Genomic DNA, 282,425 nt, shown 5'->3' on the forward strand with positions numbered 1-282,425 from the left:
AGGATATACTGTGGGTTCAAGGTAAAGGGGAAAAGATTTATTAGGAATCTGAGGGGTAACTTTTTCTCACAAAGAGTGGTGGGCACAGGGAACAAGCTGCCAGAGGAGGTAGTTGAGGCTGGGACTATCCCAACATTTCAGAAACTGTTAGACAGGTACATGGATAGGACAGGTTTGGAAGGATATGGACCAAGCACAGGCAAGTGGGACTAGTGTAGCTGGGACATTGTTGGCTGGTGTGGGCAAGTTGGGCCGAAGGACCTGTTTCCACACTGTATCACTCGATGACTCTATGACCTATTCCTTTTCTCCAGATATGTTGCCTGACCCGCTGAGTTACTCCAGCTTTTTGTGCTTATCTTCAGTTTAAACCTGCAGTTCCTCCCTACATATTTATAATTCAACTGGCCAGCTTGGGCTGGCTGGAGAAGCACACTGCTCTGTTGCACACAATGAATGCTACATCAACACAAAGCCATTGTCTGCTGCCTAATAACCACATTTCCTGCTGGTGATATCATCACCGCTAAGTTAGATCCCAAAATAAACATTTGCTCATTCCTATACTCGAGATACAGCTTGACACACAAATGCAAATCGCTCTTTTCACTCACACTACAAGTATTATTCTTAGCTAGTCCGTTTCCAGCTTCGAACAGCCAAAGATTCAAATTGCCAGGTGCAGACCAAATGCCCTTTAAGAATCTGTCTACTCTGCCATTCAATCATGGTTGATCTATATTTTCCCCTCCCAACCTTGATTAGTGCGGGTGTCAAGGGTTATGGGGAGAAGACTGGAGAATGGGGTTGAGAGGGAAAGATAGATCTGCCATGTTTGAATGGTGGAGTAGCCTTGATGGGCTGAATAGCCTAAAGGGCCTGTCCCACGCGTGCGATTGCATGCGTCTGGCGCGACCAAACGTGGTCGCTTGAGACGTATGGCCGCGCAGGGCCGGTCCCACTTAGAATCGCGGAAGTGTATGGAGTTGTGCGGGCTGGTCCCGACATCGCGCGGGGCTCCGAAAATCTTGCTCTGTCTGAAAATTTTGCGCGCCAACGGCCTGTCGGCACGCAAGCGCATTGCGGTCGTATGCAGCATCTTGACGGCGTACGCAGCGTCTTGACGGCGTACACCTAGCGCGTCATTTGCGTGATGACGTCACCGCCCGACGTCGTGCGACACCCAAATTCAGTCGGCCCGCCTCCTGCCCAGCTGATTGGTGAGTATGATGCAAATGACGTCACGCGCGTATTTAGCGCGAACTTCGCGTGAACTCCGCTTCCGTTTGGTCGCGCCAAACGCATGCAATCGCATGCAAGTGGGACAGGCCCTTAACTCTGCTGCTGTGAACTGATGAAATGGGACTAGCACAGGTGCAGCATCTTGCTTGGCATGGATGAGTTGGACTGAAGGGTCTGTTTCTCTGCTGTATGACCTCTCCGAGATCAGTTTAATTTGGCAGTATGTTCAGCACAGACATTGTGGGCCGAAGGGCCTGTTCTTGTACTGTGCTGTTCAATGTTCTGTAATATAGCACTCCCGAGCTTATGTCTTCAGGTTTAATAGTTCCGGAATTTGATTGCTAATCTCGTTATTGAACCTATATTAAACAGCTTTTTTCTACGAGTAGTAGCTCTACTCAATAACCAAAAATCTGTAGCCTCCTTTTGCTCTGGTATTTTAGTTAATTCACATGTTTAATCAATAATGTTTTATTATTAATGTTTAATGTTTTATGTGTCATTCGTAACTGTCACTGTATGTCATGTTGTCACTTACAGGCAGAGCACCAAGGCAAATTCCTTGTATGTGAATACTTGGCCAATAAACTTTAATCATTCATTCATATAAGGGCAGCATGGTGGCACAGCGGTAGAGTTGCTGCCTCACAGCGCCAGAGACCAGGGTTCGTTCCTGATTATGGGCGCTGTCTGTACAGAGTTTGTACGTTCTCCCCGTGACCTGCGTGGGTTTTCTCCGGGTTCTCTGGTTTCCTCCCGCACTCCAAAGACGTGCAGGTTTGTAGGTTAATTCGCATCGATAATGATTGTAAATTGTCCCTAGAGTGCAGCACAGTCCTGTGTACGGGGTGATCACTGGTTGGCATGGACTCGATGGGCTGAAGAACCGGTTTCTATGCTGTATCTCTAAACTAAAGAGACAGAGTGGGCGGAAGCAGCTGTTCCTGAGCATTACTGATCTAGGTTCTAGAACATCATATTCCTAAAATGTTTTCTCCAGATTAACAGATCCGGCATTTGATTACTAATCTGGTTATAGAGTCATAGAGTCACACAGCATGGAAACAGGCCCTTCGGCCCAACTTTCCCATGTTGATCAACATATTCCATCTGTACTAATATCACCTGCCTGCGTTTGGCCCATATTCCTCTAAACCTGTCCTATCCATGTGCCTAATTATTTTTTGAAAGTTGCAATAATTCCTGCCTCAACTACCTGCTCTGGCAGCTCGTTCCATACACCCATCACCCTTTGTACAAAATAGTTCCCTCTCGGATTACTATTAAATCTTTCCCTCTTCACACTAAACCCATGTCGTGTGGTCCTCGATTCACCTACTCGGGGCAAGAGACTCTGTGCATCTACCCGATCTATTCCTCTCATGATTTTGACAACCAAACCTCATGACAACCAAACCTCTGACGGTTGTCGGAGTGAGGGCTGCGGTGGAGGGTCTTGCTTTAAACATGGAGAGGGCAGCGGCAACGGATAGTCCCAGTGGATTAACGTATTTGCCAGACTCTCCAAAGTGGAGTCATGTTGTCAAGGGTCGACGTCATGCTCCAGAGAACACTGTTGCTAAGCCAAGATTGCGCACTATTAGCATCGGGCATAGAAAGAAATCCAGTAACACTGTGCCTATTATTGGTACCGGAGCTGCAGGTAACAGCAAAATGATCGAGACTAAGCTGGTGAGTGTTTTTGCCTCCAGGTTTTCACCGGATCTAGACTGTGAAACTTTATCTGTGTATCTTAAAGAAAAACTTGGCCGTGAGGTTAAGTGGAGAGATAAGTTTTTTTGGCCTTCCATCACAGCAATGTGATGGATGTTTATGTAAATTATGTTGTGTCTTGGGTCTATTTGTTTGTAATGTATGGCTGCAGAAACGACATTTCGTTTGGACCTCAAGGGGTCCAAATGACAATAAATTGAATTGTATTGTATATATAATTGTATTGTATTGTAACAGTCCAAAGATTGACACTGTACACAGTAGATACTGTTACATAGAAAATAGGTGCAGGAGCCTGCACCGCCATTCAATATGATCATCCACAATCAGTATCCTGTACCTGCCTTCTCTCCATACCCCCTGATCCCTTTAGCCACAAGGGCCACATCTAACTCCCTCTTAAATATAGCCAATGAACTGGCCTCAACTACCTTCTGTGGCAGAGAATTCCAGAGATTCACAACTCTCTGGGTGAAAAATGTTTTTCTCATCTCGGTCCTAAAAGACTTCCCCCTTATCCTTAAACTGTGACCCCTTGTTCTGGACTTCCCCAACATCGGGAACAATCTTCCCGCATCTAGCCTGTCCAACCCCTTAAGAAACCCCTTAAGTTTCTATAAGATCCCCCCTCAATCTTCTAAATTCTAGCGAGTACAAGCCGATATATATATGGTTATATGGTTATATGGTTATATGATACTGTTCATTTAAAGTATCTGCGGAATGTAATGAGGTTGGTGAAATGTACAATCTGGAGCTCTGGCCAGAAGGGGCATTTGTCCGACGCTATTACGAGCCGCGCAGGGTTGGAATCATCGGATCAAGCACTGCGCCTGCTGCGGAGGGAGTGAGTGTGCCTGGGGCATTCACTAGTCTCGCTAAATGACCATTCGGGTACTATCATACAACTGTGGTGGCCTGCGTTTGGTCCAGAGCGCAGGGGATAAAGCTCGCCGCTCAGTTGTTGACAACCTCCTGGAGAACTGTGACATACTATGTATGCAAGAGACATTCTTAGCGAAGCAAGACTTGGACAAACTCAATTCTCTCAATGACAACTTTCATGGGGCTGGGGAGTCTACAACTGACCTTGGCATGGGAATAGTCAGAGGTAGGATACCAGGGGTGTGGCTATTCTATGGAACAAGAAGCTTGACTCATCAGTAAATGTGATTCGGCTTGACGTTGACTGGTGCATTGCCATACACTTTACTCACAACAACAAGGAATTTGTTATCCTGAATGTATATCACCCTATGAATGCCATCAGAATGAGGATGAATATTTAAATAGACTTGCTTTCATCTATTCTTTCATTCAAAACAATAATTATTGTAGTGTATATGTCATTGGGGGAATGAATGCAGATATCTCAGATAGGAACTCATTATTTGCCAATCATATGGCTCAGTTCTGTCAAGATAATAATTTAATATTGTCAAGCAAAATGGTTTTACCTACAGATAGTTATATCTGTATTAGTTATATCTTATATTAGTGAGGCCTGGCACACCACGTCATGGCTGGACCACTGTATTAGTACAGCTGATTACTGTATTAGTACATGCCTCATTGGGGTGTATGAGCATTCTGTACAGGGCAGCAATGACTGATCATATACCTGTTGCTATGACAATAAATGTTGAACACATACCTGTGGTATCCAGAGATAGAAATAGCTTTAATACAGAAAAACTGGACTGGTCAACCCTCACAAAGGAAGACACCTTAGCCTATTATGGATGATTGCTTAATATCCATGCCTACTGAGCAGGAAGCAATTCTACCAGTAGAACAACTGACTTCCCTTTGCAATAAGGGAAGGATTCACACTTCCCAAGTGCATAAGCAACCATTGTGAAAGCATTCCACTAGATGATAGGGCCAAATAAACCAGAGAGTTCGATTTGGACACCGTTTGGTTCGATTAAGTATGCGAGATCTGCCAATGGAAAGAGCATTGGGATTTACTAATGTTGTACAACTGAAATATGTTGACACGGAAGAAAATCCAGCGGAAGAAGTTTCCAGAGAACTGCCAGTTTCCTAAACGAGAAGAGATGGATCATTGAACTAAAATCTCTCTTCAAGCCAGACAGAGAATGGCCAAAGCTTGAGCTGCGATTTGAAATCTCTGCTAATGATCCGGACATTAAATCAAACCTAACGGTGAACTTTATTGAGAAAAATCCTGTTATTTTCTCGAAGTATTTTGACACTTCCAACATTGCTGTTACAACCAATCCATGAGTTGATCAGACATGGAGGAAGACATTTCATGCTATCAACGCTTTGGATTATTATGTTTTGGACTATATACTGGGTATCATGCCTGATTTTAAGGGTTTGGTATGCACGATATGACTTTGAACTAAAACGACTGTTGTAATAAGATTAATAACCAAGTTATGCTTGCTTCTAGAAGATGAAAGTGAAGATGGAAGAGTCGATGAAGAATTCTGATTGCGGATATATAGTGCATGCTATTTTTTCCTCGATAGTATAGTGTTTAGTATCCCCGCCTGTCACGCGGGAGACCGGGGTACAACTCCCTGACAGGGAGCCACGGGGTTTAATTCCCTGGTTTTTGCTTTTGATTGATGTTAAGCCTTCATGGCTACTTTTTTGATATTTATTAATAATTGCCTCATTATATACTCAGAACAATCAGGGGCCGGTATGCCGTGGCCATTTGGCTTGTTTTGTGTGTCATTAATGATGGCATGTGCCTTTAAATCTTTAACTGCCCGTTATATTCTGGGTGGGATTTATGATGTATTTTAGGGCATGTTTGGAGCTAAGTTTCTCATGCAGAAGCTTAGTTTAGTTTAGTTTTGGACCAGTATGGGGAAGGTATACCCTTTGAACCTTTGAGTATAGGAGCAGGGAGGGTCTACTGCAGTTGTACAGGGTCTTGGTGAGACCACACCTGGAGTATTGCGTACAGTTTTGGTCTCCAAATCTGAGGAAAGACATTCTTGCCATAGAGGGAGTACAGAGAAGGTTCACCAGACTGATTCCTGGGATGGCAGGACTTTCATATGAAGAAAGACTGGATAGACTCGGTTTGTACATGCTGGAATTCAGAAGATTGAGGGGGGATCTTATAGAAACTTACAAAATTCTTAAGGGGTTGGACAGGCTAGATGCAGGAAGATTGTTCCCGATGTTGGGGAAGTCCAGAACAAGGGGTCACAGTTTAAGGATAAGGGGGAAGTCTTTTAGGACCGAGATGAGAAAACCTTTTTTCACTCAGAGAGTAGTGAATCTGTGGAATTCTCTGCCACAGAAGGTAGTTGAGGCCAGTTCATTGGCTATATTTAAGAGGGAGTTAGATGTGGCCCTTGTGGCTAAAGGGATCAGGGGGTATGGAGAGAAGGCAGGTACAGGATACTGAGTTGGATGATCAGCCATGATCATATTGAATGGCGGTGCAGGCTCGAAGGGCCGAATGGCCTACTCCTGCACCTATTTTCTATGTTTCTATGTTGACCATGTGACGCGTAACGGAGACATGAGGAGTTTTATAAAAGCGATAAGCTGGAGTTCGATGAAGATTATAGTGAATTAGTCGGAAGTAGTTTGGATGTATACCTTATTGTTTTTCATCAACAATAAAGAATCTATTAATCAAAAGACTGTGTTATGAAGATGTATCTGTGAAGAAGCTCTGAAGGTCTCTGACGGAGAGCTCGCATGTGTATAACAACATTATCCTTAACCGTGTAGTCCACTAAGCGGCTAGAGGGAGTAATCTCTTGAACGATATAATAACTGCTGCTACATAGGGTGGACAATATTGAGAGTAATGACTTGATGGCGATTATGTCACATGAGGTGTATCATGCCATGAACAAGCTGTCCAACAACAAAGCAAGTGGCTTGGATCATATCTCTGCTGAACATCTTAAGTATGCGAGTATGAGGATAGCTCCTCTCCTTGCTATTTGTATTACTGGCTTTATGATTCATGATTCATGGCTTGTTACCAGACTCAATATTGTCTGTTTTGTTAGTGTCGGTCATTAAGGACAAAGCTGGTAATGTAGGCAGCCTAAATAATTACAGGTCCATAGCCCATAGCTTTAGCCAGCATATTGTCAAAAGTCTTAGAAAGAGTTCTGCTGGAGAGAGTAAATGAGTCTGTTAACTCCACAGATAACCAGTTTGGTTTTAAAGCTAAACATGGCACTGACTTATGCATATATGCCCTAAAGGAGATTGTAAACAAATATACAGGCAAAAACTCTTCAATCCTTATGTGCTTTATTGATGCTTCCAAAGCCTTTGATCGTGTTAATCACAGAAAGCTGTTTGGTAAAATGAGTCAAAGAGGGATGCCTGAATATATTGTGAGAATTCTGGCTTACTGGTATGCCCACCAGACTATGCAAATAAAATGGGGCAATAGGGTCTCAGCCCCATTTGGGGTTAGCGATGGTGTTAGACAAGGGGGAATTTTGTCCCCAGTCCTTTTTAATCTATATATTGATGATCTGTCTAAACAATTGAAAGTCTGTAACACTGGGTGCATGATTGGTAATATTTTAGTGAACCATATTATGTATGCAGATGATCTTGTGGTCTTTAGTCCATCTAGCGCTGATCTCCAGCAGCTCCTTACTATATGTTCCATGTATGGTGTGGAACATGACATTAAATATAATGCTTGTAAGAATGCTGTTATGATCTGTAGAAACAAAGAGGATAAATGTCTAAAATTTCCTGATTTGTAATTGTCTGACAATAATCTTAGTGTCTATAATAAGGTAAAATATCTTAGCCATTTTATTACAGAACAAATGACAGATGATGAGGTTATTTATAGGCAATGACTTAGTCCGTATGTACAGGCGAATATTCTCTTGCGTACGTTTGGTGCGTGTACAGATGTGGTGAAGATGTCTCTGTTGAGAGCATACTGCACACCACTCTATACTGCGCACCTGTGGTCGAACTACGGAAAGACAAGTTTGCAGAGACTAAAGGAGGCCTATAATTATGCCATGAGAAGGAAACCTAGATGGTGTCGTGCTAGTAACATGTTTGTGGCTGCAGGAGTCAGTACTTTAGAAGCTATCCTAAGAAATCATATGTATAAATTCATTTGCAGGATAAATGACTCTAAAAATGTAATTATTGTGGGGCCTTGTCAAACATAAGGTTTAGCACTACACGCTACCAATCCCAGCTGTGGAGACATTGGTATTTCTGTCTCGTTGTTGGACACTGATCATTCTTTTTACTCTGGATTTTAAGCCATGTATTGTGTATTTATGTAATTTATGATGCTTATTTAAGTGATATACTAAGATTTTATATGTATTTTATGATGTTTTTATATGCAATGTATTTATATGTAATGTTGTCCCTTGTCTGGACCTTGAGTCCGAAATAAAGGCAATTAATGAATTAATTAATTGCCTCTATAAGATCATCCTCCTGTGCTCTAAGGAATAGAGACCTAGCCTGCTCAACCTCACTCTATAGCTCACACCCTCGAGTCCTGCCAACATCCTCGTAACTCTTCGCTGTACTTTTCCAACTTGACAACATCTTTCGTTTAACAACAACACCTTTCCTATAACAAGATGCATCTCCTCTCTGCTTGGAAGCAGGAACTTACTTGTATTAGTGGGTGGAGATAAAGCTTGAATACAGTGATCATGGAGAAAATATTGCCACTAGTGGGAGAGTCTAGGATCAGAGGCCACAGCCTCCGAATTAAAGGACGTATCTTTAGAATGGAGATGAGAAGGAATATCTTTAGTCAGAGGATGGTGAATCTGTGAAATTCGTTGCCACAGACGGCTGTGGAGGCCATCAATGGATATTTTTAAGGTGGAGGTAGATAGATTAGTCTAGTTCAAGTTCAAGTGAGTTTATTGTCATGTGTCCCTGTATAGGACAATGAAATTCTTGCTTTGATTCAGCACAACAGAACATAGTAGGCATTGACTACAAAACAGATCAGTGTGTCCATATACCATAATATAAATATATACACACATGAATAAATAAAATGATGAAGTGCAAATAACAGATAATTGGTTATTAATAATCAAAGTTTTGTCCGAGCCAGGTTCAATGGCTGTGGGAAAGTAACTATTCCTGAACCTGGTTGTTGCAGTCTTCAGGCTCCTGTACCTTCTACCTGAAGGTAGCAGGGAGATGAGTGTGTGGCCAGGATGGTGTGGGTCTTTGATGATACTGCCAGCCTATTTGAGGCAGCGGCTGCGGTAAATCCCCTCGATGGAAGGAAGGTCAGAGCCGATGATGGACTGGGCAGTGTTTACTACTTTTTGTAGTCTTTTGTAGCTAGGATCGAGTGGGTGTGGAGAGGATGTTTTCACTCGTGGGAGAGTCTACGACTAACTCTGAATTAACGGACGTCTACCCGATGTATTCCACTCATGATTTTACACATTATACACACAGGTATTGGACCATTATGCTGTTCACACTCTGCATGTTAGTGGCCGCTTAGCATCTACACTCTCAAGGCATTCTCGAATGATATTAGATTACCTCTCGCTGTTCTAAACTCTGGAGAACATGGATCCCCTTGTGCAGCTCACAGCTCTGTGTTATTGAAGTCATCAATCCCAGTGAACCTGCAGCGCACACTCTCAGCACACGCTCTTATTAACTGGCGTCAAAACTTCCTTGCTCTCATACTGCTACACGATTGCAATAAAAACTCACACATGCACACACACACACACCTCATTCCCTCCCAGTTGTATGCATTATTCAGGCATTCAAGTGTAGTTTTTTTTCCCAGCCACCGTCGCGGAGGGGAGAACAATCTAAATCGTGAACGCAGCCCAGACCATCACACGAACCGACCGGGGGTTTGAAGAAGGGTCGCGACCCCAAACATCACCCATTACTTCTCTGCCTGTCCCGCTGAGTTACTCCAGCAATTTGCGTCAACCTCCCTTCCATTGACTCCATTTACACCTCACGTTGCCATGGCAAGGCCAGCAGCATAATCAAGGACCAGTCTCACCCCCCCCCCCCCCCCACCCTCCGCCCTGGTCACTCCCTCTTCTCCCCTCCCCAATTGGGCAAGAGGTACAGAAGTGTGAAAACGCACACCTCCAGATTCAGGGACAGTTTCTTCCCAACTGTTATCAGGCAACTGAATCATCCTACCACAACCAGGGAGCAGCCCTGAACTACGATCTACCTCTTCATTGGTGACCCTTGGACTATCCTTGATCAGACCTTGCTGAATTTGAGCCCCACTTTGGGCTGTGAATTTACCACCGGAGTCTGCGATCCCTTGCCTGGGATCAACGCTCCAACCGTGGCCTGCGGATTTCACCATCGCGGAGCTCGCAGTCTCGGGAAGCTCTTTAGTCGCAGAAGGTTTGGCCAGACCCGACCCGGGGTCCGATCGCCCGGTGCAGGGATCTGAGATTCTCCCGATGCAGGAGCTTGACGCACCGACGCGGAGGGCCCGACCTCCGGCTACGGGAGTAAATCTTCCCATCAACGGAAGGTTCGAGGCCCCCGACCCTGGGAGAACAAAGAAGGGAAGAGATTGAACTTTTTTTCACCTTTCATCACAGTGAGGAATGTGGAGGAGTCACTGTGGTGGATGTTTATGTTCAAATGTATTTTGTGTTTCTTGGTGCTTTCTAATGGTAAGATTGTACGGCAAATCAAATTCCTCGTATGTTGCAAAACATACTTGGCTACTAAAGTATGATTACGATTATGATTTCTGAATTAAACTCCAGTACCCATTTTGCCCAGCAGATCAAGATCCTGCTGTATTTTTTGATAATCAGCTTAACTGTCTGCAATAGCATCAACTTTAATATAATCTGCAAACTTAAGGGCCTGTCCCACGAGCATACGACTGCATGCAGCAAGCGCGACCAATCCGGAAGCGGGGGTCACGCAGAGGTCGAGTGATCCCCGTACAGGGCCGGTCCCACCAGCATGCGCCTGCATGCGGCAAGTGCGACCAAACCAGAAGCGGGGGCCGCGCGGAGCTCGAGTGAGTGACGTAAAATTTGAGCGTAGTCCGAGGGAAGTTCGCACGAGACATACGCCGTCAAGACACTGCGTACGGCGTCGAGAAGCTGCGTACGCCCATCGACGCGGTGCATACAGCGTCGAGGCGGCTGCGGGCTGGCAGTCCGTTGCCGCGCGGAATTTTTAAACGCGGTCAGTTTTTCGGAGCCCCGCGCGATGTCGGGACCAGCTCCGCACAACTCCATACGGCTCCGGCGATCGAAGTGGGACCGGCCCCGCGAGGCCGTACGGCTCAAGCGACCACGTTAGGTCGCGCTTGCCGCATGCAGTCACATGCTCGTGGGACAGGCCCTTTACTGAACATGCCTAGTACATTCTCCTCCAAACTGCCGATATAAACCACAACCAACAACCAATCCCTGAGGCACGCCACTGGCTCCCACGCCTCTGGTCCAACAACAGCCTTCCACCATCACTCTCTGGGGCAGTACCAAGGCACATCAGTAGAGTTGCTGCCTTACAGGGCCAGAGACCCAGGTTTGATCCTGACTACGAATACTGTCTGTATGGAGTTTGCACGTTCTCCCTGTGACCTGCGTGGGTTTTCTCCGGGTGCTCCGGTTTCCTCCCACACTCCAAAGACCTGCTGGATTGTTGGCTAATTGGCTCCAGTAAAATTGTAAATTGTCCCTAGTGTGTAGGATAGTGCAAGTGTATGGGGGGATCGCTGGTTGGCACGGGCTCGGGGTGGGCTGAAGGGCCTGTTTCCGCGCTGTATCTCTAAAGGCTAAAGTCTCCGCTACCTTCCACAAAGCCATGTTCTGAGTTGGAATTGCAGCAGTCATGACTGCAGCAGATAGAAAATGCTAACAGAAGCTATTTAACTTACTTGTGGAGGAGGAGAAATGATTGACAACAGGTAATTGAGCAAGAAATTGGGAAGAGCAGGCAATAATAACACAAATATGTAGATGCTGAACAGCAAAACCGTTGAGAAACTCATCACAATGCTAATATATATGCATGCCCCCTCGACTGAAAGAGGGATTGCAGAGTTCGACCACATGCAGTGTAGAAAGGAATTGCAGATGCTGGTATATACTGAAGATAGACACAAAGTGCTGGAGTAAATCAGCGGGTCAGGCAGCATCTCAGGAGAAAATGAATAGGTGACCTTTTGGGTCGGGACTCTTCTTCAGACTGCCACTGTGCATCCCTGGGACAAACTGCAGCGAATTGTGGACACAGCCCAGAACATCACACAAACCAACCTCCCTTCCATTGACTCCATCTACACCTCACGCTGCCTCGGCAAGGCCAGCAGCATCATCAAGGACGAGTCTCACCCCGGCCACTCCCTCTGCTCCTCCTCTCCCATCAGGCAAGAGGTACGGAAGTGTGAAAACGCACACCTCCAGATTCAGGGACAGTTAATTTCCAGCTGTTATCAAGCAACTGAACCATCCTACCACAACCAGAGAGCAGTGCTGAACTACTATCTACCTCTTTGGTGACACTTGAACTATCTTTGATCGGACTTTACATCCCAGATTTTCATGTCTCAAAACACCGTAAATGGCTCGATTGTAATCATGTATTGTCTTTCTGCTGACCGATAACAGCTGGGAAGAAACATTCAATGTGATCATGGCTGATCATCCCCAATCAGTATCCAGTTCCTGTCTTCTCCCCATATCCCCTGACTCCGCTATCTTTAAGAGCCATATCTAGCTCTCTCTTGAAAGCATCCAGAGAACCTGCCTCCACCGCCCTCCGAGGCAGAGAATTCCTATAGGTTTGGCCGTATATATCTTTTATATCTTATAGAAACATATAGAATTCTTAAGGGATTAGAAACATAGAAACATAGAAAATAGGTGCAGGAGTAGGCCATTCGGCCCCTCGAGCCTGCACCGCCATTCAATGTGATCATGGCTGATCATCCAACTCAGTATCCCGTAACTGCCTTCTCTCCATACCCCCTGATCCCTTTAGCCACGAGGGCCACATCTAACTCCCTCTTAAATATAGCCAATGAACTGGCCTCAACTACCTTATGTGGCAGAGAGTTCCAGAGATTCACCACTCTCTGTGTGAAAAATGTTTATCTCATCTCGGTCCTAAAGGATTTCCCCTCTATCCTCAAACTGTGACCCCTTGTCCTGGACTTCCCCAACATCGGGAACAATCTTCCTGCATCTAGCCTGTCAAACCCCTTAAGAATTTTGTACGTTTCTATAAGGTCCCCCCTCAATCTCCTAAATTCTAGCGAGTACAAGCCGAGTCTATCCAGTCTTTCTTCATATGAACGTCCTGACATCCCAGGAATCAGTCTGGTGAACCTTCTCTGTACTCCCTCTATGGCAAGAATATCTTTCCTCAGATTTCCTCAGATTGGACAAGCTAGATACAGGAAACATTTTCCCGATGTTGGGGGAGTGTAGAACCAGGGGTCACAGTTTAAGAATAAGGGGTCGGCCATTTAGGACTGAGATGAACAAAACCTTTTTCACCCAGAGAGTTGTGAATCTGTGGAATTCGCTGCCTCAGAAGGCAGTAGAGACCAATTCACTGGATGATTTCAAGAGAGAAACTAATTCTTGGTTAGTAAGGGTGTTTCATAAGTGATAGGAGCAGAATTAGGCCATTCGACTCATCAAGTCTACACTGCCATTCAATCATGGCGGATGTATCTCTCCCTCCTAATTCCTAAAGGATAGTGTTAGTGTGCGGGGATCGCTGGTCGGTGCGGACTCGGTGGACTGAAGGGTCTGTTTCTGCGCTGGGTCAGGCTGCAAACGTGTGCAGTGAAATGCATTCAAAGAGAAAAACAAATTCTTGCTGGCAGGATGTTGTCAGAGTGAATCTAAAACTGGCAAACCAGCGCTAGTCATTATGGTATTCCTGATGTTCTCACACCGTGGGGTGAAAGAGATAATGGGCCTGTCCCACTTAGGCAATTGTTTAGGTTACTACAGGTGACTAGGCTGTCGCCACATGGTCGCTGGGGTGTCGCCTGTACGGTCGTGTGTCGTCTCCTCAATCGCCCAAAGAGTCGTAGCGTCTTTCTGGTCGCCGCTGGATTTTCAACATGTTCAAGCGACAGTCGGCGACAGTGGGCGTGACGCCAATGAGCGTAGCTTGACCTCTCCTGACATAGGTGCTGACGTTGGTTGTTGCCAGGTTGACGTAGGTTTACGCTGGTGCTGACTTCGGTGAATTCCATTGGTGACTACCTACATCAACCGGCGACTGAATTGTCTTCAGTTGGCGCCGACAGGGTCGTTGCTTGTCACAGCTTGTCGCGGGTGGACGTAGGTTGAATCCGGTTGTCGTAGGTTGTCACCTGTGTGGACATAGGTTGTCGTAGGTGTGGCCGTAGGTGTGGTCGTAGGTGGACGTCCTAATGGGTGGCCGGTTGTCGGTAGCTTGCCGTAGTTTGACGTTGACAAGGTGGTAGGTTGTTGTAGCTTGTCGTAGACATTGTCGTAGCAGGGGTTCAATCGCCGTTTTTTTGGCGACCTGCTATGATTATGACAGTTGCCGGCAGTCGCCTAAAAAATTGCCTATGTGGGACAGGCCGTTAAGAGTTCTGCTCCCTAACACAAAATCATAAGATCATAATTGATAGGAGTAGAATTAGGCCATTTGGCCCATCAAGTCTACTCCGCCATTCAATCATGGCTGATCTGTCTCTCCCTCCTAAGCCCATTCCCCTGCCTTTTCCCTTTAACCACTGACACCTGTACTGATCAAGAATCTAGGTCATAATGTCATGAGGAACAGGAGTAGAATGGGGTGGAAGATTGCAACCTTCACGTGGTCTGCCCTGTTTCGACGAATGCAATCAAGCCGGCGTGCATAATCAAATAGAACAAGTTGTCCTACAACTTTAGGCTGTGCACACCATACGCAAGAAGAAGGAGTAGAATTAGGCCACTTGGCCCATCAAGTCTCCTCTACCATTCAATCGTTGGCTCATTACCTCCCCCTCCCAACCCCAATCTCCTGCCTTCTCCTCTCAAACCTGTACTAATCAAGAATCTATCTATCTCTGCCTTAACAATATCCACTGACTTGGCCTCCACAGCTTTCTGTGGCAAAGAATTCCACAGATTCACCACCCACTGACTAAAGAAATTCCTCCTCACCTCCTTTCGAAAAGAACGTTCTTTAATTCTGAGGCTTTGACCTCTGGTCCGAGACTCTCCCACGAGTAGAAACATCCTCTCCACATCCAATCTATCCAAGCCTTTCACTATTTGGTACGTTTCAATGAGGTCGCCCCTCAGCATGTAGGGTTGTACCCCCAGTGAGGATGTTGTCAGGACTAGAGGATGCAATTTCTGGCGATTCTGGGCAGAGATCATCATAAGATCATGTGATCGGAGCAGAATTAGTCCATTCGGCCCATCGTCTACTCCGCCATTCAATCATAACTGATCTATCTCTCCCTCCTAACCCCTTCCTGCTGCCTTCTCCTCATAAACCCTGACACCCGTACTAATCAAGAGCTGGCTTTAACCAAGCTGGGATGCACCCTGGAATTCTGCTCTCTATCCCAGCATGCTTGACTTCCCAAACAACGATCCTAAGTTCTCGGAGTAGAATTAGGCCATTCGGCCCATCAAGTCTGCTCCCGCCATTCTAGTTTAGGGCCGATCTAGTTTAGTTTAGAGATACAGAGTGGAAAGTGGCCATTCGCCCTATCGAGTCTGTGCCAACCAGCGATCCCCTTACACTAGCCCTTACCCCGTTCCTGCCTTCTCCCCATATCCCCTGATTCCACTATCTTTAAGACCCCTATCTAGCTCTCTCTGTAAGTATCCAGAGAACCGTCCTCCACCGCTCTCTGAGGCAGAGAATTCCTTGTCTCCGTTCTAAATGGTTTACCCCTTATTCTGAAACTGTGGCCCCGGTTCTGGACTCCCGCAACAGCGGGTACATGTTTCCTGCCAAAGCCTGTCCAACCCCTTAATAATCTTATATGTTTCAATAAGATCTCATCCCTCTAAACTCCAGAGTGTAAAGCCCAGCTGCTCCATTCTCTCAGCATATGACAGTCCCGCCATCCCGGGAATTAACCTGGTAAACCTACGCTGCACTCCCTCCCTCAATAGCAAGAATGTCCTTCCTGAAATTTGGAGACAAAAACTGCACACAATACTCCAGGTGTGGTCTCACTAGGGCGCTGTACAACTGCAGAAGGACCTCTTTGCTCCTACACTCAACTCCTCTTGTTATGAAGGCCAACATGCCATTCGCTTTCTTCACTACCTACTGTACCTGCATGCTTACTTTCATAGACTGATGAAGAAGGACCCCGCAGATCCCTATGTACTTCCCCTTTTCCCAACCGACCTGATCTCCCGGTGGCTTAGCACTTCAACTCCCCCTCCCAATCTGACCTGTCCTGGGCCTCCTCCATTGTCACAGCGAGGCCCAATGCAAATTGGAGGAACATCACCTCATATTGTGCTTGAGTAGCTTACACTCCAGCGGTAGGAACATTTACATTTCACTTGCACAAAATCCCCTGCCCAGAATTCAACAATCCATATACTTGGTTCCATTGATTTTAAAAAAGACACAAAGTGCTGGAGTAATTCAGCAGGCCAGGCTGCCGTTCCTTTCTACACACTTTATTGTAGGGGAGAAGGCAGGAACGGGGTACTGATTGGGGATGATCAGCCGTGATCACATTGAATGGCGGTGCTGAATCGAAGGGCCGAATGGCCTACTCCTGCACCTATTGTCTATTGATTGATCGATTGATTGATAGAACAAATCAGCATGGAAACAGGCCATTCGGCCCACTTAGTCTACTCATGCTCTCCCTGTGATTGCATGTGCTTCCTGTGGGTGCTCCTCCCACCTCTATAAAATGTGTGGGCTGGCAGCTTCATTGATTGATTGATTGATAAAGCACAGATGGATGTCCATGCCGACCAGCGACCACCCGCTCACTAGTTCTATGTCATCATGAGTAGAATACATCGGGTGAATGCACAGAGTATTTTACCCAGAGTAGGAGAATCGAGAACCAGAGGCCATAGGTTTAAGGTGAGGGGGGAAGGATTTAATTGGAACCCGAGGGACAACTTTATTTTCACACAGAGGGTGGTGGGTGTATGGAACGAGCTGCCAGAGGAGGTAGTTGAGGCTGGGACTATCCCAATGAATGAATGAATACGTTTATTGGCCAAGTATATTCACATACAAGGAATTTGCCTTGGTGCTCCCCTCGCAAGTAACAACACCACATACAGTGACAATTAAGAATGACACATAAAACATTAAACATGAATAATAGAAACATAGAAAATAGGTGCAGGAGTAGGCCGTTCGGCCCTTCGAGCCAGCACCGCCATTCAATATGATCATGGCTGATCATCCAGAATCAGTACCCCGTTCCAGCCTTCTCCCCGTATCCCTTGATTCCGTTAGCCCTCAGAGCTGTATTCAACTCTCTCTTTAACATACCTTTGACAAGTTTATCCAATTCCAACATTTACAGGTACATGGATACGACAGGTTTAGAGGGATATGGGCCAAATGTAGGCAGGTGGGATTAGTGTAGATGGGACATGTTGGTCAGTGTGGACAGGTTGGGCCTGTTTCCACGCTGTATCACTCTATGACTCCAAGGTGTTTCAATGATACTGCTAAATTCCAGAGAATACATTTCATGAATCTAATAACCATATAACAATTACAGCATGGAAACAGGCCATCTCGGCACTTCTAGTCCGTGCCGAACACTTACTCTCACTTAGTCCCATCTACCTGCACTCAGACCATAACCCTCCATTCTTTTCCCGTCCATATACCTATCTAATTTATTTTTAAATGATAAAATCGAACCTGCCACCACCACTTCCACTGGAAGCTCATTCCACACAGCTACCACTCTCTGAGTAAAGAAGTTCCCCCTCATGTTACCCCTAAACGTTTGTCCCTTAATTCTCAAGTCATGTCCCCTTGTTTGAATCTTCCCTACTCTCAATGGGAAAAGCTTATCCACGTCAACACTGTCTATCCTTCTCATCATTTTAAAGACCTCTATCAAGTCCCCCCTTAACCTTCTGCGCTCCAAAGAATAAAGCCCTAACTTGTTCAACCTTTCTCTGTAACTTAGTTACTGAAACCCAGGCAACGTTCTAGTAAATCTCCTCTGTACTCTCTCTAATCAAAGTACATATTGAATCATTGGGACTGTTGTACTGACAGACACACAATAATAATTTCAATCATTTGCTTTTCATGATCTTGGTTAAGGAGACGAATGGTGAACAAGAATCTGAGCAACCAGTTCTGCCAAAACGTTGGGTAGAAGGGCCTAGTTCTGCGCTGTATAACTCTACCCCGCTTTCACATCCACTCCCAACGTACTAGAGGTAATTTTCGAGGCAAAACCTAAATCCATGTCTTTTGGATATGGGAAGAAAACCGGAGCATCCAGAACAAACCTACGGAGAACATGCAAGCTCCACGGAGACAGCACCCAAAGTCAGGATCGAACCTTGCTCTCTGGGGCTGTGAGGCTGCAACTATTGCTGTGCCACCATGCAGCCTCACAAGCTTGTATCAGCTCCTATAATGGCACTGGGCCTGTACTCGCTGGAGTGTAGAAGGATGAGGGGTGCCTCATTGAAAGTCACCGAATAGTGAAAGGCCTGGCTCGAGTGGATGTGGAGCGGATTTCTCCATTTCACACTAGTGGGAGAGTCTAGGACTAAAGGTCATAGCCTCAGAATTAAAGGATGTTCCTTTAAGAAGGTAGACAAAAAAGCTGGAGAAACTCAGCGGGTGAGGCAGCATCTATGGAGCGAAGGAATAGGCGACGTTTCGTGTCGAGATCCTTCTCCAGCCTTCAAGGAGATGAGGAGGAATTTGTTTAGTCAGAGGGTGGTGAATCTGTGGAATTCTTTGCCACAGAAGGCTGTGGAGGTCAAGTCCATGTATATGTTTAAGGCAGAGATAGATAGATTCAAGAGTCAAGAGAGTGTTATTGTCATGTGTCCCAGATGGGACAATGAAATTCTTGCTTTGCTGCAGCACAACAGAATATTGTAGGCATAAATACAGAACAGTTCAGTTCAGTACAGGCGTCAGAGGTAATGGGGAGAAGGCAGGAGAATGGGGTTAGGAGGAAGAGATAGATCAGCCATGATTGAATGGCAGAGTTGACTTGATGGGCCGAATGGCCTAATTCTGCTCCTATCACATGACATAAAACAAGGCTCAACTCACTCCGAGCTGGAAATAAGAGCAGAGAGAAGTGAGAAATGCATTATACACAAAACATATAATATGCTGACGGTAAAACCAACAGTGTGTTAACAATTGTACTTTCTGCAGGATAAGCACTTTAAATAACTAAATCACAGAAAGCCTTCTCTGAAAACCAGCCAAGAGGGAAAACATCTTGTATTGCATTACAGGACTCAATAGAGGAAGCATTTGTACAGTTGTGGGAGCACTCACTCACTATCCTCCCCCCTTCTGCAAATCCACAAGACCAGGGCTGCACAGAGGGGCAGCTGGAAGAGTTCACTGCCTCCCAGCGCCAGAGACCCAAGTTCGATCCTGACCTCGGGTGCTGTCTGTGTGGAGTTTGCACGTTCTCCCTGTGACTGGTCACATGGGTTTCCTCTGGGTTGAGCCAGATACCGTAGTGGAATTCGAGAGACTTTTGGATCGAGTCATAGAGTGATACAGTGTGGAAACAGGCCCTTCGGCCCAACTTGCCCATTCCGGCCAACTATGTCCCAGCTACACGAGTTCCACATCCTCCCCGTGGATTGTCACCTTGTCGTGGTGGAGAAGCTTGTGTGGACCTGAGATCCTGAGAGCGATGCCGTCTGGAGCTATCTACGCTCCTGGTAGGGCCACCCATGGCGGTAAGGTCGAGGGGGAGGTCTCTGACAAAGAGCAATCCAACCAAGACCTCAACGGTGGAACAGGCTGAGGACGATGACTGACCTTAGTGGAGCGTCACAACGGCTGGGAAGGCGGATGAAGGCTGCAGCAGAAAAGGGTCGCTGGTCGTCTTGGACTCCATGCCACTGGATCCTGACCCAGATCTGTCAAGGACTGTGGGGTGGCTGTCTGTGCACCAGTCTCCCCACGTTAAACAAACTCACGCACAGGCGTCCTCCCAAAACAGAACAGTCACACTCGTTTCGAGTGACCGCCGATGCTGATGATGATGAGGAGTCCCAGTTGCCTGCGCTTGGTCCATATCCCTCCAAACTTGTCTTATCCATGTACCTGTCTAAATGCAGTAAAGTCCAAACGCAGACTGGGCGATCATTTCGTGGAACACCTTCGCTCAGCCCGCCTGAACCAACCTGATCTCCCGGTTGCTGGACATTTTAATTCTCCTTCCCATTCCTACACAGACCTTTCTGTCCTCAGTCTCCTCCATTGTCAGAGTGAGGCTAAATGCAAATTTGAGGAACAGCATCTCATATTTCGCTCGGGCAGCTTACAGCCTAGTGGTGTGAATATTGATTTCACTCACTTCAGGCAGCCCCGGCATTCCCTCTCTCTCTATCCCTCCCCCAAGAAGTGTCGACCCAAAACGTTGCATTCCTTCTCTCCAGAGATGCTGCCTGTCTCGCTGAGTTACTCCAGCTTTTTGTGTCTATCTGCTTGTCTAACTGTATCTTAAACGTTGGGATAGTCCCAGCCTCAACTACCTCCTCTGGCAGCTTGTTCCAGACACCCACCAGCCTTTGCGTGAAAAAGTTACCTCTCAGATTCCTATTAAATCTTTTCCCCTTCACCTTGGACCTATGTCCTCTGGTCCTCGATTCCCCTACTCTGGGCAAGAGATTGTGCATCTACCCAATCTATTCCTCTCATGATTTTATACGCCTCTATAAGATCACCCCTCATCCTCCTGCGCTCCAAGGAATAGAGACCCAGCCTACTCAACCTCTCCCTGTAGCTCACACCCTCTAGTCCTGGCACCTTCCTCGTATGAAGGGGATGGAGAGATATGGATCAGACGCAGTTGGTTTTGGAATCATGTCCAGCACAGACATTGTGGGCCAAAGGGCCTGTTATAGAGTCAGCGTGGAAACAAGCCCTTCGGTCCAATTTGCCAACACCGACCAACAAGAGCGGAACTCGCTATCAAAACATGGAGGGGATGGGGGACACCATTTTTTGGCGGCCACGCGCGCATGCGCACACTCACACACACACACACGCGCGCGAGGCTTCGGAGGCTCAATCCAGCGCTAAATGCAGCTCAACTCTGCCTGTCTTGCCGGGTTAACTACAGCCCTGTCTGGACTGACGGGACACCAGCGCTGCTTCTCCACGCTGGCCATATTTCCCGCAAGTCCAGGAAGGGCTGTAGGCTCACCTGGTGGGACAGGCAGAGTTGAGCTGGGTTTAGCGCTGCTTCTCTGCGCTGGCTGTGGGCCTGGGGGCACCGCGCCCGTCTGACTCCCGACCAAAGATCCTATAGTGGAGGATCTTTGCTGCCGACCTCTCTGGCACTCGGGACAGCGCCGGAGAGCCAGCCGGGGTCGATCCTGGCTGCGGATGAGGCGCAGGTCTGTGCCACGTCTTCCCCCTCCAATCACCACACTCTATCCTCATTCCCACCCCCCCCCCCCACTCCTCCCTCCTCCAATCATCACGCTGAATCATCATGTCCCGCCCCCATTGCCTGCTGACCGACGTCTCTCTCGTCCAATCAGCGCCCTCGATCATCAGTCCCATCCCCACTGTCTCGCAGAAAGCGGAGATTTCACCGGGTTTTAAAATCCGGATTTCAAAAACGTGGGGGGGATCTCCCCCACCTCTCAAAACATGGGGGGGACGTGTCCCCTCTGGTCCCCCGGGTTTTCCGCCCCTGCCAACCAACGTGTCCCATCTACACTTAATAATAATAATAATACATTTTATTTATGGGCGCCTTTCAAGAGTCTCAAGGACACCTTACAAAAATTGAGCATGTAGAGGAAAAACATGTAAGGGGAATGAAATAAATAGTAGAGACATGACTAGTACACAAAGTAAAGACAGAATTCAATACAAAACACAGTATGAGGCAATTAATGCACAGATGAAAAGGGACGGGGACGTGGGGCTAAGGATAGGCAGAGGTGAAGAGATGGGTCTTGAGGCGGGACTGGAAGATGGTGAGGGACACGGAATTGCGGATCAGTTGGGGGAGGGAGTTCCAGAGCCTGGGAGCTGCCCTGGAGAAGGCTCTGTCCCCAAAACTGCGGAGGTTGGACTTGTGGATGGAGAGGAGACCGGCTGATGTGGATCTGAGGGACCGTGAGGGTTGGTAGGGGGAGAGGAGGTCAGTGAGATATGGGGGGGCCAGATGGTGGAGGGCTTTGTAGATGAGGACCAGGATTTTGTAGGTGATCCGGTGGGAGATGGGAAGCCAGTGAAGTTTTTTGAGGACTGGAGTGATGTGATGCCAGGATTTGGTGTGGGTGATGAGTCGGGCGGCTGCGTTCTGGACCAGTTGGAGTCGGTTGATGTAGGTGGAGCTGATTCCAAGGAGAAGTGAGTTGCAATAGTCCAGTCGGGAGGAGATGAAGGCATGGATGAGTCTTTCAGCAGCGGGCGGTGTGAGAGAGGGTCTGAGTTTGGCGATGTTGCGGAGATGAAAGAAGGAGGTTTTAATGACATGGCGGATGTGAGGCTCAAGGGAGAGGGTGGAATCAAAGATCACGCCAAGGTTGCGGGCCTGGGGAGATGGGGAGACAGTGGTGCCGTCGATGGTGAGAGTGGGGTTATTGATTTTGCTGAGTGTGGCTTTGGAGCCTATGAGGAGGAATTCTGTCTTATCGCTGTTGAGTTTGAGGAAGTTATGTTGCATCCAGGTTTTTATAGCTGACAAACAGGAGTTGATATGGGAGAGGGGGGGGGTTGTGGGGGGATTTGGTGCCAAGGTAAATCTGGGTGTCATCAGTGTAACAGTGGAAGTCCAGATTGAAGTGGCGGAGTATCTGACCAAGGGGGAGGATGTAGATGATGAAGAGGAGGGGGCCGAGTACGGAGCCTTGGGGAACGCCTTGAGTGACTGCGGCTGTAGCAGAGGTGTGGTTGTGGAGAGAGATGAAGTGGGATCTGTTGGAAAGGTAGGAACGGAGCCAGCTGAGTGCAGAGCCTCCAATGCCGAGGTCTTTGAGTCTGGTGAGCAGGATGTTATGGTTCACTGTATCGAAGGCTGCGCTCAGGTCGAGGAGGATGAGGATGTTGAGGGAACCAGTGTCAGCAGAGGTGAGGAGGTCGTTGAGGACTTTGAGGAGAGCAGTTTCTGTGCTATGGAGGGGGCGAAAGCCAGATTGGAGGGGTTCAAGTAGGTTATACGCAAGGAGGTGGGAATGAAGTTGCGACGCAATGATACGCTCCAGGGTTTTTGAAAGAAAGGGGAGGTTTGAGATTGGGCGGTAGTTAATGAGAGAGGAGGGATCAAGACCAGGTTTCTTTAAGATTGGTGTAACGGCAGCAGTTTTGAAAGCGGAGGGGACAATTCCTTGGGACAATGAGGAGTTGAAGAGATTAGTGAGGTTGGGGCAGAGAACGGGGAGGCAGGACTTCAACAGGGGAGTGGGGAGAGGGTCGAGGGAGCAGGTAGTGGGTTTGGAAGAGCTGATGAGTTTGGAGATTTCAATAGGGGTGACCAGGTCAAACTGGGAGAGGAAGCAGTGTGGAGGAGGGGTAAGGAGGTCAGTGGAGATGTTGAAAGGAGGGGCCTTGGTAGGTGGTGGAGTAGATGCTGGGGAGTCGGGTACAGGGGATAAAGATTGATAGATGGTGCTGATTTTATCAGCGAAAAAGTGGAGGAATGAGTTGCAGAGAGCCGGAGTAGAGGTAGGGAGAGTGTTGGCTCGAGGCTTGAGGAGGTTGCCCACTGTGGAGAAGAGGGTTCTGTGGTTTAGGCAGGGATCGGTGAATATGGAGGAGAGGTAGGCAGATTTTGCAGCAATGAGGGCATCTTTGTAGTCAGTGAGGTGGAGTTTGTAAGCTTCAAGGTGGACTGTGAGAGATGATTTCTTTATAAGTCGTTCGAGTTGGCGACCAGTCTGTTTCAGTTTACGAAGTGCAGCTGTCCCAGTCACCTGGTTCATCTGGTGCTGTAAGGCAGCAACTCAACTGCTGCGCCACTATGCCGCCCAAATATAGTAATTGATACTGAGAATAAAGGTTCTGGCTGTCTACCCTATCTATGCCTCTCATCATTTTACATACTGCAGATCTCTGCTTCACTCTGGATGGGTTTAGATAGATAGATAGATAGATAGATCCTTTAATAATCCTTTACAGGAAATTACAGTGCCACAACAGCTTCAAGACAGACATATCACCACACATTTCCTCAGATAACTTCCATACTTAATAAGTTAAAATACAATGAATGAATACTAAAAAAGTGCAAAGTTATTTTTGTGCATTATATAACCTTATAGCAGCTGGTATACAAGACCTCCTATATCTCTCAGTTTTGCACATTGGTGCAATCAGTCTCTGACTGAAGGTGCTGCTCTTGATCACCTTCAGGGCGTGGAGTGGGTGAGTGGGGTTGGTCATTATTGAACCCAGTTTGTTCAGAGTTCTGGCCTCTGCCACCTGCTGGACCGTTCGTTGCTCAGCCCCGACCACTGAGCCGGCCTTCCTGATCAGCTTGTCCAGTCTGTTTTTGTCCGCCATGCGGGCGCCTTCTCCCCAACAGGCCACAGCAAAAAACAGAGCACAGGCCACCACTGAATGGTAGACACTGCACAGCAGGGGTTGGCAGATGGGGAGACAGTGGTGCCGTCGATGGTGAGAGTGGGGTTATTGATTTTGCTGAGTGTGGCTTTGGAGCCTATGAGGAGGAATTCTGTCTTATCGCTGTTGAGTTTGAGGAAGTTATGTTGCATCCAGGTTTTTATAGCTGACAAACAGGAGTTGATATGGGAGAGGGGGGGGTTGTGGGGGGATTTGGTGCCAAGGTAAATCTGGGTGTCATCAGCATAACAGTGGAAGTCCAGATTGAAGTGGCGGAGTATCTGACCAAGGGGGAGGATGTAGATGATGAAGAGGAGGGGGCCGAGTACGGAGCCTTGGGGAACGCCTTGAGTGACTGCGGCTGTAGCAGAGGTGTGGTTGTGGAGAGAGATGAAGTGGGATCTGTTGGAAAGGTAGGAACGGAGCCAGCTGAGTGCAGAGCCTCCAATGCCGAGGTCTTTGAGTCTGGTGAGCAGGATGTTATGGTTCACTGTATCGAAGGCTGCGCTCAGGTCGAGGAGGATGAGGATGTTGAGGGAACCAGTGTCAACAGAGGTGAGGAAGTCGTTGAGGACTTTGAGGAGAGCAGTTTCTGTGCTATGGAGGGGGCGAAAGCCAGATTGGAGGGGTTCAAGTAGGTTATACGCAAGGAGGTGGGAATGAAGTTGCGACGCAATGATACGCTCCAGGGTTTTTGAAAGAAAGGGGAGGTTTGAGATTGGGCGGTAGTTAATGAGAGAGGAGGGATCAAGACCAGGTTTCTTTAAGATTGGTGTAACGGCAGCAGTTTTGAAAGCGGAGGGGACAATTCCTTGGGACAATGAGGAGTTGAAGAGATTAGTGAGGTTGGGGCAGAGAACGGGGAGGCAGGACTTCAACAGGGGAGTGGGGAGAGGGTCGAGGGAGCAGGTAGTGGGTTTGGAAGAGCTGATGAGTTTGGAGATTTCAATAGGGGTGACCAGGTCAAACTGGGAGAGGAAGCAGTGTGGAGGAGGGGTAAGGAGGTCAGTGGAGATGTTGAAAGGAGGGGCCTTGGTAGGTGGTGGAGTAGATGCTGGGGAGTCGGGTACAGGGAATAAAGATTGATAGATGGTGCTGATTTTATCAGCGAAAAAGTGGAGGAATGAGTTGCAGAGATCCGGAGTAGAGGTAGGGAGAGTGTTGGCTCGAGGCTTGAGGAGGTTGCCCACTGTGGAGAAGAGGGTTCTGTGGTTTAGGCAGGGATCGGTGAATATGGAGGAGAGGTAGGCAGATTTTGCAGCAATGAGGGCATCTTTGTAGTCAGTGAGGTGGAGTTTGTAAGCTTCAAGGTGGACTGTGAGAGATGATTTCTTTATAAGTCGTTCGAGTTGGCGACCAGTCTGTTTCAGTTTACGAAGTGCAGCTGTCCCAGTCACCTGGTTCATCTGGTGCTGTAAGGCAGCAACTCAACTGCTGCGCCACTATGCCGCCCAAATATAGTCATTGATACTGAGAATAAAGGTTCTGGCTGTCTACCCTATCTATGCCTCTCATCATTTTACATACTGCAGATCTCTGCTTCACTCTGGATGGGTTTAGATAGATAGATAGATCCTTTAATAATCCTTTACAGGAAGTTACAGTGCCACAACAGCTTCAAGACAGACATAACACCACACATTTCCTCAGATAACTTCCATACTTAATAAGTTAAAATACAATGAATGAATACTAAAAAAGTGCAATGTTATTTTTGTGCATTGTAAAACCTTATAGCAGCTGGTATACAAGACTTCCTATATCTCTCAGTTTTGCACATTGGTGCAATCAGTCTCTGACTGAAGATGCTGCTCTTGATCACCTTCAGGGCATGGAGTGGGTGAGTGGGGCTGGTCATTATTGAACCCAGTTTGTTCAGAGTTCTGGCCTCTGCCACCTGCTGGACCGTTGGTTGCTCAGCCCCGACCACTGAGCCGGCCTTCCTGATTAGCTTGTCCAGTCTGTTTTTGTCCGCTATGCGGGCGCCTTCTCCCCAACAGGCCACAGCAAAAAACAGAGCACTGGCCACCACTGAATGGTAGACACTGCACAGCAGGGGTTGGCAGATGTTAAATGACCTTAGCCTCCTTATAAAATACAGTCGACTTTGTCCCTTCCTGTACACCGCCTCCATATGACTCTTCCAGTCCAGCTCACTGTCAAGCTGCACCCCAAGGTACCTGTGGTTAGCGACCACCTCCACCTCAGTGCCCCTGATGGTGATTGGTGTTGGCTGAGTCCTCCTCCTCCCCCTCCTGAAATCCACAACTATCTCCTTGGTTTTTGTGGTGTTGAGATGGAGGTTATTGTGTGCACTCCACTCCACAAAGTTGCTTATTGTATCTCTATACTCCTCCTCATTGCCCCCTTTGTTTCACTTAGTCTGTATGGCCAAAGTTAACCAGCTTGAACCTTAGATAGACACAAAATACTGAACAACTCAGCAGGTCAGGTAGCATCAGGGGGGCTGAGCAAAGGTGTTCAGCTTTAATCTTAGTTTTTAATAAACCACCAAATTCCACGTTACTGGCAAGGGTTTTCATAGCCTAGTCATTTAGGTGTCAAAATCACCTTGCCCAGATGATTCATTATGAAACCTTCAAAGCTGCTGCTATTTTGTTTTAACAGTTCTACTTCGGTCCACGTTGAAAAATCCAAAAATAGACAGAAAAAAATTGGGCGGCACCACCGTGCCGACCTATAATGCATACACATGCACGCATAGTCACAGAGTGGCTCTTCACATTCAATTCATGCCTTGAATGTTACCCATTCCTTCTCGCCAGAGTTGCTGCCAGTCCCGCTGAGTTACTCCCGCTGGGCCTCAGAATTAAGGACCTTCATTTAGGTGGGAGATGAAGAGGGTTGTGAGTCTGTGGGATTCTTTGCCATAGACGGCTGTGGAGTCCAAGTCAATGGATATATTTAGACAATATACAATAGACAATAGGTGCAGGAGTAGGCCATTTGGCCCTTCGAGCCAGCACCGCCATTCAATGTGATCATGGCTGATCATCCCCAATCAGTACCCCGTTCCTGCCTTCTCCCCTACAATAAAGTGTGTAGAAAGGAACGGCAGCCTGGCCTGCTGAATTACTCCAGCACTTTGTGTCTTTTTTTAAGTCAATGGAACCAAGTATATGGATTGTTGAATTCTGGGCAGGGGATTTTGTGCAAGTGAAATGTAAATGTTCCTACCGCTGGGGTGTAAGCTACTCAAGCACAATATGAGGTGCTGTTCAGGACAGGTCAGATTGGGAGGGGGAGTTGAAGTGCTGAGCCACCGGGAGATCAGGTCGGTTGGGAAAAGGGGAAGTACATAGGGATCTGGGGGTCCTTCTTCATCAGTCTATGAAAGTAAGCATGCAGGTACAGTAGGTAGTGAAGAAAGCGAATGGCATGTTGGCCTTCATAACAAGAGGAGTTGAATATAGGAGCAAAGAGGTCCTCCTGCAGTTGTACAGCGCCCTAGTGAGATCACACCTGGAGTATTGTATTGTGTGCAGTTTTAGTCTCCAAATTTGAGGAAGGACATTCTTGCTATTGAGGGAGTGCAGCGTAGATTTAGGTTTACAAGGTTAATTCAATGTGATCATGGCTGATCATCTCCAATCAGTTCCTGCCTTCTCCCCATATCCCCTGACTCTGCTATTTTTAAGAGCCCTATCCAGCTCTCTCTTGAAAGCATCCAGTGAACCTGCCTCCACCGCCCTCTGAGGCAGAGACTTCCACAGACTCACCGCTCTCTGTGAGAAAAAGTGTTTCCTCGTCTCCGTTCTAAATGGCTTACCCCTTATTCTTAAACTGTGGCCCCTGGTTCTGGACTCCCCCAACATCGGGAACATGTTTCCTGCCTCTAGTGTGTCCAAACCCTTAACAACTTATATGTTTAAGGCAGAGATAGTTAGATTCTTCATCAGTACGGGTGTCAGAGGTTATGGGGAGAAGGCAGGAGAATGGGGTCAGGAGGGAGAGATAGATCAGCCATGATTGAATGGCGGAGTAGGCTTGATGGGCTGATTGGCCTAATTCTACTCTGATCACATATGATCTTATGTGTGTACAGGAAGGAACGGCAGATGCTTTTTAAGTTGAATTGATCCGATCTGTTCAGACAGCATACAAAACAAAGCTTTGCATCATACTAGGGAACAGTAATAAACTGTAATAATCTATTCAATAAAACTGCAATGGTGAATGTGCCCAATACAAGAAGGCCCCATGGGATAGACAGCATCTGATAAGTCCAATCTGTTGTCTGCTCACTTCCTTCCGCAGATACTGCCTGACCCGCTAAGTTCCTTCACCCTCTTGGTTTTAGGCACCATCTGATAAAGTGTGTCCGTTAGCTCTCTCTCGCTCTCGCTCTCTCTCTCTCTTGTTGGGGGAGTCCAGAACCAGAGGCCACAGTTTAAGAATAAGGAGTAAGCCATTTAGAACGGACACGAGGAAACACTTTTTCTCACAGAGAGTGGTGAGTCTGTGGAATTCTCTGCCTCAGAGGGTGGTGGAGGCAGGTTCTCTGGATATTTTCAAGAGAGGGCTAGATAGGGCTTTTAAAGACAGCAGAGTCAGGGGATATACATAGATACATAGAAAATAGGTGCAGGAGTAGGCCATTCGGCCCTTCGAGCCTGCACCACCATTCAATATGATCATGGCTGATCATCCAACTCAGTATCCCGTATCTGCCTTCTCTCCATACCCCCTGATCCTTTTAGCCACAAGGGCCACATCTAACTCCCTCTTAAATATAGCCAATGAACTGGCCTCAACTACCTTCTGTGGCAGAGAGTTCCAGAGATTCACCATTCTATGGGGAGAAGGCAGGAACGGGGTACTGATTATAGACAATAAACAATAGGTGCAGGAGTAGGCCATTTGGCCCTTCGAGCGGGAACGGTCTCTGCGGAAAGCTGAAAGGGGTGGAGATGAGAAGATGTGGCCAGTGGTGGGATCCTGTTGCCGAAGCTCTGGTCCGGTCCCTGCTCCCCTGTAGGAAAGGCCGCACCGATCCAGTGGTGGGGGGCGAGGATGCGACTCGGAGAAATAGTCGCATCCTCGCCAGGAAGCGACTGGGAAGCGGTTGGGCCGAATGGCCAAATTCTGCTCCTAGAACATATGAACAATCTGTCCAATTCAATTAAGACGTGGTAAATTCTGACCTCTGCTTCTACCCCAGTCTAGCCTGGGATGTTGACCACAGGGCTGAGAGAATGCTACGATCAAAGTCAAAGTCAAATTCTATTCGTCACATGCACCCGAAGGTGCAGTGAAATGAATTTGCCAGCAGCGATACACTCAAAAAGAACACACAATACACAATAGAATTTAACACAAACATCCAACACAGCATTCTTCACTGTGGTGGACAGCAACACAGTTCAGTCAGTCCTCCTCCTTTGATCAAGGTTTTACTTCACACCTTCACAGGCGTATGGAGATGTTATATAGAGATACCTTGACCCACAAATTGGAAGCTGTGAATGTTTTGGGGTTAGTTCTCTATGTGCAGTCTTTAAATAAGTGTCATATAAAAATAGAACCGAGTTTTACACAGTGGTTGACAAGTGCCTTTTTTTAAGTTCAGCTTAGTTTATTATTACGTACGCCAAGGTACAATGAAAAGGAACACGCGGTGTCCATGGGGACTGTGGAGGCCTTCTGTGAACGCTGGTCACCACAGGAGGTTGAATATATTATCGATAAAAATGATAATATTTTAATTTGATAATTTTGTTTAAGTGTTAAGAGGGAACACGTGGTGTCCATGGGGACTTTGGAGGCTTTCCATGGATACTGGTCGCCGTTGAAGGTCGAGTGTTTTGTTGATAAATGGAACACTCGACCTTCAACGGCCATTTCGTGGGTCCAGTTGACGTTGATGTTATTAATTTGACGATCATTTGCTTGTAAACTGTCAGCATAGGCAGTCTTTGATTGTGTTAATACTCTATGTTTATGTTTATTTTTTGAATAAAAGTAGTTTCATAAAAAAAAAAAAAAAAAAAAATAAAAAAAAATAAATAAAAAAAAAATGGAAAAATTAAAATTAATTGTGGCGTGCTATCCGGCCAGTGAACGAGCTGCTCGGGGGTGGGGGGGGGGGGGAGGGTTTAGGCAGATACAAGTGCGGTTTCTTCGGAGACTTTTGGATCGGCACATGGATATGCGGGGATTGCATTACGTGCAGGTAGATGAGGGCAGCACGGTGGCACAGCGGTAGAGTTGCTGCCCTCATCTACCCGCACGGCGCCAGAGACCCGGGTTCGATCCTGACTACGGGTGTTGTCTATACAGAGTTTGTACGTTCTCCCCATGACCATGGTGTTCGGGTTTCCTCCCCAACCAAAAATGTACAGGTTTGTAGGTTAATTGGCTTGGTTCAAAATAATTTGTCTCTAGTGTATAGGATAGTCGTGGTGTACGGGGATCGGTGGTTAGCGCGGACTTGGTGAGCCGAGGGGCCTGTTTCCACGCTGCATCTCTAAACTAAATTGGTCGTGGCATAATGTTCAGTGCAGATATTATGGGCCGAAGGGCTTGTTCCTGGACTATTTTATGTACTGTGTTCCATGTCTCACATTATACAAGCGACAGGTCATAAGGATAGGAGTTTACTCCGCTATTCAACTGACTTGGCCTTCTTGAGGGCCTGTCCCACGAGCATGCGACCTGCATGCGGCAAGCGCGACCTAAAGGGCCGGTCCCACCAGCATGCGACCTGCATGCGGCAAGCGCGACCTAAAGGGCCGGTCCCACCAGCATGCGCCTGCATGCGGCAAGCGCAACCTAACGTGGTCGCTTGAGCCGTACGGCATGCAGCAAGTGCGACCAAACCAGAAGCGGGAGCCGCGCGGAGGTCGAGTGAGTGACATGGCGTCGAGGCGGCTGCGGGCCGGCAGGCCGTTGCCGCGCGGAATTTTTAAACACGGTCAGTTTTTCGTAGCCCCGCGCGATGTCAGGACCAGCTCCGCACAACTCCATACGGCCCTGCGAGGCCGTACGGCTCTACCTTCAATTGTTCCAGCATCTGTAGTTCCTTCTTAAACAGGTAGATGCACAGAGTCTCTTTCCCAGAGTAGGGGAATCGAGGACCAGAATACATAGGTTTATGGTGACGGGGAAAAAAATTAACAGCAATCTGAGGGGTCACTTTTCCAGGGCGGTGGGTGTATGGAATGAGCTGCCAGAGGAGGTAGTTGAGACAGGGGCTATCCTAACATTTAAGAAACAGTTAGACAGGTACATGGATATACAATAGACAATAGAAAATAGACAATAGGTGCAGGAGTAGGCCGTTTGGCTCTTCGAGCCAGCACCGCCATTCAATGTGATCATGGTTGATCATCCACAATCAGTACCCCGTTCCTGTCTTCTCCCCACATTCCTTGACTTCGCTATCTTGAAAGCATCCAGAGAATCGGCCTCCACTACCTTCTGGGGCAGAGAATTCCACAAATTCACAACTCTCTGGGTGAAAAAACTTTTCCTCATCTTTGTTCTAAATGACCTTATTTTTCCTCATCTCCGTTCTAAATGGCTTACCCCTTATTCTTAAACTGTGGCCCCTGGTTCTGGACCCCCCAAACATCAGGAACATGTTTCCTGCCTCTAGCGTGTTCAATCCCTTAATAATCTTATATGTTTCTATAAGATTCCCTCTCATCCTTCTAAACTCCAGTGTGTACAAGCCCAGTCACTCCATTCTTTCAATGTGTGACAGTCCCGCCATACCGGGAATTAACCTTGTAAACCTACGCTGCACTCCCTCAGTAGCAAGAATGTCCTTCCTCAAATTTGGAGACCGAAACTGCACACAATACTCCAGATGTGGTCTCACCAGGGCCCTGTACAACAGCAGGACCTCTTTGTTCCAATACTCAACTCCTCTTGTTACAATGGCCAACATGCCATTCGCTTTTTTCCCACTGCCTGCTGTACTTACATGCTTACAGGTTTGAAAGAATATAGACCAAACACAGGCAGGTGGGACTAGCGTAGATGGAAAATGTTGGCCCATGTGGGCAAGTTGGGCCGAAGGGCCTGTTTCCACGCTGTATCACTCTATGACCGAGATGAGCGGGGCATTTTTATTTCACCACAGAGGGAAGTGGGTGCCTGGAATGCGCTGCCAGGGATAGTGGTGGAGGCAGATGCAATAATGGTGTTTAAGGGTCTTTCTGATAGGCACATGGATATGCAGGGAATGGAGGGATATGGATCATGTGCCTTTTCATGTTCCCATGATCAGGCAGATGAGATCATCTTCAGAATTCATCTTGGGAAGAAGGGTCTCTATTGGGGCTGCACTGTTAATATATTTTTCGTTTAGATATAAGTAAGTAAGTAAGTAAGTTTATTGGCCAAGTATTCACATACAAGGAATTTGCCTTGGTGCTCCGCCCACAAGTAACAACATGACATACAGTGACAGTTACGAATGACTCAGAAAACACTAAACATTAATAATAATAAAACATTAATGATAAAACACCATTGATCAAGCATGTGAACCAACAAAATACCAGATCAAAGGGAGGCTACAGATTTTGGGCTGTTGAGTAGAGCAACTACTCGTGGATAAAAACTGTTTTTATGTCTGGCTGTGGTAGCTTTGACAATCCGGAGTCGCCGGATATACAACATGAAAACAGGCCCTTCGGCCCATCGTTCACAGCTTCACGTGATAGGAGTAGAATTAGGCCATTCGGCCTATCGTGTCCACTCCGCCATTCAATCGTGGCTGATCTCTGCCACCTTATCCCATTTTCCTGCCTCCTCCCCATAATCCCTTGACACCCGTTCTAATCAAGAACTTGTCTATCTCTGCCTTACAAATATCCGCTGACTTGGCCTCCGCAGCCCTCTGTGGCAATGAGTTCCACAGATTAACTACCCTCTGACTTGGGGGAGTCCAGAACCAGGGGCCACAGTTTAAAAATAAGGAGTAAGCCATTTAGAACGGAGACGAGGAAACACTTTTTCTCACAGAGAGTGGTGAGTCTGTGGAATTCTCTGCCTCAGGTGGAGGCAGGTTCTCTGGATGCTTTCAAGGAAGAGCTAGATAGGGCTCATAAAAATAGCGGAGTCAGGGGAAATGGGGTGAAGGCAGGAACAGGGTACTGATTGGGGATGATCAGCCATGATTACATTGAATGGTGGTGCTGGCTCGAAGGGCCGAATGGCCTACTCCTGCACCTATTGTCTATTGTCTATTGTTATCCCACTTTCACATAGAAACATAGAAAATAGGTGCAGGAGTAGGCCATTCGGCCCTTCGAGCCTGCACCGCCATTCAATATGATCATGGCTGATCATCCAACTCAGTATCCTGTACCTGCCTTCTCTCCATACCCCCTGATCCCTTTAGCCACAAGGGCCACATCTAACTCCCTCTTAAATATAGCCAATGAACTGGCCTCGACTACCTTCTGTGGCAGAGAACTCCCACTCCCGACACACTGGGGTCAAACCACAGAAGCCAATCAACAAACCCGTGTGTCTTTGGACGTGGGAGGAACCCGAAGAAAACGCACGCAGGTCACGGAGAGAAAGTACAAACTCCGTACAGGCAGTAGCAGAGGGCAGGATTGAACAAGGGTCTCTGGCGCTGTGAGGCAGCAACTCTACCGCTGTGCCAATCTTTCTAAGCTGTTTCTAGCAGTTTAAATGCAATGAGAAATTTAAAGGAGTTAAAATTATAAAGGGAGAGAATGCCACAGCTTGTCTTGAGCAAGGACACGGCCTCCAATGCACCGGAGGGGAAGTAATCTGGGATGGTTTATCACCCCAGAAATGCAGGCCGAGGCTGGGTGGACAAGAAGGTGAAAGCAAGCATGAAGAACTTTGTCCAGTGGACCACAAGCTTTGCACAGGAAGGAACTGCAGATGCAAGTTTGCACCGGAGATAGACACATAGTGCTGGAGTCACTCAGCAGGTCAGGCAGCATACAAACATAGAAACATAGAAAATAGGTGCAGGAGGAGGCCATTCGGCCCTTCGGCCCTTCGAGCCAGCACCGCCATTCATTGTGATCATGGCTGATCGTCCCCTATCAATAACCCGTGCCTGCCTTCTCCCCATATCCCTTGACTCCACTAGCCCCTAGAGCTCTATCTAACTCTCTCTTAAATCCATCCAGTGATTTGGCCTCCACTGCCCTCTGTGGCAGGGAATTCCATAAATTCACAACTATCTGGGTGAAAAAGTTTTTTCTCACCTCAGTCTTAAATGACCTCCCCTTTATTCTAAGACTGTGGCCCCTGGTTCTGGACTCGCCCAACATTGGGAACATTTTTCCTGCATCTAGCTTGTCCAGTCCTTTTATAATTTTATGTGTTTCTATAAGATTCCCCCCTCATCTTTCTCCAGTTTACTCCAGTGAATACAAGCCTAGTCTTTTCAATCTTTCCTCATATGACAGTCCCGCCATCCCAGGGATCAATCTCGTGAACCTACGCTGCACTGCCTCAATCACAAGGATGTCCTTCCTCTAATTAGGAGACCAAAACTGTACACAATACTCCAGATGTGGTCTCACTGCAACTGCAGAAGAGCCTTTTTACTCCTATACTGAAATCCTCTTGTTATGAAGGCCAACATTCCATTAGCTTTCTTCACTGCCTGCTGTACCTGCACGCCAACTTTCAATGACCGGTGTACAAGGACACCCAGGACTCGCTGTACGTCCCCCTTACCTAACCTAACCCCATTGAGATAATAATCTACCCCCTTGTTCCTTGAAAAGGAATTGGTGATATTTTGGGCCCTTCTTCGGACTGAAACGACACCGTCCTTTTCTCCAGAGATGCTTCCTGACCTGCTGAGTTGCTCCAGCACTTTGTGTCTTATCTTCCGTTTAAAACGTGGACTGATCAGCTGGATAGGGTGCAGAGAAGATTTACGAGGATGTTGCCAGGACAAGATGGATCTGAGCTATCGGGAGAGGTTGGGCAAGCTCGGACTTCAGCCTGGAGGGTGATCTTATAGAGGTGTATAAGATCATGAGAGGAATAGATCGGGTAAATGCACAGATACCTTTGCCCAGGGACGGGTAAATGAAAAACCAGAGAACATAGGTTTAAGGTGACCGGGGCAAGTTTTAACAGGAACTTTTTTTAATACAAAGTGTGGTAGGTGTATGGAACAAGCTGCCAGAGGAGATAGTTGAGGCAGGTACTATCACAATGTTTCAGAAAAATTTGGACAGGTACATGGATAGGACAGATTTCGAGGGAAGATAGACACAAAATGCTGGAGTAACGCAGCAGGTCAGGCAGCATCTCTGGAGAAAAGGAAAAATCGAGCCATTCACAGTGTATAGCTACATGATAAGGGAATAACGGTTAGTGCAAGGTAAAGCCAGCAAAGTCTGATCAAGGATAGTCTGAGGGTCACCAAAGGTAGATAGTAGTTCAGCACTGCTCACTGGTTATGATGCTGCCTGTCCCGCTGAGTTACCCCAGCATTTTGTGTCTATCTTCGTTGTAAACCAGCATCTGCAGTTCCTTCCTACATATACTAGGTTTAGAGGGATATGGGCCAAACACAGTTAGGTGGGACGCAGTCAGAAGGGGCTGGTGTAGCTGGGGCATGTTAGTCGATATGGGAGAGGTGGGCTGTTTCCATGCTGTGTGACTGACTATAATTTAAAAGACTTTGACTGCCTACAATGCAGGTCTTGATGTCTTGAGGTTCAATTGTGAAAGGAACCTTCAATCTAAGTTCTGCTTTCTTGTTCCTGTACCAGATATCCTTGCAATTTCTCTATTAAAACTGTCGATTTGGAGGATCTCCCTGTGCACGTGTTAAAAGATATATCTGCATTGTCTCAGAGGGTAGCTCTCTGTTCATCTATATCGATTATATACTTTTGATGCCTTTTGTGTCCAGAAATTTGACGACCTTCAGTTTATTCCCTTAATTTACACTGTGAATGGATCGATTATAATCATGTATTGTCTTTTTGCTGACTGGTTAGCACGCAACAAAAGCTTTTCACTGTACCTCGGTACACGTGGCAATAAACTAAACTGATAACTGTTTATTGTCACGTGTACCGAGGTACAGTGAAAAGCTTTTGTTGCATGCTATCCAGTCAGCAGAAAGACAATACATGATTACAATCGAGCCGTTCACAGTGTACAGATACATGATAAGGGAATAACGTTCAGTGCAAGGCAAAGCCAGCAAAGTCCGATTCGGGACAGTCTGACAGTCACCAATGAGGTAGATGGTACTTCAGCACGCTGGATGACACGAAGCTGGGGGGCAGTGTTAGCTGTGAGGAGGATGCTAGGAGGCTGCAAGGTGACTTGGATAGGTTGGGTGAGTGGGCAAATGCATGGCAGATGCAGTATAATGTGGCTAAATGTGAGGTTATCTACTTTGGTGGCAAGAACAGTAAAGTAGACTATTGTCTGAATGGTGGCCGATTAGGAAAAGAGGAGATGCAACGAGACCTGGGTGTCATGGTACACCAGTCATTGAAAGTAGGCATGCAGGTGCAGCAGGCAGTGAAGAAAGCGAATGGTATGTTAGCATTCATAGCAAAAGGATTTGAGTATAGGAGCAGGGAGCTTCTACTGCAGTTGTACAGGGTCTTGGTGAGACCAAACCTGGAGTATTGCGTACAGTTTTGGTCTCCTAATCTGAGGAAAGACATTCCTGCAATAGAGGGAGTACAGAGAAGGTTCACCAGACTGATTCCTGGGATGTCAGGACTTTCATATGAAGAAAGGCTGGATAGACTCGGCTTGTACTTGCTAAAATTTAGAAGATTGAGGGGGGATCTTATAGAAATGTACAAAATTCTTAAGGGGTTGGACAGGCTAGATGCAGGACGATTGTTCTCGATTATGAGGAAGTCCAGAACACGGGGTCACAGTTTAAGGATAAAGGGGAAGTCTTTTAGAACTGAGATGAGAAAAAAAAAATTCACACAGAGAATGGTGAATCTGTGGAATTCTCTGCCACAGAAGGTAGTTGAGGCCAGTTCATTGGCTATATTTAAGAGGGAGTTAGATGTGGCCCTTGTGGCTAAAGGGATCAGGGGGTATGGAGAGAAGGCAGGTACGGGATACTGAGTTGGATGATCAGCCATGATCATATTGAATGGCGGTGCAGGCTCGAAGGGCTGAATGGCCTACTCCTGCACCTATTTTCTATGTTTCTATGTTTCTATGTTGTGGTAGGATAGTTCAGTTGCCCGATAACAGCTCGGAAGAAACTGTCCCTGAATCTGGAGGTGTGCGTTTCACATTTCTACACCTTTTGCCCGATGGGAGAGGGGAGAAGAGGAAGCGACCATCTTAAATGTATTCGTCGACTTGGCTCTCAATGGCAGCACACTCCATCAAGAAGTTCTTCCTCGTCTCAGTTCTAAATCTCTCGCTTTACTTTAGGACTTTACTTTACAGCACGGAAAAGGTCCCTTCGGCCCACCAAGTCCGTGCCGACCACCGATCTCCCCATAGACTATCACCATCCTACACAATGGGGACAATTTGCAATTTTACCAAAGTCAATTAACCTACAAACCTGTAGGTCTTTGGAGTGTGGGAGGAAACCGGAGCACCCGGAGAAAACCCGCGCCGGTCACGGGGAGAACGTACAAACTCCGTACAGACAGCACCCGTGGTCAGGATGGAGCTGGGGTCTCTGCTGCTGTTAGGAAGTAACTCGACCGTTTAGCCACCGTGCCATCCCGTAATAATCTGCGATCCTTGTTCCAGCAAGGGAAACATCATCCATACATCCAGTCTATCCAGGCATGTCAAAACTTGCAAGAATAAAAGAGGATTTGATTGAAATCTACCAAGTTCTATGAAATACGTACAGCATCAGGTGGCACTCTGGGGCAATGGTAGAGTTGCTGCCTTACAGCACCAGAGACCCGATCCTGACTATGGGCGCTGTCTGTACGGAGTTTGTACGTTCTACCCCGTGACCTGCCTGGGTTTTCTCCGAAATCTTTGGTTTTCCCCCTCATTCCAAAGACGTGCAGGTTTGTAGGTTAATTGGCTTGGTATAAGTGTAACATTGTCCTTGGTGTGTGTAGGCTAGTGTTGATGTGCGGGGATCGCTGGTCTTGGTGGACCGAAGGGCCTGTTTCCGCGCTGTATCTCGAATCTAATTTAAAATCGACCCAATCAAGAGTCAGCAAGAGTTTATGTGTAGGAAGGAACTGCAGATGCTGGTTTAAACCAAAGATAGACACAAAATGCTGCAGTAACACGGCGGGCCAGACAGCATCTCTGGAGAAATCTGTACATAAGATAATACAGATAAAATATATTGTAAAAAAACAATAAATTAACAACCTGGTACCATTGCAACGTTTAAGAAATGCAGACAGGTACATGGTTTGGACAGTTTGAGAGGGGATCTTATAGAAACTTACAAAATTCTTAAGGGGTTGGACAGGCTAGATGCAGGAAGATTGTTCCTGATGTTGGGGAAGTCCAGGACAAGGGGTCACAGCTTAAGGGTAAGGGGGAAATCCTTTGAAACCGAGATGAGAAAAACTTTTTTCACACAGAGAGTGGTGAATCTCTGGAATTCTCTGCCACAGAAGGTAGTTGAGGCCAGTTCATTGGCTATATTTAAGAGGGAGTTAGATGTGGCCCTTGTGGCTAAGGGGATCAGGGGTATGGAGAGAAGGCAGGTACGGGATACTGAGTTGGATGATCAGCCATGATCATATTGAATGGCGGTGCAGGGCTCGAAGGGCCGAATGGCCTACTCCTGCACCTAATTTCTATGTTTCTATGTTTCTAACCTTAATACTAAGGTAAATGAACAGAGTCTCTTGCTCAGAGTAGGAGAATGGAGGACCAGAGGATACAGGTTTAAGGTGAGGGGAGGGGGGAGATTTAATAGGAACCCGAGGGGTAACTTCCTCACACAAAGGGTGGTGGGTGTACCGAACGAGCTGTCGGAGGAGGTAGTTGAGGCTGGTACCATTGCAACGTTTAAGAAACATGCAGACAGGTACATGGTTTGGACAGTTTGAGAGGGATATGGGCCAAATGCCAAATGCTCCTGAGAGTGGTAAAAACAGCAGGCTGCCCACTGCCCTCTCTGGAGGATATTGCCACCTCACGCTACCTCAGCAGAGCCACTAACATCATCAATGACTCCGCACACCCCAGTCGCCACCTTTTCGAACTGTTGCCCTCTGGCAGGCGTTACAGGTCAGCTAAAACACACACCTCCAGACTCAGAGACAGTTTCTTCCCCAAAGCAATCTTCACACTCAATATGAAAAAACACTGAGAATTATTCATGCTGCACTCTACCATGCTGCTACCCACCTTGAGCTTTACTATCACCATGTACAGTACTGATTACTTACTTATCTTCATACCTAGTTTTTAACATTGTTTTTAAATTGTGTCCTGTGTTTTTATATTTGTATATTATGCACCAATGGAGTGGCAATAACAATTTAGTTGTATGCAGTGCTTACAACGACAAATAAAGGCATTTCATATCATTTCATATAGGTGGGACTAGCATAGATGGGACATGTTAGCCAGTAAGGGCAAGGTGGGCCGAAGGGCCTGTTTCCCACACTGTATGTCTCTATGACAAGTAGAGTCTTCTCTGCCTCAGGTGGAGGCAGGTTCTCTGGATGCTTTCAAGAGAGAGCTAGATAGGGCTCTTAAAAATAGCGGAGTCAGGGGATATGGGGAGAAGGCAGGAACGGGGTACTGATTGGGGATGATCAGCCATGATCACATTGAATGGCGGTGCTGGCTGGAAGGGCCGAATGGCCTCCTCCTTCACCTATTGTCTATTGTCTAAGTACAAAAAGCAGGCCTTATTGCAACCCAAGACAGTCCATAGATGTTCATTGTTGCTGAGGTTAGTGTTGTGTGGTCTGCAAGCACCTGATGGCTATTAGGAAGAAGCTATTCTTGAACTAAGTCACAATCATTAACGTTCTTGTTTACCGGATCTTGAGGTCTGCTCTCAGTGACTGGTGTATAATCATATCCAAGTCTCTCTGTACCTCAACACATACCTCAAAAGGACTGGACAAGCTAGATGCAGGGAAAATGTTCCCAATGTTGGGGGAGTCCAGAACCAGGGACCACAGTGTAAGAATAAAGGGGAGGCCGTTTAAAACTGGGATGAGAAAAAACTTTTTCACCCAGAGATTTCACTGTACCTTAATTGGTTAAGTGGCAATAAATGCGAACTTGAACTTGAGTTGTGAATTTGTGGAATTCTCTGCCACAGAAGGCAGAAGAGGCCAATTCAATGGATGGATTTAAGTTAGACAGAGCTCTCGGGGCTAGCAGAATCAAGGGGTATGTGGAGAAGGCAGGAACGGGGTACTGATTGTGGATGATCAGCCATGATCACATTGAATGGCGGTGCTGGCTCGAAGGGCCAAATGGCCTCCTCCTGCACCTATTTCTCATGTTTCTATGTCCATAAGATGGAGGAGAATTAGGCTATTCGGACCCTCAAGTCCACTCTGTCTTTCAATCTGGACTGATATACAGTATTTTTCCCCCTCAGCCTCAATCTCCCGCCTTCTTCCCGTGACCTTTGACGCCCTTACTAATCACGAACCTATCAATCTCAGCTTTGTAAATACCCAATGACTTGGCCTCAACAGCTGTCGGTCCACCACACTCTGGCCAAAGAAATTCCTCTCCATCTATATTATGATGGTACATCCCTTTATTCTGAGGCTGTGCCCTCTGATCCTAGACACTCACACTGCTGGAAACATCCTCTCTACTTCCACTTCATCTACCTTTAATTTTCAATGAGATACCCCCTCATCCTTCTAAACTCCAGCACCCTTCAAAGGCTCCTCCCACGTCCCCATGTAAACACCGTTTAAATTTAGTTTAGTTTAGTTTAGATTAGTTTAGATTACAGCGGAGAGATACAGTGCCGAAACAGGCCCTTTGGTCCGGACAATGGGGTTGAGAGGGAAAGATAGATCAGCCATGGTTGAATGTTGGAGTAGACTTGATGGGCCAAATGGCTTCATTCTACTCCTGTGACTTATGAATTCCAGGGGAAAATACCAGTGCTGAATCTAGCTGCAGCAATATAGCATTGCAGTTACAAAGTAGGTGCAGGTGAACGGTGGCGCAGCGGTAGAGCTGCTGCCTCACAGCGCCAGAGACCCAGGTTCGATCCTGACTACGGGTGCTGTCTGTGCGGAGTTTGCACTTTCTCCCTGTATGTGGGTTTTCCCCAGGTGCTCCGGTTTCCTCCCACACTCCAAAGGCGTGCAGGTTTGTAAGTTAATTGACTTGTTAAGTTTGTAAATTGTCCCTAGTGTATGCAGGATAGTGTTAGTGTGTGGGGTGATCGCTGGTCGGAGTGGACTCGGTGGGCCGAAGGGCCTGTTTCTGCGCTGTATCTCGAAACTAAACCAAAGACTATGTAGAGCAAGCATTTGACAAAGTATCACCAACAGTGTCTCGATTAAGAAAGTACTGCAGAAGGTAGACAAAAATGCTGGAGGAACTCAGCGGGTGAGGCAGCATCTATGGAGAGAAAGAATTGGTGAAGTTTCGGGGAAGGTCGGTGGGAAAAAGAAAGGAAGAGGCAGAGACAGTAGGCTTGTGGGAGTGCTGGGAAGGGGGGTGGGGAAGGAGGGAGAAAGCAAGGACTAGCAGTAGAATTAGGCCACTGCCCATCGAGACCACTCTGCCATCCAATCATGGCTGATCTCTGCCGCCTAATCCCATTTTCCGGCCTTCTCCGCATAATCCTCGACACCCGTTCAAATCAAGAATTTGTCTGTATTTACTGTATTTCTGGCGTAAAAGTAGTATTTACTGGAAGGATGGGCAAAACAAGGCCAATATCCTCTCCAGGCCAACATTGTGCCCAGTATTGAGCCCTCTTGAATTAGTGTTCAACATTGTGGGTTGGACAACAAGGAAGCTCACAGACTATTGGGCAGGAGTTGTTCCCAGTCCTTTTTAGTTTAGTTTAGAGATAGAGCGGAAACAGGCCCTTCGGCCCACCGGGTCCACAGTGACCTGCGACCCCCACACATTAACATTACCCTACACACACTAGGGACAAATTACATTTACACCAAGCCAATTAACTTACAAGCCTGTACGTCTTTGGAGTGTGGGAGGAAACTGACGATCTGGGAGAAAACCCACGCAGGTCACGGGGAGAGAACGTGCAAACTCCGTACAGACAGCACCAGTAGTCAGGATCAAACCCGGGTCTTTGGCGCTGTGAGGCAGTTGTATAAGTCGTAGGTGAGACCACATTTAGAAGTATTGTGTTCACTTCTGGGCACCATGTGATGGTAAAGACGGTGTCAGGCTGGAAAGGGTGCAAGGATGTTGCCAAGACTTGAGGGCCTTAGCTATAGGGAGAACAGTAGTCGGTCGGGGGGAGTTCCCCCCCCCCCCCCCCGCCACGGGTACCATGTAATCCCGTGCTACCCGCTCCATGGTCGGATAGTCGGCGACTAAACCGTCTCCCCTAACTGGTTTGCCAGGTGAGGAGGGGGCTGTGGACCCCCAGCAGGTCCAAAAACAAGACTTGTCAAAGGTTGGATGAGCTCCTAGCGAGCCAACGGCCATCCACACTTCAGTAGAAGTTGCGATCACTGTCGTACACGGCATTGTAAGGAACGATGATAAAGCACACACACACCAACATCCTAGACTTCCAGCGGGGGAAGTCCATAGGAACTGGAGGACAGAGATGTGTGGTGCGTCCGTCACCGTTCCCATCGGAAACCAGCGCCACTGTTAATGTTCTCAACGATGATGAATGAATTGAGTAGGCCATTCGGCGAATATGGCTGATCATCCAAAATCCGTACCCAGTTCCTGCTTTTTCCCCATATCCCTTGATTCCATTAGCCTTAAGGGCCTGTCCCACTGTACGAGGTAATTCAAGAGTTCTCCGTAGTTTTCCCCTAATTCAAACTCAGAGAATGTCCGTAATGGGTCCGTAGGAGTTCGTGGATGTCACGTAGCGGCTCGTACGAGTAAAAAGTGAAACCATTTTTTTCATCACGAGTATTTTTTTACTCGTGGACATTTTTCACAGTGTTGAAAAAACGTCAGGAGTTTACCGGATTTCCCGAGTACCTACCGTTACTCGAACGAGCCGCTACGTGACATCCACAAACTCCTACGGACCCGCTACGTACATTCTACGAGTTCGGATGAGGGGAAAACTCGGGAGAACTCTTGAATTACCCCGTACAGTGGGACAGGCCCTTTAAGAGCTAAGTCTAACTCTCGCTTGAAAACATCCAGTGAATTGGCCTCCACTACCTTCTGTGGCAGAATATTTCACAGATTCACAACTTTCTGGGTGAAAAAGTTTTTCCTCATTGTTCATTCATTTCATTCCATTTCATATCATCGTTCTTCTGCTTTTCTATACTTAAGAAGCCTCGTGATTTCTAAACCAAAACCTTCAGCTTGCAGCCAGCTTGGTTTCGGGCATGGGACACCCGCCAGGAACTAACCCCACCCTCACTTCCCAGAAGCAAATGGAGCAAAAATTCTCACTTCAGCGGGTTGGCCTGAAAAGCCGTTGTCGAGCAGTTATCAGAAAGGCGAGTAAAAAGAGTGGAACAATAGTAGATCCCCTTCTGGGACTGGCGTGGAGAGAGCCAATATGCCGTGGCATCACTATCGTGCAATAGTGAGAAGGTCATCTAAAGGATAGCGTGACTGAGTGGCATGGCAGAACAGAAATGCCAACAGAGTAATGAGAAGTGAACTTCCGATCTGGAAAACGGATAGATAAATGGTGGCCTGGATCGTCTCCGGGTATCAAGTCGTACTTTTCTTTCACTGACTCGCTGGTACTGTGAAACTCGTCGAGTCGGTATCGAACCCGGGTCTCTGGCGCTGTAAAGGGCCTGTCCCACTTGGCCGTCATTTGCGCCTCATTTACGCGTCATATGTAAAATAGGTTGACGCGCCGTGATGCGCGACGTCGCACGTGTCAGCACAGCTGTCTGGTGCGCGTGACGTCATTAAAATACCCTGCGCACGCGGCGACGCATGGTTACGGACGTCGACACCCGGTGACGTAACCACGCGTCATCACGCGATACACGTGAGACGTTAGGATGCCAGCGTGCGTAGCCAATACATCAGCGTGCGTAGCCAATTCGTCATCGTGCGTAGCCAATACGACAGCGTGCGTACGCGATACATCGCGCAGGTGGCGCGTGAGAATTTCGTTACACTATGAAATCCTGGAGAGCCGCGATCCCGCGTGACACAGCATGCGATTCTACGCCTCACCATGCGCAACCCGTGCGTCACCCACGGGTCACGACGCATCCACCTATTTTACATATGACGCATAAATGAGGCGCAAATGATGGCCAAGTGGGACAGGCCCTTACGGCAGCAGCTCCACCGCTGCGCCACCGTGCCACCTGATGATGTATGTAATTCCTGGAACTTGGTTGATTTCAATCAAACCCTCGCTTATTCGTGCAAGTTTTGACAGGTCTAGATAGACTGGATGTGTGGATGATTTGTATGTTCTCCCTGTGACCGTGTGGGTTTTCTCCGGGTGCGCCGGTTCCCCCCCACATTCCAAAGATTTACAGGTTTGTAAGTGAACTGCCTTCGATATAATTGTAAATTATCCCTGGTGTGTTGGATGGTGATCGTGTACTTGTAAGATTCCCTTTCCCTCTTCACTCTCCGATCAGACAAAAGGTATAGAAATGTGAAAACGCACACCTCCAGATTAAGGGACAGTTTATTCCCAGCTGTTATCAGGCAACTGAACCATCCTACCACAACCAGAGAGCGGTCCTGAACCACTGCATTTGAGACCCTCGGACTATCTTCGAGGAAGGACATCCTTGTGATTGAGGCAGTGCAGCGTAGGTCCACGAGATTGATCCCTGGGATGGCGGGACTGTCATATGAGGAAAGATTGAAAAGACTAGGCTTGTATTCACTGGAGTTTAGAAGGATGAGGGGTTTTCTTATAGAAACATATAAAATTATAAAAGGACTGGACAAGCTAGATGCAGGGAAAATGTTCCCAATGTTGAGCGAGTCCAGAACCAGGGGCCACAGTCTTAGAATAAAGGGGAGGTCATTTAAGACTGAGGTGAGAAAAAACGTTTTCACCCAGAGAGTTGTGAATTTGTGGAATTCCCTGCCACAGAGGGCAGTGGAGGCCAAGTCACTGGATGGATTTAAGAGAGAGCTAGATAGAGCTCTAGGGGCTAGTGGAATCAAGGGATATGGGGAGAAGGTAGGCACGGGTTATTGATTGGGGATGATCAGCCATGATCACAGTGAATGGTGGTGCTGGCTCGAAGGGCCGAATGGCCTCCTGCTGCACCTATTTTCTACGTTTCTATGTTTCTAATACCTGTACACTGTAAACGGCTCGATTGTAATCTAGTATTGTCTTTCCGCTGACTGGTTTGCATGCAACAAAAAAGCTTTTCACTGTACCTCGGTACACCTGACAATAAACTAAACTGAATTGTGAAACATCCCAAATAAGAGCACAGACTGAGATAAATAATTCTCAGGAAATGTTGAGACAAAGAACTACAGATGTGCAGGAAGGAACTGCAGATGCTGGTTTACACCGAAAATAGACACAAACAGCTGGAGTAACTCAGCAGGACAGGCAGCATCTCTGGAGCGAAGGAATGGGTGACGTTTTGGGTCGAAATCTTTCTTCAGACTCTTTCCGCTGACTGGTTAGCATGCAACAAAAGCTTTTCACCTCAGTACATGTGACAAAAAAATAAACAGAACTAATCCAAACCATGGCATGATTATTGGATGTCCAGTCAATTGACATAGAACATAGAACAGTGCAGCAACAGGCCCTCTGGCCCACAATGTCCGTGCTAAACATGATGCCAACATCGGGAACAATCTTCCTGTTAGTTTTCACATGTTCTTCAATTAGTTTTCAGCAGTTGCCAGGTCCATCACCTGCGAGTCCCGGGACTGGCTGCAGTTGCCAGGTCCATCACCTGCGAGCCCCGGGACTGGCTGCAGTTCCCAGGTCGCAAAAACGAATTGAAAAAAAATGCGCCTGTGGGCCGGATGATTTTGGGTTAGGGCCCTGGGCCGTAGGTTGCCGACTCCTGCTCTAGAACATCGGAGGATGAGGGGTGACTTGATAGAACTATATAACATTGTGAGAAGCATAGATAGGGTAGACAGTCAGAACCTTTATATCCAGGGTGGAAATATCCAACATTTTTCCTGCATCTAGCTTGTCCAGTCCTTTTATAAGCTTCTACAAGACCCCCCCCCCCCCCCCCTAATCCTTCTGAACTCCAGTGAATACAAACCTAGTCTTTTCAATCTTTCCTCATATGACAGTCCCGCCATCCCAGGGATCACTCTCGTAAACCTACGCTGCACTGCCTCAATCACAAGGATGTCCTTCCTCAAATTAGGAGACCAAAACTGTACACAATACTCCAGGTGTGTGGGTCGAAGGGCCCATTCCTGTGCTGTACTGTTCTCTGTTTTACATTCTCTGCCTGCAAGTCATCCACACCTCTCCATTCCCTTCATATCTGTGCACCTATGTCTAGACTTGTTAATAAGGTCATAAGGGGAATAGAAAGGGTAGAAGCACAGTCTTTTACTGAGAGCAGGGAAATCAAGAAGACAGGTTTACGGTGAGAGGGGCAAGATTAAATCGAAACCGGAGGGACAGCTTTTTGCACACAATGTATTGTGGATGCATTGAACGAGCTGCCAGAAGAGGTAGTTGAGGCAGGTAGTTGAGTGCAGAAGTCCATCACACAACCAAACAAGAGGGGTGACACAGTGTGACTTTACAACAGTTAGAATCACATCTAACAGAAACATACAATTATAAAAGGACTGGCCAAGCTAGATGCAGGAAAACTGTTCTCAATGTTGGATTGATTCCCGAGCCAGGGCCCACAGTCTCAAAATAAAGGGGGAGGCCGTTTAAAGCTGAGATGAGAAAAAAACTTTTTCACCCAGAGAGTTGTGACTTTGTGGAATTCTCCGCCACAGAGGGCAGTGGAGGCTGATTCACTGGATGGATTTAAGAGAGAGTTAGATAGAGCTCTAGGGGTTAGTGGAGTCAAGGGATGTGGGGGAAAGGCAGGCACGGGTTATTGATTGGGGATGATCAGCCATGATCACAATGAATGGCGGTGCTGGCTCGAAGGGCCGAATGGCCTCCTCCTGCGCCTATTTTCTACCTTTCTATGTTTCTACTGAAAAAGCATTTGAAATTATATTTGGACAGGGACATGGAAAGGAAAGATTTAAATGTAATTGTAACTTGCCCTTAGTGTGTGGGATAGTCCGAGTGAGCGGAGCGATCGCTGGTTAGCACGGACCCGGTGGGCCGAAGGGCCTGTTTCCACGCTGTATCTCTAAGGTTGAACGATGTTGACCAAATGTGGGCAGGTGGGACGGACTATCTTAGATGGACAAAATGCTGTTGGGACTATCTTAGATTGTTTCATCTTGGTTGGCATGGACAAGTGGTGGGGCCAAAGGGCCTGTTTCAATGTTGCATGACTATTGACTCTCTGATCTGATCTCCCATCATTGTTGGAGCTTCCTGAGAACGAATTGACCACATACACTCGACAAGAACACAGAGCCTGCGTTTCCAATCTCCTCCACTGGCTGAAGGGGGGGAAGGGAACGATCTGTGGTTTAATGAAGAGAGACGTTAACACTTCCCCATTTTTAACCCAGATGTCAGTCATCATATAATACAGCATGGAAACAGGCCCTTCAGCCCAACTTGCCTACGCCAACCAACATGCTCCATCTACACTAACATAGAAACATAGAAACATAGAAAATAGGTGCAGGCGGAGGCCATTCGGCCCTTCCAGCCAGCATCGCCATTCATTGTGATCATGGCTGATCGTCCCCTATCAATAACCCGTGCCTGCCTTCTCCCCATATCCCTTGATTCCACTAGCCCCTAGAGCTCTATCTAACTCTCTCTTAAATCCATCCAGTGACTTGGCCTCCACTGCCCTCTGTGGCAGGGAATTCCATAAATTCACAATTCTCTGGGTGAAAATGTTTTCAAGTTTTCAAGTTCACCTCAGTCTTAAATGACCTCCCCTTTATTCTAAGACACTAGTCCTAGTACAGCCCATATCCCTCAAAACCTTTCCTATCCATATACCTGTCCTAATGTCTTTCAAATATTATTATAGTCCCTGCCTCAACTACCCCCTCTGGCAGCTCGTTCCCTACCCCCACACCCCTATGTGTGAAAAAGTTCCCCTTCAGGTTCCTATTAAATATTTGCCCTCTCATCTTAAACCTATGTCCTCTGGTTCTTGATTCCCCGACTCTGGGTAAAAGACTGTGCATTCACACTTCCCTCCCCCTCATGATCCAAAACAAAACAACCCCCCCCCCCCCCCCCCCCCCAGTCCAAGACTGACCACTGGTGCTCCTCAAGGCTGCGTTCTCAGCCCCCTTCTTAACTCCTTGTACACCCTTTACTACACATCTAATTCCATTTTCAAATTCACAGACGACACCTCCATTGTGGGCCGGATATTAAATATTGACGAGATGGAGTACAGGGAGGAGATCGAGAACCTCGTGTCCTGGTGTCGAGACAACAACTCTTCTCTCAATGTCAGCAAGACAATGGAGATAGTGATGGACTTCAGGAAGTGAAGCGGTTCACACACCCCAGTCTGCATTGACGGCGCTGAAGTAGAGATAGTTGAAAACGTCACATTCCCTAGGAGTCAATATCACCAACAACTTCTCCTGGACCACCCATACTGAAGCAACGACCAAGAAAGCACACCAACGTCTCTACTCCCTTCGAAGGCTTAAGAGGTTTGGCATGTCCCCTATAATTCTCTCCAATGTCTACAGATGCATCATAGAAAGCATTTTATCGGGATGCATCACAGCACGGTTTGGGAACAGCTCCATCCAAGACCGCAAGAAATTGCAGCGAATTGTAGTTGCAGCCCAAACCAACCTCCCTTCCATTGACTCCATCTACACCTCACGCTGCCTCGGCAAGGCCAGCAGCATCATCAAGGACCAGTCGCATCCCGGCCACTCCCTCTTCTCCCCTCTCCCATCAGGCAAGAGGTACAGAAGTGTGAAAATGCACACCTCCAGATTCAGGGACAGTTTCTTCCCAGCTGTTATCAGGCAACTGAACCATCCTACCACAACCAGAGAGCAGTGCTGAACTACTATCTACCTCATTGGTGACCCTTGGACTATATTTGATCGGACTTTACTGGCTTTACCTTGCACTAAACATAATTCCCTTATCATGTATCTGTACACTGTGAATGGATCGATTGTAATCATGTGTTGTCTTTCCGCTGACTGGTTAGCACGCAACAAAAGCTTTTCACTGTACCTCGGCACATGTGACAATAAACTAAACTGAACTGAACTGCAGTGGCGTTTGCATGCTTTTAGATAGACACATTGCTATGCAAGGAATGGGGGGGGGGGTATGGATAGTGTGTAGGCTATGGATATGGCACCATGTTCAGCACAGACATTGTGGGCTGAAGGGCCTGTTCTTGTGCTATACCGCTCCACATCCCATGTTAAGCTTGCTTGTTGTTCAAAGTGAGCACATCAGTCTGAAGAGGTTCCTCATTATATTTTAGGATTTGTGAACATCCGGTTCAGGGGTCACAACTTTTTTTTCCGAAAAATAGTCTACGTCTTTATTCCGACTGCCGAAACGCATGGCTCCACACTTTGCCCCACTATACTCCATCTGCAACTTCTCTGCCCCCTCTCCCAATTTGTCCAAGTCCTTCTGCAGAGTCACTGCTTTCTCTACACTACCTGCACCTCCACCTATTTTCATATCATCTGTAAACTTTTGATACAAAGCCTTCAATCCCCTCGTCCAAATCATTAATATACAACGTGAAGAGTAGCGGGCCCAGCACTGACCCCTGCGGAACTCCACTAGTCACTGGCAGCCAAACAGAAAAAGCCCCCTTTAATGCCACCCTTTGTCTTCTGCCAGTGACTATAGACAATAGACAATGGACAATAGGTGCAGGAGTAGGCCATTCGGCCCTTCGAGCCAGCACCGCCATTCAATGTGATCATGGCTGATCATCCCCAATCAGTACCCCGTTCCTGCCTTCTCCCCATATCCCCTGACTCCGCTATTTTTAAGAGCCCTATCTAGCTCTCTCTTGAAAGCATCCAGAGAACCTGCCTCCACCGCCCTCTGAGGCAGAGAATTCCACAGACTCACCACTCTCTGTGAGAAAAAGTGTTTCCTCGTCTCCGTTCTAAATGGCTTACTCCTTATTCTTAAACTGTGGCCCCTGGTTCTGGACTCCCCCAAGTCAGAGGGTAGTTAATCTGTGGAACTCATTGCCACAGAGGGCTGCGGAGGCCAAGTCAGTGGATATTTGTAAGGCAGAGATAGACAAGTTCTTGATTAGAACGGGTGTCAAGGGATTATGGGGAGGAGGCAGGAAAATGGGATAAGGTGGCAGAGATCAGCCACGATTGAATGGCGGAGTGGACACGATAGGCCGAATGACCTAATTCTACTCCTATCACTGTGTGAAAAAGTGTTTCCTCGTCTCTGTCGACTGTTGGTGGTGGTGGCGCAGGTACGATGGTGACATTTAAGAGACTTGTCGATAGGCAAGTGAATATGGATAGGTGACGTTTTGAATTGGAAACCATCTTCTAACCCCCTGAAATGCTCCAGCACTTTGTGCCTTTTTGTTTGTAAACCAGCAGCTGCAGTCCATTAAGTGTAACTTCAAGAATAGAGAGTGGGCTTGATAAGTAACGGTGTCAATGTTTATGGGGAGAAGGCAGGAGAAACGGGGTTGAAAGGGAAAAATAGATCAGCCATGATCGAATGGCGGGGCACACTCGATGGGCTGAATGGCCTCATTCTGCTTCTATGCTTTATGGGTTAGGCTGGTCAAATGCCCATTGGTGACCTGGAAGGATGTGAGGGATTGGACTTTATCCTAGCATTGAACAAAACTGCCTCATCCCCCCCCTCCCCCACACCTGGGATGGGGGTTGGAAGGCCCATTTCTATGCTTACACAACCCGAGAACTCCATGACTCTCACAGCTTCAGTGCCGAATGGAAAAGCACTTGTGGAGTCATCTTGAGTGGATGAAGTCTGCTGTGTGCAATTAGTGCCCTGGAGAACGTACAGACCAACCCACTAGCTCCTAGCAAGAGATCCTCTAAGATGCAACTGCAGGAGAGAGACAGAGACAGAGACGGAGAGACGGAGAGACGGAGAGACAGAGGGGGAAAGGGGGAAAGGCAAGAGGATAAGAAGAGGGACAAGGGCGAGAGACAGAGGGACAGAGGGAAAGAGAGACAGAGGAATGAGGAAAGAGGGAAAGAGAGACAGTAGACAGAGGGAAAGAGGGAAGGGAAAGAGAGACAGTGGACAGAGTGAAAGATGGAAGAGAGGGGAAAGAGGTGAAAGAGGCAAGAAGATACAGTGGAAAGATGGAAAGAGTGAAAGAAGTGGAAAGAGGGAAAGATGGAAAGTAGGAAAGATGTGTAAAGAATAGGGAAAGAGAGAACAAGACAGGAGGAAGAGAGAGAGAGAGAGACAGAGGGAGGGAGAGAGAGAGAGACAGGGAGGGAGAGAGAGAGAAATACAAAAACAGACAGAGACAGAGACTGAGAGACAGAGAGAGTCAGAGGCAGAGACAGGGAGAGAGACAGAGAGAGAGAGCTAGATTAGAGAGAGAGAGAGAGAGAGAGAGAAAGACACACACACACACACATACACGCATACACAGATAGGTACAGAACCTGTCCAAATGCTTAATTTTTAGTTTAGTTTATTGTTCATGTGACAAAATGAACGTCTCTGGTTGTAAGCAAGACAACAGAAAGACTATACTTGATTATAATTCAGCCATCCACAGTGTTCAGATGCAGGATAAAGGGGTTCCCACTCGCTAGTGTGGTAGGACGGTTCAGTTGCCTGATAACAGCTGGGAGAAAAACTGTTCCTGAAGGAACCTCTTTTTTGGTATGGTATGGTAATCCCTGCCTCAACTACCTCCTCCAGCCGCTCGTTCCATACACCTACCACCCTTTGTGTGAAAACAATTGCCTCCTCAGATTCCTATTAAATCTCCACCCACCCATGCACCCCCTCCCCCCCACCCCCTCTTAAACCTATGTCCTTTAGTTTTAGTTTGGAGATACAGCGTGGAAACAGGCCCTTCGGCCCACCATGTCCGCACAGACCAGTGATCCCCGCACATTAACACAATCCTTTTTTCTCACCTCAGCTTTAAATGACCTCCCCTTTATTCTAAGACTGGGTCCTGGACTCGCCCAACATTGGGAACATTTTTCCTGCATCTAGCTTGTCCAGTCCTTTTATCATTTTATATGTTTCTATAAGATTCCCCCTCATCCTTCTAAACTCCAGTGAATATAAGCCCAATCTTTTCAATCTTTCCTCATACGACAGTCCCGCCATCCCAGGGATCAATCTCGTGAACCTACGCTGCACTGCCTCAATCACAAGGATGTCCTTCCTCAAATTAGGAGACCAAAACTGTACACAATACTCCAGATGTGGTCTCACCAGAGACCTATACAACTGCAGAAGAACCTCTTTACTCCTATACTGAAATCCTCTTGAAGGACAACATTCCATTAGCTTTCTTCACTGCCTGCCAACTTTCAGTGACCGGTGTACAAGGACACCCAGGTCTCGCTGCACCTCCCCCTTACCTAACCTAACCCCATTGAGATAATAATCTGCCCCCTTGTTTTTGCCACCAAAGTGGATAACCTCACATTTATCTATATTATACTGCATCTGCCACGCATCTGCCCACTCACTCAACCTGTCCAAGTCACCCTGCAACCTCCTAACATCCTCTTCACAGTTCACACTGCCACTGCTTTGTGTCATCCGCAAACTTGTTACTGTTGCTCCTAATTCCCTCTTCCGAATCATTAATATATATGGTAAAGAGTTGCGGCCCCAACACCGAGCTTTGCGGCACTCCACTCGCCACTGCCTGCCATTCTGAAAAGGGCACGTTCACTCCTACTCTTTGCTTCCTGTCTGCCAACCAATTGTCTATCCACGTCAACACCCTACCCCCAATACCATGTGCTCTAATTTTAGTCACGATTTAGAACGAAGATGATGAAACACTTTTTCACACACTCGGGACAAATTACAATTACACCAAGCCAATCAACCTACAGACCCGTACGTCTTTGGGGTGTGGAAGGAAACCGAAGATCCCGGAGAAAACCCACGCAGGTCATGGGGCGAACGTACAAACTCCGTACAGACAGCGCCTGTAGTCGGGATCGAACCTGCGTCTCTGGCGCGGTCAGGCAGTAAATTTACCTCTGCATTTACCCTAGGTATTCCCAGTATTATCTTACACACCTCTCTATAAAATCACCCCTCATCCTCCAGCATCTCATGGGATAAAATCCTAGCCTGCATCACCGCTTCCTATAGCTCAGGCCCTCAAGTCCTGGCATTATCATCATCAATATTCACTGCACTCCTTCAATCTTAACAACGTCTCTCCTAAGACAGGGCGTACATATGCTGAGAGAATGGAGCAGCTGGGCTTGTACACTCTGGCATTTAGAAGGATGAGAGGATATCTCATTGAAACATATCAGATTATTAAGGGTTTGGACACGCTAGAGGCAGGAAACATGTTCCCGATGTTGGGGGAGTCCAGAACCAGGGGACACAGTTTAAGAATAAGGAGTAAACCATTTAGAACGGAGACGAGGAAACACTTTTTCTCACAGAGAGTGTTGAGTCTGTGGAATTCTCTGCCTCAGAGGGCAGTGGAGGCCGGTTCTCTGGATGCTTTCAAGAGAGAGTTAGATAGAGTTCTTAAAAATAGCGGAGTCAGGGGATATAGGGAGAAGGCAGGAACGGGGTACTGATTGGGGATGATCAGCCATGATCACATTGAATGGCGGTGCTGGCTCGACTGGACTGATATCCCTGGACTATCTTTAAGAGCCCTATCTAAATCTCTCTTGAAAGCATCCAGAATAGAGGAGAGAGGTGAGGTGAGGAGTGGGAGAGGGAGACGGAGGGGAGGATAGAGGAGGGGAAACAGAAACATAGAACATAGAAAATAGGTGCAGCAGGAGGCCATTCGGCCCTTCGAGCAAGCACCATCATCCATTGTGATCATGGGTGATCGTCCCCTATCAATAACCCGTGCCTACCTTCTCCCCATATCCCTTGACTCCACTATCCCCTAGAGCTCTATCTAACTCTCTCTTAAATCCATCCAGTGACTTGGCCTCCACTGCCGTCTGTGGCAGGGAATTCCATAAATTCACAACTCTCTGGGTGAAAAAGTTTTTTCTCACCTCAGTCTTAAATGACCTGCCCTTTATTCTAAGTCTGTGGCCCCTGAAGGGAGAGGACATAGAAACATAGAAAATAGGTGCAGGAGTAGGCCATTCGGCCCTTCGAGCCATACACACACACATGGAGTGTAGAAGTTTGGATGTCATCTTAACAATGAAAAACACTTCTTGTCCATGGACCTGTATAAGTGCTTCTTCACGATCTTATCACTCCAATGATCTGACAGTGATGGGGCTCAGTTATATCTCAAGGCCACCCCAGAATTCAGACAGCCCGCGTTACACATAGCCACCAACCCACATGACACCTGCCAGTTCCTGAACGCACGTCAGTTCCAGTCAGAGAAGCTGTTTCGCTATGAATGAGTTGCACACTCACTCATAAGACACGGTTAGGCTGCAGTGTGCTCTTGAAGCCTGTGTTTGAGTTGCACGCCCAACTATTATTCCCCGCACCTCTGGACAAACGCTGGACTCTTCTCATGTTTTTTTTACACACACACACCAGGGATAATATTATTTTTTCGCTCTCGAAATTGCTTTGCTTAATTTCCACCACATCCTGTTTTCGCTATCCATTTAATTTTCGGGTTAAACTCCGATGGCCAGGAAACAACTGTTGCTTTCAACATTTGCAGCGTTTACATGCAGTCTGTACTCGCAAGAAACACACAGATAAGTCCATTGCAACTTACCCACTCCATATCTCGCGTCCACGGAACGGCCCCAGGAGAACATCTCTCAAAGCGCGTCTCTCAACAAAACTTTCAAACACAAGACCCCACAGAAGTCTGTTCTCTCTCTCTGAGGCTCCCAATACTCCGTAGTGCTGCAAGAGTCTCAACACAAGCAAATCACATGTTTAAGCTACGTCACGTTAGGACCGATGAAGCGAGGAAGTTCTCTCCAACTGGGCAGAACTTCAGAGTCATAGAGTGACACAGCGTGGAAACTGGTCCTTCAGCCCAACTTGCCCACACCGGCCAATATCTTCCGTCTACACTAGTCCCACCTACCTGCGTGTGACCCATGTCCCAGAACAGTACAGAACAAGGGGTCACCATATCCCATTTGACCCATTTCCCATTAGTCCAGAACAAGGGATCACAGTTTAAGGATAAGGGGGAAATCTTTTAGGACCGAGATGAGAAAAACATTTTTCACACAGAGAGTGGTGAATCTCTGGAATTCTCTGCCACAGAAGGTAGTTGAGGCCACAGTTCATTGGCTATATTTAAGAGGGAGTTAGATGTGGCCCTTGTGGCTAAGGGGATCAGGGGGTATGGAGAGAAGGCAGGTACAGAATACTGAGTTGGATGATCAGCCATGATCATATTGAATGGCCGTGCAGGCTCGAAGGGCCGAATAGCCTACTCCTGCACCTATTTTCTATGTTTCTATGTTTATATCAGCCATGATCATATTGAATGACGGTGCAGGCTCGAAGGGCCGAATGGCCTACTCCTGCACCTATTTTCTATGTTTCTATCCCACCAAACCTGTCCTATCCATCTACCTGTCCAAATGCTTCTTAAACGATGCGTTGGTACCTGCCCCAACTACCTCCTCCGGCAGCTCGTTCCATACACCCACCACCCTTTGTGTGGAAAAAGTCCTATTAAGTCTTTCACCCTCACCTTGAACCTATGTCCTCTTGTCCTCGATTCCCCTACTCTGAGTAAGAGACTCTGTGCATCTACCCTCTCATCCCTGGACTATCTCTAGTGGCGGCGCGGCTCTGGCTGCAGCGGCTCTCCGGCAGTCCTGTTTGTTTTGTGTTTTTTGGGTTGTTTATTTTCGTTTTGGTTAGTCTAGTTTTGGTTTTTAGTTTCTGTTTGGGGGGGGGGGGGGTTGAAACGGGGCTTGCTGTCTCTCCCTGCGGGAATGCGACTTTTATGTCGTATTCCCCTTCTCTGCCTCCGTCTGCGCTGATGGCCTAATGGCGGAGCTGGCGACCTCGAGGCTCAGGAGGCAGAGCCCACCAGGACTCGCACTGAGCTCGCTCCCGTGAGGACGGCCCGGCTCGGGGCTGGAACAGGGCTTCCGTGAGGGGCTGTGACGCTACCGTGAGGACGGCCGGCCCGAGGAAGGAACGGCGCTCCCGTCGGAGTGGCCGAGCTCGGGGAGGTACGGCGTTCCCAGCCCGAGGGAGGAGCGGCGCCCAGTCGGGGCGGCCCAGCCCGAGGGAGAAGCGGCGCCCGGTCGGGGCGGCCCAGCCCGAGGGAGGAGCGGCGCCCAGTCGGGGCGGCCCAGCCCAGAGAGGGTATCGCCTCAGCGCAGAAGGAGAAGAGGAGGGAAGAGACTGGAGACCTAAGACTTTTGCCTCCATCACAGTGAGGAGATGTTGGGTGGACTCACTGTGGTGGATGTTAATATGTGTTTATTGTTGTTTTTTATTGTATTGTATTGTATGTATGACTGCTTCAATTTCGTTCAGACTTCGGTCTGAATGACAATAAAGGCTATCTAATCTAATCTAATCTAATCATGATTTTGTACACCTCTATAAGATCACCCCTCATCCTTCTGCGCTCCAAGGAATAGAGTCCCAGCCTGCTCAACCTCTCCCGATAGCTCACACCCTCGAGTCCTGGCAACATCCTCGTAAATCATCTCTGTCCCCTTTCCAACTTGACAACATCTCTCCTATAAAATGGGCCCAAAAGTGAAAATATTCTAAATGTGGCCTTTCCAGTTTGACAACATCTTTCCTCTAACACAGTGCCCAGAAAGACCCAGACCTGTAGACGCTGGTCTCTGGAAGGAAACACAAAGTGCTGGAGTGACTCTACGGATGCTAGAATCTTGAGCAAAGTTTATGTTTCTGAAGAAGGGTACAAATGTTATCACGCTAAAGGCAGGAAACATGTTCCCGATGTTGGGGGAGTCCAGAACCAGGGGCCACAGTTTAAGAATAAGGAGTAAGCCATTTAGAACGGAGACGAGGAAACACTTTTTCTCACAGAGAGTGGTGAGTCTGTGGAATTCTCTGCCTCGGAGGGCGGTGGAGGCAGGTTCTCTGGATGCTTTCAAGAGTGACCTAGATAGGGCTCTTAAAGATAGCGGAGTCAGGGGATATGGGGAGAAGGCAGGATCGGGGTACTGATTGGGGATGATCAGCCATGATCACATTGAATGGCGGTGCTGGCTCGAAGGGCAGAATGGCCTCCTCCTGCACCTATTGTCTATTGTCTATTGTCTATTATCAAATCCAAAAATGTTGGCTAACTATTCCCTCCGCAGATGCTGCCTGATCTATTGAATTACTCTGGCACTTTGTGTTTCGATTAGAGATTTCTCTCCCTCCTTTTGGAAAATCTGACCACGCTGCCATTTTCCTGTTGCCGGAGTATAAACGGATAGTTCGGGAAGCGGTAGAGACGAGGGACGTAAAGCGGTGGTCCGACCAGTCAGAGGCCATGCTGCAAGATGCACTGAGCGATGTCGACTGGAATATGTTCCAAGCAAGTTCCAGTGACGTCAGTGAGTTCGCGGAAGCAGTCACGGACTTCATCGCAACAATAGCCGACAACATTGTCCCCACGGTAAGGGTTAGCATCTTTCCGAACCAAAAACCCTGGGTGGACAGTTCCGTTCGTGTTGCCTTGAATGCTCGCACCGCTGCCTACAACTCAGGCCTGGCACCCGGAAATATGGACGTCTACAAGGTTGAGTCCTACCGACTGCGAAGGGCAGTGAAGGACGCAAAGAGGAGGTACAGGGACAAGATGGAGTCACAGATGGAGCAGCAGGACACCAGACACCTTTGGCAGGGGCTACGGACTATAACTAACTACCGGAGCAGCCCCACCCTCAACCGGGAGTGCCGGCACCTCCCGAGCTGATGACCTGAACTCTTTCTACGCACGATTCGAGAAGGGCAACATCACCCCTATCTCGCCGTCTAAAAACACCACCGTGAGCGGGCCAGCTAGTGAGGCTGGAGGGAGGCCCACTGCTGGGGATGTGCGCACATTCCCGGTGTCCGAGCATGACGTGAGGAGGGCTCTGACGCATGTGAACACGAGGAAATCTGCAGGCCCCGATGGTTTATCTGGGTGAGTACATCAGTCCTGTGCTGCTCAGCTTGCTCCAGTGCTCACCACAATATTCAACCTCTCCCTGGATAAGTCCCTGGTCTCTGCCTGCTTCAAAAGATCCATCATTGTACCAGTTAAATTAAATTAAATTAAATTTCTTTATTTATATAGCACATTTTTAGTCAACTTGCATTGACCCCAAAGTGCTTCACACAATTACATCCACACAGACAGGCAAAGGTGGGTGAAGTGTCTTGCCCAAGGACACAACGACAGTATGTACTCCAAGCGGGATTCGAACCGGCTACCTTCCGGTTGCCAGCCGAACACTTAGCCCATTGTGCCATCTGTCGTCCTAAGAATGCCTCCCCAGCTTGTCTTGAATGACTTCCGACCGGTGGCCCTCACCTCGGTAGTCATGAAATGCTTTGAGAGGCTGGTCAAGAACCACATCTGCGCCTTCCTGCCTCGCAACATGGACCCGCTACAGTTCGCATACCGTCCGACGATGCGGTCTCCCAGGTTTTGCACACCGCTCCCTCTCACCTTGACAGCCAGAAGGGGGGGGGGCTACGTGAGGATGCTGTTCATTGACTTTAGTTCAGCCTTCAATGCCATAGTCCCCACCAGACTTGCTGAGAAGCTGCTGGAATTGGGGCTCAACACTCCCCTGTGTGCCTGGGTCCTGGACTTTCTCACCGCCAGGCCCCAGGTGGTCAAGATGGGAAGAGATACATCAAACCCCCTTACCCTGAGCACATGATCCACCCAGGGTTGCATCCTCAGCCCCCTACTGTACTCCCTGTACACACATGACTGTGTGGCCAGGTTCAGCTCCAATACTATAATCAAGTTTGCTGATGACACTGTGGTGGTGGGCCTGATCTCAGACAACGATGAGAAGGCCTACCGGGAGGAGGTGGCTGGTCTGGCACTCTGGTGTCTGATATCATGAGATCTTCTCCTCAGCAGCTGCCCAAAGTCCCTTGGGAAAGGTCGCTATCGGTGGTGCCATGACCAGGTGCTCAAGGTGGTTGCTGAGAGCATAGTCACTGCCATCGGTAACAGCAAACACCACCAAGCCCCAAATAAATCAATCACTTTTGTCAAAGCTGGAGAGAAGCCTCAACCACAACCAAAAACAAGGACGGGCCTCCTCTATCTACACAGCCACTGACTGGCAGCTGCACGTCGACCTGGGCAAACAGCTGAAATTTCCACAGCAACATCACTCCAGCCAGACATGATCATCACCTCCAAAGTGACAAAACAGCTGATCATTCTGGAGCTGACAGTGCCCTGGGAAGAGCGTATTGAAGAGGCTAATGAGAGGTACCAGGAACTGGTGGAGATGTGCCAGGACAGCGGATGGAAGACATATTATGAGCCCATAGAGGTGGGCTGTAGAGGCTTTGTAGGACCCTCACTCTGCAAAGTCCTCAACCAGTGGGGCATTGCGGGGCTGGCAAAGAAGAGGGCCATTCAATCCGCAAGCCAAGCCGCAGAGAAAGCCACTAGGTGGCGTTGGATTAAGAGGGCTGATCCGTGGGCGGTTGATAATGGGACACAAGTCGGGGCCTGATCAAACCCGGCTGGGTCGCCTGGGCGAGGGGGTCTGATGCTGTGAGACCCGAAACACCCGATGACCCCAGGTCACATCACTGAGGATGTGTCCCAGCGCATCTAGAAGAAGCATCTTTCACAATGGTGGTGGGCCTGATCTCCGATAACAATGAGAAGGCCTACCGGGAGGAGGTGGCTGATCTGGCACTCTGATGTCAGGACAACAGCCTCCTCTTGAATGTCGTAAAAACTAAGGACTTCAGAAGGGCACAACATCCGAGGACGTACACGTCACTGGGGATAAATGGGGCTACTGTGGACAGGGTGAGCTGCTTTAAATACCTGGGAGTCCACATCACAGAGGATCTGACATGGACAACACACACTGCCGCACTGGTGAGTAAGGCAAGGCAGCGTCTTTACCACCTCAGGCAGCTGAGGAAATTCAGAGTCTCTCTGAGGTTCCTTCAATCCTTCTACTATGGTGCTGTGGAAAGTATCTTGTCCGGCAACATCACAATCTGGTTTGGGAACGGCTCTGCCCAGGACAGGAAGGCTCTGCAGAGAGTAGTGCGTTTGACCAAACGCACTATGGGAACTACACTCGCCCCCCCTGCAGGAACTATACATCAGAAGGTGCAGATCCAGAGCCGGCAACATTATGGGGGACCCCTTCCACCCCAGCAACGGACTGTTCCAGCCGCTACGGTCAGGCAAATGCCTCCGCTGTCACACTGTGAAAACAGAGAGGATGAGACGGAGTTTCTTCCCACAGGCCATTAGGACTGTAAACTCTTATCTCACCAGGGACTAATTTACTGTTGTGTTGTGTATTTTTAAAATTGCTGTTTTTTTCTAATATGTAAATACTGATTCTGTTCTATTCTGTTCTGTAGTTGTTTTGCACAACCCGCAGGCATTGCCACTTTCATTTCACTGCACATCTCTTATGTGTATGTGACAAATAAACTTGACTTGACTTGAAATTGGATAACAACATGGAAACAAACCCTGGGGTCCACTGAGTCCACGCTGACCATCGATCACCCGCTCACACTGGTTCAATGTTGTCCCACTCTCTCATCCACTCCTTACACACTAGGGGCCAATTAATTTACAAACCCACATGATTTAGGGATGTGGGAGGAAATGGGTGCAGGAGGCGGGACGGGGCCCCCGGTTGGACAAGTACATGGATAGGACAGGGTGAGAGGGATATGGGCAGGCGGGACTAGTGTAGATATGACATGTTGGTCGGTGAGGGCAAGTTGGGCTGAAGGGACTGTTTCCGCATTGTATGACTCTATGCTCTATGACTCTACCAAATAACCAGGGCGGGACAAGTCCCATCAAGGTATGCCTACTTTAAGGAAGTTCTCCTCCTCTCTCCCCACCCTCGGTCTGCAGAAGGGTGCCGACCCGAAACGTCACCCATTCCTTCTATCCAGAGATGCAGCCTGTCCCGCTGAGTTACTCCGGCTGTCTTTGACGAATGTTGGCCTGAGTTTACCGTGCTGTGGTCTGGGTCTGCCAGGATTGTTTGGCTGAATCCCGTGAGTTCCCAGTCTGCTTTATGGAAGTACACTAGCATTCAACACCATAAGCTCCAGCTTTGAAAGCCATCGCTTGCTCTTTTCACGCCGCTGCAGAGCACACAAACATGAACAAAATTGACCACAGAAAACTTCTGCAAAAGTGGAACTTCAACTTCTGCTTAATACATCCTTAAACTGCTGACAGCATCGAGCTGCAGCTGGTGCAGAACCAGGGAGGACCTCGTTGAAACTCACCCAATAGTGAAAGGCCTAGATAGAGTGGATGTGGAGAGGATGTTTCCACTAGTGGGAGAGTCTAAGACCAGAGGCCTTAGAATAAACAGACTTGCCTTTAGAAAGGAGATGAGGAGGAATTTATTGAGTCAGAGGGTGGTGAAATTGTGGGATTCATTGCCACAGAAGGCTGTGGAGGCCAAGTCAATGAATATTTTTAAGGCAGATTCTTGATTAGTATAGGTGCCAGGGATTGTGGGGAGAAGGCAGGAGAATGGGGTTGAGAGGGAGAGATAGATCAGCCATGATTGAATGGTGTAGTAGACGATGGGCCGAACGGCCTACTTCTGCTGCGAGAACTCATGACCTTATGTAGCATGCCTCTGCCAGACAGCTAGTTGTAAATGGAAGTTACAGAGAGGAAGGAACAGGTGTTACTGGGAGGTGTACACCTCCAGTAAACGTTCCCCAATGTAAACCCACCAGGTGAGCTAATAACCAGAACACAGAACTGTGATTCACAGGAACAGGCCATTCGGCCCACAATGTACGTGTTGAACATGATGCCAAGGTAAACCTATCTATCTCCTCTGCCTGTAAATAACGGAGAGCGGTCCTGAACTACTACCTATTTCACTGCAGACCCTCAGACTATTTTCAATCGGTCTTTACTGGACTTAGTCTTGCACTATACACTATTTACGTTAAGTCTTTTTTCATGCATCTGTACACTGTGGACGGCTCGATTGTAATCATGTATTGTCTTTCCGCTGACTGGTTAGCACGGTGGCGCAGCGGTTGAGTTGCTGCCTTACAGCCGCAGAGACCCCAGTTCGATCCTGACTACGGGTGCTGTCTGCACGGGTGTGTACGTTCTCCCCGTGACCTGCGTGGGTTTTCTCCGGATGCTCCGGTTTCCTCCCACACTCCAAGGACGTACAGAGAGTGGTGAGTGTGTGGAATTCTCCGCCTCAGAGGGCGGTGGAGGCCGGTTCTCTGGATGCTTTCAAGAGAGAGCTAGATAGGGCTCTTAAAGATAGTGGAGTCAGGTGATATGGGAGAAGGCAGGAACAGGGGTACTGATTGGGGATGATCAGCCATGATCACATAGAATGGCGGTGCTGGCTCGAAGGGCCGAATGGCCTACTCCTGTACCTATTGTCTATTGTCTATTGTCTATTGTACAGGTTTGCAGGTTAGTTGTACTAACTGTGCAGGATAGAACTAGTGTTCGGGGTGATCACTGGTCAGCAAGGATTCGGTGGGATGCAGGGCCTGTTTTCATGCTGTGTCTGCAAATTAAACAAAACGTAACGTGCTGGAGTAAAGTGCTCCAATGTGTCGGATAGTGTTAGCCTGCGGAGGTTGCTGGTCGGCACGGACTCAGTGGGCCAAAGGGCTCCGTCCTTGGAGGGCGAGTCCCTGGTCTCCGGCAGGCGGGATGGACCTTCCGGGCGTGGCTACCCGGGATCCACATGTGCTCCGGATTCCTCCCACACTCCAAAGACATGCAGGTTTGTATTGTCCTTTGTGTGTGGGATCCTATTTAGTCAGAAGGTGGTGAATCTGTGGAATTCTTTGCCACAGAAGGCTGTGGAGGCCGACAGTGGGTATTACGGCAGAGATAGATAGATTCTTGATTAGTGCGGGTGTCAGGGGTTATGGGGAGAAGGCAGGAGAATGGTGTTAGGAGGGAGAGATAGACCAGCCATGATTGAATGGCGGAGTGGACTTTAGTTTAGACTTTAGAGATACAGCGTGGAAACAGGCCCTTCAGCCCACCGAGTCCGTGCCGACTGACGATCCCCGCATATTAACACTATCCTACACCCACTAGGGCCTACCAGGGCCACCATGCTGGGTGGCGCAGCGGTAGAGTTGATGCTTTACAGTGCTTGCAGCACGGGAGACGCGAGTTCGATCCCGACTACGGGCGCTGTCTGTACAGAGTTTGCACGTTCTCCCCGTGACCTATGTGGGTTTTCTCTGAGATCTTCGGTTTCCTCCCACACTCCAAAGACGTGCAGGTTTGTAGGTTAATTGGCTTGGTGTATGTGCAAATTGTCCCTAGTGTGTGTGCGATAGTGTTAATGTGCGGGGATCGCTGGTCGGTGCGGACTCGGTTGGCCAAAGGGGCTGTTTCCGCACTGTATCTCTAATCTAAACTAAACCAAACCAGTCCTACCGACAGGTCTTCCGCCGACGGCTGACTAGCGACTCTTGGCCGCGCCATGCAGTCTTCCGGGCTGTAGTTAGCCACGTGAATATACACGGAACGCAGGGCTGACAGAGAATATTTTAACGGCATCATTTTCAGCACACGCATTGTGGGCCGAAGGGCCTGTTCCTGCGCTGTACTACTCAATGCCCTATGCTGCTTGCACTTCCTCTAAGTTGCAAGCAGACATTCTCTCGGGTTACATTAGAGGAAGTGCAAGCGAGTTGCCGTAGGACAAGGAAGGTGTGTCTTTGAAGGAAAGGCACAAATTGCAGGAGTAACTCAGTGGGTCACGCAGTATCCCTGGAGAACAGGGATAGTTTAGTTTAGTCTATTGTTGTTGTGTCCTAGAGGAGACCTCAATATCTGCCCGGTGATCAGCTGTGAAACCATAAATATTATATTCACCGAGCTGTTATTTTGGACTGATTGCATTTGGACATATTTGGGTGGATAACTGGACATATGATAACCTTCATTTACAAGGAGGGAAAAGTGTTGTGTCCTGGAGTCATCACTAGAGGGGTCTGTCTCGAAAGGAATGTTTCCTCAGGGAGGGTCCCTGGGGGATTTGCTGGGCTTTAGGGCATCCATGTTTGGCTGGTAATAAATACACTTTGGGTTCTGGACACTAAGTGTAGTTTGTGAATTATTTAGCCCTCAAATACAACAATTGTCTCGTACAGTGAAAATAATTTTTGTTGCGTGCTAACCAGTCAGCGGAAAGACTATTGATCAGCCATGATCATATTGAATGGCGGTGCAGGCTCGAAGGGCCGAATGGCCTACTCCTGCACCTATTTTCTATGTTTCTATGTTTCTATTCATGATTACAATCGAGCCGTCTCCAATGTCCAGATACTTGGTTAGAGGTGCTGAGTTTCAGATGAGTTGTTTAGTTTAGTTTAGTTTAGAGATACAGCGTGGAAACAGGACCTTCAGCCAACCTGGTCCGCGCTGACCAGCGATACCCGCACATTAATGCCCCTGTCCCAATTAGGAAACCTGAACGGAAACCTCTGGAGACTTTGCGCCCCACCCAAGGTTTCCGTGCGATTCCCGGAGGTTTTTGTCAGTCTCCCTAATGGTCGAAAGTGGTTTCCGCTTCTTCTATGTTCCGGCGATTATTTCAAAAAATTCAAAACCGGCCGCGATTAAAAATAGGTTGCCGTTTTAAAAATCGGTAATTTTTTACTCGAAGCCGGTTGCGATGCTAGTTGAAGGTGGTTGCCGGAGATTGCAGGTGGTTCCCGGAGGTTGCAGGTGGTTGCCGGAGGTTGCAGGCAGTGGAAGGTCTTACCGATTTTTAAAACAGCAACCTATTTTTAGTCGCGGCCGGTTTTTAATTTATTTAAATAATCGCCGGAACATAGAAGAAGCGGAAACCACTTTCAACCATTTGGGAGACTGACAAAAACCTCCGGGAACCGCATGAAAACCTTGGGTGGTGCGCAAAGTCTCCAGAGGTTTCCGTTCAGGTTTCCTAAGTGGGACAGGGGCATTACACTATCCTACACCCACTAGGGACAATTTTTACATTTACCAAGCCAATTAACCTATAAACCTTTACGTCTTTGGAGTGTGGGAGGAAACCAAAGATCTCTGAGAAAACCCTCGCAGGTCACGGGGAGGTAGACAAAAATGCTGGAGAAACTCAGCGGGCGAGGCAGCATCTATGGAGCGAAGGAAATAGGTGAAGTTTCGGGTCAAGATCCTTCTACAGAACAGGTCTGAAGAAGGGTCTTGACCCGAAACATCACCAATTCCTTTGCTCCATAGATGCAGCCTCACCTGCTGAGTTTCTCCAGCATTTTTGTTTACCTCCGATTTTTCCAGCATCTGTAGTTCTTTCTTAAACAGGTCATGGGGAGTACGTACAAACTCCGTACGGACAGCACCCGTAGTCGGGATCGAACCCGGGTCTCCGTCGCTGCATTCTCTGTAAGGCAGCAACTCTACTGCTGCGCCACCATTAATCTTTGTCCTGAGGGAGATGTGCAAAACTCTGTTAAAAATTGCAATTCATCAAGTGGCTTGGATAGAATGAATGAATAAGTTTATTGGCCAAGTATTCACATACAAGGAATTTGCCTTGGTGCTCTGCCCGCAAGTGACAACACGACATGCAGTGACAGTTAGGAAAGACACAGAAAACATTAAACATTAATAATAAGTAATAAAATAGTAAGATTAAACGAGAACTTACCAGTTTGAAGTTTGATCTGTATTTTATGAGGAGGAACGTTGAGGGAATACGTGAAGAACCCGCTTCCAACGCATGCGTGTCATTCTTCAAAGCAGCGGTGTGAGGTCACAGAAACTATAATGACCTAACATAGTAAGATTATCAAAGAGATACCAGTTTTTGATATGATCATAGGAGGGTGGGAGCGGAGGGCACGTATTCCCTCAACGTTCCTCCTCATAAAATACAGATCAAACTTCAAACTGGTAATTTCTCGTTTAATCTTACTATTTTACTTCGGAGTCACGTGAGTGACTACGTGAAGATTTCAAAGCTCTGTGACCTCATGCCGTGGAACGAGTCCATGCTTCACAACTGCCTTGGGTATTGGAGAGAGTATCATTAGCAATTTTAGACACACTTATACAAAGACGTGTGTGATATAACAAGAAAATAAATTTATTAATTGAAATCATAGCCCTGTAACCCTTCGGGCAAATTATAATATTGAACGTAAAATGCTTTCCGAAAATGATGATGGCTCCAAAACTGGTTTATTATAAAACCTTTGGAAAGTCCTTTCGGATGACCATCCTGCTATTCTGAGGATTTGGTCCGTAGGTACCTCCAGAATTTTTGCTGCGGATGTTGCTGCAGCCCTGGTGGAATGAGATTTAAAAACATTAGTGTCTATTCCTGCCATCTTTAGGACACATTTGAGCCATCTTGAGATAGTTTGGGTCGTGACCCTTTTGTGCGGTTTCTTGTAAGAAATTAACAAAGCCATTTCCTGACCTCGAATGCTCTTAGTATATTCCATGTATAATTGGATATGTCTTGCTATACACAGACGTTCGTCATATGGATATGCCATAAATTCAATCACTTGACCCGATGAACCTGGTCTGTTTGTTTTATTAACTCATGTATGACAAACACCAGTTTCTCTGGTGAGATGATCAAGGAGTCCAGGCTCAGTTTGCTTAATGACTGGACTCGTTGTGCAGTAACTAACGCCATGAGCATAACCATCTTCATGGTCAGTTTCTGCAGTGATAATGCTGTTATGGGCGACCAGCTCCTCAGCATGTTCAAAACGACACCCACATCCCAGATTTTGGAGTACCTGGTTTTAGGGGGATTTGCATTGAATATGCCCCTCATAAGTTTTGTTACCAGGGGGTGCGTTCCCACCGTGTGCCGCTCCGTTCCTTGTGATAGGTAATTGGAGAGTGCACTTCTGGCACTATTGATGGCACTGTAGCCCAATCGTTTATCATAATGGAGGTTTGTTAAGAATTCCAATACGGCCGGAATGTTCTTGGCCCTTTGGTCGAGGTTGTTGTCAAAGCAGTATATGCTCCATTTCTTGATGTGTCCGAGGTACTGCTTCCGTGTTGACAGTCTTTGTGCGGATGTGATGAGATTCATCGTCCTGTCTGACAGCCCCATGCCGTGTAGTGGGTCTTTCAGACTCTACAAATCAACAAATCCATAGTCTTATGGCATGGGTGACTGCCCCCCAGTTACTGGATGAATTAATAAATTCGGGCTATGCCCAATAATGGAACATGGTTCTAACACCATCCCCTGTATGACCGAATACCACGGTTGAGAAGGCCAATCGGGTACTATGAGAATCCCAGATGCCGAATATTGTTGAATTTTCCTTTGTACCCGATTGATGAGGCAGAATGGGGGAAAAGCATAAAAAACGCCATTTCCACAAATGCAGTGAGAAAGCATCTGTCGCTTCTGCCCCAGGGTCTGGTTCCCAGGACACATACCTTGGTAATTGGTGATTCAACCTGGACGCAAAAATATCAATATCTGGTCTACCATATTTTGCTGTAATTTCAGCAAATACATTTTTATTTAACATCCATTCCGTGTTTTCATTAAATTTGCGTGACCTGGTGTCTGCCACTGAATTTAGCTTACCTGGTAGGTATGTTGCCGATATCCAAATGTTTCTTTGGATACACCATTTTGTAATACCATAGACGAGTTGTCAATAATGATGGGGTTGGAGCAATACCTAATGCTATGTTCCCACCACTGTAGTTCAATTATAGCTTCCGTAGGCAGCTCCATAGGTCTATCAAAATGACCTTTGTTAAATTTGAGTGCTCTAATTTTTGCTCTTTGCAAATTTTGATAATGTAATGGCCCAAAATGTGTGGCCGGGAATGTAGCCACAATCTTCCCAATTATCCGGCCTACCCGTCTAATGGAGGGTCTGTTGGTGTTAAGAAGCTCGCTGCAATCCTCCTGTAGGGCTGCGGCTTTATCTATTGGTAAAGTTACTAACATATTGACCGTGTTAATGGTGAATCCTAGATAATCTATATTAGTTTCTGGTATCAATTTACACTTAACTACCGTCTGTGTTCCCCTCTGATGGATACTGTATAGTATGCATCTTTTAAGTCAATGCTTGCCATATAGAAACCAGCTGATACTAATTCTTTAGCAGTGATAAAGGTATCCATCTTAAAATGAACATATTGAACGAATGTGTTTAGGGTTGAAAGGTCAATGATAATCCTGCAACCCCCATCTTTTTTATTTTTAATAAATATGTTTGATACAAATTTTAATTGTTCATAAGTAGTATGCTCAATCACACCTTTTGTATACAATCGTTGTAGCTCCATGTGGGCTTTAGATTGTTCTGTTTTTATAAGGACGAAATGCCTTTCTGGTGTATGTTGTACTGGGGGGTTATTGGAATGAGTAAATTCTATCAGATAACCCTGAATACTGCTTAGAATATACGAGTCTGTAGTGATATTACACCATTCATAACTGTCGTATTGCAACCTCCCACCCCCCCGTCGTGGGTCCCTTTTTTACAAAAGAACCCCACCCACCTACCTCCATGGTTACTGGTGGTTGTATTATTTTCTTGGTTTTTTGAAAAAGGGGGGTTCTGTTTTTATTGATTGTGTTCGAGGTTGTACTGGAGGTTGAAGCTTCCGCATCTTCCAGGGTGGCCGTCCCTGGCCATACCCTAAAAAAGGCTGCTGTGGGTTGTATTGGTTTCTGGCAGTGCCACTGGTATGAGGCACACTTATCGGTCTTACATGTGGCTGGTACCGTGATCCAAAATAAGCCTTCGTGCTGGCTTTGATGAGCCCCAGTGTCTTGGTTTCTTCGTCCAGTTTCTTGACCTGTTTGGACAAGTCTTGCCCAAACAAAAGGGTTGAGGTTTTAACGGCTCTTTGTTTGCAAATTGTTGCGTATTTGGGATCCAGTGTCGGCTGAATAGCAGCCTTCCGCATGCTATTCAGCTCATATTGTACATTACAAAACAGAGCTAGTGCGTCTTGGTGGTCTTTAGTTAGCTCTGTTTTGTCCAGGGTGTGGGTGTAGGCTGTGATCCCTGCCGTAAGCCCCTTTAAGGTTTTCTGGATTTTGAGGTCCTGGTTCCTGATGTCCCTCCCCATATGCTTCCAAATGCATTGGTTGACACTGGGGATTTGTAATGCATCACAGTTACCAGGTGGCAGATGTCTGGCCAGTGTCTCTGTGAATATTTGTTGTTGGAGTTGATGGCCAGACATGTAATTAATACTGGCTGCCATCCTGGAATCCAAGTCTGCCCCTGTTTGACTTGGTTTGAAGTAATCAGCCACCATGTCCAGCAGTGTATGTTTTTCTGCAGATTCAGGATCATGGGAAGCTGTGTGATCAGGGTCTGGCCCATCAGGGTCCTGCCCACTCTCCTCCGAAGAGGTCGAGATTTCAGGGGGTCCCTCACGGGGTACCCATATGGGGCTTGCCTGCCCACTGTGGCTAGTCTCCACATTCATGGGACTGCCACTGTAAAGGAGCTCCTCCAGCAGCTCCTTTAGACGGTCTCTATGTTGAGCTGCACTTGCTATTTTTGGCTGCTCCCATTCCTGCAGCCTTTCAGCAGTGTGCTGCTCTTCTCTGTATCCCCGCTGTTCCCGTCCCCGGTACTCACGGGTGCTGGTTTGCGGGCTTTCCTCATCCCGCCGCTGGCCACACCGGTCCTGACTGTCGGTCCACGTCTGTTCCCGGTCAGCTGTTTCTCCTGGCTGCTCCGTATGCAGCCACTCATAGCGGGTTTGTTCCGTCTCCCGCACCCGTTCAGCCCTGGTCCGATATTGATACGGGCTGGTCGCCCGCTGCTGCTCCAAGTCGGGCTTTTCTAGATGGTGTGTTTTCGTTTGAACTTTGCCTCCCGGCCGGGAAGTAAGTTTCGTCGGTGCCAGAATGATTTCTGGCCCAGCTGATTCCTCTACCGAGGCCTCTAGAGCCGACGGCTGCTGCCTCTGCCGTTCATCCACATTTACAACGTGTTTCTCGGGCAGCTTTTTAGCAGACCGCTTCCTTTTTACTCTGTCCATTTGTGTAAACTAAAAATGCAGAGTCCTTACCTGCCTTTTGCTGGTCCTTTTATCTTCTCCCGTTACTGGGGGACGTCCTCCCCCCTCCTGTTGACTCGTGCAATGCGTGTAGCGATATGACACGCATGCGTTGGAAGCGGGTTCTTCACGTAGTCACTCACGTGACTCCGAAGTAAAATAGAGTGGATGTGGAGCGGATGTTTCCACTAGTGGGAGAGTCTAGGACCAGAGGTCACAGCCTCAGAATTAGGAAGGAGAAATTTATTTAGTCAGAGGGTGGTGAATTTGTGGAATTATTTGCCACAGAAGGCCTTGGAGGCCAAGTAAGTGGATATTTTTAAGGCACAGATAGATAGATTCTTGATTAGAACGGGTGTGGGTGTCAGGGGTTATGGGAAAAGGCAGGAGAATGGGATTAGGAAGGAGAGATGTATTGAATTGGGTGAGGGGAGGGGGAGCTCTCCTAAAGTCTACAATCAATTCCACTCCTTCTTCTTATCGAGTCCACACACAAGATTAGAAGTTGTTCAGCAAGAGCTGAACACACTTCTCGACATCTGCACAATGGTGTCTGTCTTGCGCTTCTTGTGCGTCTTGTGCGTGGTGGTGGAAAGATTGGTTGAAACAGGGCCGCGACGTGAACGCTCTTTCCTTGGCCCCAATCAATTCCACTGTCTTAAGAGCATTGAGCTCCAGGTTGTAGTGATGGCACCAGGATGCCAGTTGTGTCACTTCCTGTCTGTAGGCAGATTCCTCCCCATCCTGGATCAGTCCAATCAGGGTTGTGTCGTCCGCAAACTCGAGAAGCTCGACAGAGGTGCCATGGGGAAGCTAAGGGGAGGAGCCATCTTGGTGAACGGCTGCTAGCCAGCAGCTGTCCATTTTAATTCGTTTTTTTAATAGTTTTTAGTGGGTCCTGTTTTTTGTTTGTTGGGGATATGGACTTTTTAATGTGGGGGGTAGGTGTTAACTTTATTTCTAGGTCCCTACCTGGTCGGTGTGGCAGCCTTTTCTCCAGGCTGCCCGTCGACCCGTCCTCGTGGCCTACCAGCGGGCTTGGAGCGCCGTTTCCTGGCGGGGACCGCCCAGCACCTCGGCCTCGGTGGCGGCACAGTGTTGGAGCGCTGGAGCGGGCGATGCCTTGCCTGGGTCGCCGCGCTGGAGCGACGCGCTGGAGCTCTGGCTAGCTGGACCGCCGAGAGCAACATCTCCGGGCTGCGGGTCTGCGGAGCGGAGAGGCGGCGTGCGGAGAGGCGGCGGTGCGGAGAGGCGGCGCCGACTTTTTCATCGGGAGCCTGCGAGTTCCAAACCGGCACGGCCTTGTCGGCTTCGGCAGCCGCAGTCTCCAACCAGGAAGCGGCCGTTCCAGGTGGCCCAGCCGCCGAGAGGACTCTCCCGACGCCGGGGCAAGACCACCCGGTGAGAACGGCCAGGGACATCGGGCCTCCGTAGAGGCAATTGCGGTGGCCTCAATAGGCCTGACTTTGGGGTGAACTTGGGGTGGGGACTGGACATTGTGCCTTCCTCCACAGTGGTAACCATTGTGGGGGGATGATTTTTTTGTCTAATTGTAATCCTGTAAGTCTGTGTCCAAGATGGCTGCCGTGAAGAGAGAGTGTACGCTGGCGCGCTTTGGCTGCCGCTGCTCTCTCTTCACATTGTGTTTTTGATTTTCTGTTTTTGGATTGAATTATGTTTTTAATTTGTGTCTCTGTGATGTCTTTATTACTTATTTTATTCCGATTATATGTTTTTATTCCGATTATCTATGTAAGGTGTCCTTGAGATGTCTGAAAGGCGCCCATTAAATAAAATGTATTATTATTATTATTAGAGGTGTCTGTGGAGGTGCAGTCGTTGGTGTAGAGAGAGTAGAGGAGAGGAGAGAGTACGCAGCCTTGCGGTGCTCCTATGCTGAGCGTTTGCGGGTCCGAGATGTGCTTTCCCAGCCTCACATGCTGCTTCCTGTCTGTCAGGAAGTTGGTGGTCCGCCGACAGAGGGGTTCAGGCACAGTCAACTGGGTGAATGGCGGAGTAGACTTGATGGGCTGAATGGCCTAATTCTGCTCCTATCACTCCTATGACCTTATGACCATATGATTCAGAAGACAGGTTAGTGATTCTTAAAAACACATATATGACAGCAGAGGCCATTTAGCCCATTTTGCTGGTTCTCGGGAACTCCCGTACTTACCTCTGTAAAACCAGTGCTCTCTCATTTCCCCATCAATTCTTCCTTGGCACTCCTGACGTCTCCATGCCGAATGAGTAACACACAGTTGTCAATTAACCTAACAGTGAAAATTTTTTTTTTTGTTGCCTGCTCTCCAGTCAGCGGAAAGACTATATATGATTATAATCAAGTCGACTGCAGTGTACAGATGTGGGAGAAAGGCAATAATGTTGAGTGCAAGATAAAGTCCAGTTAAGTCCAATTGAAGATAGTCCGAGGATCTCCAATAAGATACATGGGAGGTCAGGACCGCTCTCTGGTTGTGATAGGATGATTAAATTGCCTGATGATAGCTGGGAAGAAACTGTCCCTGAATCTGGAGGTGTGTGTTTTCACACTTCTGTACCTCTTGCCCGATGGGAGAGGGGAGAAGAGGGAGTGTCCGGGGGTGAGACTGGTCCTTGATGATGCTGTTGGCCTTGCCGAGGCAGCGTGAAGTGTAGATGGAGTCTATGGAAGGGAGGTTGGTTTGTGTGATGGTCTTGGTTGCGTCCACAATTCTTTGCAATTTCCTTCAGTCTTGGGCGGAGCTGTCTCCAAACCAGGCATCCCGATAAAATGATTTTACGGCGCATCTGTAGAAGTTAATGAGATTAGTTGCGGACATGCCGACAAACTAGTCACATTTTCCTGCGTTGGGCCAAATGTGAGCAAATGGGACAAGTTTCGACGGGCCATCTTGATTGCCATGATTCGGTACAGTATGACTCTATGACTCTAAGACAATTATGGCACAGTGGCGCAGTTGCTGTCTTACAGCGCCAGAGATCCCGGTTCGATCCTGCTACAAGTGCTGGCTGTATGGAGCTTGTACATTCTCCCTGTGACCACGTGGGTTTTCTCCAGGTGCTCCAGTTTCCACCCACACGCCAAAGACGTGCGGGTTTGTAGGTTCATTGGCTTTGCAAAAGGCTGTAAATCAGCCCACCGAGACCTCACCCACCAGGACACCTCTATACTGGGAACAAGATTGAGACCATTCACTTATTTTATGCCTCGCATGGATATGTGGTCAATAGACAATAGACAATAGGTGCAGGAGTAGGCCATTTGGCCCTTAGAGCCAGCTCCGCCATTCACTGTGATCATGGCTGATCATCCACAATAAATACCCCGTTCTTGCCTTCTCCCCCACATCCCTATCTTTAAGAGCCCTATCTAACTCTCTCTTGAAAGCATCCAGTGAACTGGCCTCCACTGAGGCAGAGAATTCCACAGATTCACAACTCTCTAGACTCTCGAGAGGCTTTATCCCTAACCTTGCAGTCGACTGATTGTCTTTTAAGTTTCACTTAATTAACTTCCATCAATTACTTTAAAAACGCAATCAGTTGCTCATTTTTGCAGCTTATGGAGTTTTAAGTGAAGTGGATAATTCCACTTAGGGTCCAGTTCAGTTTCAGAGACTCCTTTGAATAAAGTCCAGCAGAAATTCCACCATGCCAGCGACTTTGTCAGGACTTTGATCCTGACCACGGCTTCTGTCTGTGTGGAATTTGAACGTTCTCCCCGTGACCGCGTGGGTTTTCTCCGGGTGCTCCGGATTCCTCCCACACTCCAAAGATGTACAGATGTGTAGGTTAATTTGCTTCAGTAACAAATGTAAAAATTGTTCCCAGTGTGTAGGATAGTTTTAGTGTACGGGGATCCAATCTTACAGCGCTAGAGACCCAGGTTCGATCCTGAATCGGGTGCTGTCTGTACAGAGTTTGTACATTCCCCTTGTGACCATGTGGGTTTTCTCCGGGTGCTCTGGCTTCTTCCCACACTCCAAAGGCATGCAGGTTTTTAGGTTAATTGGCTTCTGTAACTTGTCCCTAGACAATCGGTGATCACGAGATCACGAGTGCAGACTCGGTGGGCCAAAGGGCAAGTTTCCACGCTGTATCTCTAAAATAAACTAAATAGAACTAAACTAAATCTTTGATGTCCATTCCATCACCAATGGGTTCCATGCCTTCAACAGACAAATCTCAATGTGCTCCTCAGATTATTTGTTTTTTCGATACTTGTTCTATAAAGTTGATTGGTACGGGAGGTTATGGGGAGAAGGCAAGAGAATGCGGTTAGGAGAGATAGATAGCCATGCTTGAATGGTGGAGTAGACTTGATGGGCCGAATGGCCTAATTCTACTCCTATTCCTTATGACCTTATGACCTTTTGACTTCTTTCAAATCTCTGCTGCCACCTTACTTTCCAAATGTTATCCTTCGTTTCAAACTATCGTTGCTCATTCCTCTCAATATTCTCTAACCCAAAACACCAGGCAACTGAACCATCCTCATCCACAGACCACAGTCTCTTCGAATCAACAGGAACACTTCATCCTCAAGGATGCGTGCTCAGCCCCCTGCTGTACTCACTCTATACTCATGACTGTGTAGCCGGACACAGTGCGAACTCCATCTTCAAGTTTGCCGACGACACCACCGTTGTGGGACGAATCACAGATGGTGATGAGTCAGAGTATAGAAGTGTGATCGAGCGATGGACCAAATGGTGCCAGCACAACAACCTGGCTCTCAACATCAGAAAAACTAAAGAACTGATTGTGGACTTTGGAAGAGGATGGTTGAGGACCCACAATCTTGTTTATATCAAAGGGGACGATGGTGGAGAGTCAAAAACTTCAAATTCCTTGGCGTGTATATTTCTGACGATCTTTCCTGGTCCCAGCACACCGATGCAATTATAAAGAAAGCACATCAGCGCCTCTACTTCCTGAGAAGATTACGGAGATTCGGTATGTCAGAGAGGATTCTCTCGAACTTCTACAGGTGCACAGTAGAGAGCATGCTGACCGGTTGCATCGTGGCCTGGTTCAGCAACTTGAACGTCCAGGAACGGAAAAGACTGCAAAAAGTTGTGACCACTGCCCAGTCCATCACTGACTCTGACCTCCCCACCATCGAAGGGATCTATCGCAGTCGCTGCCTCAAAAATGCAGCCAACATCATCAAAGACCAACACCATCCTGGCCACACACTCATCTCACCGTTGCCATCAGGTAGAAGGTACAGGAGCCTAAAATCTGGTACATCCAGGTTCAGGAACAGCTTCTTCCCGACAGCCATCAATCTATTAAACACTACAACCTCATAAGCTACGAACTACAATAGACGTTTATTATTATTATTATTATTATTATTATTATTATTATTATTATTATTATTATTATTATTATTATTATTATTATTATTGCACTGTTATTGTTTGTTCTTTTTTTCTGAGTTTTTTGTTATATTATTTATTATGTTTACATATTCTGTTGTGCTGCAGCAAGTAAGAATGTCATTGTTCTATCTGGGACACATGACAATGAAATACTCTTTACCCTTGAACAACGAGAGGGCAGTCCTGAGCTACTATCTACCTCATTGGAGACCCTCGGACTATCTTTGTTGGGACTTAACCGGAATTTATCTTGCACTAATTGATCATGTACCTGTACACTGTGCACGGTTCGGGTGTAATCATGTATTGCCTTTCCATTGACTGCTTTGCACGCAACCAAAGCTTTTCACTGTACTTTGTAACAATAAACTTTCACACCTCATTGAGACCTATGAGACCCATTCTTTCTAGTCTCGTCACCTTGCATTCCATGTACCCAATCATGGAAACATAGAAACATAGAAAATAGGTGCAGGAGTAGGCCATTCGGCCCTTCGAGCCTGCACCGCCATTCAATATGATCATGGCTGATCATCCAACTCAGTATCCTGTACCTGCCTTCTCTCCATACCCCCTGATCCCTTTAGCCACAAGGGCCACATCCAACTCCCTCTTAAATATAGCCAATGAACTGGCCTCAACTACCTTTTGTGGCAGAGAATTCCACAGATTCACCACTCTCTGTGTGAAAAATGTTTTTCTCATCTTGGTCCTAAAAGACTTTCCCCTCATCCTTAAACTGTGACCCCTTGTTCTGGACTTCCCCAACATCGGGAACAATCTTCTTGCATCTAGCCTGTCCAACCCCTTAAGAATGTTGTAAGTTTCTATAAGATCCCCCCTCAATCTTCTAAATTCTAGCGAGTACAAGCCAAGTCTATCCAGCCTTTCTTCATATGAAAGTCCTGACATCCCAGGAATCAGTCTAGTGAACCTTCTCTGTATTCCCTCTATGGCAAGAATGTCTTTCCTCAGATTAGGAGACCAAAACTGTACGCAATCGACCATTCAACCTTCAATGCACTAAATTCCCTCCCTAGCCAAAGCCATAGATCAGGGCTCGGCATAGAGGTCAGGGTCTGTGAGCGGATGGCGGGCCACATCTATCACGTGTACACGTGGATCCCGCCCCCATCCCGCCTCGGATGGCAGGCATCAAATCATGTGTTTTCAGAAGGTAGACAAAAATGCTGGAGAAACTCAGTGGGTGAGGGAGCCTCATGCAATCCTCGCATTTCTCACCTGCTGGGTTTCTCCAGCATTTTGGATTTTTCCACCAGCATCTGCAGTTCTTTCTTAAACGTGTTCACAGAAGGTGCGAGGCTGTGCTGGTGGCTTTGCGCAGGATGTGGTACAGCCAGAGCTCGGCAATCGGCGGGCCGGATGATCTTTAGGTATGTGAAGAGGAAAATATTAGTTAAGACCAAAGTTGGACCCTTCAAGACCGAAAAGTGAATTTATTATAGGGAACAAGGAAACAGCAGATGAGTTGAACAGCAACTTTGGATCTGTCTTCACTAAACAATCTGACACAAACAATCTTCCTGATATAGTAGTGGCCAGAGGATCTGGGGTGACGGAGGAACTGAAGGAAATCCACATTAGGCAGGAAATGGTGTTGGATAGACTGATGGGACTGAAGGCTGATAAATCCCCAGGGCCTGATGGTCTGCATCCCAGGGTACTTAAGGAAGTGGCTCGAGAAATCGTGGATGCATTGGTGATAATTTTCCAATGTTCTTTAGATTCAGGATCAGTTCCTGTGGATTGGAGGGTAGCTAATGTTATCCCACTTTTTAAGGAAGGCGGGAGAGAGAAAACAGGGAATTATAGACCAGTTAGCCTGACATCGGTGGTGGGGAAGATGCTGGAGTCAATTATAAAAGATGAGATAACCGAACATTTGGATAGCAGTAACAGGATCGGTCCGAGCCAGCATGGATTTACGAAAGGGAAATCATGCTTGACTAATCTTCTGGAATTTTTTGAAGATATAACTAGGAAAATGGACAAGGGAGAGCCAGTGGATGTAGTGTACCTGGACTTTCAGAAAGAATTTGATAAGGTCCCACATAGGAGATTAATGGGCAAAATTAGGGCACATGGTATTGAGGGTAGAGTGCTGACATGGATAGAGAAGTGGTTGGCAGACAGGAAACAAAGAGTAGGGATTAACGGGTCCCTTTCAGAATGGCAGGCAGTGACTAGAATGTACACACATTCTCGCTGTCCGAGCATGACGTGAGGAGGGCTCTGACACGGGTGAACACGAGGAAATCTGCAGGCCCCGATGGCATCTCGGGGCGAGTACTCAAGTCCTGTGCTACGCAGCTAGCTCCGGTGCTCACTACATTATTCAACCTCTCCCTGGACAAGTCCGTGGTCCTTGCCTGCTTCAAAAAAATCCATAATTGTACCGGTACCAAAAAATCCCTCCCCAGCCTGTCTGAATGACTACCGTCCGGTGGCCCTTACCTCGGTAGTCATGAAATGCTTTGGGAGGCTGGTGAAGAAACACATCTGCGCCTTCCTCCCTCGCAACATGGACCCGTTGCAGTTCGCATACCGTCCGAACAGATCCACGGATGATGCGGTCTCCCAGATTTTGCACACCGCTCTCTCCCATCTGGACAGCCAGAAGGGGGGCTACGTGAGGATGCTGTTCATAGACTACAGTTCAGTTTTCAACACGATAGTCCCCACCAGACTGGCCGAGAAACTACTGGAATTGGGGCTCAACACCTCCCTGTGTGCCTGGTCCTGGACTTTCTCACCGCCAGGCCCCAGGTAGTCAAGATGGGAGGAAATACATCGAAGTCCCTCACCCTGAGCACAGGATCGCCCCAGGGTTGCGTCCTCAGCCCCCTATTGTACTCCCTGTACACACATGACTGTGTGGCTAGGTTCAGCTCCAAATCAATAATCAAGTTTGCTGATGACACTGTGGTGGTGGGCCTGATCTCAGACAACGATGAGAAGGCCTACCGGGAGGAGGTGGCTGATCTAGCACTCTGATGCCAGGACAACAGCCTCCTCTTGAACATCAAAAAAACTAAGGAGCTGATCGTGGACTTTAGGAGGGCACATCATCCTAGGATGTACACACCATTGAGGATAAATGGGGACCCTGTGGATAGGGTGAGCTGTTTTAAATATCTGGGAGTCCACATCTCTGAGAATATGACATGGACATCACACGCCGCAGCACTCGTGAGTAAGGCAAGGCAGCGCCTTTACCACCTCAGGCAATTGAGGAAATTCAGAGTGTCTCCGAGGATCCTCCAGTGCTTCTACGCAGCGGCTGTGGAAAGCATCTTGTCCGGAAATATTACCATCTGGTTTGGGAATTGCTCTGCCCAGGACAAGAAGGCTCTGCAGAGAGTAGTGCGTTCGGCCGAACGCACTATGGGAACTACACTCGCCCCCCTGCAGGAACTATACGTCAGGAGGTGCAACTCCAGAGCCAATAAAATCATGGGAGACCCCTTCCACCCCTGCAACGGACTGTTCCAGCTGCTACGGTCAGGCAAACGCCTCCGTTGCCATGCTGTGAGAACGGAGAGGTTGAGAAGGAGTTTCTTCCCAGAGGCCATTCGGACTGTAAACTCCTATCTCACCTGGGACTAACTTTACTGAACGTTTTTCCTTCTGCCCACAATATGTAAAAAAATATGTGATTGTGTTTGTAGTTTGTTTGGTTGTTTGTCTTTTTGCACAAAGTCCGCGAGCATTGCCACTTTTCATTTCACTGCACATCTCGGATGTGTATATGACGAATAAACTTGACTTGACTTGACTTGACTAGTGGGGCACCGCAAGGCTCGGTGCTGGGGCCGCAGCTATTTACAATATACCAATGATTTGGATGAAGGGATTCAAAGTAACATTAGCAAATTTGCAGATGACACAAAGCTGAGTGGCAGTGTAAACTGTGAGGAGGATGCTATGAGAATGCAGGGTGACTTGGACAGGTTGGGGGAGTTGGGCAGATGCATGGCAGATGAAGTTTAATGCGGATAATTGTGAGGTTCTCCACTTTGGTGGCAAAAACAGGAAGGCAGATTACTATCTAAATGGTGTCAACTTGGGAAATGGGGAAATACAACGGGATCTGGGGGTCCTTGTACATCAGTCTATGAAAGTAAGCATACAGGTACAGCGGGCAGTGAAGAAAGCGAATGGCATGTTGGCCTTTATAACAAGAGGAATCGAATATAGGAGCAAAGTGGTCCTTCTGCAGTTGTACAGAGCCCTAGTGAGACCACACCTAGAGTATTGTGTGCAGTTTTAGTCCCCTAATTTGAGGAAGGACATTCTTGCTATTGAGGGAGTGCAGCGTAGGTTTACAAGGTTAATTCCCGGGATGGCGGGACTGTCATATGCTGAGAGAATGGAGCAGCTGGGCTTGTACACTCTATAAGATTGTTAAGGGCTTGGACATGCTAGAGGCAGGAAACATGTTCCCGATGTTGGGGAAGTCCAGAACCAGGGGCCACTTTTAAGAATAAGGTGTAAACCATTTAGAACGGAGACAAGGAAACACTTTTTCTCACAGAGAGTGGTGAGTCTGTGGAATTCTCTGCCTCAGAGGGCGGTGGAGACAGGTTCTCTGGATGCTTTCAAGAGAGAGCTAGATAGGGCTCTTAAAAATAGCGGAGTCAAGGAATATGGGGAGAAGGCAGGAACGGGGTACTGATTGTGGATGATCAGCCATGATCACATTAAATGGCTTGAAGGGCCAAATGGCCTATTCCTGCACCTATTGTCTATTGTCTATTACGGGGGAAAAACCCGGATGATTTCGGGTTACGGGCTGCATTTGGCCCGGGGGCCGTAGGCTGCCGACTCCTGCCATAGATCATACAGCAGGAAAATACATTATTTCAACTCAACTTGTCCATGCCGACCAAGATGGCCCATGTAAGCTGGTCCCAGCTGCCTACGTTGGGCCCGTATCCCTCGCAAACTTTCCTGTACTTGGCCAAATGTCTCTTAAATAATGTTGTTGTACCTGCCTCCATAGTTGTTTGTTCCAAATGCCCACCACCATCTGAGTGACCCTCTCCACTTCCCCATCTTTCCCTTTGCTCCTTTGACACTCCTTAGAGGGAGATTCTAGGACCAGACAGCACAGCCTCAGAATAGCGGGTGACACAGTGGTGCAGCGGTAGAGTTGCTGCCTTACAGAACTTGCAGCTGAAGAGACCCGGGTTCAATCCAGACTGCGGGTGCTTGTCTGTACGTAGTTTGTACGTTCTCCCCGTGACCAGCGTGGGGTTTTCTCCGAGATCTCCGATTTCATCCCACACTCCAAAGACGTAGAGGTATGTAGATTACTTGGCTTGGTATAAATGTAAATTGTCCCGAGTGTGTGTGTAGGATCATGTTAATGTGCGGGGTTGGTTGGTTGGTACGGACTGGATGGGCCGAAGGGCCTGTTCCCGCGCGGTATCTCTAAATCAAACAAAACTAAACAGGACCTAACTTTAGAAAGGAGATGAGGAGGAATTTTGGGGTGGTGAATCTGTAGAACTCATTGCCACAGACGGCTGTGGAGGCCAAATCTTTGGGTATTTTTAAACAAGAGAGAGATAGATTCTTGATTAGTACGGGTGTCAGAGGTTATGGGGAGAAGGCAGGAACATGGGTTGAGAGGGAAAAATAGATCAGCCATGAGTGAATTTAGGGATAGACTTGATGGGCTGAATGGCCTAGATCTGTTCCTATATCTTATTGTCTAATGATCTTAAATCTTTACTCTTTGTAATAGTGTGCAACAGGCCGTTCTTCCAATTTGTTCTGACCAAAATACTTGTACCTGTTTAAGTGTCTTTAAAGCATTGCCTGGCACCTATCTTTACAAAAGGGTCTGAAGAAGGGTTTCGACCCGAAAAGTTGCCTATTTCCTTCGCTCCATAGATGCTGCCTCACCCGCTGAGTTTCTCCAGCATTTTTGTCTACCTTCGATTTTCCAGCATGTGAAGTTCCTTCTGAAACACCCATCTTTACAGCTTTCTCTGGCAGCTCATTTAACATACACACCACTCTCTGCATGAAGATGTCGCCCCTGACATCTCTTTTAAACATTTCTCCTCTCACCTCAACAAACCAACTAGTTCAGGATATCATTGAGAACAAGATTGAGGCCATTCAATCATTTTATGCCTCGCATGGATAGGTGATCAATATTATGCCCCCCTTCGGTCATGGCTGACCATGGGTGTCTCCAGGGTTGGAGGATGCCTGTGCGTGACTTTGTTTAACGTGGGGAGACTGGTGGACAGACAGACACCCCACGGTCCTTGACAGATCTGGGTCAGGATCCAGTGGCATGGAGTCCAAGACGACCGGAGACCCTTTTCTGCCGCAGCCTTCATCCGCCTTCCCAGCCGTTGTGACGCTCCACTAAGGTCAGCCATCGTCCTCCGCCTGTTCCACCGTTGAGGTCTTGGTTGGATTGCTCTTTGTCAGAGACCTCCCCCTCGACCTTAAGGGGCTGTCCCACTGCGGGGACCTAATCTACGAGTTTAGAAGAGTTTGCCCTCGACTCAAACTCGCTGCATGGTCGACATGTGGTCCTAGGAGGTCTTATGAAGTAGCTGGAACTCTCGTTCATGCTCGAGGGAAGTTCCCGCATACTCGTGGCCTCAGTTAGGTTGCGGAAACATTTTCAGCATGTTGAAGAATTTTCCGCCAGTAAAATTTGGTCGTCATGGTTCTTGTGAACTCGTAGTGCAGTGGAGTGGGGTCACTATGTAGTTACAGGCAGTCGAGGGCAGCCGTAGGCAATCTCCTTCGCTGACCGGCCATTGGCTCATTGGAGTTTTCAGGATCAAGGAAAATGCCTACTATACTTTATTATGAGTTGGCTGGCTTCTTAAAAGTGTTTCCACTCCTTCTACCCCCCTTCTCCCCCCTTCTCTCCCCTTCTCTCTCCATCTCTCCCCCTCTCTCATAGAAACATAGAAATATAGAAAATAGGTGCAGGAGGAGGCCATTCCGCTCTTCGAGCCAGCACCGCCATTCATTGTGATCATGGCTGATCGTCCCCCGTCTCCCCTTCTCCCCCTCTCTCCCCCTCTCTCCCCTTCTCTCCCCCCCCCCCCCTTACTCGCTCTCTAAAGGATTTACCGTACACTGTGCAGCCATCTTTTACCGTCCTCTTCATCGCAGGTGTGAATTTCCCACAGCGCTTCCCCGCTTTCCCTGGCCCCCGTATTTGCGATGTGTGTGTGTGTGTGCGGTCAGTCGATCCAGCTTGCGGTTTCATCGCTGACGGTCGATCCAGCTCGAGGTTTTCCAGGCGTGTGCTCGAGAGCTTGAAGGTCTAAGACACACTTCATAACTCGCGGATTAGGTCGCCGCAGTGGGACAGCCCCTTTACCGCCATGGGTGGCCCTGCCAGGAGCGTAGCTACAGACGGCATCGCTCTCAGGATCTCAGGTCCACACAAGTTTCTCCACCACGACAAGGTGACAATCCATGGAGAATTGTGGTCAATAGGCAATAGACAATATGTGCAAGCCATTCGGCCCTTCGAGTCACTGTGATCACGGCTGATCATCTACAATCATTAACCCGTGCCTGCCATCTCCCCATATCCCTTGATTCCGCTATCTTTAAGTGATCTATCTAACTTTCTTTTGAAAGCATCCAGAGATTCGGTCTCTACTACCTTCTGAGGCAGAGAATTCCACAGACTCACAACTCTCTGGGTGAAAACGTTTTCCCTCGTCTCCGTTCTAAATGGCTTACCCCTGATTCTTAAACTGTGGCCCCTGGTTCTGGACTCCCCCAACATCAGGAACATGTTTCCTACCTCTAGCGTGTCTAAACCCTTAATAATTTTCGATGTTTCTATAAGAATCCCTCTCATCCTCTTAAATTCCAGAGTATACAACCCAGTCGCTCCATTTTTTCAAAATATGACAGTCCCGCCATTCCAGGAATTAACGTGGTGAACCTACGCTGCACTACCTCAATAGCAAGAATGTCCTTCCTCAAATTAGGGGACCAAAACTGCACACAATACTCCAGGTGTGGTCTCACAGGGGCCCTGTGCAACTGCAGAAGGGCCTCTTTGCTCCTATACTCAACTCCTCTCGTTATGAAGGCCAATAAAGTCACCACTCAGCCCACTGTGCACCAAAGAAAAAGTTGCAGCACGGTGGGGCAGTGGTAGAGTTGCTGCCTCACTGCCCCAGAGACCTGGGTTCGATCATGACTACGGGTGCTGTCTGTACGGAGTTTGCACGTTCTCCCTGTGTCTGCGTGGGTTTTCTCTGGGTGCTCCGGTTTCCTCCCACACTCCAATGATGTGCAGGTTTGTTGGTGAATTGGCCTTGATACGATGTTTACATTGTAGCTGGTGTGTGGGACGGTGCGAGCATGGAGGTGATTGCTGGTCGGTGCGGGCTCAGTGGGTCGAAAGGCCTATTTCCGCACTGCATTTCTAAAGACTAAACTCGAAAGAAAAGCTTTTTTGAGGCATTCTTTCCTATTAGTGAAAAGTCAATACATGATTACAATCGAGCCGTCCACAGTGTAATCATAATCATACTTTATTAACCAAGTATGTTTTGCAACATACAAGGAATTTGATTTGCCACACAGTCATACTAATAAAAAGCACCAAGACACACAAAATACATTTTAACATAAACATCCACCACAGTGACCCCTCCTTATTCCTCACTGTGATGGAAGGCGAAAAAAAGTTCAATCTCTTCCCTTCTTTGTCCTCCAGCGGTCGGGGGCCTCGAGCCCTGCGTTGACGGGACCATCTTATTCCCTTAGCCGGTGGCGGGCCTCCTCGTCGGGGCGATCAAGCTCCTGCATCAGGTAAGGATCTCAGCTCCCCCGCACCGGGCGATCTACCCCGAGTTCGGGGCTAGTCGAGCGTCGTGCGGCTTTTGGAGCTTCCTGACGTCGGTCTCAACACGAGACAGCGAGCTCCTTGATGTTAAATTCCGCTGGCGTTGGAGTGTCGATAACAGGCAAGGGATCGGCTCCGATGGTAAATCCACAGACCCGCGGTGGGGCTGAAAGTCAGTCCCAAGCAAGGCCTCCAGCTCCACGATGTTAGACCGCAGAGCGACCGGAGATACGACCCAGAATACAATCGCATCTCCGGCAGGGTAAGAGATTTTTAAAAAGTTCCCCCTATCCACGGAAGGTACTATAACAATGTTTATAAGACATTTGAGACAGACTGGTTAGCACGCAACAAAAGCTGTTCACTGTATCTCGGTACACCTGACAATAAACTAAACTCAATTATACTAAACCAGACAGGTAGTGTGTAGAAAGGAACTGCAGATGCTGGTTTAAACCGAAGATAGACACAAAATGCTGGAGTAACACAGCGGGTCAGGCAGCATCTCTGGAGAGAAGGAATGTTTGACGTTTTGGCTCGAGACACATCTTCAGACCGAAGAAGTAGGGTCTCGACACGAAACATCACCCATTCTTTCTCTACAGAGATGCTGCCTGTCCCGCTGTGTTACTCCAGCAAGTTGTGTCTAAACTAGACAGGTTCATGGATAGGAAAGCTTTAGCAGGTTATGGGCCAATAGGCAATAGACAATAGACAATAGGTGCAGGAGTAGGCCATTCGGCCCTTCATTCAATGTGATCATGGCTGATCATCCACAATCAGTACCCCGTTCCTGCCTTCTCCCCATATCCCCTGGCTCCACTATCTTTAAGAGCCCTGTCCAGCTTTCCCTTGAAAGCATCCAGAGAACCCGCCTCCACCGCCCTCTGAGGCAGAGAATTCCACAGACTCACCACTCTCTGTGTGAAAAAGTGTTTCCTCGTCTCCGTTCTAAATGACTTACACCTTATTCTTAAAGTGTGGCCCCTGGTTCTGGACTCCCCCAACAGCAGGGGATTGGGACTAGTGTAGATGGGACATGTGGGTTGGCCTAGGCAAGTCGGGCCGAAGGGCCTGTTTCCACGCTGCATGGCTCCATCAACTACCACCAGTCTCCAGCCCTTTGTGTTTTGCTCAAGATTCCAGCACCTGCAGTTCCTTGTGTCTCTGTTTCTTTGTTCGTACTTCTGTGAGGCACTTTGAGATAATTTACTACATTCATTCTGGTGGAATAGGTGATAGTCTACGCATGTAAGTCTTAAATGCAAAAATCTACATCCACAACTCGAACAAACATTAATTAATTCTCCAATTAAAGATCCCCGGATTACCTGTCACTGTTTGAAGAAGCAAATTAGCGGTGAATTTATGGGAAGAATTTTATAGAATGCCAAGTTCCTCTGGAGAAATAGAAAAGGCCATGTTCACTTGTGCAGATAACATGCACAGTCGTAAGCTCGAATGGGGAGCATTAAACATTGGTGGGCACTTAGCAGGGCTGTGTCTTGGCATTAATGGGAAGGATGTTGTCAAGCTGGAAAGGGGAGCGGGGAAGATTTACGAGGATGTTGCCAGGACCAGAGGGACTGAGCTATAAGGAGAGGTTGAGCAGGCAGGGACTCTATTCATTGGAGCGCAGGAGGATGAGGGGTGACCTTATAGAGGTGTACAAAATCATGAGAGGAATGGATCGGGTAGACGCACAGAGTCTCTGGCCCAGAGTTGGGGAATCGAGAACTATGGTGAGGGGGGGGATAGAAACCTGACCGGTAACATTTTCACACAAAGAGTGGTGGGTGTAAGGAACGAGCTGCCGGATGAAGTAGCTGAGGCTGGTACTATCGCAACATCTATGAAACATTTAGACAGGCATATGGATAGGGCAGTCTCTTGAGGGATATGGGCCAAACGCAGGCAGGAGGGATATGTGTTGATGGAACATGTTGACCAGTATGGGAAAGTTGGGCCAAAGGGCCCGTTTCCACCCTGTAAGAATCTATACCTATGATACACAGAACTTAGAAAAGTATAGGACAGTTTAGAACAGGAACAGGCACTCCAGTCCATAATGTCCATATTGTAGTCAATGCCTACTATGATCTGTTGTGCTGAAGCAAAGCAAGAATTTCATTGTCCTATCAGGGACACATGACTATAAACTCACTTGAACTTGAACTTGGTGGCAAGTCAAGTAAACCTGCCTGCACATGACACATGGAGCGAAGGAAATAGGCAACGTTTCGGGACGAAACGTTGCCTATTTCCTTCGCTCCATAGATGCTGCTGCACCCGCTGAGTTTCTCCAGCATTTTTGTGTACCTTCGATTTTCCAGCATCTGCAGTTCCTTCTTAAACACAACATTGAGTAGTTTTGTTCAGTCTATTAATGTCATGTATACCAAGGTAGAGTGAAAAGGTTTTTGTTTGCGTGGTATCCTGCCAATATAAAGACTATACATGATTACAATCAAGCCATCCGCAGTGTACAGATACAGGATAAAGGTTATAATATTTACCACCAGGTGGCGCTTCGATGCCAGCCTCACCTACAGTCTTTCATCTTTTTTTATTTTTAGTGTGTGTAAAAAGGATGTGTTAATGTTCCCTGGTTTGTTTTATGTGGGGAGTGGGAAACTTTTTCTCAATCTCTAACCTTTCCGGAGATGCGAGTGTTTTCCGGATCGTATCTCCGGTCGCTCTGCGGCCTAACTTCATGGAGCTGGAGGCCCTGCTCGGGTCTGACTTTGAGCCCCACCGCGGGCGAGGAGTGGATTTACCATCGGAGCCTGCGTTCCCCTTGCCTGGGATCGACGCTCCAACCTGCGGAATTTAACATCAAGGAACTCACAGACTCGGGTTGAGACCGACATCGGGAAGCTCCGAAAGCCATAAGACGTTCAACTAGCACCGACTCGGGGTAGATCGCCCGGTGCGGGGGAGCTGAGATTCCCCACCGATGCAGGAGCTTGATCGCCCCGACGAGGAGCGTCGCCACCGGCTACGGGAGTAAGATGGTCCCGTCAACGGAAGGTTAGAGGCATCCGACCGCTGGAGGACAAAGAAGGGAGAGATTGAACTTTTTTTCGTTTCCACCACAGTGAGGAATGTGGAGGGGTCACTGTGGTGGATGTTTATGTTAAAATGTATTTAGTGTGTCTTGGTGCTTTTTATTGGTATGACTGTATGGCAAATTAAATTCCTTGTATGTTGCAAAACATACTTGGCTAATAAAGTATGATTATGATTATGATTATGAATATTTAGTGCAAGATTAAATCTGATAAAGTCTGATTAAAGATAGTTCAAAGGTCTCCGATGAGGTAGATGGGAGGTTAGGATCGCACTCTAGCTGATGAGAGGACGCTTCTGTTGCCTGATAACAGCTGGGTAGAAACTGCCCCTGAATCTGGTGGTGTGCGTTTTCACACTTCTGTACCTCTTGCCCGATGGGAGAGGGGAGAAGAGGGAGTGGCCGGGGTGAGACTGGTCCTTGGTTATACTGCTGGCCTTACCGAGTCAGCGTGAGGTGTAGATGGAGTCAATGAAAGGGAGGTTGGTTTGTGTGATGGTCTGGGCTGTGTCCACAACATGATCAGCTATGATCACATTGAATGGCGGTGCTGGCTCGAGGGGCCGAATGGCCTACTCGTGCAGCTATTTTCTGTTTCTATGGTTCAATGTTGTACAAAACATTGTTGAGGCCACATTTAGTGTAGATGGAGCATGTTGTTTGGTGTGGGCAAGTTGAGCCGAAGGGCCTGCTTCCCGCTGAATGACTGTCTGACTAAGTTGTGTTACACTGATTTTGCCGGGTTTTTTAATTTAGTTTAGATTAGCTTTAGTAATGGACAAGGACATTTGGCCCACCGAGTCCACGGCAAGCATCGATCACCCATTTACACCAGTGCTACGTTATCCCACTTTCTCATCCACTCCCTCCGGGGCAATGTTACAGCCCTGTCCCACTGTACGAGTTAATTCCAAGACCTCTCCCGAGTTTTAAAAAATCAAACTCGTGGTAAGCATGGAGAATGAACGTAGCAGGTACATCGGAGCTCGGGGACGTCTCTTAGCGCGAAAGGCAGGTACTCGGGAAGACTCGCTAACGGCAGGTAAGCACGGAAAGACTCCACGAGAGCCCCGAGTACCAACGAGTGGCCATTACCGTAAATCTCCAAGTTCGAATCACGGTAAACTCAGGAGAGCTCTTGGAATGAACTCGTACAGTGGGAAAGGGGTTTTACAGAGGCAATTATCCCACAAACCCGCACGTCAATGGGGTGTGAGATAAAACCGGAGCACCTGAAGGAAACCCATGCGGTCACAGGGGAGATCATGCAAACTCCACACACAGACTGTACCAGAGGTCAGGATCGAATTTGAGTCACCGGCGCTGTGAGGCAGCAGCTTTAACAGCTACACCTGTGACGAACAAGCCCAATATGACTCTATGATAAAACCTTGTGTGCAGGAAGGAACTGCAATGCTGGTTTACACCGAAGGTAGACACAAGGAGTAACTCAGCAAAGGAATAGGTGATGATTCGGATCGAGATGTTTTGGAAGGGTCTCGACTCAAGAAGGGTCTGAAATCAAAACGGCACCGATTCCTTTCCTCCAGAGACGCTGCCTGACCCGTTGGGTTACTCCAGCATTCGGTGTTGATTTAAGCACAATACTTTGTTCCCTGCATGTTTTCATCAGCATTCCTCGCAGTGAAATCTTGAGGAGTTCCTTCCAGTATTCTTTGAAACCGACCGCATACTGAGCAAGGCATGAGGATGAAAAGGCACAATAAAGAATTACATCAGCCTTTAAAATCAAAGTGCAATCAATAAATTGAAGAGACTCTGCAACCTCATTTCTTGTGCAAATTTTATTTTAATAAACTTTGGCTTTTTAATGTATTCAAGGAATATGGAAGTTTAATGCTAATCCTCAATTGCTCAAGAGAATACAATTATGAGCTGTCTGCTATGGCATTAATTTTTTTGTAGTTGTAGGACACAAGAACCTAGGATATGAATGGTGGTGACAAAGGCAGTTCATGTTCATAAATTCACAAATTATAGGAATAGAATTAGGCCATTCGGATCATCGAATCTACTCCGCCATTCAATCTTGTCTGATCTCTGCTTCCTAAGGGCCTGCTCCCTAAGGGCCTAAACTAAACTAATTGGCCATGGCATCATGTTCAGCACAGACTTAATGGGCCGAAGGCCTTCTTCCAGTACTATTTTATGTACTGTTCCATGTCTCACATTATACAGGCGCCAGGCCATAAGATCATGTGATTGGAGTCTACTCCTCTCTTCAATAATGGCTGATCTACCTCTCCCTCCTAACCCTATTCTACTGCATTCTCCCTATAACCCTTGACACCCGTTCTAATCAAGAATTTGTCTATCCCTGCTTTAAAAATATCCACTGACTTGGTCTCCACAGCCCTCTGTAGCAATGATTTCCACAGATTAACTACCCTCTGACTAAAGAAGTTCCTCCTTGCCTCCTTTCTAAAAGAGCGCCCTTCAATTCTGAGGCTGTGACTACTGGTCATAGACTCTCCCACCATTGGAAACATCCTTACCACATACAATACAATATTTATTCATTGTCATTTGAACCTCAGTGAGGCTCAAACGAAACTCTATTTCTTCAGCCATACAAACAAAACAATTCCTACAAGACACACCTCATCCACTCTATCTATGCCTTTCATTATTCTGTAAGTTTCAATGAGGTGCCCCCTCAACCTTCTAAACTCCAGTGAGTACAGGCCCAGTGCTGTCAAACGCTCATCATATGCTAACCCTCTCATTCCTGGAATCATTCTTGTAAACCTCCTCTGGACCCTCTCCAGAGCCAGCACATCCTTCCTCAGATATGGGGCCCTATTTGCTCCCTGCATTCCAAATGCGGCCTGACCAGTGCCTTATAGAGCCTCACCATTACATCTCTGTTTTTGTATTCCAGTCCCCTTTATATAAATGCTGGCATTGAATTTTCCTTCCTTACTACTGATTCAACTGGTAACTCAAATTTCACTGTACCTTAACTGGTGCATGTGCCAATAAACTGACCTTAAAACCTTGAAACTTGGCAGTGTTAGTCCACTGTGCAAATCTCCGTGGGGTTGAGGTACGGTAAATAGATGACAAATGCAATACGTCACATTGAACCTGTACAAATCACCAGTGAGGCAAATTTGACGAGGCAGATTAGGCTGGAGCGCAGGAGGATGAGGGGAGATCTTATAGAGATGTATAAAATCATAGTTTTATTTTTATTTAGTTTAGATAAGCGTGGAAACAGGCCCTTCAGCCTACCGTGTCTGCGCCGACCAGCGATCCCCGCACATTAACACTATCAAGCCGATTAGCCTACAAACCTGTACGTCTTTGGAGTGTGGGAAGAAACCGAAGATCTCGGAGAAAACCCACGCAGGTCACGGGGAGAACGTACAAACTCCGTACAGACAGCACCCGTAGTCGGGATCGAACCCATGTCTCCGGAGCTGCATTCGCTGTAAGGCAACAATTTTACCGCTGATATGAGATGAATAGATCGGGTAGATGCACAGAGTCTCTTCCCTATAGTTGGGGAATCGAGAATCAGAGGACATAGGTTTAAGGTGAGGTGGGAAAGATTTTATAGGAACCTGAGGGGTAACCTTTTCATGCAAGGGGTTGTGGGTGCATGGAACGAGCTGCCAGAGGAGGTAGTTGAGGCAAAGATTATCGCAACATTTAAGAAACAACTCTCACCAACTTCTACAGATGCACCATAGAAAGCATTTTATCGGGATGCATCACAGCACGGTTTGGGAACAGCTCCATCCAAGACTACAAGCAATTGCAGAGATTTGTGGACGCAGCCCAGACCATCACACAAACCAACCTCCCTTCCATCGACTAGACGCTTCCATCTACGCTTCACGCTGCCTCGGCAAGGCCAGCAGCATAATCAAGGACCAGTCTCACCCCAGTCATTCTCTCTTCTCCCCTTTCCAATCAGGCAAGAGGTGCAGAAGTTTGAAAATTGCATTCCGCCAGATTCAGAGACAGTTCCTCTGACAGTTTCTCACAGAGCCTTTTGTCCAGAGTAGGGGAATTGAGAATCAGAGGACACGGGTCTAAGGTGAAGGGGGAAAGATTTTATAGCATCGTGAGGGGTAACTTTTTCCTGCAAGAATGAGAACCAGAGGGCATAGGTTTAAGAAGAGCGGAGAAAGATTTAATAGGAATCTGTGGGCTAACTTTTTTACACAAAGAATGGTGGGTGTATGAAATGAGCTGCCAGAGGAGGTAATTGAGGCAGGGACTATCCCAACATTTCAAAAATATTTGGACAGTTACATGGATAAGATAGATTTAGAATGATATAGGCTAAATACAGGCAGTTGGGACTCGTGTAGATGGGGCATGTTGGTCAGCACGGGCAAGTTGGGCCAAAGGGCCTGCTTACAGGCTGTATGACTCTATGACTCTATGATTGATACCCAGTGAACATTATGCTATAATGCCACCAGACAGATTAAAAAAAAAATCCTTTTCCCATATCTACCTTATTGAATCCTTGAACAGATTATCCCTGACTATCTTCTATAAAGAGGCACAACAGAAATTCATTAACCATCTGAGCTCAGGTTTCAGACTCCAGTCACTCCATCCCCCACCAGGAAGACTTTAAAGCCTTCTGTTTCTTCCTTGACCGCAGAACCATCCAGTTTCCCTCTACTAACACCCTACTCTGCCTAGCGGAGCTGGTCCTCACACTCAACAACTTTTCCTTCGACTTCTCCCACTTCCTCCAAGGCTCCCGCGTGGGCCCCAGCTATGCCTGCCTCTTTGTAGGGTAAGTTGAACAATCCCTGTTCCAGACGTACATGGTAAATGGTAGGGAATTGAAGAATGCAGGTGAACAGAGGGATCTGGGAATAACTATGCACAGTTCCCTGAAAGTGGAATCTCATGTAGATAGGGTGGTAAAGAAAGCTTTTGGTGTGCTGGCCTTTATAAATCAGAGCATTGAGTATAGAAGTTGGGATGTAATGTTAAAATTGTACAAGGCATTGGTGAGGCCAATTCTGGAGTATGGGGTACAATTTTGGTCGCCCAATTATAGGAAGGATGTCAACAAAATAGAGAGAGTACAGAGGAGATTTACTAGAATGTTGCCTGGGTTTCAGCAACTAAGTTACAGAGAAAGGTTGAACAAGTTACGGCTTTATTCTTTGCAGCGCAGAAGGTTAAGGGGGACTTGATATAGGTCTTTAAAATGATGAGAGGGATAGACAGAGTTGACGTGGATAAGCTTTTTCCATTGAGAGTAGGGAAGATTCAAACAAGAGGACATGACTTGAGAATTAAGGGACAGAAGTTTAGGGGTAACATGAGGGGGAACTTCTTTACTCAGAGAGTGGTGGCTGTGTGGAATGAGCTTCCAGTGAAGGTGGTGGAGGCAGGTTCCTTTTTATCATTTAAAAATAAATTGGATAGTTATATGGACGGGAAAGGAATGGAGGGTTATGGTCTGAGCGCAGGTATATGGGACTAGGGGAGAATACGTGTTCGGCACGGACTAGAAGGGTCGAGATGGCCTGTTTCCGTGCTGTAATTGTTATATGGTTATATGGTTACACTGGCCCTATCCCCAAACTCTATCTCTGTTACATTGATGACTGCATTGGTACTACCTCCTGCACCCATGCAGAACTCATGGACTTCATCAACTTCACCACCAATTTCCATCCTGCACTCAAATTTACTTGGACCACCTCCGACATCTCCCTCCCCTTTCTTGATCTCACAGTCTCCGTCACAGGAAATAGACTATTGACTATTTATTACAAACACACTGACTCCCACAAATATCCCGACTACACATCTTCCCACCCTGCTTCCTGCAAAGACTCAATCCCCTACTCCTAATTCCTCTATCTACGCCACATCTGCACCCAAGATGAGATGTTCCATACTAGGACATCCATGATGTCTTCATTCTTTAGGGAACAGGGGGTTCCCCTCTCCCATCATAGATGAGGCCCTCACTCATGTCTCCTCAGTACCCCGCAGCTCCGCCGTTGCTCCCCCTCCCCCTAGTCGCAACAGAGACATAGTTCCCCTAGTCCTTACCTTCCACCCCATCAGCCGTCGCATACAACACATAATCCTCCAAACTTTCCGCCACCTCCAACGGGATCCCACCACTAGCCACATTTTCCCATCTCCACCCATTTCCTCATTCCGCAGAGACCGTTCCCTCCGCAACTCCCTGGTTAACTCATCCCTTCCCACCCAAATCAGCCCCTCCCCTGGTACCTTCCACTGCAACTGCAGAAGTTGCAACACCTGTCCCTATACCTCCTCCCTCGACTCTGTCCAGGGACCCCGACAGTCCTTTCTGGTTGGGCAGAGTTTCAGTTGCACCTCCTCCAACCTCATCTATTGTATCCGTTGTTCAAGATGTGGACTCCTGTACATCGATGAGACCAAACGTAGATTGGGCGATCGTTTCGCTGAACACCTTCGCTCAGCCCGCCTGAAGCAACCTGATCTCCCGGTTGCTGGACACTTTAATTCTCCTTCCCATTCCTACACAGACCTTTCTGTCCTCGGTCTCCTCCATTGTCAGAGTGAGGCTAAACGCAAATTGGGCAGCTTACAGCCCAGTGGTATGAATATTGATTTCTCTAACTTTAAGTAACCCGGCATTCCCTCTCTCTCTATCCCTCCCCTATCCAAGTCGCACCAGCTTCTCGTTATCACCCAACAAACAGCTTACGAAGGCCTGTTTCCTTTATCACCGTTACTTTTATGCATATCTTTCATTCATTGTACTTCATCTCTCCACAGCACCACCTATATCTCTTGTTCCCTTATCCTTAAGAAGTCTCGACCCAAAACGTTACATTCCTTCTCTCCAGAGATGTTGCGTGGCCCGCTGAGTTACTCCAGCTTTTTGTGTCTATCTTTGAGCCCAGGTTGAGTCCAGTTTAGAGATACAGAATGGAAACATGCATGCGGACACCGATTCTGCACCGATCATCGATCATAGTGCAGTGCTCAGACCTCAATGGCACGGTGCAGTAGGTGGAGATGTTGCGCTTGTGAAACCATTGTACAGACACATGCCTTCATTGAGAGGATTGCTGGTTGCTACAGGTTATTATGTTGTACAACACCTCCCTCTGCTGAATAAAGTGAGTATAACCACCAGTAGAATAAGTTGCTGCGATTTTGTTCAATGAGAATTCAGGCAAGTGAATCGCCCTACCACAACCAGAGAGCAGTGCTGAACTACCAACTACCTCTTTGGTGACCCTCGGACTGCCCTTGATCGGACTTTTCTGGCTTTACCTTGCACTAAACATTATTCCTTTATCACCTGTGCAGACTAACTGGCTAGAGTTTTACAGACATTTTCAACCTCTCATTACTGAGCTCTGAGGTCCCCACCTGCTTTAAGAAAGCATCAATAATACTCTATTAGAAGAGCAAGAAGAGCAAGGTGATGTGCCTATCGACCAATGGCACCAACGTCCGTGGTAATGAAGTGCTTTGAGACGTTGATTATAGTGGATATCAACTCCTAACTCAACACGAACCTCGACCCACTACAGTTTGCTGACCTTCACAACAGTTCAACGGAGGACGCAATCTCACTGGCTCTCCACTCTGCACTGGACCATTTGGACAATAAAAACACATACGCCAGGCTTTTGTTTATATACTACAGCTCGGCGTTCAATACCATCATCCCTTCCAAGCTGCTTACCATGGCCAAGCTGGCCATCCGTGAGTCAAGGCACCAGACGTTGGAGGGCTCTACCCGAGCAGGCTGCCTGCCCCTTTTCCGGGGATACGTCCGTGCCCGGGTGCGGATGGAAAGGGAATACGCCCTGTCTACGGGCACCCTGAGGGAGTTCCGGGACCGCTGGGCACCGAGGGGGGTTGAATGTATCCTTGACAAGGATTGCAATATAATTGTTTAACAGTTGCTTAGCATATTTGTTCGTCTTGTATTATGGTGGTGTTTTGTTTTATTGTATTGTCAATACTATTTTAATATTTGAATAAATATTTTTTATTAAAAAAAAAAAAAAAAAAAAAAAAAAGCTGCTTACCAACCACCCGCTCAGCCGGAAGTACTCATCGGACCCAGGCGCCATAATCCATCCCGGGAGCCGGTCCCACACAATTTGAGCCGCCTTTCCTCGACACCCTTCATCTCCCTCCGAGACGCAGGGAGGCTCCTCCTCCACACCCTGCACTTCCTTGCCCTGGTCCACCGTCCGGACACCAAGTGGCGGTCGGTGTTGCCTTCCGGTCGCGAGGGGGGCCCCTGGTGGGGGTCCCACTACACAGGGATTCTCCCCCTCTACATTGGGGACCTGGGGTGGAGGGTATTGCACCGAGGTAGAATCATAGAATCATAGAAAGTAGGTGCGAGAGTAGACCACCAGGTCCGTCGAGCCCGCACCGCCATTCGCTCATGGCTGAACACTAAACAGACACCCTTACCCACAAACAGTAGACACAAGACACAGAACACAAGACACTACCCTCCCCTTTATACCTCTATCTCCCCTCTCCACCCCAAGAACCGCGTGATCTCCTGGGGGAGGCAAAAAACCGGATAAAAACCCAGGTCCAATTCGGGAAAAAAATCCGGGAAATTCCTCTCCGACCCCAATCCAGGCGATCGACACTTGTCCAGGAGATCACTCAGGTCTTACTATACTAACCATACCTAGGTCCATATCCCTGCCCTCTCCCCGTAGCCCCTTATCCCCTTGGCAGCTAAAAACCATCTATTTTAGATTTAAATATATTTAATGTTTCTGCTTCCACTGCTCCCTGGGGCAGTGAATTCCATAAATTAACCACCCTCTGGGTGAAGAAGTTCTTCCTCATCTCAGTTTTAAAAGAGCCCCCCCTTATTCTGCAACTATGTCCCCTAGTTCTAGTTTCCCCGATCATTGGGAACATCCTCGGTGCATCCACCCGATCAAGGCCCCTCACGATCTTATACGTTTCAATGAGATCGCCTCTCATTCTTCTAAACTCCAAAGAGTAGAGTTCCAGCCTACTTAACCTTTCCTCATATGTCAATCCCCTCATTGCAGGAATTAATCTTGTAAACCTTCGCTGCACTGCCTCCAGGGCTAGTACATCCTTTCTTAAGTATGGACCCCAGAACTGTACACAGTATTCCAAATGTGGTCTCACTAATACTGTGTACAGCTGCAGCAAGACCTCCGTGTTTTTATACTCAATCCCCCTAGCAATAAAGGCCAAAACTCCATTGGCCTTCCTGATTGCTTGCTGCACCTGCGTACTAACTTTTAGTGATTCATGTACTACTACCCCTAGATCCCTTTGCGTTGCATTACAACGCAGCTCCTCCTCATTTAGAAAATAACTTGCCCTATCATTTTTTTTCCCAAAGTGAATGACTTCACATTTATTAGTATTAAATTTCATCTGCCAAGTTGTTGCCCACTCACCTAACTTATCTATATCTTTTGCAGACTCTTCCTATCCTCCTCATCCCCTACTTTTCCTCCCATTTTTGTATCGTCCGCAAATTTTGATATATTACACTTGGTTCCCTCCTCCAAATCATTTATATAAATTGTGAACAACTGGGGTCCCAGCACCGACCCTTGCGGAACCCCGCTAGTTACCGGTTGCCATCCCGAGTATGAACCATTTATCCCCACTCTCTGCTTCCTATTTGTTAGCCAATCCTCTACCCATGCTAATATATTACCCCCAATCCCATAATTTTTTATTTTTAGCAATAGTCTCTTATGTGGCACCTTGTCAAAAGCCTTTTGGAAGTCCAAGTATACCACATCCACCGGTTCCCCTTTATCCACCCGGGTTGTTACTTCCTCAAAGAATTCGAGCAGATTCGTTAAACAGGACTTCCCCTTCACAAAACCATGCTGGTTCTGTCCGATGAAGTCATGTTTATCCAAGTGCCCCGTTAGTGTTTCTTTAATAATTGTCTCTAACATTTTACCCACCACCGATGTTAGACTAACCGGTCTATAGTTACCCGCCTTCTGTTTACTTCCTTTTTTAAATATAGGTGTTACATTGGCCATTTTCCAATCCACTGGGACCGTTCCTGTCTCCAGGGAGTTTTGGAAAATTATCACCAATGCATCCACAATTCCCACCGCTATCTCCCTCAAGACCCTTTGATGTAATCCATCAGGCCCAGGGGATTTATCCTCCTTCAGTCTCATTAATTTCCCTAATACCACCTCCTTGGTGATCTTAATAGTATTTAGCTCCTCCATTCCTACCGCCCCCTGTTTATCCAGCGTTGGAATATTTTTTGTGTCTTCTATGGTGAAGACTGATACAAAATACTCATTTAATGCCTTTGCCATTTCCATGTTCCCCACCAACAACTCTCCAGTCTCACCCTCCAATGGACCAACGTTCACCTTAGCCACCCTTTTTCTTTTTATATAGCTATAAAAACTCTTACTATTAGTTTTTATGTTGTTCGCTAAATTCCTTTCATAGTCTATTTTCCCCGTCTTAATTAATCTCTTAGTTATTTTTTGCTGACCTTTAAATGCTTCCCAATCCTCTACCCTCCCACTATCTCTGGCTACCTTATATGCCCTTGCCTTCAGCCGAATACTATCCTTTATAGTTTTACTGAGCCATGGCTGACTGTTCTTACCCTTACCCCTTTTTTTCTTCATAGGAATAAATTTTTCTTGAAGGTTATACAGTAGATCCTTAAACGTACACCACTGCTCATGTACCGTCTTATTCTTGAGTCTGCTATCCCAGTCAACTTTGATCAGCTCAGTCCTCATACCTTCATAATCCCCCTTATTTAGACTAAGTACCCTAGCCTGAGTTTCAACCTGCTCCCCTTCTATTTGAATATGGAATTCGACCATATTGTGGTCACTTGTTCCCAACGAGTCCCTAACTATGACATTTTTAATTAATCCTACTTCATTACACAGGACCAGATCCAAGATTGCCTCCCCCCTTGTCGGTTCTGTAACATACTGTTCTAGGAACCCGTCTCTAATACATTCTATAAACTCTTCCTCTAGTCTACCCTGCCCAGTTTGGTTTGCCCAATTAATATGAAAATTGAAGTCCCCCATGATTACAGCAGTTCCCTTTTTACATGCGTCAACTATTTGCAGATTTATGTTCTGACTAACAGCGTCACAACTATTTGGAGGTCTATAAATTACACCCACTAGTGTTTTTTTCCCCTTGTTATTCTCTATCTGTACCCAAGCTGTTTCACTATCCTGATCCTTCAACGCAATATCCTTCCTCTCTATTGCCGTTATTCCCTCCCTTATTAAAAGGGCCACCCCTCCTCCCTTTCTTTCCTGTCTATCTTTTCTAATTGTCGAGTACCCCTCTATATTTAACTCCCAGTCCTGATCCCCTTGCAGCCATGTCTCCGTAATGGCCACGATATCATAACTATATATATTTAATTGCACCGTTAATTCATTTATCTTATTTCGAATACTCCGTGCATTTAGATAAAGCACTTTCAGATGATTTTTACTACCCTTCCTTTCTGTTTTTGCCCCTTTAACATCTAGAGCTTTATCTTCACACATTCTGAATCCTCCTGTCACATTTTGATTTTCCGTTTCCCCACTGATACCCTGCTCTATTTCCTCTACCCCTGCCGTTATTACCCCCCTTGATACCTCCCCCCCGCTACTTAGTTTAAAGACCTCTCTACTGCCCTAGTTATATGATTTGCCAGGACCCCAGTTCCCTGCAACCTGTTTCTCTCGCAGTTCACAGACTCGCCAGCCGCCTGCCACTTTTGCGGGCTGGAAGAGTCTGTGTACCACGTGTACATGGAGTGCGTGAGGCTGCAGCCACTGTTTGAATATCTAAAGGGGCTGCTCCTTGCCTTCTGGCTGCATTTTTCACCCACCATCCTCATCTTTGGACACCCTGTGCGTAGGGGAGAGGGTAGGGCTGAAGATGTCCTGGTTGTGTTGCTCCTGGGCCTGGCCAAGGCTGGCCATCCGTGAGTCAAGGCGCCAGATGGTGGAGGGCTCTACCCGAGCCGGCTGCCTGCCCCTTTTCTGGGGTTACGTCTGTGCCCGGGTGGTGTTAGTGAGGGAATACGTGCTGGGGGATTTCCGGGACCACTGGGCACCACAGGGGGTTGAATGCATCATTGACAAAGATTGTAACATAGTTGTATAATAGTTAATTTAGTATATTTGTCTGTCTTGTATTATGGTGGTGGGTTCTGTTTTGTTTTATTGTATTGTAAATATTCCGGGGTTCGGCCGCGGGCCAGCGGCTGCATCAGCAGGACTGGTGGGCGGCAGCTTCGACCACCCCGGGCCGCGGTGTTTGAGCCGCGGGACAGTGGTAACATCGCCCGGGGGGTATCGCCTCAGCGCAGAGGGAGAAGAGGAGGGAAGAGACTGAAGACCTAAGACTTTTGCGGGACAGCGCTGATACATCGCGGGGCTGGCGATGCCTTACCGGGGATCGCCGTTTGGAGCCCGGAGTGCTGGGTCTGCGGCACCGACATCCTGGAGCTGTGGTTCGCGGAGCTCCCAACGCGGCGGCGCTGACCAACATCGCGGGGTCCTGCGACTCCGCCCGGCTCGGCCTGTGGACATCGGGAGCCGCGGACTCCGGTGGGAGGCGGCTGATCTGGAGGTCCGGGCCGCTGAGGATGTTCTCTGTCGAGGTTTCGGCATCGGCGTTCCATCATCCCGGCGAGAGCATCTGGCCACCCATGGTGGAGATTGCGAGTGTTCGGGAGGCCCCGACCACGGGTGAACATCTGGGAAGAGCGGCAGGGAGGCTGACTGGACTATGGTACCTTCCTCAACTTTGGTGCCACTGTGGGGTTGTGTTGTGTCATGGACTTCTGTGTTTGTGCTTTTTTTTAAATATATGTTTTATTTATTTATTATTTATTTTATGTTACTTGATTGTAAGAAAAATCCATTTCGTTGTCTCTTATGAGATAATGACAATAAATTGAATACAATCCAATCCAAATCCAAAAGCTTCCACCGCCAACCCTGGCAACACGTTCGAGGCACTAAACATTATTCACAATATACCCTTTATCATGTATGTGCACACTGTGAAGGGCTCGATTGTAATCGTGCGTTGTCTTTCCGCGGACTGGTTAGCACGCAACAAAAGCTTTCCACTGTGCCTCGGTACACGTGACAATAAACTAAACAGATTGAACCAAGACATGTACGCTGCATGTCAGTGCAGCAGTGGAGTGGCTGCCGTACGGCACCAGTCACTCGGTTTCGACCCTGACTACGGATGCTTTCTGTACGGAGTTTTTCCGTTCTCCCTGTGAATCATGTGGGTTTTCTCCGAGTGCTACAGTTTCCTCCCACATTCCAAATGCATGCAGGTTTTTATGTTAATTGTCTTCTGTACATAGTTCTAGAATGCAGGATTGAACTAACGTACAGGATGATCGCTGGTCGGTGCAGATTCTGTGGGCCGAAGGGTCTGTTTACACACTGTATCTCTAAAAGATTATTATTATTATTATTATTATTATTATTATTATTAATGTCTATAAACCTCAAAGTCCAATCTTGACCACTTCCTGTCTGCGCTGTATATTGATTTTTTGAAAAAACGCTACCCTATATCGCTCTGATTTTTGGCCATCTTACTCACAGTCCTCCTCTGCTGAGGCAGCCCTGAGCATTTTTCCGATCGATGAAAAATAAAAAAATGATTTGTTAGCCCTTAATGACAATGCAATGAGTTGTTTGGCCTGCCCTGCCTGTGCTTGAAACTGCAATGCAAAATTGAAAATGAAATAACAATGCCATGAGTTGTTTGGCCTGACTTCAGGTGCTTGAAACTGCAATGCAAAATTGGAAATGAAATGACAATGCCATGAGTTGTTTGGCCTGCCCTGTCTGTGCTTGAAACAGTAATGCAACATTGGAAGTGAAATGACAATGCCATGAGTTGTTTGGCTTGGCCTGCCCTGCCTGTGCTTGAAACTGCAAAGCAAAACTGAAAATGAAATAACAATGCCATGAGTTGCTTGGCCTGACTTCAGGTGCTTGAAACTGCAATGCAAAATTGGAAATGAAATGACAATGCCATGAGTTGTTTGGCCTGCCCTGTCTGTGCTTGAAACAGCAATGCAACATTGGAAGTGAAATGACAATGCCATGAGTTGTTTGGCCTGCCCTGCCCATGCTTCAAACTGCAATGCAAAATTGGAAATGAAATGACAATGCCATGAGTTGTTTGGCCTGCCCTGCCCGTGCTTGAAACTGCAATGCAAAATTGGAAATGAAATGACAATGCCATGAGTTGTTTGGCCTGCTTAAAATGGATTGACCTGACTTGAAATGGATTGACTTGACTTGACTTGACTTGACTTGAAATGGATTGACTTGACTTGAAATGGATTGTTGGCCCTGCACTCACTGTGCGTGACTTGACTTGATCCACGACACCCATGCTAGCGCACCAGAAAGCCCCCCCACCCCCACTGGCCACCAATATTGGAATTGGTGGAGAGATGGAATATCCTGTTGGGGGACCAGCCCTCCCATGTGAAGCTGGGACCTAACGCGTCCCACTTAGTCTAGTTATTATTATCATTGAAAACATTAGCGACGCAGTGGTTCTGGTTTTGGATGGGCATGGTGACGGATGCACCACACATCTGTGTCCTGCATGCAGCTGGCAAACTCCTCTTTTGTCTCTACACATGGGTCTTCCATCAACATCTTCAGTATCGTCTTGATCGTCCGTCCCAGGTCATGTCTTCCATGGGTAGGTTCCCACAGCACCACCTTGTTTGCTGGCCATGTCTGGGTGGGGGTGGCAGTGACCAGCGAGCCTCATCCTTCTCCATCTGACCTGCTCGGTCAGAGGTGGAATCCCCCCATAGAGCTGGGCGTTGGTGACGTGGTCCCTCCAACTGGCATTTTGAACTTTTCTGAGCATTCGAGTGTAGGTACCATCGAGAGACTTGGACAGCGCTCGAGTGAGATTCCACGCCTCACACCCGTATAATAATAATGTCTCTACAGTTGCATGGAAGTTGCAGTTTGAGACCCTTAGACATCCTAGATGTCCAGATTTTCCTCATGTTATTGAAGTCTAAGCAATGTCTAAAACTAGTGTACGGGGTGATTGGTGTTCGGCATGGACTCGGTGCATTGAAGGGCCTGTTTCCATGCTGCATCTCTAAAACTTAGACGAAGGAGTTGACAATGCAGTCGATGAAACAGGCAGTTCAATCTACTGAACTCTTAGTCAGGATTGGGTAAGGTTTGCAAGTGATACCTAAGGATTTAAACAATGTTGGCAAGGGAGCAGGATCTAAAACACTGTGAGGCAGGTGGATGACTGGTAATCGATAGAGACGGTAAATTCAGTAGGCAGGATGGGCAAGAGCACGACAGGGAGTGAGGAAAGATGGTTAGATTACATAGCATATGTTTCAAAGCAAGAGGCCTGACAGGTAAAGGTAGATGAATTCAAAGCATGGATAGGTACGTGCGACTGGGACTATAGCCAAACCCAGCTAAATGGAGTGAAAAGGTCATAAGGCCATATGATAGGAGCAGAATTAGGCCATTCGGTCCATCAGGTCAACCGCCATTCAGCCATGGCTGATCGATCTCTCCCTCCTGACCCCATTCTCTGGCGAGTACAGGCCCAGTGCCATCAAACACCCATCATAGGTTAACCCACTCATTCCTGGGTTCGTTCTTGTAGGGGTGATGGGTACATGGAATAAAGTAGTTGAGGCAGGTACAATATCAACATCTAAACGACAGTTGGATAGGCCACGTGGCTGTCTGCAAGAGAACCGGAGAGGACGAGGGCAGCCCAGCGGTGGAGTTGCTGCCTCACAGCGCCAGAGACCCAGGATCGATCCCGACTATGGGTGCTGTCTGCATGGAGTTTGTCTGTTCTCCCCGTGACCGCATGGGTTTTCTCTGGGATCTTCGGTTTCCTCCCACGCTCCAAAGACGTACAGGTTTGTAGGTTCATTGGCTTTACATAAACATGTAAATGATCCCAAGTGCGTGTGCGGGGATCGGCGGTCGGCATGGACTCGATGGGCCGAAGGGCCTGTTTCCATACTGTATCTCTAAACTAAACTAAACTGAAGAGAGCTGACGATGGTGGATGCATGAACAAGGGCGGGTGCGAGAGTGAACCAGGGTCTTACCTACCACACGCTCATGGTTGGCTGCGGGAGGCTCTCCAACGCAGGGCATGCAGGCTGAAGGTGGCCGGGTGGGCGAGGAGATGGACGACGGTTCGCTGGATGCTCCGGATAGAGGCGATGGCTGAAGGCCCTACAGCAGCCTGAGGCTCAACTGGATCGGGCCCCGCTCCAGGAGACCAAGCGCACAGACTGGACTTAAGAAAATGGCGGCCAAAACGTGGCAAATCTTGCATGTGGTCTCAGTGGATTTTTTCTATGCTGGACACAAAGCGCTGGAGTAACTCAGCGGGACAGGCAGCATCTCTGGAGAGAAGGGATGGGTGACGTTTCGGGTCGAGACCATTCTTAAGATTCACGTCTCGACCCGAAACGTCACCCATTCCTTCTCTCCAGAGATGCTGCCTGTCCCGCTGAGTTACTCCAGATATTTTGAGTCTGTCTTCGATTTAAACCAGCATCTGCAATTACTTCCTGCACATTTTGACTATTTCTTTGCTCTCTGTACGATTTGGAAATTGTACTGAGGTATGGCGACACTTTACTGAACTGTATGCAGAAAAATAATTTCACTGTGCATTTGCACATGGAGTCATTGAGTGATAGTGTGGAAACAGGCCCTTCGACCCAACATGCCCACTCCGGCCAACATGTCCCAGCTACATTACTCCCACCTGCCTGTGTTTGGTTCATATCCCTCCAAACATGTCCTATCCATGTACCTGTCTAACTCTTTAAATGTTGGGATAGTCCCAGCCTCAACTACCTCCTCTGGCAGCTCGTTCCATACACCCACCACCCTTTGTGTGAAACAGTTAACCCTCAGATTCCTATTAAATCTTTTCCCCTTCACCTTGAACCTGTGACCTCTGGTCCTCGATTCCCCTACTCTGGGCAAGAGATTTTGAGCATCTACCCAATTTATTCCTCATGATTTTGTACACTAATTTTATACACGTGACAACCAAGAACCATTGACACACAGAGTCTCTTGCCCAGAGTAGGGGAATCGAGGACCAGGTTTAAGGTGAAGGGGGAAAGATTTAATCGGAACCTGAGGGACAAGATTCTCACCCAAAAGATGGTGGGTGTATGGAACGACTTGCCGGACGAGGTAGTTGAGGCAGGTACTATCTGAGGTATTGATCTGAGACCCAGCTTTCCCGGCACCAGCTAGCAGCCTGCGGCTTCTTATACAGAAAGGGCTAACAGGCCGTAAATACATTAATCCTCTGCCTTATTTTGGCCAGGATTTATATTCCCCCCTCTTATCATATGATAACCTATCATCAATGAGAACTAAAGGTCAATGGTGACTGTTCCAATTCAACAAACATATTAACAACAAGATGCTGATGTATTTTCCCAGAATCTCATCAAGCTTCCCGAGTTTTTGTGGGCGTAGCTTCATGATTCCCGTCTGATGAGTCTTCACCTCCTGAGTTTTCGTGGGCGCGAATCCTCTCCATCCATGTTGCTAATTCATCTGTGCTTGATCCATAGTAGAGTATGTAGTTTCTAAAAGAACCTGGAATAAAGTAAGTTAGCAGTCCATACTTCCACTGATACTCCTACAGTGGTGGAGTATTCTTCTCTTCGACTCTCAACGGAAGGCCTCCCTCTGTACACTGCTCCTACTCCGTAATACAATTCTTCCAACACTAGGATCAAAGCAAGAACGTGTTCAGTCATCTCTGCATTGGCAGGGGTGCTGAGGAAGAGGATTTCTTGGAATGTATGCGGGATAGTTTTCTAAGCCAACATGTAGAGGAACCAACGAGAGAGCAGGCTATTCTAGACTGGGTATTGAGTAATGAGGAAGGGTTAGTTAGCAGGTACACAAAATTGCTGGGGAAACTCAGCGGGTGCAGCAGCATCTATGGAGCGAAGGAAATAGGCGACGTTTCGGGCCGAAACCCTTCTTCAGACTGATGGGGGGTGGGGGGGGGAAGAAAGAAGGAAAAGGGGAGGAGGAGGAGGAGGAGCCCGAGGGCGGGCGGATGGGAGGGTGGGAGGAGACAGCTAGAGGGTTAAGGAAGGGGCGGTAACAGCAAGGGCTAGCCAAATTGGGAGAATTCAATGTTAATGCCATAAGGACGCAAGGTCCCCAGACTGAATATGAGGTGCTGTTCCTCCAATTTCCGCTGTTGCTCACTCTGGCAATGGAGGAGACCCAGGACAGAGAGGTCGGATTGGGAATGGGAGGGGGAGTTGAAGTGCTGAGCCACCGGGAGGTCAGGTAGGTTATTGCGGACTGAGCGGAGGTGTTCGGCGAAACGATCGCCCAACCTACGCTTGGTCTCACCGATGTAAATCAGTTGACATCTAGAGCAGCGGATGCAGTAGATGAGGTTGGAGGAGATACAGGTGAACCTTTGTCGCACCTGGAACGACTGCTTGGGACCTTGAATGGAGTCGAGGGGGGAGGTGAAGGGACAGGTGTTGCATTTCTTGCGGTTGCAACGGAAAGTGCCCGGGGAGGGTGTGGTGCGGGAGGGAAGGGAAGAATTGACGAGGGAGTTGCGGAGGGAGCGGTCTTTGCGGAAGGCAGACATGGGGGGAGATGGGAAGATGTGGCGAGTGGTGGGGTCACGTTGGAGGTGGCGGAAATGGCGGAGGATTATGTGTTGTATTTGCCGGCTGGTGGGGTGAAAGGTGAGGACCAGAGGGACTCTGCCCTTGTTGCGTGTGCGGGGATGGGGAGAGAGAGCAGTGTTACGGGGTATGGATGAGACCCTGGTGTGAGCCTCATCTATGGTGGCGGAGGGGAATCCCCGTTCCCTGAAGAACGAGGACATTTCCGATGCCCTGGTATGAAATGTCTCATCCTGGGAACAGATGCGGCGTAGGCGGAGGAATTGGGAGTAGGGGATGGAGTCTTTACAGGGGGCAGGGTGGGAAGACGTGTAGTCCAGATAGCCATGTGAGTCAGTGGGTTTGTAATGTATGTCGGTCAGGAGTCTGTCCCCTGCGATGGAGATGGTGAGGTCAAGGAATGGTAGGGAAGTGTCGGAAATCGTCCAGTCTTGTTGTGCGTGCCCCCTTGGGCAAGAGTGACCATAATATGGTTGAGTTCTTTATTAGGATGGAGAGTGACATTGTTAATTCAGAAACAATGGTTCTGAACTTAGAGAAAGGTAACTTTGAGGGTATGAGACGTGAATTGGCCAAGATTGACTGGCAATTAATTCTAAAAGGGTTGACGGTGGATATGCAATGGAAGGCATTTAAAGACTGCATAGATGAACTACAAAAATTGTTCATCCCAGTTTGGCAAAATAATAAATCAGGGAAGGTAGTGCATCCATGGATAACAAGGGAAATCAGGGGTAGTATCAAAGCAAAAGATGAAGCGTACAAATTAGCCAGAAAAAGCAGCATACCAGAGGACTGGGAGAAATTCAGAGACCAGCAGAGGAGGACAAAGGGCTTAATTAGGAAAGGGAAAATAGATTATGAAAGAAAACTGGCAGGGAACGTAAAAACTGACTGCAAAAGGTTTTATAGATATGTGAAGAGAAAGAGATTAGTTTAAACAAATGTAGGTCCCTTGCAGCCTGCATTGCCATTCAATATGATCATGGCTGATCATCCAACTCAGTATCCTGTACCTGCCTTTTCTCCATACCACCTGGTCCCTTTAGCCACAAGGGCCACATCTAACTCCCTCTTAAATATAGCCAATGAACCGGCCTCAACTACCTTCTGTGGCAGAGAATTCCAGAGATTCACCACTCTCTGTGTGAAAAATGTTTTTCTCGTCTCGGTCCTAAAAGATTTCCCCTTTATCCTTAAACTGTGACCCCTTGTCCTGAACTTCCCCAACATTGGGAACAATCTTCCTGCATCTAGCCTGTCCAACCCCTTAACATAGAAACATAGAAATTAGGTGCAGGAGTAGGCCATTCGGCCCTTCGAGCCTGCACCGCCATTCAATATGATCATGGCTGATCATCCAACTCAGTATCCCGTACCTGCCTTCTCTCCATACCCTCTGATCCCCTTAGCCACAAGGGCCACATCTAACTCCCTCTTAAATATAGCCAATGAACTGGCCTCGACTACCCTCTGTGGCAGGGAGTTCCAGAGATTCACCACTCTCTGTGTGAAAAAAGTTCTTCTCATCTCGGTTTTAAAGGATTTCCCCCTTATCCTTAAGCTGTGACCCCAACATCTTCCTGCATCTAGCCTGTCCAACCCCTTAAGAATTTTGTAAGTTTCTATAAGATCCCCTCTCAATCTCCTAAATTCTAGAGAGTATAAACCAAGTCTATCCAGTCTTTCTTCATAAGACAGTCCTGACATCCCAGGAATCAGTCTGGTGAACCTTCTCTGCACTCCCTCTATGGCAATAATGTCCTTCCTCAGATTTGGAGACCAAAACTGTACGCAATACTCCAGGTGTGGTCTCACCAAGACCTTGTACAACTGCAGTAGAACCTCCCTGCTCCTATACTCAAATCCTTTTGCTATGAAAGCTAACATACCATTCGCTTTCTTCACTGCCTGCTGCACCTGCATGCCCACTTTCAATGACTGGTGTACCATGACACCCAGGTCTCGCTGCATCTCCCCTTTTCCTAGTCGGCCACCATTTAGATAATAGTCTGCTTTCCTGTTTTTGCCACCAAAATGAATAACCTCACATTTATCCACATTATACTGCATCTGCCAAACATTTGCCCACTCACCCAGCCTATCCAAGTCACCTTGCAGTCTCCTAGCATCCTCCTCACAGCTAACACTGCCCCCCAGCTTAGTGTCATCCGCAAACTTGGAGATATTGCCTTCAATTCCCTCATCCAGATCATTAATATATATTGTAAATAGCTGGGGTCCCAGCACTGAGCCTTGCGGTACCCCACTAGTCACTGCCTGCCATTGTGAAAAGGACCCGTTTACTCCTACTCTTTGCTTCCTGTTTGCCAGCCAGTTCTCTATCCACATCAATACTGAACCCCCAATGCCGTGTGCTTTAAGTTTGTAAACTAATCTCTTATGTGGGACCTTGTCGAAAGCCTTCTGGAAGTCCAGATACACCACATCCACTGGTTCTCCCCTATCCACGCTACTAGTTACATCCTCGAAAAATTCTATAAGATTCGTCAGACATGATTTACCTTTTGTAAATCCATGCTGACTTTGTCCAATGATTTCACCACTTTCCAAATGTGCTGCTATCCCATCTTTAATAACTGACTCTAGCAGTTTCCCCACTACCGATGTTAGACTAACTGGTCTGTAATTCCCCGTTTTCTCTCTCCCTCCCTTCTTAAAAAGTGGGGTTACGTTTGCTACCCGCCAATCCTCAGGAACTACTCCAGAATCTAAAGAGTTTTGAAAGATTATTACTAATGCATCCACTATTTCTGGAGCTACTTCCTTAAGTACTCTGGGATGCAGCCTATCTGGCCCTGGGGATTTATCGGCCTTTAATCCATTTAATTTACCCAACACCACTTCCCGGCTAACCTGGATTTCACTCAATTCCGCCAACTCCTTTGACCCGCGGTCCCCTGCTATTTCCGGCAGATTATTTATGTCTTCCTTAGTGAAGACGGAACCAAAGTAGTTATTCAATTGGTCCGCCATATCCTTGTTCCCCATGATCAACTCACCTGTTTCTGACTGCAAGGGACCTACATTTGTTTTAACTAATCTCTTTCTTTTCACATATCTATAAAAACTTTTGCAGTCAGTTTTTATGTTCCCTGCCAGTTTTCTTTCATAATCTATTTTTCCTTCCTAATTAAGCCCTTTGTCCTCCTCTGCTGGTCTCTGAATTTCTCCCAGTCCTCCGGTATGCTGTTTTTTCTGGCTAATTTGTACGCATCATCCTTCGCTTTGATACTATCCTTGATTTCCCTTGTTATCCACGGATGCACTACCTTCCCTGATTTATTCTTTTGCCAAACTGGGATGAACAATTTTTGTAGTTCATCCATGCAGTCTTTAAATGTCTTCCATTGCATATCCACCGTCAACCCTTTTAGAATTAATTGCCAGTCAATCTTGGCCAATTCACGTCTCATACCCTCAAAGTTACCTTTCTTTAAGTTCAGAACCATTGTTTCTGAATTAACAATGTCACTCTCCATCCTAATGAAGAACTCAACCATATTATGGTCACTCTTGCCCAAGGGGGCACGTACAACAAGACTGCTAACTAACCCTTCCTCATTACTCAATTCCCAGTCTAAAATAGCCTGCTCTCTCGTTGGTTCCTCTACATGTTGATTTAGATAACTATCCCGCATACATTCCAAAAAATCCTCTTCCTCAGCACCCCTGCCAATTTGATTCACCCAATCTATATGTAGATTGAAGTCACCCATTATAACGGTTTTGCCTTTGTCGCACGCATTTCTAATTTCCTGTTTGATACCATCTCCAACTTCACTACTACTGTTAGGTGGCCTGTACACAACACCCACCAGCGTTTTCTGCCCCTTAGTGTTTCGCAGCTCTACCCATACCGATTCCACATCCTGCAAACTAATGTCCTTCCTTTCCATTGCGTTAATCCCCTCTCTAATCAGCAACGCTACCCCACCTCCTTTTCCTTTCTCTCTATCCCTCCTGAATATTGAATATCCCTGGATGTTCAGCTCCCAGCCTTGGTCACCCTGGAGCCATGTCTCCGTGATCCCAACTATATCATAGTCATTAATAGCTATCTGCACATTCAACTCATCCACCTTATTACGAATGCTCCTTGCATTGAGACACAAAGCCTTCAGGCTTGTTTTTACAACACTCTTACCCCTTATACAATTTTGTTGAAAAGTGGCCCTTTTTGATTTTTGCCCTGGATTTTCCGGCCTGCCACTTTTACTTTTCACCTTGCTACCTATTGCTTCTACCCTCATTTTACACCCCTCTGTCTCTACGCTCACACATTTAAGAAACCCTTTCCCTTTAACTCCATCCTCCACTAGCCCATTCGACACCCCACCCCCCTTATTCAGTTTAAAGAATTTTGTAAGTTTCTAGAAGATCCCCCCTCAATCTTCTAAATTCTAGTGAGTACAAGCCGAGTCTATCCAGTCTTTCTTCATATGAAAGTCCTGACATCCCAGGACATTCTTAGGTTTATTAAGAATAGTAGTCATTCTTAGGTTTCCATATTTAATTTGAAATTGCCCACCCAGACAAAGTGATGGTTCATTTCAAGTTGGAGCTTGCCTCGGTGGTCTTTAGAGGCTTTCTGTACTTTTGCAGTTTCCTGAGACTTAGTTCTTTTTCTTTACTGTTGTCAAATATTGGGTCCTTATGTATGTAAGGTTTGGCACTAGGGTGTGTGGAGAGCAGCTCTATCACCAAGTCAATTGTTGATTTGTATACAGATCTTCTTCTTCTTCTTCGATGTTAAATTTGCAGGAGTAGGAATACCACTATGAGGAGCAACCTTTCCTGGCTTTTGGCATTTCCCAGATTGTGAATGTTGGTGGTGGCCTCTGATCTTGGACATTGAAGGGACAGAACAGTGTTACTTCTCTCTGGGGAGCAACTTGGATGGAATTGATGGTTACACATGCCACCTGAGCTGTGTTTTCTGCCCGTTCTTGAGGGTTCAGATGCTCGTTTACCTCACTCCCCAGATGATGGCGTATATGGGCAACACTATCCTGAAGGCACAACAAACTCAACAACAGTTTATTAAATAAATTTACATTTGTTTGGGTCTGCCATAATAATTGCTTCTGCTTCTGCTTCTCATTCCTATTCCTCCTGCACTCACCGACATTTCAGTGGAAATCATACATTCCTTCTCTTCCTTCCCTAGTGTGAATCTGATTCCCTTTGAGTTCTTCGTCTTTTAACATCAGCTACTTGGTCTCCCTTTTTAATTTCTTTATTATTTTTGTACTCCGTTCTGTCTGTGGGCTTTTCTTGATTTGGTGATCCTAATCTGATACAATTAAAGTAGTTTCTTGGGATTGCTACCGTCCCTTTATAATTTCCTTACAGGTATTTGTGGGGCTTTCTGCAGCATTCTTGATTCTGGATATTTGTTCTTATTGTTCTCCATGTACCATCTCAGTGCTATGAAGAGGGTATGCTCCATTCCAATGGACAATAGACAATAGGTGCAGGAGTAGACCATTTGGCCCTGTGAGCCAGCACCGCCATTCAATGTGATCATGGCTGATCATCCCCAATCAGTACCCCGTTCCTGCCTTCTCCCCATATCCCCTGACTCTGCTATTTTTAAGAGCCCTATCTAGCTCTCTCTTGAAAGCATCCAGAGAACCCGCCTCCACCGCCCTCTGAGGCAGAGAATTCCACAGACTCACCACCTCAGATTTTTTTTAATTTATGGGTTCTGAGGCAGGGGTTAGGTTATTCCGTCCACATATTCTAGACTGGCTGGCGGATCAGGACTACAGAATGGATTGGATTGCGAGAAAGATGTTTGTTTTCTCGCTAATTTATCCTCTGGCCAGCTTCCTCTTGGTTCCTTTTGATCTTTAGGATCCCTGGTGTCCCTATAACCCCATGGGATCCAAAGGTTCCCTGGCCCTCGTGACCCTCTCCTACGACCCTTTCCTCCTCTTTGTTCTCTCATGGGGCAAGTTCTACTCCAATGCCCTGTTTCACCACGAACATAGCACTGATCTGATCTCACTGTCTAATAACTACTCCAAAGATCTTGTCTGGGATCTTGCTTATTACTGTTGTACTAGGCTTCAATGGAGTGTGGGCATCTGTAGTCCGGGGATGATCTGCACCCGCTGTGCTAACCAAATCAAACTGACTTCCCCCGGCCCTGCTCCACCCGGCCCCGCTCCACCCGGCCCCGCTCCACCCGGCCCAGCTTCACTCAGCCCCGTGTGTGGGCGCTGCTGACCCTCAGCCAGTGACAGTGCGGCCCACAGGGGGAGACGGGGCGGAGGGCGGCCATGGCCGGACAGCGCTGACCCCGGGGGGGAGAGTGGGGGCTGTCCCGAGGGATGCGCTCCATCAGCCGCTTACACCTTGGTGCTCGGGTTCAGAGCAAAGATACTAGAGCATTTGGTTCTGAGCACTCAGTCAGCCCAAAAAATAACCCCACAATATTGCAAACAAATTGCTCTGACTTTGAGTTCGCTTTATATAGCGAAAGGCTTATCGAGATGGTGCTGTCTGGACATGACAATGAATGCGGCTATTAGTCGCGGATTGTAAAAGATGCTACACCATGAGATAACACCAGTTTAAACCTGATACCTTCCCGCTTTCAATGACAGCACCCACAATTATTTACAGCGTAAAAAATGACAATTTCGGCGGTTTTTAACAGGTAAGAAAGTACGCGTTTCGTGTGTTGACAGTGTATACCGAGGCCGCCATGTCCTCCACATGGATTGAGCTGCTCCATGCGTCATGCCCTTTGACCCGATGACCTTGCGTGCAACCCCCCCTATAAGCGCAGTGAGATTCTTTGCTTGCATACATCCAATGTTTTCCAAATTGTGATGCTGCCTGTCCCTGTCCCCCCCCCCCCCCCCCCCCTTGCTGCTGAGTTAAGGGCCTGTCCCACGAGTATGCGACTCCATGCGGCAAGTGCGACCTAAAGGGCCGGTCCCACCAGCATGCGCCTGCATGCGGCAAGCGCGACCAAACCAGAAGTGGGAGCCGCGCGGAGGTCGAGTGAGTGACATGAAGTTCGAGCGAAGTTCGCGCGTGACGTACGGCATCGAGGCGGGCAGCGGGCCGGCAGGCCGTTGCCGCGTGGAATTCTTGAACACGGTCAGTTGTTCGGAGCCCCGCGCGATGTCGGGACCTGCTCTGCACAACTCCATACGGCTCCGGCGATCGAATTGGGACCGGCCCCGCGAGGCCGTACGGCTCAAGCGACCACGTTAGGTCGCGCTTGCCGCGCATGGAGTCGCATGCTGGTTGGACAGGCCCTTTAGGTCGCGCTTGCCACATGGAGTCGCATGATCGTGGGACAGGCCCTTTACTTCCAGCTTCTTGTGAAGAGGTTGACATATCCAAGATGGCGGATGTGCAGGAGTGGGCGCCGTCTGTGTATGGCAGCCTGCCCGCAGTCCGTCTCTACACCTTTTTTAAATTTTATTTTATTTTGTCCTGTTAAAAAATGTTAGTGGAGGTCTTCTATGTGGGGGGTAGGGGTGGGGAAGGGGGAAACTTTATTTCTTAGTCACCTACCTGGTCGGAGAGGCAGTATCCCTCCAAGCTGCTTCTTCGCCCCATCCTCGCGGCCTACCATCGAAAATGGAGCGGCGTTTCCTGTCGGGACTGGCTGGGACTACAGCTTCGGCGGCGGTGGCGCAGCGCTGGGATACCAACACGGAGCGGGCGATGCCTATCGGGTCGCCGTGCGGTAAGCTCCGGAGCGCTGTGGCCGCCGACTCCCAACATCGCGGAGCTGTGGCTGCGGGCGTCCGGCCGCGGGCGGCACTGGATTTGGAGCGCCGCAGAGCCAGGGATCGAGTTCGCCGGGGTCGGAGCTCCAACCGGCGCGTCCTGAGGACTACGAGTGCCCCGGTCTCCAGGGAGGAGGCAGCCGCTCCAGACCTTTCCAAGCCGCTGAGGAATGTTTCACCCGACGCTGAAGTTCCATCTTCACGGCAAGAGGGCTGGCTGCACGGCCACGAATGGGCCCCGACCTCGCGTGTTTCACAGAGGAAGAGGACTTAACTTTCTGGTGCCTTTCCCCACAGTGGACATTTTTGATTCTGCTGTGGGGGGACGTTTGTGTTGAACTCTATAACGTGTCCATTTTATTCATTTTTTTAGCCTTTTTCTATGGTTTGTATGGAAACTTATTATTTAATTTATGTAAAGCACTTTGGTGTCAATGCGAGTTGACTTAAAACGTGCTATATAAATAAAACTTACTTCCTTACTTACTTTCTCTGCCTTAAAACGTCACCTATTTCCCTTTTTCTCTCCAGAGATGCTGCCTGTCCCAACCCTGTTGTTGTTGTTGTTGTTGTTGTTGTTGTTGCTGTTGCTGTTGCTGTTGTTGTTGTTGCTGCTGCTGTTGCTGCTGTTGTTGTTGTTGTTGTTGTTGCTGCTGTTGCTGTTGCTGCTGCTGTTGTTGTTGTTGTTGTTGTTGTTGTTGTTGTTGCTGCTGTTGTTGCCGCTGCTGCGGCTGCTGTTGTTGCTGTTGCTGCTGTTGTTGTTGTTGTTGTTGTTGTTGTTGTTGTTGTTGTTGCTGTTGTTGCCGCTGCTGCGGCTGCTGTTGTTGTTGTTGCTGCTGTTGCTGCTGCTGAGTTACTCCCAGCTGCTTTTGTGCCAAACTCTGGACAATTGCCTTCCCCTTTAAGGGGAGAGGGTGGAAATTTCCGTCGGCTGACAAACTAGGCCAGGCTGGGGCTGGCGCCTTTAAGGACGGCGGTTTGGCGCCGATGCGGCCGCGCGAGGGATGGCGGCGGCGGCGATGATGATGATGATGGCGGCGCCGCCTCCTCTCACCGTCCCCGGGCCGGTTCCTTCAACGCAGAAAACAGACCCCCGTCTCTGTCCGCCCGCAAATGTACACATCAACGGTACGGGGAGGTGGGGGGATAATATTCGATGAAGGGAGGGAGGGAGGGGACATATCCTGTCAGGGTTGTGTCTGTCGTGTCGTGTGTGAGTGTAGTTTGTTGTGGAAATACATTCCATCAATAACTGGCTAAATATTTATTAAGGTCAGAGCGGCTGTTTATGTTTCGTTTTGTTTTGGGGAGGAGGTGGTGTAAGGAGGGGGGAATATTCGGCCCCACATGATGTGGGAGGGTGGGAGGGAGGGAGGGAGGGCGGGTGTGAGGTTTACAGGTGGAGGAGGAGGAGCAGCTGGAGAGGGAAATGATCATTAAATAATAGAATTAATAATGGTGATGAGGCGAGAAAGGAGCTTCTCCTGGCTTTCCAAACGCCGGCTGGAGGGAGAGGGAGAGGGAAGTACAGGTGATGTTGCCTCGTACAGGTGAGTCTGTGGCTCCCAGTCTCTTCTCCCCCCCACCCACCCACCCCTTGCCTCTGCTGCTGGTGTCTCACTAACTAGCTTACTCACTCCCTCATCTTGCCTCGTATACCTCACCTCGCCTCGTATCCCCTCATCGTGTTCAGCCCTTTCACCCCTGTATGGCCTGGTGTGGGTTCTGCTGGCAGAGGAAGGACATTATTGCCATAGAGGGAGTGCAGAGAAGGTTCACCAGACTGATTACTGGGATGTCAGGACTGTCTTATGAAGAAAGACTGGATAGACTCGGTTTGTACTCTCTAGAATTTAGGAGATTGAGGGGGGATCTTATAGAAACTTACAAAATTCTTAAGGGGTTGGACAGGCTAGATGCAGGAAGATTGCTCCCGATGTTGGGGAAGTCCAGGACAAGGAGTCACAGCTTAAGGATAAGAGGGAAATCCTTTAAAACAGAGATGAGAAAAACTTTTCACACAGAGAGTGGTGAATCTCTGGAACTCTCTGCCACAGAGGGTAGTTGAGGCCAGTTAATTGGCTATATTTAAGAGGGAGTTAGATGTGGCCAAGGGGATCAGGGGGTATGGAGAGAAGGCAGGTACGGGATACTGAGTTGGATGATCAGCCATGATCATATTGAATGGCGGTGAAGGGCCGAATGGCCTACACCTGCACCTAATTTCTATATTTAATTGTTGTCCTGTAGCGATGCCCTATATATTGATAAGCCCAATGTTGGAATTGGTATTGATGGGCCCATTGGCCTCATGTGCTGTCACGGCCGCCTCTTCTGTCAATTATCGTATATTGATAAGCCCAATGCTGGCAATTGCTGTCATAATTGGCCCAAAGGCCCATATCACTCTATGGGCCCCATATCACTCTGAACCTATTCTATCCATGTACCCGTCTAAATATTTCTTAAACGTTGCAATAGTCCCTGCCCCAAATGCCTCCTCCAGCAGCTTGTTCCTTATACCTGCCACCCTTTACATTAAAAAGTTATCCCTCGGGTTCCTATTAAATGTTTTTCCCCCTCATCTTAAACCTATGTCCGATAGTTCTCAATTGCACTTGGATCTACCTGATCTATTCCTCCCATGACTTTGTACACCTCTATAAGATCACCCCTCATCTTCCTGTGCTCCAAGGAATAGAGTCCTAGCCTGCTCAATCTCTCCCTATAGCTCAGGCCCTCAAGTCCTGGCAACATCCTCAAAAAGGTTGCCAACATCATCAAAGACCCACACCATCCTGGCCACACACTCATCTCCCCGCTGCCATCAGGTAGAAGGTACAGGAGCCTGATGGGCCCTATTGATGGGCCCAATTGTGGCAATTCCTGCTAGGCATTGATGGCCTCCTCTGCTGTTAATTTCTGTTGTGTATTGACAAACCCAATGCTGGAAATTGCTGTTGGGTATTGATGGGGCCCAATTGCCTCGTGCGTTGTCAATTCTTGTTGGGTATTGATGGGCCCAATTAATTGCTGTTGTATATTCACAAGCCCAATGCTGGTAATTGCTGTCAGGTATTTGGTGGGGCCCAAATGCCCCATGTACTGTCAATTGCTGTCTGGCATTGATGGGCCTAATGGCTTTGTGTTGTCAATTGCTGTCATATATTGATAGGCCCAATGCCGGCAAATGCTTCCATGTAGTGATAGGCCCAATGACCTCATGTGCTGTCAATTGCTTTCATGTAATGATGGGCCTAATGGCCTCCTCTGATCTCAATTGTTGTCATATATTAACAAGCCCACTGCTGCCAATTTCCGTTTTGTATTGATGGGCCCCAATGGCCTCATGTTCTGTCAATTCTTGTCAGGTATTGATGGGCCCAATGGCCTTCTCTGCTGTCAATTGCTGCTGTGTATTGACAAGCCCAATGCTGGCAATTCCTGTCATGTAGTGATGGGCCAAATGGCCTCCTGTGATGTCAATTGCTGTCTTTGATGATTAGGCCCAATGGCCTTGTGTTGTCAATTGCTGTCATGTAGTGATGGGGCCCAATGACTTACTTAGTGTCAATTGCTGCTGTAAATTAACAAGCCCAATGCTGGCAATTGCTGTTTTGTATTGATGTGCTCAGTGGCCTCCTTTGGGGACGATTGTTGTATATTGATGGGCACAATGCTGGCAATTGTTGTCGTAGATTGACAGCCCCAGTGACTTTGTGTGTTTGTCAATTGTGTTGTATTCTATTGGGCCCACTGCTGTCAATTCCTGTCATGCAATAATGGGCCCAATGGCTGCTTCTGCTGTCAATTCCTATCGTGAATGGACAGGCCCAATGCTGTCAATTGCTTTCATAGATTGATGGATTAAATGGGCTCCTGTGCTATCAATTCCCATCGTGTTTTCATGGGACTAATGCTGTCAATCTCTTATGTATTAATGGGCTCAATGGCTCTCTGTGCTATCAATTTCCATGGTATTTTGAGGTTTAGTTTATTGTCATGTGTACAGAGGTACAATGAAAACCAAGTATTGCGTGGCAAGCAGTCAACGGAAAGACAATACGTGATTAAAAGCGATGGGTCCGATGGCCTTCTGTGCCATCAATTATTGTCTTATATTGATGGACCTAATTCTGTTAATTTCTGTCATATATTGACTTGTCAAATGGTTTCTTGTTGAGTCCTGTCCTGGCACATACAAACGCCGTACAGACAGCACCCGCAGTCAGAATCGAACATGTCTTTGGTGTTGTAAGGCATGAGGTCTACCGCTGAGCTACAATGCTGCCGTTAAAAAATGTATATATTTCTAAAAATACTAAAAGATTTATTTTAATAATCTTCAGCAAGGCATGTATTGGTCAGTACTGACTTAAAGTGCTGGAGTAACTTAGCGGGTCAGGCAACATTTTAGGAGAAAAAGGATGGGTGACGTTTCAGGTTGTAACCTGTCTTCATACTCGTGAAGGGTCTGAAAAAGGGTTCTCACCCAAAACGTCACCCATCTTCTTTCTCCAGAGATGCTGCCTTACCCACTGAGTTACTCCAGTACACTGTGTTTATGTTCAGTATGAACCAGCATCTGTAGTTCAAGTTCAAGTTACATTTATTGTCACATGCACCAATTGGTACAGTGTAGTTCCTTCCTACACATGCATTGGTCAGGAATTGGTGAAGAATTATACTTCATAAATAGTGGCCATGGGGTCTTTCACACCCGTGAGTACAGATGGAGCCTCGGCTTCAGGTGTTATTGGACAAACAATATTCTCTACGGCACATTCCACTCCCAATGTGTTGTTGAGTTTGTGTGCTCCTAAAATGTGATGCTTGTTTTGAAATTTAATCTGTCATGTGGGATGAATTTGTGGTTTTAATAAGAGTGATCAGTAATATTAAAAGGTGGGGTGAAAACTGAATGTTCTGAACACCAGAGGTTTTGTGTTTCAGATGATTGTGACAGTGAATTGAAATGGGTTGGGTATGATTTTGGGCTAGAGGAAATTACTATTAAATTTAGTCACTGGGTGTACATAATATTTGTTTATGATAAATACATTTCAGAGGGAGAAAGGCCAGCCTTATTTGAAAGAAGTTCAGTTTATTATTGTCCCGTGTACCGAGGTTGCATGCTATCCAGTCAGTGAAAAGACTATATACATACCGTGGGGGAATCCCTTTATTTATAAAATTATAGGACTGTGCCAATGTGCAACTATTTGTTCATTCAGTCCAAACATCTGTGCTCTTTCATCATGTCTTTGGATTTATTTTTTCCAAAAGCACATATTTGAAAGTTTCAATGGAATTTGCATCAACTGCCTTTTTAGTCGTACAGCATGGAAACAGGCCCTTCGGTCCAACTTGCCCACGCCAACGAATATGTCCCATCTCCACTAGATTTGCACTGCACATTTCAAATCCCGTGGTTAGGTTAATGGAAACTTATCCTTCCTTACCCACCCGATGCCCTTTGCTCTTTTAGCAATTAGCTTGGAAATTTAGGAGCACAGCAGAAAAAACTACAGATGCTGACAGTTCGAAATAAGAAGAGAATGCTGGAAATTCTCTGTCGATTAGGCAGCATCGATAGAGGGAGAAAGACAGTTAACATTTTGGATCTCTGACATTTAATTCGATCCCTCAGCTTTGCCAGGCCATTGAAAATGTCCCCGGTCGTTAATTATAATTCAATAAAAATCAGTATGATAGAATGCACCAATCTTGGGGACCTGAAGTTGTAAAGAGAAAAAAAAAATATGTATGTTTGATTGAAAAATACAGCATGGAAACCACCCCTTTATTCTGCCAAAGTCACGCCATCCATTGATCACCCTTGTTCTATGTTATTCCACTTTCCTGTTCAATCCAAACACACACTGGGGCCAATTAACTTATCCCACATATCTTTGGGATGTGGGAGGAAACTGGAGCACCTGGGGGAAACCCACACAGTCGCAAGGCAGTTGCAGACTCCACACAGACAGCACCCGAGGTTAAGATCAAACCCAGGTCTCTGGCACTGGACTCTAGCAGCTCTACCAGCTGCGCAGCTCCTTATTCTCTTGCAATTCAGAGTAATAGATGGGAGAGAGAAGTTAATTTGATGACCGTTGCAATATACATCACCTCCGTTTTCCATGAAGCTCTTTACGGTCTTGAAGTGCTTCTGAAGTGGAGTCTCTATTGCAGTCAATTTATTGTCAGCTGGCTCCCATAAACAGCAGTGTGATAGTGCTGATATCATCTGTTTTTCGATTGCTGAGGAGATGGATGAACATTTGCCATGTGGAGTTGAGATCTATAGGGATCATTTCAGTTTGAGGTTAGCCATAACGTCAATGGTAACTTCCACAAGCAGGCAGAAATCTACTCTGTGTTGTACAGCCAGTTATTGGACAGAGGAAATGGAGCCGGGATGGTAACTAAGTAAAGACACAAAATACTGCATTAACTCAGCGGTATGGAGAACCTGTGGATAGATGATGTTTGGGTCGGGACCCTTAAATCTTGCAGATTTCTCGCCGGTAGTGAAATTTAACCAATCCTTAATATTAAAGAAGATCAACAAGATGTGGTCACACTGAACTATTCTGTATTTATGCTTATAATTGTTGTTGTGTGATGCTCTGTTGTGCTGCAGCAAGCAAGAAATTAATTGTCCTATCTGGGACACATGACAATAAACTCTCTTGACCTGATAAACCTAATTTCAATGAAGCAGGCTCTGAGTGTGGTGGATTTTATGTTCTTGCTGTGGACCTTGTGGCTGCAATGTGAACCTTTTTTTAAGAACCATGTCAAAAAGTCCTGTGCAAGGAACACATTGTTCGACTTTTTTCTGCCAAACAACAATGAAAGGTTTGCCAGTCAGTGGATGATGCAATCGCATACAATTGGTTGTAAGCTCCCTCTCAGGGTCACCCTTGTCTATAATGCAAATACATTTCATTCAAGAGCACCATTATCCCAACACCGCTTTCACTTGCACTTCACAGTCCCAATCAAATTTGCCAAAATTAAGTTCTTAATTCCCAACAATGCATTAGTTAGTCTAACATCGGTAGTGGGGAAACTGCTAGAATCAGTTATTAAAGATGGGATAGCAGCACATTTGGAAAGTGGTGAAATCATTGGACAAAGTCAGCATGGATTTATGAAAGGTAAATCATGTCTGACGAATCTTATAGAATTTTTCGAGGATGTAACTAGTAGAGTGGATAAGTGGATGTGTTATATCTGGACTTTCAGAAGGCTTTCAACAAGGTCCCACGTAAGAGATTAGTATACAAACTTAAAGCACACGGTATTGGGGGTTCAGTATTGATGTGGATAGAGAACAGGCTGGCAGACAGGAAGCAAAGAATAGGTGTAAACGGGTCCTTTTCACAATGGCAGGCAGTGACTAGTGGGGTACCGCAAGGCTCAGTGCTGGGACCCCAGCTATTTATGATATATATTAATGATTTGGATGAGGGAATTGAATGCAACATCTCCAAGTTTGCGGATGACACGAAGCTGGGGGGCAGTGTTAGCTGTGAGGAGTATGCTCCGAGGCTGCAAGGTGACTTGGATAGGCTGGTGAGTGGGCAAATGCATGGCAGATGCAGTATAATGTGGATAAATGTGAGGTTATCCACTTTGGTGGCGATAATAGGAAAGTAGTCTATTATCTGAATGGTGGCCGATTAGGAAAAGGGGAGATGCAACGAGACCTGGGTGTCATGGTACACCAGTCATTAAAAGTAGGCATGCAGGTGCAACAGGCAGTGAAGAAGGCGAATGGTATGTTAGCATTCATAGCAAAAGGATTTGAGTATAGGAGCAGGGAGGTTCTACTGCAGTTGTACAGGGTCTTGGTGAGACCACACCTGGAGTATTGCGTACAGTTTTGGTTTCCTAATCTGAGGAAAGACATTCTTGCCATAGAGGGAGTACAGAGAAGGTTCACCAGACTGATTCCTGGGATGTCAGGACTTTCATATGAAGAAAGACTGGATAGACTCGGTTTGTACTCGCTAGAATTTAGAAGATTGAGGAGGGATCTTATAGAAACGTACAAAATTCTTAAGGGGTTGGACAGGCTAGATGCAGGAAGATTGTTCCCGATGTTGGGGAAGTCGAGAACAAGGGGTCACAGCTTAAGGATAAGGGGGAAGTCTTTTAGGACCAAGATGAGGAAAACATTTTTCACACAGAGAGTGGTGAATCTCTGGAATTCTCTGCCACAGAAGGTAGTTGAGGCCAGTTCATTGGCTATATTTAAGAGGGAGTTAGATGTGGCCCTTGTGGCTAAAGGGATCAGGGGTTATGGAGAGAAGGCAGGTACAGGATACTGAGTTGGATGATCAGCTATGATCATATTGAATGGCGGTGCAGGCTCGAAGGGCCGAATGGCCTACTCCTGCACCTATTTTCTATGTTTATGGAGAAAAGGAATAGGCAATGTTTTGGGTCAAGACCCTTGTTCAGACTGACATTATCCTTAATGCCACCTATTTCTTTTTTCCAGAGATGCTGTCTGATCGGCTGAGTTACTCCAGCTTTTTGTGTCTATCTTTGGTTTAAACCAGCATCTGCAGTTCCTTACTACACAATGCTTTTTTTATATCTGGTTGATGTGAAATCCATTTGGATAATAATTATTGGTTTCCCTAGGATGTTGGAGGTTGTGGGGAAACTTGATAGAAGTATATAAAATTATGAGAGGTGTAGAGAGGGTAGACAGTCAGTACCTTTTTCCCCAGGGTGGAAATGCCAAACACTAGTGCATGACTTGTGTGAGGGGGAGAGATTAATGGAGATGTGCCGGCAGGTTTTTATTTTACACACTGAGTGGTGGGGGTCTGAAACAGTATCCTATAGTGGCGATTCATAACAAGAGGATCTCAGTATAGGTGTAAAGAGGTTTTTCTGCAGTTATATAGGGCTCTGGTACGACCACACCTGGAGTATTGTGTACAGTTTTGGTCTCCTAATTTGAGGAAGGACATCCTTGTGATTGAGGCAGTGCAGCGTAGGTTCACGAGATTGATCCCTGGCATGGCGGGACTGTCATATGAGGAAAGATTGAAAAGACTAGGCTTGTATTCACTGGAGTTCAGAAGGATGAGGGGGATCTTATAGAAACATATAAAATTATAAAAGGACTGGACAAGCTAGATGCAAGAAAAAGTTTACCAATGTTGGGCGAGTCCAGAACCAGGGGCCACAGTCTTAGAATAAAGGGGAGGCCATTTAAGACTGAGGTGAGAAAAAACTTTTTCACCTAGTGAGTTGTGAATTTGTGGAATTCACTGGATACATTTAAGAGAGAGTTAGATAAAGCTCTAGGGGCTAGTGGAATCAAGTGATATGGGGAGAAGGCAGGCACAGGTTATTGATTTGGGACGATCAGCCATGATCACAATGAATGGTGGTGCTGGCTCGAACGGCGGAAAGGCCTCCTACTGCACCTATTTTCTATGTTTCTATGATTAACAGGCTACAGAGGAAAATGAGAAAAGTTGGTGACATGTTCAGCACAAACACAGTGGGCTGAAGAAACAGAAAAAAAGGTGCAGGAGTAGGCCGTTTGGACCTTCGAGCCAGCACCGCCATTCAATACGATCATGGATGATGATCTAAAATCAGTACCTCGTGCCTGCTTTTTCCCCATATCCCTTGATTCCTTTAGCCCCAAGAGCTAAATCTAACTCTCTTGAAAACATCCAGTGAATTGACCTCCTTCTGTGGCAAGAATTCCACAGATTCACAACTGGGTGAAATTATTTTTTCCTCATCTCAGTCATAAATGGCCTACTCCTTATTCTTAAACTGTGACCCCTGGTTCTAGATTCCCCCAACATCGGGAATATTTTTCCTCCATCCAGCCTGTCCAATCCATTAAGAATTTTATATGTTTCTATAAGATCTCATCCTTCTAAATTCCAATGAATACAAGCCCAGTCGACCCATTCTTTCATCTCATGTCAATCCCGCCATCCCGGAAATTAACCTGGTGAACCTACGCAGCACTCCCTCAATAGCAATAATGTCCTTCCTCAAATTAGGAGACCAAAATTGCGCAAAATACTCTAGGTGCGGTCTCACCAGGGCCCTGTGCAACTGCAGTAGTACCCCCTTGCTCCTAAACTCAAATCCTCTCATAATGAAGGCCAACATGCCGTTACTTTCTTCACTGCCTGCTGTACCTCCATGCTTACTTTCAGTGACTGAAGTGCAAGCACACCCAGGTCTCGTTGCACCTCACCTTTTCCTAATCTGACGCCATTCAGATGTCATTGGCCCCAGCTATGTCTGACTCTTTGTAGAGTATGTCGAACATTCACTGTTCCAGGTGTGCACTGGCCCTATCCCTGAACTCTACCTCTATCCCCTACTCCCAATTCTTCCGTCTACGCCACATCTGCGCCCAGGATTAAGTTTTCCATACTAAATCACAGGAGATGTCCTCATTCTTTAGGAAACGAGGGTTCCCCTCTTCCATTATAGATGAGGCTCTCACTAGGGTCTCCTCGATTTCCCACAGCTCCGCTCTTGCTCCCCCTCCCCACATTCGCAACAAGACAGAGTCCCCTTGTCCTCGCCTTCCACCCCATCAGCCATCGTATACAGAATATAATCCTCCAACACTTTCGCCACCAATGGGATCCCATTACTGGCCACATCTTCCCATCTCCACCTTTTTCTGCTTTCCGCAGAGACTGTTCCCTCCGCAGCTCCCTGGTCAACTCGTCTCTTCCCACCCAAACCATCCCCTACCCAGGTACCTTTCCCTGCAACCACATGAGATGCAACACCTGTCCCTTTGCCTCCCCCCCCCCCTCGACTCCATCCAAGGGCCCGACAGTCTTTTTAGGTGAGGCAGAGGTTCACCCATCTCCTCCAACCTCATCTACTGTATCAGCTGTTCCAGGTGTCAACTTCTGTACTTCGGCGAGACCAAGCGCAGGCTCGGCGATCGTTTCGCTGAACACATCTGCTCAGTCCGACTTAACTTGCCCGATCTCCCGGTTTCTCAGCCTCCCCCTCCCATTCCCAATCTGACCTTTCTGTCCTCTGCTTCCTCCATTGTCAAAGTGAGGCCCAGCGCAAATTGGAGGAACAGCACCTCATATTTCACTTGGGTAACTTACACACCAGTGGTATGAACATTGACTTCTCTAACTTCAAATAGCCTTTGCTTTCCCTCTCTCTCTCCATCACCTCCCCTTCCCAGTTCTCCTACCAGTCTTAACGTCTCCGACTACATTCTATCTCTGTCCTGCCCACTCCCCTGACACCTATCTGAAGAAGGGTTTTGACCTGAAACGTCACCCATTCTTTCTCTCCAAAGATGATGCCTGTCCCGCTGAGTTATTCCAGCATTTTGTGTCTACCATTCAGGTAATAATCTGCCTTCCTGTTCTTGCTACCAACGTAGATAACCTCATTTATCCACATTATACTGAATCTGCCATACCTGCCCACTAATCCAACCTATCCAAGTCACCCTGCAGCCTCATAGCATCCTCATTGCAGCTTTGTGTCATCTGCATACTTGTAGATGTCACATTTAATTCCTTTGTCTAAATCGTTAATTTATATTGTAAATAACTGGGGTCCCAACACCTAGCGTTGCGGCATCCCACCAGTTACTGCCTGCCATTCTGAAAAGGACCTGTTAATTCCTACTCTTTGCTTCCTGTCTGCCAACCAGTTCTCTATCCATGTCAATTCCTTACCCGATCCACACTGTATCCCTTCATACAGTGTGGAAACAGTTCCTTCAGCCCAACCTGCCCTTGTGGACCAAGATTCCCCACCTACACTAGTCCCACCTGCCTGATTTTGGCCCATATCCTTCTAAATATGTCCTATTCCAGACAAAATCTTTTTTTTTTCCTTATTGGATCATCAGGGGTGTTTCTGCTGATTAAAACCAAAAATTGCCCTAAAGTAAGGCTTGTAGGTTTTGACCACCAGGGGCACCGTACGATTGGCAGCCCCGCCATTAGTCTGTTTGTTTTTTCGTCTTTTTATTTTTGGTGTGTGTTAAAAGTTTGTGTTTTATGTGGGGAAGGGGGGAGGGGGGAGCTTTTTTCAGTGCCTTACCTTGCCGGAGATGCGATTAATTTTTGGATCACATTCTGCGGTCACTCTGCGGCCTACCATCGATGGAGCTGGAGTTCTCCTCGGACTGACCTTGGGGCCCCTCCGCGGGCGCTGTCTTACATCGGAGTCGATCCCGTGCCTGGGATTGCTCCAGCCGCGGTCTGCGGACTTTACATCGGGAGCTCGCGGTCTCTGGAGAGGCCGTGGATGTCGGGAGCTCCAACGTCGCGGAAGGTTCGACCAGCCCCGAAGCGGGGTTTGATTGCCCGGCGTGGGGGAGCTGACATTCCACCGATGCAGGAGCTGATTGCCGCGACGCAGAGGGCCTGCCGCCGGCTATGGGAGTCGAGATCATCCCGTCAACGCAGGGCTCGAGGTCCCCGACCGCGGGAGAGCATAGGGAAGAGATTGAACTTTTTTTCGCCTTCCATCACCGTGAGGAATGTGGAGAAGTCACTGTGGTGGATGTTTATGTTAAAATGTGTTTTGTGTATTCAGTTGCTTTTTATTTGTATGACTGACTTGGCAAATGAAATTCCTCATATGTTGCAAAACATATTTGGCTAATAAAGTATTATTTTGATTGTGTAATTGTGATTGTGAAAGGAACTGCAGATGCTGCTTTTGTACCGAAGATAGGCAACAAGTGCTGGAGTAACTTAGCGGGTCAGGCAGCATCTATGGAGAAAAAGAATGGTTGATGTTTCAGGTGGTGTGAAAGATTCGAAAAGTCCTTTTTCTATCCTTTTTCTCCAGAGATGCTGCCTGACACAAAAGTAAGGTGGTGGTTTATGACAATGTGTTTAAAATAAATTCATTGGATACGTCCTTTACATTGTGTCGTGTTTGGCATGAATTATCCTTTTACAAAGTAATACATTTCCTGTCCAAAATCATAATGCTAAGTAGGATAAATGTCAATTTCTGGGATTTTTATGTTAGACAATAGACAATAGGTGCAGGAGTAGGCCATTTGGCCCTTCGAGCCAGCACCGCCATTCAATGTGATCATGGCTGATCATCCAACTCAGTATCCCGTACCTGCCTTCTCTCCATACCCTCTGATCCCCTTAGCCACAAGGGCCACATCTAACTCCCTTAAATATAGCCAATGAACTGGCCTCGACTACCCTCTGTGGCAGGGAGTTCCAGAGATTCACCACTCTCTGTGTGAAAAAAGTTCTTCTCATCTCGGTTTTAAAGGATTTCCCCCTTATCCTTAAGCTGTGACCCCTTGTCCTGGACTTCCCCAACATCGGGAGCAATCTTCCTGCATCTAGCCTGTCCAACCCCTTAAGAATTTTGTAAGTTTCTATAAGATCCCCTCTCAATCTCCTAAATTCTAGAGAGTATAAACCAAGTCTATCCAGTCTTTCTTCATAAGACAGTCCTGACATCCCAGGAATCAGTCTGGTGAACCTTCTCTGCACTCCCTCTATGGCAATAATGTCCTTCCTCAGATTTGGAGACCAAAACTGTACGCAATACTCCAGGTGTGGTCTCACCAAGACCCTGTACAACTGCAGTAGAACCTCCCTGCTCCTATACTCAAATCCTTTTGCTATGAATGCTAACATACCATTCGCTTTCTTCACTGCCTGCTGCACCTGCATGCCCACTTTCAATGACTGGTGTACCATGACACCCAGGTCTCGCTGCATCTCCCCTTTTCCTAGTCGGCCACCATTTAGATAATAGTCTGCTTTCCTGTTTTTGCCACCAAAATGGATATTGTGAAAAGGACCCGTTTACTCCTACTCTTTGCTTCCTGTTTGCCAGCCAGTTCTCTATCCACATCAATACTGAACCCCCAATGCCGTGTGCTTTAAGTTTGTAAACTAATCTCTTATGTGGGACCTTGTCGAAAGCCTTCTGGAAGTCCAGATACACCACATCCACTGGTTCTCCCCTATCCACGCTACTAGTTACATCCTCGAAAAATTCTATAAGATTCGTCAGACATGACTTACCTTTTGTAAATCCATGCTGACTTTGTCCAATGATTTCACCACTATCCCCTGCTATTTCCGGCAGATTATTTATGTCTTCCTTAGTGAAGACGGAACTAAAGTAGTTATTCAATTGGTCCGCCATATCCTTGTTCCCCATGATCAACTCACCCGTTTCTGACTGCAAGGGACCTACATTTGTTTTAACTAATCTCTTTCTTTTCACATATCTATAAAAACTTTTGCAGTCAGTTTTTATGTTCCCTGCCAGTTTTCTTTCATAATCTATTTTTCCTTTCCTAATTAAGCCCTTTGTCCTCCTCTGCTGGTCTCTGAATTTCTCCCAGTCCTCCGGTATGCTGCTTTTTCTGGCTAATTTGTACGCATCATCCTTCGCTTTGATACTATCACTGATTTCCCTTGTTATCCACGGATGCACTACCTTCCCTGATTTATTCTTTTGCCAAACTGGGATGAACAATTTTTGTAGTTCATCCATGCAGTCTTTAAATGTCTTCCATTGTATATCCACCGTCAACCCTTTTAGAATTAATTGCCAGTCAATCTTAGCCAATTCACGTCTCATACCCTCAAAGTTACCTTCCTGTTTGATACCATCTCCAACTTCACTACTACTGTTAGGTGGCCTGTACACAACACCCACCAGCGTTTTCTGCCCCTTAGTGTCTCGCAGCGTTGCTGATTAGACAGGAGATTAACGCAATGGAAAGGAAGGACATTAGTTTGCAGGATGTGGAATCGGTATGGGTAGAGCTGCGAAACACTAAGGGGCAGAAAACGCTGGTGGGTGTTGTGTACAGGCCACCTAACAGTAGTAGTGAAGTTGGAGATAGTATCAAACAGGAAATTAGAAATGCGTGCGACAAAGGCAAAACCGTTATAATGGGTGACTTCAATCTACATATAGATTGGGTGAATCAAATTGGCAGGGGTGCTGAGGAAGAGGATTGTTTGGAATGTATGCGGGATAGTTATCTAAATCAACATGTAGAGGAACCAACGAGAGAGCAGGCTATTTTAGACTGGGTATTGAGTACTGAGGAAGGGTTAGTTAGCAGTCTTGTTGTACGTGCCCCCTAGGGCAAGAGTGACCATAATATGATTGAGTTCTCCATTAGGATGGAGAGTGACATTGTTAATTCAGAAACAATGGTTCTGAACTTAAAGAAAGGTAACTTTGAGGGTATGAGACGTGAATTGGCCAAGATTGACTGGCAATTAATTCTAAAAGGGTTGACGGTGGATATGCAATGGAAGACATTTAAAGACTGCATGGATGAACTACAAAAATTGTTCATCCCAGTTTGGCAAAAGAATAAATCAGGGAAGGTAGTTCATCCGTGGATAACAAGGGAAATCAGGGATAGTATCAAAGCGAAGGATGATGCGTACAAATTAGCCAGAAAAAGCAGCATACCGGAGGACTGGGAGAAATTCAGAGACCAGCAGAGGAGGACAAAGGGCTTAATTAGGAAAGGAAAAATAGATTATGAAAGAAAACTGTCAGGGAACATAAAAACTGACTGCAAAAGTTTTTATAGATATGTGAAAAGAAAGAGATTAGTTAAAACAAATGTAGGTCCCTTGCAGTCAGAAACAGGTGAGTTGATCATGGGGAAAAAGGATATGGCGGACCAATTGAATAACTACTTTGGTTCCGTCTTCACTAAGGAAGACATAAATAATCTGCCGGAAATAGCAGGGGACCGTGGGTCAAAGGAGTTGGAGGAATTGAGTGAAATCCAGGTTAGCCGGGAAGTGGTGTTGGGTAAATTGAATGGATTAAAGGCCGATAAATCCCCAGGGCCAGATAGGCTGCATCCCAGAGTACTTAAGGAAGTAGCTCCAGAAATAGTGGATGCATTAATAATAATCTTTCAAAACTCTTTAGATTCTGGAGTAGTTCCTGAGGATTGGCGGGTAGCAAACGTAACCCCACTTTTTAAGAAGGGAGGGAGAGAGAAAACGGGGAATTACAGACCAGATAGTCTAACATCGGTAGTGGGGAAACTGCTAGAGTCAGTTATTAAAGATGGGATAGCAGCACATTTGGAAAGTGGTGAAATCATTGGACAAAGTCAGCATGGATTTACAAAAGGTAAATCATGTCTGACGAATCTTATAGAATTCTTCGAGGATGTAACTAGTAGCGTGGATAGGGGAGAACCAGTGGATGTGGTGTATCTGGACTTCCAGAAGGCTTTCGACAAGGTCCCACATAAGAGATTAGTATACAAACTTAAAGCACACGGCATTGGGGGTTCAGTATTGATGTGGATAGAGAACTGGCTGGCAAACAGGAAGCAAAGAGTAGGAGTAAACGGGTCCTTTTCACAATGGCAGGCAGTGACTAGTGGGGCACCGCAAGGCTCAGTGCTGGGACCCCAGCTATTTACAATATATATTAATGATCTGGATGAGGGAATTTAAGGCAATATCTCCAAGTTTGCGGATGACACTAAGCTGGGGGGCAGTGTTAGCTGTGAGGAGGATGCTAGGAGACTGCAAGGTGACTTGGATAGGCTGGGTGAGTGGGCAAATGTTTGGCTGATGCAGTATAATGTGGATAAATGTGAGGTTATCCATTTTGGTGGCAAAAACAGGAAAGCAGACTATTATCTAAATGGTGGCTGACTAGGAAAAGGGGAGATGCAGCGAGACCTGGGTGTCATGGTACACCAGTCATTGAAAGTAGGCATGCAGGTGCAGCAGGCAGTGAAGAAAGCGAATGGTATGTTAGCTTTCATAGCAAAAGGATTTGAGTATAGGAGCAGGGAGGTTCTACTGCAGTTGTACAGGGTCTTGGTGAGACCACACCTGGAGTATTGCGTACAGTTTTGGTCTCCAAATCTGAGGAAGGACATTATTGCCATAGAGGGAGTGCAGAGAAGGTTCACCAGACTGATTCCTGGGATGTCAGGACTGTCTTATGAAGAAAGACTGGATAGACTTGGTTTATACTCTCTAGAATTTAGGAGATTGAGAGGGGATCTTATAGAAACTTACAAAATTCTTAAGGGGTTGGACAGGCTAGATGCAGGAAGACTGCTCCCGATGTTGGGGAAGTCCAGGACAAGGGGTCACAGGTTAAGGATAAGGGGGAAATCCTTTAAAACCGAGATGAGAAGAACCTTTTTCACACAGAGAGTGGTGAATCTCTGGAACTCTCTGCCACAGAGGGTAGTCGAGGCCAGTTCATTGGCTATATTTAAGAGGGAGTTAGATGTGCCCTTGTGGCTAAGGGGATCAGAGGGTATGGAGAGAAGGGAGGTACGGGATACTGAGTTGGATGATCAGCCATGATCATATTGAATGGCGGTGCAGGCTCGAAGGGCCGAATGACCTACTCCTGCACCTAATTTCTATGTTTCTATGTTTCTAATCAGTACCCCGTTCCTGCCTTCTCCCCATATCCCCTGACTCCGCTATTTTTAAGAGCCCTATCTAGCTCTCTCTTGAAAGCACCCAGAGAACCTGCCTCCACCGCCCTCTGAGGCAGAGAATTCCAAGTTGTGTTAGCTTCTTTCAGTACAAGCTTCACTTGAATTTGACCTCTGTGATCTTGGGCTCTGTGGGCAAGAGTAATTACAGCAATATATTTTAGTAGGATTTGTGAGGTGCAACCACATGCAGGCTTCTACTACTCAGTACTAGTGTTTTTATTTCTGTACTTGTGATTGTTTATAAAGGCATTTTAAACATGTGCAATAAATAGAACAAGGCCTTATCAAAGCAGAGCCATGACAAAAATGACCACAAATGTTACTGACAAATACTTGGCATACTTAGTCATCTGGTTAGTGTTCTCGGTGAGAGGTTTAATTTTGACCCATGTTTGCAAACCCATTTATAATTACATTTTCATATCTAAATGATCGGTAATAGTATTGCTGAGACAAGCTGACTGACAGCTGGTAGCTTGATAAGGCTTGGTCATTTTGAACATTGGTGCACGTATAGCCAAATGTGGAAATCTGAAATGATCTAAAGTTGGAAGCAGGCACATCTAATCTGTTGCCACAGTGGGCCTAGACGCTTTCTGTTTTCTGCTCCCATGATTTATTTTTTAAGTTGGAGCCCACCGAGTCCGCACTGACCCGCGATCCCCGTGCATTAACACTGCCCTACACACTAGGGGCAATTTTACATTTACACCAAGCCAATTCACCTACAAACCTGTATGTCTGGAGTGTGGTAGGAAACCGGGGATCTCAGAGAAAACCCACACAGGTCACGGGGAGAACGTACAAACTCTGTACAGACAGCACCTGAGGTCAGGATTGAACCCAGGTCTTTGGCGCTGGAAGGCAGTAGCTCTACTGCTACACCACCATGCCGCCCATTCGAGGACAGGATATGAAAGGTTTAGAGGGGTACTGTGGCGATTATTGTCCAAACGCAGATGAGACTAGTTGGATGGGACATGTTGGTCGGCGTGGGGAAGTTGGGCCCTAGGGTCACTTTCTCTGCTGTATGACTCCATGACTCGTATGACTCTATGGCTGGCCAGGATATGGATGAGACTATGGAGTGAAAAGATTTAATAGAAATGTGAGTTGCAACTTTTTCACTTGGAGGGTAGCGGGTATATGGATTAACATAGAAACATAGAAATTAGGTGCAGGAGTAGGCCATTCTGCCCTTCGAGCCTGCACCGCCATTCAATATGATCATGGCTGATCATCCAACTCAGTATCCCGTACCTGCCTTCTCTCCGTACCACCTGATCCCCTTAGCCACAAGGGCCACATCTAACTCCCTCTTAAATATAGCCAATGAACTGGCCTCAACTACCTTCTGTGGCAGAGAATTCCAGAGATTCACCGCACTGTGTAAAAAATGTTTTTCTCATCTCAGTCCTAAAAGACTTCCCCCTTATCCTTAAACTGTGACCCCTTGTTCTGGACTTCCCCAACATCGGGAACAATCTTCCTGCATCTAGCCTGTCCAACCCCTTAAGAATTTTGTAAGTTTCTAAAAGATCCCCCCTCAACCTTCTAAATTCTAGCGAGTACAAGCCAAGTCTATCCAGTCTTTCTTCATATGAAAGCCCTGACATCCCAGGAATCAGTCTGGTGAACCTTCTCTGTACTCCCTCTATGGCAAGAATGTATTTCTTCTGATTAGGAGACCAAAACTGTATGCAATACTCCAGGTGTGGTCTCACTCTGAGCTGCTAGAGGAGGTAGTTGAGGCAGGTACAAAATAATAACATTTAAAGACACTTGGACATGTACATGTTTAAGAGGTTTAGAGGGATATGATCCAAATGCAGGTAAATGGGACTAGCTTAGATGGGGCATCTTGCATCATGGACCAGTTTCTGTGCTGTATGATTCTGTAACTAAGATGGCTTTCCCTTTGGGAAAGGACTGAGTGCAGTGGGTCATAAGGTCATAAGTGATAGGCGCAGAGAGGCCATTCGACCCATCAAGTCTATTCCGCCATTCCATCATGGCTGATCTACCTCTTCCTCCTAACCCCATTCTCCTGCACTCTCTGCATAACCCCTGACACTCGTACTAATCAATTATCTATCACTGCCTTAAATATATTCATTGACTTGGCCTCCACAGTCTTCTATGGCTAAGAAACTCCTCCTTATCTCCTTTCAAAAGTAACATCCATTAATTCTGAGGCTCTGACCTCTAGTCTTAGACTCTTCCACTAGTGGAAACATCCTCTCCACATTCACTCTATTTATGCCTTTCACTATTAGGTATGTCATTCTTCTAAACTCCAGCAAGTACTGACCCAGTGCTGTCAAAAGCACATCATAGATTAACCCGGAACAGTCTGAATTATTTTACTTTTATCTTAATATATTTAATTATTTAATAAAAAACAATCTAGTAGTTTAAGGAAAACAATTTGAATAATGTTTGATTGAATTCAGTCAATTCAAAGGGGTCAAGGAAAGAGCGTTCACGTCGCGGCCCTATTTACACCAATCTTTCCACTACCATGCACAAGAAGCACAAGACAGACATCATTGTATGCAGATGCCAAGAAGTGTGTTCAGCTCCGGCTGAACAACTTCTAATCTTGTGTGTGGACTCGATAAGAAGAAGGCAATTCAAAAGCCTTTGAGAGTGATGAGGCATTTTGTTTCAAATATATACAGATGTACAAAACACTCAAGTCAATATTTTCATCACTAGTCTTGTTATTCAGGTCTCTAAATGTTAGCATGATATCGATTATCATTTATGTATAATCTTTCAGCACATTTTTTCCAGGGTTTTAACACAAGTTCCGAACCTTTTTCACAGGGTAGAAATGTCATAGACTAGAGGTCATAGCTTTAATTTGAGAGGGGCAAAGTATAAAGGAGGTGAGCGGGGCAGGGAGCCTGGAACGTGCTGCCAGGAGTGGTGCAAGAGGTAGGTGCGTTAGTTAGTGGCTTTTAAGAGGGTTTTAGATAGGCACTTGCATATAGAGGGATATGGATCACATGCAAGCTGAGGAGATTAGTTTACCTTGGCATCATGTTCGGACCAAATTGTTCCTGGAGTTGTAACAAGAGTCCAGCTACTTGGTATGGAGTGGCAGGTCTGTCTTAAACTGTGGCCTTCACTGTACAACTCGCCGTCAGCTCAACATTCATAGGACCTTTGAGGTTCAAGTTGAGTGTTTATGAACAACGTCACCATGAGTTTTGAGAAAACTAGAAGATGTCTTTCACCAAATTGATGATCTCAAGTCAAGTCAAGTCAAGATAGTTTATTGTCATGTGTCCCAGATAGGACAATGAAATTCGTGATTCCCTGAGCAGACTGTCATTTTGCAGAATGCCTCTTCATCAGAATATTCAAGAGTCAAGAGTGTCATACTAGACCATAGGGGACCCGTTGCGTCCCGTCCCCTCAACGCGCGTTTGCGGGGTGAGGGGGGCTACAGCGTCACAAGCACACACACGGGGGAAGGGGGAGATGGGGTGGGGAGAGGGGAGGGAGGAGGGAGATTGGGGAGGGGGAGGAGAGGGATGGGGAGGGGGGGGGGTGGGGGTAGGGTAGGGGATGTGAGAGGCAGGGGAGAGGGGGAGAGGGGATGGGGGGGGAAGGGGGAGAGGGGTAGGGGGAAGGGAGGGGGGAGAGAGGGGTAGGGGGAAGGGAGGGGTAGGGGGAAGAGAGGTAGGGGGAAGTGAGAGGGTTAGGGGAAGGGAGTCGGAGAGGGGGGTAGGGAGGGAGGGGTGGAGAGAAGGGGAAGAGTGGGGAGGAGGGAGAGAAAGGGGGGAGTGGTGGGAGAGGGGAAGGAGGGTGGGAGGAGAGAGGGGTGGGGAGAGGGGAAGGGGGGTGGGAGGAGAGAGGGGTGGAGGAGAGGGGGATGAGAGGGGGAGATTGGAGGGGGGGGATGGGGAGGAGAGCGGGGATGGGAAAAGGGGAATGAGGAGAGGGGTAGGGGGGAGGAGTGGAAAGGGCAGTGAGGGTAGGGGGAGGAGGAAGGAGAGGGGGAAAGGGAGAGAGAGGGGGGAAGGGGGGGAAGTCCTTGGAGTTCAGAGCTTATTTGGAGGTTGAAGTGTTTGATAGCCTGATGGCTTTAGGGAAGAAGTTGTTCCTGAACCTGGACTTACAGTTTTCAGGCTCTTGTTCCTTCTTCCTGATGGTAGGGGTGAAATGTTTGGCCAGGGATATGGATCACATGCCTGCAGCAGTTGCTGGCTGCCTTTTTGATGCAGCCACCACTGTAAATCCTTTCTATGGTGGGGAGGTCACAACCTGTGATGGACTGGGCAGTGTTCATCACCTTTTCCACCAAGCACAAAGATCTTGGTGGTGAGAAGAGCTTTCTCTCCCTGCCTGACACTTCTAATAGGTGCAGAGCATTGGCAACACCCTCGTGACAGGAAGATAAACCATCTTCTAAAATATGAGCTTTCCAGGGAAGAGATGGAGGGATATGATAGTTATAGTCATGGGACATGGAAACTGTCCCTTTGGCCAAACTCGTCCATGCTGACCTAGGTGCCCAACTAAGCTAGTCCCATTTGCCAGCATTTAATCCATCGAAATATTTCCTATCCATGCACCTGTCCAAGTGTCTTTTAAAAGCCTTTATACTACCTGCCTCAACTACCTCACCCGGCAGCTCGTTCGATATATCCAGCACCTTCTAAGAGAAAATGTTGCACAACAAGTTTCTATTAAATCTAGTTATTTAAGGTACATCTCAAAGAATTACTAACTTCTGACAGTAAATGGACACTAAATTAAAACAACGTCCTCTGGAAATGTAAAATATAAACAGAAAATACTGAAAACAGCAGATCAGGCAGCATCTGTGGAAAGAGAAACAGTTATTGTTTCAGATCAAAGAATGTATTTCCAGAATTATGTGCACGTATCTAGAAAGTGGTGAGCCATCAAAGAGTTTCAAAGTATTCTAGATGTGGAACTTTAGTAGTATGCTGTTTGAAGCCCACCTGTTTCTTGCAGTCCCTTCCATTTCATGGCATATCAGATTATTTTGATTACTTCTGATTATTTATATATACAGAAGACAAAAGCGGATAGCGAGGCTGTGTCCAGTGTAGATGGGCTACGCCATGCTGCCTGGGCAAGGCCACCAGCACAATAAAGGACCAGTCTCATCTCGGTCACTCCCAATTTTGGAAGATGACTGAACTTTATTGCCTTCCCTAACAGTGGGAATGTTGATTGTGCTGTGTGGGGATGTTTATGTTAAACTCTATCGTGTTTAGTGTTTTTTTATTTGTATGTCTGTATGGTAACTCAAATCTCACTGCACCAATTGGTACATGTGACAATAAATGTAAGTGTACTTGAACTTTTAAGTCATAACTGATGGGAGTAGAATTAGGCCTTTCGTCCCATCAAGTCTACTCTGCCAATTCAATCATGGCTGATCTATCTCTCCCTCCTAATCAAATTCTGCCTTCTGCCCATAACCTCTGACACATGCACTAATCAAGAATCTATATATCTCTGCCTTAAAAATATCCACTGACTTGGCCTCCACAGCCTTCAGTGGCAAAGAATTCCACAGATTCACCACCCTCTGACTAAAGAAATCTCTCCTCATCTTCCTAAAATAATGTCTTTTCGCTGGCTGAATAGCACACAACAAACATTTTCACTGTACCTCCGTACACGTGACAATAATAATAAACTACTCATACAGTCTTACAGCATGGAAACAGACTCTCCAGCCCAACTCATCAATACCACCCAGGATGCTCATCTAAGCTAGTCGCATTTCCATGCATTTGGCCGATATCCTTTTAAATCTTTTTCCTATCTATGTTTCTACCTATCCAAATTACTTTTTAATGTTGTTGTAGCACCTGCTGCAACGACTTCTGGCAGCTCATTCCATGTACTCACCACCCTCTACGTGGAAAATGTTGCCTCTCGTTCCTACTATATCTTCCCCTCACCCTAGTTCCCCTACCCTGGGGAAAAATACTCTGTATTCGCGTATCAATTCAGTTTAGTTTTTTGTCATGTGTGCCGAGCGAGGCACAGTGAAAAGCTTTTGTTGCTTGCTCAACATCGATCCATTTACAATGTTTAGATAATGATAAGGTATTAACGTTTAGTGCAAGTTAAAGCCAGCAAAGTGCAATCAAGGATAGTCTGAGGGTCACCAAAGAGGTAGATAGTAGTTCAGCACTGCTCTTTAGTTGTGGTAGGATGATTCAGTTGCCTGATAACAGCTGGGGAGAAACTGTCCCTGAATCTGGGACTTTTTCACACTTCTATACCTTTTGCCTGATGGGAGAGGGGAGAAGAGGGAGTGACCAGGGTGCGACTCATCCTTGATTATGCTGTTGGCCTTGCATTGGTTCTGTCTTCACAAAGCCAAACAATCTCCCAGAAATACTAGGGGACCAAGTGGGGGGGAGGAACTGAAGGGAATCCACATTAGTCAGGAAATGGTGTTGGGTAAACAGTTGGGACTGAAGGCAGATAAATCCCCAGGACCTGATGGTCTGCATACCAGAGTACTCAAGAAGGTAGCCCTAGAAATCGTGGACGCATTGGTGATCATTTTCCAATGTTCTCGCTATTCTGCATCAGTTCCTGTGGACTTCTGCAGTTGTATAGGGCTCTGGTGAGACCACATCTGGAGTATTGTGTACAGTTTTGGTCTCCTAATTTGAGGAAGGACATCCTTGTGATTGAGGCAGTGCAGCGTAGGTTCACGAGATTGATCCCTGGGATGGTGGGACTGTCATATGAGGAAAGATTGAAAAGACTAGGCTTGTATTCACTAGAGTTTAGAAGGATGAGGGAGGATCTTATAGAAATATATAAAATTATAAAAGGACTGGACAAGCTAGATGCAGGAAAAATGTTCCCAATGTTGGGCGGGTCCAGAACCAGGGGCCGCAGCCTTAGATTTAAGGGAAGGTCATTTAAGACTGAGGTGAGAAAAAACTTTTTCACCCAGAGAGTTGTCAATTTATGGAATTCTCTGCCACAGAGGGCAGTGGAGGCCAAGTCACTGGATGGATTTAAGAGAGTGTTAGGTAGAGCTCTCTGGGCTAGTGGAGTCAAGGGATATGGGGAGAAGGCAGGCACGGGTTATTGATAGGGGACGATCAGCCATGATCACAATGAATGGCGGTGCTGGCTCGGAGGACCGAATGGCCTCCTCCTGCACCTATTTTCTATGTTTCTATGACTGAAGGGTAGACAATGTAACTCCACTTTTAAAGAAGGGAGGGAGAGAGAGAATGGGGAATTATAGATCAGTTATGGGCCTGTACCATTTAGGCGATTTTTCAGGCGACTGTCAAGTTGCCGGTAGTCACCTGAAAAACCGGCAACTGGAACGGCGACTGTCAGAGTGGAACATACATGTGCGCGCACACCCGCACGTGCGGACACATGCTCGTACACACACATTGCTTCCTTCACCAGCCCGTTATGCAGGCGGGGGACAGGGCAAGCGGGGGGAGCGCTGTCTGAGTGAAATTCACACGGTGCAAGGACAAGGTGATACAGACACACACCACGATGAACAGGAAAGTTGGCGCTGTAATTAAGACGGCTAAAGCACAGTGTACGGTAATCCCTTTAAAAGAGGGGGGGGGAGAAGGAGTGGAGACAACTGAAGGAGTGGAGAGGCCGCAACTAGTTCCCAGAATGCGGGAACCATGAAGGCGACTCACCAGCAACCACCAGCGAACATGTGGCGACCTTGTGGTGACTGCATAGTCTCCTGCAGTAGCATAAAATGTTGCCTGTGGGACAGGCCCATTAGCCTTACATCGGTAATGGGGAAGATGCTTGAGTCGATTTGGACAACAGTGACAGGATCAGTCAAAGTCAGCATGGTTTTCTGAAGGAGAAATCATGCTTGACTAATCTGGAATTTTTTGAGGATGTAACAAGTAGGATGGATAAGGGAGCCAGTGGATGTGTATCTGGACTTTCAAAAAGCCTTTGACATGGTCCCACACAAGAGATTAGTGTGCAAAATTAGAGCACATGGTAATGGGGGTAGGGTATTAACATGGATAGAGAACTGCTTGGCAGACAGGAAGCAAAGAGTAAGAATTAATGGGTCCTTTTCAGAATGGCAGGCAGTGACTAGTGAGGGGTTCCGCAAGGCTCAGTTTAGGAGCAAGGAGCTCCTACAGTTGTACAGGGCCCTGGTGAGACAATTGTATTGTGTGCAATTTTGAGGAAGGACATTATTGGAGGAAGGTCTCCTAATTTGAGGAATTACGTTATTGCTATTGAGGGAGTGCAGCGTAGGTTCACCAGGTTAATTCCTTAGATGGCGGGACTGAAAGAATAGTTCGACTGGGCTTGTATTCACTGGAATTTGGAAGGATGAGGGGAGATCTTATAGAAACATATAAAGTTCTTTAAGGAATGGACGACTAGATGCAGGAAAAATGTTCCTGATGTTGTGGAGTCCAGAACTAGGGTCACAGTTTAAGAATAAGGGGTGGGCCATTTAGGACTGAGACGAGGAAAAACATTTTCACCCAGCTGTGAATCTGTGGCATTCTCAGCCACAGAAGACAGTGGAGGCGAATTCACTGACTGTTTTCAAGAGAGTTAGATTTAGCTCTTAAGGCTAAAGGAATTAAGGGATATGGGGGGAAAAGCAGGAACGGGGTACTGATTTTAGATGATCAGCCATGATCATATTGAATAGTGGTGCTGGTTCGAAGGGCCGAATGGCCTGCTCCTACACATGTTTTCTATGTTTCTATGTCAACTCTGCTTTGGAAACTGAAATTTAGTCTAGTTTAGAGATACTGCATGGAAACGGGTCGTTCGGCCCACCGAGTCCACGCTGACCAACAATCACCCATATATTACATCTGGCCTACACAATTTATGGAAGCCAATTAACCTACTAACCTGCACATCTTTGGAATGTGGGAGAAAACCGGAGCACCTGGTCTCGACCCAAAATGTCAGCCATTCCTTCCCTCCAGAGATGCTGCCTGTCCCGCTGAGTTACTCCAGCTTTTTGTGTCTATATATGTTCGGTTTAAACCAGCATCTGCAGTTCCTTTTTATACATAGATAGATTCTTGATTAGTATATGGGTCAGATGTTATGGGGGGGGAGGCAGGATTTTCTATGTTTCTATATTTCTATAAATGAAGTCAATAGAGGGAGGTTGGTTTGTGTGATGGTCTGGGCTGCGTTTCCAAGTTTGCGGACAAAGGTTTCCTCCCATATTCCAAAGACGTTTGCAGGTTATTTAGCTTCTGTAAATTATCCCTTGTGTGTAGGCTAGTGCTGGTGTACAGGGTGAACACTGGTTGAAGGAGCTGAGTGTCAGTGTGAGCTGTGAGGAGGATGCTATGAGGCTGCAGGGTGACTTAGCTAAGTTGGGTGAGTGGGCAGATGCATGGCAAATGCAGTATAATGTGGATAAATGTGAGGTTATCCACTTTGGTGGCAAGAACAAGAAGGCAGCTTATTATCTGAATTGTGTAGGAAAGAATACAAAATGGAAAGAAGATAAAATTGGACCGTTCGGGGCTGGGGAATGACAAGGTTGGAGGCTTTAGAGGACAGACAGCCAGAAGTAATAAAATCAGAAATGGTGTGTGACGTTAAGGCCTGGTGTCGTCCGTGGGGTCATGGTCCAAGGATAAGTAGGAGGAGGTGTCTGGGCGTTGTCGCTTGGCCTCAGCCACAAACGCGCCACACGACCACAGCGCCTGACCTTTATCAAGTCGGGGTTGCTTTAAAAAGGGGGAGAAGTCTGAAGAATGGTCTCGACCCGAAACGTTACCCATTCCATCTCTCCAGAGTTGCTGTCTGTCTCGCTCAGTTACTCCAACATTTAGCATTTAGAAAGTAAGCATGCAAGTGCAGCAGGCAGTGAAGAAAGCTAATGGCATGTTGGCCTTCATTGAGAGAGGATTTGAGTATTGAAGCAAGCAGGTCCTACTGCAGTTGTACAGGGCCCTAGCGAGACCACCACTGGAGTATTATGTGCAATTTTGGTCTCCTAATTTGAGGAAAGGACATTCTTGCTATTGAGGGAGTGCAAACATATAAAATTCTTAAAGGATTGGACAGGCTAGATGCAGGAAAAATGTTCCCGATGTTGGGGGAGTCCAGAACCAGGAGTCAGTATAAGAATAAGGGGCAGCCATTTAAGACTGAGATGAGGAAAACCCTAGAGAGTTGTGAATCTGTGGAATTTCTCTCACTGAAGGCAGTGGAGGCCATTTCACTGGATGTATTCAAGTGAGAGTTGGATATAGCTCTAGGGGCGAATGGAATCAAGGGCAATGGGGAAAAAACGGGAACGGGGTACTGATTTCTGAATTTGGAATTTGAAATTTGCAACCATTTCTACTTTGGTGCCGTCAATGCAAATTGGGGTATGTGTACTGCTTCGCTTCTTAAAGTCGAACACTATCCTCATGATTTTAAACTCCTCTCTCAGATCAACCCTCACTTTTATGCACTTCTCGTGTTCGTTGCTAGTGAGATCATTCTGTGCCTAGTCAGGGCCCTTCATTTCATTCCTACCGCCCCCTCAAAAGTAAATTAACTCTCATATAGAGATTTGTTTTTAAAAAAAACCCTCCAAAACGTTTCAGTAGTTTACGAAGATTAATTACGTTTAAGTTCACAGTTGTTCTGCTGACTTATTCTGCTCAACGCATTGGAACTGTTATTTATGATTGCACTCATCTGGCCTCATCAGTGTTGCTCTTAACTGTTTAATTGGGCAAGAAGCCTTTCACGAGGACTGGTGGGAATTCCTTCATTAAATAGCATCTGCATTAAAACAGCAAGCAATTCACGTATGGTGGTAAAATAGGACATTTGCTATAGGGCACAAAATGACGTATATGTTTTTCTCTCAGGTCATAAAAATGCTCCTTTGTATATTCTTCAATGCTGTGTGTTATGTCAAATTGGAAGCAAATATACTAAGAGGGGAAGAAAATTTTGGACTATTTGCAATTTTTGTTACGAGTGTTATTTTCTTGATATAGCACTAGTTTAAATCAACATATCAGATTATTAAGGGTTTGAACACGCTGGAGGTCATTCCCGATGTTGGGAGAGTCCAGAACCACAGTTTAAGAATAAGGGATAAGCCATTTAGAACGGAGATGAGGAGAACACTATTTCACACAGATTTCATAAATCTGTGGAATTCTCTGCCTCAGAAGGCAGTGGAGGCCAATTCGCTGAAGCTTTCAAGAGAGAGTTAGATAGAGCTCTTAGAGATAGAGGAGTGAAGGGATATGGGGAGAAGGCAGGAACTGATTGTGGATGATCAGCCATGATCACAGTGAATGGCTCGAAGGGCCAAATGGCCTACTCTTGCACCTATTGTCTAAAGTAAAAAATATATCTGTATGTACAGTGCATTCAAAGTATTTTGACCCCTTCACTTTTTCCACATTTTGTTACGTTACAGCCTTATTCTAAAATGGATTAAATTCATTTTTTATATCATCAATCTACACACAATACCCCATAATATAAAAGTGAAAACAGGTGTTTAGAAATTTTTGCAAAGTAATTAAAAATAAATAACTGAACTATCACATTTGCATAAGTATTCAGACCCTTTGCTATGACACTCTAAATTGAGCTTAGGTTCCCTTCATTATCCTTGATGTTTCTACAACTTGATTGTAGTCAGCCAGTGGTAAATTAAATTGATTGGACATTATTTGGAAAGGCACACATCTGTCTATATGAGGTCCCACAGTTGATAGTGCATGTCAGAGCAAAAACCAAGCCATGAAGACGAAGGAATCGGGGGAGAAGGGCCTTGGTCAGGGAGGTGACCAAGAACCCGATGGTCACTCTGACAGAGCTCCAGAGTTTATCTGTGGATATGGGAGAACCTTCCAGAAGGACAACTATATCTGCAGCACTCCACCATTCAGGCCTTTATTGTAGAGTGGCCAGACGGAAGCCACTCCTCAGTAAAAGGCACATGAGAGCCCGCTTAGAGTTTGCCAAAAGGCACCTAAACAAGATTCTCTGGTCTGATGAAACCAAGATTGAACTCTTTGTCCTGAATGCCAAGCATCACGTCTGGAGGAAACCAGGCACTGCTCATCACCTGGCCAGTACCATACCTACTTTGAAGCATGGTGGTGGCAGCATCATGCTGTGGGGATGTTTTTCAGCGGCAGTAACTGGGAGACTAGTCAGGACCGAGGTAAAGATGAACGGAGCAACGTACAGAGAGATCCTTGATGAAAACCTGCTCCAGAGCGTTCAGGACCTGAGACTGGGGCGGAGGTTCACCTTCCAACAGTACAACAACACTAAGCACACTGCCAAAACAACGCAGGAGTGGCTTTGTGACAAGTCTGTGAATGTCCTTGAGTGGCCCAGCCAGAGCCCAGACTTGAACCCGATCGAACATCTCTGGAAGGACCTGAAAATAGCTGTGCAACAATGCTCCCCATCCAACCTGACAGTTTTAGAGGATCAGCAGAGAAGAATGGGAGAAATTACCCTAATACAGGTGTGCCAAGTTTGTAGTGTCATACCCAAGAAGATTTGAGGCTGTAATTGCTGCTAAAGGTGCCTTAACAAAGTACTGAGTAAAGGGTCTGAATCCAGTGGCAGCCAAATCACTGGATGGGTTTAAGAGAGAGTTAGATAGAGCTCTCGGGGCTAGTGGAGTCAAGGGATATATGGAGAAGGCAGGAACGTAAATTACATCCATGAAAAAGTCACAAGTACAACCAGACTTTTCGTTGATGATTGTTTGCTGTACCATGCAATTAGTCAGCTGATGATGAAGATGCTCTCCAAAAGGATCTCGATACTATGGTTAAGTGGTCACAACAATGGGGCATGCAGTTCAACCCTTCCAAATGTGAAACCATGCGTGTCACCAGAAAGAGGAATCTAGGCGAAACATCTTACAATATACTTGGTACCACCCTTGAAGAATCCAAACAAACCAAGTATCTTGGCATCAAATTGCAGAATGATCTGCGTTGGAATGGTCAGACTCATCATGCAACGGTGAAAGCAACAGGTGTCCTAAACTTTCTGAGGCGCAACTTTCATCATTGTTCAACTTCTGTCAAGGAGAAGCTATACTTCACCCTCGTTAGACCTCATTTGGACTACGCAGTTGCAGCATGGGACCCATACACAAATAAAAACATTTCTTCCATCGAACGTGTCCAAAGACAGGCAGCTCGATTTGTTACTAACACCTATGAGAGAGAAGCGAGTGTCACCAAACTTCTGAATTCTCTGGGGTGGAACCCTCTCCAAGACAGACGTGAAGCGTACCGTTTGACCTGTTTTTACAAAATGTTAAATGGTCAGCTCGACATAGACTACAAGACCAACACCAAACCCAAACCAATTAGGAGCAGACGAGGGCATTCGATCCAATTTGTGATCCCAGCTACAAAGACAGATGTGTACAGCAATTCGTTCTTCCCCCACACAATTAAAGCATGGAATAATCTCCACCCAACTATAGTTACCCAACCAGATGCAACTAAATTTAAAGTAGCTCTTTCTTCCCAATAACCCTTTCTGGCTTAAGCCCTCCCTTCACCACCTCCAGTTTAAATTCCAGTTGGAATATTTTGGAGGACCAAGAACCATGAATGGGTTATTGATTGGGGACGATCAGCCATGATCGCAATGAATGGCGGTGCTAGCTCAAAGGGCTGAATGGCCTCCTGCACCTATTTTCTATGTTTCTATGTTATATGTAAATGTGATATTTCAGTTATTTTTAATTACTTTGCAATTAATACTTTTTTCTAAACACCTGTTTTCACTTTTTTATTATGAGCTATTGTGTGTAGATATAAAAAAAATGAATTTGATCCATTTTAGAATAAGTCTGTAACGCAAACAAAATGTGGAAAAGGTGAAGAGGTCTGAATACTTTCTGAATGCACTGTATATATCTCGTACTCCCCTGTGTACTTGCTCTCTCTCTCTCGCTCTCTCGCTCTCTCTCTCGCTCGTGCCTCAGGGTCTCTCCTCCCGCTCGCGTTCCCCCCCCCCTCTCCTCGCGCTAGGGGGACGCTCTCCCTAGCCTCTCGTCAAGCTCTTTCCTTCACATTCACTCTCTCTGAATTACTTTTGTAAATATAAATAATTGGTCATTCTAAATACACTTTGTGGTTCTGAATAATACTTCAGGATCTTGTTTTCAGTTTATCGTGTTTTTAAAAATTATTACCGTGGTTAACATTTGGTGACAAAACATGTTTCAGCGGGCTACCATTATCATTATTTTCCATGCCAGTAATTTGTTGCTCCCCACAGGAATCCCGACAAAATCTTGTTATGAGATCATTAAAAATCCTTTCCAATCCCCATTTCCTGAGCCCAAATGGCACATATTTTCTTATTGTCCTCAATTGTCTCTTGAATCACAAAATTACTACCCAAGGCCCTCACGTTTTCATGCATTACCTGCCTCCATACTTTTACAGTGTAGGAAGGAACTGCAGATGCTGGTTTACACTGCAGATAGAAGTAAAATGCTGGAGTAACTCAGCAGGACAAGCAGCATCTCTGGATAGAAGGAAGGGGTGACGTTTCGGATCCTTCATCAGACTAGATAGAGTGTACTCTTAAGAGGTTTGCAGCTGCGAGCTCCATGAGTAGTTGCTGTCATGAAAGGCACGTGCAAGTAATTTTGCACAGGATCCAGGAGTGAAAAGAATCTCCCGAGAGATTTTTTAACATCAATTCTGAATCACCTGATAGCTTAACAATGCAAAAATTATTGCAAATTTTAATTTCTCAGCTAAGGATTTCAAGAACCAGAGTATATATATGCATGTAGTTGCAAAGGGGTGGGAGTTTAAAAATATATATTAACATTGGAGTCAGACCAAAGAATTTCACCAGGTTAATTCCGAGACCACCCATACTGAAGCAATTGCCAAGAAAATATGCCAACACCTCTACCTCATTAGAAGGCTTGGGAAGTTTGGCATGTCCTCAACAACTCTCACCAACTTCTACAGATGTGCCATACGAAGCATTTAATCAGATTGCATCATAGCTTGGTTTGGGAACATCCAAGATGGCAAAAAAATGCAGAGTTGAAGCAGTCCAGAGCATCACACAAACCAGCCTCCCTTCCATTGACTCCATTTATACTCACGCTGCCACCGGCATAATCAAAGACTAGTTTCATCACAGTCACTCCCTATTCTACCCATTGCAATGATGTAAGGCATGTTACAGCATAGATGCACATTGTTAAAGTTCTATCCGCGCTATCAGATAATAGAACCGCATTAGTCACTTTAAGAATGTAACAATTGGAGAGCAACCCTGAGTATAGATAAATAGAAAATAGGTGCAGTAGTAGGCCATTCGGCCCTTCGAGCCTGCACCGCCATTCAATATGATCATGGCTGATCATCCAACTCAGTATCCCGTACCTGCCTTCTCTCCATACCCCCTGATCCCTTTAGCCACAAGGGCCACATCTAACTCCCTCTTAAATATAGCCAATGAACTAGCCTCAACTACCATCTGTGGCAGAGAGTTCCAGAGATTCACGACTCTCTGTGTGAAAAATGTTTTTCTCGTCTCGGTCTTAAAGGATTTCCCCTCTATCCTTAAGCTGTGACCCCTTGTCCTGGACTTCCCCAACATCGGTAACAATCTTCCTGCATCTAGCCTGTCCAACCCCTTAAGAATTTTGTAAGTTTCTATAAGATCCCCCCTCAATCTCCTAAATTCTAGCGAGTACAAGCCGAGTCTATTCAGTCTTTCTTCATATGAAAGTCCTGACATCCCAGGAATCAGTCTGCTGAACCTTCTCTGCACTCCCTCTATGGCAATAATGTCTTTCCTCAGATTTGGAGACCAAAACTGTATGCAATACTCCAGGTGTGGTCTCACCAAGACCCTGTACAACTACAGTAGAACCTCCCTGCTCCTATACTCAAATCCTTTTGCTATGATTGCATACTCATTGTTTCCTCACGGTCCCACTCACAGGCCCGATACAAAAGCCATACATGTATACCTGTAGGGAGGTTACATTCCATGCATATTTCCTCATCAGCACGTTTAAAGCAACGGTTCTTCTCGAGCCTGGAGCAGACTTGTTTTTTTCTGCAGTTTTGTGCAGGTAATTGGGTATCTTTTTTTCTGCAGTTTTGTGCAGGTAATTGGGTATCTTATCTTGTTTCCACACATTTCTTGCATGAGCTGCTCCTCTGCACGTATACCCTTAACCGTTTCAGTTCTAAAACTCTTTCACATCAAAGATTGTTAGGCATCAGAAATGTTGGCAGGTCCCCAACAACTCTCACCAACCTCTACAGATGTGCACTAGAAAGCATTTTATCGGGATACATTATAACTTGGTTTGGGAACAGTTCCATCCAAGACCGCAAGAAATTGCAGCGAATTGTGGACGCAGCCCAGACCATCTCACAAACCGATCTCCCTTCCATTGATTCCATGTATACCTTTTGTTGCCTCAAAGGCCAGTAGTGTAATCAAGGATGGATTGCTCCCTGGCCAAGTCTTTGTAAGTCGAAACTGTAGTGGGGAAGGCAAAAACAATGCTAGCATTTATTTCAAGAGGACTAGAAAACATAAACAGTGCTTATAATGCTGAGGCTCTATAAGGTGCTTGTCAGGCTACATTTGGAGTATTGTGAGCAATTTGGACCCCATTTCTGAGGAAGGATATGCTGGCTCTGGAGTGGTTCCAGGGGACGTTTACGAGAATGAGTGGGTTAACATATGATGAGCATTTGACGGCACTGGGTCTCTACTCGCTGGAGTTTAGAAGGATGAGGGGGCAATCTCATTAAAACTTACGGAATAGTGAAAGGCCCGGATAGAGTGGATGTTTCCACTAGTGGGAGTCGAGGACCAGAGACCATAGCCTCAGAATTAAAGAATGTTCCTTTAGGAAGGTGATGAGTAATTTCTTTAGTCGGAGAGTAGTGAATCAGAGAATAGGAATTTATTGCCACAGAATGCTGTGAAGGCCAAGTCAATTGATATTTTTATAGCAGAGATAGATAGATTCTTGATTAGTATGCGTGTCAGGGGTTATGGGGAGAAGATAGGAAAATGGGGTTAGGAGGGAGAGATAGATCAGCCATGATTGAATGGGTGAATAGACTTGATGGGCCGAATGGCTGCTCCTATCCCTTATGAACTATTATGAACAATTCTGCTCCTATCACTTATGAACTTGTGAAAACGTACACCTCCAGTTTTTCAGGGACAGTTTCTTCTCAGCTGTTATCAGGCAACTGAACAATCCTGTTGCAACCAGAGTCAGTCCTGAACTACTATCGAGCTTATCGTGGACCCTCTGACTATCTTTGATCAGGCTTTACTGGCTTTACCTTGCACTAAACATTATTCCCTTATCATGTATCTGTACACTGTGGATGGCTGAATTGTAATCATGTTCGGCACGGACTTGAAGGGCCGAGATGGCCTGTTTCCGTGCTGTAATTGTTATATGGTTATATGTATTGTCTTTCCGCTGGCTAGTTAGCACGCAACAAAAGCTTTTCACTGTACCTCGGTACACCTGACAATAAACTAAACTGAACTGAACTGCAGTGATGTGAGGCATGAACTGTATAAGATCAAAGATTATAGCTCATTGCATTACAGTCAGCAATTTCTACCTGACCAAAATACCACTATTGGATACTAGCTTGTGTGTCCCAATTAACCTGATCAAAATTGTTGGAGCATCTGTCAGTCCCAATCCTCCTCATTGTGCCTCTTGCAGTTTGGTCTGCCTGCACTTTCTCTGTATCTGAACATAAATAAATTTGCTTTTATCAGTTAAACATATCGATGTTTAAAATATCGCTATTCAAAAACATTATTGCTTTATACTTGAATGCAATGAACAACAATGCTTCTGCATTGAGATCTACTTGGGATATGAGAGAAGCCTTTAGTAACACTTTTGCTGATGACTGAACTATAGTGGGAGGTTGAGCAGGCTAGGTCTTTGGAGCTCAGACGGATGAGGGGTAATCTTATGGAGGTGTATAAGATATTGAGGGGAAAAGTTAGGAGAGACACAGTCTTTACCAAAATGTAGGGGAATCAAAGAGCCAGATGAGTGGTTTAGGGTGAGAGGGAAAAGCCTTAATAGGAACAGGCATGAGATTTCTCTGCGGATTTTGAAATTTGGTTAAAAAAGAAGAAATCTGTCTAAATTCGGCCTGGGACTTACCATTGCGGAGCCTGGGATCTTTTGCCGAGGATCGCCAGTGTTGGAGCTCCGGCCGCGGGGCCTGTGGACTTTAACACCGTCAAGCAGCGGTCTCTGGTAAGAAGCGGCCGACTTGGGAGCTCCATCCAGTGTTACGATACGTCCCGACGCCGGAGTCTCGATCATCCCGACGAGAGGGCTTGAACAGCGGACCAGCGGCAACGGCCCCGGTCAAAGGCCCCGACCACGGGTGAACAAAGGAGGAAGATGACTGAACTTTATTGCCTTCCATCACAGTGAGGAATGTTGATTCCACTGTGGTGGATGTTTATGTGAAACTTTATTTGATATGCTGTGTGTATTTTTGTGTTTACTTAGTATGGCTGTATGGGAACTTAAATCTCACTGTACCTGAATTGGTGCATGTGACAATTAAATCAAATCTTGAATTTTCCCACGAGACAGTGAGCCGCTGCGCCGATGGTTGAGTGCGTGGAAATCCGCGGAGTCGATTTTAGTGGAAAGCGTGTACGCGGGTGTGGGCCGACCGTCTTTGCATGCGCATCTCTACGTCTAGCGCTCAGCTCCCCACATGTTGAGTATCGGTTTCCTTCTGTCCCCTTGGCATACCGTACCGGGCTTGGGGCGGGGAGCACAGAGTTACGTACACAACGCTCGCACTGCATTCAAGAGTCTATGTCATAGACACTACAATGTTCAATCAGGTAAAATGTGTTATTGTAAGGTGTAATTTAAAAATATTACAGTATAAATTAAGGGTAAACAAGCAAGGAAATTGTGTCATTTCAAGATATAATTATAAAAAAAATTATCAAAAGTTTCCTGTGTGAAGGATGCCTCTTGTGATGTTTAAGAAGGAACTGCAGATGCTGGAAAATCGAAGGTACACAAAAATGCTGGAGAAACTCAGCGGGTGCAGCAATATCTATGGAGCGAAGGAGATGCTGTTGCACCCGCTGAGTTTCTTCAGCATTTTTGTGTACCACTTGTGATGTATTTGTAATGTACTATCATTTAATGTATTGGAATGGAATTTGTGATGTATATGTAATGTAATATCTAATGTAAATGCCAGTGCCCCTTGAGGCCAAAAGCAGAAGCTGGCAGATGTACCTGTGCCTCGTGACTGAGGTCAAGTGACCTTCTGGAAGTTTCAGTCATTGCAAATTAAACCTATCTTACACAAAGGCGGACGTGTATTCATTGTGCTAATGAGAGTAAACAAGCAAGGAACAGGTTTCATGTTGCAAGTAGTTGTAGGTGTAATATAAAATATTTTCAATACGACAAGTGTAAGCAAGCAAGGAGTTGGTGTCATTTTAAGGAGTTGGTATCACAATTTTTCCGTGTAAATTAAGTGACAAGCGAGTAAAATGTGTTATTTTAAGGTACAATAAAAAAAATTAGTGTCAATTAAGGGCAAACAAGCGAGGAAATGGTGCAAAGTGCCCCCTTTTACCACCACCAGGGACGGTGCCTCTTGGAACCCTACCAAGGGACAATACCCCCTGGACCCCCATCTCTCTTCCTCTTTTTTTCAATTTTTTTATGGTTCATACCTGAGGGTCAACTTTTTCACAGAGGGGTGGTTGGTGTATGCCAGAGGAGGTATATGAGGCAGCTACTATAGCAACATTTAAAATATATATTTGGACAGGATATGAATAGATCATGTTCATAAATGATAAGAGCAGAATTAGGCCATTGAACGTCTACTCCGCCATTCAATCATGGCTGATCTATCTCTCCCTCCGAACCCCATTCCCCTGCCTTCTCTCCGTAACCCCTGACAGGAAAGATTTAGAGGGATATGAACCAAATGCACGAAGTTGGGACTAATGTTACACAGGATATCTTGGTTGGCATGGGCAAGTTGGGCCATAGAGCCTCTTTCCATGCTGTATAACTATGACTGTGATTCTTGTGGAAGTCCATAGTGACCATTGTTGAAATTAACCATATAACGCATGTTGTGTCACTTTGGCTGACTCTCAAATTCTAATCTTTTCTTAATTGCTTTTCAGCATGCAGTGTTGGTTCTAGCTCTTGAATTCTGAAGCAAGGATGGAGAGTGACACGATGGAGACAGAGGCCGATGACAGTGGGCCAGCTGCGGACTCCATCTCCGTTTCCTCCTTAAAGCTGAACGGCTTTAACTCGCAGTTGAGTGACGGCGAAAACGAAGACTTGAACTATGACGGAGGTGATTTGGAAGTCAATCCTTTCGATGGACTCCCTTTTTCCTCTCGTTATTATGAGCTCCTAAAATGGAGAAAAACTCTGCCGGTCTGGGGTGCAAAGTACCATTTCATGGAAAGCCTTGTCAACAATAATATGGTACTGGTGTCAGGCCAACTAGGATGTGGCAAAAGTACACAGGTGGGTGATATACTGTTGGTTTTAACGTTACAATGGACCAATTAAAATCAAATCATTTTGAAATATTCCCTCTTTTATTCTCAATTTCAAGAAAGTGAATCGAAGTTTAATGTAGTCGATTTTAATGATTTACTCCACACTTTGCAAGATAGGCCTATACTAAGACTGAACACAATCAATCATTTACATGCAACTCTAAAAGACATCGAAATTTAGAGGCCAATTAACCCACAAGCATGCATAAGGAAGGATGAGTCGCACCCTGGCCGCTCCCTCTTCTCCCCTCTCCCATCAGGCAAAAGGTATAGAAGTGTGAAAGCTCACACCTCCAGATTCAGGGACAGTTTCTTCTCAGGCAACTGAGCCATCCTACCAACAACTAGAGAGCAGTCCTGAGCTACTATCTCCCTCATTGGAGACCCTCGGACTATCTTTGATTGGACTGTACCGGATTTTATCTTGCACTAAATGTTATTCCCTTCATCTTGTATCTGTACAGGGCTCTGGTGAGACCACATCTCGAGTATTGTGTACAGTTTTGGTCTCCTAATTTGAGGAAGGACATCCTTGTGATTGAGGCAGTGCAGCGTAGGTTCACAAAATTGATCCCTGGGATGGCGGGACTGTCATATGAGGAAAGATTGAAAAGACTAGGCTTGTATTCACTGGAGTTTAGAAGGATGAGGAGGGATCTTATAGAAACATATAAAAATATAAAAGGACTGGACAAGCTGGATGCATGAAAAATGTTCCCAATGTTGGCCGAGTCCAGAACCAGTGGACACAGCCTTAGAATAAAGGGGAAGTCATTTAAGACTGAGGTGAGAAAAAACTTTTTCACCCTGAGAGTTGGGAATTTATGGAATTCCCTGCCACAGAGGGCAGTGGAGGCTAAATCACTGGATGGATTTAAGAGAGAGTTAGATAGAGCTCTAGGGGCTAGTGGAATCAAGGGATATGGGGAGAAGGCAGGCACGGGTTATTGATAGCGGACGATCAGCCATGATCACAATGAATGGCGGTGCTGGCTCGAAGGGCCGAATGGCCTCCTCCTGCACCTATTTTCTATGTTTCTATGTACACCGTGGATGGCTCGATTGTAATCACGTATTGCCTTTCCGCTGACTGATCGACATGCAAGAAAAGCCTTTCACTGTATCTAACCCATTTTTGGACGCAATACTAATTTCCTGCACTCTCCCCATACCTTTTGACCTCGGAAGTTAGAAGCGAGTTGACTCACTGCTGATTACTGATGTACAGGATAGCATCAGTTACATCAGATGTACATCAGTAATCAGCAGTCATACATGCAAGCTCCAAGACCACAATTACTGAGGATGAAACTTCCAAAATAGAATTATGTTTGAACGAGAAGGTTAAAATTGCTGAAAAATATACTAATATCATTTCATGCGTTGGAAGGAATTGCAGATGCTGGTTTACACCGAAGATAGACACAAAAAGCTGAGGTAACTTAGCGGGACAGACAGCATCTCTAAGGAAAAGGAATAGGTAACGTATCATGGAAACATAGAAATTAGGTGCAGGAGTAGGCCATTCGGCCCTTCGAGCCTGCACCGCCATTCAATATGATCATGGCTGATCATCCAACTCAGTATCCCGTACCTGCCTTCTCTCCATACCCTCTGATCCCCTTAGCCACAAGGGCCACATCTAACTCCCTCTTAAATATAGCCAATGAACTGGCCTCGACTACCCTCTGTGGCAGAGAGTTCCAGAGATTTACCACTCTCTGTGTGAAAAGGTCAAGACCCTTCTACAGACTGAGAGTCAGGGGAAAGGGAAACGAGAGATATTGACTGTGATATAGAACAAATGAATGAAAGATATATTAAAAAGTAACTGATGCTATCCTGTTCTCTTTGAAAAGGAAAATAAGTGACATTCTGTTCCAGTTTTGACGCACAATCTCAATTCAATATTAACCTTGCTTTCCCTTTCCCTGCAGTTCCCTGGGAATATTTCAATTCCTCAGTGTTTGTTTATTTATTATTTAATTGCATTAATCTTGCTAGATTCATAGCTGTGTTCTGCCTGCTGTCAGATCTTAGGATGGGCCATTTTGTTGCCAGGATTTTTACCTCACAGTAGCTTTCTCATCCAGCACCTCTACCCCATTATGGACATTGGACTTTGCCTATGGAACTGGTGCGCTACATTCTAGAAAACATTTTACAACCCAAGAGTATGAATATTGACTTCTCTAACTTCAAGTAACCCCTGCATTCCCTCTCCATCCCTCCCCCATACAAGTTACACAAGCTTTCCGTTCTCACCTAGCTACAGTTAACAATGACTGGTTTCCTTTATCATTGTTACTTTTTTGCATATCTTTCATTCATTTGTTCTATATCTTTCTACATCATCATCTGAATCGCTCGTTTCCCCTTCCTGTGACTTTCAGTCTGAAGAAGATGTCTCAACACGAAACGTCACCCATTCCTTCTCTCCAGAGACGCTGCTTGTCCCGCTGAGTTACTCCAGCATTTTGTGTCTGTCTTCTGTATCTTCCTCTTTGGTCTACATATTTTACTTGAGTTTGACTTAATGGTATATCTGATCTGTATGGATATTATGCACATAGAAACGTAGAAACATAGAAAAATAGGTGAAGGAGCCAGCACTGCCATTCAATATGATCATGGCTGATCATCTAAAATCAGTACCCCATTTGTGCTTTTTTCCCCCATATCCCTTGATTTCTTTAGCCCCAAGAGCTAAATCTAATTCTCTTGAAGACATCCAGTGAATTGGCCTCCACTTCCTTCTGCGGCAGTGAATTCCACAGATTCACAACTCTGGGTGAAAAAGTTTTAGGACTGATCATCCCAGTCCTAAATGGCTAACCCCTTATTCCTAAACTGTGACCCAGTGATTCTGGACTACCGCAACATCGGGAACATGTTCCTGCATCTAGCCTGTCCAATCCTTCAAGAATTTTATGTATTTCTATAAGATATCCTCTCATCCTTCTAAATTCCAGTGAATACAAGCCCAGTTGACAAATTCTTTCATCATATGTCAGTCCAGCCATTCTGGGAATTAACATGGTGAACCTATGCTGCACTCCCTCAATAGCAAGAATGTTCTTCCTTAAATTAGGAGACCAAAATTGCACACAATACTCCAGGTGCGCTCTCACCAGGGCCCTGTACAACTGCAGTAGGGCCTCCTTGCTCCGATACTCAAAAAGCTTTTCACTGTACATCGGTAAACATGACAATAATAATTCTAAACCTAAAGTGTTATCTGATCGGAAACCAAACCTTTTCACTGTAAATTAATACATATGGCAATAATAAACCTAACTCTCAATCTAAACGGCTCCCATATTTTATTTTTGCTGTTACTTACAAAATTGCAGGATATTAATTGCCCCACTGAATTTAGGCCACCTGGACTCGGGGCAGTCCCGTTCTGCTACATTTCCCTGTAGCCTTTTTCTTTCTCACGCCCATCAACTTCCCCTGGTTCTTCTACCGGCTTCTAAACTGGGGGTGATCTACAGCAGCCGATGGACCTGCCAGTCATCATGTTTTTGGGATGTGGGAGTATTGTGGGTAGAGGTCCACACAGCCACAGGAAGAATGTGCAGTCACCACACATGTTCATAAGTGATTGGAGCAGAATTAGGCCATTCGGCCCATCAAGTCTACTCCGTCATTCAATCATGGCTGATCTATCTCCTCCTCTTAATGCCATTCACCTGCCTTCTCCCCATAATACCTGACATCTGAACTATCTATGTCAGGTCTCTGCCTTAAGAAAATCCATTGACTTGGCCTCCACAGCCTTCTGTGGCAATGAATTCCACAGATTCACCATCCTGACTATAGAAATTCCTCCTCATCTCCTTCTTAAAGGAACGTCCTTTAATTCTGAGGCTATAACCGCTGGTCCTAGACTCTCGCACTAGTGGAAACATTGTCTCCACATCCACTCTATCCAAGCCTTTCACTATTCGGGAAGCTTCAATGAGGTTCACCCAGAGAGTTGTGAATCTGTGGAATTCTCTGCCACAGGAGGCAGTGGAGGGCAATTCATTGGATGTTTTTAAGCGAGAGTTAGATTTAGCTCTTAGGGCTAAAGGAATCAAGGGATATGGGGGAAAAAACAGGAACGGGGTACTGATTTTAGATGATCAGCCATGATCATGTTGAATGGCGGTGCTGGCTCGAAGGGCCCAATGGCCTACTCCTGCACCTATGTTTCTATGTTTCTACCTCATCCTTCCCAACTCCAGCAAATATAGGCCCACATAGATAGCCCCAGAGGTCAGGATGGAATCCAGTTGCCCGGAGCTGCGCCAGTATACTCTGACTAGATGTTTGATAAACTCCCAAATTAAAGTAAGCAATAAAATTATTGAACTCAATTTGTTAAATTTACAGGCATGCTTTACAGCTTAAGTAAAGCTGGCCTACTAGGAATAATTAAACATGACAGACTTCATATATCTTAAGATGGTCAATTTGGATTAATACCAATTGTGAAGGCAGATGACAAATGCTGTGTAAATGGAAAATCTTACAAGTGAGAGCTAGTATTAGTTTAATTTGATAATTTACAATACACATGAATACACGCTGTTACAGAATAACAAGAATTGGTCCCATTTGCAATTTTCCTGTCAGTAAAATTTAATTTACTTTTACTTTGAGTGCATGCAATTTCAATCAAAAAATGTTGTGATATTTATAGTGGTTGGAAAACAATCCGCCAGAGTGAAATATAATACTGGCCATTTCTGGGCCATTTTGTGTCAGTCCAGAAATTTGTCATTTCAGGGTAATTTGCTTGAGCACTTTGCATGAGCCAACTTTACACACTAGCCTATAGAATGCCACAGAATAACGTCATAGCATTATAGAGTTAAATGGCAATGAAACAGGCACTTCTTTCCAACTCATCCTTGCTGACTAAAATGTCCCATTTGCCCACATCGTATGAACCATATTTCCCAGTCCATGTACTTGTCCGAGTGCCTTTCAAATGCTGTTATAGTACCTTAACTACCTCCTCTGGCAGCTCTTTCCATCTATCTATCTATATTTAAAACTGTGTGTGTGTCTGGCTGTGTGTGTTTCTGCCTGTCTTGTGGGTGCCACATTCGGCCTTTGATTCCATGCTACGCCAGCACTCTGTCATTAAACTCCGTCATTTTTTCCATGTCGCTAGCTCATTCATTTTACATCTGATTTTGCACTCCTCAAAACTTTTTTTCTTTTTATGTACCCATATTTTAATAAAATCATACACCCCCCCACTCACTCATTTTGTCGCCTCCTGCTGGCCAGCGACCATAATGGCTGCTGGCACCCGCCTCTCGCCTCAAAGATGCCATTTAAAAACAGTCGCACTGCTGAGTGCTGGAATCTTATGTCCGGGAAAGAAAGAAAAAAAGAAAGAAATAATTTTATTGCCACACAACCAAGGTCGGTGGTATTTGGGTTGCCAGCAGCGGTACCAGCAGAGGACCACGTCTCTCGTGGGGCTACGGGCAGGGAACGGGTGCGTTGGGGGGAGCAGACCCAACGGGTCTGCACTTGGTCTAGTACAATATTAAAACTCTGTGGCTGGCTGGCTGTGTGTGTGTGTGTGTGTGTCTGTGTCTGTCTGTCTCTGTCTGTCTGTCTGTCCCTGACTTGTGGGTGCCAGCCTTTGATTCGTTGCTACGCCAACACCAGACCCACAAACACCTAGATTGTTCCCATTTCGGTAGAGATTTCACTTTTCATTCCAAGTATCCACTCCTCATTAAATTTCATCCTGTTTATGTACACATTTTTAATAAAATCCTTCTCCCCCCCCCCCCCCCCCCCCCCCCCCCCCCCACTCACTCATTTTGTCGCCTCCTGCTGGCCAGCGAACATAACGGCTGCTGGCGCCCGCCTCTTGCCTCATAGACGCCATTTAAAAACAGCTGCACTGCTGAGTCCAGAACGGCTTGAGTTGGAGGACCACATCTCCAGTCGGTGTTACGGGTAGGGAACGGCTGCGTTGGGGGAGCAGACCCAACGGGTCTGCACTTGGTCTAGTACCTTCTAATTGGAAAAACCTGCCCCTCGGGTTTCTATTAAATCTTTCTGCTCTCACCTTAAGCCTATGTCCTCTGATTTTTAATTACTTTAGCCTGGGTAAAAAACTGCGCATTCACGCTTTCTGTTCTCCTGATTTCATACACCTCAATAAGATCACTCACCAGCGCTCCAAGAAATAAAACCTCGCCTTCCTAATCTCTGAGGGGAAGAGTGTAAAGGACATGTGTAGGGCAACTTATTTTTGTTCTACAGAAGGTTGTGAGTACCTGGAATGCGTTGCCAGGGGTGGTTTAGTTTAGTTTTGAGATACAACATGGAAGCATGCCCTTTGGTCCATCAGATTCAGATTCAGATTCAACTTTAACCATATAATATAACCATATAACAATTACAGCACGGAAACAGGCCATCTCGGCCCTACAAGTCCGTGCCGAACAACTTTTTTCCCTTAGTTCCACCTGCCTGCACTCATACCATAACCCTCCATTCCCTTCTCATCCATATGCCTATCCAATTTATTTTTAAATGATACCAACGAACCTGCCGCCACCACTTCCACTGGAAGCTCATTCCACACCGCTACCACTCTCTGAGTAAAGAAGTTCCCCCTCATGTTACCCCTAAACTTCTGTCCCTTAATTCTGAAGTCATGTCCTCTTGTTTGAATCTTTCCTATTCTCAAAGGGAAAAGCTTGTCCACATCAACTCTGTCTATCCCTCTCATCATTTTAAAGACCTCTATCAAGTCCCCCCTTAACCTTCTGCGCTCCAGAGAATAAAGACCTAACTTATTCAACCTATCTCTGTAACTTAGTTGTTGAAACCCAGGCAACACTCTAGTAAATCTCCTCTGTACTCTCTCTATTTTGTTGACATCCTTCCTATAATTGGGCGACCAAAATTGTACACCATACTCCAGATTTGGTCTCACCAATGCCTTGTACAATTTTAACATTACATCCCAGCTTCTATACTCAATGCTCTGATTTATAAAGGCTAGCATACCAAAAGCTTTCTTTACCACCCTATCTATATGAGATTCCACCTTCAAGGAACTATGCACAGTTATTCCCAGATCCCTCTGTTCAACTGTATTCTTCAATTCCCTACCATTTACCATGTACGTCCTATTTTGATTTGTCCTGCCAAGGTGTAGCACCTCACATTTATCAGCATTAAACTCCATCTGCCATCTTTCAGCCCATTTTTCCAAATGGCTTAAATCACTCTGTAGACTTTGGAAATCCTCTTCATTATCCACAACACCCCCTATCTTGGTATCATCTGCATACTTACTAATCCAATTTACCACCCCTTCATCCAGATCATTGATGTACATGACAAACAACAAAGGACCCAACACAGATCCCTGAGGCACCCCACTAGTCACCTGCCTCCAACCCGACAAACAGCCATCCACCATTACCCTCTGGCTTCTCCCATTCAGCCACTGTTGAATCCATCTTGCTATTCCTGCATTTATACCCAACAGTTGAACCTTCTTAACCAACCTTCCATGAGGAACCTTGTCAAAGGCCTTACTAAATTCCATATAGACAACATCCACTGCTTTACCATCGTCAATTTCCCTAGTAACCTCTTCAAATAATTCAAGAAGATTAGTCAAACATGACCTTCCAGGCACAAATCCATGTTGACTGTTCCTAATCAGACCCTGTTTATCCAGATGCTTATATATATTATCTCTAAGTATCTTTTCCATTAATTTGCCCACCACTGAAGTCAAACTAACAGGTCTATAATTGCTAGGTTTACTCTTAGAACCCTTTTTAAACAATGGAACAACATGCGCAGTACGCCAATCCTCGGGGACTATTCCCGTTTCTAATGACATTTGAAATATTTCTGTCATAGCCCCGGCTATTTCTACACTAACTTCCCTCAATGTCCTAGGGAATATCCTGTCAGGACCTGGAGACTTATCCACTTTTATATTTTTCAAAAGTTTCAGTACTTCTTTTACTTTGAAACTCATAGTATCCATAGCTACTCTACTAGTTTCCCTTATCTCACATAATTCAATATCCTTCTCCTTGGTGAATACCGAAGAAAATAAATTGTTCAATATCTCCCCCATCTCTTTTGGCTCTGCAGATAGCTGTCCACTCTGTCTCTCCAATGGACCAATTTTATCCCTCGTTATCCTTTTGCTATTAATATAGCTGTAGAGACCCTTTGGATTTACTTTCACCTTACTTGCCAAAGCAACCTCATATCTTCTTTTAGCTTTTCTAATTTCTTTCTTAAGATTCTTTTTACATTCCTTATACTCCTCAAGCACCTCAATTACTTCATGCTGCCTATAATTATTGTAGATCTCCCTCTTTTTCCGAACAAGATGTCCAATTTCCCTTGAAAACCAGGGCTCTTTCCAATTTTTACTGTTTCCTTTCAACCGAACAGGAACATAAAGATTCTGTACTCTTAAAATTTCCCCTTTAAATGTCCTCCATTTCTCTTCTACATCTTTCCCATAAAACAAAATGTCCCAGTTCACTCCTTTTAAATCATCTCGCATCTCATCAAAGTTAGCCTTTCTCCAATCAAAAATCTCAACCCTAGGTCCAGTTCTGACCTTCTCCATAATTATATTGAAACTAATGGTATTGTGATCACTGGACCGGAAGTGCTCCCCAACGCATACCTCCGCCACCTGTCCCGTCTCATTTCCTAACAGGAGGTCCAGCACTGCCCCTCCTCTAGTAGGTACCTCTATGTATTGCTGCAAAAAACTATCCTGCACACATTTTACAAATTCCAAACCATCCAGCCCATTTACAGAATGTGTTTCCCAGACAATGTGTGGAAAGTTGAAATCTCCCACAATCACTACCTTGTGCTTACTACTAATATCTGCTATCTCCTTACATATTTGCTCTTCCAATTCTCGTTCCCCATTTGGCGGTCTATAATACACCCCTATAAGTGTTGCTACACCTTTCCCACTTCTCAGTTCCACCCAAATAGCCTCCTTAGATGAGCCCTCCAATCTATCCTGCCAAAGCACTGCTGTAATATCTTCCCTGACTAGCAATGAAACACCTCCACCTCTTGCCCCTCCAATTCTATCACACCTGAAGCAACGAAATCCTGGAATATTTAGTTTCCAATCACAGCCCTCCTGCAACCATGTTTCACTGATCGCCACAACATCATACTTCCAGGTGTCTATCCAGACTCTAAGCTCATCCACCTTTCTTACAATGCTCCTAGCATTAAAATATGCACATTTAAGAAACCCCCCGTCTCTTATTCTCTGTTTATTTCCTTTTTTTTCTTTCTCCTCTTGTGTCCGAGTGCTTCCCTTTTCTGCTTCCTGCCTCCCATTCTGTCTACTAGCTTTCTCTATTTGAGTCCCTCGCCCCAACCATTCTAGTTTAAAGTCTCCCCAGTGGCCTTTGCAAATTTCCTCGCCAGGATATTGGTCCCCCTCGGGTTCAAGTGCAACCCATCCTTTCTGTACAGGTCCCACCTTCCCCAAAAGAAGTCCCAATGATCCAGAAACTTGAATCCCTGCCTTCTGCACCAGTCTTTCAGCCACGCATTTATCCTCCACCTCGCTCCATTCCTACTCTCCTACTTTAATTGTCATTGTCAGTGTACAGTACAGAGACAACGAAATGCAGTTAGCATCTCCCTGGAAGAGCGACATAGAATATGATTTCAATAAATAAATCTATTTACATGCATACAGTCATAGTGTTTTTCCTGTGGGAGGAGTGTCCGGGGGGGGGGGGGGTGATTGGCAGTCACCGAGGTACATTGTTGAGTAGTGTGACAGCCGCAGGGAAGAAGCTGTTCCTGAACCTGCTGGTCCGGCAACGGAGGGACCTGTAGCGCCTCCCGGATGGTAGGAGGGTAAACAGTCCATGGTTGGGGTGAGAGCAGTCCTTGGCGATGCTGAGCGCCCTTCGCAGACAACGCTTGCTTTGGACAGACTCAATGGAGGGGAGCGAGGAACCGGTGATGCGTTGGGCAATTTTCACCACCCTCTGCAGTGCTTTCCGGTCGGAGACAGAGCAGTTGCCATACCATACTGTGATACAGTTGGTAAGGATGCTCTCGATGGTGCTGCGGTAGAAGTTCACCAGAATCTGAGGAGACAGATGGACCTTCTTCAGTCTCCTCAGGAAGAAGAGACGCTGGTGAGCCTTCTTAACCAGAGTTGAGGTATTGTGGGTCCAAGAGAGGTCATCGGAGATGTTGACCCCCAGGAACCTGAAGCTGGAAACACGTTCCACCTCCGTCCCGTTGATGTGGATGGGGGTGTGCGTGCCGCCCCTAGACTTCCTGAAGTCTTCAATGAGCTCCTTGGTCTTCTTGGAGTTAAGGGCCAGGTTGTTGTCAGCGCACCATGCTGCTAGGAGCTGGACCTCCTCCCTATAGGCCGACTCATCATTGTTGCTGATGAGGCCAATCACCGTTGTATCATCTGCATACTTGATGATGGTGTTAGTACCATGTACAGGTGTGCAGTCGTAGGTGAAGAGGGAGTAGAGGAGGGGGCTCAGCACACAGCCCTATGGAACGCTGTGGGTTCAGGGTGAGGGTTGAAGAGGTGTGCTTGTCTAACCTAACAGACTGGGGTCTGTTGGTTAGAAAGTCCAGTATCCAGTTGCAGAGGGAGGGGTCGATGCCCAGGTTACCGAGTTTGGTGATCAGTTTAGAGGGTATAATGGTGTTGAATGCTGAGCTGTAATCGATGAACAGCATTCTTACGTAAGTGTCTCTGTTGTCGAGGTGGGAGAGGGCGGAGTGAAGTGCCGTTGAGATGGCATCCTCCGTACTCCTGTTCTTGCGGTAGGCAAACTGATAGGGATCCAATGTGGGGGGTAGGCAGCCTTTGAGGTGTGCCAGGACCAGCCTCTCGAAGTACTTGGTGATGATGGGAGTAAGTCCAACTGGGCGGAAGTCGTTGAGGCTTGCCGCAGTGGAGTGTTTTGGCACCGGCACGATGGAGGTGGTTTTAAGGCACGTGGGGACAACTGCTTGGGCAAGTGACAGGTTGAAGATGTCAGTCCAGACGTCTGTCAGCTGCGCAGCACAGGCCCTGAGGACGCGCCCGGGGATGCCATCAGGGCCAGCAGCCTTACATGCATTAGTCCTACTCAGTGCCACGTATACGTCGTAGGGGGTGAGTGTGAGGGGTTGGTGATCAGCAGGGAGCACAGCCTTGATGGCTGTCTCTAGATTGTCCCTGTCGAAGCGGCCACAGAAGTGGTTAAGCTCCTCAAGGAAGGAGGCGTCGCTGGATGTGGGGGTGGTGTTGGTGGGTCTATAGTCCGTGATGGCCTGGATGCCATGCCACATGCGTCGGGGGTCGGAGTTGTTGTTGAAGTGCTCCTCAATCCTGAGCTTATGGCAGCCTTCTTGATGCCCCTCATCAGGTTAGCCCTGGATGAACTGTAGGCTCGAGCATCGCCTGACCTGAAAGCGGTGTCCCGTGCTTTCAGCAGTAGCCTGACCTCGCTGTTCATCCATGGCTTCTGATTCGGGAATATGGCCACCCGTTTGAGGGAGGTGACACTATTGATGATGGAGTTTATAAAGTCTAGAACAGAGGATGTATAGGAATCAATGTCCGTGTGGGAGTCAAGGGTGCAAACGCCTTCCAGTCAGTGTTTCCAAAACACTGCTGAAGTGTGGAGTCCGCTTCCTCTGACCTGACTTTAACTGTCCTCACAGTGGGTTTAACCCGTCTGATGAGTGGGGAGTATTTAGGGAGCATGAACAATGAAAGGTGATCAGACTGACCAAGGTGGGGGAGGGGGACGGCTTTGTAAGCTTCAGCCATGTTAGTGTAGACTTTGTCCAGTGTCCTGCTATTCGAGTGGCGAAGGAGACATGTTGGTGGAATTTGGGGAGTACAGTCTTCAGGTTGGAGTGATTGAAGTCACCCACAACAATGAAGGCTGCCTCGGGGTTTTGAGTCTTGTTTGCTAATGGCAGTATGCAGCTCTTTCATTGCAAGCTTGGCATTAGCATCAGGAGGAATATAGGCTGCAGTCACAACAGTGGAGGTAAACTCTCTGGGCAGATAGAACGGTCTGCGCCTAACCAAGAGGAACTCAAGGTTAGCTGAGCAGTGACTCTCGATGATGGTGGAGTCCGTGCACCATGTTTTATTTACATAAATGCACAGACCCCCACCTCTGGTCTTACCGGAGTCTGTTGTCCTGTCCGCTCGGAGTAAATGACGCCCCGTTAGCTGGATGGCGCTATCAGGAACGTCAATGTTGAACCAAGTTTCCGTGAAGATCAGGATGTTGCAGTCTTTGATCCAGTTGTGGGAGGTGATCCTTAGCCGGAGTTCGTCCATTTTGTTTGCCAGTGAGCGCACGTTAGCGAGGAAAAGGCTAGGAATCGCTAGCCTGTGTGGGGCTAGCTCTAACCTGGCCTTTAACCCACCTCTGCGTCCCCGGCGGTGCTTTCGTACGCGTCGCCGTCTGTTGGTGCTGCCGGTCGATCTAGCCCATGCTGACTATCGATCACATGGCCGGCATAAGTAGTATACTAGTTCTATGTTGGCAATCACTCCCTACACACTAAGGGCAAGTTAAATTTGGCTGCAGAGTCCAGGAAGGATGGAGGTGTCTTTAAATTCCTGACGGATCTTAAAGAACAGCAGTTAGGAATGAGTGAATGAATAAATAAATTTATTGGCCAAGTACTCGCATACAAGGATTTCACATACAAGGAAAGTGGGAATAACAAACATAGCGATGGACAGCAGAAATTAAATCATGACTGATCTATCTCTCCCTCCTAATCCCATTCTCCTGCCTGCTCCCCATAACCTCTGACATCTGTACAAAGCAAGAATCTATCGATTTCTGCCTTTAAAAATATCCACTGACCGCCTCCACAGCCTTCTGTGGCACAGATTCACCACCCTCTGATTAAAGACATTTCTTCTCGTCTCCTTCATAAAATAACGCCCTTTAATTCTGAGGCTGTGGGCTCTAGTCCTAGATTCTCCCACTAGTGGTAACATCCTCTCCACATCCACTCTATCCATTCTATCCACTCCACACATCACCTGCAAGGCTGCGGCCTGTAGGGAGATGCCAGCAAGCTGGCCCTGGTAATCCATTGAAGACCAGGGACTGGAGATGAGGGAATGCCGGTGGGATGTGAGGAGCAAGAACGATAGGAGAGTAAGCCAGGGTCTGGCCTTCCACGCCCTTAAGAGCGGCTGCAGGAGACGCCCCCTGAGCATAAAGGTAGACGGGTGAAGACGGGGCGTTGGTTTGCTGGACATTCGTCCAAGGAAGGCGATGTTTGGAGGCCCTGCAGCAGCCTGGATCGGGTGCCGCTCATAAGACCTGGTGCGTGGACTGGACTTTTAAAATAACATCGAAACTTGGAGCCTCTTGCATGCCGGCTCAGTGGAGTATTTCTGTACACTTTGCCTTGTACTGGGCATGACAAAGCTTTACTGAACTACATGCAAACAATGAAATTCACTGTGCTTTTGCACATGTGACACCAAAGCACCATTGAGAGGCCAATTAATCTACAAACCCTCATGTCATGTGGGGGGGAAACCGGAGTACCCGGAGGAAACCCACGTGGTCACAGGGAGAACATGTAAACTCCACACAGATAGCATCCGAGGTCAGGATCGAAACCGGGCCTCTGCCGCTGTGAGGCAGCAGCTCCACTAGCTGTGCCACTGTGCTGCCTTTCAATATGTGGTGGTGATGGAGGCAGGACCAATAGTGGTGTTTAAGAGGCACATGGATATGCAGAGAATGGAGGGATATGGATCATGTGTAAACAGATGAGGTTAGTTCATGTTTGGCACAGACACAGACATTGTGAGCCGAGGGGCCTGTTCCTATGCTGTACCCTGTTGTGTTCATAGTAAATGATCATGAACTATGATTGTGGTGACTTGATTCCACAACACTTTACAAAAGACCAAAAGGGACATATTGTGTGGGTTTTGTTTGCTTCACAGCGGAAAGTTTGTTGTTTCACTCATCCCACCTTGGGAATTAACAGAGCCTAGCTTTTTACTTCTGCAATGGGAATCATTAGTTGTTCCCAGAGAACCTGTGTAAAATAATATTTGGTAGATTTTTGGAGCAGGTGATGTGTGTTCAAGAAATCCAGAGGGATGAGATAAATTGTGATCAGTAGGGTGGGTATGTAAATATTCATTATGTAAAACAGTCACATGTTTTCATGTTGACAAAGGTTACTGTCAATTTAAGAAATGAGGATCAGGTAACATTCAAAGTCAATAGACGCGCTGATTGTTAAATATTAGATAATTTAAACGTGTCATAAGACATTTAGCATTCAGATAATGTTTCAAATGGAGCAAAGATAAAGTGACATATTTTAACATCCACAAAATTCGTTGAGACAACATGTTGCATGTAGAATGCACAAGAAGAATTTGTAGAGGATTGTTTTATGAGTATTTTGAGCAAGTGATAGGTTAATTAACTTGTTTTTGTCAGGTGTTTGTCACTCAGGATATATTTGTTACAGAAGCATGTTTGAGTTAATTAATTTTCACAGAATACCCACACTGCATGTCTGTCCTCTTCCGATTCTGCGGTTTGCTAAATATAGGATATTTATTGACACCATTGTTACCCAAAGTGTTGGAGATATTGCAAGGCATAGTGCTCTCGATCAATGGTCTACTAGAGAAGAAACAGGTTAATTTACACCAGAAAGTTATTTTGAAGGTGAAGGGAATTAGGTCGAGCCCGGCGTCATCTGGTAAATCACTGCAGGTGGTCACTGAGTAATCTCCTGTCTCCGGCAGCACTATATCCACAGCCGCCAAAGTCAGGCAGCAACAGTCGCCACCGGAGAGGCTGTGAACATCACCCCCCCCCTGCAACCATGTGCAAATGTGAACAGCTCTCTGTGGGGCAAGGGGGGGGATGCAGCACCCTATCTCCACACACAGGTCGCTAGGTCCAAAATCAACGAGGTAAAGCGGGGAGACCTGTGACTTGGGTGAAACAGCAGCTCTCCAGGACATTTTGGTGCACCCACCTGTTTTCCCACAACGCAAATCTTGCCTGTGCCAACATGCCAATGCTGAAATATACTCTTTATGTTGGGATAACCTTTAGTCTAAGTCGCCCCCATTAGAGTGGAAAGGCAGAAGAAAATAGTAAGTTTATGGAGGAGTTAAGTCTCTGGGGGCTGAGCTCATTCTCTACTTCTGTGAGCTCCTACTGGTTGCTTGCCTTCATGGTTAAATATTTACTCTGCTGCTGCAGCAGCCACCAGCCAGTAGGTATTAATCAGAAGTCCTGTGTGATTAGCCCAACTAATTTTCTTCCACAACTTGACTAGCCCGAAGCTAATTGTAGCAAATCAACTGATTAGGCAGGAGACTCGTGACTTAAGTTTTGTACTGCACAACATGTACATGCAGAACTAATTCAGAATTCAACAAACGTGCATGCAGCCCGTCGCCGAGGACAAGTATAGTAAGAGGTGAAAACTCCACAATAACATTTCATATTATCTATTGATAGTTATAAAAATCATTCATTTCATTTCATTCTCCCCACCCTCCCCCCCCCCCCCCCCCCCACCAAAAAACAAAAACAATCTAAAAAAATGGTTGCTATTCATCGTCGCAAGCTCGCTCACTTACCCAAGCGGACCAGCAAGCGACCAAGGAAAAGCCGATAAACCACCAAAATCATTGTAGTTTTGTACAAATGAGGCATAAATGCACCGTTAATAGTTTTGAAAGCAGTATTTTCTTACCTCGAAGAAATAAAACTGGAAAATACATATGAAACGCAGGTCAAAACAATGATCCATCGTAATGTTTACACACAATAGCTCAGCTGGCGAGAATGTTTATCCCGAATGACCCATAACCTGGGCAAACTCATGCATACACAGTTGTAATACCGAACTCGCTTATTCTGCTCCTTGAACTTATTGACTTAAGAACTTGGTTCATGGTGCCCAGTTAGTGCAATAGTATCTAGAGGTATTGGAATCCCAACAAAGAAGCTGGAGATGTAAAGTTCAAGTAAACGGATTAAATTCAACCGTACCCAGTTTGTCATGCATATAAAACCACACTTAACAATACGGGTTCACTTCTAGTTTAGTTTAAAGGAACAGCGCGGAAACAAGCTCTTCGGCCCACGAAGTCCGCGCCAACCAGCGATCACCGTACACTAGCATTATCCTACACACTGGGAACAATTTACAATCTTTACCGAAGCCAATTAACCTACAAACTTGTACGTCTTTTGAGTGTGGGAGGAAACCAGAGCACCCGGAGAAAACCTATGAGTACATGGGGAGAACGTACAAGCTCACAGTTAGGGGGATAATAGGCTTAGGACTGCTCACTAGTTGTAGGTAGCATGGTTCAGTTGTCTGATAACAGCTGGGATGAAACTGTCCCTGAATCTGGAGGTGGGTGTTTTCATACTTATGTGTCTTTTGCCAGATGGGAGAGGGTAGAATAAGGAATGACTGGGGTGAGACTCGTCTTTGATTATTCCTGTGGCCTTGCCGAGGCAGCGTGAGTATAGATGGTGTCAATGGAAGGGAGGCTGGTTTGCGTGATGCTCTGGACTGCTTCAATGTTTCTCTGCAATTTCTTGACGTCTTGGATGGTGCTGTTCCCAAACCAAGCTGTGATGCACCGTGATTAAATGCTTCGTATGGCACATCTGTAGAAGTTGGTGAGAGTTGTTGAGGACATGCTGAACTTCCCAAGCCTTCTAATGAGGTAGAGGTGTTGGCATGCCTTCTTGGCCATTGCTTCAGTATGGGTGGTCTCGGAATTAACCTGGTGAAATTCTTTGGTCTGACTCCAATGTTACTATATATTTTTAAACTCCCACCCCTTTGCAACTACATGCATATATATACTTTGGATCTTGAAATCCTTTGCTGAGAAATTGAAATTTGCAATTATTTTTGCATTGTTAAGCTATCAGGTGATTCAGAATTGATGTCAAAAAATCTCTCGGGAGATTCTTTTCACTCCTGGATCCTGTGCAAAATTACTTGCACGTGCCTTTCATGACAGCAACTGCTCATGGAGCTCGCAGCTGTGAACCTCTGGGAAGTGAGTCATCTCTTAAGAGTACACTCTATCTAGTCTGATGAAGGATCTTGACCCGAAACGTCACCCCTTCCTTCTATCCAGAGATGCTGCCTGTCCCGCTGAGTTACTCCAGTATTTTGTGAATCTTCCTTGTAAAGCAGCAACTGCAGTTCCTTCCTATACACTCTATCCATCTCCCTCCAGAGATGCCCCACCATTTTTATTTTGTCCAGGTCTAGTAAAATCTGGTCGTAGAGTTTTTTTTATTTGGTTTTTTTTCTGGTGGCCTGGTGTTCGTCAGTGGGGTCATGGTCCAGGTGTAAGGAGGAGGAGGTGTCGGGTTTCGGCCCGAAACGTTGCCGATTTCCTTCGCTCCCTAGATGCTGCTGCATCCGTTGAGTTTCTCCAGCATTTTTGTGTATCTAGTAAAATCTGGTCTGCTATATTTTCTGCAGCAATATATAGAAAAACTATTTTTGCAGATGCTCTAAAATGGGGGAACAGCAAGGAACAGACTATTCGTATCAACAAGAGGCATTTAGACAGAAGACAGTACAGGAAAGGGAGACATATAGATAATTGCAGGAAGACATGCAGTTCACATTGTCACCGTGCTCATCAAGCATGGGAACGGACTCTTCGACCTAACTTGCCCATGCCGACCAATATGCCCCATCCACACTAGTCCTATTCGCCCATCGCTCTCTAAACCTATCCTATCCATATACCTGTCCAAATATCTCTTACATGTTCGGATAGTGCTTGTGGTCCAACAATTCTGATTGCCGCAGGTGGCCGTGGAGGCCAAGTCAATGAGTATTTTTAAGGCCGAGATTGACAGATTCTTGATTAGTAAGGGTGTCAGCGGTTATGTGGAGAAGACAGGAGAATGGAACCGAGAGGGAAAGATAGATCAGCCATGATTGAATGGTGGAGTAAACTTGATGGGCCGAATGACCTAATTCTGCTTCGAAAACCTATGAACACACATATATTGTTCTGGCGCTGTGCTTTGTGTTGTATATAATGACAAAATAAAAATAAATAATGGGTAGAAGGGAACTGCAGAATCTGCTTTACACCGAAGATAGACACAAAATGCTGGAGTAACACAGCGGGACAGGCAGCATCTCTGTAGAGAAGAAATAGGTGATGTTTCGGGTCTGAAGAAGGATCTCGACTTGAACCGTCACCCATTCCTTCTCTCCAGAGATGCTGCCTGTCCCGCTGAGTGACTCCAGCATTTTGTATCTATCTAAAAATAAATAACGTGTGGTTTATGTTGCCGTTGTGTTCTCTCTTTAGATTTCCCAGTGGTGTGCTGAGTATGCCCTGTCGGCCCGGTATCAACACGGAATGGTGGTCTGCACTCAACCCCACAGTCTGTCCGCCATGTGTTTAGCACAACGTGTAGCAGATGAACTGGACTTAAACGTAGGGCATGAAGTTGGATACCGTGTTCCTTATGAAGACTGCTGCACAACAGAAACTATTCTCAGGTGAGAAGCTTTTAATTAATTGACATCACAGAACTGGAAACTCATAAGTTACACAGTCATAGAATCATAGAACACAGAAACTGTCCTATGGCCCAACTCGTCCATGCTGACCAAGATGCCCCATCTAAGCTGGTACCATTTGTCCGCATTTGGCCCATATCCCTCTAAACATTTACTATCCATACACCTGTCCATTTGTCTTTTACCTGTTGTTACAGTACCTCAGTTACAGTAGCTCATTCCACATACCTACCACCCGCTGAGTGAAATAGTTTTGTTTTAATTTAGTTTATTGTCACGTATACCGAGGTACAGTGAAAAGCTTTTTTGTTATAACAACTTGTAAGAGACAATCTTTGTAGGTAATTTCGCTCCTTGAATCTTTCAGCCATCTCTATACTTTGGCAACATCTTCATTGTATTCCAGGTTTAGAACTAGATTCCTCTCTGGTTCCTATTAAATGTTGTCCCCTCTCACCTTAATCTATAGCTTCTAGTTTTCTGATTCTTCTATTTCCCTTCATGATTTTATACACCTCTCAAAGATCACCCCTCGGCCTCCAACACTCCAAGGAATAAAGTCCTAGCCTGCCCAACCATTTCCTGTAGTGCAGCTTCTCAAGTCCTGGCAATAAAATCTCCTTATCTTCTTGAGGAGAAGCAAAGTAGGTCTACATTCTCTACAATAGCATTTTGCAATGACTCAAAGTAGCTCTCAAAGTGGAGGACATTGACTGTTCACCTTTTATGGAGGACACCATCAAAGTGTTCTACCAAACCCAATACATTATTTCACTCCATCTTTCATGTCTTGTGTGCTTCAGAGGTATGTTAAGTGTAGTTACTGTTGTAATGTAAATAATCAGAGCAGTGTGTTTGTACAGGACAACATGCTCAGATACATTGATTTAGTGTATTTGATAAATTTTGGGCAGTAAATCTGGAAGAGCACTCTTACACTTACAAATATAGAGTAATAGAATATGAAAACAGGCCGAAGATAGACTCAAAAAGCTGGAGTAACTCAGTGGGTCAGGCAGCATTTCTGGAAAAAAGAAATAGGTGATGTTTCGGGTCGAGACCCTTCTTCAGACTGCACATGAAAACATGTCCACGCCAACCAATATGCCTGTCTAGGCTACTCCCATTTGCCCGCATTAGGCTCGTATCCATCTAAACCTCTCCTGTCCATGTACCCGACCAAATGTCTTTTAAATGCTATAATTGTACATGCCTGTACAACTTCCTGGAGCAGCTCATTCCATATACACTCCACCCTCTTTGTTTGGGTTGCCCCTTGGGTCCCGTTTTAAATGCCTGCGTGCCTGATCCATCTCATGCACTCTTTTTATCTTCTGATTACCCTCTCTAGTGTACTCTTATACTAGCCGAGGGGTTAGGTTCATACTGCCAAAATGATTTACGCCACTTTTTTTTGCCTGGCACCTCAATATCTCTCTCGACCAAGATTTCCAAACATGCAAACAGTCTCGCTCAGTCGATCCCTACAAGTTCCCAAGCTTGTCTCAATTTAGGGCCTTAACTTGTGGGCTAGTCCTATCTTTCTCCATAACTATTTTTGGAACTAATAGAAATTGAAGTATAGAAGTTGGGAGGTCAAGATGTTGGTGAGGCCACATTTAGAATATTCTGTTCAGTTTTTGGTCACGATGGTATAGCAAAGATGTTGTCAAGCTTGAAATGGTTCAGAGAGGATTTACTAGGATATTGCCAACACTCGAGGGACTCTTCTCTGTAGCTCAAGCCCTCGAGTCCTGGCAACAGTTGTATAAGACGTTGGTGAAGCATCATTTAGAGCTGGGGTCGGCAACCTTGTTCTGCATAGGGGCCGGGACGCATGTCTGTGAGCGGATGGCGGGCCACATCTATCACGTGTGCGGATGGCAGGCATCAAATCATTCTTGCACGTCTCACCCGCTGGGTTTTTCCAGCATTTTTGTCTACCTTCGATTTTTCCAGCATCTGCAGTTCTTTCTTAAACGTGTTCACAGAAGGTGCGTGGCCGTGCCGGCGGCTTTGCGCAAGATGCGGTACAGCCAGAGCTCGGCGCTCGCCCGCGCTTGGTGATCCGGATGATTACGGGGAATAAAATCCGCCTACAGGCCAGATGATTTTGGGTTACGGGCCGTAGGTTGCCGACCCCTGATTTAGAGTATTGTGTTCAGTTCAGGGAACCATGTTACAGGAAGGATGTTGTCAAGCTGGAAAAGGTACAGAGAAGATTTACAAGGATGTTGCCTTGCCAGGACTAGAGGATCTGAGCTATCTGAGGTTGAGCAGGCTGGGGCTCTATTCCTTAGGGCGCAGGAGGATGAGGAGTGATCTTATAGAGGTGTATAAAATCATGAGAGGAATAGATCTGGTGGATGCACAGAGTCTTACCCAGAGTAGATAAATTGAGGACTAGAGGACATAGGTTTATGATGAAGGGGAAATTATTTAATAGGAATCTGAGGAGTAACTTCACACAAAGGGTGGTGGGTGTTTGGAACAAACTGCCAGAGGTAGTTCAGCCATAAATCGTAACATTTAAGAGACATTTGGACTGGTACATGGATATGAGTTTTATGAGTTTAGTTTATTGTCATGTAACCGAGGTACAGTGAAAACATTTTATTGCGTGCTAACCAGTCAGCAGAAAGGCAATGCATGATTACAATCATACCATTCACTGTGTACAAATACATGATAAAAGGAATAACTTGAATAAAGTTTAGTGCTAGCTACAATGAAAGATAGTCCGTGGGTCACCAATGAGATAGATAGTAGCTCAGGACCGCTCTCTAGTTGTTGCTAGGATGGTTCAGTTGCCTGATAACAGCTGGGAAGCTGGATAGGATAGGTTTAGAGGGATATGGGCCTAACGCAGGCAGGTGGGACCAGTGTAGGTGGGGCATTTGGATCGGCGTAGGCAAGTGGGGCTGAAGGTCCTGTTTCCATGCTGTTTGACTTGATGACTCAATAACTATCATACTATCATCACTGGGCTCAAAGTGTTCCTCCTCTGATAATTCCTACCATTTATCTATTGCATCCTCTAATCTCTCCATTTGTCATCATGCTCGTAAATCTTTGCACCCTTTCCTGCTTGATAGTGTTAGATAAATAAACCTTGCATGTGATTTTTTGTGTAGATACAATACAATACAATACAATGCAATACAATACAATGTATTTGTTATTAGTGTTAGGTAAAGCTTGCACATGTCACCAGTGTAATTTCCTGCATTTGTCAGTGCCCTCCCTTACCCCCCCCCCCCCCCCCCCCCCCAATTTAATTTGCAGATACCCTCCTCTCATTTTCTGCACTTGTCCTCCTTTAATTCTTTGTTCCCGATATGTAGTGAAGTGCATGTAATGTAATATTCCACGTATTTGTGCACTCACAGTTTACCTCATTTTAGATATGCCACACAGTTATAATGCACTCCTTTAAGATTCAGGAGAGGCGGAAGCAAAGATGTTTACCATTGTTTGTCTAAGCTGAGGTAATTGGTGTGTTGATGGTCATGTGCTTTTGTGTAGTTTATTACTCGGGCTACGCTGAGTATGAATAACCTTTGCAGTTTTGAAATACGGAAATCGTTTGGAAAATTTAGACTGAAGTATCGGCCTCGTTTATCATATACCAACCTGCTGAGGAAACAATGCTTCGCTAACTGTGTACTGTTCTGAGTTCCTGTGAAAGTTTCAATAGCTTAATCTTATAATTATCTTCAATTGTGAAATTTCCTTCCTTCACCTTTTAGGAATTACCCATGAAGTCTATGCCAGTACACACCCTCCTTGGTCACAGTGATTTGAATTAGTTAATTGGCTACTTGTTGTTAGTAGTGAGTACAGTGAAGGCGCTGATTTTTTATCAATTCTCAAGTGATTTTATTCCATTTGCCCCTTCCTTTTGATGGCAAAATCTGATTTGTTAATTCAGTTGGAGGAAAGGATAGAAGAGACGGTGTAACTTGCCACTTGTATTATTTGTTTATGAAGTTGGTGAGATTTTATATGGCTGTGTTGGTTTGCTTAAACTGTTTATTCACTGCCACAGGAGTTTCTTGGCTCAGTTTCCCTTCTCTTAACTCTGACCTGCTTAAGTTGAATTCCTGGACCTGACAAGCAAAATTAGGTAGAAGAGGGAGGAGCCCAATTCGTTGACTCTATTTTATGCTTCTCATCATGAAACACATTTGGTGCACAATAAAATGATCTGCAAGCTGTACCTAACAGTATCTAATTTAGTTTAGTTAATTGTCACGTGTACCGAGCTACAATGAAAAGCTTTTGTGTTCTATCCAGTCAACAGAAAGAAAATACATGATTACAATCGCGCCATTTACAGTGTACAGATACATGATAAGGGAATAGCATTTAGTACAAGGTAAAGCCAGCAAAGTCCGGTCAAGGATAGTTCGATGGTCTCCATTGAGGTAGATAGTAGTTCAGCGCTGCTCTCTGGTTGTGGTAGGATGATTCAGTTGCCTGATAACAGCTGGGAAGAAACTGTCACTGAATCTGGAAGTGTGCGTTTTCACACTTCTGTGCCTTTTGCCTGATGGGAGAGGGGGTGGACAGGGGGTGTTGTGTGGGATGGATGGGGTTTGTGGGTGGGGGAGGGGGGTTGTGGGGGGGAAGGGGGGTTGTGGGAGAGGGGGGGTTGTGTGTGAGAGGGGTGCGTGTGTGGGCAGGGAGAGGGTTGTGAGGGGTGTGTGGAAAGAGGTACGTGGGGGTGTGGGGGGGAAGTGGTGTAGGGCCGGGGTGGAGGGGTGTGGGGGCAGCATGGGAGAGAGCTCAGAGAAAAGACGGGGGAAGAGCCATGGGGGAGATGCGGTATCATGGAGGAGGGGGGCAGGAGCCAGCAAGGGGAGAAGGGGTAGGGAACACAGCGGGTGCTGGTCGCTTCACTGGTCGTTCTGCGCCGGGAGACGCCGCTTTCCGTTTGGTGACATCTGCGCCATCTCCGACTCTGCGCTGCGTTGGGTCGGGCTGGGCTGGGTCGGGCCATCCAGAGCCTCCCGTAGCTGCAGGAAAGACGAGATGGTGCAGGAAGTGGCAGGCCGTCCGTGCGGCGCTGAATGGCAGGAGAGGCAATCGATCTGCACATGCGCGGTTTTTAAGATTTTTAAGCCTCGATAACTCTTATCAGCTTCCACCGATCGGAACAAAACTAAGTGCAATCGCAGCATAGGGGAACGGCGAGTAAGCTGGAGAAAAATCGTTGCGCTATTGCGCAAATAGAATGACCGCCAAACTGGTAGATAACAAAATCAGAGTTTTAGTTATGTATAGATGAGGAGTAACTTTTCCCAAAAAGGGTGGTAGGTGTATTGAATGAGCTGCTGGAGGAGGTAGTTGAGTCAGATACTACTGCAATGTTTAAGAAACATTTTTGACAAGTACATGGAGAGGACAGGTTTATAGGGATATGGGCCCAATGCAGGCAGGTGGGTCCAGTGTAGATGGAACATGTTGGCCATTGGGGGCAGTTGGGCCGAAGGGCCAGTTTCCACACTGATGGTGACATGGGGCCTTGGCGGTGGTGAAACCTCGCTGCGGCAGTGATGCCTCGCGAGTCTACCAGCGGCCGACAGTCGATGAGAGCGTGGAGAAGCACGTTGAGGGGGGAGGTGAAGAACAATGGAGGACCCTGCGTGGGGGAACTGCTGTGGTGGGGGGGGGGGGGGGTAAGAGGGAGCCGATGTGCTTTGTAACCTTGTCAGCGCCACAGGTGGCTGCTATTTGTATACATTGTGCATGCAAGCAAAGAATCTCACTACCTAGTCGCATGTGACAAAGTATTCCTATTCCGTTTCGGGTCTGGACCCTACTTCAGACACCATCCGGAAAAGTCATAAACATTTGTTCATTAAATGGCCTCTATAAAAATGCCCCTAATATATTGTAAATGGATGAGTTATTTGGATAACAAAGAACTATTAATAACATAGAACTATTGTGAATGTATCTGTGGATTTGCTGGGCCGAAGGGCTTGAAATGCCGCACAGACAGCAGCCGAGGTCAGGATTGCACCCCAGGTTAAGATCAAACCCAGGTCCCTGGCTCTGTAAGGTAGCAGCTCTACCAGCTGTGTCATTGCGTTGCCCTTCTTCAGACTTGAACTGGCAGTAGTGATAATAGCTTGTGTTTATTGAAAGTGACCAGCACTGTGTAGCACCAAGGAGACCGTCAACTTGGCAACCTTAGCCTGGATGTTATCCAAGACACGCTCTAAACTTGCTTCAGCAGCTTCATTATTGAATACTGAGTGATTGTGAGTATGTTCTTAATAGTGTTAAGGTCTTTGAAGCAACTAAAGTTGATGCCAGCGTGTTACTTCATTAAAAGTAAATGTAAGTATGTTTTAGTTTAGTTTAGAGATACAGCGCCGAAACAGGCCCTTCGGCCCACCGAGTCTGTGATTCCCATACACTAGCACTATCCTACACACACTGTCCGTACCCTAGCAATATGCCTCACACTAGCGAATTAACCTACAAACCTGAATGTCTTTGGAGGGAAAACCCACGCAGTCACGGGGAGAAGATCCAAACTCCGTACAGGCAGTAGTCAGGATCGAACCCGAGTGTCTGGCGCTGTAAAGGGCCTGTCCCACTTGGCCGTCACTTGCGTGACAGTCCGGTAATGATGGTCGTGCGACGGTCCCGCGAGAGACACTCACGTCATCATGCGCCTGCACAGCCGTCTGGAGCGCGTGACGTCATTTGAAGATGAACACAAAATGCAGGAGTAACTCAGCGGGACCGGCAGCATCTATGGAGAGAAGGAATGGATGATGTTTTGGGTCGAGACTCTTCAGTCTGAAGGAAGGGTCTTGACCCGAAACGTCACCCATTGCTTCTGCTGGCGGACGGTGGCGCGCGAAGATTTCGTGCAGGACGAAGTCGGGACTCCTCCACGCCACTCCACACTCCTCCACACCACTCCATGCGCCCGTCCCCCCGCTACCCACACGCTAGCAGGTCGCGTAAACGGCACGCGATAGACAGCCAAGTGGGACAGGCCCTTAAGGCAGCAACTCTACTGGTGTGCCACTGTGCCGCCCTTTACGTGGAAAACATTTGCATAAACATCATTGTTGCATCTTGATTCGGGACAAGGTCCACACTATTCATAAGTTTCATGTTCAACCACTCCCTGGCCCTAACTTGGCATCAAGAGTACCGACCGTGTCAGGACGGGGAATGCACATTGTAAACCATTCCTAATCTTCCAATCTACCTCATTATGACCCTTGCACTTTGTTTTGTCTGCATTTTCTCTGAAACCGTGGCCCATGACTCTCAGTCTGAAGAATGGTTTCAACCCGAAAAGTCACCTATTCCTTTTCTCCAGAGATGCTGTCTGACCCGTTGAGTTACTCCAGCTTTTCGTGTCTATCTGTTCTATATCCAGCACTCTTTTATTTTATCTCTTCCTCCACCCGATGCACTCTTATATGTTATGATCTGCCTGGATATCACTCAAAACAAAGTTTCTCACTAAATCTCGGTACACCTGGCAACAATAAACTAATACCAATATCACTTTCTGAACCTGTCATCTGAAATTTCTGAACTCAAAACCTTTTGCCAACTTATCTCATGTGATAAACACGACCCTTTATTATTTTAAAATTGTACCATTCCAATTTTTAAAACTAGTTGATCAGTCTGTTCTGTTTACTGTAGGATTGTTCGCAAGTTGATTTTTTTTAGTTTGTGATGTTGATTTCTCCATTGTCTGTTGATTTTACTGTAGTGTTCAACTATATCAACACAAATCATTTTCAGGAATTGATTTGCTACACCAATATATTAAACTAATCCCGCAGTCTCCGATCTTACGGGTAGTTCACAGTCATATAGAACGGTAACAGGCCCTTTTGCCCAACCTGCCCATGCCAATCAACATGCCCCATCTGCAACCTGTCTGCATTTAGCCCATGTCCTCCTAAATTTATCCTATCCATGTACTTTTCCAAATGTCTTTTAAGTGTTGTGATAGTACCTGCCTCAACCAACTCTTCTGGCAGCTTGTTCCATATAACATCCATCCTTTGTGTAAAAAAAAAAAAAAAAGTTGCCCCTCGGGTTCCTATTAAATATCTGGTTCTTGATCCCCCTACTCTGGTTTAAAGACACTGTGCATTTACCCTATCCATTCCCCTCATGATCTCACATACCTCTATCAGGTCACCCCTTATCCTCCCGTGCTCCAAGGGATAAAGTCCTAGCCTGCTCAACCTCTCCCTACTGCTCAGGCCCTCCCGTGCTGGCAAAATCCTTAAATCTTTTGTGAACCCTTTCTAGCTTTAATGCATTTTATACCATGTTTGTCTGTTGGTTATAAAGAGGTGTGAGAAGTTCTCGGCATTAGATTTGTTGTAAACCAAAGCCTTTATCTTTTCGTCAGGTACTGCACAGATGATATATTGCTCTGTGAAATGATGTCCGATCCCTTGCTACGTCACTACGGAGTTATAATTATCGATGAAGCCCACGAGCGAACCGTCGCAACTGATGTGCTCCTTGGTTTATTGAAAGACTTGCCAAAGCAGAGGCCGGAGCTGAAGTTGGTCGTGATCACAGCACCGTACCTGGCGGACAGACTAGGGAGTTACTATCCTGACGTGCCTTTTGTGAAAGTGGAGGGTGCTGCTGAAAGTTCATTTCCCATGGAAGTCATATATCGAGATGGACAGTTTAAGGACTGTGTCTCAGCTGCTTCACAAACGGTACTGGATATCCACAGAAAGGGAGAAGAGGGCAACATTATAGTCTTCTTGGCCAGTGAAAAGGTGGGTATTCTTACTTATAAAGGCATTGATTTGGACATAGTTTAGTTTAGAGATGCAGCACGGAAACAAGCCCTCCAGCCCATCAAGTCCGCACCAACTAGTGATCCACATACACTTATACTGTCCTATACACACACTAAGGAACAATTTTCACTTTAACTGAAGCCAATTAACCTACAAACCTGTCAGTCTTCGGAGTGTGGGAGGAAACTGGATTCCCCGGAGAGAACCCACGCAGGTCACAGGGAGAATGTACAAATTTAATGCTAACAGGCGGAAGGTGACCCCTGCAAACACAGACACACTCAATGTCACCCACTGTAAACATTGGCACTCACTCTCTGTGACTTCCAGTAAATACTGCCCCACTCCATGTAATGCTCCTGAGAATATTGGCACGCTCTCGGTAACCCCCTGTAAATAAAACCGTGACCCTCTGTAAATAGTGACATCATCGTGAGCCCCTGTAAATTCTGTTACATTCAGGGTGAGCCCCTGTAAGTACTCACATTCAGGGTGAGCCACTGTAAATAATGCCACATTCAGGGTGAGCCCCTGTAAATACTGTTACATTCAGGGTGAGCCCCTGTAAATACTGTTACATTCAGGGTGAGCCCCTGTAAATACTGTTACATTCAGGGTGAGACCCTGTAAATACTGTTACATTCAGGGTGAGACCCTGTAAATTCTGTTACATTCAGGGTGAGCCCCTGTAAATACTGCCACATTCAGGGTGAGCCCCTGTAAATACTGTTACATTCAGGGTGAGCCCCTGTAAATACTGTTACATTCAGAGTGAGCCCCTGTAAATACTGTTACATTCAGGGTGAGACCCTGTAAATACTGTTACATTCAGGGTGAGACCCTGTAAATACTGTTACATTCAGGGTGAGACCCTGTAAATACTGTTACATTCAGGGTGAGCCCCTGTAAATACTGCCACATTCAGGGTGAGCCCCTGTAAATACTGTAACTAATCTCCATTAATAATGAATTACTGATTGACCGCTCTGTGGTGCTAAGTCAAACCTGGCAAATCTATTCCTGCTTGGCGTGTTTTCCAGAGGACTCTTTTCACACCTACACTATGCCGCCAATATTGCAAGATATTTGGGTGTTGTGCTGTCAAAATGAAAAGCCATTGGCGGGAATCATCATTTAATGCATTAGTTTATGGGAAGGCAATGAGAGTTTTCTAAATGTATAAAGGACACGGAGTGTGGAAACATAGAAGGTACACAAAAATGCTGGAGAAACTCAGCAGGTGCAGCAGCATTTATGGAGCGAAGGAAATAGGCAACGGTTCGGGCCATCTGAAACGTTGCCTATTTCCTTCGCTCCATAAATGCTGCTGCACCCGCTGAGTTTCTCCAGCATTTTTGTGTACCTTCGATTATCCAGCATCTGCAGTTCCTTCTTAAAAACATAGAAACATAGAAAATAGGTGCAGGAGGAGGCCATTCGAGCCAGCACCGCCATTCATTGTAATCATGGCTAATCATCCCCTATCAATAACCCGTGCCTGCCTTCTCCCCATATCCCTTGACTCCACTAGCCCCTAGAGCTCTATCTAACTCTCTCTTAAATCCATCCAGTGACTTGGCCTCCACTGCCCTCTGTGGCAGGGAATAGTAGAACAGTACAGCACTGCACCGGGCCCTGTAGCACACAATGTTTGTCGACAACGTGAGTTGTTTTGGACCTGTGTCCACTTTTGGGGAAATACTACATAGTATTTTAAGACTGCTCTTTGAACGAGCCTTATCAATGTTTGCACATGATATCAGTGTGTGGATTGCTACATTGAACCCAAGTGTATTATAGTAGTGTGGCATTAACCCGCTGAACCTTTGCTAATGTCATGTCAGCTTTGTACAGCGAACACCATAAAGAACAATCTTTACACCTAGCACTTTACTGACTTAACCCCTCAATTGTCTTGAAACTTGTCTCCAAAAAAAAATCTCAGTTTATTTTGGCTTTGAGATACAGCGCGGAAACAGGCCCTTCGGCCTACCGAGTCCGCACCGACCAGCGATCCCCGCACATTAATACTATCTTACACACACTAGAGACAGTTTATATTTATACCAAGCCGGATCCCAGCCCTCCAGGCCTTTTAACTGGGTTCTGCAGTCACAATGCACATCTGGAAAGTTCAGTTCAGTTTAGTTCATTGTCTCATGTACCGAGGTACCATGAAAAGCTTTTGTTGCATGCTAACCAGTCAACGGAAAGACAACACATGATTACAATCGACCCATTTACAATGCACAGATATATGATAAGGGAATAACCTTTAGTGCAAGTAAAGCTAGTAAAGTCTGATCATAGATAGCCCGAGGATCTCAAATGACATCGAAATTAGTTCAGGACTGCTCTCTGGTTGTGGTAGGATGATTCAGTTACCAGATAACAGCTGGGAAGAAACTGTCCCTGAATCTGGAGGTGTGCATTTTCACACTTCTGTGCCTTTTGCTCGATCGGAGAGGGGAGAATTGTAGGGGAGAAGAGGGAGTGGCGGGGGTTCGACTCGTCCTTTGTTATGTTGCTGGCCTTGCTGAGGCAGCGTGAGGTATAAATGGAGCCAATGGAAGGTTTGTTTGTGTGATTAATAATGAATTACTGATTGACCGCTCTGTGGTGCTAATTCAAACCTTGCAAATCTATTCCTGCTTGGCGTGTCTTCCTCCTTCCCCTCCCCTTCCCAGCCCACTGTCTCCGCCGCTTCCTTTCTTCTTGCACCCCCACATCAGTCTGAAATAGGGTCTCAACCCGAAACGTCACCTATTCCTTTGCTCCGTAGATGCTGCCTCACGCGCTGAGTTTCTCCAGCACTTTTGATTTTCCGGCATCTGCAGTTCCTTCTTAAACATGTAATGTTCAGTTAGCTCAGATAGGAACGGGATTGTGCAGGTTGGTTCAAGAACCTGATTATTGGAGGAAGGTATAGGAAGGAACTGGTTTAAACCAAAAATAGACTAAAAATGCTGAAGTTACTCAGCGGGACAGGCAGCATCTCCAGAGATGCTACCTGTCTGGTTGAGTAACTCCAGCAATTTATGCCCAGTTAGAGGAATGTAGTTGCTCCTGAATATGGTGACATAGGACTTTAGGCTCCTGGACCTTCTGCCCGATGGTGGCAGCATGAAGAGAGCATGGCCTCGATAGTGTACCTTACTGGTACACTATTAGGTGCCTTAACATCTACATCCTGAGAGAAGTCCCTGAGACCTTGTTGTTTGTTGATGGAATACAAAATTAGGGAATTCTTTCTATGGGTGTGGTGCTTTGCTGCCTACATACCTGGAGCAATTTCCACAGTTTTGGTTTCCCTATTTGGTTGTGTTGAGTACAGATAGCTTTTCTTCATTCCATTCATTGATGTTATCTGTTGTAAACACATTAGATTATTATTCTCTCACTTATGCACACTCACACACACACGTGCTCATGCACACTCGCACACACCAAACACACATGTACACACTCGCACACTCACATAATCGCACACATATACTCGTGCACTCACACGTGTATATATATATATACACACACACACGTGCCAGTGTATGTGTCATTACCGGTACCATGCAATGATGAATTCTCAGCCCTTCGATGATAGTTCCTATACATGACTGTACAGCCAAATTCTGTTCATATTCCGTTTGTCAGTTTGCATTTGACACCACTGTGGTGGGTCGGATCACGAGCAATGACGAGATGGAGTGGAGGAAGGAGATGTAGAGAGCTAGGTAACACCTCTTCCTCAATGCCAGCAAGATGAAGGAGCTAGTTATTGCCATCAGGAAGTGAGGTGGTGTATATGCCCTGGTCTGGTGCCAAAATGGAGATGGTTGATAACTTCAATTTCTTCGGCATAAATATCACACCAGTTTGTCTTGGACAAAACACGTCGAAGCTATGGCCAAGACCTAACACCTCTACTGTTACAGAAGACCAGACAGACTAAGGAGGTTTGGCATTCTCCAACCACTCTGACCAACCTCTGCAGATGGACCACAGAAAGCATCCTATCAGAATACACCTCAACATTGTTTGGCAACAGCTCTGCCCAAGATGATAAGAAATTGCAGAAAGTTCTGGATGTATTCAGTATTCAGTATTTATTTAATATCACTTTAACTGAGTACTTGCATACACTGATGAAACGAAAAAAACGTTTCTCGATCAGTTTCCATTCAGTGTAGTTAATAAAAACAGGATAAATACATAGAGCTTTAAAAAATTTAAATGACCATATCTAAAAACAAAAGGTAGGCCTAAAAATTACAATAAAATAAAAACAAACATTCCGACCGACAGTGGCTTTGCTTTGACAGGTGCCTAGCTGTCAAAGTATAGGCGAGGTTAGATGTGTTGGTGTATGATATATGGGGAGGGGACACATTCCGTTAACCAGTCTTATTGCCTGTGGGAAGAAGCTGTGTAGCATCCTGCTGGTTCTGCAGCTGATGCTCCTGTACCTCTTCCCAGATGGCAGAATGGAGAAGATGTGGTGTGATGGATGATAGGGGTCCTTGATAATGGAGATGGCTCTGCTGATGCTCCACTTCTGATAGATCTCCAACAGGAAAGGGAGTGGGGCACCAATGATCCTGCTGGCTGTCTTCACTATCCTGTTGAGTTGATTTTGCTCATAAGCCTTGCAGCTCCCAAACCAGGAAGTGATGCTGTAGGTCAATATACTCTCGATGGTGCCCCTGTAGAAGGTCCTTAGATGGACAGTAGGGAGACCTGCTTTCCTTAGTCTCTGGAGAGGGTGGAGCCGCTGCTGAGCTCTTTTGATCACTGCTGTGGTGTTGGTCGTAGAGGTCAGGTCATCCGCCAGGTGGAGTCCCAAGAACTTCACACTGGTGACCCTCTCCACAGCAGCTCCATCAATATGCAGCGGAGTGTGATGGTGTTTTCCAGCCCTCCTGAAATCGATCACCATTTCCTTTGTCTTTTCCACGTTGAGGGTGAGATTGTGAGATCTGCACCACTCCGTAAGCAGCTCCACCTCCATCCTGTACGCCGACTCATTGTTGTCGCTGATGAGACCCACCACTGTTGTGTCATCAGCGAACTTGTTGATATAATTATTGCTGAGTCTGGCAGTACAGTCATGAGTAAGCAGACTAAACAGCAGGGGGCTTAGGACACAGCCTTGGGGTGAGCCAGTGCTCACAGCGATGGTTCTTGATATCCGACTGCCCACCCTGACTGTCTGCTGCCGTTGTGTCAAAAAGTTAAGGACCCAGTTGCAAGTGCCAGTATCCACCTTTAACAGCTTCAGCTTCTCCATCAGCTGCTGTGGGATGATTGTGTTAAAAGCGGAGCTGAAGTCTATAAAGAGGATCCTGGCATAGGTATTCTTCCGGTCGAGATGTGATAGTGCGAGGTTGAGTGTTGTAGAGACTGCGTCCTCTGTGGTTCAGACTCCCCAAGCAGAATATGAGGTGATGTTCCTCCAATTTCCAGTGTTGCTCGCTCTGGCCATGGAGGAGACCCAGGACAGAGAGGTCGGATGGGGAATGGGAGGGGGAGTTGCAGTGCTGAGCCACCGGGAGGTCAGGTTGGTTATTGTGGACCGAGCGGAGGTGTTCGGCGAAATGATCGCCCAGCCTCCGCTTGGTCTCACCGATGTAGATCAGCTGACATCTAGAGCAGCGGATGCAATAGATGAGGCTGGGGTAGATGCAGGTGAACCTCTGTCGCACCTGAAACGACTGCTTGGGTCCTTGAATGGAGTCGAGGGGGGAGGTAAAGGAACAAGTGTTGCATCTCTTGCGGTTGCAAGGGAAAGTGCCCGGGGAGGGGGTGGTACGGGAGGGAAGGGAAGAATTGACAAGGACCGCGTGATGGACTGGACAGCTCACTGGGACGGAACCCTTCTTCAGACAGGTTTCAGCACCAGGCCATTATCTCCCAGCAATCTGTAGAAGGGTTCCAACCCGAAATGTCACCCATCCTTTTTCTCCAGATATGCTGCCTGACCTGCTGAGTTACTCCAGCATTTTGTGTCTTGGTTTCTTGGTACTCCAAAATATTCCAAATGGAATTTAAACTGGAGGTCTATCTTTGGTATAAACCAGCATCTGCAGTTCCTTCCTACACTGAAAGAAATTAATGCGTTTGTGGATCGGAACGGTATGTGAAAGGCCAAGCTCGATCTGTCATAACTTGAAACCTCCCTCATCACACAGTAGGAATAAGGGTCTCAACTTAAAACGCCATTGCTCCACTGGTGCTGCCTTAGTCGCTGAGTTCCTCCACTGCTTTTTTTTTGCTCAAGATTCCAGCATCTGCAGGCTGCAGAACTCCAGGGGCCAGAAGCGTAAACAGGCTCTGCAGTGCTTTAAATTCATTGGGTTTTCCAAAGTATTTCAGTTTAGTTTAACGAAACAGGCTCTTCGGCCCTCCGAGTCCATACTGACCAGCGATCCCCGCACATGTGGGGGGGGGGGGGGGCTGCAAGCCAGCGCCCTGCCAGCAGCGTGTTAGTTTTTTCAACTTTTTTTTGTTGTTGAATGTTTTAAAGTATGTTTTTAATGTTTCTTTTATTGTCTTGTGTGGGGGGTGGTGTGGGGGGGTAAGGGGGAAACCGTTTTGGTCGCCTCCTCAATGGAGAGGCGACTTTTTCCAGGTCCCCTCCCCCGTGGCCTAACAGCAAGGATCCGGCTGCCTTTCCCGGAGTCGCGCCCGGGGCTTCAGCGGCGGGCGCAGCGTGGACTCTCGGCGTGGAGCGGGCGAGCCCTCGCTGGAGGGGAGTGCTCCGTTTCGCTGGCCCGCAGCAGCCTGAAGCCGCGGTCTGCAGAGCTCCAGCTGGCGCGGCGTCCACAGCCCGGGATCCCTCGTGGGGGACCCGGGAGAGGAAGAAGTCACCACTGCTGGCCCGCGGCCAACTTCTACTGCGGACCCGGCGTGGACTTACCATCACCCCTGGAGGGGAGCTTCAACTGCCGGCCCTGCGGTCTGCGGTGCTTCTGGCTGCGGCGCGGCGGGGACTTTAAATTTTCGACCGCCGTTCTGCAGCCTACACCATCTTGAAGCCGCGGTCTCCGGTGGGGAGGCACCGATTCAGGACTTACCTGGACTTTTACCTTGTCTGAATATCAGGACGCCCGCAGCGGTGGCTGCGGAGGGTTGAGGTCCCGACCACGGGGGGAAATGGAGGAGGACTGGCCAAATGTTGTGCCTTCCACCACAGTGATGAATGCTATGGTGGATGTTTGTGTGAAATTTTTATCGTGTATTGTGTGTTCTTTATCATTGTACCGCTGCTGACAATTTCATTTCAGTTGCACTTTATGTGCAATGTGACGAATAAAACCGTATTGTATTGTACATTAACACTATCCTACACACGCTAGGACAATTTACATTTATACCAAGCTAATTAACCTACAAACCTGCGCGTCTTTGGAGTGTGGGAGGAAACCGAAGATCTCAGAGAAAACCCACGTGATCACGGGGGAGAAAGTGTAAACTCTGTACAGACAACGCCCCTAGTGGGAATCAGACCCGGGTCTATAGCGCTGTAAAGCAGCAACTCTACCACTACGCCACCGTGCTGCCCTTAAATGTTACTACATGACTGTACTACATGTTTTTTTTTAAAGAAAGTGACATAAAACTGCATCATAGAGTCTCACAACGTGGAAACGGGCCCTTCGGCCCAAATGCCCACATCTGCCCACGTGGCCCATCTACACTAATCCTACCTGCCTGTGTTTGGCGCATATCCCTCCAAACCTGTCCCATGTACCTGTCTAAATGTTTCTTAAACTTTGAGATAGTACCTGCTTCAACTACCTCCTCCGGCAGCTCGTTTCATCCACCCATGCATACCTCCATGTTTGGATATTAATAGGTTAGATTCATACCGTCATACAGGCATATGATTTCTCCACGGATTTCCACGGATTTTGAAATTCAGTTAAAAAGAAAGAAAATATGTCTAAATCTCTGCTGAAGCTCGTAATGGCCACTTCGCCAGCAGTCTGTCTTGTCCCTTCTCTGTTTTTATTATTTTAAGTATGTCTTAAATGATTGTTTTAATGTCTCTTGGTACATTTTATGTGGGGGGGTGGGAGGGGGGGATCGGGGGAAACTTTTTCCATTCACTTACCACAACGAAGATGCGATTTTTGTCCGTGTCGCATCTCCGCCCCCCCACCCCTTGTGGCCTACAATGTGGAGTGGTGTGGTCTTTCCTGGAGACCGGCCTTTTGAGGAAGAGGAAGACCGCGATGGTAAGTGTGGCGCGGAGCCTGAGATCTTTTGCCGAGGATCGCCAGTGTTGGAGCTTCGACCGCGGGGCCTGTGGACTTTAACGCTGTGAAGCAGCGGTCTCCGGTGAGAAGCGGCCGATTTGGGAGCTCCATGCTGCGGTGTTCCGATCCGTCCCGACGCCGGAGTCTCGATCATCCCGACGAGAGGGCTTGAACAGTGGACCGTCGACAATGGCCCCGGTCAAAGGCCCTGACCACGGGTGAACAAAGGAGGAAGATGACTGAACTTTATTGCCTTCCATCACAGTGAGGAATGTTGATTCCACTGGTGGATGTTTATGTGAAACCTTATTTGATATGCTGTGTGTATTTTTGCTGTTTACTTAGTATGGCTGTATGGGAACTCAAATCTCACTGTACCTGAATTGGTGCATGTGACAATTAAATTGAATCTTCAAATTTCCCACGAGACAGTGAGCCGCTGCGCTGATGATTGAATGCGTGGAAATCCGCGGAGTCGATTTTAATGGAAAGCGTGTACGCGGGTGTGGGCCGACCGTCTTTGCATGCGCATCTCTACGTCTAGCGCTCAGCTCCCCACATGTCGAGTATCGGTTTCCTTCTGTCCCCTTGGCCTACCGTACCGGGCTTGGGGCGGGGAGCACAGAGTTACGTACACAACGCTCACACTGCATTCAAGAGTCTATGTCATACACTACAGTGTTCAATCAGGTAAAATGTGTTATTGTAAGGTGTAATTTAAAAATATTACAGTATAAATTAGGAAGGAAATTATGTAATTTCAAGGTATAATTATCAAAGAATTATCAAAAATTTCCTGTGTGAAGGATACCTCTCTAATTAGCCACAGGTGCCACATATAACTCCCTCTTAAATATAGCCAATGAACTGGCCTCAACTACCTTCTGTGGCAGAGAATTCCACAGATTCACCACTCTTTGTGTGGAAATTTTTTTTCTCACCTCAGTCCTAAAAGATTTCCCCCTTATCCTTAAACTGTGACCCCTTGTTCTGGGCTTCCCCAACATCGGGAACAATCTTCCTGCATCTAGCCTGTCCAACCCCTCAAGAACGTTGTGAGTTTCTATCAGATCTCCCCTCAATCTTCTAAATTCTAGCGAGTACAAGCCGAGTCTATCCAGTCTTTCTTCATATGAAAGTCGTGCCATCCCAGGAATCAGTCTGGTGAACCTTCTCTACTCCCTCTATGGCAACAATGTCTTTCCTCAGATTAGGAGACCAAATTAGGAGATAGATGAAGCAAGTAAAATGTGTTATTTTAAGGTATAATTTTTTTTTAAATCGCAGTATCAATTAAGGGTAAACATCAAGGTACAATTATCAAAAACATGCTGCATCCCTCTACCAGGGTGCAATACCTCCTGGACCCCCATCTCTCTTTCTCTTTTTTTCACTATTTTTCTTGCCTGGTCATACGTCATGCAATGGACCCTTCGGCCCAACTCGTCCATGCCGACTAAGATGCCCCAACTGAGCTAGTTCCATTTTACTTCACCTCTGAACCTTTCTGACCTGTGTACCTGTGCAAAGCCTTGAAAATCTGGTGTTCTGGCACCACTGCAGTTGGAGTTTTGTGCTACTTTGCTCAGTACCTATGAAGCGAGTTAGACCATTAGACCCCGGAGCAAATTAGGCCATTCAGCCCATTGAGACTGCCATCCAATCATGGTTAATCTATTCTCCTGCCTTCTCCCCATATCCTTTGACGCCCTTCCTAGTCAAGACCCTATGAATCTCCACATAAAAATAGCCAGTCTTGGTCTCCACAGCAACCAGGCAATGAATTCCACAGTTTCAGCACCCGCTAGCTAAAGAAATTCCTCCTCTCCATTTGATATTAAAGTTGACATTCGAGTTGATATTAAATGCTTTCTGAAAATTATTTATTTTATGCCACAATTACTCCATTAGAAATAGAAATAGAAAATAGGTGCAGGAGGAGGACATTCGGTCCTTCGAGCCAGCACCGCCATTCGTTGTGATCATAGTTGATCGTCCCCAATCAATAACCCGTGCCTGCCTTCTCCCCATATCCCTTGATTGCACTAGCCCCTAGAGCTCTATCTAACTCTCTTAAATCCATCTAGTGATTTGGCCTCCACTGCCCTCTGTGGCAGGGAATTCCACAAATTCACAACTCTCTGAGTGAAAAAGTTTTTCTCACCTCAGTCCTAAATGACCTCCCCTTTATTCTAAGACTGGCCCCTGGTTCTGGACTCGCCCAACATTGGGAACATTTTTCCTGCATCTAGTCTGTCCAGTCCTTTTATAATTTTATATGTTTCTATAAGATCGCCCCTATTGTTTCATAATAGTTAAGAACAAGCACCCATGTGATCTCCCGGTAGCCAACCATTTTAATTCCTGTTCCCATTCCCACACTGACCTTTCTGTCCTGAGCCACCTCCATTGCCAGAGTGAGGCCACACACAAATTGGAGGAACAGCACCTCATAGTTTGCCTGTTTGAACCCCAGCAGTATGAATGTTGAATTCTCTAATTTTAAGTTACTTCTACCTATACTTCCCTTTCTTCTCTCCTTGCCCCCTTCCTCCACCCTAGTAGTTTTACCAGTTCCACAGTTCACCACATTCTGTGCCTCTTGAGATCACACCTTTCCTAGCCAACAGTGAGCCCACCATGGCTCCACCCTGCCTGATTCTTTGTCACAGAAGGCTGTGGAGGCGGTTAATGGATATTTTTAAGGCAGAGATAGATTCTTGATTAAAACAAAATTAAAACAACAAAATCCTGGAGTAACTCAGTGAGACAGACAGCATCTCTGGAGAGAAGGAATGGGTGACATTTTGGGTTGAAATCTCGACCCATCACGTTTCGGGAAACGTCACCCATTCCTTCTCTCTAGAGATGCTGCCTGTCCCACTGACTTACTCCAGCATTTTGTTGTCGACCTTCGATTTAAACCAGCATCTGCAGTTCTTTCCTCCAGATTCTTGATTAGTACGGGTGTCGAGGGTTATGGGGAGAAGGCAGGAGAATGAGGTTAGGTGGGAGAGTGAATGATTGAATGGCGTAGTAGACTTGATGGGCCAAATGACCTAATTCTGCTCCTATCACATAACAATTGAGGCATTGGAGTATTGGCAGATGCTGCCTGACCTTCTGAGTTACTCTAGCATTTTGTGTCTATCTGGTGCAAACCGGCATCTGCATTTTATTGTTGCTTACATTTGTATTTTTTGTAAATGTTGCTGCCTCTTGTCTTGCAGGAGGTAACCGATTGCTGTAGAAGCATACGGACAGAAGGGGGAGCTATTGGGTCTCAGTTGGGAGAGCTGATCCCGATTCCATTGCATTCGGGCACCGGATGTAACTTTCAGAAGATTTATGAAAATTGCAACCAGAAGTTTAAAGATCATCGTAGGAAAATTATCATTGCAGACTCCTTAGCTGATTCTTCATTTTCTATTGACGTTTCTTATGTGATAGACTCTGGAATGGAACAAAAAACTGTAAGTGTACTCTTGTATTCTTCCATTTAGTTTAGTTTAGAGATGCAGCGTGGACACAGATCCTTCGGCCCACCGAGTCCGCACCGACCAGCAATCCCCGCACATTAACGCTATCCTAATCACACACTAGTGACAATTTACATTTATACCAAGCCAATCAACCTACAAACCAGTACGTCTTTGGAGTGTGGGAGGAAATCGAAGATCTTGGAGAAAACCCACGCAGGTCACCGGGATAACGTACAAACTCCGTACAAACAGCGCCCGTAGTCAGGATCTAACCCGCGTCTATGAGGCAGCAACTTTACCTCTGCACCACTGTGCCGACCATACTCTTCCATATTTTCCTTTAAATTAAGAAAAAAAACAGTCTCTTGCTGTTGTAAGTAGTTCTGCTTTCTGTGTGTCTTGGGTTTTGTAAAATCATTTTTACCATGCATGCGGAGCCGAATGACCTAGAACATGAATTTATCAGAGGGTGGTTAATCTGTGAATTTTTTTGCCACAGATGGCTGTGGAGGTCAAGTCAATTTTAAGGCAGAGATTGACAGATTCTTGATTAGTAAGGGTATCGGGTCAGGTCGGGGAGAGTTCCCCCCGCCACGGGTACCATGTAATCCCGTGCTACCCGCTCCATGGTCGGATAGTCAGCGACTAAACCGTCTCCCCCACCTGGTTTGCCAGGTGAATAAGGGGGCTGTGGACCCCCAGCAGGACCAAAAACAGGGCTCCTAGGGAGCCAGCGCCCACCCACACTTCAGACGTGCATTTCATTGTAAGGCACCCGTGGCCGTTGACATTTTCAATGATGATGATGATCAGGGGTTATGGGGAGAAGGCAGGAGAATGGGGTAGAGAGGGACAGATTGATCAGTCTTGATTGAATGGTGGAGCAGACTTGGTGGGCGGAATGGCCTAATTCTGCTCCTATTACTTAGAAACTTATGAACCAATGACTGACGTATTTAAATTTGCTGCTCAGTTTACACACTGTCCAACATTAGTTTTTCCACTTCTACCGTATTTCCTCCAAGTGTGTCAAGTAAAATTAATCCTTGTCTATCAGAATCCAATATGTCAGGTTAGACGCAAGTTAGTGCCCAATTGTATGTCACTGCACAATGCAATAGGTGCCAGTCCTAATCCCAATTCCTTGCATTATTAGCCTGAACCGTCTTCTCAATGATTCGATGGTTTCTTTATTATCACGTGTACAGTGAAATACTTTTTTTTGCACACAAATCAGCAAGACTATCACCATAATATTTAAACACAATCCTCCGGTCAGTACAGCATGTACACTGAGTCCATATGCAAGATGCACCATTTTAACGCCATTTTACAGTCCCATCTATAGCTGGCCACAGAGGCCCATTGAAACCATCGCCTCAATTCCCGTTGTCCCGCAAACTTTCTCTTCACGCCCGGCCCTCATTCCCGGGGGACGCCTCCCGCATCTGACCTCGCGGGCGCGGAAGGTAAGACCTTCCTGTAGTCCAGCGACCGCCACCATCTCCCTCCATCCTCCTGTCCGCGGCTTCCCTCTCCGGGCGGGATCTGCGGTGAGCCAGGCCTGCCGTTGGAATGCGGCCACGGCTCGCCGGGAGTGCGGTATCCTGCACAAGCCATCATGAGAGATTGGCAGCTGAATGATTCCACTAACTCAAATCTGGCATTGGGAGCATAAGAACAACAACAAATCTTGGAAGAACTCAACCAATTGAGCAGCATCTGCAATAGCGGTGGAAGGAATGTGTCAATGTTATCGGTCAAAACCCTGCCTCAGGACTAATCCAGTATCTGCGGTGTAGTCTCTTCAACAAAAGTCTTCCTTGAGCCTGTCTGATAACTCATTGAGATTGTGATTATTCTGTGACTTGATTCCTTATATCTGTTTTTAATGTAATAAAACTAAGACTGAAAAAATCAAGCAGTAATGTTTAAAATCAACAATGAACAATGAACTTTGAGCTATTTGAAAAAGAGAGTTCAAATCTTCTGCCACTCTTCAGGTGTAGAAGTCTTGTCTGAAGATTCACCACCTTCTGCCATTGTTAGACCATAGCTCCAACCCTTCTCTTCCAATCTAGTGAACATTACATATGTCCATCTACCCTCCTAAAGAATCTTATTCCAACTTCACTCATGGTTGCAACCCTACTTACTGGGCTGGAAGCTGAGAGGAGGTATTGAGCTTACATATCAAGGAAAGTAAATTGTTCATGACCAATTAAAGCATGATTAAAGTTAGAATTGTAAAAGCACAAACGAGGCCAGTCTGCCCAAGTGGCATTTTTTAATTAATTAATGTTCTCTTTTCAAGCCTCCTGAATTCTTCTTTCCATAGCCAAGACTGTACCTAATATCACTGTACCTTATTTGGTGCATGTGACAATAAATGTGCACTTGAACTTGAAGACTTCATCAAATGACATTGTGGAAGAGGATCTTACTTGAACATAGAAACATAGAAATTAGGTGCAGGAGTAGGCCATTCGGCCCTTCGAGCCTGCACCGCCATTCAATATGATCATGGCTGATCATCCAACTCAGTATCCCGTACCTGCCTTCTCTCCATACCCTCTGATCCCCTTAGCCACAAGGGCCACATCTAACTCCCTCTTAACCAGCGCTCTCTTACGCTATACCAAATATGCTCCTCAGGCACGATGTCATCTGTGCTCAAATCATTAACTTTGAGTCATGGTGGAGTTTCCACTGGTGGCAGAGTCTAGGACCAGAGGCCATAGCCTCAGAATAAAAGGACGTATCTTTGGAAAGATGAGGAGGAATTTCTTCAGTTAGAGGGTGGTGAATCTGTGGGATTTATTGCCACAGATCGCTGTGGAGGCCGTCAATGGATATTTTTAAGGCAGAGATTGACAGATTCTTGATTAGTACGGGTGTCGGGGATTATCATCATCATCCTTTTATTGTCATCATGCAAAGCAACAATTGTACAGTGCAAAATGAGAAGACGTTTCCCAGGGAATACCGGAGCATCGCACATAAAAACTTAAACATTTCACGCATAAATAAAAAACAATCCAGTTCCTGATAAAAACAGTAGGAATAGTTTTTAAAAAGTGCAGGTAAAAAAAGCAACATTAAAATACAAGTAAAAAAAAAAAAACAGTCATAAAATGTCCAGGGCAGCTGATTTAAGTGGCCTGAGCCTTATGGGGAGAAGGGAGGAGATTGCATTGATAGGGAAAGATAGATCGTCCATGATTGAATTACGTAGTAGACGATGGGCCGCATGGCCTAATTCTCTTAGAACTTAAGAGCATGCATTTTCAGGATGTTCACCCTCCTTTGCAAGTTACTCTCTGACCTATGGACATTCTTCGGGAACTGTTCACCAGAGCTACGCCCTTTGCAGTTTTCTTGCACCCGATTTGGTGACAAAGGTTTCAGCTATTTCTCCTTTTCCATCTCTTGACCAAAGTGTCCTTGCAGTCCTTCTCTTGAACTAGGCAGGTAAATTAGTGCCACGAGAAAAAAGGCACAAAGCGCTAGAATAACTCTGTGGGCCAGGCAACATCTCTGGAGAATATGGATAGGTGGTGTTTTAGCTTGGTACCCTTCTTCAGACTGATTAGGTTGGTGGGGAGGAGGTGTAGAAAGCTGGAAGACAGGAGAGTCAGGACAAAGCCTGGCGAGTGATACGTAGAGGGGGGTCTCTTGGATAGGCAGATGGTTAGACATAGGCCAGAGATAAAAAGATAAAAGATGTAAGGTAATGCAGTATCATCTATGCATGCGTCAAAAAGTACAAATGGAAAACAAAATAATTATTATTTATTTACTCATCCCAGATGAATTCTGTAAGAGCAAATTTTATTCTGCATCTGAAACAGCAGCACGGTGACACAGGGGTAGAGTTGCTGCCTTACAATGCCAGAGACCCTGGTTCGATTCTGACTACGGCTGCTGTCTACAAAGTTTGTACGTTCTAATTTGATGAAGGACATTCTTGCTATTGAGGGAGTGCAGCGTAGGTTCACAAGGTTAATTCTCGGGATGGCGGGACTGTCATGTGATGAAAGAATTGGGCGGCTAGGCTTGTATTAATTGGAATCTAGGATGAGAGGGTATTATAGAAACATATAAAATGATTAAGGGTTTGGACACGCTAGAGGCAGGAAACATGTTCCCGATGTTGGGGGAGGCCAGAACCAGGGGCCACAGTTTTAGAATAAGGCGTAGGCCATTTATAACAGTCACAGAGGCTGATGTCACAGAGGCTGACGTCAGGAAATCCTTCAGAGGGGTGAACCCCCGAAAAGCACCTGGACCTGATGGTATACCCGGCCGTGTTCTAAAAACCTGTGCGGACCAACTGGCGGGAGTTTTTACGGACATTTTCAACCTCTCACTTCTGAGGTCTGAGGTCCCCACCTGCTTTAAAAGGGCATCAATTATACCAGTGCCCAAGAAGAGCAAGGTGACGTGCCTCAATGACTATCGACCAGTGGCACTAACGCCAGTGGTGATGAAGTGCTTTGAAAGGTTGATCATTGAGCAAATCAACTCCTATCTCGACAAAAACCTGGACCCACTGCAGTTCGCTTACCGCCACAACAGATCAACGGTGGATGCGATCTCGCTGGCCCTCCACTCCGTTCTGGACAACTTGGACAACAAAACTCATATGTCAGGCTGTTATTCATCGATTACAGCTCAGCATTTAACATAATCATCCCCTCCAAGCTGGTTACCAAACTCGCACAACTGGGTCTCTGCGCATCCCTCTGCAATTGGATCCTCGACTTCCTCATTCACAGACCACAGTCTGTTCGTATTGGTGGAAATGTGTCGGCCTCGATAACAGTCAGCACGGGAGCACCTCAAGGCTGCGTGCTCAGCCCCCTGCTGTACTCACTCTATTCTCATGACTGCGTAGCCAGTCAGAGTGCGAACTCCATCATCAAGTTCGCTGACGACACCACTGTTGTAGGACGTATCACTGATGGGGATGAGTCAGAGTATAGAAGAGAGATCGAGCAACTGTCCATATGCTGCCAGCGCAATAACCTGGCCCTCAACACCAGCAAAACCAAGGAACTGATTGTGGACTTTGGAAGGAGTAGGAGGGGGACCCACAGCCCCATTTATATCAACGGGTCGATGGTTGAAAGGGTCAAGAGCTTCAAATTCCTGGGCGTGCACATCTCTGAAGATCTTTCCTGGTCCGAGAACACTAATGCAATTATCAAGAAAGCTCATCAGCGCCTCTACTTCCTGAGAAGATTACGGAGAGTCGGTTTGTCAAGGAAGACTCTCTCTAACTTCTACAGGTGCACAGTAGAGAGCATGCTGACCGGTTGCGTCAGAATCAGAATGAATCAGAATCAGAATCAGAATGCTTTATTGTCATTGCATGTGTCACATACAACGAGATTACTGTGTCTCTCCATTTAAAAGAACTTCAAACATTCACATACTCATACTTTTTACACTCCCTCCCTCCCCAAACCCACCCATGGATTCACATTTACATAAATTAACACTGTCTCCCACCCCCCTCCTTCCCCATAACCCGCTCCCGAGACAGAGTTCAGTTCCAAGATTGCTGATGGGTAAAAGCTGTTCTTGAGTCTGGCAGCACATGACTTTAGCGACCTGTACCTTTTTCCTGAGGGCAGCATTGTGAAAAGGTGGTGACAAGGATGTGTAATGTCTTTCTCGATATTACAGGTCCTGCTGCGGCATCTGGAGTGGTAAATGTCCTCCAGAGGGGGCAGAGGGAGTCCAATGATACCCTGGGCAGTTTTTATCACCCTCTGGAGAGCTGCTCTGTCAGCTGCTGAACAGTTCCCAAACCAGGCAGTTATGCAGTAAGTCAGTATGCTTTCTACTGAACAGCGGCAGAAAGACTCCAGCAGTTTAGCAGACAGATGGGCCTTCCTCAGTGTTCTGAGGAAGTAAAGTCTCTGTTGCGCCTTTTTTACAACTACAGCAGAGTTCACAGACCATTTAAGATCCTCACTGATGTTGATCTCCAGAAATTTAAAACTAGGCACCCTCTCCACCTCCTCGCCCCCTATCTCCAGTGGCCTGAGCTCCGCTCTATGTCGCCTGAAATCAGTGATGATCTCCTTTGTCTTTTTAGTGTTCAGAGAGAGATTGTTGTGAGCACACCACTCAGAAAGTCTGTGCACCTCCTCTCTATAGGCGACCTCGTTCCCATTTGAGATGAGCCCCACCACGGTTGTATCGTCCGCAAATTTTATGATCCTATTTGCGGGGTGATGGGGCAAGCAGTCATGTGTGTATAGGGCGTAGAGGAGCGGACTGAGCACACAGCCCTGCGGTGCTCCTGTGCTGAGGGTCAGGGATGTCGAGGTGTAGGGTCCAAGTCTCACCGTCTGTGGGCGTTCACTGAGAAAGTCCAATATCCACTGACACAGTTGACTGCTGAGGCCAAAGTCTAGCATTTTTGTGATCAGCTTGCTGGGTATGATTGTATTAAAAGCTGAGCTGTAATCAACAAAAAGCATCCTGACATATGACCCCTTCTCTAGGTGTTGTAGTGCAGCATGGAGGACAGTGTTTATGGCATCCTCTGTAGATCTATTAGCCCTATATGCATACTGGTGTGGGTCGAGTGAGGGGGGGGAGATAATTTAAGGTGACCTAGGACCAGCCTTTCAAAGCACTTGGAGACTACAGATGTAAGAGCAACGGGCCTGTAGTCATTGAGGGAGTTGATGTTTTTCTGCTTGGGCACCGGGATGATAGTGGTGGTTTTCAGGCACGCTGGCACGGAGGAGTGTGCTAGGGAAAGGTTAAAAATGTCTGAATACCCCAGCGAGCTGGTGAGCACAGTCCCGGAGTACCCTGCCTGGGATCTCATCCGGGCCAGCAGCCTTACTAGCATTAACAGTTCTCAGGGCCCGCTTTACCTCCTCTAACTGGAGGGTAAGTGGCTGGTCAGCAGGGTCCAGTTGGAGAGAGGTTCTTTCATTCGGACCTCTCTCGAAACGGGCAAAAAAGTGGTTGAGCTCCTCTGCCAGCGATGTATTTGCAGCTGTCGGTGGGTCCCTGCTGCCCCTGAGGTTTGTTAGGTGATGTATTCCCTGCCACATGCGTGCTGTATCCCTGGAGGTGAAATGGTCCTCGATCTTCTCCTTGTAGGACATTTTAGCTGATTTAATGCCCCGCTTAAGGTTATGTCTGGCAGCGCTGTACAGTTCTTTGTTGCCAGATTTGTGGGCCAAGTCCCGCTCCTTCAGAAGACACTGGACCTCCGTAGTCATCCATGGTTTCCTGTTCGGAAAGACACGGATGCACTTGTTGATGGAGACACATTCCACACAACATCTGATGTAGAAGAGTACTGCTGCAGCGTACTTTTCTAGGTCCTGGTTATAAAATAGACTCCAGTCTGTGCTCTGAAAGCAGTCCTGCAGTTGTAAGGTTGCATCCTCTGGCCAAGTTTTAATGATCCTGGTAGTGGGTTTCTGCTTTCGTGGCTTGGTTCGGCAATTTGAGCGCCCTGGAGAGGAAAAGACTACAAAAAGTAGTAAACACCGCCCAGTCCATCATCGGCTCTGACCTTCCTTCCATCGAGGGGATTTATCGCAGTCGCTGCCTCAAAAAGGCTGGCAGTATCATCAAAGACCCACACCATCCTGGCCACACACTCATCTCCCTGCTACCTTCAGGTAGAAGGTACAGGAGCCTGAAGACTGCAACAACCAGGTTCAGGAATAGCTACTTCCCCACAGCCATCAGGCTTTTAAACCTGGCTCGGACAAAACTCTGATTATTAATAACCCATTTCTGTTATTTGCACTTTATCAGTTTATTTATTCATGTGTGTATATATTTATATTATGGTATATGGACACACTGATCTGTTTTGTAGTCAATGCCTACTATGTTCTGTGTGCTGAAGCAAAGCAAGAATTTCATTGTCCTATACAAGGACACATGACAATAAACTCACTTGAACTTGAACTTGAACTGAGATGAAAAACTTTCACACAGAGAGTTGTGAACTTGTGGAATTCTCTGCCTCAGATGGCAATGGAGGCCGATTCACTGGATGAATTTAAAAGAGAGTTAGATAGAGCTTGCGGAATCAAGGGATATGGGGAGAAGGCAGGAACGGGGTACTGATTGTGGATGATCTGCCGTGATCATATTGAATAGTGGTGCTGGCTCGAAGGGCCGAATGGCCTACTCCTGCACCTATTGTCTATGTATCAATGTTGTCTCCGCAACATGCGTGGGTTTTCTGCAGGGTCCCTAGTTCCTACACTTCCCCTAGTGTGTGTCGGATAGTATTAATGGTGGGGATCGCGAGTAGGCCTGGATTCAATGGCCAAAGGGTCTGTTTCCACACTGCATTTGTAAAAAAGAATCACACATTTTTCGGCAGTGATTTGTGAATCCTGTAAGAGCAGAAGAATCCATCACCAGAAGAATTGTGATATGGGAGTCGCCAATGTGTAATGTGTTGGAAAGCTGGGGCTGCCTGTTTTCATGACTTTCATCGAAAATTGTCTAAATGAGGTTTTGAGGCTAACATCTCGTGTATTGTCTTATTCCTCATATTTTTTATTTCCTCTCAGGTATATAATCCTCGCATTCGGGCTGATTCTCAGGTAATTCAACCCATTAGCAAGAGCCAGGCTGAGCTGAGGTGCCAGAGACTAGGTCACACCTGCCCAGGTAAGATGGCACACACCAGTTAAATGCTCATCAGGCCAGTTAATAATGTGTGAGCTGTTTGTATTGTCTGTACAAATGCATCAACTGTCGGAAATGTTTGGAAATAGTCAGAATTCTTCAGTTTAGTTTATTGTCACGTGTATGGAGGTACAGTGAAAAGCTTTTGTTGTGTGCCAACCAGTTAGTGAAAAGACAATACATGATTATAATTAAGCCAATTACAGTGTACAGATGCATGATAAGGGATAGACGCAAAAAGCTGGAGTAACTCAGCGGGACAGGCAGCATCTCTGGAGAAAAGGAATGGGTGACGTTTTGGGTAGAGACCCTTCTTCAGACTGGTTAGGGATAAGGAGATACGGTGGCACAGTGGTGCAACATTAGAGTTGCTGCCTTACACTGCCAGACCCGGGTTCGATCCTGACCACGGGCGCTGTCTGTACGGAGTTTGTACGTACTCCCCAGGACCTGCGTGGGTTTTCCCCGGGTGCTCTGGTTTCCTCCCACACTCCAAAGACGCACAGGTTTGTAGGTTATTTTGGCTTCGGTAAAAAAAAGTTGTAAATTGTCCCTAGTGTGTATAGGATAGTGCATGGGGATCGCTGGTCGGCGTGGACTCAGTAGGCTGAGAGGCCTGTTTCCGCGCTGTATCTCTAAACAAATAGATGATGATGTGGAGAGATAAAGAACAATGAATGAAATATGCAAAAAAGTAATGATGATAAAGGAAACGGGCCATTGTTAGCTGTTTGTAGGATAAAAATAAGAAGCTAGTGCGAGTTGGGTGGGGGAGAGAGAGGGAATGCCGGGGCTACCTGAAGTGAGTGAAATCAATATTCATACCACTGGGCTGTAAGCTGCCCAAGCGAAATATGAGATGCTGTTCCTCAAATTTGCATTTAGCCTCACTCTGACAATGGAGGAGACCGAGGACAGAAAGGTCTGTGTAGGAATAGGAAGGAGAATTAGTGTCCAGCAACCGGGAGATCAGGTTGGTTCAGGCGGGCTGAGCGAAGGTGTTCTATCAAACGATCGCCCAGTCTGCGTTTGGTGTCGCCGATGTATAAGAGATCACATCTTGAACAACGGATACAATAGATGAGGTTGGAGGAGGTGCAAGTGAATCTCTGCCTCACCTGAAAGGACTGTCGGGGTCCCTGGACAGAGTCGAGGGGGGAGGTATTTCGACAGGTGTTGCATCTTCTGCGGTTTTAGGGGAAGGTACCTGGGTAGAGGGTGGTTTGGGTAGGAAGGGATGAGTTTACCAGGGAGTTGCGGATAGACACAAAATGCTGAAGTAACTCAGCATCTCTGGACAGAAGAAGGGTGACCTTTCGAGTTGAGACCCTTTTTCTACATGTTTCCTACATGTTGCCCTTGGTTAGACTATGCTTTTAATTAAATACTAGACCAAGTGCAGACCCGTTGGGTCTGTTTCCCCAACGCGCGTTTGCGGGTTGGGGGGGGGCTGCGGCATCACACTCACACTAACCACCCCCCTAACACACAGGCGGGGGGAGAGGGAGACTGGGTGGGGAGAGAAGAGGGGAGGGAGGGGAGAGGGGGAGGAGGAAAGGGGAGAGATTGGGGAGGGAGAGGAGAGCGGGGTGGGGGAGAGGGAGGGGGAGGAGAGTGGGGAGTGGGAGGAGAGCGGGGAGGGGAGGAAGGGGGGCAGAGGGGTAGGGGGCTGGGAGAGGGGGGGAGGGGATGTTAGAGGTGGAGAGAGTGAATGAGGGGAAGGGGAGAGAGGGGGAGGGGGGAGGGAGAGAGGTAGGGGAGGATGGAGGGAGAGGGGAAGAGTGGGGAGTGAGTTTATTAAAAAAACGTGTACATAAAAATGTCCAAATGTTTTGAGGATTGGATGATTGAATGTAAAAGTGAAATCGCTAGCGAAATGGAAACAATGAAGGAGATTCAGTGTGTGGTGCTGACGGAGCAAGGAATCAAAGGTCGAATCTGGCACACACACACACACACACACACACAGACACACACACACACACACACACACACACACACACACACACACACACACACACACACACACACACACACACACACACACACACACACACACACACACACACACACACACACACAGACACAGAGACAGACACAGAGACAGACACAGAGACAGGCACAGAGACAAGCACAGACACAGAGACAGACACAGAGACAGACACAGAGACAGACACAGAGACAGGCACAGAGACAGGCACAGAGACAGGCACAGAGACAGGCACAGACACAGAGACAGACACAGAGACAGACACAGAGACAGACACAGAGACAGACACAGAGACAGACACAGAGACAGACACAGAGACAGAGACAGAGACAGAGACAGACACAGAGACAGAGACAGAGACAGACAGACACACAGAGACACACACAGACACACACAGACACACACACACACACACACACACACACACACACACACACACACTTGGTGTTACCTGGGAAAGATATAGCGGAAAAGTTGGAATTGGATACAATCACTATAGGTTAATGATGTCCAGAGAATGTTTCCACTAGTGGGACAGTTTAGGACGAGAGGTCATAGGATAAGAATTAAAGGACAATCGTTTAGAAAGGAGACGAGAAGAAAATTCTTTAGTCAGAGGGTGGTGAATCTGTGGAATTCTTTGCCACAGAAGGCTGTGGTGGCCATGTCAGTGGATATTTTTAAGGCAGAGATAGATACATTTTTGATTAGCACAGGTGTCAGAGGTTATGGGGAGAAGGCAGGAGAATTGGGTTAGGAGGGAGAGAGATCAGCCATGATTGAATGGTGGAGTACACTTGATGGGCCGAATGGCCTAATTCGAAAAGATCAGCGACCCAATGGCCAAACGCAGACGGGTGGGATTAGTGTAGATGGGATATGTTGGCCAGTGTGGGCAAGTTGGGCCGAAGGGCCTGTTTCCACACTGTGAGACTCTATGACTCTATTTCTGTGGTGTATAACTCTTTGATAACTGCTTTATATAACATTATGACTATTTTGTTTTGGCTCCATTCAATCTGATAAGATATCTGGAAGAAAAGAGAAGTTCTATGACAACCTAACGTAGAAAAATTGACCTGTGATTCATAATTCAGGAATTTTATAACTTGCTCATTGTTTGTTGTCATCCTGACTCAGTGTTCTTTATTTAGTAGTAGTATTAGTTTACTGTATGTATTGCTCTATTATTGTCACATGTACCAAAATACCGAGAAAAACTTCCATTTTGTGTGCTAACCAGGCACTCATACACTACATGGGTACATCAGATGGTGCAATAGGGAAGGTAAGCAGAGTGCAGAATATGGTATTATGGCTCGAGAGAGAGAAAGTGCAGGTGAAAAATGTGCGAGTGGCTGCTACAATTGGGAGGTTGGGAATTGATTCACAGCACATGAGAGGTCTGTTCAAGATGTTGGTTTACACAAAAAAATACAAACTACTGGAATAAGTCAGCTGATCAGGCTGCATCTCCAATTAAAATGGCTTGGCAATGTTTTGGGACGAGATTGTAAGTTGTCCCTAATGTGTAGGATAGTGCTAGCGTACGGGGATTGCTGGTCGGTGCGGACTCGGTGGGCCTAAAGGCCTGTTTCCGCGCTGTATCTCTAAACTAAAGTAAACAAGCAAGGAGGGTTTTTGATAATCAAGTGTAAGTAAGTAAGTAAGTTTATTGGCCAAGTATTCACATACAAGGAATTTGCCTTGGTGCTCCGCCCACAAGTAACAACATGACATACAAGCATACATGATAGCAGCAAGGAAGAAATTGTGCTTGAATCTGATGGTGCGTGCTTGGAAGATTTTGTGTTTTCTGCCGGACGGGAGAATGGAGGTGAGAGAGTGACTGGGATGTGAGTGATCCTTGATTATGTTGGCTGCTTACCCAAGGCAACATGAAGTGTGGTTGATGTAGCTGGAGAAACTGGTTTGCATGACACGGGACTGGGCGTGGACTGGTCTGCGTGAACCACTCTGCAGTTTCTTGCGGTCTTGGGCAGAGCTGTTACTATACCAAGCTATGTTGCATACAGATAGGAAGCTTTCTGGGGTGCAACGAAAACTTGGTCAGAGTCATTGGAGAAGCCCTGAATGTTTTGGGGCTTCGGAAGATGTAGAGGTGTTGGTGACCTTACTTGGTTGCAGCATCAGTGCAGTTGGGCCAGTCAAATCAGTTTTAGTTTAATTTAGAGATAAAGCGTGGAGATAGGCCCTTTAGCCCACCGAGTCCACTCTGACCTCTGATCACCGCACATGAACACTATCCTGCACACACCGGGGGACAATCTACAATTTTACCAAGCCAATGGCCTACAAACCTGTACGTCTTTGGAGTGTGTGAGAGGAAACTGGAACACCCAGAGAAAACCCACGCAGGTCACGGGGAGAATGTACAAACTCCGTACAGACGGCACCCGTGGTCAGGATTGAACCCGGGGCTGGCGCTGTGAGGCAGCAAATGTCCTGCTATGCCACCGTGCTACCAATTGTTGGTGATATTTTCATGTCGGACCTTGGACATTACATAGAAGCAAAGTGCTGGAGTAACTCAGCGGTTCATGCAACAACTCTGGAGAACATGGACAGGCGACGTTTCGGGTCGAGACACTTCCTCGGACCCTTGGATATGACTGTTATTGCCAGGTGTATTCATCTGATAAATGTGCCTTTCACTTATATAGGGAAGAAGGCAGTGAATCATGACAGAATACGCAATTAGAAACGGAGAAGGGAAGAAAGGCAAAGAAAGTTGCACTTGTATACATACGGCTTATATATAAATGAACAAACAGTCTAGAGTTTCATATATCAAAGTTGTGGAACGTGCAATACCTTTTCCAGTCAGCACCAAAATAATAGTTATACAGCAAAATTGGCCGGATTCACATCTGGAGATCTGCAACATAGGGGCGGCACAATGGCTCAGGGGTAGAATGACTACCTTGCAGCACCAGAGACCCGGGTTTGATCCTGACTACATGTACTGACTATATGGAGTTTGTACGTTCTCCCCATGACCTGCGTGGGTTTTCTCCAGGAGCTCTGGTTTCCTCCCACACTCCAAAGATGTACAGGTTCTTTTAGTTTAATTGAATTCTGTAAATTGTCCCTAGTATGCAGGATAGTGTACGGTTTGGTCATAGGCCGGCTCAGACTCGGTGGGCCGAATGGCCTGTTTCCATGCTGTATCTTTAAACTAAACCGCTATTCATTCTGTCTAGTCTGTGTACAGTCACATGCTGTAACAGTGGTCCTCTTCGCTTCCTGAAGAGATCAAGCCAGACCTTGCGGTCAACGCAGCTCAGGTGAATGTGAACTGAAGCCTTGACAACCTGCCCCACATCCTGTTGAGGCTAAATCTTTTTTCTTACGAGGTTTCTTAGAAGTTGGGGGAGTGCCAAGATGGGAATGCCACCAGAATTTCACCATAAACCACAGTGACTTTAGGAGTGCTCACCGATAAAATGAGGATGCTGAACGTTAAAGAAGTACACGTCATTGCTTTGTAGAAGCCCCCACCTGCAGGCAGCACTGTGATCGGCAGTGTGGTCACAACTTGTAGACTGCAGGAACATACATAAAAAATGAACGGTGAAGAACATATCCATCCTATAGTGTACTACTAGTCATTAGGATTCAATAGGAACTTCAATATCCGCTCAGTCTGCCTAGACCCACATGATCTTCCGGTTGCTAAACTCTTTAACTCCCCCTCCCATTCACATACTGGCCTTTCTGTCCTGGGTCTCTTTCACTGTCAGTGAGGCCCAATGCATATTGGAGGAATGGCACCTCATATTTCGCTTGGGCAGATTACAACCCTGTGGTATGAATTTTGACTTCTCTAACTTCAAGTAACCCCCTGGCTTTCCCGCTCTCTCCATCCCTCCCGCATCCTAGTTCTCCGACCAGTCTGACTGCCTTCTTGATTAAATTTTATCTCTGTATGCCTCGTTGTCACCTTCCCTTAGCTAACAATGATCTATTCTACATTTTCCTTGAAATTTGTCCCCCTTTGTTCTCTCATTTTCACACCTTACCCTTCTACATCTCTGTGTCTCCCTCTCCCCTGACTCTCAGCTTGACAAAGGGTTTCGACCCAAAACGTCACCCATCCAGAGATGCTGCCTGTCCCGCTGGGTTTCACCAGCATTTTGAGTCTATCTTTGGTGTAAACCAGCATCTACAGTTACTTCCTATACAATATCCTGGATAGAGTGGATGTGGGGAAGATGTGTCCACTCGTGGGAGGGTCTAGCACCAGAGGGCACAACCTCAGCGTAAAAGGATGTACATTTAGAAAGGAGATAAGGAGGAATTTCTTTAGTCAGATGGTGGTGAATCTGAGGAATTCATTGCCACAGACAACTGTGGAGGCCGTCAATGGATATTTAAAAACACGGATATTGACACGTTCTGAATAAGTAAGGGTGTCAAAAGTTATGGGGAGAAGTCAAGAGAATTGAGTTGAGAGGGAAAGATAGATCAGCCATGATTGAATGACGGAGTAGCCTCGATGAGCCAAATGGCCTAATTCTGCTCCAATAACTTATGATCTTATGTAGTGAGGGAGATGGCTCTTGTTTGGCCAGTGAATCATGACAGAATACTTAGCTGGAAGTGGAAAAGGATAGAAAGGGAAAATAAGTTGTACTGATAAGGACTTACAGTCTAACGTTTAATATATTAAAGTGGAGGAACTTAATTCAATAAGTTTTTGAGCCAACACTAAAATAATAGATTGTAGAAATAAGGAACTGCAGATGCTGGTTAATATGCAAAAAGGTACAAATTGCTGGAGTAACTCAGCAGGACAGGCAGTATCTCTGGAGAACATGGATAGGTGATGTTTCAGGTCGAGACCCTACTCCAGACTGCCGGACTACTGTGCTCTTTTAACCAGCATTTGCAGTTCCTGTTTCTCCTCTTTTGACTGCTCCACTGCACAAAGTGCTGGAGTAACTCAGCAGCTAAGGCAGCATCTCCGGAAGGCATGAAGAGGTGACACTGGAGAACCTGGAGAAGGGTTCCGACCCAAATATAATCTATCCATGTCCTCCTGAGAAAAGGAATAGGTGATGTTTCGGATCGAAACCCTTCTTCAGACTGCACTGAAGATAGACGCAAAATGCTGGAGTAGCTCAGCGGGTCAGCCAGCATCTCTGGAGAGAAGAAATTGGTGAAGTTTTAGGTCAAATCTACAATCAATCTGAAGAAGGGTCTCAACCAGAAATGTCATTTATTCCTTTTCTCCTGAAATGTTGGCTGACCCGCTGAGTTACTCCAGCATTTTGTTTCTGTCTTCAGTGTAAACCAGCATCTGCAACTCCTTTCTCTCCAACCTGCATTTGTTCTGTCTAGTCTGTGTACCGTCACATGCTGTAAAAGTGGTCCTCTTCGCTTCCTGAAGAGATCAAGCCAGACCTTGCGGTCAACACAGCTCAGGTGAATGTGAACTGCAGCCTTGACAACCTGACCCACATCCTCTTGAGGCTAAATCATTTTTCTTACGTGGTTTCTTCGAAGTTGGGGGAGTGCCAAGGTGGAAATGCCACCAGAATTTCAACATAAAGCGAGTAGCTTCAGGAATGCCCATCAATAAAATGAGGATGCTGACCCTTAAAAAAATACACGTCATTGCTTTGTAGAAGCCCCCACCTGCAGGCAGCACTGTGATCGGCAGTGTGCTCATAACTTGTGTACTGCAGGAACATACATTAAAAAAAAAGAACTCTAACGGAAAGTTAATTTACAAGCCTGTACATCTTTGGAGTGTGGGAGGAAAACGGAGATCCCAGAGAAAACCCACGTATGTCTCGGGGAGAACGTGGAGAACTGGTCCCTGGCGCTATAAGGCAGCAACTCTACCGCTGCACCACACTAATGTTGGACATTTCCACCCTGGGGAAAAGCTTCTGACTGTCTACCCTATCTATGCCTCATGATTCTATATACTTCCATCAAGTCTCTTCTCAACCTCTGGCCTTCCAGAGAAACCAACCCACGTTTATCCAATCTCTCCTTGTAGCTGAAATCCTCTAATCCAGGCAGCATTCTGGTAAACCCCCTCTGTACCCTCTCCAAAGCATGTGCCTCCTGTAATGTGTTAAGCAGAAAGGTCAAAGATCCGTTAATTTTCACGTGTACCAATTAAGGTACAGTGAAACTCGAATTATACTTCCATACTAAAAAAAAGCAACAAAACACACAACTACATAAAAGTTAACATAAACATCCACTACAGCAGATTCCCACGTTCCTCACTGTGATGGAAGGCAATAAAGTCAAATCTTCTTTCTCTTTATTCTCCCACGGACGGGGCAGTTGAACCATCCGCAGTTGGGGCGAGCGAAGCTCCTGCAGCCGACGATCGAAGCCCATGCGTCGGGGCGATCGAAGCTCCCCTGTCAGAGTGGTCGTAGCTCCTGCAGCTTGGAGCTCCCAAAGTCGGTCTCTAACCAGAGACCACGAGCTCCACGATGTTAACGTCCGCAGGTTCCCGCGGTTGGAGCTCCCGAAGTCGGTCTCCAGCAAAGGCCGGCGACTCATCGATGTTCGGCCGCAGTGCGGGCGGAGATACGATACGGAAAAAAATTGCATCTCCATCGAGCTAAGAGATTAAAAAAGGGTGCCCCCCAACCTCACCCCCCACATTAAACAAGCTAAAGAACACTAAAACATACAATTAACACATACTAAAGAAACACCAAAGGAAGGGACAGACAGACTGTTGGCGAGGCAGCCATTGCTGGTACTACCCGATGGTCATGCAATACTCCAAATGTGGCCTAATCAAAGTCCCACAGAGCTTTAAAGAGTCAAGATTGTTTAATTGTCTTATGTTTCGACAACAGAACAATTAAACTCTTACTCGCAGCAGCATTACAGGCTTGTAAATGCAACACACCTAGATAATAAAACTCCTAGTTGAGGTTAGTGTTGTATAGTGTTGAGGTGTTGAGACTTTTGTTAGACTATTGTCAATAGGTCCACTTCGGATTGTTTACCTTGTCGTGGTGAAGAGGCTTGCGTGACCCCATGATTCCAAGAGCGTTGCCGTTGGAAGCACCAGCTTCTGGTAGGGCCACCCTTGGCGATAAAGTCGAGGATGAGGGTCCAGACTAAGAACGATCCAACCTACAAGACGTCAACGGCGGACCAGGCGGATTAAATTATCTTGAACTCAACGGCTGTGAAGGCGGATGAAGGCTGCAACAGATCTATCAGCTCCAATCGTCTTGGTTCCCTTGCCATTGGAATTAGTAGATTGATCTGTGAAGGACCGTGTGCTTCTTGGAGTGCAACATCAAGTACACGTTAAACAAACACACGCACAGGCGTCTGTGAGCTGCAAAGCCAGGATTGGACTCGTAAGCCACCTGAGAGTCCAATAAAACCAACAGAGCGTAGACCATTATCCTCGACCTCGAGGGATAGCCATAACGACGACAAGACAATAGGTGCAGAAGGAGGCCTTTCGGCCCTTCAAGCCAGCACCTCAATTCACTGTGATCATGGCTGATCATCCACAATAAGTACCCCGTTCCTGCCTTCTCACCATATCCCCTGATTCTGCTATCTTTAAGAGCTCTATCTAACTCTCTCTTGAAAGTATCCAGAGAATTGGCGTCCACTGCCTTGTGAGGCAGAGAATTCCTACGTGATTCCTTCTTGAACCTGATGATCACTTCCAGCATACCTCTAGTTTCCCTTTCCCCTGACTCAGTCTGATGAAGGGTCTCGACCCAAAATGTCAATATTTAAGAGGGAGTTACATGTGGCCCTTGTGGCTAAAGGGATCAGGGGGTATGGAGAGAAGGCAGGTACGGGATACTGAGTTTGATGGTCAGCCATGATCATATTGAATGGCGGTGCAGGCTCGAAGGGCCGAATGGCCTACTCCTGCACCTATTTTCTATGTTTCTATGTCATATATTCCTTTTCTCCACAGATGCTGTCTGACCCACTAAGATAGAATAGACGCATAGAAAATAGGTGCAGGAGGAGGCCATTCATTGTGATCATAGCTGATCGTCCCCAATCAATAACCCGTGCCTGCCTTCTCCCCATATCCCTTGATTCCACTAGCCCCTAGAGCTCTATCTAACTCTCTTAAATCAATCCAGTGACTTGGCCTCCACTGCCCTCTGTGGCAGGGAATTCTATAAATTCACAACTCTCTGGGTGAAAAAGTTTTTTCTCACTTCAGTCTTAAATGACCTCCCCTTTATTCTAAGACTGTGGCCCCTGGTTCTGGACTCGCCCCTCAAATTAGGAGACCAAAACTGTACACAATACTCCAGATGTGGTCTTACCGGGGCCCTTTCCAACTGCAGAAGAACCTCTTTACTCCAATACTGAAATCCTCTTATTATGAAGGCCAACATTCCATTAGCTGTCTTTACTGCCTGCTGTATCTGTAAGCCAACTTTCAGTGACCGGTGTACAAGGACACCCAGGTCTCGCTGCACCTCCCCCTTACCTAACCTAACCCCATTGAGATAATAACCTGCCCCCTTGTTTTTGCCGCCAAAGTGGATAACCTCACATTTATCTATGTTATACTGCATCTGCCACGCATCTGCCCACTCACTCAACCTGTCCAGGTCACCCTGCGACCTCCTAACATCCTCTTCACAGTTCACACTGCCACCCAGCTTTGTGTCATCCGCAAACTTGCTAGTGTTGCTCCTAATTCCCTCTTCCAAATCATTAATATATATGGTAAACATTTGGGGCCACAACACCGAGCCTTGCGGCACTCAACTCGCCACTGCCTGCCATTCTGAAAAGGACCCGTTCACTCCTACTCTTTGCTTCCTGTCTGCCAACCAATTTTCTATCCATGTCAACACCCTACCCCCAATACCATGTGCTCTAATTTTAGTCACCAGTCTGCCATGCGGGACCTTATCAAATGCTTTCTGAAAGTCTAGATACACTACATCCACTGGCACCCCTTCATCCATTTTACTTGTCACATCCTCAAAAAATTCCAGAAGATTAGTCAAGCATAATTTCCCTTTCATAAATCCATGTTGACTTGGACTAATCTTTTTACTGTTATCCAAATGCCCCATTATTACCACTTTAATAATTGACTCCAGCAACTTTCCCACCACCGGTCAGGCTAACTGGTCTGTAATTCCCCGTTTTCTCTCTCGCTCCTTTCATGAAAAGTGGGATAACATTAGCTGTCCTCCAATCCACAGGAACTGATCCTGAATCTATTGAACATTGGAAAATGATCACCAATGCGTCCACTATTTCTAGAGCCACCTCCCTGAGGACCCAGGGACGCAGACCATCAGGCCCAGGGGATTTATCATCCTTCAGTCCCATTAGCCTACCCAATACTATTTCTCGCCTAATGAAAATTTATTTCAGTTCCTCTACCCCCTTAGATCCTCTGTCCTCCAGTACATCTGGGAGATTGTTTGTGTCTTCCTTCGTGAAGACAGATGCGAAGTACCTGTTCAACTCTTCAGCCATTTCCTTGTTACCCATAATAATTTCACCCATGTCTGCCTTCAAGGGACCCACATTTGACTTTGCTACTCTTTTTCCCTTAACATATCTTTTGGTTTTATTCCATCCCTAACTTCTCTTGTCAGCCACGTTTGCCTCCTACTCCCCTTAGAATCTTTCTTCCCTTTTGGAATGAAATGATCCTGCGTCTTCCGGATTATGCCCAGAAATTCCTGCCATTGCTGTTCCACCGTCATTCCTGCTAGGATCCCTTTTCAGTCTACATTGGCCAGCTCCTCTCTCATGCCTTCATAGTCCCCTTTGTTCAACTGCATCACTGCCACTTCCGATTTAACCTTCTCCTTCTCAAATTGCAGATTAAAACTAATCATATAATGATCACTACCTCCAAGCGGCCTTTACCTCGAGTTCTCTTATCATATCTGGTTCATTGGACAACACTAAATCCAGAATTGCCTTTTCTCTGGTCGGCTCCATTACAAGCTGCTCAAAGAATCCATCTCGGAGGCATTCCACAAACTCTCTTTCTTGGGGTCCTAAACCAACCTGATTTTCCCAGTCTACCTGCATATTGAAATCCCCCATCACCACAGTGGCATTACCTTTGTTACATGCCAGTTTTAACTCCTGCTGCAACTTGCACCCTACATCCGGCCTACTATTTGGGGGTAGGCAAAAAAGCTGGAGAAACTCAGCGGGTGCGGCAGCATCTATGGAGCGAAGGAAATAGGCAACGGTTCGGGCCGAAACCCTTCTTCGGACTGTTTGGGGGTCTGTAGATAACACCAATTAGTGTCTTCTTGCCTTTACAATTCCTCAACTCAATCCACAGTGACTCTACCTCGTCAGTCCCTATGTCTTCTCTCGCAAGGGACTGAATTCCATCCCTCACCAGCAGAGCTACCCCCCCCCCCCCCTTTGCTCACCTGCCTGTCCTTTCTATAGGATGTATAACCCTGTGTATTAAGTTCCCAGGCCCGATCCTCCTGCAGCCACGTCTCAGTAATCCCCACAATGTCATATCTACCAACCTCTAACTGAGCCTCAAGCTCATCTATTTTACTTCTTATACTTTGCGCATTCATATACAATACTTTTAATTCCTTACGCATCTCACCTTTCACATCGATCCCTTTTACACTTGGCCATACTCTCCTATCCCTTTGTGAGCTTTCTTTCCCGTTATTTCTGGGGTCATTAACTACCCCTTTACTCTCTTTCCCTTTAACTCCGTTACTCCAGCATTTTGCGTCTTTGGTGTAAACCAGCGCCTACAGTTCCTTCCTACACGTCAATTCTAGTCACTGCAAATAAATTGATTGTTATCATGTATTGTCTTTCCGCTGACTGGTTGGCACGTAACAAAAAGCTTTTTGCTGTACCTTGGTACATGTGACAATAAACTGACACTGAACTTCCATTATTCTGTTTTCATATCAAAATTCTAACATCAGCAGTTATTTTACTTATGATAGTGCCTGCTTTCTTTTTCCAGGGAAGTGTTTCCGCTTGTACTCGGAAGCATTCCACAACAAAATGGCGTCGGTTCCCCCACCTAGAGTGTCTGAGACCAACCTGAGTCACCTAGTGCTTCTGCTGAAGAGGCTGGATATTGCAGACATGGGACAATGTGACTTCCTGGACAGACCAGGTAAGGGAAAGGTGGTAGTTTTATGTCGTGTAGAAGCACCTTGACTTGGTATGGACAAACTCTTCTACACCTTTAAAATTGGTTCAGGACGCAGGAGTTAACTAGTTAGTTCCTTCACATAGTCATACAGACCTGCCCACATTCCTCCTCATCTCCTTTCTAAAGGTACGTCCTTTTATTTTGAAGCTACACCCTCTGGTCCTGGACTCATACAGACATGTGAGCATGTTTGAAATGGAGTCGAACAGGTCCTTCGGCCCATTTTCCCACGCCAACCATCATGCCCCGTCTACTCTAGTCCCACCTGTCTGCGTTTGGCCCATATTCCTCTAAAACCTTTCCCATATTCCTCTAATCCATTTCCCTGTTCAAATGTCTTTAAAATAATTTCTAGGAGCAGAATTTGGTCCATTCAATCATGGTTGATCTATCTTTCCCTCTCAGCCCCATTCTCCTGCCTTCTCCCCATAACCGCTGACAACCGTACTAATCAAGAATCTGTCGATCTCCGCCTTAAAAATACCCAATGGCAGTCTCCACAGCCAATGAAAGCCACAGATTCGCCACGCTCTGACTGAAGAAATTCTTCCTAATCTCCTTTCTAAAGATACGTCCTTTTAGTCTGAGGCTACGCCCTCTAGTCGAAGACACTCCCACTAGTGGAAACGTCCTCTCCATATCCACTCTATCCAGGGCCTTCATTATTCAGCAAGTTTCAATGAGGTACCTCCTCATCCTTCTAAACTCCAGCAAATACTGGGCCCAGTGCCGTCAAACGCTCATCAAATGCTCATCATCGACAAACTCGACTATAGCTTTAAAATAGGCTCTGGAAGTGCGTAGACAAATGGAGTGAACTGGTTAGCTCCTTCACACAGTCACACAGCACGAAAGCAGGCCCTTTGTCCCAACCTGCCCCTGCCGATCAAGATGCCCCATCTACACTAGTCCCACCTGTCGCGTTTGGCCCATATCCACGTCAAGGGTGCAGCGGTAGAGTTGCTGCCTTACAGCGTTTGCAGCATCGGAGACCCGGGTACAATCCCGACTACAGGTGCTGTCTGTATGGAGTTTGTAGGTTTTCCCCGCGACCCGCGTGGGTTTTCTCGGAGATCTTCGGTTTCCTCCCACACTTCAGACATACAGGTTTATAGGTTAATGGGCTCGATATAAATGTAAATCGTTTCTAGTGTGTTAATGTGCGGGGATCGCTGGTCGGTGCGGACTCGGTGGGCCGAAGGGCCTGTTTCCGCACTGTATCTCTAAACTAAACTAAAAAATCTGTGAAAATATCTTTTAAATATTGTTATGATACCTGCGTCAACTACCTCCTCTGGCAGGTCATTCCATATACCCACCACTCTCTGTGTGGAAACGTTTCCCCTCAGGTTCCTATTAAAATTTTCCCCTCTCACCTTAAACAAATATCCATCTCATATGCCTTCACATAGCTTCTACACATGTGCCAGACTGATTAGGCAAATTTCTTCTACTTTAAATTTGGTTTACTTGAAAAAAGAGGACAATTAGGTCATAATCATCAGACATAGAAATACTGGTATTGATGTGAAATGACTCTTTAGTTCTCTTGGAAGCTATGGTTAAAAAATGAGTGGGGTCAATAACTAGCCATTCAGTCTGGATGGGTGCACTGTGCATTCAGACTTGGAAAAGCATGACTGTCTTGTGCAGGTAGACTTGTGCAGGTAGCAACTATCAGAATTAGGGTGCACAATGGCGCAACTGTAGGGTGGCAAAAACTAAAACGAAAAATTTCCGTCATCTACATCCAAATCGTTAAGATAGATTATTAAATTAAATTAAATTTCTTTATTTATATAGCACATTTTTAGTCAACTTGCATTGACCCCAAAGTGCTTCACATAATTACATCCACACACACAGGCAAAGGTGGGTGAAGTGTCTTGCCCAAGGACGCAACGACAGTATGCACTCCAAGCGGGATTCGAACCAGCTACCTTCCGGTCGCCAGACGAACACTTAGCCCATTGTGCCATCTGTCGCCAGACGAACACTTAGCCCATTGTGCCATTTATTGTTATGCACAATAAATGTTCCCCAGTATCAACCACTGCTGTGCACCACTAGTCAGCATTTCAATCGGAAAAGCACGCTGTATCTCTAAAACTAACATTAAAATTGAGCTTGTCGATACCTGACCTTATGGATACAAAAGGCCGGCACGATGGCGCAGCGGTAGAGTCGCTGCCTTACAGTGGCAGAGACCCGGGTTCAATCCTGACTATGGGTGCTGTCTGTACAGAGTTTGTACATTCACCCTGTGACCGACACCGTTTTTCTCAGGGTGCTCCGGTTTCCTCCCACACTCCAAAGACATACAAGTTTGTAGGTTAACTGGCTTGGTATAATTGTAAATTCTTTGTCGTGTGTGTAGAATAGCATTAATTTGCGGGGATCGCTGGTTGGTGCGGACCTGGTGGGGCGAAGGGCCTCTTTCTGTGCTGTATCTCTAAAGTAAGCTAAACTAAAATGTTTAGAAGAGGCCATGGACAGCTTGGATCTGCGTGGACAAGTTGGGCCCAAGGGCCCGCTATTTTGCTGCAAGACTCTACGAGCAACTCTGGAGGCAATAGTAATTATTGTCCTGTGGCTGTACTAATACAAAGAGTTGATGTGTGATTCCTGTCTTCTTTCTCAGCTCCCGAGGCTCTGATGCAGGCACTGGAGGACCTGGATTATTTAGCTGCTCTGGACGACGACGGGAATTTGTCAGAAGTTGGAATAATTATGTCTGAATTCCCCCTGGATCCCCAGCTTGCCAAAGCTCTGCTTGCATCTTGTGAATTTGACTGCGTGAATGAGATGTTAACAATAGCTGCAATGGTAATAGGTGAGAATCATTTATTTTAAAATAAATTTTTAGTTATTGTTGTGCCCACCCCCAATTTACCTCATCTTTTCTATGTCAGGATGGTAAATTAAAAAACGTACCTCATGCAGGCAGGAGAATGGGGTTGAGAGGGATTGATAGATCAGTCACTGGATGTTTTTAAGAGAGAGTTAGGTTTAGCTCTTAGGGCTAAAGGAATCAGGGGATATGGGGGAAAAAGCAGGAACAGGATACTGATTTTAGATGATTAGCTGTGATCATATTGAATGGCGGTGCTGGCTCAAAGGGCCGAATGGCCTACTACTGCACCTATTTTCTATGTTTCTATGATTGAATAGTAGACTCGATAGGCTGAATGGCCTAATTCTATTCCTATGATTATGAACTTTGGAAACAGCATTATGTTTTTAGTTCAGAGTTCCAGCAGGCAATTTTAATAATCCTTCTGCGAGGGAGAAAACAGTGAGAGAGTCAAAGTATGAAAGCATGTGAGTGACGTAACTATGGTAATCCCTCAAAAACATTATTTTAAATATCACAAAATACTTTCTATTGTGCATCTGTAGAAGTTCCAAGAAAATCCTCATGGCATGCTGAATCCTCTCTTACCCTTGAGGAAAGTAAATATGATGATTCTTGATCACCGCATTAGGTCATAAGTGGTAGAAGCAGAATTAGGCCATTTGCCCCATCAAGTCTACTCTGCCGTTCACTCATGGCTGATCTATCTCTCCCTCCTAACCCCATTCTACTGCCTTCTCCCTATAACCTCTGACACCCGTACTAATCAAGAATCTATCTTTCTCTGCCTTAAATATATCCACTGACTTGGCCTCCACACCTTCTGTGGCAAAGAATTCCACAGATTCACCACCCTCTGACTAAAGACATTTCTCCATTATATCCTTCCTAAAAGAACATCCTTTAATTCTGAGGCTGTGTCACTAGTGGAAACATCTCCACATCCACTCTATCTAAACTTTTCACTATTCTGTATTTTTCAATGAGGTCCCCCTCATTATTCTAAATTGCAGCGAGTACAGTCCCAGTGCTGTCAAATGCTCATTATATATTAACCTACTCATTCATTAGTGTGTTTAATGGTTAGGATGCAATACAGTACTTATGGTGCGGTACTTTATCACCGAGGTACAGTGAAAATTATTTTTTTATACAGTTCAGTACAAGTATCACTATACATAAGCATTTAGACACACATTGGATAAGCATCTCAGCTACAGTACAAGTGTATAGCAGTAGTACACTAAGACTGTATACATGGTCTGTGTCGGAAGGAACTGCAAATGCTGGTTTACACCAAAGTTAGACATAAAATGGTGGAGTAACTCAGAGCGGGACAGTCAGCATCACTGGATAGAAGGGATGGGTGACGTTTCGGGTCGAGACCCTTCTTCAGACTGAGAGTCAGGGGAGAGGGAGACACAGATAAGGAAGGGTAAAGTGTGAAAAAGACAGAAAAGTCAGTATTGGATTGGGAGGGGGAGTTAGTGTTTAGCAATACGTAGTCACCAGTTTGGTGCCATTTTCAAATCCTGTTTTGTTTAGTTTAGAGATACAGCATGGAAACAGGCCCCATCGGCCCACCGGGTCCGCGCCGACCAGCTATCCCCGCTCATTAACCCTATCCTACACCCACTAGGGACAATTTTTACATTCACCAAGCCAATTAACCTACAAGCCTGTACGTCTTTGGAGTAGTACAACTTACTTTCTTGTAAGTTGGGAAGAAAATTGAATAAGTTAACCTCCGGAAGTGGGTGCGCTGCCCTGTAGCTGCGGCTCGCCTGCAGTCCGTTTGTCTTTTCGTTTTTTTGTTTTCTTTTGTTTTGGTTTATTTCAGTTTATTTTATTTGTGTATGTGTGAGGGGAGGTGGGAGAATCTTGTTTTTAGTCTCTTCCTTCGGGGGAGATGCGACCTTTTCTTGTCGTATCCCCATCTCCGTCTGCGTTGAGGCCCAATCGCGCAGCTGGCGGCCTCCAACTGGGACCGACCTCAAGGCTCCGGAGGCAGAGCCAGGACTTGCCAACGCGGGGCTGGCCGACTTCGGGGCTGTGGTGGCGTTGTGGCAGCGGCGACCTGGCTTTGGAGGCTCGGCCGCGGGCCCAGTGGACGACAACGTCGGGAGCTCGCAGGTCCCAGGTTGGTGAACGGTTCTCCGGAGCTCCCGCAACAACAGCTTCGTCCGCTGGACTGGAGGGTGGCAGCTTCGACTGCCCCGGGCCGTGGAGTTTGAACCGGCCCGTTCGCGGAACACAGACTCGGCCTCGGGACTTACCATCACCCGGCGGGGTCACAACATCGGAAGCCTGGATCGCCTCAATGCAGAGGGAGAACAAGGAGGGAAGAGACAAGGACTTTAAGACTTTTGCCTTCCATCACAGTGAGGAGGTGCCTGGTAGACTCACTGTGGTGGATGTTCAATCTGTGTTAAGTGTGTGTTTTGTTATTTTATTCTATGTTATGACTGCAAGGCACGAAATTTTGTTCAGTCTGAATGACAATAAAGGATACTTTGACTTGACTTGACTCTTACATGTGCACTTGTCTTTCACAGACTGAAGAATTAGCATTGTTTATCACTTTAACACATGGTAGCCAGTGAGACCTGAAGAGATGATTGTGAATGCTGCACTTCGTGGGAAATCTCTCCTTCACAGTATTTCTCCTTTCAACAGGAAGTACAAGTCAATGTGAGAAACCTCTGCTGCCAGTAGCAGATTGTTTTGTTTTTGTAATCTAGAATAAACTTAGCCCAGAATTTCCAAACTGGTTATGACCAAGAAGTGAGTTGGTTTCTTCCCCTGCTGTGGTATCCAGCGATGTCGACCCCTAGAAATGTTCTAGGAGCTAAGACAAGAAGTTCTGAGGCATGTGGGTGGGGAACTGAAGTGTTCAACAAAAACTCATATGTCAGGCTGTTATTCATTGATTACCAGCTCGGCATTTAACACAATCATCCCCTCCAAACTGGTTACCAAACTCGCAGAACTGGGTCTCTGCGCATCCCTCTGCAACTGGATCCTCGACTTCCTCGTCCACAGACCACAGTCTGTTCGTATTGGTGGAAATGTGTCAGCCTCAATAACAATCAGCACGGGAGCACCTCAAGGCTGCGTGCTTAGCCCCCTGCTGTACTCACTCTATACCCATGACTGCGTAGCGAACCACAGTGCGAACTCCATCATCAAGTTCGCTGACGACACCACTATTGTGGGGCGTATCACTGATGGGGATGAGTCAGAGTACAGAAGAGAGATCGAGCAACTGTCCATATGGTGCCAGCGCAATAACCTGGCCCTGAACACCAGCAAAACCAAGGAACTGATTGTGGACTTTGGAAGGAGTAGGAGGGGGACCCACAGCCCCATTTATATCAACGGGTCGATGGTTGAAAGGGTCAAGAACTTCAAATTCCTGGGGGTGCACATCTCTGAAGATCTTTCCTGGTCCGAGAACACGAACGCAATTATCAAAAAAGCTCATCAGCGCCTCTACTTCCTGAGAGGATTACGGAGAGTCGGATTGTCAAGGAAGACTCTCTCTAACTTCTACAGGTGCACAGTCGAGAGCATGCTGACCGGTTGCATCGTGGCTTGGTTCGGAAATTTGAGCGCCCTGGAGAGGAAAAGACTACAAAAAGTAGTAAACACTGCCCAGTCCATCATCGGCTCTGACCTTCCTTCCATCGAGGGGATTTATCGCAGTCGCTGCCTCAAAAAGGCTGGCAGTATCATCAAAGACCCACACCATCCTGGCCACACACTGATCTCCCTGCTACCTTCAGGTAGAAGGTACAGGAGCCTGAAGACTGCAACAACCAGGTTCAGGAATAGCTACTTCCCCTCAGCCATCAGGTTATTAAACCTGGCTCGGACAAAACTCTGATTATTAGCAACCACTTTCTGTTATTTGCACTACCAGTTTATTTATTCATGTGTGTATATATTTATATCATGGTATATGGACACATTTATCTGTTTTGTAGTAAATGCCTACTATTTTCTGTGTGCTTAAGCAAAGCAAGAATTTCATTGTCCTATACAGGGACACATGACAATGAACTCACTTGAACTTGAACTCACTTGAACTTGAACTTGAACTTGTTGGTGTCCAGCACGCAACTGGACAAAAAAAACTGCATGACAGCTCATCAGTCAGGGTATTGAGTATAGAATTTGGGAGGTCATGCTACAGTTGTATAAGACATTGCTGAGGCCGCATTTAGAGTATTGTCTTCAGTTTTGGTCACCATGTTATAGGAAAGATGTTTGGGAATGAACTGCACATGCTGGATTACACCGAAGATAGACACAAAATGCTGGAGTATCTCAGCGGGCCAGGCAGCATCTCTGTAGATAATGCCTAGGTCTTCTCTAGGGAAAAGGACCAGGTTCCTTTTCTCCAGAGATGCTGCCTGATCTGCTGAGTAATTCGAGCATTTTGTGTCTATCTTTGTAGGAAAGATGTTGTCAAGCTGGAAAGGGTGCAGGGAAGATTTATGAGGATTTTTCCAGGACTCAGGGGCTTGAGCTATCGGGAGAGGTTGAGCAGGCTGGGACCCTAGTCCTTGGAGTACAGGAGGATGAGAGGTGATCTTATAGAGGTGTTCAAATCTGAGAAATAGATTGGATAACTGTATCTGGATCTTTTGCCCAGAGTATGGGGAATTGAGACATAGGTTTAAGGTGATATAATAGAAATCTGAGGGGTAAGATGGTGGGATAAGCCACCGGCGGAGTTAGTTGGGAGGTAGTTAAGGCAGGCACTATCACAATGTTTCAGAGACATTTGGACAGGTACATGGATAGGACAGTTTTGGAGAGTAAAGCCCCTGTCCCACTTTCACGACCTAATTCAGGACCTTTTTTACTCGTGGACATTTTTCTTCATGCTAGAAAAAACGCCCCGACCCACTTGATGACACGAATACCTATGACCTTCCTACGACCTACCTACAAACTCCTAAGACCTACCTACGACCTCCTAACGACCCTGCTGCGAGTATGAGTCAAGGGCAAACTCGGCAGATGTCGTGAATTAAGTCGTGAAAGTGGGAAGGGCTTTATGGGCCAAGCGTGGAGAGGTGGGACTAATATAGATGAGGTATCTTGGTTGGCGTACACAAGTTGGGCTGAGGGACCCATTTCCACGCTGAGATCCTCCACAGTTGTACTTCTGATGATGAAAGAATGGGTCGACTGGGCTTGTATTCACTAGAGTTTAGAAGGTTGTGAGGGGATCTTATAGAAACATAAAATTCTTAAAGGATTGGACAGGCTAGATGTAGGAAAAATATTCCCGATGTTGAGAGAGTCCAGAACCAAGGGTCACAGTTTAAGAACAAAGGGTAGGCCATTTAGGACTGAGATGAGGAAAAACTTTTTCACCCAGAAAGTTGTGAATCTGAAATTCTCCGCCACAGAAGGCAGTGGAGGCCAATTCACTGGACATTTTCCAGTGAGAGTTAGATTTAGCTCTTGGGGTTAACGGAATCAAGGGATATGGGGGGAAAGCAGGAATGGGATATGATTTTGGATGATCAGCCATGATCATATTGAATGGCGGTACTGTCTCGAAGGGCTGAATGGCCTACTGCATCTATCTATTTTTCTAATAGTAATTAGTTTCTAATAATAATTAGTGCTTCTGAGATCAAAGTCATGGTGAAAGAGGACTCGACTCCCATTTGGAGCCTCTGCTCACTGTGGTACCTCTGTTGAGCAGACAGCCACTTTCACATTCCAATCGTTCTCTTTCCTTGGGTACTACTTATATTTGAACGCTTTTATGAAAAGGAAAGAAGAAACTTTCTGAACTATTTGTCTCGGATTAGTTGTTTGCATCACACGAGGTATTGATATCTGACCTTCCACACTGCTGTATGATGATGACAGCAGTGGTTTCTGTCTGTTCACCTTTCTGTCCTGAGCCTCCTCCATCTTCAGAGTGAGGCCCAATGTAAATTGGAGGAACAGCACCTCAAATTTCGCGTGGGCAGCTTACACCCCAGCGTTATGAATATTGACTTATCTAACTCTTAAGTAACTCTTACTTTCTCTCTCTCTCTCTCTTCATCCCTTCTCCTCATCCTCATTCTCCGACCGGTCTGACTCGCCTCCTGATTAATTTTTATCTTTGTAAGCCTTGTTGTCACCTTCCTCTAGCTAACAATTATCTATTCTACATTGATCTTTGTCCCCTTTGTTTTCTCGTTTTCACCTTACCCTGCCATATCTCTGTCTCCCTCTCCCCGACTCTCAGTCTGAAGGAGGGTCTCGACTCGAAACGTCACCTATTCATTTTGTCCAGAGATGCTGCCTGCCCCACTGACCTTCTCCTGCATTTTGTGTCCATCAGCAGTGGTTTGGGGTGGAAGATTGCAACCTTCACGTGGTCCGCCCTGTTTCGACTAATGCAATCAACTCGACGTGTACAAACGTGAGATCAAATAGAACATGTTGTCCTACAACTTTAGTCTGTGCACGCCACACGAAGGAAGAAGAAGCTGTGGTTTGGAACTGTTTGTTGGAACGACAAGATGGTTGGTTGCAGTGTTACACAATGCAACAATCTCCATTTCCTAGTTACTAATTCCACTCCCTTTCCAGCCCCTATTTGGCCTGCATTAAACATTACACAGAGAGTGGTGAATTGTGTGGAATTACACGGAGAGTGGTGAATCTGTGGAACTCTCTGCCACAGAAGGTAGTTGAGGCCAGTTCATTGGCTATATTTAAGAGGGAGTTAGATGTGGCCCTTGTGGCTAAAGGGATCAGGGGGTATGGAGAGAAGGCAGGTACAGGATACTGAGTTGGATGATCAGCCATGATCATATCGAATCGCGGTGCAGGCTTGAAGGGCCGAATGGCCTGCTCCTGCACCTATTTTCTATGTTTCTAACCATGCCACCCTATATGTTCCCAAGCTGAGATTCCATCTGGTTATCCTGTTCATCACTGTAATGTATTCATACATATTCATGTGCATGTTAATGAGTTGGTGTTCAATATAACAGAGAATGCTGGATGATAAATCTCTCTCTCGTGATCCAGGCAACCAGTGTGTAAGTCTTGTTCTTCATGCTGCCGTCCGGAATATAACAAAATTGGCAAAGAGGATCGTACAAAGTTTCTGAACTCATCCTTTAAACACAGTGCAGGACTGTTTTGCAACATGATCATTGATAATATTTTGCACATTTATTTGTTTTGTTAATGTGCATGCAAAGACACGGACACGGTGGGCGGAATCTCCCATTTCCATGCTAATCCTTTAATCCTTTAAAACCGAGAGGGGGAAATCCTTTAAAACCGAGATGAGAAAAACTTTTTTCACACAGAGAGTGGTGAATCTCTGGAACTCCCTGCCACAGAGGGTAGTCGAGGCCAGTTCATTGGCTATATTTAAGAGGGAGTTAGATGTGGCCCTTGTGGCTAAGGGGATCAGAGGGTATGGAGAGAAGGCAGGTACGGGATACTGAGTTGGATGATCAGCCATGATCATATTGAATGGCGGTGCAGGCTCGAAGGGCCGAATGGCCTACTCCTGCACCTAATTTCTATGTTTCTATGTATATCTCTAAACTAAAACTCAAGGATTTCCAGTGGGTCCATATCATGGACCCACAGATCCACACTCAGAGGGATGGACTGTGGTCCACTGCTGGTATACCTCCTTCGCCTGTTTGGTGAATCCAAAACTCTTCTATATATCAGCACACCTCCTCCAATTGCCATAACGGTATGGGCAGCGAGTGAAAAACGAGTCAAACTTAACTAAATGGGTGGAATAGTCTTTCTTTCAAATGCAAACAATTGTTCTAGGTACCTTAGCCAACCTACATTTCCAATCAAAATGCAAAAACCCATATTTGATTCCCCGCCCCCCCACCATCCCCCTCCCCACGTATTTCCAGTCTGAAGAAGGGTCACAACACGGAAACATCACCAATCCCTTTTCTTCAGAGATGCTGCCTGACCTGCTGTTACTCCAGCACTTTGTGTCTGCAGATTGGCAATGGGAGGGGGAGTTGAAGTGCTGAGCTACTGGGAGATCAGATAGGTTAGGAAGGACTGCGCGGAGGTGTTCAGCGAAATGATCGCCGAGCCTGCGCTTGGTTTCGCCGATGTAAAGAAGTTGACACCTGGAACAGTGGATGCAGTAGATGAGGTTGGGGGAGGTGCAGGTGAACCTCTGCCTCACCTGGAAAGACTGCTTAGATCCTTGGATGGAGTCAAGGGGGTCGGTAAAGGGACAGGTGTTGCATCTACTGCGGTTGCAGGGGAAAATACCTGGGGAGGGGGTGGTTTGGGTGGGAAGGGATGAGTTGACCAGGGAGTTACGGAGAGAATGGTCTCTGCAGAAAGGGATGGAGATGGGAAGATGTGGCCAGTAGTGGGATCCCATTGGAGGTGGCAAAAATGTTGGAGGATTATTTGCTGTATGTGACGGCTGATGGGATGGAAGGTGAGATACACATTTTGTCCATCTGCAGTTCTTTCTTACACTCTACTGCGAAATCTCTTCAAGGTATGTCTACTTTGAAGAAGTTTTACTCTCTCCGACGAGAGTTCAGCAGCATCCTCTCTCACTGGTCCCCCTCTGTGATTCCTCCTTCCCCTGACTCTACAACCACTTCTTAACCCAGATCTGTTACATTCTATCTTTGTCTCGCCCCCTCCCCTTACATCAGTCTGAACAAAGGTCTCCACCCGAAACGTTGCCCATTCCTTCTCTCCAGAGATGCTGCCTCACCCGCTGAGTTACTCACGCATTTTGTGTCTACCTTAGATGTTACCAGCATCTGCAGTTCTTTCTTTCATATTTAGTTGACGATGTCAAAATTGGCTGCCATGTTTCCCTACATTACCTGGTTTCAGCACTTCAAATCATCTGCAAAGCTTTTGCGACAATCTAAGATTGTGAAAGGCAGTATCAACATTCCAAAGACATATCTGACCAGAATTATTTATCTTTTTAGCATCACCGTGTTTCGTTGTGCCACCAAAGCATTTGGAGGAATCTGCGGCGATTCGCAGAAGGGTACTTCTGCATCCTGAGGGCGACCATTTTACGCTCATCAATGTCTACAATGCCTTCAAACAGCGTAAGTGTGAATTAAGCAGTTGTAAAGTTCGTCATGATACATGGCTTTGATCCAAAATGTCACAATTTCCCCCCACTGAGGCAGCTCTCTAACCCCCTCTCTCTGCCCCCACCATCTCTCCCTCTCCCTCCCTCGCTTTCTCCACCCTCCCTCTCTGAATCTCTCGCTCTCTCTTTCTCTCTGTCTACTCTCTTTCTCACCTGCTCTCTTTCTCCTCTCTGTCATCCCTCCATTCCTTGTATCCCTGCACAGAGTGTTCTTGGATCCTCTCTGGCTTTGCTCTCTGGTTTCTACTTCCTCTCTGTTTATCAGCTTAGTTCCTGCTGTGTGACAATTATGACCCAAAATAGAAAGGTTTTAAATTTATTTTGAGACTTCTGAAATAAAATCTCATGCAATAAGAAATCAAGCTCTTCACTGTTAATCTACATTGACACTAATCAGAAACAAGTGCAGTGTGCCGCAATTAATAGTGCTTGTCTCAAAAGCAACACACTACAGTACTGTAGGTCTGAGGGACTGGATCTATATGCATTTGGAAAGGAATAACTGATTTAGGATAGTCGGCTTGGTTTTGTGTGTGGGAACATCATGTTTCATTAATTCATAAATTCTAGGAGCAGAATAAGGCCATTCGGCCCTCCAAATCTACTCCGCCATTCAATCGTGGCTAATCTATCTTTCCCTCTCATCTCCATTCTCCTGCCTTCTCCCCATAACTCCTGACACCCATACTAATCAAGAATCTGTCAATCTGTGCCTTAGAAATTTCCAATGACTTTCCACAGACAGGACAAGAGACATTTATTGTCATATGCACCAATTGGTACAGTGAGATTTGGGGTCACCATACAGTCATACGAATAAAAAGAGAAGAACAGAACACGATAGTCTTTAACATAAACATTCCCCCACACAGCGGAATCAAAGTTTTCCCACTGTGAGGGAAGGCCCAAAGCTCAGTCATGCTCCTCTTTGATGTCCTTTGATGTTTACCCTTGGTTGGGACCTCCTGAAGCCCCCCGCAGTCGCTGCTGCGGGCGGCACGATGTTCAGGCCCGCTCGCCGGGATGATGGAACTCCGACGTCGAAACGGGAGAACATCCTCAGCGGCTTGCCTCAGTCTTCTGTGGCAATGAATTCCACAGATCCACTGTCGTCTGACTAAAGAAATTCCTTCACATCTCCTTTTTAAAGATACGTCCTTTTATTCTTAGCTTATGACCTTTGGACCTAGGCTCCCCCCCACATCTCCTTTAAAATTTGGTCCTCTCTCCTTCAAACTATGCCTTCTGGTCTATGACATTTCCACGTTAGGTATAAGGTTCTGACTGTATACCCTATTTAAGCATCATAATTCTATAAACTTCTACCAGGCCTCCCCTCAACCTCTGACGTTTCAGAGAAAACAATCCAAGTTTCTCCAATTTCTAAAGCTAATACCCACTAATCCTTAACACAAAGAGCTGGAGTAACTCAGTGGCTCAGGGAGCATCCCTGGAGAACATGAATAGATCAGCATGGGATCTTGATCATCTGAGCAAATGGGCCAAGGAATGGCAGATCTCGTTGGAGACCCATCGACTATCTTTAATTGGACTTTACTAGACTCTTATCTTGCACTAAACGCTTTACCCTTAATCCTGTATCTGGACTATAGGCGGCTTGATTTTAATCATGCTGACTGGATAGCACGCAATAAAAAAGCTTTTCACTGTACTTCCTCGGTACACGTGACAATAAACTAAAGTAAACTAAACATGCTTCTTTAAATATTAACATTCTGCCTATTTCCAACAATTTTTTTGCGACTCTTTGCCTCTGGATGAAAACTGCAGTGACCAAAACATTTTTTTGCTGTTTAAAAGTTCTTAATTTGTCATAATTCCTTAATAATGCCTATACTGCTTGTGGAGCATTTCAATTTATCTGCCAGTGTGAGGATAGTCTGGGTGGTTGTCACTGAAAAATTTGCTTGCAGATAATGAAGATGAAACGTGGTGCCTGAAGAATTATCTGAGTTATTCTGCTCTGAAGTTGGCCGATATCATTCGTTACGAACTTTTGGAGCTGATGCAGAGAATCGAGCTGCCAATCTCACCACCTAACTTCGGGATGGAAGAGAACGTTCTCAACATAAAGCGAGCTCTAATCTCTGGCTACTTCCTTAAGGTGCGTGATCAGACCCCTGCCATAGTAATCAGGTCGGCATGATGACGCAGCAGTATAGCTGCTGCCTTACAGCGCCAGAGACCCGGGTTTAATCCTGACTACGGGTGCTCGTATGTGCGGAGTGTGTACGTTCTCCCTGTGATCACATGAGGTTTTCTCTGGGTTTGGACATGCAGGAAACATGTTCCTGATGTTGGGGGAGTCCAGAACCAGGGGCCACAGTTTTAGAATAAGGGATAAGCCATTTAGAACGGAGATGAGAAAACACTTTTTCACACAAAGAGTTGTGAATCTGTGGAATTCTCTGCCTCAGAGGGCGGTGGAGGCCAGTTCTCTGGATATTTTCAAGAGAGAGCTAGATAGGGCTCTTAAAGATAGCGGAGTTAGGGGGTATGGGGAGAAGGCAGGAACGGGGTACAGATTGTGGAAGATCAGCCATGATCTCATTTAATGGCGGTGCTGGCTCGAAGGGCCGGAATGCCTACTCCTACATTGTATCTATTGTATCTCTAAAGTCTAAAGTACGATCTACAGTCTAATTGATGCTAACGGTAGACATTTATTAAGCTATGTACACCAATGTTGCATGCCATAGCATGGTGATCTTTCCTTGTAACTTATTTATTGGTATTGGTTTATGATAGTCACGTCTACTGAGGTGCAGTAAAAGCCTTTGTTTTGCTTGCTTTCCAGGAAAATATTACCATACATTAGTCTCTCAGGTAGTGCATAAAGAGTAGGTGAATCAAGGACCAGAGGACATAGGTTTAAGGTGAAGGGGAAAAGATATAATAGGAATCTGAGGGGTAACTTTTGTGGTGGTGGGTGTATGGAACGAGCTGCTGTAGGAGGTAGTTGAGGCTGGGACTATCCCAACGTTTCAGAAACAGCTAGATAGGTACAAGGATCGGACAGGTTTGGAGGGATATGGTTCAAACGCAGACAGGTGGGACTAGTGTAGCTGGGACATGTTGGCCAGTGGGAAAGTTGAGCCGAAGGGCCTGTTTCCACACTGTGCCACTGACTCTATAAAGAGAAACAGTGCAGAATATGATGCTTCAACTACCGAGAAACTGCAGATTTAAAACAAACACCAGGGCTCCTGACCTACCATGTTATTATTGAAGCTGCAAAATTCAATTGAGTGGAAGAAATGTTCACAAAGTTGACTTGCTTCAGGGAATGAAGTTTCCAAAATAAATTTGAATAGAGTGGCCGCTCTTTTCAGTGATGTTGATCTCTCTGGGTTTAGCTGCAACAGCCAATAAACCTGCCTAAAACGGCTCTAATGAACCTCTTTCTTGATTGGATCTGAGAATTTATTTTATGTATATATATATATATATATATACATGAGACCCCGCCGACAAGTAATTATCCCGTACGCTACACTCTAGGGACACTATAGAGTTTTTACCAAAGCCAATTTACAGACAAACCTTTATGTCTTTGGAGTTTGGGAGGACATCGGAGCACCCAGAAAAACCCCACACGGTCACAGGGAGAACGTCCAAACTCTGTACAGCCAACACCTGCAGTTAGGATTCAACCCAATTCTTTGGCACTCTAATGGGCCTGTCCCACTTAGGCTATTTTTAGGTGACTGCCAGTGACTGTCATAGTAGTAGCAGGTCGCCGAGAATCCGGCGACTGGACTGCCCTTCGACATTACATTCAAAATAGAATCATTACTTTAACAACAACAAAAAACTGAAGTCGGCACCGGCGACAACCTACGTCACCTGATGAGAGCCTACATTAGCCTGGTGACAACCTACGTCAGGAGAAGTCAAGCTACGCTCATTGGCGTCAAACCCACTGTCGCCGACTGTCTCCGAAAAATGTTCAACCATGTTGAAAATCCAGCGGCGACCAGAAAGACGCTACGACTCTTTGGGGAACTGAGGAGACGACTCACAACCATACAGGCGACACCCCAGTGACCATGTGGTGACAGCCTAGTCGCCGGCAGTTGCCTAAATAATAGCCTGTGGGACAGGCCCATAAGGCAGCAACTCTACTGCTGCACCACTGTGTGTCCCCCTCCGCCCCCCTTGCCCCCCTGATAGGATCTCTTGAATTCTTGACATGATTTTCTGAGAATTTACTTTATGTGCATATATAGACTTTATACTTTAGAGATACAGTGTAAAAACAGGTCCCTTTGGACACCGAGTCCTCACTGACCAGCCATCACCCCGTACACTACACACGAGGGACAATTTACAGTTTTAATTGTAACCAATTAATCTACAAACCTGTACGTCTGAAGAGTGTATGAGGAAACGGGAGCATCCTGAGAAAACCCACGTGGACACAGGGAGAATGGACAAACTCCATGCAGACAGCACCTGTAGTCACGTTCGAACCCCGGTCTCTGGCGCTTGATACATAGTACAGATCAAACTTGATCTCACAATTTATGTGACAGGGAAATCTTAGCACTTTGATGGAATGAGGTTGTGATTACATTCTTGATATATGGTATCGACACAATACGGGAGACCTAATAGAAGTATACATAATTATGAAAGGCATAAAGGGAGAAAGTCAGAACCTTTTGAAATGTCAAAGGCGAGAGGGCATAGCTGTAAGGTCGGGGTGGGGGGAATAGTTTTTTTACATACCTGGTGCCTGGAACGTGCTGCCAGAGGAAATATTTTAGATAGGCACATGGATTTGCAGGGAATGGAAGGATATGGATCATGTGCAGATAGAGGAGATTAACGGGATCATAAGACACAAAGTACTGGGGTAACCCCAAGGATCAGGCAGCATCTCTGTAGAACATGGATAGGTGATGCTTTGGGTCTCGATTCGAAACGTCACCTATCCACGTTCTCCCAAGATGCTGCCTGACCTGATGAGTTACTCCAGCACTTTGTGCCCTTCTATCTATTAACCAGCACCTGCAGTTCCTTGTTTCTATTTCTAACTGTGCATCACGTTCAGATCAGATATTGTGGGTAAAAGGGCCTATTCTCAAATTGTACTATTCTGCGCTCTTAGTATGTTCTATGTTATATGCAGTTCAATGGAAAATGTAAGGATTGTTTTTATTATATCAGATTAATAACACTACTTTCCCCTTTTCTCTCTGCACCCTTCCTCTCTCTACCCCGCCCTCAAACACGACCTGTTTCTAGGTGGCCAGAGATGTGGATGGATCTGGAAATTACTTGATGCTGAATCACAATCACGTGGCTCACCTACATCCTATGTCGTCTTACCTCACCCGAAAACCTCAGCTGCCGCCTCCCTCCTGGGTCCTTTATCATGAGTTTACCATCTTTCAAGACAACTGTATCAGTGTTGTCTCCGAGATTCACCCGGAAATGTAAGGCTGGTGTAAAATGGGTTTCTTTCTTCAGAATTGGATTGTTATAGAGTCATACAGTATGGAATAAAGGCCCTTTGGTTCAATTTGCTCCAGGTACACTAGTCCTACCTGCCTGCGTTTGAACCTGTCCTATCCATGTACCTGTCTAACTGTTTCTTAAATATTGGGTGAGTCCCTGCCTCAACTACCTCCTCTGGCAGCTCGTTCCATACACCTACCACCCTTTGTGTGAAAATGTTACCCCTCAAATTCCTCATAAATCTTTTCCCCCTCACCTTAAACCTATGTCCTCTGGTCCTCGATTCCCCTGCTAAGAGATTCTGTGCATCAACCTGATGTATTCCTCTCATGAATTTATACTCCTCTATAAGTACACCCCTCATCCTTCTGTGCTCCAAGGAATAGAGTCCTAGCCTACTCAACCTCTCCCTATAGCTCTGACCCTCGAGTCCTGGCAACTTCCTTGTAAATCTTCTCGGTACCATTTCCAGCTTGACAACATCTTTCTTATAACATGGTGCCCAGAACTGAACACAATACTCTAAATGCGGCCTCCCCAACATCTTTTATAACTGCAGCATGAGCATATGTGTGTATTATATGTGTATGCAGCTCATTGCGTGTGCCAGGATTGTTTGATAAAACCTATTAAAATGATTCTAGGATTCTGAGCTTTATGAATAGAACTATGGAGTAGATAGAAGAGAGAACAGTGCAGCACAGGAGCAGACCCTTCAGCCCACAATGTCCATGTCAAACAAGATGCCAGGTTTAACTAACCTCATCTGCCTGCACATAATCCCACCATTCCTTGCATATCCATGTGCCTCTCTAAAATCTTCTTAGATGTCACTTAGCATATCTGCCTCCTCCACCATCACTGCCACATACTGCATTCTGTGTGAAACAAAACCTACCCCGCACAACTCCTTTAAACTATGCTTCTCTCCCCTTCAATCTATGTCCTCCAGTCTTTGACATTTCCTCCCTAGTGAAAAGGTTCTGACCATCTCCCCTATCTAAGCCTCCATAATTTTATATACGTATCAGAACTTCCCTCAACCTCCAACACTCAGGAGAAAAAAAATCCTAGTTTGTCCAATCTCTCGACCATCAGAGGAATAGATCCGGTAGACGCGCAGTCTCTTGCCCAGAGTAGGGGAATCGAGAACCAGGGGACATAGGTTTAAGGTGAGGAGGGAAAGATTTTATAGGAACCTGAGACATAACTTTTTCACACAAAGGGTGGTGGATGTATGGAACGATCTACCGGAGTAGGTGGTTGAGGCAGGTACTATCACAACGTTTAAGAAACCAGTACATGGATAGGACAGGTTTGCAGGTATATGGGCTAAACACAGACATGTGGGACTTGTGTGGATGGGACATGTTGGCCGGCGTGGGCAAGATGGGCTGAAGGGCCTGTTTCCATGCTGTAAGACTATGACTCTCCTTGTAACTAATAACCTCTAATCAAGGTAACAATCTGGGACGTCTCTGCCGCACCCGATCTCTCTTACAAGTGGGAGTAAGTAATAATTAACAATGTAAAAAAACAGCTGTATCCAATTCTTGATATCATTCTTTAGGTAAGATGTGAAGGCCTTAAGAGGCAGTGCAGAAGAGACATAAGGTGGTTCTAGCGGTGAGGGATTTTAAATACTCGAAGAATCTGAGATTGTTCTGGGAGTAGGGGGTGGACAGAATAAGTAGAGGGAAACCGATCCTGAAAAACTGACTGAGGAACCAAAGTGGTGTGCGTAGAATCTGTTTGTCAGCAAGTGGTTAGAATTTGGAATACACTACTGGGGGAGTAGTTAATGTTAAGGTTAATGGAAGCGGGTTTAGTAGTGGCTATCAAAAGGGAACTGCATAAGTACTTGAAAGTACTCAAAACGTTGTTGCAAGAAGCTGGGTGAACTGGATTAAAACAGAAACAAGGAACTGCCAATGCTGATTTGCAAGAAAAGACATTCAGTGCCCTCCATAATGTTTGGGACAAAGACCCATCATTTATTTACTTCCTCTATTCCACATTTTGAGATTTGTAATTTAATAAAATCACACGTGGTTAAAGTGCACATTGTCAGATTTTATTAAAAGGATATTGTTATACATTTTGGTTTCACCATGTAGAAATTACAGCTGCGTTTATACAGAGTCCCCCCCATTTTAGGGCACCATAATGTTTGGGACACATGGCTTCACAGGTGTTTGTAATTGCTCAGGTGTGTTTAATTGCCCCCTTAATGCAGGTATAAGACTCTCAGCACCTGGTCTTTCCTCCAGTCTTTCCATCACCTTTGGAAACTTTTATTGCTGTTTATCAACATGAGGACCAAAGTTGTGCCAATGAAAGTCAAAGAAGCCATTATGAGACTAGGAAACAAGAATAAAACTGTTATAGAAATCAGCCAAACCTTAGGCTTACCAAAATCAACTGTTTGAAACGTCATTAAGAAGAAAGAGAGCACTGGTGAGCTTATTAATCGCAAAGGGACTGGCAGGCCAAGGAAGCCCTCCACAGCTGATGACAGAAGAATTCTCTCTATAATAAAGAAAAAATCCAAACACCTGTCCGACAGATCAGAAACATTCTTCAGGAGTCAAGTGTGGATTTGTCAATGACCACTGTTCACAGAAGACTTCATGAACAAAAATACAGAGGCTACACTGCAAGATGCAAACCACTGGTTAGCTGCAAAAATAGGATGGCCGGGTTACAGTTTGCCAAGAAGTACTTAAAAGAGCAACCACAGTTCTGGAAAAAGGTCTTGTGGACAGATGAGACGAAGATTAACTTATATCAGAGTGATGGCAAGAGCAAAGTATGAAGGAGAGAAGGAACTGCCCAAGATCCAAAGCAGACCACCTCATCTGTGAAACACGGTGGTGGGGGTGTTATGGCCTGGGCATGTATGGCTGCTGAAGGTACTGGCTCACTTATCTTCATTAATGATACAACTGCTGATGGTAGTAGCATAATGAATTCTGAAGTGTACAGATGCATCCTATCTGCTCAAGTTCACACAAATGCCTCAAAACGCATTGGCCGGCGGTTCATTTTACAGCAAGACAATGATCCCAAACATACTGCTAAAGCAACAAAGGAGTTTTTCAAAGCTAAAAAATGGACAAATCTTTGTAGCCAAGTCAATCACACGATCCAAACCCAATTGAGCATGTCTTTTATATGCTGAAGAGAAAACTGAAGGAGACTAGCCCACAAAACAAGCATAAGCTAAAGATGGCTGTAATACAGGCCTGGCAGAGCATCACCAGAGAAGACACCCAGCAACTGGTGATGTCCATGAATCGCAGACTTCAAGCAGTCATTGCATGCAAAGAATATGCAATAAAATGCTAAACATGACTACTTTAATTACATTATATTGCAATGTGGCAAACATTATGGTGCCCTAAAATGGGGGGACAAGTATAAACACTGCTGTAATATCTACATGGTGAAACCAAAATGTATAAAAATGGCCTTTATTAAAATCTGACAATGTGCACTTTAACCATATGTGATTTTTTTCTATTACAAATCTCAAATTGTAGACTACAGAGGTAAATATATAAATGATGGGCCTTTGTCCCAAACATTATAGAGGGCATTGTAGTGCTGGAGTAACTCAGCAGGTCAGCTGGTCTCTCTGGAGAGCGTGGATAGGTGACATTTTGTGTCTGGTCCCTTCTTCTGACTGATTATGCGTGGGGTGGGGGGGTGGAGAGGGGAGTTGAAAGAAAGCCTGAAGAGAGGAGAAGCTGGACAAGTAATCGGTGGATGCAGGTGGGTTTTGAAAGATGGTCAGATTAAGGCCAGAGATGAAAAGACAAGGTATGAGGCAAAAGGATTGAAGAGATGCAAATGGTGAAGCTAGAGGAAGGAATGTGGTTTAGTTTAGATATATAGATGGAAATAGGCCATCCGGCCCACCGTGCCCACGCCGTCCAATGGTCCCCGTATATTAGTTCTATCCCATCACTAGAGACAATTTACAGAAGCCAATTAACCAACAAACCTGCATGTCTATGAAACCAGAGCACTGGGAGAAAACCCATGCGGTCATGGGTAGAATGTACAAATTCGGTACAGATGGCACCCGTGGTTAGGATCGAACCTAGGTCCCTCACACTGTGTGGCAGAACTGTACCGCTGCAACACTGGTGCGTATATAGGTGGATGTATGTGTAAGCGGAGGGGATAAATAGGTGCGAGTCCAGGTGTAGCATATTGGAGGGGTGGGGAGGGGTTGTTGTAGTTATATAAAATAGTAAGATTAAACGAGAACTTACCAGTTCGAAGTTTGATCTGTATTTTATGAGGAGTTACGATGAGGGATTACGTGCCCTCCGCTCCCACCCTCAACTATAGAGATCAACTGGTATTTAAGCTCCTTTTCTTTACTATGTTTATTTCAATTATTGTGTCTTCTGTGATTCCATACCGCTGCTTTGAAGTATGTCGCGCATGCGTGCTGGACGGGTTCTTCACGTAGTCACTCACGTGACTCCGAAGTAAAATTAGAAATATCAATGTTCATACCATCAGGTTGTAAGCTACCCAAGCAGAATGTGTGGTGCAGTCAGTCCAGTTTGTGTGTGGCCTCACTCTGGTAATGGTGGAGGCCCAGGACAGAAAGAGTTAAATTAATTTATCATCCAGGAGTTCCAGCAGACCTAGTGCGTGTTTGGTGAAACGGTTGCTGAGGCTAAGCTTTGTCTCACCAATGTACAGGAGGCCACTACAGGAACACTAGATGCAGTAGTTGAGGTTGGAGGAGATGCCCGTGAACATCTGTCTCACCTGATGCATCTCCTGCGGTTGCAGGGGAAAGTACCTGGGGAGAGGTTGGTTTCCGTGGGAAGGGATGAGTGAACCAAGTCGTTGCAGAGGGAGTAGTCTTGGCAGAAGGTGCAAACAGGTGGGGATGGATCAATGATTTCTTTATTGTCAGTATTACCAGGTACAGTGAAATACATTTTTTTGCATACAGATCAGCAAGACTATCCCCGGACATAAACACAATTGTACAGTTAGTACAGTATGCACAGAGCAGCCCAAGGAATCCATATTGCAAGAGGCGTCATTTTACAGTCCGAGCTGAAGCTGGCCACAAAGGCTCGTTGCATCCGTCCCTTCCTCCATTCCGGTCGCCCCGCAAACCGTCGTCACTCGCCATGCTAGACTCTCTTCAGCCCTTGTTCCCGGAAAGTCAGCGGAAAGATAACTTCTGAAGACGGGTCTCGACCCGAAAAGTTACCCATTCCTTCTCTCCAGAGCTGCTTGCTGTCCGGCTGAGTTACTCATTTTAAGTCTATCTTCGGTTTAAACCAGCTTCTGCAGTTCCTTCCTACACATTATTTACGGTGTACAGAGTGAATAACGTTTAGTGCAAGATAAAACAGGTAAAGTCCGATCAAAGATAGTCCAAACCAGGCTGTGATGCATCCCGATAAAAGGCTTTCTACGGCGCATCTGTAGAAGTTGGTGAGAGTTGTCAGGAACATGCCGAACTTCCTAAGACTTCTAAGGAAGTAGAGTCATATGATCCATATCCTTCCATTATTTTGTTTTTAAGTATGAATTTCTAAGACACATGGATATGCAGGGAGTGAAAGGATATGGATCAGGTGAGGACAGAGGAGGTCAGTTTATCTAGGCATTACGTTCAGCATAGACATTGTGGGCCAAATGGCCTGTTCTTGTGCTGTACTGTACTGTCTTTGTACTATATTCTAAAGTCATGGCAAAACACTTATTCCGCTAATCTTCACCTTGAATCTACACTCCTGCACTACTGACAATTATTTTGTGAAATTTGGATAAAGGGATTTTGTAATTTTAGATATGCCACATCATAGGGTTTTCCAAAGTTCACTTGGGTATCACTTCCTGAAAAAATATTAATTGACAGGGTCAGACAGGGCCTTCCCCATTCTGAATTTGTGTTGACTGCTGTTTCCCGGCTTTGCAAATGTACAGAAAATCATTATTTCTTTGGCAGATTGTACTAAAGGTTGCTCAGAAAATATGCATTTTTTAAAAAGAAATATTTGTTAAGGCCTGGATAGTGGATGAGGAAAGGATGTGTCCACTAATGGGAGAATGTTGGGTCAGATACCTCAGGCTCAGAATAAAAGGACGTACCTTTAGGAAGGAGATGAGGAGCAGTTTCTTTAGTCCCAGGATGGTGAAACCGTGGAATTCTTTGCCACAGACGGCTGTGGAGGCCAAGCCAGTGGATATTTTAAAGGCAGAGATTCTTGATTAGTACGGGTGTCAGGGGTTATGGGGAGAAGGCAGGAGAATGAGGTTGAGAGGGAAAGTTCGATCAGCCATGATTGACTGGCGGTGTAGGTTGAGAATTAACCTTAATTCTGCTCCTATCAGGGTTATTTGCTTGTCCCTTTAACCTGCTTATCACCTGCTGGTATACCATATTAAATTTATCACTATTATCTGGGCTATATTTGATTTATAAGAGAGCACAATTTTTGTATTTCTCACAATGAATGAGGCATTTAGGTATGTATAGAGGTTTTGCATTTTGGTAAGTCAAACTAAGACAGAGTTTTCATAATGAATTGTAGGGCCTTGTGCAGTGTGATCTGGAAATGCAAGTTGCCTGGACTCAAGGGATTGAGTTATAGGGAGAGGTTGGGCAGGCATGGTCTTGATTCCTTTGAGTATTGGAGTCTGAAGAGCGATCTTAGAGAGGTGAATAAAATCATGATATTGATACAGTCCTTTTCCCAGGGTTGGGAAATTAAACCTGGAGGGCAAAGGTTTAAGGTGAGAGTTGATGAGGTAGTTATGATAACAGCACATAAAAGACATTTGGATAGTTATATGGATAGGAAGGATTCAGAGGGATATGAGTCAACACAAACAAAGTGAACTAGCTTACATGGGCATCTTGATCAACGTGGACAAGTTGGGCGGAAGGACCAGTTTCTGTGCTGTAAGACTCTATGACCATTCAGTTATGGGCACCACTGCACTTGATGTTCCATCAACCAAGCCTTCCTCTCTCCTTTATGGTATAGCTATCTCAACAATTTACTGCCCCACACAAGAGATTAGTGTGCAAAATTAGAGCACATTGTATTGGGGGTAGGGTATTGACATAGCAATGATACAAAATTTTGAGATTAAAAAAATCAAGTCTGCAATTTATCCAATCAGATAAAGCATAAAGAGAAGTTTAATTTGACACCTAATTCACTTTCATATCTTCAGTATTAAAAAAGTTATGGCCATTTTCATACTCGGAAATTAGCATCTTGTTCACTATTGCTTTTCCATTGACTTAACACAAAAGCTGTGATCAAGGACAGCCAAAAGCCCATAACTTTCTTAAAAGGCAAAACGTGTGGTGAGACGTGTGAGTTCTTCCAGCTCTTCCGTTCTCTTGTTCCAGGTTTCCAACATCTGCAGCCACGTTTGTCTTTGATCTTTTTTTAAGTGTTATCTATCATCTCCACAGGCAGATTGTTGAGCGAGATTATGAATACTCATCCCTGTAGTACCCAACAAGTTACAGTCTGCCAAACCACATTTGATTCATTATTCCCTCTTTGTTTTCTGTTTATTAACCAACTCTGTAGCCATGACAGTATAACGCCATCCCCCACCCAACACCATGTGCTACATCTTTTTCCAAAAATATTTGTATATGTTTTAGGAGCTTTCGTCCCATCTAGTCTACTCCGTCATTCAATCACGGCTGATCTATATTTCCCTCTCAACATCATTCTCCAGCCTTCTCCCCATATCCCCTGACACCCGTACTAATCAAGAATTTGTCAATCTCCGACTTTAAGATATCCATTGACTTTGCCTCCACAGCTTTCTGTGGCAATGAATTCCACAGATTCACCACCCTCTGACTATAGAAATCCCTCCTCATCTCCGTTCTGAAGGTACAACCATTTATTCTGAGGTTGTACCCCCTGGTCCTAGACACCCCCACCAGTGGAAATATCCTCTCCAGTCTGAAGATTGTTCTCAACCCGAAACGTCACCCATTCCTTCTATCCAGAGGTGCCGCCTGTCCCGCTGAGTTACTCCAGCGTTTTGTGTCTTTCTCCACTTTCATTCAATCCAGGCCTTTCACTATTCAAAATATATAACCCATTTTAGCTGGGAATTTCTGGCACCCCAAAATCTGTTGATTTTTTTAAATTCCTTCTCTGTTTCCTTCCTGTAGGCTGCTTGAGTTTGCACCACAGTACTACCTTAGCAACCTACCAGCCAGCGAGAGCCGTGACCTGCTGATGGAACTGAGGGAGAAGGAGAGCGGGGCTGAAACCCAGCCTGATGAGGAGTCGGAGGAAACTCTGAGGGAGGAAGAAAACTTGGAAGTGGGCGAAAATGAGGAGCTCTGCCTGCTTCAGTAAATGGAGAGAGAGAGGCGGTCGCACTGCAAAGAGAGCAAAGGCACCGGTCCACTAATGACAACTGGCCCTCCGACATGGCCCGTACATGACCTGGGAACCAAATCCAGCATAGGAAATACTTCTGACACTATCTCGCCATCTCTTATTAACAGAATCGACAGGAGGTTTGATTTTTTAATCTCTGCTGTCCCAGGACGTGATCTTCATAACATGGGTGACAATGTCAGTAACGCTCCTGGAGGGAGTGGGAAGAAGACTGGAAGGAGAAGTTTGGAGCAAGTGACTAATTTCCCCCAAAGAACAGACAGTGTGGGCCACTTTCAATGCTGTGTGATTCTGAGATTCTAGTCAAAACATATTTTGGTTCAGTAAACAGTGAGTCACTTTCAGATGAAATGATTCCCCCGACCTATCTTTTTATCTGCCTATTCTTCTTCGAGCTAGCAACTTGTGGTTGGGTCTGCTTATCTTTTCCTGGGGCTTAAGGTCATAAGTAATAGGAGCGGAGGTAGGCCATTCGGCCCATCAAATCTACTCAGCCATTCAATCATGGCTGTTCTATCTCTCCCACCTAACCCCATTCTCCTGCCTTCTCCCCATAACCCCTAACTGCAGTGTACTTACTGCAGAGTGCATTATAAAGGTCCCATGTTAGATGAGCTTAGGGGCCATTTTCACCCATTTGCGTTAATGGCCCGTAACATGGAATTACCCTTTTTGTTAACGTGATGGTGTCAACTCTGCTCTGGAAACAGTGAAATTTAGTTTAATTTAGAGATACTGCGTGGAAACAGGTCCTTCGGCACAACATGTCCACGCCGACCAACAATCACCCATACATTAGTTCTCTCCTACACAATTTACGGAAGCCAATTAACCTACTGCACATCTTTGGAATGTGGGAGGAAACCGTTGCACCCGGTCTCGTCCCGAAATATCACCCATTCCTTCTCTCCAGAAATGTTGCCTGACCCGCTGAATTACTCCAGCATGTGTCTTATCACCCAGAGAAAACCCACTTGGTCACAAGGAGAACATACAAACTCCGTACAGACAGCATCCATAGTCAGGATCGAACCCAGGTTTCTGGCGCTGTACGGCAGCAACTCTACTGTTGCACTTACGTGCCGAATTGCCACATGGATGCGTGCAGGTATTGTTCTTCTGAGCTTGGCACCAAAGCAAGTAATTCGATATTTAATTTTGCAGCTCGCGAGTGTTTTGTTTTAATTCTGCCTCGGGCAGTGAAGAAAATATCCCAATTTCCCAAAACTGGCATTCCTCACTAAGAACACAAAACAATACTTTTAAAAGCAGTCAGAGGCCCAAGATTTTCAACAAAAAAAGCTTTTCTCAGCATAAATTCTCTTGAAAGATAATCAAATTGTCGCTTAAAAGGTACTGTTTAAGTAAATGAATGTGAACAATGAATCGATAAGATGCCTAGTGAAGACGAAGATTGTGGCACCAAATGGCCTCTTTCTCTGGTGTAACACTTCAGGGTTCCATGGCCATCGTACTCGTTACCGCTTCTGGATATATACATAGTACACCTCGCCACAAAACCTCACCTCTACCCTGGAGAAAATTCTGTATGTGCATGTGTGTCTTTATCCGCATGTGCGTGTTTGATCTGTGCTCATGGACATATTTGTAAATCCAAATACGTTGTCCCTTGCAGTTTGCACAAGAGACACTTGTAACGTGGACGGAGGTAATGTAGCAATACAAGGGTCGAATGCACTACTTGGCTTTTTAAGAGGTTGGACACTAAATTGGTTGTATAGTTACTGGGAATTGTATTATACAACTAGATTTGCAACTTTCTCCTTTACTCCTTGTAGATAGTTCGGTGGTTTTACCCCAGTTTTTATGTTGGCTTCCGTTAAGAAGAGCAAGAGCTGACTAGAATGCTGGATCGGTCAATAGTTCAGTTCAGTTTAGCTTCTTGCCACCTGTACAGTGAAAAGTTTTACAGATTTCTGTCCATAACACTTCAGGACATCTGACCACCATACGGCACACTGGAGGACCTCCATCTTGACTAGTACATCCACCACCATCATAGTGCTGAGTGATGCTGTATCTAGAGCTTTTCAACGTATTACATCCTGATCCAGAGATCTCCAGATACAAAGTGTTGGGTCAGGTAGCATCGCTGGAGAACTTCAGCAGGTCAGGTAGCATCGCTGGAGAACATGGATAGGTGACGTTTCGGGTCGAGATGCTTCTGAAGAAGTCTGAAGGAGGGTCTCGACTGGAAACGTCACTGATCTGTGTTCTCCAGCAACGCTGCTTGATCTGCTGAGTCACTCCAGCACTTTGTGTATTAACCAGCATCTGCAGTTCTTTGTTTCTACACATGGCACGGTGGATTGTTTATTTGGAAGCATCTCCACCTTCTGTAAATGATCTCAAGTACAACCCAGTTTGATGCCCAGTGGATCGGTTTGTAGCAGCTGAGGTGCTTAAGCCGATAGTCGTCATTGTTTGAGAGAACAGTAGTCGCTGCCATTCTAGTTCCTCTCTCTGTGTCTGCTCTACGGTTTACTTGGGAGAAATGGTCAGGGGGTGTGGGTTCTCATTCCGAGGATGAGCGATTTCAGAGCATCTTTCCACACATTCTTTAGATAGTCATACAGCATGGAAACAGGCCCTTCATGTCAACTTGCCCACACAGACCAACATGTTCCTCTGCATCAGTCCCACCAGCCTGCATTTGGCCCATATCCCTCTAAACCTGTACTATCCATTCACCTGTCTAATTGTTTCTTAAAAGCTGCGATAGTACCTGCCTCAACTACCTCCTCTGGCAGCTCGTTCCATATACACACCACCCTTTGTGTGAAAAAGTTACCCCTCAGGTTACTATTAAATCTTTCCCTCCTCACTTTAACCCATGTCCTCTAATTCTCGATTCCCCTACTCTGGGCAACAGACTCTATGCGATCTATCCGATCTAGTCCTCTCATGATTTTGTTCGTTTTTGCTTTTCTTGATTGATCAGCAGAGCTTTTGCTTTGAATATGCTGCAGCGGAGTATTGAAGTGTCCTATTTAATAAATAAGTCTTTCCTTATTTGTTTTCCTGCCTTCATCCTTCATATGAAACTTTAAAACTAGGGAATTCTGGAATGGTAGGTGAAAACAGATCACGTTTTTGTATTTAGCTCCTCTAGTTTTTTTGTCACGTGAGCCGAGGTACAATGCAGAGCTTTTGTTGGTATGTACAAGTGTCCAGAGAATAGTGTCTTTACATGTAAAGTTAACTTCAAATCTTGGAGCTGAAATGAAATATGTGAATGGTTCCCAAAACATTGACTAACTTGGGCTCCAGGTAGCCGCTATCACAAGTGGCAAAGTGACCAGCTGTGCCCTGGGAAATAAATGCCTGGTGTTGTTGCCGAGGCTCGATTCTGTACCTTGTATTGTGCTAGTTACTCTCTGTCTCTTTATGGCCCAGTTGCTGGTTTAAGGAGGGAAAATATCATCTGGAGTTCTCATTCTTCATCTCTCTGCACCAATGGGGAAAGTTAGATGTTAAAAGGGATAAGCTTGGATTGGATCAACTTCGATTGTTTTCTGTAGAATGCCAGAGGTTCATGAATTCATGTTAGAATTAGACCATTCGGCCCCTTCAAGTCTACTCCACCATTCAGTCTTAGCTGATGTATTTTTCCCTCTCAACCCCATTCTCGTGCCTTCTCCCCGTAACCCCTGACACCCGTACTAATCAGGATTCTGTCAATATCCGTCTTCAAAATATTGTTTATTGATGGCCTCCACAGGCTTCTGTGGCAATGAATTCCACAGATTCACCACCATCTGACTAAAAAAATTCATCCTCATCTTTCTAACAGTACTTCCTTTTACTCTGAGGCTGTGGCCTCTGGTCGTAGACTCTCCCACTAGTGGAAACATCTGCTCCACATCTTCTCTATCCAGGCTTTTCACTATTCGGTAAGTTTCAATGTTTCAGGTTGAGGGGAGATCGGATAGTAGTATATAAAATAATGAGAGCCATAGCTAGGGTAAACAGCAAGATCCTTTTTCCCAAGACTAAACTAGAGGGGATAGTTTTAAGATGAGACGAGCTAAAGGAGATGATGAGGCATTGTTACAGAGGGTGGTGGGTGCCTAAAATACACTGCTACGGATAGTGGTGGAGGCAGATAACAACAGTGGGGTTTAAGAGGCTTGTACATGGCTTGGCATGGAATGGAGGGATATGGATCCTGTTCAGGAGAAGAGATTAGTTTATCTTCCCGTTATATTCAGCACTGAAATTGCAATGTTCCAATGTGGTACTTTTCTGTGTACTATGTTCTAACTAGTGCACTGATGGCTGCTGTTTGAGCTGATTGGGTTGTACGTTGGCAAGACGTGTGGAAGTTGAACCCAAACGTGAGCATCAGTCACAAGAAGAAATGTAAAATTACCTTTGCAAAGTCACATCTTTTGATCACGATGAGAGCCACAAATGTGAATAATTGTAAATTATTTCCATTATGATTTTGATAAAAGTCAATGTGTTGAGCTAATGTATCTCAACTACATATGCTGACTGACCTTACATGGGACATAGGTCCACCACAAGTAATAGCTTTAAAATCCATATTTTAATTTTGACCCATTAAGACGGCATAGGATTTTATTCACCTTTTGTGGCTGAACGCTAATGTTTCAACTTGGGGGTGGGGGAAAAAGTAACAGCTCAATTAATCTGCCCCGAAACGTCACCTAACTATGTTCACCAGGGATGCTGCCTGACCCGCTGAGTTACCCCAGCACTTTGTGTCTTTTTTGTTCATCAGCATTTGCAATTCCTTGTTTCTACCCAATTAATCTGCAGGCCTGTTTATCTTTGACATCTGAAGAAGGGTCTCAACCCGACATCCATATTTTCCAGAAATACTGGACCTAAAGTGCTAGATTAACTCAGCGGGTCAAGCAGCATCTCTGGAGAACAGAGATAGGTGCAATTTTGGGTCGGAACCCTTCTCTTTTCCACAGGTGCTGCCTGACACACTGATTTACTCCAGCATTTTGTGCCTTTTTATAAATCTGCCATTTCTTGTTTCTCCTTATCTCTTGTTGTTCTGCTGCGGGTGAGGTACAGACCCACCTTTTTCAGAGCTTGTGTAAACCTAACAATTTCACAAATTTTATTTTATCGGGATGCATCACAGCACGGTTTGGGAACTGCTCCATCCAAGACTGCGAGAAATTGCAGCGAATTGTGGACGCAGCCCAGACCATCACACAAACCAACCTCCCTTCCATTGACTCCATTTATATCTCACGCTGCCTCGGCAAGGCCACCCGCATAATCATGGACATGTCACACCGCGACCACTCCCTCTTCTCCCCTCTCCCATCGGGCAAGAGGCACAGAAGTGTGAAAACGCACACCTTCAGGTTCAGCGACAGTTTCTTCCCAGCTGTTATCAGGCAACTGAACCTACCTTTCAACAACCAGAGAGCGGTCCTGAGCTATCAGCTATCTCAATGGAGACCCACAGACTATCTTTATTCAGAATTGATTGGACTTTATCTTGCAGATGACGTTATTCCCGTTATCCTGTATTACATTATGGATGGCTTTATTGTAATCATGTATAGTCTTTCTGCGGACTGGATAGCACTGTGCCTCCCTCAGTACACGTGAACTGAACTAAAATCCAGGTAGCTAGGCATTGACATTTCTTCAGTATTTCATGAGTGGCACATCTGCTCTGGATTAACAAAAAGTAAACTCTGAACATTTGAGATACTGCACAGTAGGCATAAGGAACTGCAGGCGCGGGAATCTTGAGCAACAAACACAAACTACTGGAGTAACTCGGCGTGGCTGCAGCATCTCTGGAGGACGTTTAGTTTAGAGATGCAGCATGGTAACAGGCCCATCGGCCCACTGTATCCACGCCAACCATGGATCACCCGTTTACACTAGTTCCAGGTAATCCAACATGGATAAGCGACGTTTCATGTTCGGACCCTTCATCAGGCTGAATGTAATTGCGGGGGTTTAAAGCTGGACAAAGCTAGGCAAGTGATAGGTGGACGGGGGGGGGGGGGGGGGTTGGCAGATGAGTGGGCCAAGGCCAGAGATGAAAATGAGACGAAGGGTTGTGAGAAACGAACAGTAGAGGCGTGAAGTATGATATTGTACATCTGTTGTTGCCAACTCAAATCGGTTTAAATGGTGATTAAATTAGTTACTATTAAGTGATTTAGACAATTGATACTCTAAGCATATGTTTCAAAACTGGGTTTTATTTTAATTTTAAGGCAGAACATGCTGCTCTATCCTTGGCTAGGGGACCTTGTTCCTCAAGAAATCAAATTGGTGTATTTGTCTTTGTCAAGAATGATTATTTATTCCAGATAATTCTATGTAACTTTGTAACCGGGGTGAAATAAGTAAATAGACAATAGGTGCAGGAGTAGGCCATTCGGCCCTTCAAGCCAGCACCGCCATTCAATGTGATCATGGCTGATCATCCACATTCAGTACCCCGTTCCTGCTTTCTCACCATATCCACTCAATCCGCTATCTTTAAGAGCCCTATTTATAGACACATTTGTATTATGCTTGACAAGCTGCACTATGTTTCCCATACTGTGAATCAATCTCTCGCATTAAATGCATGTGGATCATTTTGTAGATTCTCAAATGTTCCCGTGGTTTTGGGGTTCATGCCTTGGGATGGAGGAGCATTATTGTTTAAAACGAACATTTATTAAGGTCACATCCTGCAACAACAAAGTCATAAGTTCAGTGCCGTGGGTTTGTTTTGGGCGATGAGGAGTAGTGGGCAAGGAAGGAGTGTTTAATTTGCAAATGGTGGCTTTGCTTTGGACAGTAATGTCCATACATTGAAAGTTTTACGTTTATTTTCTGTATGTGCCAACTGCACAGCTGATATATTCTACTGTGCTACTATTGAGTCTGGAGCTAACTGAGAATTTAGGTGTTGCTGCTATATTTAATTTGGTTCATACTTTTTCTCCCTCTCGCCATTTCTAGAATACAGGCCTTACAAGCACATGGAACTCCGATTGCAAAGTTATTGTACATTTATGAATGTGATACAGACGATATTTAAAATTAATCAACAAATTTTAGTGGTGATGGTAATGTGAATTTTAACGATTACAAAATGAAACAAAAACCATTTTTGTTTTACTGTTTTTCTTTTAACAGAGTGCACATTACATTGAAAAGATCTTGTGCCTGCAACTGACATCTTAGAACATAGAACAGTACACAGCAGAGTACAGGACTACACTGTAGTAGTGGTTTTTAAGAAAAATTTAGAAAGACACATGGACATGCAGGGAATGGAGTTGATGTACGTCATGTACAGGCAGGTTAGAGTTGGTCTTGGCATCATGTTTGGCACAAAGATTGAGTTAGTGCGTTGGAGTTTAGTTCATTGTCACAGGTACAGTGAAAAGCTTTTGTTGCGTGCTAACCAGTCACTGGAAAGACAATTCAATAGACAATAGGTGCAGGAGTAGGCCATTTGGCCCTTCGAGCCAGCACCGATCATCCCCAATCAGTATCCCGTTCCTGCCTTCTCCCCATATCCCCTGACTCCGCTATCTTTAAGAGCCCTCTATAGCTCTGCCTCCATCGCCCTCTGAGGCAGAGAATTCCACAGACTCACCACTCTCTGTGAGAAAAAGTGTTTTCTCATCTCCGTTCTAAATGGCTTACTCCTTATTCTTAAACTGGCCCCTGGTTCTGGACTCCCCCAACATCGGGAACATGTTTCCTGCCTCTAGCGTGTCTAAGCCCTTAACAATCTTATATGTTTCAATGAGATGCCCTCTCATCCTTCTAAACTCCAGAGTGTACAAGCCCAGCTGCTCCATTCTCTCAGCATATGACAGTCCCGCCATCCCTGGAATTAACCTTGTGAACCTACGCTGCACTCCCTCAATAGCAAGAATTCATGATTACTATCGAGCCACCAACAGCTTACAGCTACATGATAAAGGGAATAACGTGAAGAATGTTTAGTGCAAGATAAAGTCCAGTGAATTCCGATCAAAAGTAGTTCGAGGATCTCCAATGAGGTAGATAGTAGCTCAGGACTGCTCTCTAGTTGTTGGTAGGATGGTTCAAAAGGTTGTGATTAGGAGGCACAAAGACCTGTTCCTGTGCTGCACTGCTTACGTTCCATGAACAGTCACTACCGCCCACACGCCGGGGTCTTACATTCCGTGCCCTCTAGGACAGCTGTGGGACGCACCCTAGAGGCACGAAGGCTGAAGGTGCCCGGGTGAGGAGAGGGCCGAAAGTTCGCTGGACGATCCGGATGGTGGATGGTGGCGACGGATGCAACCTATTTTCTATGTTTCTATGAAATGGCTTCGGCTCTTGGAAGTCACCTGGGGTTAATGGCATTCAGAAGCTGTGAGAAACACACTTAAGAATAGAATTTGTGGTTAATTCTAATTTAATGTTTATGTTTGCCACGTACAGTGAAAAGCTTGCTTTTGCATGCTATCCAAACAAATCAGATAATACTGTACACAGATACAATCACTTCAAACACAAATACAATAGATAGAGCAATGGGAAGGTACAGAGTTCTCGGCATTGTAGCGCATCAGCTCCTTAGACAAAGTCTAATGGCCATACCTATTGTGCTGCCAGAAGCTCATTCTTCCGTTTGATGGACACGAAATACTGGTGTAACTCAGCGGGTCAGGCAGCATTTCTGGTGAAAAGGAATAGGTGATGTTTCTGGTCAGAATCCTTCATTAGACGATAAACCACTCTTGACTCGATGTCCACAATGGGGTAGAGATGAATCTAATGGTAGATTCCTATGTTATGGAAAGACTATTCAAAAGCCAGGTAACAAATTTGTTCCTGAGTCTGGTAGCTTTCAAGCTTCTGTATCTACCGGATGGGAGTGGGAAGAAAAAGGAATGGGACGTCTTTGATGATGTTGGTTGCTTTTTCGTGGAAGCATGGAGTTAATGATGGGGGTGGATCCTCTGTGATGGATTGGACTACATCTAAAACTCTCGGGCAGAGCTGTTCCCAAACCAAGCTGTGATCCATCTGTAGAAGTCACTAAAAACATTCAAAATGTCCTCAGTCTCTTATAATATTATTCTGGTCAAGAAGGCATGATTTTAACTGGCCAACAGCTTGGACTACTGGACTTAGCACACCGCCTACATTTTAGACCAGACTTTAGAGATACAGCGCTGAAACAGGCCCACTGAGCCCGCGCTGACCAACGATCACCCCGTACACTAGCACCATCCCCCACACTAGGGACAATTTATAATTTTACCCAAGCCAATTAACCTATAAACCTGTACGAGTGTGGGAGGAATCCAGAGATCCCGGGGAAACTCCAAATAGGTCACGGGGAGAACATACGAATTCTGTACAGACAGCACCAATAGTCAGGATAGAACTTTAAGGCAGCAACTCTACCACTGAGCCACTGTGTCGCTGAAATTTTATCCAAGCAATTCTTAGAGATTTGCAATGGGTGGCAGTGAGGTTGGACAATAATCCAGAGCCCTGAACTATGGAAACCAAGACAACTTCACTTCCCACCAAAACGGCTGGAGTAATTAAATTAATGTATAATTAACTGTATTACCTGAAATATAACTTGCAATTTAGACCATAACAGGACTATAAGACATTGGAGCAGAATTAGGCCATTTTGGACGTTCCAGTCTAACCTGCCATCCTCATGCCTGATCTATTTTCCCTCGCAACCCCATTCTTCTGCCTTCTCCCTGTAACTATTGACACCCGTGCTGTACAAGACCCTATCAATCTCCACTTTAAAGATACCCAAAGACCTGACCTCTACTGCCGTCTGTGGCAACGAATTCCACATATTCACCACCCACTGGCTGATGAAATTCATACACATCTCTATAGGCCCTTCGGCCCATTGAGTCTGTGCCGACCAGTGATCACCTGTACACTACTTCTATCCTACACCCTAGGAACAATTTACAGAAGCCTATTAACCTACAAACCGGCACGTCTTTGAACATGCAAACTCAGTACAGATAACAACACTTGGTCAGGATTAGAATATATATAAACATAGAAAATAGGTGCAGGAGTATGGCCTTTCAGCTCTTCGAGCCAGCACCACCATTCATTATGATTATGGCTGATCATCCAAAATCAGTACCAGTTCCTGCTTTTTCCCCAAATCCCTTGATTCCATTAGCCCTAAGAGCTAAATCTAACTCTCTTAAAAAACATCCAGTGAATTGACCTCCACTGCCTTCTGTGGCAGAGAATTCCACAGATTCACAACTCTGGGTGAAAAGTTTTTTCCTCATCACAGTCCTAAATGGCCTACCCCTTATTATTAAACTGGGACCCCTGGTTCTGGATTCCACCAACATTGGGAACATTTTTCCTGCATCTAGCCTGTCCAATCCCTTAAGAATGTTATACTGTATGGTTCTATAAGATTCCCTTTCATTCTTCTAAATTCCAGTGAAATACAAGCCCAGTCCACCCATTCTTTCATCATATGTCAGTCCCGCCATCCCGGAAATTAACCTGGCGAACCTACGCTGCACTCCCTCAATAGCAAGAATGTTCTTCCTCAAATTAGGAGACCAAAACTGTACACAATACTTCAGGTGTGGTCTCACCAGAGCCCTGTGCAACTGCAGTAGGACCTCCTTGCTCCTATACTCAAATCTTCTCACTATGAATCAAATCCTCTCGCGATGAACCTCTGGCATGGAAGGGAGCAACTCTACCGCTGTGCCACTGAACTATTGTATTGTTAAGAACACTATGGTTCACGACCGATCTTCAGGTGAGGAGGTGTGGCATTATTGAGGCAGTCAGACCATTAGGTCACACCCTGAGACCCACAGTAATTTGACTGACTCTCAACCTCCCTCTGAAATAGCTAGCCTCAGTGGTAGCTGCAAATGGGCATTGCTATCAACACCCCCAACCCATGAAAGGATTTTAAAGTAAGCTTTAGTTTGATAATTAGAGTAATTGAGTGATACAGTGTGGAAACAGGTCCTTTGGCCCAACTTGCCCACACCGGCCAACATGTCCCAGCTACACTAGTCCAACCTGCCTGTGCTTGATCCATATCCTTCCAAACTTGTCCTATCCATGTACCTGTCTAACTGTTTCTTAAACGTTGGGATAGTCGCAGCCGTAACTACCTCCTCTGGCAGCTTGTTCCGTACACCCACCAGTCTTTGTGTGAAAAAGTTACCCTTCAGATTCCTATTAAATCTTTTCCCCTTCACCTTGAACCTATTTTCTCTGGTCCTCGATTCCCCTACTCTGTGCAAGACATTCTGAGATATCTTTATATATTTGAGTCATAGAGAGCCATACAGCATGGAAAAAATAGTCCATTTGGACCAACTTGCCTACACCGACCAACATGTCCCATTTACACTAGTCCCACCGACCTGTGTGTGGCCTATATTCCTTGAGTTATAGATATAGTCATACAGTGTTGAAACAGGCCCATCGGCCCACCTACCCATGCCAACAAACATGCCCCATCTACACTTGTCACGCCTGCCTGTGCTGAGCCCATATCCATTTAAACATTTCCCATACATTTAAACATTTCCCAAATGTTTTTTAAATGTTGTGATAGTACCTTCCTCAACTACCTCCTCCACACTCTCACCACTCTTTTGTGTAAATACAGGGACTATCGCAATGTTTAAGAAGCATTTGGACAAGTATATGGATTTAGAGGATAGGGCCAAAAGCACACAGGTGAGTCTAGTGTAGATGGGGCAAAAAAATGTTGGGTGAGAAAGTTCCTAATAAATCTAACCCTCCCCACCTTAAACCTATGTCCTCTGGTTCTTGATTCCCCTACTCTGGGTAAAAGACGCAGTGCATTCACCTTATCTATTCACCTCATGATCTTATACACCTCTGTAAGATCACCCCTCCGCATCCTGCACTGCAAGGAATGGAGTGATAGCCTGCTTAAGCTCTCCCTGTAGCTCAGGCCCTCAAGTCTCCTGGCTGAACATCCTTGTAAATCTTCTCTGCACTCTTACCAACTTAAAAATGGTGCTTTTGTTTTGTCCATGTCTTTCAAGTTCAAGTGAGTTTATTGTCATGTGTCCCTGATAGGACAATGAAATTCTTGCTTTGCTTCAGCACACAGAACATAGTTCGCCTCTTTTGACATGGATTTGGTTCTTATTCCGTGAACTTGTGTGAGGTGGTTAGCTTGAAGTAACTTCTGAGAAAGTGGTGGTTGTTGAAAATCCGACTGTAGCTTTATATTTCCTCTTTGGGGTATAAAGACGTTAATTGTAAAATGCGATAGCATTAATCATTTTTGTAATAATTAGGAAGCATTACACCTGTCGAGTTGAGTGTTCTTGGTGAACGTGTACTGTGGGAATACCACTGGGGAATATTATGACCCAGGGGATTATCTGTGGATTTCACTGATGTTTACTGATGGCCTCACTATGGGACCTTGAGAAGGCGTTCCAAGAATCTCCTCCAACATGAAAAAAAAAGTCCAAAGAAATGTCTCGACCGGAAACTTCACCCATTCTATCTCACCAGAGATGCTGCCTGTCCCGCTGAGTTACTCCAGCGTTTTGTGTCTTATCTTCCGTGTAAACCAGCATCTGCAGTTCCTTCCTACACATGGGGGAAAAAAAGGTACAACTAAATACTGGCCAGGACCAGGGGCCACAGTTTAAGAATAAGGAGTAAGCCATTTAGAACGGAGACGAGGAAACACTTTTTCTCACAGAGAGTGGTGAGTCTATGGAATTCTCTGCCTCAGAGGGCGGTGGAGGCCGGTTCTCTGGATGCTTTCAAGAGAGAGCTAGATAGGGCTCTTAAAAATAGCAGTCCGGGGATATGGGGAGAAGGCAGGAACGGGGTACTGATTGGGGATGATCAGCCATGATCACATTGAAGGGCCGAATGGCCTACTCCTGCACCTATTGTCTATTAAGGTGGCTGTTGCAATATTTTCAAAGTGTGCTCATTGCAACCATAAAGGGGAAATATTGATAGATATATTTTGAATCATAGTGTGGAATCAGGCCCTTTGGCCAAAATTACTTACACCGATCAACATGTCCCATCTACACTAAGTCCCACCTGCCTGCGTTTTGCCCATATTCCTCCAAACCTGTCCTATCTATGTACCTATCTAATTGCTTCTTAAAGGTTGTGATAGTACCTGTCTCAATTACCTCCTCTGGCAGCTCTCTCCATACACCCACGTTATTCATGTTGGAGGAGAGTCCTGGAATGTCTTCTAAAGGTTCCAAAGTGAGGCCATCAGTAAACATCCGTGAAATCCACAGATAATCCCCTGGGATAATGTTTCAGTCAAAACATTATCCCTCAGATTCCCATAAATCTTTCACTATTCACCTTAAACCTATGCCCTGTGGTTCTCGATTCCCCTACTTTGGGCAAGAGACTTTGTGCGTCTACCCGATCTATGATTTTATGCACCTCTAAGAGATCATCCTCATCCTCCTGCTCTCTAGGGAATAGAGTCCTAGCCAGCTCAACCTCTCCCTGTAGCTCAGTCCCTCAAGTCCTGACAACACCACGGCAGGTGACCTTTGAAAACCAGACGTCCAAGTCTAGGCATTAAAACCAGGTGTACAGACACAAAAAGCTGGAGTAACTCAGCGGGTCAGGCAGCATCTCTGGAGGAAAGTAATAGGTGACGTTTCGGGTCGAGACCCTTCCAGCTTTTTGTGTCTGTCTTTGGATTAAACCTGCATTTGCAGTTCCTCCCTAAATAAAAGGTATGTTTACATTTGTGGCGATGCAAGGAATGTTTCTTCCCAGCAGTTATCAGGCAACTGAACCATCCTACCGCAACCAGAGAGCGGTCCTAAACTACTATTGGACTTAGATCGGACTTTCCTGGCTTTACCTTACACTAAATAATATTCCCTTGTCATGTATCTGTACACTGAATGGCTCGATTGTGTTTATGTATTTTCTTGCCACTGGCTGCTTAGCACACAACAAAAGCTTTTCACTGTACCTCGGTACACGTGACAATAAACTAAACTGGAGCTGAATGAGGAGTGTTGATAGCTGATAAGCATTTCACGGTACTGGGCCCGTACTCGCTGGAGTTTAGAAGGATGAGGGGGATTAGAAACATAGAAAATAGGTGCAGGAGTAGGGCATTCGGCCCTTCGAGCCTGCACTGCCATTCAATATGATCATGGCTGATCATCCAACTCAGTATCCCGTACCTGCCTTCTCTCCATACCCCAGATCCCTTTAGCCACAAGGGCCACATCTAACTCCCTCTTAAATATAGCCAATGAACGGACCTCAACTACCTTCTGTGGCAGAGAGTTCCAGAGATTCACCACTCTCTGTGTGAAAACTTATTGAAACTTACAGAATAGTGAAAGGCCTAGAGTGAGTGGATGAGAAGAGGATGTTTCCACTAGTGGGAGAGTCTAGGACCAGAGGGCACAGCTTCAGAATGAAAGGACGTCCCTTTAGATTGGAGATGAGGAGGAATTTCTTTAGTCAGAGGGTGGTGAATCTGTGGAATTCATTGCCACAGAAGGGTGTGGTGACTAAGTCATTCGGTATATTTAAAGCAGAGATTGACAGATACGTGATTAGTTGGGGAGAAGGCAGGAGAATGGGATTGAGAGAGAAAGATAGATCGGCCATGATTGAATGGCGGAGTAAACTTGATGGGCTGAATGGCCTAATTCTGCTCCTATGACTTTTGGATATGACCTTATGAAGTCCAGATGCTGATTTGCAAAAATATCCCCACAAAGTGTTGGAGTAGCTCAGCAGGTCAGGTTTTTCACTGCACCTCGGTACACGTGACAATAAACTAAACTCGGGTCAGGCAGCTTCTCTGGAGGATGTGGATAAGGAATGTTTCTGCTCTATGACTTTGGTCAGAATAGTTTTGTTTTTGGGGGTCAGCTGTGCTCCAGAGCTTCAGTTACTGAATTCACTGTGATTCTCTCCCTTGCTCCTCAGTCTGGAGAAAGGTCCTGACACGAAACATCTTCTGTCCATCTCCCTGCCTGCTAGCCTTGCCAGATGCATGTCAGGTGAATAAGTTAAGGCTGAATGCTGTAATCGGAAAGGGAAAGTAAAAATGAAAATAGAAACAGCAAAAAAGGAATGTGAGAATAAAGATTAGCAAGAATCTTTCTATGCTTCTATGTAAGAATGGGCAGTACAGAGGCTCAGTGGCAGAGTCACTGCCTCACAGTGCCACAGACCCGGGTTCGGTCATCACCATTTGTGCAGAGTTTATACGTTCTCCCTGTGACTGAGTGGGTTTCATCCGGGTGCTCCGGTTTCCTTCCATATTCCAAAGATGTGCAGGTCTGTGGGTTAATTGGCTTCCTGGTGTGTAGGATGTGAAACTGGGATAACATCGCACCAGTGTGAACGGGTGATTGTTGGTCAGCACACACCTGGTGGACCGAAGGGCCTCTTTCCATGCTGTATCACTCAAGTGTAGTGCATGCATATCTTACCTCAGAATGTTGTATGTATTAATCCCCTCAAGGGCTGCTAACATTTGCTGTCTTTGTTGGAGCCATCTCCCTCCTTTCACGATGTTACATTGGCATTTCTCCAGCTTGAGTACAACTTCCATGACTGAGGCTTTGTGAAAGGTTGTGGTCAGGGCTTCAACAACCTGCTGACTCATCGTGTTTTTGGATGGATGATCGCCACATCTGCTTTGAGTTATGCCAGTATTTCTGGCTTATACCGAGGTCATATTGCCATAGAGTGATACAATTTGTCCACACCGGCCAACATGTCCCAGTTACACTAGCCCCACCTGCCTGTGTTTGGCCCATATCCCTCCAAACCTGTCCTATCCATGTACCTGTATAACTGTTTCTTAAACATTGGGATAGTCCAAGCCTCAACTACCTCCTCTGGCAGCTCGTTCCATACACCCACCACCCTTTGTGTGAAAACGTTATCCCACAGATTCCTATTAAATCTTTTCCCCTTCACCTTAAACCTATGTCCTCTGGTCATCGATTCACCTACTCTGAGCAAGAGTGTATGGAACGAGCTACCAGGGGAGGTGGTTGTGGGAGGGACTGTGAGCAAGAGACTCTGTGCATCTACCCGAACTACTCCCCTAAAGTCCACACTATTAACTTCCATCACTTCCTCTTCTCCCATTTCCAGTCAGCGAAATTTGAGACTTAAATGCTCATCACCTCTGCCTTTCCTCCATCCTTCTCAGGACTTGATCTTTCTCATGTGCAATTGGCCCTGACCATCATATAACTATTGCCCCTCCCATTCCCACACTAACCTTTCTGTCCTGGGCCTCCTCCATTTGTCAGAGTGAGGCAAACAACAGCATTTCCATGGGCAGTTTACAAGCCAGTGATATGAATGTTGATTTCACAAACTTCAAGGAATCTTTACATTCCCTCTCTCGCCATCCTTCCCCTACCCAAGTCATACCAGCTTCAACTGCGTCCTGTTGAGTTTCAAATATGGCATGTAAATCTTTTTCCCTTCACCTTAAACCTATGTCCTCTGCTCCTCGATTCACCTTCCTCCAACGTTCACAAAGGTAAATTCTATACTGGGGCGTTCAGATTCCTTGCAGGGAGTACTACAATTTATACAGTATTTTGCAGGGTGGCGAAACAGTAGAGTTGCTGCCTTATAATGCTTTCGGTGCCAGAGACCCCGGTTCGTTCCTGACTACAGCTGCTGTCTGTACGGAGCTTGTACGTTCTCCCCGTGACCTGCGTGGGTTTTCTCCGAGATCTCCGGGTTTCCTCCCACACTCCAAAGGAGCACAGGTTTGTAGGTTAATGGGCTGGTATCAATGTAAAATTGTCTCAAGGATCGTGTTAATGTGGGGATCGCTGGTCGGCGCGGACTCGGTGGGCCGAAGGGCCTGTTTCGTCGCTGTATCTCTGAAGCCTAAAGTAGCCCTAATGGTCCCCCTTTGCTCTCAGCGCCCCTCCACCCACCTCATGCCAGATCCCTCTTATTAAGGGGGTATTCCAGATACCTTTTTGTCGTTCACTTTTTAGACAAAGCTGAAAAGTCCAAGGTTTTCCACATTCTTTCAGGAATGTTTCACCACATGAAAGATACTTTGCAACGAGGTGGAATACTCCTGGGGGAAAGCACTAATTAATCAGATCCCAGTGAAAATGCTTCTAAACAGCACTGATTTAGAGAAATTTACATCTTACACAGAACTGCCAGTATGACTCGAACTATTTCCTTTTTGGCTGTCTCTAACCACAAACTTTATTTCAGTTTCAATTGTGACCCCTCTCAAAGCTGACTAACGTATTTCTAGGTATTTCATTCAAGAATAAATGCACAAAGAAAAGTTAATTTTGGTTAAAAAATCAGTAATGCCTCTCCACTTTACTGTAACTACTTACCTCGAAAAATCCCATTCACAAACTGCTCAACTAGTCTGCAGCACACCAGGGCACTGTACATACCACTGTAGCTGTGGCATACCAACGCCTCTACTTCCTAGGAAGGCATAGGAAGTTTGGCATGTCCCCTGCAACTCTCACCAACTTCTACAGATGCGCCATAGAAAGCATTTTATCGGGATGCATCACAGCTTGGTTTGGGAAGAAATTGCAGCGAATTGTGGACGCAGCCCAGACCATCACACAAATCAACCTCGTCGAGACCCTTCTTCAGACTGACAATAGACAATAGGTGCAAGAGTAGGTCATTCGGCCCTTCGAGCCAGCACGGCCATTCAAGGTGATCATGGCTGATCATCCCCAATCAGTACCCCGTTCCTGCTTTCTCCCCATATCCCCTGACTCCGCTATCTTTAAGAGCCCTATCTAGCTCTCTCTTGAAAGTATCCAGAGAACCAACCTCCACTGCCCTCCGAGGCAGAGAATTCCACACTCACAACTCTCTGTGAAAAAGTGTTTCCTCATCTCTGTTCTAAACCTTACCCCTTACTCTTAAACTGTGGCCCCTGGTTCTGGACTCCCCCAACATCGGGAACATGTTTCCTGCCTGTAGCGTGTCCAAACCCTTTATAATCTTATATGTTTCAATAAGATCCCCCTCATCCTTCTAAATTCCAGAATATACAAGCCCAGCTGCTCCATTCTCTCAGCATATGACTGTCCCGCCATCCCGGGAATTAACCTCGTGAACCTACGCTGCACTCCCTCAATAGCAAGAATGTCCTTCCTCAAATTAGGGGACCAAAACTGCACACAATACTCCAGGTGTGGTCTCACTAGGGCTCTACAACTGCAGAAGGACCTCTTTGCTCCTACACTCAACTCCTCTTGATGTCAGGGGAGTGGGCAGTACAGAGATAAAATGTAGTCGGAAACAGTCAGACTGGTGGGAGAACTGGGAATGGGGGAGGGGATGGAGAGCGAGGGAATGCAAGGGCTACTTGAAGTTGGAGAAGTCAATGTTCATACCACTGGGGTGTAAGCAGCCCAAGCGAAATATGAGGCGCTGTTCCTCCTGTTCTTCATTCTGACAATGGAGGAGGCCCAGGACAGAAAGGTCAGTGTGGGAATGGGAGTGTTTAGCAACCGGGAGATCAGGTTGGTTTAGGTGGACCGAGCGGAGGTGTTTAGCGAAACAATCGCCGAGACTGTGCTTGGTCTCGCCGATGTACAGGAGTCCACAGCTGGAACAGCGGATACAGTAGATGAGGTTGGAGGAGGTGCAAGTGAACCTGAAAAGACTGTAGTGATCCTTAGACGGAGTCGAGGGGGGAGGTATGAAGAGGATGCTATGAGGATGCAGGGTGATTTGGATAGGTTGGGTGAGGGCAGATGCATGGCAGGTTCAGTATAATGTGGGTAAAAGTGAGGTTATTCACTTTGGTGGCAAGAACAATAAATAATAATAAATTTTATTTGTGGGCGCCTTTCAAAAGTCTCAAGGACACCTTACAGAATTTAACAAGAGAAAAAACATAATCGGAGTAAAATAAATAGTAAAGACATCACCAATACACAAATTAAAGACAGAATTCGATCCAAAGACAAAAAAATCAAAAACACAATGTGAAGAGAGAGCAGCGGCAGCTAAACCACGCCAGCGTCCACTCTCCCTTCCGACAGCCATCTTGGGCACAAACTAAAATAATCACTTACACACAAAAATCATCCCCCCACAATGGTTACCACTGTGGGGGAAGGCACAATGTCCAGTCCCCATCCCCAGTTCTCCCAAAGTCAGGCCTATTGAGGCCACCGCTATTGCCTCTACGGAGGCCCGATGTTCCTGGCCGTTCTCGCCGGGTGCTGTTGCCCCGGCGTCGGGAGAGACCTCTCAGCGGCTGGGCCTCCTGGAACGGCCGCTTCCTAGCTGGAGACCGCGGCTTCATGAATAATCTAACGTGAAGTTAGATTATTATCTGAATGGTGTCGGGTTATGAAAAGTAGACCTGGGTGTCCTAGTACATCAGTCACTGAAAGTAAGCATGCAGGTACAACGAGAGGAGTTGAACATGGGAGAAAAGAGGTCCTGCTGTTGTACAAGGCCCTAGTGAGTCCACACCTGGAATATTGTATGCAGTTTTGGTCTTATTTGAGGAAGGACATTCTTGCTATTGTGGGAGTGCAGCGTTGGTTCACCAGTTTAATTCCTGGGATGGTGGGACTGTTATATGATGCAAGAATGGAGCGGCTGGGCTTGTATTTACTGAATTTAGAAAGATGAGAGGGGATCTTATAGAAACATATAAAATTATGAAGGGATTGGACACGCTAACTGTACGAAACATGTTCTCGATGTTGGGGGAGTCCAGAACCAGGGGCTACAGTTTAAGAATAAGGGGTAAGCCATTTAGAACTGAGATGAGTAAAAACTTTTTCACACAGAGAGTGGTGAATTTGTGGAATTCTCTGTCTCAGAAGGCAATGGAGGCTGATTCACTGGATGCATTCAAAAGAGAGTTAGAGCTCTTAGGGCTAGTGGAACCAAGGGGATATGGAGAGAAGGCAGGGGCGGGGTACTGATTGTGGATGATCAGCCATGATCACATTGAATGGCAGTGCTGGCTCGAAGGGCCAAATTGCCTACTCCTGCACCTATTGTTTATGTATCTATGAGTTGCGGAGGGAACGGTCTCCGCAGAAGGCAGAAAGGAGTGGAAATGGGAAGATGTGGCTGGTAGTGGGATCCCGTTGGAGGTGGCGAAAATGTCGGAGGTTTACGTGCTGTTTATGCGACGGCTGATGGGGTGGAAGGGTGGAAGAACCTACGCTCGATCGTAATCACGCATTGTCTTTCCGCTGACTGGTTAGCACGCAACAAAAGCTTTTCACTGTACCTCGATACACGTGACAATAAACTAAACTCAAACTGAAAGGAAATTATCTCAGCACTCTTCCCAGTTTAATAAGATCCTTCCAAAAACAGGGTGACAAAAACTGAAGACAATTAATACTCCAAATGTGGCCTGACCAAATGCTTTGAATCATGGCCTCATGAAGCACGGAAATAGGCCCTTCAGCCCAACTGGTCCATGCTGACCAAACTGCCCCATCTAAGCTAATCCCATTGGCCTGCATTTGGTCCACGTCCCTCTAAATTAATTACAGGTTGTTGTTTACACAAAGTATGATCAACAGGGAATACAGTCTGTAGATAGACACAAAATGGTGGAGCAACTAAGCGGGACAGGCAGCATCTCTGGAGAGAAAGAATGGGTGACGTTTCGGGTCGAGACCGTTCCAGACTTAGAAACATAGAAAATAGGTGCTGGAGGAGGCCATTCGGCCTTTCGAGCCAGCATCGCCATTCACTGTGATCATGGCTGATCGTCCCCTATCAATAACCCGTGCCTGCCTTCTCACCATATCCCTTGATTCCACTAGCCCCTAGAGCTTTATCTAACTCTCTCTTAAATCCATCCAGTGATTTGGCCTCCACTGCCCTCTGTGGCAGGGAATTCCACAAATTCACAACTCCCTGGGTGAAAAGGTTTTATCTCACCTCAGTCTTAAATGGCCTCTCCTTTAATCTAAGATTGTGGCCCCTGGTTCTGGACTCGCACAACATAACCATATAACCATATAACCATATAACAATTACAGCACGGAAACAGGCCATCTCGACCCTTCTAGTCCGTGCCGAACATTGGGAACATTGGGAACATTTTTCTGCATCTAGCTTGTCCAGTCCTTTTATAATATTATATGTTTCTATAAGATCCCCCTCATCCTTCTAAACTCCAGTGAATACAAGCCTAGTCTTTTCAATCTTTCCTCATATGACAGTCCCGCCATCCCAGGGATCAATCTCGTGAACCTACGCTGCACTGCCTCAATCACAAGGATGTCCTTCCTCAAATTAGGAGACCTAAACTGGACACAATACTCCAGATGTGGTCTCACCAGAGCCCTATCCAACTGCAGAAGAACCTCTTTACTCCTATACTGAAATTGTTATGAAGGCCAACATTCCATTAGCTTTCTTCACTGCCTGCTGTACCTGTAAGCCAACTTTCAGTGACCGGTGTACAAGGACACCCAGGTCTCGCTGTACCTCCCCCTTACCTAACCTAACCCCATTGAGATAATAATCTGCCCCCTTGTTTTTGCCACCAAAGTGGATAACCTCACATTTATCTATATTATACTGCATCTGCCACACATCTGCCCAACTGTCCAGGTCACTCTGCAACCTCCTAACATCCTCTTCACAGTTCACACTACCACCCAGCTTTGTGTCATCCGCAAACTTGCTAGTGTTGCTTCTAATTCCCTCTTCCAAATCATTAATATACAGTGGCTTGCAAAAGTTTTCATACCCCTTGAACTTTTCCACATTTTGTCACGTTACAACCACAAACGTAAATGTATTTTATTGAGATTTTATGTGATAAACCAACACAAAGTGGCGCATAATTGTGAAGTGGAAGGAAAATGATACATGGTTTTCAAATTTTTTTACAAATAAAAAACTGAAAAGTGTGGCGTGCAAAGGTATTCAGCCCCCTTTACTCTGATACCCCTAAATAAAATCCAGTGCAACCAATTACCTTCAGAAGTCACCTAATTAGTAAATAGAGTCCACGTGTGTAATCTAATCTCAGTATAAATACAGCTGTTCTGTGAAGGCCTCAGATGTTTGTTAGAGAACATTAGTGAACAAACAGCATCATGAAGCCCAAGGAACACACCAGACAGGTCAGGGATAAAGTTGTGGAGAAGTTCATAGCAGGGTTAGGTTATAAAAAAAGATCCCAAGCTTTGAACATCTCACGGAGCACTGTTCAATCCATCATCCGAAAATGGAAAGAGTATGGCACAACTGCAAACCTACCAAGACATGGCCGTCCACCTAAACTGACAGGCCGGGCAAGGAGAGCATTGATCAGAGAAGCAGCCAAGAGGCCCATGGTAACTCTGGAGGAGCTGCAGAGATCCACAGCTCAGGTGGGAGAATCTGTCCACAGGACAACTATTAGTCGTGCACTCCACAAATCGGGCCTTTATGGAAGAGTGGCAAGAAGAAAGCCATTGTTGAAAAAAAGCCATAAGAAGTCCCATTTTCAGTTTGCCACAAGCCATGTGGGGGACACAGCAAACATGTGGAGGAAGGTGCTCTGGTCAGATGAGACCAAAATTGAAGTTTTTGGCCTAAATGCAAAACGCTATGTGTGGCGGAAAACTAACACTGCACATCACCCTGAACACACCATCCCCACTGTGAAACATGGTGGTGGCAGCATCATGCTGTGGGGATGCTTTTCTTCAGCAGGGACAGGGAAGCTGGTCAGAGTTGATGGGAAGATGGATGGAGCCAAATACAGGGCAATCTTGGAAGAAAACCTGTTAGAGTCTGCAAAAGACTTGAGACTGGGGCAGAGGTTCACCTTCCAGCAGGACAATGACCCTAAACATACAGCCAGAGCTACAATGGAATGGTTTAGATCAAAGCATATTCATGTGTTAGAATGGCCCAGTCAAAGTCCAGACCTAAATCCAATTGAGAAATCTCTGGCAAGACTTGAAAATTGCTGTTGACAGACGCTCTCCATCCAATCTGACTGAGCTTGAGCTATTTTGCAAAGAAGAATGGGCAAAAATTTCAGTCTCTAGATGTGCAAAGCTGGTAGAGACATACCCCAAAAGACTTGCAGCTGTAATTGCAGCGAAAGGTGGTTCTACAAAGTATTGACTCAGGGGGGCTGAATACTTTTGCACGCCACACTTTTCAGTTTTTTATTTGTAAAAAAATTTGAAAACCATGTATCATTTTCCTTCCACTTCACAATTATGCGCCACTTTGTGTTGGTCTATCACATAAAATCCCAATAAAATACATTTACGCTTGTGGTTGTATCATGACAAAATGCGGAAAAGTTCAAGGGGTATGAAAACTTTTGCAAGCCACTGTATATGGTAAACAGTTGCGGCCCCAACAACGAGCCTTGCGGCACTCCACTCGCCACTGCCTGCCATTCTGAAAAGGTCCCGTTCACTCCTACTCTTTGCTTCCTGTCTGCCAACCAATTTTCTATCCACGTCAACACCCTAGGTTGATTAGTGTCACACATACCAAGGTGAGTCGAAGGGCCTGTTTATGTGTTATGTCTCTAAACTCTAAACTTTAGAGGGATATGGGCCAAACTAGTGTAGCTGGGACAAGTTGGATTCACCACGGAGTGGGCGATGCCTTACCTGGAGTGTTGGGTCTGCTGCTTCAACATCATGGAGCTGTGGTTTGCGGAGCTCCCAGCCTCGGGCCGCACTGATTTCAACATCGCGGATCCCTGGGTTCCCTTTGCCGAGGGCCGCCAGCGTGAATCTCCACCCAGCTCAGCCTGTGGACTTCGGGAGCCACGGTCTCCAGTAGGAAGTGGCCGATTCGGAAGTCGAAGCCGCTGAGAATGTTCTCCCATTCCGACGTCGGATGGTGACCCCAAAATTTCATTATACCAATTGGTGCATGTTACAATAAGTGTCTCTTGAATTGAATGTGGAATATTAAGAAATAAAGAAACTACAAATACACTAAGAGCAAAAATGTTTTTTTCTCGCTGCCTTCAGAGCAAAATCATCCAGAAGTTCACCAAGATCTGTTTGTCTAAGTTTCTCACTCTTAATGCACAGAATGCTCAGTGCAGACAACCTCTCGTGAGACATTGTGGACCTTAATTCATTTTTAATTCTTTTGAGTCTTGAAAAAGACCTCTCTCCCGAGCAGTTGGTGACCATTATGCTAAGAAACAGCAGCAAGATTGCTTCCACATTAGAGAAGGCCATCTGAATTGTTTCATTGTATATTATTTGACAAAGGTCTGTATGAGACAGAGAGTGCTCTTCTGTATGCCTATGGCTTTGTTTCACGTACGAGTGAAAGTGCAAAAATTCATCAGCAAGTTCCAGCTCAACATCTTCTGTGCATGCTTCCATCAACAGTTCAACACCTTGCCGAATTTCTTGCTTAGATGCGGTCAGATTAGCAAGAAAGGAAAACTGTTGTGCAACTTAACTGTACACAGTACCTCTTCTTTGGTTTCAAGTGCATCTAGTATAGGAATAAAGGATTTTATTCTAAACTTATCTCTTGAAGAGAGTTTATCTAAAGCATCAGGACCAGGTGCACTTTCATCATTTCCTTACTCTTTGTCTCCCTGTGACAGTTCTGTAGTTAACATCTGGCAAGGTGGCCTTTGCTTGTTGCTCAAGCTCATCAAAATCTTCTCTAATTTTGCTTACAAAATCCTGAAATGAACTGTACAAACTTGCACAAGTACTCAATAACAGTTTGGATATCTGAATGGCTTTGTTGACCTTGTGGAAATGACCTGGCAGACGGGTCCAAAAATGCAGCGTAAACACAAATTCCAGTTCTTCCATTTTCTGCAAAAGATTGTTAGCTTGAAGCCTGGTATCACCCTTCACATTAACATCAGAGTACAAATGTCTGTGGGCAGCAGTGATAGTGCTGTAACTTTCCAAAATAGCTTCAGTGGCTTTTGCCAGTGCCTCTCACCTAGTGTCTGACAAATATTTAGGCACTTTTGACTGAGGTTGCAAAAATGATTTTAGAACTGCCCATCTCTTTGTGGAGGATGAAACGAAGGTATATATTTCATTGATAATTCCAAAGCAGTTCACTGCATCAAGGCAGCAATCAACAGCCGAACAACCCACCAAATGTAATGAGTGAGCAGCGCATGGAATAAATCTTGCTAATTTGTTTTTTTTGAGGAACTTTTGCTGCATACCCTTGTACCTACCAGCCATATTGGCAGCATTGTCATAAGTCTGCCCTCGGAAGAAGAGCTCCAAATTGCGGCGGGCGCAGAACTCATTGAGGTGGGGACGGAGGGGGACAAAGGTGAGGCCTCTGCTGAGGACAGACCGTTCGGTATCTGAGAGGGGGAGGTCAGGGGGGGATGGTCAACACACGGCAGGTATGGGGGTTGGGGCCAGAGGAAGGCAGGTGAGTGGACTGAGGCCGAGGTGATGGCTGGTGGGTGGTCAGGGAGTAGGGGGGTATGAGGAATGTAGTGTGGGTGGGGAAGAGCTGGGGTTCACATGGTTTGAGGGGAATGGGGAAGACCCAGTGGAACAGCCACTGAAGTTACCTGGGTTGTGGGGGACCAGCACTAGGACCCAGCGCAGTCAAACTCAGGGAAGTCGGAGTCTGGAGCGTGGAAACTTCAGGCCCGGTGCTGAGTCCAGGCTGCAGGTAAGGGCGACGGCTGTGGGCTGCTGGAGGGCGGTGGAGTGGCCACGGTCGGCGGGCAAAGCGTGGGAGGTCCCGGTGGGCGGGAAACCAGCCCCATCAGAGATGTTGAGCAGGGTTAACTATAGAAAGGACCGTTCCGCCTATCGTAGCGGGTGGCTGCTCGTTCCCACCCACCCTTTACCCCGCCCGGAGCCTCATCTCATCCCCTGAAGCAGGCAGGTCGGGCACAGTCGCAGCTTGTTCTGACATTGTTAAACTTGCAGCCACGCACCGACTCAAACACTCCTGACTGTTGAAAGGACAAGGCTCAGAAAATACGAATATGTCAAAAGTTTCATACACCTTGGTGGAGCGACCCGAAGCCCCCCCTAGATCTCGAGGCCCTAAGCTTAAGCTTGTCCAACTTGTACGTAAATCTGGCCCTGTGTATCCCTCTATGACTCGATGACTAATTTGTTTGTTCTCTTTGGGACATATGACAACAAAACACCCTTGGCTCGTGACAAAAGCGCATGATCTCCCACACTAAACCCTGGGGCTATTAGCACAAACATTAGACTCCAGCCTATGCTGGAAACCGCAGCTGAAGCTCGAAAGTGGGGAAATTCTCAGCGGATCACGAGAGAGAGAGAGAGAGAAGGTTTCGGGTAAATGACCTTCGGATGCCCCCGTGAACATGACATGACGAGGGTGTGGGCTGTGGGAGCCAGTGAGGAGGAACTCATCGTTGTATAGGACAAGCTTCCTTTCACGACTCGGTTAAACCGAGAAGCAACGTCCTTGGCGGGTTACGGAGAAATGGTGGGTTGTTTTAATCAAGTAACTTCCATTGAATATCAGACCAACAATCCACAAACCCTTCAAGTGCATCGCTCGCCCGTGTATTTGGAGAAGCTCTTTGGTTTTGGTCTTACTATAAAGCTGATGCTCATTTCCTGTCTCATGGGGGTTGGTGAGGAGACATCAGCCCTCCCCCTGATAATCTGTGTGGCTGCCTGGGAATGACAAGCACCATAGCTAGCCGAGAGCAATGGTTTACGTTTGCAGTTTAGGTTGTTGTCATGTGTTGTTGAATGACTCTCTACAGTATTATCACGTGCACAGTGACATTCTTCTTTTGATTACAGTTCAGTAAAGTTCAGAGGGCGGCACAGTGGTGCAGCGGTAGAGTTGCTGCCTTAGAGCACCAGAGACCCGGGTTCGATCCCGACTACGGGTGCTGTCTGCACCAAATGCAGAGTCGGTTTGTCAAGGAAGACGGTGCACAATAGAGAGCATGCTGACCGGTTGCATCGTGGCTTGGTTCGGCAACTTGAGCGCCCTGGAGAGGAAAAGACTACAAAAAGTAGTAAACACTGCCCAGTCCATCATCGGCTCTGACCTCCCATCCATCGAGGGGATCTTTCACAGTCGCTGCCTCAAAAAGGCTGGCAGTATCATCAAGGACCCACACCATCCTGGCCACACACTCATCTCCCTGCTACCTTCAGGTAGAAGGTACAGGAGTCTGAAGACTGCAACAACCAGGTTCAGGAATAACTACTTCCCCACAGCCATCAGGCTATGAAACCTGGCTCGGACAAAACTCTGAACATTAATCGCCCTTTATCTGTTATTTGCACTTTATCAGTTTATTTATTCAGTGTGTATATATTTATATAATGGTATATGGACACACTGATCTGTTCTGTAGTCAATGCCTACTATGTTCTGTTGTGCTGAAGCAAAGCAAGAATTGCATTATCCTGTCAGGGACACATGACAATAAACTCACTTGAACTTGAACTTGAACGTTGTCCCTGTGACCGTGTGGGTTTTCTCCGGGTGCTCCGGTTTCCTCCCACATTCCAAAGGCGCACAGGTTTGTAGTGTGTAGTGTGTACGATAGTGCTGGTGTGCAAGGTGATCACTGATCGCTCGGACAATTCACACTCATACCCAGCCAATTAACCCAGCAAACCTATATGTCTTTGGAGTGTGGGAGGAAACCGGAGCACCTGGAGAAAACCCACACAGTCACAGGGAGAACGTACAAACTCCTTACAGACAGCACCCAAAGTCAGGATCGAACCTGGGTCTCTGACTCTGTGAGGCAGCAGCTCTACCCACTGCACCACCGTGCCGTACCTAAATGCCACTCCCGGTAGCTCTGGAATGAAAGGAGATGGCCAGTGACTGAACTGACTAATATTTCTTTCTTAGTACATTGCTTGCCTAATCTTGTCTTGAGATATGCTGAGAACTCATATGGCCCCAAACAGTCAATCCCTTTCATTGATGATATAAAACAGAAAGATGAGATTATTGTTTAGAATTTCAGCCTTCTTAAGTTTCTTCGAGCAAAATGAATAAACAATTGTATCCATGAAGTCACAAGGTAAACCGGAGAGGCTGGAATCTTGTGTCGATGTGCTGAGTAACTCAGCGGGTCACTCAGCAACTCTGGAAATCATAGATAGAATCACCTCAGAAAGCATTTTATCGGGATGCATCACAGCTTATTTTGGGAACAGCTCCATCCAAGACTACAGGAAATTGTGAGTAATTTTGAGCACATTATCTGAGGAAGGATGTGCTGTCTCTGGAGAGGGTTCAGAGAAGGTTCACAAGAATGACCCCAGGAATGAGTCAGTGGATATTTTAACGGCAGAGTTAGATGAATTCTTGATTAGTACGGGAGTCAGTTTATGGGCAGAAGGCAGGAGAATGGGGTTTCGGAGGGAGAGATTGATCAGCCATGATTGAATGGCGGAGAAGACTTGATGGGCTGAATGGACTAATTCTGCTCCTTTTCCTTATAACCTTATGACTTTATATTGCGGCGAATTGTGGACGCAGCCCAGACCGTCACACAAACCAACCTCCCTTCTGTTGACTCCCATTTATACCTCACGCTGCCTCGGCAAGGCCAGCAACATAATGAAGGACTAGTCGCACCCTGGCCACTCCCTCTTCTCCCCTCTCTCATCGGGCAAACGGTAAAAATGTGTGAAAACGCACACCTCCAGATTCAGGGACAGTTTCTTCCCAGCTGTTATCAGGCAACTGAACCATCCTACCACAACCAGAGAGCAGTTCTGAACTACTATCTACCTCACTGGAGACCCTCAGACTATCCTTGATCGGACTTTGCTGGCTTTACCTTATTCCCTTATCATGTGTCTGTACACTGTAAATGACTCGATTGTAATCATGTATTGTCTTTCCACTGACTGGTTAGCACGCAACAAAAGCTTTTCACTGTACCTCGGTACACGTGACAATAAACTAAACTAAACTAAACTACACTGGGACTAAATTGAGTTCCTCCGGTAGCTCACATCTTGCTTCATGTTCTGGTAGCTCAGTATGTCTGACCTTTGTCTGTTCCTTTACCAACGTATCCATGTCCCTTTTATGCCAGGAAGGAACTTCAGATGCTGGTTTAAACCGAAGATTGACATAAAATGCTGGAGTAACTCAGCGGGACAGGCGGCAGCATCTCTGGAGAGAAGGAACTGTGAAGTTTTGGATCGAGACCCATCTTCGAACTGAGAGTCCGGGGAAAGGGAAATGAGAGATATAGTTCAAATTTGCGTTTATTCTAACATGCACTAATTAATACAGTGAAATTTGAGTTCCCATACAGCCATACTAAGTGAAAAGCAACAATACATACAGCCACATAAAATAAAGTTTCACATAAACATCCACCACAGTGGAATCAACATTCCTCACTGTGATGGAAGGCAATAAAGTTCAGTCATCTTCCTCCTTTGTTCACCCGTGGTCGGGGCCTTGAACCTTCCGCACTTGCCACTGCCGATGGTCCGCTGTTCAAGCCCTCTAGACGATGGTAGGGAGAGATATAGAACAAATGAAGAACGGTCTCGACCCGGAATGTCACTCATTCCTTCTCTCCTGTCCCGCTGAGTTACTCCAGCTTTGTGTGTCTATTCTCCCTTTCATGCCATGTGCTCAGGCATGTGACGTCAGGGAAAGCAAGATGGGCAGTGGCTACCCTGACTAAAATGATAAAATATATATAAAATGGTAATAAATAGTAAAGGCACGGGAGAATTATGCTTCCCTAAGAGATCGATCTCATAGGGAGGCATAATTCTCCCGTGCCTTTCATCCCCAGTACATTTAAAACGCGGAAGTATTGGGTAGCATGAGGATTGGCGGGTAGCAAACGTAACCCCACTTTTTAAGAAGGGAGGGAGAGAGAAAACGGGGAATTACAGACCAGTTAGTCTAACATCGGTAGTGGGGAAACAACTAGAGTCAGTTATTAAAGATGGGATAGCAGCACATTTGGAAAGTGGTGAAATCATTGGACAAAGTCAGCATGGATTTACAAAAGGTAAATCATGTCTGACGAATCTTATAGAATTTTTCGAGGATGTAACTAGTAGCGTGGATAGGGGAGAACCAGTGGATGTGGTGTATCTGGACTTCCAGAAGGCTTTCGACAAGGTCCCACATAAGAGATTAGTATACAAACTTAAAGCACACGGCATTGGGGGTTCAGTATTGATGTGGATAGAGAACTGGCTGGCAAACAGGAAGCAAAGAGTATGAGTAAACGGGTCCTTTTCACAATGGCAGGCAGTGACTAGTGGGGTACCGCAAGGCTCAGTGCTGGGACCCCAGCTATTTACAATATATATTAATGATCTGGATGAGGGAATTGAAGGCAATATCTCCAAGTTTGCGGATGACACTAAGCTGGGGGGCAGTGTTAGCTGTGAGGAGGATGCTAGGAGACTGCAAGGTGACTTGGATAGGCTGGGTGAGTGGGCAAATGTTTGGCAGATGCAGTATAATGTGGATACATGTGAGGTTATCCATTTTGGTGGCAAAAACAGGAAAGCAGACTATTATCTAAATGGTGCCCGACTAGGAAAAGGGGAGATGCAGCGAGACCTGGGTGTCATGGTACACCAATCATTGAAAGTAGGCATGCAGGTGCAGCAGGCAGTGAAGAAAGCGAATGGTATGTTAGCTTTCATAGCAAAAGGATTTGAGTATAGGAGCAGGGAGGTTCTACTGCAGTTGTACAGGGTCTTGGTGAGACCACACCTGGAGTATTGCGTACAGTTTTGGTCTCCAAATCTGAGGAAGGACATTCTTGCCATAGAGGGAGTGCAGAGAAGGTTCACCAGACTGATTCCTGGGATGTCAGGACTGTCTTATGAAGAAAGACTGGATAGACTTGGTTTATACTCTCTGGAATTTAGGAGATTGAGAGGGGATCTTATAGAAACTTATAAAATTCTTAAGGGGTTGGACAGGCTAGATGCAGGAAGATTGCTCCCGATGTTGGGGAAGTCCAGGACAAGGGGTCACAGCTTAAGGATAGAGGGGAAATCCTTTAAAACTGAGATGAGAAGAACCTTGTTCACACAGAGAGTGGTGAATCTCTGGAACTCTCTGCCACAGAGGGTAGTTGAGGCCAGTTCATTGGCTATATTTAAGAGGGAGTTAGATGTGGCCCTTGTGGCTAAAGGGATCAGGGGGTAATGAGAGAAGGCAGGTACGGGATACTGAGTTGGATGATCAGCCATGATCATATTGAATGGCGGTGCAGGCTCGAAGGGCCGAATGGCCTACTCCTGCACCTAATTTCTATGTCTATGTGTTACTCACGTGCCGTCGACGATGCTTCAAGCCATCAGTGGGAACGGTCCGTGAAGGCAGCTGAAATTCTGCCTTTACACCGTGGACTGCGTGCATGTGCTGCGCTGCGCACTGCGTATGCGCACCAGCCTACTGCGCATGCACACGCGCAATTTTCTAGGCGGGTTTTTCAAAGATGGATAGTGATTACCTGAAGAGTTTCTTGAAGCAAACTTACGAAGAAAAGACTCTCGTGGCGCTGCTGGCGTGATTACATGTGCACCCTGGGATGCTGCTGGTGTGGTGATTGGTGCTTCCTGGGGCGCTGCTGAGTGGTTACTTGCAGGGGCGGAAAACCCGGGGGGGCCAGAGGGGACACGTGCCCCCCATGTTTTGAGAGGTGGGGGACACCCCCCCTCCAAGTTTTTGTTATCCAGATTTTAATATCCGGTGAAATCGCCGCTTTCCACAAGACAATGGGGGTGGGGCTGTTGATCGAGGGCGCCGATTGGATGAGAGAGATATCGGTCAGCAGGCAATGGGGGGGTGGGACATGATGATTCAGCGCGATGATTGGTGGAGGGAGGAGTGGGGGGGGTGGGACTGAGGATAGAGTGTGGTGATTGGAGGGGGGAGACGTGGCGCAGACCTGCGCCTCATCCGCAGCCAGGATCGATCCCGACCGGGTCTCCAGCGCTGTCCCGAGTACCCCACCCCCTCGCGGGTGGCCAGAGAGGTCGGCAGCAAAGATCCTCCGCTATAGGATCTTTGGTCGGCAGTCAGACGGACGCGGTGCCCCCAGGCCCACAGCCAGCGCAGAGAAACAGCGCTAACCCAGCTAACTCTGCCTGTCCCGCCAGGTGAGCCTACAGCCCTTCCTCGACTTGGGGAAATATGGCCAGCGTGGAGAAGCAGCGCTGGTAATCCGTCAGTCCAGACAGGGCTGTAGTTAACCCGGTGAGACAGGCAGAATTGAGCTGCATTTAGCGCTGAATTGAGCCTCCGAAAGCTCGCGCGTGTGTGTGTGTGAGTGTGCACATGCTGGGGGCTGGTGGAGGCCAGGTAAGTCTTCATGTTGCTGCTGGCCCCACTGCCGCTGCCGCTGCCTTCCTCGAGGGCAGTGCTGCCCCAAACCATTGGGCTCCACTTTGCACCCCCTCGCCGTCTGGCTCTTCAAGTGCTTGGCCTTGTCGGCAGCCAGTCTCTCCACAGTGCTCTGTTGACCCCGCCTGTCCCCCTCCATTTGACTGCGGAGGTCATGAGCCTGAGCGACAGAGAGAAGCTCGCCTCGGGCGGCATGCTTGCAGTGGGCGCGAACACGTTCGGCATCTTACTTTGATCCAGCCAACGAGGACAAATACGTTTTCACATCCGCAAAGAAGCAAAGACCAGGATTTCCATGAGCAATGACAGGCTGTCTGCACTCGCCTTAATGCACATTCACTATGACTTTGCCCATGACTTGGACAAAGTGGTGAGTAGGTTTGCAGTTACATTCTCGGAAAATGGAACTGGAAAATGTGATTTATGGCTAAATGGCAATATGTGCTGGTAAGTAAGTAAGTAAGTTTATTGGCCAAGTATTCACATACAAGGAATTTGCCTTGGTGCTCCGCCCACAAGTAACAACATGACATACAGTGACAGTTACAAATGATTCAGAAAACACTAAACATTAATAATAATAAAACATTAATGATAAAACACCATTGATCAAGCATGTGAATCAACAAAATACCAGATCAAAGGGAGGCTACAGATTTTGGCTGTTGAGTAGAGCAACTACTCGTGGATAAAAACAGTTTTTATGTCTGGCTGTGGCAGCTTTGACAGTCCGGAGTCGCCTTCCAGAGGGAAGTGATTCAAAGAGTTTGTGGCCAGGGTGAGAGGGGTCAGAGATGATCTTGCCCGCTCGCTTCCTGGCCCTTGCAGTGTACAGTTCATCAATGGAGGGAAGGTTGCAGCCAATAACCTTCTCTGCTGATCGGACGATTCGCTGCAGCCTCCAGGTGTCGTGCTTGGTGGCTGAGCCAAACCAGACCATGATGGAGAAGGTGAGAACAGACTCTACGATGGCTGTGTAGAATTGGACCATCATTGCCTGTGGCAGATTGTGTTTCCTCAGCTGCCGCAGGAAGTACATCCTCTGTTGTGCCTTTTTGACTGTGGAGTCGATGGTGGCCCCCCACTTAAGGTCCTTGGAGAGGGCCATTGACAACGCCCAGAGGATTGTCGGATGCCCTCTCCTTACCTTGGAGGACTTACACAGTTCCCGCTGCATCAAAAAATCCCAGAGTATTATAAAGGACATTTCCCACCCCGGACACTCCCTGTTTGAACTGTTACCGTCAGGCAGACGGTACAGATCTACAAGGACAAGGACAAACAGACTTAAAAACAGTTTTTACCCCACTGCTATAAAGGCACTAAATGTAGCCGCCAAGGAACGCAGGGGCGATACATACATACATGAAATCGACAGAAGGATGTAGGGCTGGGTGTTTATGCGTGCTATTTTTATGATATTTATTTTAGTTGTTTATCTTTTTAAATATTTTACTTTGTATGTATCGTTAGCTTTTAGAAATGTTTGAATGGTGCACTGACTGGCTGACATTTTACAATTTCGTTGTACATGGTTCATGTTACAATGACAATAAAGAAACTATTCTATTCTATTCTATTCTATTCTATATTCTATAGTTCCCAGGAACTTAAAGGACTCCACAGATGTGACTGTGATGTTGTTGATGGTGAGTGGGGGAGGGGAGGGGGAGATCTCCTAAAGTCTACAATCAATTCCACTGTCTTAAGCGCATTGAGCTCTAGGTTGTTGCTACGGCACTAGGACGCCAGCTGTGACACTTCCTGTCTGTGGTCTGCCAAGAGTGTTGCAATGTCTGTAAGAGGAACCATGAACTGTCTGCTAATTCAGGAGACCAAACGTGGCACTGCAAGCAGAGGTAGAATTAGGGCCACATACATCAGTGTACTGCGGAACAACACATGCTTTGACAGCATTAACAAACTGAGGACTGCCATGCTAGATAAACTGGCCTGAGGTGCTATATTCGTGGAACCAGGGATGGCATATAGACTAAGGCCAACGAAAACCCTTGCATTAGTAGAAGTAGCGGTAAACGGCATGCTGAGTGACAGTGAACTAAGAACTAATTCCAGTCATGCTAGTCAGCGTGACTCAACAATAGTAACACTGGGTGATTCTTTAAAACTCAACTTACCATGCTACTCCCCTTTACCATTTACACATTTACCAGGAGCACCTGAATGATGATGCAGCATCATAGAATAGAATAGAATACGTTGATTGTCATTGCACAATACTGTGCAAGGAAATTCCATTGCATCTCCTTTGGTTTAAAAAGAACAAACACAACAGCCATTGACTCACATATACACAAATCAGTAAAAAAATAATAAATAGGTATTTTAAAATATTTTAAAAGAATATTGCGCATTATCTTGCACCCCAAATTATATTGTGCTTCTTCAGTGTTCTCTGTTAGAATTAAGTTCTTTTATCGCACATGGGTAAAAACTATTTTTTAGTCTACTGGTGCGAGCCTTCAGACACCTGTATCGCCTCCCAGAGGGTAGCAGTGAAAAGATGGTTTGCAGGGTGTGATGTGTCCTGCTTGATGTTTGTGGCCCGGCGCAAGCATCAGGCCCTGTATATGTCATCCAGGGAGGGTAGTTGAGCGTTTGTGATGCTCTGTGTAGCGCCCTCCTCTCAGCCACAATGCAGCTGGCAAACCACACCAGGATGCCATAGTGTGCCAGCATGTTTGATTGTTTGGTAAACTATATGATGAATTGTGACATTTATGTTATGTAATTTTATATTTTTATATGTTATGGAATCAAAATCAAGAATTATAACTTCACATTTCAGAAGTGGTTTCACAATTCAGTAGTACTGATTTTCAGTATTCCATACTGATATTTGAGAATACATGAGGTTGCATGCAAAATACTGATTTTCAAAAATCCGGTTTCCGTGTAGTACGTTCTGTTGCATTTATGTGAGTAACACCGATTTCCCCAACACAATACTGATTTTCAGCCATCAACATACGGAGAAGTTCAGTGAAACTCGGCAGCTCTGCAATTATTCACAATCACATTGTGTTTGAGAATTCAAAATGTGATTTGTGATCTTGTTTATGAGTCATCATGGAACTAGAATTTGTTGTAATAGTATGACAGTAAAATAGTTGAGTTTGGGGGCGCCGTCCTGTACGTGTATGGCTCCCCAGCCTGCAGCTGTCCTGCAGTTTTTTCACCTCTTTTTTTATTTTAGTGAGTTATAGGGTTTTGTTTCTGGAGCTTTTTTATGTGGGGGGGGGGTGGAGGGGGGGGGGGGGGAGGGGGAAACTGCTTTTCTGGGTCCCTACCTGGTTGGAGAGGCGGCTTTTCTCCGGGCAGCACCTTCGACCCGTCCTCGCGGCCTACCAGCGGGCCTGGAGCGGCGTTTCCTGAGGGGACTGCCCAGTACCTCGGCTTCGGCGGCGGCACAGCGCTGGAACGCTATCGTGGAGCGGAGCGTGCGATGCCTTGCCCGGGTCGCCGCGCTGGAACTCCGGTGAGTTGAAGACCGCCGATGAAACATTGCGGAGCTGCGGGTCTGTGGAGCGGCCAGCTGCGGGCGGCGGCGCTGAACTTTTCATCGGGAGCCTGGGATCTCTCGCCGAGATCGCCAGTGGTGGTGCTCCATCCAGCGCGGCCTGTCGGCTTCGGAAGCCGCGGTCTCCGGTAAGGAAGCAGCCATTCCAGATTTCCCAAGCTGCTGTGAGGATTCTCCCGACGCCGGAGCACCATCGCCCAGCGAGAACGGCCTGGAATATTGGGCCTCCGTAAAGGTGACTGCGGAGGCCAAAATAGGCCCGATTATGGGTGGACATGGGATGGGGACTGGCTATTGTGCCTTCCCTCATAATGGGAACCATTGTGGGGGGATGTTTTTATGTTACATTTCTTTATTATTGTTATGTCTGTATTTTCTGTTATGTGGTGCATTGGTAACAATCATTTTACTACACCAATTGGTGTATGTGACTAATAAAGAACCTTTGAACCTTTGAAAGCGATCATAGTAATGTAAATGCACCATTTAGTTTGACCAATTTATGATGGAAATTGAAGTCGAACTAAATGTTGCACTCACATCACAATTCCATGTTGAAATTGATGTGATGTGAAGTTGTTAGGTCAGGAGGACCATTAAAGTTGAACTGCACACACTAACACAGTCTAACAGTAACAGGCAATCAAATGAACACACAAAACATTTTCTAAAAAAAGGTTTTCTTTACTACAAAAACCTAGAGTAATTTATTTGCAGTTTTTGCATGCTCCTTTATAACATTTTACATAACATTTTACAACAGTACAACTTGATTATTAAAACAAGGACTACAATTCTTGATTTAAAAAAATGTATACAACAATGACCCCAATCATCCCATGCCACCCACTCATTACTCATCAATCAAAATAATTTCTGAAATATTGGTCATAAATTTGGTGCAAAAATGCTCCAAAATAAGGCTCAGAATGCACCAGAGCATCTAAAACCCCAGAGCTTCCAGGGCCCTTAAACAGGCCCTGGACCTCGTCCGCGAGGGGGCTTCGTGCTCGTGATGTGCATTGCACGCACATTATTTCACATAAAATATTTGTAACCCTGTCACGCCACCTCCCTTTTTGAAAAGCTTCGCCTTATTGTGTGCAGATAGAGGGCTACCCCGTCACAATTTCTTCAGACTCCAACACGGATCGGTGATGATCTGTCGCTGAAAACAAGTGGAGGGAGAGAAGGAACAGGGACGATCAGGACTAGATTTAATACTTTTATAACTTAGTTGGCGCCCTTTATGTGGCTACTCTTTGCATACCTTGTGTATTGTGTGCAATAAAGAATTTCACTGTACATGTACATGTGACAATAACGTATCCATCAATCAATCGATTGGGTCGGGACACCTCTTCAGACTCCAACATGGATAGGTGATGTTTCATGATTGGACCCTTCTTCACAACTCAGACCTTGTGTCTGAAGAAAGGTCCTGACCCGAAACGTCACCTATCCATGTTCTCCAGTGATGCTGCCTGTCCCGCTGAGTTACTCCAGCACAAAGTCTTATTTTTAATGGGATTTCCCTGCATAATACTGGAGTTATCCATAATCTGCATACATCCTCTAGCTCAGGCATATTCTTCTGCATAAAGTCCCCATAGGTGATGTATATTTCTCATGGTTTTGCTTTCAATAGACAATAGGTGCAGGAGTAGGCCATTCGGCCCTTCGAGCCAGCACCGCCATTCAATGTGATCATGGTTAATCATCCACAATCAGTACCCCGTTCCTGCCTTCTCCCCATATCCCCTGACTCCATCTCCTATACTCAACCCCTCTTGTTATGAAGGCCAACATGGCATTCACTTTCATCACTGCCTACTGTACTTGCATGCTTACTTTCATTGACTGATGTACAAGGACCCCCAGATCCAGTTGTACTTCCCCTTTTCCCAACTTGACACCATTTAGATAATAATCTGCCTTCCTGTTTTTGCTACCAAAGTGGATAAATTCCTTGAATCTTTCCCCCCTCACCTTAAACCTTTTGTCTCTGGTTCTTGATTCCCTGACTCTGGGCAAAAGGCTTTGTTTACCCGATCTATTCCTCTCATGATTATTGTACACTGATTCTGACTGTCTAACAACATGTCCCATCTACACTAGTCCCATCTACCTATGTTTTGTCCATTTTCACCGTGGATTGTCACCTTGTCGTGGTGGAGAAGCTTGTGTGGTCGTGAGATCCTGAGAGCGATGCCGTCTGGAGCTATGCTCCTGGTAGGGCCACCCATGGCGGTAAGGACGAGGGGGAGGTCTCTGACAAAGAGCAATCCAACCAAGACCTCAACGGTGGAACAGGCGAAGGACGATGGCTGACCTTAGTGGAGCGTCACAACGGCTGGGAAGGCGGATGAAGGCTGCAGCAGAAATGGGTCTCCGGTCGTCTTGGACTCCATGCCACTGGATCCTGACCCAGATCTGTCAAGGACCGTGGGGTGGCTGTCTGTGCACCAGTCTCCCCATGTAAAGTAGTTCCTGAGGACTGGAGGGTATCTAATTTAACCCCACTTTTTAAAAAGGGAGGGAGAGAGAAAACGGGGAATTACAGACCAGTTAGTCTAACATCGGTGTTGGGGAAAATTCTGTAGTTAGTTATTAAAGATGGGATAGCAGCACATTTGGAAAGTGGTGAATTCATTGGACAAAGTCAGCATGGATTTATGAAAGGTAAATCATGTCTGATGAATCTTATAGAATTTTTCGAGGATGTAACTAGTAGAGTGGATAAGGGAGAACCAGTGGATGTGTTATATCTGGACTTTCAGAAGGCTTTCGACAAGGTCCCACATGAGAGATTAGTATACAAACTTAAAGCACACGGTATTGGGGGTTCAGTATTGATGTGGATTAGGAAAAGGGGAGATGCAACGAGACCTGGGTGTCATGGTACACCAGTCATTGAAAGTAGGAATGCAGGTGCAGCAGTCAGTGAAGAAAGCAAATGGTATGTTTGCATTCATAGCAAAAGGATTTGAGTATAAGAGCAGGGAGGTTCTACTGCAGTTGAACAGGGTCTTGGTGAGACCACACCTGGAGTATTGTGTACAGTTTTGGTCTCCTAATCTGAGGAAAGACATTCTTGCCATAGAGGGAGTACAGAGAAGGTTCACCAGACAGATTCCTGAGATGGCAGGACTTTCATATGAAGAAAGACTGGATAGACTCGGCTTGTACACGTTAGAATTCAGAAGATTGAGGGGGAATCTTATAGAAACTTACAAAACTCTTAAGGGGTTGGACAGGCTAGATGCAGGAAGATTATTCCCGATGTTGGGGATGCCCAGAACTAGGGGTCACAGTTTAAGGATAAGAGGGAAGTCTTTTAGGACCGAGATGAGAAAATCATTTTTTTCACAGAGAGTGGTGAATCTGTGGAATTCTCTGCCACAGAAGGTAGTTGAGGCCAGTTCATTGGCTATATTTAAGAGGGAGTTAGATGTGGCCCATGTGGCTAAAGGGATCAGGGGGTGTGGAGAGAAAGCAGGGATGGGATACTGAGTTGCATCATGTGATAGATGTGCTTCAGGTGTGATAGAATTGGAGGGGCAAGAGGTGGAGGTGTTGCATTGCTTGTGGGAAGATATTACAGCAGTGCTTTGGCAGGATAGATTAGAGGGCTCGTCTAGGGAGGCTATTTGGGTGGAACTGAGAAATGGGAAAGGAGTAGCAACACTTATAGGGGTGTATTATAGACCGCCTAATGGGGAGCGAGAATTGGAAGAGCAAATATGTAAGGAGATCGCAGATATTAGTAGTAAGCACAAGGTAGTGATTGTGGGAGGTTTCAATTTTCCACACATAGACTGGGAAACACATTCTGTAAATGGGCTGGATGGTTCGGAGTTTGTAAAATGTGTGCAGGATAGTTTTTTGCAGCAATACGTAGAGGTACCTACTAGAGAAGGGGCGGTGCTGGACCTCCTGTTAGGAAATGAGACAGTTCAGGTGGCAGAGGTATGTGTTGGGGAACAGTTCGGGTCCATTGATCACAATACCATTAGTTTCAATATAATTATGGAGAGGGTCAGAACTGGACCTATGGTTGAGATTTTTGATTGAAGAAAGGCTAACTTTGAGGAGATGCGAAAGGATTTAAAAGGAGTGAATTGGGACAGTTTGTTTTATGGGAAAGATGTGGAAGAGAAATGGAGTACATGTAAAGGTGAAATTTTAAGAGTACAGAATCTTTATGTCCCTGTTCGGAAATAGTAAAAATTGGAAAGAGCCCTGGTTTTCAAGGGAAATTGGACACTTGGTTCGGTAAAAGAGAGAGATCTACAATAATTATAGGCAGCATGGAGTAAATGAGGTGCTTGAGGAGTATAAAGAATGTAAAAAGAATCTTAAGAAAGAAATTAGAAAAGCTAAAAGAAGATATGAGGTTGCTTTGGCAAGTAAGGTGAAAGTAAAATCCAAAGGCTTTCTACAGCTATATTAATAGCAAAAGGATAACGAGGGATAAAATTGATCAAATAGAGAGTCAGAGTTGACAGCTATCTGCAGAGCCAAAAGAGATGGGGGAGATATTGAACAATTTATTTTCTTCGGTATTCACCAAGGAGAAGGATATTGAATTATGTGAGGTAAGGGAAACAAGTAGAGTAGCTATGGAAACTATGAGATTCAAAGAAGAGGAAGTACTGACACTTTTGAAAAATATAAAAGTGGATAAGTCTCCAGGTCCTGACAGGATATTCCCTAGGACATTGAGGGAAGTTAGTGTAGAAATAGCAGGGGCTATGACAGAAATATTTCAAATGTCATTAGAAATGGGAATAGTGCCGGAGGATTGGCGTACTGCGCATGTTGTTCCATTGTTTAAAAAGGGTTCTAAGAGTAAACCTAGCAATTATAGACCTGTTAGTTTGACGTCAGTGGTGGGCAAATTAATGGAAAGGATACTTAGAGATAATATATATAAGCATCTGGATAAACAGGGTCTGATTAGGAACAGTCAACATGGATTTGTGCCTGGAAGGTCATGTTTGACTAATCTTCTTGAATTTTTTGAAGAGGTTACTCGGGAAATTGATGAGGGTAAAGCAGTGGATGTTGTATATATGGACTTCAGTAAGGCCTTTGACAAGGTTCCTCATGGAAGGTTGGTTAAGAAGGTTCAATGGTTGGGTATTAATGGTGGAGTAGCAAGATGGATTCAACAGTGGCTGAATGGGAGATGCCAGAGAGTAATGGTGGATGGCTGTTTGTCAGGTTGGAGGCCAGTGACTAGTGGGGTGCCATAGGGATCTGTGTTGGGTCCATTGTTGTTTGTCATGTACATCAATGATCTGGATGATGGTGTGGTAAATTGGATTAGTAAGTATGCAGATGATACTAAGATAGGTGGTGTTGTGGATAATGAAGTAGATTTTCAAAGTCTACAGAGAGAATTATGCCAGTTGGAAGAGTGGGCTGAAAGATGGCAGATGGAGTTTAATGCTGATAAGTGTGAGGTGCTACATCTTGGCAGGACAAATCAAAATAGGACGTACATGGCAAATGGTAGGGAATTGAAGAATGCAGGTGAACAGAGGGATCTAGGAATAACTGTGCACAGTTCCCTGAAAGTGGAATCTCATGTAGAGGGTGGTAAAGAAAGCTTTTGGTGTGCTGGCCTTTATAAATCAGAGCATTGAGTATAGAAGTTGGGATGTAATGTTAAAATTGTACAAGGCATTGGTGAGGCCAATTCTGGAGTATGGTGTACAATTTTGGTCGCCTAATTATAGGAAGGATGTCAACAAAATAGAGAGAGTACAGAGGAGATTTACTAGAATGTTGCCTGGGTTTCAGCAACTAAGTTACAGAGAAAGGTTGAACAAGTTAGGGCTTTATTCTTTGGAGCGCAGAAGGTTAAGGGGGGACTTGATAGAGGTCTTTAAAATGATGAGAGGGATAGACAGAGTTGACGTGGATAAGCTTTTCCCATTGAGAGTAGGGAAGATTCAAACAAGAGGACATGACTTGAGAATTAAGGGACAGAAGTTTAGGGGTAACATGAGGGGGAACTTCTTTACTCAGAGAGTGGTAGCTGTGTGGAATGAGCTTCCAGTGAAGGTGGTGGAGGCAGGTTCGTTTTATCATTTAAAAATAAATTGGATAGTTATATGGAGGGAAAGGAATGGAGGGTTATGGTCTGAGCTGCAGGTATATGGGACTAGGGGAGAATACGTGTTCGGCACGGACTAGAAGGGTCGAGATGGCCTGTTTCCGTGCTGTAATTGTTATATGGTTACAAGG

At 46.2% G+C, this 282,425-nt stretch overlaps 2 protein-coding genes across 2 annotated transcripts in view; one reads left to right on the forward strand and one right to left on the reverse strand.

The window, feature by feature from the left end:
• The window catches only part of LOC116987847 (dedicator of cytokinesis protein 2-like), a 1,012,655-nt gene extending 956,730 nt beyond the window's left edge, over positions 1 to 55,925 (reverse strand). Inside the window, exon 1 of the mRNA XM_033044139.1 lies at positions 55,794 to 55,925. Within this exon, the coding sequence (XP_032900030.1) occupies positions 55,794 to 55,836 (43 nt within the window). The 5' untranslated portion in view covers positions 55,837 to 55,925. The remainder of the gene's footprint in view (positions 1 to 55,793) is intronic.
• A 60,196-nt stretch (positions 55,926 to 116,121) lies between these two features.
• On the forward strand, positions 116,122 to 243,269 carry LOC116982666 (putative pre-mRNA-splicing factor ATP-dependent RNA helicase DHX32). The gene is made up of 12 exons (XM_033036001.1): positions 116,122 to 116,262; positions 152,891 to 153,245; positions 171,696 to 171,889; positions 180,321 to 180,705; positions 192,215 to 192,457; positions 201,040 to 201,139; positions 214,135 to 214,290; positions 216,971 to 217,162; positions 226,165 to 226,290; positions 228,272 to 228,462; positions 231,609 to 231,799; positions 240,019 to 243,269. The coding sequence occupies exons 2-12, from the start codon at positions 152,931 to 152,933 to the stop codon at positions 240,206 to 240,208; spliced, it is 2,283 nt and encodes a 760-aa protein (XP_032891892.1). The 5' UTR covers positions 116,122 to 116,262; positions 152,891 to 152,930; the 3' UTR covers positions 240,209 to 243,269.
• The last annotated feature ends 39,156 nt before the right edge of the window (positions 243,270 to 282,425 follow it).

This window comes from Amblyraja radiata, chromosome 1 (assembly GCF_010909765.2).
Source record: "Amblyraja radiata isolate CabotCenter1 chromosome 1, sAmbRad1.1.pri, whole genome shotgun sequence".
NCBI classification, from domain to species: Eukaryota; Metazoa; Chordata; class Chondrichthyes; order Rajiformes; family Rajidae; genus Amblyraja; species Amblyraja radiata.

Bases quoted from the DNA above. Each gene is read 5' to 3' on its own strand.
- LOC116982666 (XM_033036001.1), top strand. From the start codon at position 152,931: ATGGAGAGTGACACGATGGAGACAGAGGCCGATGACAGTGGGCCAGCT. The intron at 153,246-171,695 runs GTGGGTGATATA...TTCTCTCTTTAG, and splicing joins GATGTGGCAAAAGTACACAG to ATTTCCCAGTGGTGTGCTGA. The intron at 226,291-228,271 runs GTAAGTGTGAAT...ATTTGCTTGCAG, and splicing joins CTACAATGCCTTCAAACAGC to ATAATGAAGATGAAACGTGG.